This window comes from Micromesistius poutassou (genome assembly GCF_964030765.1).
Source record: "Micromesistius poutassou genome assembly, chromosome: 21".
NCBI classification, from domain to species: domain Eukaryota; kingdom Metazoa; phylum Chordata; class Actinopteri; order Gadiformes; family Gadidae; genus Micromesistius; species Micromesistius poutassou.
The window spans coordinates 3,829,891-4,080,665 of record NC_140291.1 but is presented as its reverse complement, the minus strand read 5'-3'; the positions used below and the strand labels follow the sequence as shown (position 1 = coordinate 4,080,665).

Genomic DNA, 250,775 nt, shown 5'->3' with positions numbered 1-250,775 from the left:
CACACACACACACACACACACACACACACAGGGTCATGCACTTACACACACTCACACAAACAGGCATAGCATCGCATAACTTTGATGACACTCAAGCAAATACACTTGTATAGAGTATTAGCCCTACCAGATATCAAACATTTGTAAATACTGTATCTTCCGTTGTCACCTTGGGGACCAACACAGTGTGTTCATCACAACATTCCTATTATAGTCCACAGTCACACTAAGAATGAATTGCTGCCCAAACATGAATATATAAACACAAGGCCTGACACACAAGGCGTTCAGCCCGGACGTCCCTTTCGAGACCTGAAAGGTTTTAACCAGAACTTAAACTACACCTCCGCATTCTACATGAGAGGATTTGTCACCGTCTGTCACAACGACTTACCTGCGGTTCAAAGCTAGAAACGACACACAATGGAAAGCAGGGGGGGGGGGGGGGGGCATTTGGAGAGGGATGTGGGAGTGGGTGGGTGGGAGGTAGGTTTTAAATCTTCTAGTGGAGGATTTGGACACTTATATAACCCTTCCAATTATACATTTCTCTCCCTCCGAGACGTGGCCCTCGTGCCCTCCCTTCTGTTCCTATGACTCACAAATATCCAACGCTGCGAGCTGAGCGGTAATGCAGTGTGCCCACATGACTGCAGAAAGAGTGCTCTTTCCGCTTTCTGCCCGACTGCCTAAGGCATAATGGGGAGGCTTGGAAAAAAAGCAGGCGGCTTAAGGCGGCGCACTTTTAACAAAGCCTTCGGTGGCATCGCTCGCTGGCTGGGTGTGTGTGTGTGTGTGTGTGTGTGCTTTCAAGAGTCAGGCAGTGTGGCACCTCGAACGCGCCTGATGAAACGTCAGTCAGACTGGACCGCAGGGTGCTGATCCTTTAACAATGTAATGTCAGGCAATGCATTCAGTCATTAGGACGCCGTTTACGACCAGGTATGGGTTAGGCCTTTTGTTTGCCTACAGTTAGACCTGCGGTTTGGGTTTGAACCAGACCTTTAAGCTGGGGGTCAAACATCCTTACCACTAGACTTTAATAGTAAATAATACATTACAATACAATAAAACATAATTATTATTATAATAACATTATTATAATACGATAAGCTTTCATTTGCAAACCACATGAGTTGAGTTCATTCCATTAACGAAGCCACACAACAACCACCATTCAATACTAGCGAGGGCCCAACTAGTGAATCTGATAGTTCTGGAAGCAGCAGCCTGTGTGTTGGGTGTCGGGGGGGTGGGTAGGGGGGGCCGGGGGGGGGGGGGTCGGTCTGCACTGCTTAACCCTATAGCCTTGTTCTCTCACCAGAACTCCTGCAAGTGTTTCATGTGAACTCCACCATGACTGAGGAATGTCACAGAGAGCTCTATTCTCCGCGACCTCCTACCACGGTTCCTCGGCGCTCCGCCTCCCCCTATCAGATTTCCACCCCACCTTAGATGTACCTGTTGGCCTGGCGGTGGGTGGTCCGTTTCTAACCCGAGCTCCCAGCTCCACTCCCTCCGGTACGTCGTTGCACCTGTTCATCAGAGTTTGGCCGAAACTGATTTTTTTTTTGTGATGGTTTGTAGTTTGTTTTTCTGAAGTTGTGCTGGTGTAATAAAAGTTACACGGAACAAGAATATCACGGATGGGACAGGTGAAAGGAGAGGAGAACTCAACCCCTCGCAGCCCCCGAGACCACCTAACCTGTCACCTCTATTCCTGACTCCCCCCCCCCCCCCCCCCCCTCATAATCAGGGAGGAGGGCAGAGGCGGGTGAGGCATAACCTTTTTTACTGACTGTGCTCCCCCCCCCCCCCCCCCCCCCCCCCCCGCATGCCCCATACATCCTGACCCCACGGAGGTATTACAGTGGGCAAATATAAAGCCGGGCTTCATGAACCCGAGCTTATCTTAGCCTCTGGAAGTATGTGAGACATGCCTGGGAACAAAAGGCCATCTTTCAGCTCGGGAAGCCGGCTGAGCAGATCTCTTTCACCACTCACAGATTGCCCTGTGTTTTCTTAATTGACAGACCCGGGACCGGGTTTGATAGAAATGACATGCAGCTGGCCCGGGCTGGTGGGGCTGGTGGGCTGGTGGGCTGGGGGGGGGTGGCTTCCAGGTAGGCCACCTTTCAGCAGGGAGATTGCCCGGCGATCCACCTCATAAAGCAGTGTGATGGGGGTCTCTCTGTGTGGAGCCTCCCTGAACCCATGGCCGGCTAACGCTTGCGTGGGAAACGTTTCATGTTCCAAGGGTTCATAATGCGGGGTCAACGTGTATGAATGTTTTATTTTTACACACACACACACACACACACACACACACACACTATCTGAAATACATTTCTTGTCAATTGAATGTTCTTATCTTCACTAATAAGTCGCTTTGGATAAAAGCGGCTGCTAAATGTAAATGTAAATGTAGAAAAAGTTTTTAATCATATGAAAAATACAAATGCACAATTATGATAGTAATCAACATCAAGTATCGTTATTGTTTGCAGCACTATCAATAAAATGATGTTCCAACTGTTCAATTGTTAAATGAAAATACAGCAGAAGCGATTGGTATGGTTTGACATCGTCTTAGGAAAGCATGTCCTCAGCTGGTCAGATACGGTAATGCACCCAATTATGGCGTCAGGGTGAACCTCATTTAACCCTCCCTTACAAAGCCTAGTAAACATGCCTTCTGCCAAAACATGCTGAAGACCTTAAAGGCTTTAATGTTCATGCAGTGCACGCAGACTCAAATGAAAGTTTTAGCAAAATGGACGGGGGTTTGTATCAGGACATAATGAAGAATGTTATTTATTTTCTGATAGGATTATGCAAAACAAGTTCACAGGCTCAAACAACACAATAATAAACCGTAAAAAAAAAAATGGGCCCTTCAAACTACATTTATTTCTTCAGTCTTTGGATGCCCTTTATCCCAACTATTCCTGGGGTTGCTAGAATGGGTTCAAGGTTCGGGTAGCTTCCAATCATGCTGTATCCCAGCGGCATACAGCATACAGAAAAACATTATAAAAAATGAATTATACTTAGAATAAGCTCCTAGAAGGTATTGCAGCACTTGGTTGTGTTTGAGGATTTGTTGTTATGAGATGTTGCAGTTGTGTGTAATCGGCAATCAGGACAATTGACGATGGACTCACCCAAACATTATGCTGATGTAAAGTTGGTCATTCAGCCAAAGGATTGACGGACAGCAAAGTTATTTTGGTTAGGTTTAATCTGCAATAGAAAGAAAAATGAACATATTTCTTCTAATTAAGCTTGATATCTGCTCCATGTTTCTTACTTCAAAGAAAAACTGTTATGTTTTCTCTTTATATTATCAATAGCATTGCTTACAATAACAATTTGAACACCAAAATACACATGGTAATTATACAGTTTGTCAAAAAATAAATCAAAAGTTACAGGCTATTACATGTATTTCCATATTAATCACTCAGCAGAATAAATATAAACTGTACAACATCAGTAACAATGTATTGCATTTCACACTGAACCACAGTAATGCAGTAGCGGTTTGACAGGCAGCGTCTGCTCAATATCTGTCTTTTTTAAACAAAATAAAATGCATTTTGACACCTAACCTTGACTGCCGGAAATAGCAAAAACAAATGGGATAAAGTTGTTAGCAAACTTAACACCTACTTTATTTATTTATTTATTCACCAGAATGCAGTGATCAATCGTTTTGATTTTGTATTTCAGTTTTTAAATGGAACATTACTTTCCTGAAAATAATATAATGTACGGCGAGCATTTACTTGCTTCAAAGTAAAACTGCTCTAAAGCAGTATGGCAAAAGCGCCAGGACCAAAAACACAAGCAGACCTGCAGTACACCAATCAGAGTTACGTATATGCTCCAGCATAAAAATAGTGACCAAGAATGTATAATGATGGCACATTTGACAAATAGAATTAACTACCCATCAACTCTGTAACACCAATAAGTATTGTATATTCAGACAGACTAATTTACATGCAAGTCTTTTGAATAGCTTAGCTAGTTCAGGAAAGTGACAAAAAATGACAACAACACAAAAGACGCTGTCCATATTGTCAAAGTCTCTTGTGTACCCTATAGATGTTGGGTACCCCAACTCCTTTGGGAATAAATAAGGGGACATATGGCACTGGCAGTCTAAAGCTCACATGATGATCAGTGTACTGTGCTTTCTCATGCAGCGTAGGAGACAGGATCACACTGAGCCCAAAACAGATCTGGTCCCTAGTGGACAACAGGGGTCCGTGGAGACCAGAGACAGTTTGACAGATAAGGAGTTCATCCCTATGTACCTTCTGAACACTTGCTGTTTCGTCTTGTGTCTGTCTGTTCAGTTGTTGTATGATAGCAATAAACCTCACCATGGATCCAAAATGGTTTAGGGCCTTGTTGTTTCTCTAATCAGAATCTGATAGAAATGTTTTATGTTTATAAAATGGTGTATTGTTTTGGATTGTTAATGTCTTGTTTGATATGTTCAATGAGATGTTGTTAATTCTACAAGCCATCATTTTTAATAATCAAAATAATCACATTTAAGTCATTGGCATCCTCAATCAATAGAGCCCAGAATCATACAAATAAAATAAAACTAAGAAATACAAAGAAGTGACTCAAAACAGTGCCCGTTTTATATTTCACAATATGTACAAACAACAATGTTAAAAAGAAAAAGTCATGTTAAAACGACACCACACAAATCATGTCAAGGCGAAACAACAGTTAAACACCAACATCAACTACTAACTTCCCTCTGAGAAGCTTCTAGTGCTCTGAGCTCTGAGCAGGAGCAGTGAACAGGCTGCCGTGTGCCCGAGCGTCTCCAACCATCACGCTGACGTGCTCCAGATTCCTCCTGCAGCAGGGGGTCACCACCAGATGATCACCCCCCCCCCCCCCCCCCCCCCACCCCAACCCCAACCCCCATCTATAAGGAAAAGTTTTACTCATGGACAAACAGCGTAGCTTGATCCAGCACCTTGTCACACTGGTGTTGTGCCAGATCTGTCTTCAGCCAGGCCACTCGGGCCATCTGTCTGGACTGGGTGGTTTACAGAGTTGATTTGTTGCGTTTTCTTTTTTTTTTTTTTGTCATTGTTGTTGTCAAAGGCGTTGCGAGAAAAAGAAACACTGTCAACGGATGGGTCAGAACCGGTCCGAACCAGTCGGAGCCGATCCGGCCCTCCTCTCCAGACGCCTGACCGGTTAATGAAGTAACAACAAATTGGGCCTCAGGCTAATGTGGAGTGGCGTTTCCTGGGCCCTCTTCGCCCCCATAAAGATGTGTTTCATTTTCTCTTATCAGTGATTCAGTCATGCGGCTTCATGCATGGACGCCTCTGTCTCCCCCCATTGCAGTGCTAATGAATACGGTGTTAATGCCATTAATCTACACACAAAGCCGTGTACTAAACACATATTTGGCTGTTTTGCGGTCCTGGCGAGGAAATAATGCCAAGTGTACCTTCTTTTTTTTGCTGTAATGTTGATGAGGATTGCTTAATAAAATGAGGCAACTCTTTCTAAAAGTCTTGCTGTGAAGCGTTCTCGTTGTGTAGGCGGTTTGTGGTTGTTATAGTTTTCCATTTAAATTGTAAAGAGATAAGATGTTTTTAATTAGCTAGCGGAAATGTTATTTGGAAAATTATGAGTTTAAACATATATATTCATTATGTTCCACTTTAAATGCTAATGACTAGTGACAGATTAAAAATGTTAAAAAATATGTTATTACAAGTCTACTGCCTTATGTTGTCTCCCATCAGGCCAAAGTGGTTTTCTAAAAGAATTGATTAGACAACACTCTGAATACTGTCCCAGTATGTGGAACAACAGTTGGAAAGGCTTAACATTGAACCCTGAATAATGCTGTCTTAAGGACAAGGATTCAATGCATTTCTTTTCTTTCTATGTTTCCTGCAGATTATAGCAGTCCGAGAATTTAGGCAAAATGCAACTAAAAACTTTCAAAACTAGGAGACCTAAATTACTACAATGATTCTGTTAATATGAAGTCTAAACGCTGGTCATCTATTCAGTACCTTAGGCAGAAGTCCAGCAAGATGGCTAACCCCTACCTGCTCCTTAATGACCCGTATCAGTATTCACTGGAAGTCGCTTTCGATGGGAGCGTCTCCTAAATGATTAAGAAAGAGAAGAAAGTTAATGAGTGGTCCAATGCAAGCTTTGAAGTAATGGAGTCGATTAACAGCAGGTTATTGGCACCTGTTCTCAACTGGTCTCAAACTCTGGTAGCTGGTTCTGGTTCTGTGGAGGTTAATTCATACAGCAAAATACTAGCCTCTACGAAAACTATAAATAGCTCAGGGCAATGGCTGAAGGAGAGAGTTCAACCATGTGCCGATTTAAAAAAAGATGATTAGTGCCAATGAGTGTAAAGCTGACTAGGGCTACACTTGGAACAAGGCACTTAATGTCCAGATGTTGAAGGAGACTGAAGATAAAAATATGATTTCCTTGTTTATCTCAATCAACAGAATAGTGAAACAGTCTTAAATGACCAGGGATGATCGACTCATGATTATTCGACCTTGAATAGAGCTCAATACGTGTTGGTGACCTTTTATATAACACACTTGGCTGATCTTAATAAAAGCTGGGTCAACTCTTGTTTCATGCAAGGCTACATTGTCAATTGGGGTACTGCACCCACATTGTTTAATTTAGTAGAAGACAATGAAAAAGGAAATAAAAACACACACTAATGAAGAGATTGCCACTATGGCCTCTCATGTTAAGCAAGTATGCAATGTTTGTTCAGGCTTTGGATAAAACCGTCCACCAAAAGCCATGTATATTAATATATTTAAGATTTCGATGGATGAGTGCCAGCAAGGTAGATCATTCTATAACTCCATAATTCTAACCGTGCATTCCCTGCCTATTCTGGGGTTTGGAACCGAATGACTTGAAGTAAATGCTGATCTATCTGACAATTATTATGAAGTCTAAAAGAAGCTTCAAATGTCACTTTAATCAGGCTGAATCCTGTGTTGCCCAGGCTCAAAGTTTCAAAATAACGCACAATAAGCTGTAAATATATGACATATACCCACGTAATGAATCCGATTGAAATAGTGCTTCTTGGATGAATCTTACAAAAACACACAACACATAATACTTCATCTTCCAAACGCCTTCCTAAATTAAACCCCCTTGCAGTGATGCTAAACAGAAACGGTTATATATGCAGATTGCAAAATTCCACACTATTTCTTGGTTGGGTGATCGACATTTGATGACCACCCTCACAAAGCTAGTCTAATGTTGTTATTAGTTATGCTTCCCTGGTGACCAAAGGACTGATCCTTAAGTCCCCCAAATCCACTAGGGCTGTATATGAATGGTGGGGAAAGATAAAATACATCAAATAAATGAAAAAAACTGACTTGTTCACTGATGGGGGGAAAGAAAGAGGAACTGTTAATTAAAAATATGAAAATGAACGAAAGTCTTCGGTTTTTGACTGCCTCTGTTTCACTCCTTCGATTTTGTTTTTTTCTGGGGGAACTAGATTGAATTTCTAAAAGGGATATTGAGGTTTATGCTGACCTCGTTAAAAACGTTTTAGAGAAAGTTGAATACAGTGCATATATGATTAAATTAAAAGGAAAGGCTTTACTTGTGAATATTCTCACATATTTCTTAATTCTCCATTTTCTTGAGAGACATGTTCATCTACCTTATATTCATTCATTTTTGTCACAGTAGTTAATATCATTAGTAATATAATCAAAGTTTAAAAGCTGGTGATTATATGAGCTTGTTTTCGAGATGATATGAAATTGAGCTGTCATTCACTTCATCAACTCGTCAATTCGATTTGTCTGGTTGATTACAGTATTAAGAGTGAGCGACGCTGTGATCTCGGCCCGATAGCAAGTAACTGTTGAGCTGACCAGTTATACAGAATAATTAACTGCCGATAATGAGAAGGCCCTTGTAAGAATAAACCGTCATTAATAGCAATAACCAGATACATAATATTACACTTTTTCACATATTTTGAACAATATGCTTCTGCAATGCATGGCATGCAATGCAATCAGCTGACCTCTATTCCATTTTGTTTCTGTATTGTCTTGGTGTGGCAAAGAAGAAACATTTTTGCAAATAAAATAATTCAAATTGTTTTCCAATTCTTCCATTAATTTCCAAATTAATCTTGAGGAGGGAAGCTACCTTACAGACCTCATAAAGGCTTCAAAGCTAATTGCTATTCCAGGGTTGTCCGTTTGTTTGTTACCATAACTAACCACATCATGTAATGCCAGGGGGCAAAGAAAGTGTACATTTAATAAAAAAAGGATAAACTGCAATGTGCCTGAGCGTAAAAAAGATCAGTCGCTATTGATTCATAATTTGAACAAGTGCCAGATTATTGACAGGAAGACAAAAGATGTTAGGCCAGCTATGTTTCAGAAATCCCCCACATACACTCAATCACGGGAGGAGCAATTGCACCATGGTATATAATAACAACGCCATGTTTCTACCCCCACCCCTTCCTCTAGATCAATGCTAATTGAGGTCTCAGATGATGGATGTGGTCTAAATGCTTTTAACCCACCAACTGCTGAACACACTGTACTGTACCACACACACACACACACACACACACGCACACACACACGCACGCGCACACACACACCTGCAAGCTCACTCACACGCACGCACACACACACTCCTTTGGGTAGAGAAGGCCTTCAAATAAGACATGGAATGATCAGAATAAGACATTATCAAAGGGAGAATGCATTTTTCAACAGTGGGTATGGAATATGATTATTTTTAACAATGGGTTAAAAAAGAGAATTGTTTCTATTGTGTCATGCTATTCTTTGTATTACTATTTTGCAATAATTACTTGTTACATTAAGTAATAGTTCATACTGGGTCTATACTATACTGTTGCCAGGATTATATAGTTAGAAGACATTTAAAGATTGCTTATGGCCTTAAATTTGACAACGTTGAGAACGTCAAAGAAAAAGTTACGAAATCAGTAAAAAAAAAAAGTTATTATTTTCAATCCATAATTTTTGTAAAATCTGTAAAATGACAGTCCTGTAAAAGGTAACATAGTAGCTACTTAACGGGCTGTGGCTCTTTCTTTGATTCGTTGCTGCCACCAAGTGTTTGATGTACGTAATAACAGCATGACGATTACGTAGAAACCATTATTCAACAAACATGTAGCAAAAACATGGATCATGTAGGCCTAATGAACATTCAAATATTTTATGAGAAACAATTATACATACAAATATTATACATAGATATATTATACAAATATTGTTAACGTTGTTAACACCAAAGAAAAAAATAATTAAGACATTGCTTCGTCAGCATTCACATTTGCACATTTATCTGGGCAATATTATTCAACTGACTTATTTTGAAAGCACAAGCAACTAGTGTATTTTGGTGTTCTCTCCCGTTGCTCTCGTCTGGTCCACCAAAGCTGTGTTGAAAATCCCCATAGAAAGGGTCAGGATATGCTTCACTGACCATGCGTTGGAAAACCACAGTCTAGCCTTTATGCAATTAAAAGACAACTCAAGCTGTGACTTTTTTTATTTACAGTATATAGTAAAAGAAATGTTACATCTTAATCTTCTTAAAATGTGTATTATATTTATCTGAATTTGTGATATAGTTCAGTGCCTGAAAGTACTGATAAACAGTGCCTGAGTACTTCATAAACAAAAAACTGCAGATATCTTCGAATGTAATATTAAACCAAGTAGGCTTACGCATGCAAAATTAAAATGAATCTTAACGAATTATAAGAAAATAGTTTTGTGCAACATACATTTCCAACAACAATAATAACAAACAATAATATGAGTAATGAGTTTTTCAATTAAAAATAAATATGGTGCTTTGGTTATACATAATGCCAAAAGTCATAAAATACATTTTCTTGAAAAACAGTGCACTTAAAAGTTATTTAAATAGGCAACAACGATTTCTGAAAAGTGCATGGCTTTCTATTTCTTAGGTGCAGAAATATTCTCAATGCCATTTTACATACAATTGCAATAAAAGTCTGAACATTTCCCCAGATAAGGTGAACATTTTCCCCAGATAAGGTACACATTTGTTATCATTAAATATTTGCATTTTTTTTAACATTAAAAAGGATATATCTTTTCAAGTTCTTGTTACACTGAGGTAACCGATGAGGAGACAAGGTTACTTTCTACTGATCATTAAACACAATTATCTAACACGTTTATCGCATTGTATAAAAAAAAAAACATTATGAGAATGTGTGTGAATAGTACTTGGACACATACAGTATGTTTATAAAGGCATTTAGATATATTGTAGTCAACAATAAGGCCCAAAAGCAGTACTTTTTTATGTATATTATAACATATTTTCTTTTCTTTAAGTCATTTAGCAGACACTTTTCCTTGAGAAAGTATTTTCTTTTTTTAAACATTACAGCTCAGTTATGGTTCCACGTCGACGCGACGCAATGACCACGCAGTCGTGACTCGTGACCCTGTTTTGCCTCTGCGTCGGGTTTCAGGGAGCGGACCAATCACAGCCCTTGCTGCAGCGTCGCCTCGACAAGAAAGTTAACATTTTTGGGAGACACACGTCAGGCCCTTGCGGCGGACGCAAGGAGGGGCGCGAGGACGTGAGGGGTCCGTAAACCCCCTTTGCGATGCGTCGACGTGGAACCATAGCTAAGCCTTTACGCGTGGCTCTCTTACGGACTATATCTGCAGGTTGATGAAGGGGGCGAAGCCCACCACGTCCTGCAGTAGCACCAGGGCCCGCTGGAGAGGGGGCTCCACGTCGATCTCCACGTTCCTCTTGCGGAGCGGGTTCAGAGTGGACTCGGTCACGTTGTGGCAGTGGTTCACCTTGAGGGATTGCAGTTTTGGACAGTACTCCGCCACCGTCCTGCGGGGATCCCGACCCCAACGCAAAACAGAGTGGGCATGGTAATATATGAGTTAGTGGCAGAGAATAAAATGTGTATCAAGTCCTAAACAGACCCCTTTTCACAAAGGCATCATGGTAGGCTAAAAACAGGTCTCAATTCATAACACTACTTATGGGTATGCTGCTTTAATGTGCGGGCGCAAGAGTAGCAGGCCAAACTAGTGAAGAAAACCACACACATGGACCACGGACCATGTGCCAAGGTACATAAAAGTAGCAGACCAATCAGTAGTGATACGAGTTTGTCCTACGTCCAAGTACATTTGTCATAGTGAAAATGAAACAATATATCGCCGTCGGTACAGTAAAGATGTTCATAGAACCAAGTGCAAGTACTAACAATCGCCAGGCTAACCCCATTCCCCGTATACAGCAGTGATAGCTAGCTACTGCAGATGCTACACAATTAAGTACATGCTACACAAGATGCATGCACAACACAATTAAGACATGATATGATATAAACCCAGTATAGACAGTGCAGCTAGCAGACATTAGTGCCAGATGCTTTTGTTGTGTCGTCAATTTTATTGCTGGTTATTATCATATTATTCCTGGCTTATGTGCCCATTCCCATCTTTATATGATATTATGATTTGCATATTAGTGATGTAGGTGACATTGCTTTCAGAAAACTAGAAAAAATAGAATCAGTTCAATTCTTGAGTTCAAAATTTTTCTGCAATCGATCCAGGACCAGCCTCATACAATGATGGTTTATGTCACGCCGAGTCCACAGAGAGCCGGATTCCAACCTTAAAAAGAAAAGTTCCGTGTGTGCATTACGAGTCCTACCTGATGGACTGGTTCCCCACCCGCAGGCAGCCCGTCAGGTCCAGCTGTTCCAGACTCCTGCAGTGCTTGGCGACTTCCTCCACAGACTCATCGGTGATGTTGGCGTTGACGGCCACCGACAGAGACCTCAACCGCAGACACTTCTTGGCGAGGTAGCAGATGGCCTCGTCCTTGAGCTGGCGACAGGCGGTGAGGTCGATGGACTGGAGCCCCCCGCAGTGGTCGGCCAGGCTGCGCAGGGACAGGCTGTCCACCCACTCGCAGTGCGCCAGAACCAGGTGCTGGAGCTGCACACAGCTCAGGGACACCGCCACCAGGGAATGGCGTGTGAGCCGCACGCAGCCCCTCATGTCCACTCTCAGCAGGTGCTGGTTTTGGCCGATGACTGGCAGCAGCTCTTTGTCCGTCACCCACTCTGCACAGTTATGAAGCGACAGGTTCTGGAGAACTTTGTTGTCCCTCAACATGGTACAAAACGCCTCCTTGGGAATGCATGTGCCAATCTGTAGACGTAATAATAAGACACGGTTTTACAATTACATTGATACAATCTCTAAGTCGAAGACACCACATAGATAGTTTGACGTCACTGCGTTACCTACCTGTGATAGATCGAAATTCCGACAGTTGGCCAGGTACACATGAATAAGAGCTTGGAACTGCTTGCTCACTCTTTGGAGGCTTGCAATGTGTCGCAATGGTAAATGGCATAAAATGTGTGGAACTAATACATCCTCCCAAGGCAAGTCCAAAATATGACATCTGCGAAAGAAAAGTTACATGATGAACTGGAGCAAGGAACAATGCTTATATAATATTTATGCAAACATACATCCAACCTATTTTCCAAGGAACTTGAATAATGTCAATCGTAAAGAATGCATTGTATATGATTCACGTTAAGAGTAGTAAGGTTACTACATGACCCGTTAGTGCATCGTTGCATGCCTGTCTACTGGTTGGATGGTTGGGGTCTGAAAGCTAATACTAGCTGAACAACTAGCATAGCTCTTCGGTTGTGACATTTGCTTTGCAATTATATATTTTAACAATTGTTTACAAAACGCACATACTTTAACTCCAACGCATCTTCATCCATGTTGAGTATGTAGGTATATGTATAAACGCTACTGAAACGGTACTCATTCGGCTGGTACACACCCGGCTCAAAATCTCGCGATCAGACTAGAAACGGGGTTTTGTTGATTTCCGGGTTTGTTATTCATTGGATGTATGGAAGAATGGAATGTGACATTTTAATCATGTAATGGGTATAAAAACAGTGCACATAATAGCAATACAAATGTACAGCCAACAGATGCTTTAGTAAAACGTACAATATTTTACTAAAGCATCACATAGTTTACCAAGGTATGTCCTATCCCACTTTACTATACCTGAATTCGTTTTACCTCTGTAGGCCTACCTTTGAAGGTATATTGTTTAACATTTGATTTTGTTTAGACTAACATAATGACTACAGTGTTGTAGCCTACTATTTAACAACTGCATTTTTTTATAAATAATTATATATATATATATATATTTTTTTTTTTAATAAAGGGTGAGGCTGTGGTTAATGAATTAGTTGTGTGTGTGTGTGTGTGTGTGTGTGTGTGTGTGTGTGTGTGTGTGTGTGTGTGTGTGTGTGTGTGTGTGTGTGTGTGTGTGTGTGTGTGTGTGTGTGTGTGTGTGTGTGTGTGTGTGTGTACAGGCAGCCCTTTGGCCTATGTGTAGAACAATTGAGCATAATGTCAGTAGTTCACTTCTGCATCGCAGAATAATGGAGTCAACCATGCTGACAAACTGCTGACCTAAGAGTTGTCTTTCAGTGAAGAAGGTGAGCAAACAGGGTGGCGAACTTTCTCCCCCACAACGAGCCACCACAAGCTCAAGAACCAACATGTGTGATAAATCAATCTATGATTTTATTGCAGAAAGCCTTGATGGCCAATCTGTACCACTCAGTAAATACAGGGGTAAGGTGCTTCTGATTGTCAACCTGGCCACTTTCTGAGGCTCGACAATAGAGGAGGTAATACTTTATAGAAACAATCATAACACGATACATCAATGTGTGTTTGTGCGTGTGTTTCGTCTTGTTATTAACAAAATTGGCATTACTGCTACTGTTATTCTCCTTCCACAGCACCACCGACTTAATGCACTGATGGATATGTTCGGGGGCCTCAACTTTACTGTTCTAGGGTTCTGCTGTAACCAATTTGGTCTCCAGTCCCCAGGCAAGGCACCGTTAAGGCTTCCATTTTGTTTTGTTATCCGAAAGTGTCATTATTGATATCAATTTTAATTCACAAGTAAATGTCTAGTAAAACGTCTGTAGAACCCTTGTCATTATTCTTGAAACAGCATCAAACTTACTGTTTGAAAAGAGGAAAACCATATGACCCTGAAATGACTACTGTGTGTGAAATGCTGTCTCACAATATTTCACGTTATTTAGTTTTGTTCTTTCTTTACATCCTGTTTTATATAGCATTCTGTATGTTTTCTTGATGTTACAGAGTTGAACAGCGAAACACTAAATATTCTTAAGTATGTGCGACCGGGTGGGGGATTCGTACCCAAGTTCCCTGTGTTTGGGAAGGTAGAGGTGAATGGGTTAAGCGAAGAGCCACTTTTCACCTATCTCAAGGTAATGGCCAGTTTATTGGCTTATCATTAATGCACCATACATGGAAACAAAGCATTGAATATCTACTCTCTCAAGTCTAACGTATATTAATCTCTGTAGGACTCTTTGCCTTTTGTAAACCCTTTAATTGGAGAGATCAAGAAATTCTACTGGTCACCTATCAGAGTCAATGACATTCGGTGGAATTTTGAAAAATTTCTAATCACTGCAGATGGTGAGCCATTCAGACGGTAAGAATAAGTTATTATTCCGATTTCAAATAATGTGGTTGAGCACAAATACTATTCCAAATACATATAGACAGCCTTTGTTATTTTGTCTTTCAGCTATGAACTTCACTGTCCCGCTGAAACTGTGGAAAGAGATATTACTGAACTACTATAGCAGTAAATGTCTTCATTTAGCCAAAATATGTGTTCAACATCCGTGGTAGAGTGACGATCCCTCTGTAAATGCAGACATGCACCTGAGCTGGATCTGATGGTGAGGGTGAGCAAGACTCTGAGATTTAGTGCATTCATTCGGAGGACAGCTTCCCTTGGACCATTGGTGTTGAATTTATTTGTCGGTTCTCCATACAGCCATGTTGTAAATCAAACATAAATAAATATGTGCTAAATTAATTCATGAATAAATAACCTGCCTCTCTGTTGTTGTTTTTATCCTCAATGAAAATTTCAGGAAATCCGGTCGTTTACACAAGTTCTTCTTTGTTTTGTATCCTAAAATGAATTGAGACGTTGTATACATTGTGTTCTGTCTGCACAAGCGGGAATGCATAATTTAGGCATTACTGATTTCTGATAACTGTTTTCCGATTTTGGAGTACTGTAGTCATTCAAACACAATAAGCATTATTCTTCACCACAACTCGTGTGAGTTTCTCGACAGTTGTTCTGTGTGAATGACAAACTGTAGAATTGATTATTTCAGCACTATAAATTTGCTTTTCGTACAACCATCTGCCCCTTTTCGCGACCCATAGATTCACACGCACATGCGCGTTTCATTTGTATCGCAAAGCAGCCAGTGTCAAAAAGATGGCTGGTGTTGGCTTTCAGCGGTGGGTCCGGACCCTTTCAAAAGGGAAAATATCTGGTATTTCAGGGCTGCTGCCGGCATGCAGAGCAGGTGAGATGTCTATTTATTTTCCCATTAATATCGGAGCATTACACCTTACTAATTTACTTACATTTTGAAGCACTGGCCCCGATGTCAACATAACCTTGACAGGCTACCAGTAGCTAGCGCTAGCAATACAAACCCTGTAACGTTTTACTGTCAGATATAACAACATGGATCCAACCCGTTGGTTAAGTTGTCAACTTGTAGTATTTGTAAATAAAAACTATATAATTATGGTTTACAGCCTCTGGAGTTTCGAAGGATATGCTACCCGGAGCATTCCCCAAAAGTCCCGAGGAGATGGCTGCTGCAGCTAAGAAATACAACATTAGGGTTGAGGACTATAAACCATTGGCCGACAATGGCGAGGGGTACGTCTTTAAATCACACACGTGTTTGCATTGGCAAACACTTCCACTTCCGAACGTCATCTCTACACATGAAGATGAATGAATTGTTGAGATGGTTGCAACTAATCTAACTTTAGTTTGCATGTCTCTGTAGATACGGCGACTATCCTCAGTTGCCAGATAGATCTCAGCAAGACAGAGATCCCGCGTACCAATGGGACCATCCTGACCTGAGGAGGAACTGGAACGAGCCTGTAAGATATTTCAAGTTCAACCACTAACGGTTATGTTTCTTACTGGGCCTAGCAGACGTGTTGGGTCAGAAATGGTGTTTGGGGATTTGACCAAATTTGTTGGAGGTATAAGAATAAAAGTCCTCATGTTAAAGTTTGACGGTTAAATTGTTTAAGCTCATATGTCTGGAATTATTTTAGACTCATCCATGAAGTGTTATAGTCATTTAAATTACTGGACATTATCGGATCCTCGCCTTAATTAAGTTGTATCGTTAATTGGTTAATAGTGTTGCCCAGTTTTTGTATTCTCCATATACATGGAATGTCACAATTGAACAACAACCTTGTTTGGCTTTATTTTATTAAGCCAAAATGAATTGTGACATACTGTGTCAATGTGTTACTGAACTGTAATTTGGATAGTAGAAGCAAAGTGACTGTTGATAGCTTGAGAGTTAATGTAACATATACATGCATTCATCTACATTTGTTTGGTCTGGATCATTTGCAGATGCACTGGGACTTTGACATGTTCATCAGGAACCGCGTGGACACCTCTCCCACTGTGGTTCCCTGGTCAACTATGTGCAAACAGCTGTTCGGGTTCGTCGGATTCATGCTGTTCATGTTCTACCTTGGGGACAAATTCCCAGCTTACCAACCAGTCGTAAGTACAATTGAAAACATTCATGTTCCTATACCACACCCATGCACGCCATAACATATCCTGGCATTTTCTGGCTATTAATATTATGGATGTATAGTGAGGAAGAAAGGGAGAGGCAGAGGGAGCTTTTGTTTAGCTGAACATTTTTTTTTAGTTCAGCAATGCAAATAAAAGTATGCACCAGAACCATATTGGTTGGTATCCTAATGAAGCATTCTTGCACAACATGTATTAGGGATCGACCGATATGGATTTTTAGGGCCGATACCAATTTTTTTTGAGCCAATATTTGGAGCCGGTACTGCTTTTGCTCCCTCAATTTACATCATAAAAATGACACATATGTAGAATGTCAAAGATACTTGAGTTCCCACCTAGTGGGTATGCCTTTAATTATCCTGTTGTTTCTGAGCGAATCTGACATACACTATGCACATTAGTCTCGTCTTTATAGGCTTAATCATCACCAAAAGCCATTTTTACCATGTTTTGTCAGAAAATAGTCTTTATTATTATTAACTCTTTCTTATTGCAATTTTCTGTCTTTCAGGGACCCAAACAATTCCCCTACAACAACCTGCACCTAGAGAGGGGTGGCAGCCCTGATGTGGAACCAGAAGAAGTCAAGAATTATGAAATATAATATTTGAAACCTTCGTGTGTATATGTACAATTTCTTCCATTAAAAATCTTAAACATTGTATGTTTTTTCATTGTTTTTATGTTTGAATAATAATTATATGAGGCAGCCTGTACACACTTTTATTTGTAAGTTCTGACAAAACCAAAAGTATTTCCACACAGATCAACTACGTGTACATGCCCTTTTGGATTCAACCAAGTATTGGCGAATTGTTTTACCCATGTGAGCCACCGTAGCCAAGTGACAACACGGCAAATAATTGGGTTGATGTCAGTGGCTAAGCCGCTAGCATTGTTGCTTATCCAAGCTAGCTTTGTACATTTTCTGGTGACCAGGCTGCCACAACTGCATTTAAAAACTTGAGTGAGTACATTCTTAATATCGAGCCTCCAATTCCGATTTGCCAGCGGTAATACGGAGATATAACAAGGGGATGGGTTGGTTAGATATATTTCCTGCTAGCTAGCAGTGGGTCTGCTCAATGTCTGGAGCTAACTGACTGTCAAAGTATAAACTATCATCTAGCTTTGTCCTCGCCACCAGAGCGAGATTAGAATGAGTGTCTGCTGAGGTTTAAAATCTTGCAATGATTGACATCTTATGGTAAATGTTCTGTCGTTATTTTTTCTTATTTCGACTAATCTTAGTAGTCCTACGTGAGCTAACAGTGCTACATGAAGGGAGATGTGTCCAGCTTATCTGTGAAGGAAGTGTCGCTACTGTTCACCTAATGCCACGTTAAGTCCTCCTTAGAGTCGATTATATCGCAGCGTATTTATCCTAGATGGTGATTATAAAGGACCTGACAGAAAGCTTATAAATCATGTTGCATCATCAAACAGTCGATTGATGATGAGCTATTTCATGTAATAGTCGACGCCCTTGTGTATAATGATGGAGACCAACGAACCAACGACCAATGAATATTAGTATAAATAATATTCCTAGCAAATGTATATCAACGGAATAAGTTCCATTCGTTTACTGGTGTCTGTTTCACCATCCAGGGAATAGGAAGTGCTCGCCTGAAGAGGAAGATGAGGCTGAAGGAGATCCAGAGGACCGCCCACCAGGCTTGGAGCCCTGCTTCGCACCATCCCATCTACCTGGCCCTAGGTTATTTTAAACCCATTTCCAATTTACTATAAAGCTTACTATCACTACCGTTTAAACAGAAAGCTATCACAGCAGGTGTTTCCATATTCAGAGTTTGTAATGCCTGTATATTAATATATTAAATGTGTTATGTAATAGATGTGTTCTAGATGTTTTACTCTCAAATTGAAGGCAGCATATTTCTATATTTCTATTTTTTATTTTAATGCTTTTGGTTAATTTACAGGTACATCAGCACAGCAGCTTGATGCCTCTTTCAACACCACTGCAGCCCTTGAGATATTTGAGATGGATTTTGCCGATCCCTCACTAGACATGAAGCTAAAGGGGTCCTTGCCAACCACAAACAGGTGAACTACAGTATTCGGAGCATACACATAGACACAAGCAATATGTGCACATAGACTAAAACTTGTCAAGTAGTTATATTTGTTCCATGTGCATCATACAAGCATGAGAGTGGTACAAATGCAATGTGGCGATTGTGCAAGAGAATTATCTAAAATAGGCATAGTTTGAATCAAATTATTGACTGTTGGCCTGTGGCAGTAACGTACAGTTGTTATGAATGGAGATTAAAGGATATCAAATATGTCTGTGTTCTTTAGGCTGCATAGTATCGTATGGGTGAATTTTGGACTGGGAGCAGATGGTGCTGGAGGAAGACTGGTCACTGGCAGTGAAAACGGTGCATTAACTGTCTACAACGTGGAAGCCATACTAGGATCTGCAGCAGACGCCGTAGTAGGCCAATCGGACAAGCACACAGGCCCAGTGCGAGCACTGGACTTCAACCCCTTTCAGGTAATGATGCCGGCAAGGGCCTTGTACTTGTCTTCTATAGGAAGGTTTCAAGTGATGCACATCTGAGGCACATTCCAAGCGGCCATCTTTGGGCTTTTTCACCATGATAATAATAATATTAGTTGTAGAATAGTAGCTTTGCTTATTCTAGAGTTTTTTGTCAAGAAGAAGGCTTGCTGGCTCTAGGCTGGCTCTTATGGCTCTGTATTACCCACAGTTCATTTGATCTCTAAACGCATCTCTCCTTCAGAGTAATCTCCTGGCATCGGGGGCGAACGATTCAGAGATCTACATATGGGATCTCAACAACTTCAACAATCCAATGACGCCCGGAGCCAAGTCACAGGTGATTATACATTAGAACCTGATGCTGCTGAAGTGACCAGTTTTTAAAGAACATATGTATTTTATGCTGTTATAAATAAAATTCAGAGCATCCCCAACAAGGCTTGAATTTAAACTGTTGTTCTCACTTTTCCTTGTAGATTATAGAGGTAAGAACGCTGGTCTCTGAGTTTTGTTTGTTTGAACTATTGTTTGTTTGTGGGGTTTGACTTGGTTTGTTGGAGAATACTAATGCCTGACTAATCTCAAATTTCGAGTGGTGTTGTCCAGCAAATAACTGCATTCATTAAATAATAATATATTTAGTAAGTGAGTAATGTGATCTAAGCAGATGTTTAATATAGGATTGATTTCATGGGGTAATCTTTGAAACTGTGGAATTGATTTGGTGAGTGATAAAGTGGTTCGATATTTACTGCTGATTTTCTTTTGTGTGCATGCATTTGGATTTGCGTGTATATTTCTGATTGAAGATACAGCAGTGTTGGCAATTGAGGATTCAAAAGATCAGAAAAAAAAATGATATATGCATGAATAAGTTATCTTTCCAAATACACACAATTCCAAATATACAGTTACTCAGTCTTACATATTTCTCAGGCTGCCATGCATTATTCTCATCCCATCTTCTCTTTCGTCTCCAGCCTGCTGAAGACATCAGTGTTGTCTCTTGGAACAGGCAGGTGCAACACATCCTGGCCTCTGCCAACCCCAGTGGGAAAGCCGTTGTCTGGGACCTCCGAAAGAATGAGCCCATCATAAAGATCAGTGACCACAGCAACAGGGTGTGTGGTAAAATACAAATGTTTCTTGCTGCTTCTACAAACACTGACCTGATGTTAGTGTTTGATCGTAGTCCAATACCCACTTAAAGCTACATTACATTAAGCACTAATGTGCCGTTTTAAATGTGGAATTAATAGATCCTTTTCTATTACCAATTCCAATTACCCCAAATTAATAATAATCAGTCATTGACCTTGAAATTTGGCTCGCTCCATTGCGGAGAGCAGCCTGTGGGCTGATTTATATTATATCTGAACCAGGCCGGTTTTGCCTGGAAAAAGGAAGGAAGTGACATCTAATTACAAATAATGGCACAAATTTCTGTTTGTTCATAACTTTTACATTTGTAATTTTTTTTCTTAAGGATTATAACCATCATTAGTTTATGGTTGTTATTATCTGAATCCACTGAGCTGCACTGCAGTACTACGAATGCACAAGCTTGAGCAGGCTGCAGTTCATGTACCGGCCAAAGGGGCCAGTAGTCAGAAGGAATTTATGATTCTTACTCATAGTACCTTTTAACGCTGTGTGTGTAGAATTTGGTGGCATCCAGCGGAACGGACTTGGCAGATACTCCGTCAACCTCAGCATTAGATGTCACTAAATCCTACACACTGCACCTTTAGGTCGATACTGTGACATGCAAATTGTTGTATGTGTTTTTATCCAGCGAGTGCTAGGTTTTGATCATTGTTCATCCTGTGTGTGGTGTGGTTGTTACAGATGCACTGTTCAGGAATGCTGTGGCACCCTGAGGTGGCCACCCAATTGGTACTGGCCTCAGAAGACGACCGAATGCCCGTCATCCAGATGTGGGACCTGCGTTTCGCTACCTCTCCTCTCAAAGTCTTGGAGAACCACACAAGGTAGCTGTTTAGCATGTTGTCATGCCGACAACTGCAGGGCATTTTACCATAATAGTCATTGTTATATGGCATGCAACAGACTGGTGTGAAATTAAGATTTAATTAGATTTCAATTTGCGAACATCATCTTCTTCTTGACAGTGATATTAGTTCTAAAATATACATTTTTCTTGCCTAAATTAAATATCTCCTTAATTTAATTTTGAGTCACAGTACATCTACAAACTAGCTCTATTTGGCTTACCAGTTCACTAGTAACAAGATTTGGCTTTACATATTTGTTGTTTTTTCTTTTCAGGTAAAACGTGCTACCCACACTCTAAATGTTGGTTATACAGTTAAGTCATCAGTCATCTGTGTTGTCATTGTGCATCATTGCGCTACACAGATGTTACCTGACCCTATCATGCAATGTGTGTTTTTTAAGGGGAATCCTGTCGATTTCATGGAGCCAGGCTGACCCAGAACTCCTGCTGAGCAGCGCAAAGGACAACCGTATCCTGTGCTGGAACCCAAACACTGGAGAGGTGGGCCGAAGCTAGCGTGCTGAAACATCCATGCCATGCAATAATTTTCCTCAAGCTCAAGATAATTAGTGTTTTATAGCTCTGTGCCTATGGGCTTAGCTATAAGCAAGCAAGCGTTCACAGGTGTGAACGATACATGTGTCACACAAAGTTCAGTATGTCCATATACGTTAATTGATCATCAATTTCAAACAGCTGCATCTGTCGTGTCTACTGTGTGTTATCCTCTTTTGTAGCCCCTCTTCTCTATTACATTTTGCATCATTACTAACGTCCGCCACTAATGTCACTGTGCCCCCTGACGTCCCACCCCTCTCTGGCTCCAGGTCATCTACGAGCTGCCCACCATCAACCAGTGGTGCTTTGACGTCCAGTGGTGTCCCAGGAACCCGGCACTGCTCTCCACCGCCTCCTTTGACGGCAAGATCAGCGTCTACTCTGTGATGGGCGGAAGCCTGGAAGCCCAGCAGCAGAGCACTGTGGATAAGGTATCCTCCTCTTTCTTCTTCTCCTCCTCCTCCTCCTATCTCCTCTTTATCTACGTGGATAACATAATCTTGAGTAAAACTCCGGGAATAATGATGATCAATAATGATTGATTAATCAAGGATCATCTTTGCTATTCATCAGTTCATCTTTGCTCTTTGTGGGGGTTGGGTTAGTGGGTTGTCATACATTGTGGCCTGTGAAGCCCCTTTGTAACTGTGATTTAGGGCTATACAAATATGTAAAAGGTAGGTAGGGATTAGGCATCTTGTTCAAGGATGCCTAAAGTGTGCTGCAGACGTATGAGGAGCGAACATAGCCTGAACCATTTCGAGGCTCAACACCCTAGCCACCAGTGATTTCTATGGACCGCCTTAACGTACTGGAGTTGAATCTATTTGTGGGCGTCGACTTTCTCCAGATCTCCTCCTCGTTCGACAACATGGATCCCTTCGGCATGGGCCAGACCCTCCCTCCCCTGCAGGTGCCCCAGCCCACGGCCCAGACCACCATCGTCCCCCCGCTCAAGAAGCCTCCCAAGTGGGTGCGGAGGCCGGTGGGAGCGTCTTTCGCAGTGAGTGACCCGCCACACCCCTTCTTACCATTCCTCACGACCCCTGAATCTAAGATGCTCCGACGATGCTCCTTTTGATTCAACGTCTCTGTCGCGGAGGTTGAAAATTTACTTTAAGGATTTTGTTTTGTGTTGCTGCAGTGGAACACTCTTAACGGCCCAGCAGTTGTTGTAAAATGTCAGCCTGAATGGTAGCACCTGCCAAACTTTCAAATCTGTCCGCCATTGGCTGGGTGTCTGGGTGTTAACGGTGGATCCCTGCCCTACCCGTGTCTTTCCCCCAGTTCGGCGGGAAGCTGGTGACCTTTGAGAACCCTCCGCCGGCTCCGGCCCAGAGCCCGCAGCCCACCCCGCGGCAGGTGTTCGTGAGCCAGGTGACCACGGAGACGGAGTTCCTGCAGCGCAGCCGGGAGCTGCAGGCGGCACTGCAGGCCGGCACCTTCGTCCACTACTGCCAGGCCAAGATCCAGAGCGCCCCCTGCGACGCCGAGCAGGACATCTGGAAGTTCCTCATGGTGGGCCTCCTATGTAGTACAGTGTGTTACTATGTATTACAATGTAGTATAGTGTGTTACGGTGTGTTACTATGTATAACAATGTAGTACAGTGTTAGAATGTGTAACTGTACTACAATGTGTTAAAATGTGTTACTGTATTACAGTGTAAATTTACAAAGTGTTAGTGTTGTTACCATCTGTCACAGTGCATTACAATGTGTAACTTTATTACATTGTGTTACAATGTGTTGCAATTTGTGTATTATGACGTATACATCGTAAGACTCAATCAACTGACAAGATTGTTGTTTTTGAAATGCACAGGTGAATTTTGAAGACGAGGCTCGTGTTAAATTCCTGAGACTTCTGGGCTTTAGCAAAGACGAATTGGAGAGAAAGGTAGTACAATTTATTTTGTGTTTGTTGTTCGTATGGACCACCGGGGCCAATGATGTTCATAATCTGTATATACAACGAGTCTGTGTTAACGTTAACTATCTACGTTTGACTATGTCTGAAGATTTCAAAATGCCTGGGGAAGAACTTCCAGCCCAATGGACACGGAGTGGATGCCAAGGATTTGGCTGAGAAGATGCAGCTGCTCTCCACAGAGGTGTGTAGCCCACCATGCATGAAGTCTGTTATGTTATGAGTCCCTCCACCTCAGGCCTCTGCAGACTCATCTCAGAGAGATGAGTCAGACTTGTGTCTGAGATTTCTTCTGAAAAACGTACTACATTTTTACTTGTGTTGTGAATGATGCACTTACTTCTACGATGCACTGCACATCAAAAAGATTATTTCCGTTAGCTACTCTGTAGTCTACAGTATATTTTATGCTTTGATTGTTCTAGCCTCACAACTCAGTGTAACATTATGTGAACGTCCACGGTTGTTTTCCCAGAGGGCAGATGAAGCAGGCGCTGTATCCGACACCGGCTCCACGTCGCCCACAGACTTTTTCAGCCAGATCCCTCAGGACAAACCCAGCTTCCAGATCCCAATTTCATCCGGTGAATACAATGACTTTCCTTCTTTCTTTGTTTTCCTTTCTTTCTCTCAGACTTTGTGTCATTCTTAGTCTTCTTTCTTTTTCTCTCTTGGTTTTTTTCTCGATCTTTTTCCGTCTCTTTATTTCTTTCGCTCTCTCTCTGTTTATTTTTCTCTTTCTTTCTTTCTTTGTCTCCTTCTTTCTTTCTCTATACTTCTTCCTTTCTTTCACTGCTGTTTTCTCCTGGGTTCCCCCTTGCTCACCGCTCCTTATCCCCCCTCCCCCCTCTCTCTCTCGTTCTCTCTCTCTCTCTCTCAGACACTGACGGGCTGATCAGCCAGGCCCTGCTGGTGGGGAACTTTGAGGGGGCGGTGGACCTGTGTCTGAACGACGGCCGCTACGCCGAGGCCATCCTGCTGTCCGTCAGCGGCGGGGAGGAGCTGCTGAAGAAGACCCAGCAGAGATACCTGGACACGCAGAAGAACAGCATCTCCATGGTGAGGCCACCGAGCCACCGCCATAGTTATCCTTTCATACACGGCCCACCGGCCTGCCGCTGCGACGTCAACGTACGAGCCAGTGGTCAATGCAGGGTCTGTGTATAGATGTCTCTGGTCATAGCTGCTCATCTGCAGGCTCTTCATGCTCAATATTTCAGATTGACACCTTTGCAGTAGGAAACAACAAAATAACTTGCCCTAGTCAGGACCAGTGCACCAGGTCTTAGGTTAGGCTATGCATCATTTATCATTGTGAAGTATTTACACAAGTCGTATATGATTTAAGAAACGTATAGCAAAAATGAATTTGCTACAAACAATCCATCCGTCCGGCAACACTCACTTTATTAATGTTCCCAACTCTAGCTAGCGTTGCTCTCCTTTCACAAGCGACCGAGACACTGATCGTTTCCCCCCACTGCAGCTCATCTCGTCGGTGGTCACCCAGAACTGGAGGGACATCGTGCAGAGCTGTGAGCTGGACAACTGGAAGGAAGCTCTGGCCGCTCTGCTGACCTACGCCCACCCAGAGGAGTTCGCACCACTGTGTGGTAAGCTTGTCATGTGCTTTTTAAGTACCGAGTACCAAGTAGTTGTGAGCAGCACGTTCACCCATTTCCCTTGCTTCTGGTATCTTTCTTGGTGTTTTATACCTTTCTTGTTCATGTGAACCCACCAGACACGCTGGGCGGGCGTCTGGAGACGGAGGGGACGGAGAAGCGCTCCCTGCAGGCCTGCCTCTGCTACATCTGCTCCGGGAACCTGGAGAAGCTGGTGGAGTGCTGGGCCGCGCAGAGGGACTGCTCCTCCCCACTCGTCCTGGAGGTACGGCGAAACAAACGCCCCTTCGTCATGTGTTTGATACACAAGCAAATAAATACAATAGCTTCTGCTTCTGCTGTCCCAACAAATAAATACAAAAGCTTCTTCTGTTGTTCCAATGACTGATGGGTCGCGATGCTCACGATCACAGTACTGTTATAGCAGAGATTAATACAATGACATGACAGCCAGGGAGAATTAGGCTAAAAGCCACATCCCCTGAATGATGCAGGACCTGGTGGAGAAGGTGATGATCCTGCGCAAGTCCATCGAGCGCCTGCGCAACAGCGAGGTGCCCCTGCAGAGCCCCACCCTGGCCGAGAAGCTCACCTGCTACGCCGGCATCCTGGCCGCCGAGGGCAGCCTCGCCACCGCCATGACCTACCTGCCCGATAACTCCGATCAGGTCAGTAGAACGGCGCTTTGGTCTTTGGTCTCCATGCGTCAGCATCCAGCATGGCTTGCATAGCCAGCATGCTTGGCATACTTGGCAATCCGCTGCGCTGCAGAAGATACGACTGGGCCTGTGGAAGACTATGGGCAGCACTACAAGTGTGCTAATCAGTGAAATCACCTGTAGTATGTCCCCGTTTGTATGCATGCTATGTGCAACAGTACGTACGTTTATAAGGGTAGCTGCAGTACGATTGCAGTACGATTGGCTGATGGCGCCCTGTGTGTCTTCTGGTCTCCACAGCCAGGGGTGGTGTCGCTGAGGGAGCGCCTGTTCCACGCCCAGGCGGAGGCCCCCGCCGCCCCGGCGCCCGGCCCCGACCCCACCCGTGCCGCCGCCCCTTACAGCAGAGTGGGCGTGGCCACCGCCAAGCCGGCCCCCGCGCCACAGGCTCCGGTGCAGAACGCACAGATCATGGTACCCACGGGCATCTGGAGTTCATTCTTATGAGGCTGATGATGATCATCATCATCATCATGAAGTGATGTTAATGAATGAAAATACACTAGTACACATGAGTTGAAAACGATGATGATGATGAAAAATGTAAAACATAAATATTATTTTAGTGTTATTATCTACAGATGAGTGAAAATCTTAATGATGATCAATTTATTGTTGGTTTATTTGGCTGATATTATCACCAGATGATGGGTGTCAAATGGTTCTCCCCTCCCCTTTGATCGCGTCTGTCCCTGACCTAACAATAATCCCTGTTTCCTGCGTGATGCCCTCGCCCCTCCAGGGCCAGTACCAGCCCGTCCCCCCGGCCCACCAGATGGTCCCCGGTGGGCAGCGTCCCATGCCGGCCCTGTTCACCCCGCACGCCCCCGGCCCCAACCCTGTGCCTGGCCAGCCCCCCGGCGGCCACATGATGCGGCCCAGCGCTCCACGCCCCCCTGCCCCCACGAGGCCGTCCTACCCCCAGCATCCTGCTCCCGGATCAGGTTCGCCTCAGGCCGATAATGACCTACCATGTTCATTCATGTGCGTTTTGTTTTTTTGCGTTGTGCGATCGCTGGCCCGTGATGCGTTTTCTCGTCCCGTGTCTGGCTTGCGTCCTCCCAGGGTTCCCAGCTCACCAGCCCTTCCAGCCGCAGCCCATGCACAGGGCCCCGCCCCCCGCCTTCCCTCCGCCGGGGCCCTCCATGCCCGCCGCCGGCCTGTCGGGCCCCCCGCTGCCGTCCTCGTCGTCCGCCCCCGGGGGCCTGGCCTCCATGCCCACCCCGGGCCTGCCGCCCATGGGCTTCATGCCCTCCGCCTCCATGCCCAGCGCTCACTCCCAGGGCCACTTCCCCAGCATGTACGCCCCAGGGCCCGGGCACGCCCAGGGGCCTCCTCCGCCGCCCATGGCCGGGGCCCCGTACCCTCCACCCAGCCCCGGGTACCCGCCGGGGGGTCCCGGAGCCCCGGCTGTGAGGCCCTTCTCTCCGGCAGTCAAAGCTCCTCCTCCTCCTCCCCCAACAGGTAACGCCACCCCCCCCCCCCGCCCCCCCCCTCACATGCTGCCTGATCATGTGTTGTTCAGCCTTAAGGCTTCATTATGGTTCCACTTTGACGCAACGCAACGACCCCGCCGTCGCTTCGACGCAGTCCTGAACCTGTCTTGGTTCTGTGTCAGGTTCACGTCGGGTTGACGTTTGCGGACAAATCGCTCGATGCAAGGTTAACATTTTTGGGGATGCGCAGGTCAGGCCCCTTGCGATGGATGCAAGGAGGGTCCGCAAGGACGTAATGGGTCCGTAAAACCCCCCTTGCGTTGCGTCGACGTACAACCATAGCCAAGCCTTCACAGTGGTTGCCGGTGGGCGGTTCATTGTTTTCATTGAGATGCCCTTTACTTGCAGGGTTCTTCCCTTGGCTGGGTCCCCATTCTGGTGATCAAGGTGACAGGGTTAGAGGTGGATGCGGGCTGATAGAGATGTGTGTAACGAGTGCTTGCTTCCCACAGCCCGATAGCATGTAGGAACACGAGTGTTGGCATGATGAGCGGGTACAGACGTTTCCTTTTGCAGTGCCCCGTGATTATGTAGTGCAGATTTTCCGGTTTACACAGTGTGACGGACTTTGTCAGACTGAGCGAATCCACACTGTAGGGATGTATTCAGATCTTTTGTAACCATTAGAAACAGTGTTTCCCTTGTCAACTGTGTAATTTGAGTATGTAGGTCAGAAGTCATGTTCATTTGATTATGCAACCAGATAACTAATGTAGTCACACTCTTCTCTTGCCAGTCAAAAAAAGGAAAATGCCAGGGAACGAATTTCAGTATATACGCAGAAGAGGCTACATTTGGAGAAATCTGGTCACTTTTCACAATTTCCCAAAATGAGTCCCAAAATGCACATTTGGGTAACGGAGACACATGCATGACCTTTCCCTAACCTGAGGTGGGCTGTATTGTTCAGGAGCTTTAGTCACACTGCCTCTTGTCGGAACACAGATGCACAAATGTGACTGGTTGGACAATAGGGCAGTGAAAGACACCACACGCGTCAAAGCCTGCTCAGTGACAGTTGAACGAATGAAGAGATAATGCTTACCCCGTTTGCAGTTCCATTATTTCCTGGGCGAGTTTTTACTAGTGTAACATTAATTTGTTTATTATAATTTTTTAATTGCATAAAGAAGCTTCCTTTATTGGCCTGATAAAGTTGTGTTTTCCTGCTTGTGTGTGGCTATGTGATGAAGGGGCTTTTGTTTTTTTGGGGGGAGAAAAGAAGCGTGGTCAAGACAGTTTCTAATTGTAGGCATACTCTGTTTTAGGGGGTCAAGATGGCTGGAATGACCCTCCTGCTGTGCGAGGTGGACCCAGGAAGAAGAAGGTACTTGTTTGTGTCATTTTTTTGCGTGCCCTGTGTAAGCTCTCACCATGAAATGTCAAAGTAGACACAAAACGGCACTTTGTTAAATTACGTCAACTGGATATTACCTAGTGGTCTGACATAATCTGTGAAATAAAAAGACCCCAAACAATCAAAGTTTTAGGGCTAGAATTAAGGGGGCTGTCATAAAATAAGTCCTGTAAGTCCCTTTGTGACTAACTGTGTTTAAGGACTCTACAGATAAAATGTACTTGACTTTTCTTGACTTTTCTCTCCCCGTACGAAGGTCCCTGATAACTACACTCCCCCGACCCCCATCACGGCCCCTGTGATGGGCTATCAAGGGGAGGCTGGTCAAACCCACGACCACGCCCAGGTCCCACCAGGGGCCCCCCAGGAGCCCAGTGTTCAGGTGGGTGTCCTAAAACCATACAGAGACGTGTCATCCATCTCGGTTGAAACGCAATTCCTGCCCAACGCCTGCTCCGTCTAAATTCATTAGGGGATAAATCACATCTGTGGGTCGATTGCACTGAATAAGTTAAAATAAAATACATGACTGCAGTGGAAAAAGGTATAATAGAAAAATGATGACTGTCGACTGACTTTCAGAGTAAACAAAAAATCCTGGCTTCAGCGAAAATATTACAAATGTTTTTGGAAAATTGTCGGCGGCAGGGCAAAAAAGTGAGCCAATTGTGCCTCCTCCACCCTCCTACAGCTCCTCCAGCAGCTGCCAGCCGAGCGTGTGGAGCAGAGGGAGATCCCGGCCGAACACATGATCCTCAAGAGCACCTTTGACAGCCTGGTGCAGCGATGCCAACTCGCTGCCGGAGACCCCGTAAGCCCCGCCTCCCCAGTACCGACAGCAGTTTGGTCCAATGGGAATAGGGCTTGCACATCAAAATGCATTGTCTCTATTCTAGATACTCCATCCACCATGTTGAGTGGGAGAGTTGCATACTGTAACGTTCGCAATGAAGTCAATATGCATAACCTAGGCTAATGGAACTCCATTGCCACATCACAAAAACAAACAATGTCTTCCCTTACTGACAAATAATTTCACGATTCATTACTAAACAATGACCCAAGACACAATACTATCACCACCCTACCTAACAGTACAAAGCTCCTACGCTTCCAAAATGGAGAAGGTCAGTGAGATGGGATGTTGCGTACATAAGCCCTTATAAGGGTTGATTTTTTTTTTTTTTATATTTTTGTTTGAGTCAAATGAGATCAACGTCTCTTTTGTTTTTGTGGCAGCAAACCAAAAGGAAACTGGAGGACGCGGCCAAGCGCCTGGGATACCTGTACGACAAGCTGAGAGAGCAGTCGGTGAGGACTCCACGTAGCGCACGTTCAACAGCACCGTCGATGAACCTGAGCCCTTGCACTTGTGCAACTTAATACATATTTCTCACCTTGGTTTCACCTTGGAGCTCAGAGTATAGTTTAAGTATCCAGGTACCGGAGTTACTTCTTTTGATATTTATTGATAACTGTTTTGCAGACACTTTTACATAAGGTAATCTGCATCTGATTCAGAAACATGGCATTAAAGAGCTGGTTGGTAGGTAGGTAAAGTGTTTCAGAATCTTGCTCTTGGATGCCTACAGGTTAGCCTATGGAAATTAGGGATTGAACTTGGTACCTTTTTAGGTTTAGAGTAGGATCACCCTTCAAGTCAAGTCAAGTCAAACAAACCTTTATTGATAACAATAAACCCGTCATTGTACACATACATGCACAACGAAAGTAGGCCATCGACCAGTCCAACAAATAAACACAACACACATGGGGTAGACAGGACCGGAAGACAGGGTGAGAGAAAAATACAGCAAGACATAAGGAGAGGGAGGAGAAAAAAGGCAACCCCCAGGCTATACTCCTAGGGGGAGTACAGTGTGGGAACAGGAAAAAAAACACCTCAGCACATAAGCACATAGTCACAACACCCTTGCCGTTACACTATCCTATCCCCTAGGTTTAATTGCACATATTCCCAGTTTGACGCTCGCTCAAAGTGTAAAACACGAGCAGGTCTCTTCCATTCCACGGCTCGTGCGCTGTTTATCCTGCCGGCGCCGCTGCCCTGTTTTCCCTGTTGTGGCTTACGTTGTCCCCTCCCCGGTCCAGCTCTCCCCCAGCATCCTGGGCGGCCTGCACGAGATCAGCCGCTGTGTGGGGGGCCAGAACTACCAACGCGGCCTGGAGGTCCACACCCAGGTGGTGGGCAGCAGCAACTTCAGCGAGATCTCCGCCTTCATGCCCATCCTCAAGGTGGTCATGACCATCGCCAACAAGCTGGGGGTCTGACTGTCCTGGCCTGCTGGGGTTGGGGGTGGGGGGGGCGAAACCGACCCACCCACACCCACCCATCCACTCTCTCCGAAAGGGGGGGTGTTAAAGATCGTATTTGTTATATAAATATATATATTAATATTTATTTCTTCTCTCTTTTGTGCTCATGATGGATGTGGTTTTTGGTTGTACGGAGAATGAGTAAAGGATGTACCGAGAGTTTTAAGATGAGGTAAGGGCGCAACCGTGGTCCATACAATGAGATGACGGTTCAATCCTTAAAATGGTTAGTCGTCGTAACTTTGGAATCGGGTGGTAAATATGTACTTAGAATGCAAAGATGCCCCGGCGTTGTGATTAATGCTGTACCTAGACAGGCAACACAGTGAAATGGTTGGTCCTCTTATTTCAGGTTCCCCGTTAGCCTCTTCAAGTTTTAAAAAACGAATGATTAGTTAACAAACATATAGAAATCCAGACACTTTGATCTGGAATGAATGTCCTGAAATAATGACTGTATGTACCATAGCCTCTCCACCCAGAGCGTTGTGCCATTTGATGATTCTTGGGCCAAAGCACTGAACCGAATGTCATTTCAAACAATGTTGGTCTAGTCGCTGGATAGTTTAGTTTCTATGTCTTTAATTTTGTCATTTTGTGCTTGTGAGAGTGTAGGCGTTTGCACTCGGAGACCTCTGTCCGTGATCACGCCCGTCTTCACCTGTGTACCTTCAGCTGCTGAGAGAACTGGGCAGCTCATGTTGGTTAAGAGAATTTTTTTTACTGAATTGATCCATTTCCTCAACCACTGCTTTTGCAGTATCTGTTGCATTGTCTAATAGAACCTATAGGCTGCCCTCCATTAAAAAATAATTATATTTTTTTGTTTTAAAACCATCGGTTGATTTGTCTGAAAAAAATTAACATGTACTGAGTGCAGAAATAGAGAACGATTTGTATGGGAAATGTGTGTTATTTGATGGCGGTTCAACAAAGCTGGAGAGAATGTGTATATCATGGCAACAGAAGGCATTGAAGTGCCTCAGTGCTCATTTTGGTTGCACCGATATTTCTACAATCCATGTTGCTTTATGGTTTTATGTATTTTTCAAATAAACTGAAAATAAATAAATAAATTCAAAACACACAAATCTGATGACTTTACTTTGATTCTGGACATTTCTGAGATGAAGTGTTTACTAACAGTTATTTAAGATGGCAACATGCCAATGACCTCAGGAACCTATGTTGTATTATGTTGACTATACAAAACCTACTTTACGTTGGGCTGTACTAATTATACTTTACTTTACTCTCATGGACAGTTTGACTCTACTTATAGAGTCAAACTGTATACTCTCTGTGTATGCTTAGTTTGCGGACTGCAGCCAGCTCCCGCCCTCAGGATGTTTGCTACATTTCCCATTTGCCTACCTTGATGGGGGTATGCCTATTTACTGAATTTAATTATATGCTTCAACTGTTGTCTGAAGTGAAAAACAAGAAAAGTGAACAAACAAACAAACAAATGATTTTACTCTGCACACTTGTATCTAAAGTGACTTACAATAAGTTATTTCAACCATGAAGAAGATGCAACCTAAAAATAATTATCATGAGAGAACCGAAATCCATTAAACTGTGTGGTGCCACATGACAGAAACAGGAGATAGAGAATGTTTTTGTTTTTTTTCAGGATCCAGTCCGACCAGATGAGTTATTTATTTTTCTTCCTGAATAGGCTGCCATGAGGGACAGCGGGAAAGTGGGTTTCTTAGCCTCGCCGTGAGGTCAAGAGAGCAGGTCGCTGGGTGTTGAAAGGGAACAAGGACAGCACCTTATTGGTAGAGAGGGTTGAGAAGGGGCTTAGAGTAGGAGATGAAGAGGTACAAGACAGGTGGGGCCAGCAGGTGGTTGGGGAAATGAGCGTATGTCACTGATCTTTTGCACAAGATAGTTAACAAAATAAACTTTAGGGGGTTGGGCGATCGGGGAGGGTGGAAAAGATAGCAACGTTTTGGGGGTTGCGGAATGACAATTTAATTGTAGTTTGAAAGAACGAGCTTTAGCAGACGAGGAGTCCGAAGAAAAGAAGGTTGTCAGCGTCCGCTTGGACTTGAACCGTTGTCTCTCGGCAGCTCGTAGGAATGTTTTTTTTTCTCAGCACGCAATACCCTGTAGAGCAGCTCCCTCCCAGACCAAGACACACAACATCACACCACCCTCATTTGCAGCCAGCAGAATCCCCCTAGAATGCTGTTCTCCACCATCACCCCATCTTGATCCCCCCACCTCAACCTCAGCTCCTAGTTCCTGGGCTTCCTCCAGGAGAAGTGGCACCTAGCTCCCCCGTCCACACACATCAGCCACAGGGAGTGGCTCCCTCCGTGGCTGCCACACCTCCTTCCCCCCCCCCTATGGATGCTCCTCATGTCACTGAGGGCCCCCTGTTCGCTGGACCCCATGCTTACAGCCTTGGACAAGGCATGCCTACATTAAAAGTGACGAATTATACCACCGTTGTGGTATAATATAATATATATATGCGTGCCCACCTAGATGTATGACGGATAGATGAGCAACGTTTGCTACAGTCCACTGGGTAGGCTGGTGGACTGATCTATCCAGCACACATCTAGGTGGACACGCCCACTTGTGATGTCCAAAGCGGCAGATTTGTAATGGCTAAAATCACTCACACACCGTGTAGTATAATATGTCACCTTTAACCTTTGCAACCATCATGGTGGACATCGTCAACTCCTCCATGGAAGCTGGCATGGTACCCTCTGGCTTCAAAATGGCCGCAGTACCCCTTATCCTCTAGGCAGGCACGTCTGGACCCGGATGAGCTCACAGACGACCGGCGGATCTCCGACTTTCTTTTTCTGAGAAGAATCCTAGAAAGAGCAGTTGCCCGCCTGGTTCAAAGAACACGTGTCCAACCACAAGCTCTGTGAAGCTCTTCCAACTGGCTTCAGAGCACAACACAGTCCCTTGTGAACCGCCTGAGCCAGATACAAATCTGCATGGCATGGCATCTAACCTACTATAGCTTAAGAGCAGTAAGACACATTGCTCGTGGGTTAAGCTCCCAATGGAACATTTAAATGGTAATAATTCAAGGTTTGACGTGATCCCTAGTGACATCCAAATAACATGTTCAATTGTTAAAGCGATTCACATTTTTTAATTTATCATAATCACTATCTTACTTGTAAGTTATGACCTTTAGTATTACAGACTAATTAAGTGAGCACAATTGAACTATGAAGGAACCTCATCACTTGACACTAGGTCTTCTGGATGCTGACGTAGACGATTATGTAGGTGGATTACACAAGTTGCGAGCGGGGGGGGGGGGGGGAATAGCCATTTTTGCTCAGTCACCTTAGTAAAGACAAACATGCTATGTAAGACAAACATGCTATGTAAGACAAACATGCTATGTAGTATCATTGCAAACAAACGTAAACACTGGTCCATGCAGCCCCGCTAGCAGTGTGTGACCCTTGCTCAGCATCACCACACACAGGGTTAAACCATCCCAGGTAGCCCAGGTAGTAGTCTGTGATTATGTTGGACACATCGACCCTCCAATATGAACACCATTTTACATAGACCGCTTCACTCTGAAACATTAAAACTTTGCTTTTAAACTTGAAAAAAGTATGTTCCACTAAATCCATGATGGTGTATTTTAAATCTATGATGTAGGAGGGTATTAGGACCAATACAAACAATGGAACTTTACTATTGCAATCTTTTTTTTGAGTTACATTGACCAGACCAGGCCAAAATGTCTTAGGTCTGTTGTTTTTTGTATTGGCAAGGTCTGTTGTTATTTGGCTGGTATTTGTTTGTTTGTCTGTTGATTCTCCCCTTGGCTTTATTTAGAGTGTTTGTCTAGGTATGTTGTTAAATAGTAAGACTATGGACATTGGGGATCAAGTAAAGACTTAGATTTGCCTAAGCTATTGATGGATGGCTTCCTGATTACATGGTAGTCATCTGAGTATGCATTGTAATTGTACACTGCTTCAGTGTGTCCGTCTCGATTCCCCTTTGATGTTCTTCACCTCAGATACATTCTCTGATTTCAGGTTACGGGAAGAATTTCGGCCACAGGTGTAATTTTCAAGATATAAAGGCTCTTGGAGCCAATGAACTTGTGAAGTTGTCTATGTACAATTGAGGCGCATAATACACAATGTGCTGGAAAATAATCATTTTTGATGAGAATTGATCAGGGGTAGACTTTTTTTTGTGATATTTTTCATTAGAATGGCATCAGCCCCCAGAATATATCTTTTGCCTTTGCAGACATTTCCTTTTAATATTTGATTGTACATCACTTCGCCAATAAAGGGGTTTTAACTTTTGAGCCCCCTGAGACCATACGGCCCCTAGTTGGGGCGATGTGGTTATCGACCATCAAATAAGAGAGAAACAAAGTAGCAAGAAAGGGTTAGACCAGGCTACCAGCCCACAGGAGGTGGCGCCCTACAGACGGAAAAGTTGTCAAACCCGTTCCAAAATATTTACCGTCTAAAACGGTAGATACCTCGGTCCGGAACTTGCACCGACTCGTCGTTAAGGCGGCTACCTCATTTTAAGGATTGGTCCAAGAGAGTCACAAGTCAAGGATCTATTGCTGATTGGCCGAGTTGAATCAGACGCTGTGGATCGCGCGCTGTGCATGCTAGCAGGAGGCGTGGGGGCTGAACTGCAGTAACCTCGTGTCCGACTGCGGTGACGGGGACATGATGTAACTTTGCAACGTGCACGCCTCATGCCGGTTGCTAGAACAGTTCCACGCCGCGGTTGACCATCTCAAATGTGCTTACTACATTCAATCGTATGCGATTTGATTTTGCTAATCTTTCCACAACTAGGGGTCAGTAATATAAATAAGTGTGTAAACAAGATGTAATGGTGTGCACAAAAACACAACAACTGAGTTTAATTGGAAGAGTAATGAAAATACCAGTGTATTTTATTTCAGAATATATTTATATTTCACATGTCATTCAGAAGATCCTTGTGCCTCCCTCAGCAGTCATGGATGATGTATCGAGTCATACAGTTCTGAACAGCAATCGATGTTTGGATGGCTTGTGGCTTGTTAAGTTTTAGTACGTTCTATGATAGTTCCCCGAAAATATAACACCGCATTTATGCAGCTATACCTGTACTAGAACAAACCGGTCAGGACCACTCTAAGTTGAATGTCTTACAAAACACACCAAGGTAAACATTCACTGCTGGTCACAGATTGTTTAAATTCTGAAATGAAGACCAGCTACTAAAAGTGATTTTGTTTTGCCATTACTTCTTACAGAACTTCTTACACTTGTTGTATTGAAATGCTTGTGTGGTAGGTAGGAGTTAAGTGATGTGTTAAGATTGTAAAATCAAACCTTCTGATTTGCTTTATAAAGTTGCACTTTTATCATAATTGACAGGATTACAAAACAGATCAGGAATGGATGTAAGTCATAAGGCATTAGGCTTTATCCTGACTTTTTAGGCATCATATCAGGCTCTTATTCAATAGAATTCAATATAGTTAAGGAAAATATTAACATTTCAGAAAGCAGTTTTGTTTCTTCCTTTTTAAATGAATATATTTCTTCCTCATGGACATACAATAACTTAACCAAAACAGGCAACAAAATAAATAAATGAATATGCATTCAAGCCCAGCACACAACCAGATATTTAGATGAAATATAGAAACGCGTCACAAATTCTTTTCAGGACAATCAACCGAGCAAAAAGACACCGAAAGGGGAAACCAGGCATTGGCATACAAAGAAAACAACAAAGCAACAGTTCTGATTATCCAAAAGCTATGCTTTTGGTTCTGTAGGGTTTTTACTCCACTAGAAATCGCTAGGTAAAGGTAAGTGCACCACAACATGTATTCCATGCACAGCACATCATTTTGAGACACCAGAACTGTTACATAACCGGCTGCTACAGGACCCCAAAACGCAGGGTCATTCCGCCCCATGCCGTATACTACATAAAGAAATCAATATATATGTATATATCCATACATGGATATATAGAATATTTTTTTTCTTAGCCAGGAACGAGACAAGTCTTGAATAAAGCAAAGCGACACTACCACACTTCCAAAACCCTCTTATAAGATATTATAGCGCAGAAGCGATAGAAAACCCACACTGTGCTATAGATGGGCCACATGTGCATGAGATGAAGGAAAAAAAAAAAAAAAACGTCAACAATTGGCACGTTCTGAAGACCATGGCATATTTCGTAGCCTTTGCAGCTTTGTAGCCCGTCGGAAACTGCCCGGACGAGTAACAATGCAACCCTTGACGTCAGAGATTGTCAAAGAATGGCAGTTAGAATGGTGGACATTTGTCACATCTTCCCGTTGTTCGGAGAAAACTATGTCACAGATTTACCCTTACACACAAAAAAAGTGTGTAACCGATTGAAAAGATCGTTCTTCCTAGGTGACTGATATCCGTTTGAAATATCAGATCGGGGGTTATAAAGGAATAATATTTGAATTGGTTTACTCTACGCTATGATGACCGCATCAGTATACAAGTTACCAGTATACTGAGGTATTGGAAAGGTATCAATTTTCGGTTTGCTTACAGCACTGTGTACACAGCGTCTCTAAACAGCATAGCCGTACGTTCCCCACTAAAATGTCACTGCAAGTTAAACAGTATATTCTACACTGTACACACCATTTGTAGTCAAGCCCAGGGCTAATGTGTCCAAATTAAACACCTCATGAGGCAAAGGGAATACTCTGTCCCATTTTTTGGTTCTCTACTATCTGGCAACTAGTAAACTCTACTGTGGCAACCGAGTTAACAGTTGAGAATTGTGTTGTCGCGACACAGAGACAATATACTACAAAGTGCTAAGGGAGACGTAGCCAAGGGTTGAAACTGAAGCTACTTCCATGACTCTTTTAGAGATTTCATTATGGATTGCCTTTTGCAACGTTATCACCAGCACCGTTTAACCGGGGCTGTCTGTGCGTGTGTGTGTGTGTGTGAGAGAGAGAGCGGTCCATAGCAGCGGTTATTCTGGAATAAAGCTCATGGATTGTCATCCCCTTCTCTACACTTTCTTTTGTTTTCCGTTTCAACCCAACTAAATCGGGATGAATAAAAGTGTCACACACTCTTAAATGGGGTACACCTTCTTTTTCTTATTTTGGATATTCGATGGACACGAGTATGAATGTATGAATATCAACAGAATGTGATGTCATCGTGGCGGTTGGATGTAGCTACACAAAAAGACACTTCTCCTAAAACAATGATCAAAAAACACACAATAAGGATTTTTGACGTCCTTTTTGATGACGGTTCTGTTGATGCAGGCCGTTTTTTTCTCCCTCTCTCCCCCTCGCTCTCTTTCTCTCTCTCTCTCTCTCTCTCTACCTCTTGCCGTCCCCTTAGCCACTTCGAATGCTTGCGTCGCCCGTGCGTTGTACCCGGGCCTGCACGATTTCCCGGGAGGCCCTCTTCCTGTCCGTCGCCAGGCCCAGGAAGCACATGAGGTCGATGAAACAGGTGGTGAGGTTCAGCTTCATGCCGAACTCGCTCGTGGCATAGTCGTAGGGGAACGTGTGGTGATAGTTGTGGAATCCCTCACCTGATGGGCAAAAAAAAAAAAGGAACAATGTAGCATTGAGTAAGTAATTAAAAATCCCATGCAAAAACAAACTAAAAGCGATGAGGTATGTTGTATCAGTAACCGAATTTCCAAAGTGTATCCAAAAATGCTAATCTTTACACACGCTTAGGGAAATATTTTGCAAGTCTCGCAAACATTTTAGAGAATTATTCTGAAGTAACAGACATCATGTACTGAATACAACTCTGAATTCTCAGTGAATTAGCACAGCATCTGCGCTCAGTGGGAGCCCTGTCTATTATAAACACAACGGGGCCGCAGCGGCAGACCTCTCACCTATGGCACTGAAGGTCACAAACTTGTTCTCCCGGGGGTTGATGCCGGTGTCGTATGGCCTGTTCCCCCACATGTGGGCGGCGCTGTTGACCAGCCAGGTGGCGTTCAGGACCAGGGTGTACCTCAGCAGGGAGGGCACAAAGTAGGCCACCCAAAGGGACTCTCCCCACATATACCAGGGCACCAGCATGGGCATCATGAAGCACATGAGCACCACCGACGACTTGTAGTACCTGGTGGGCGGTGGAGTAAGAAGCAAATGGTAAGGGAGGAGAGTGACTAGTCTGTGGTCACGTCAACTCAATAACGGTGCAGGGAACCCCCGAATGGCATGCAGTCATTTCTTTAAGTTCCGTCAGTGAAAAGGACGGATGTTGGTCCCGCAACACTTTGGTGACAAGACTTACTTTATTAGCCATAAAGTATTTGCCAATAAATTCAACAGGTGGATGAAAAAAATCATATCTCCACAAAGGTTTCTAGAAAACAGATCTGGCATGTACAAATACACAAGATGAAGTTCCTGAATTAATACACAGAAGTGGCTTTTCACGATACTCACTTCCTTTGAAACATGACAATTTTGTCTGCCTTCAGGTCACTGAGCTCCAGCTTGCGTCCTTTTTCTATGACATCTGGGTGCTTGCGAACCATGAGCCATCCGATGTGGGCAAAGAAGAATCCCCGCACGGCGTTGTGGGGGTCTGCGTCCGTCTCAGAGTACTTATGGTGGACCCTATGGTCTCGTGCCCACTCATAGATGTCATTCTGTGGATTGCCATAAGGACTTAAGATTACATGCACTTGCAGCGCAACGTGGTACTTAGAGAGTTATGAAAACCGTAATTATGACTCATGTGTGACCTGTGTGTGTGTGTTTGTTTGTGGTCAAACGCTGTTACCTGAAAGGCCATGGAGTTAGCCAAGCCAAGAAACACTCGCAGGGGTAGAGAGGCCTTGTATGTCCGGTGACTCCACAGACGATGGGCTCCCGCTGTTACCCCTAAAGCACTGATCACAAAGCACACGCCGGCTGTGTGGCGACCAGGGATACGTCAACAGATTAGATCACGGGGGGGGGGGGGAAATCCACTCGGTAAGCATGCGAGAGGTGTTACAGCATCAGGTAGATTCAATCCAATGTTACGAAATACTTACACCAAAGCAAGGTCATATAAGATGCTGAGGGGACTTGGAACAATCCGTACAATGCCCCAACGTGCAGGAAAATCATCAATATCACATTTTTCCATACTATTTCCTTGGGAGGTTTGGGGCCTTCCTGTTCTTTGTACGAGTGATCGAATGAGTCAATTGACGCCGGCGGCTCCGGCTGAACATGTCCGTTCCTGGCGTGGAGCTCAGTGTCCGCCGTCATTGTGATGGTGTCTACAATACAGAACGACAGCCACAAATTAAAACATTGTCGAGTTGTTTCCCCCCACAGAGTACATATGTATCGTCTTTGGTAACAGAAGCAGCGGGCCGACTGGTTTCTTTAGGTAACGCTGGCTAGAGATGGTGGTGGTGGTGGTGGTGACGCTGACTCCTGGCTATGTAACAACGTGCAAAACAGCAGCCCGGAACGTGCACCGAAGAGCTAAATATGACAGTCATACTCACGGAAAGAACCGACGAATCCGACACAAAAGTACCCGAGGACGATGTTCTAACCGGTGTTGTTGAACGAGTGACTTTTCTTGCTAACTCAACGCATATATAAACCCCAATACAGGCGAGCACTGTGCAGTTTAGTACGCATCTGTGAGATGCGGTCGACAAGCTGGTCGCGGCGATTGGCCAATGGGGCTTCGGTACCACCTTAGGCGCGGCCTCCCATTGGCTGCTGCTCTATCTGCTGTTCACGTTCACACTTTATTCATTCCGTGCCAGATGTAAATTTAACCCGGGTGATCCATTTTTTGGGGGTTGAAACGCGTATTGAATCAAACGCGCACCACAAACACATGAAGTCATCAATACAATATGCAACACAGCACCCATGAAGACCTACAGCCGAGCCTCCCCCTGTTTGGTAACATGCAGTGATCAACGTAGGCTTCCTGTTCAGCCTACATCTGTTTGTGATCTGACAAACTCAGCCCAACCTATGTGCATTTGGACACGTAGATCTTAATAAGATACGGTTCAGTTCTTGACAAAATCCTACTATAGGGTACTTTTGTCGAGAACTGGACCGAGGCGTCTAATGATACGTGTCAAAATGTAAACTATATATAAAGTGTGCATTGTAAGTTGTTGTAGACGTGGAGTGTTGCAGATCCAAATGAGTTTTGCAAGTACAATTTTGTCATTGTTTGCTTATTGATCATCTTGTTATACGAACATCTGGGTCCGTTTGTAACCATCACATTCTCCACACACCTTTGACGAAGGAACACCGCGCAAGTATGAATATGTGTGCGTTAGTTTCAATATCTAACGCACTCACGTTACTCGGTAAGCATATTATTTGTGCTTGCTTACCAAACGTTCAAATGACAAATAACTGCTATTTGAATACACGACCATTGAGTTATTTCAATATTGAACGCAATTCCCATTTTTTTATTTACCTACTATTTCTTTATTTCTAAAATGTGTCAGGAAAAATCTATTGATAAGCCATACACTGGACCATTATACACGGTTGGCTATTATAAGGAGATAATGAATGAAAATGAGTTGGCCTACTTTTATAATAGGCCTACTTTACAATTTACAGCCACAAAAATGATATTATGAATTAGGCTATGCAGGTAGTATCCTGTCAATAGACTCATAACAAGTGAAGAATTAAACGTTCTCCACTGTGTGAACTCCTATCAGGGGTCACATCTACAACAAAAGTAATCTAGTGACTTCTGCAATCGAGACAATCGGTGAGTCATTCAGCGTGAAGAAGCAAACATGAATATCTGTTATAAGAATGTAATTCCAAGTTATTTAAACGCGGGATCACCAGACGAGTGCGAGGTGAGAGCTCCTTGCTGCTGCAAATAATCAACCACCTTTGCGTGTTTGTGTGAAATTAGTCATGCGTGTACGCGTTCTGGCGAGAGAAAAGATGTGGCATATTTAAGGTAAACTGATGAAGAAAGAATGAATGGGGAGAGCTCAAATATTGTAAAGTGTTCCCGACTTTATTAATGTGAGTGAGTTTTATAAGTAGGCTAGGTCTACAGATCCTGGTACCGTGTCGTCACTTTGAGTCCTAGATGTAATATGAGAGGATATGTCGCCATCTAGTGGGGTCATATTGAAACGCAGTGAGCCCACATTGCTGTTTACTGTGGTGTTGCTCTCGCATGTCATATCTTCATGAAACAACTATTCTTTAATCAACTGGAAACTGGAACATTGACGTGCAAGATCGACAACATATCAGTTGTGCACTGCATGCACGGCGTGTGACGTCATCACCCGGCGTCTTTATTTACTTCTGGCCCGGTAATCGCGATGGAAGTAAATAGGGATGAAGCAGATCGTTGCATTGAAATCGCAACGGCGGCGTTGTCAAACAACGAAACGGAGAAAGCTCGACGGTTTCTGGAGAAGGCGCAGAGACTCTTCCCGACGAATAAAGGAAAGAGTAAGTCGCGCGAGTCGCGCATGTTAGCTGTGTAGTCATGCAGCATCCTCCGCAGCATCATCATCTGCATCCCAGGATGAACATGGCTGTGCTTCAAACCAGGGCCTAGTTCCCAGACTAGGTTAACGTCTTCGGTTTGATCTTTGATCAAACCGTGTGTTTTATTTGGCTGGGGATGTTGCACGACATTATAATACATTATAATACATTATAATACATATATATATATATATATATATATATATATATATATATATATATATATATATATATATATATAGGCTATTATAAACCGCTTGTGGTCCTGTTTAGAAAGTGTCTTTTTTTTTTTTTACGTGCGCTATGATGTCTAACACTATATGTAAGCACAGGTTGTCTTTGGCATTTGAGCCGGTGTATTATTATAAATGTTATACATTCCATGTCAATGCTCTTTGTTCCCACCATCACGTCATTTAGGTATTTAGTTGACACAATCTGAATGCTAACAGTTTGTTCATTCATATTTTAGTGCTGCTGGACATGATAGCCAAGAACGGATTCACACCGGGACATCCAGGCCACCCGGGGTCTAATGGAGAAGCCAGATACCGGCACCAGGCCTCAGGGGAGGAGAAGAAACCACCTGAAGCAGCCAAACCCTACACCTCGGACCAGTTGGAGGCTGTGAAGAGGTGCGTTCATTCATGATGTGGCTCCGATACTGTTCAGGACAGGAAAAACAAAACAGATTTATTTATTTTGACTGGTCTGAGGGAACAAATCGATATTAGCTACATTTACATTTACATTTACGTTTACATTTAGGGCATTTAGCAGATGCTCTTATCCAAAGCGACTTACAATAAGTGCATTTTTCAGAAGAAAGAGAAACAATATATCACTGTCAGTACAGTAAGGATGTTCATAGAACCAAGTGCCAAGCACTGACAATTGCTAGGTTAATCCATTCCCCATACAAAACAAAGATAGCTAGGATAAGATGCTACACAATGCTAAGTACTATTTTTAAGTGCAAGGATGTACAACATAAAATAAGTGGGGTGTGGGGGGGGGGGGGGGGGGGTTAAGGCCGGACTACTACTATGTTATCACTTTATTTAATAGTTTATATATTTCTATTATATTAGTTCAGGGTATTTCTATTATATATTACTAATAATTTCATATTTCCATTTAATTTAGTATTTTATGTACATAGTCGACCTTAGCCTTGTCATTATAATTTAATTGTCCAGAATTTGTTATTAGCAAAAGCACAGTATACTGTAACCTGTAGACCATCCTGATCATGTGACCTCACGCCATCACAGTATCAATCTGGACCTCTAGCCGCCCAAAATGATATCCAGAAATCACAATGTAATCTGGGCCAATCAGGGACTGCGTCGTAGGTGATGACATCAAATACAGCAATGGCGTCTCCCGAAACAACGAGCAATAACGTTAGCATTAGTTGAGTGAACACAGCCATAAGTTTAGTGATTGCAGAAATAGACTCCATAACAACTATTAGACAAGAACAAGAGAGTGCAGTGGACCAGCAGAGTTTCTCGGCAGAACATCTGCCTTCGCCATTCCCCGGGCTGGATTGTTACCCTGATTGGCTGAAGGAGCATGTCTATCAAGGCAAGGACTCCCGCCCGCTGTAATCGATGTGGGCGGCAGAAGGTCCAGACTGACCCGTGTAGCGAAACATAACGTGAGGTCACGTGATCAGGATGGTCTCCAGGCCACAGTATACTGTGCATTTCATAATATTAAAACGTAGTCTTTGGACAATCTATTGCTTGTCGCTCCTGACATGATAGATTTCATGGCGTGGTTCTTTTCTCTACACAGGATAAAACAGTGCAAAGACTTCTATGAAATACTGGGGGTTCTAAAAGAGGCTCCCCAAGATGAACTGAAAAGAGCGTATAAGAAACTTGCTTTGAGATTCCACCCGGACAAAAACCATGCTCCGGGTGCAACAGAAGCGTTCAAAGGTAATCTGTCTGATTTCTATGTATTTTTCTATTCTATTCTGTCTCTATTTCTATTCTATTTTCAATTATACTTTTCGATTTGAAGACACTTCCATCCAAAGCAACTGGCAGTAGATCCTTTCTAGATATGATATGTCCTAAGTGAGCGGGGAGGGGTTAAGCCCTCTTGCTCAGGAATGCCTCTATGTGCAGACTGTGTGGACAGTGGGGGATCAACCCCCCTCCCCCCTCTCCCCCCCCTCCCTCTCCTTATGTCAATGATTGTCCTTATTCACCTAGCCGCCATTTTGGTTCAAATCGCTAGCCGGTTGCGGCAACTGAATGGGAAATTCCACTTACGCCCTCACCCAGCTTAGCCTGGCACCGCCCGCCTACGTACTTCCGCTCAATTTTGATATCCCTTCAGTACTACTACTACTCTCTGTGCAAATGAAATGAAGTACGAGAGTCTGGTAGGACCAGGCTACACCCAGCTAGTATAAAGAACCAAAATGGAACCAAGATGTGGCGCCATGTGAATAAGGCCCATGCTGTTTGTGCTCCACAGCTATAGGGAATGCCTATGCGGTTCTGAGCAATGTTGGCAAACGGAGACAATATGATCAGTGTGAAGAGGAGAGGGGGGACCCCACACACACAGGGCCGGAAAACGGACCCTTCCAGGCGGACATATCCCCCGAGGACCTCTTCAATATGTTCTTTGGAGGAGTATACCCATCAAGTATGTGTTTTTGTTCAGTTTTTTTTGGATAGTGCCCATTGCTATAGCATGGGACTTGTGTGCTTGTACTTTCCGATGTGTGTGACGGGCTGTTTTTTTCTTTCCAGGTAACACGCCAGTGTACACCAATGGGAGGATGCGCAATCAGAGACCCGAGAGAAGGGAACGGCAGCGAGAAGTAATGCCATGCAATTATACTGTATATTTCCTTACCATTTAAGATTCCACTCGATTTTTGAAATGATGTACTTTTTTATTTGTAACAACAGGGGGCGACATTGAGTTACATTACCCACTTTTCCGTAATCAGTAATGGTACTGTGAGGCTTCTTTCAGATTCCTCCTCCAGTGTAGTGCTGCATTGTGACAGTGAACATGTTGTCTTGCAGGGAGGCCTTGCTCTCTTTGTCCAGGTCATGCCCATCCTTATCCTGGTCATAGTGTCAGCCCTCAGTCAGATGATGGTCACCAACCCCCCCTACAGCCTCAGCTTCAGGCCGTGAGTGTGACTCCCATTGTCAACAGACAATGTCAATGTCTTCTTAGACAGCCATTTTATACTTGTCAAAGTTACTCAGACCTTTACGAAGAACAACTTGTATAACTCTTGACAAAAATGAATAAATAAATTAGAAACTTGATATAATTTCCTAAATGTGTCATTAACTTGGGCTCTCTTTTAGGATATATGACATATAAAAATAAAATATGTGTGTGTCATCCCATTGTTCCTACACAGACCTGCCACACATCTGACCTGTGAGGACAGGACCTTAAATCATTCACATTGTCTTCCTTTTCATCCCCTGGCTCCAACATATCTCAGAGACATCTGTATTTTGACAGCAGAGCCTTTCAAACATGATTCCTCCTCTTCCTTACTTCCTTTCTTCCTTACTCACATGTTTTAAAGAAACACTGCTGCCAGTTACTGGGCATCCCTTTGTGCTTAGATTTACAGTGTTTGGCAAATGGGAAATCATATATTTATTTTTAGTTTTTGCAAATTGTTGTACGTTGCTGTTTTTGTCGGTTTCATGTTTCTACAGTGTGACCCATTTGTGTCTAGGATTTTATGTCAACGCTTTTGATAGACAACAAAGAAATCTGAAAATCTGAAGCCTGCTAATATCCCTCTACTCTTCCTCCTCCTCCTCCTCCTCCTCCTCCTCCCCCTCCTCACTTAGCTCCTCGGGCCACACACACAAGAGGCTGACAGAGACCCTGAAGGTGGCGTACTATGTGGGTGACCACTTCACCAGGGACAACAGCGCAGCCAAACTGAAGAGCGTGGAGCGTGCAGTTGAGGAGGACTTTGTCTCCAATCTGCGCAACAACTGCTGGAAGGAGAAGCAGCAGAGTATGTCTTGCACTCAAATATTTATTTATTCTCTTTTTTTAAGTCAAATTAATTGAGTTAATGATGGTGGATATTATCCATCATGCAATTCGGATGATCGAGAATACATTTATTCTATCTTTAAAAAAATGTACTATCCATAGAAATTTGTATCCTCCTCTCCTCCATTTCAATCTGGCGCTAAGCACTTACTGATGAACATATAAATGCTAGAATACCATGCAAGAACCAGTAAGTTTTTCTTCACTATTACACTATTATAATATATCCTTTCATTTAATTGAATCCAAGGCCACGGTAATTTGATGCATGTGCGTTGAAAGCCTTGTTCTCCTGGTAAGCTGTGTTGCCCCGTGTTGTCCCGCAGAAGAGGGCATGCTGTACCGCGCACGCTACTTCGGAGACAACGATCTGTACCAAAGAGCCCAGAAGGCCCGCACGCCAAGCTGTGCCAAGCTGTCAGAGATCTCACCCATGATAAACGGCTGAAGCTTTACCTCACACTGCAAGGCAAGCTCCCGTCATATGGTCTTGTGATGTCCTTTTCTTAGTCATCCCACAAACAGGTGGGAGGTTGGTTGTGTTTAAAGCCGAATACAAGTTATTTATAAAGTCAGCCCTACAGTGATGTCACACAGGAAGCTTGTGGGTGTCTACCAAGATGTAAACTAGTCTTCCTGGCTGACTTCCTGGCTAAAAAGCATAAATTAGTGTGAACTATACCCTGTCAAATAAACCAATGCATAACAAAATGACCAGTTGGTTCAGTCCACTGGGTGGGCTGGTAAGTTCACCTATCATGAATCTATCTCCAGGTGGTTCTATGAGGAATGTTGACGTTTTTCTCTCTTTCTCCCGCAGGTTTAGAGAATCACCCCCACACGGCCGTTAGGCCGGTTGTACATAGATACCGTGCGACATTCAGGAAAACCCAAGTACCCAATTCCACTCTGCTGCGATACAGAATGGGCATCTCTTTTACTTGAAGAAACACGGGATGCTCAGGACCATATCAAGTTAGAGCTGTGACTAAAAACCATGACACACACACACACACACACACACACACACACACACACACACACACACACACACACACACACATAAATGGTCTTCCTGGGTTAACATGGGTTTTGGATAATCCTAAAAAAAGCAGAACACAATTAATGTGCCATAACGCCAACTTTGTTTTAACCTCGCGGTTTGAACAGAGAATGCCGAATGAGACTTGCATAAATAGTTAGAAGAGTGGTTGCAATTTCTGTAGCAAAGAGAATATATTTCAAGCACCACAGTGAATGCTTCCTCTTATACGATTCTACCCATCAAGGTGTCAGCTTTGAGCTCCATCTCATCATTTTACACATTCACGCTTTACGCAGAAACTATGCAGGAATATGATCTACCTTCTTTGACCACCATGTCTAGTTATTGTCCAGTCAGAAAACTGTTTTTATGTTAATTTATTTAGCATGTTAGTCTCATTGACCTGTAGCACACTTACAGTCTGTGTTTTTTAAGTGTGAAAGCCTTTGATAATCGAGCTGTCAAGAGTTTGATTAGGACAACCCTCAGCCGTAGCGGTGCGTGTCTTTTATTTTATGAATGTATTTATTTTTAAAATCCGGCAAATTAAACTAGAAAAATAAGGGAAGAAAAATAACTACTGAAAGCCATTGCTCACTGTCGCACCTTGTTTTTACTCCCGAATGAATACAAAAGAGAAAAAAGAAATAAACTTGGATGGATGAACACATTGGATCTGATTCATCTTTGTGGGTACAAAGGATGGGAGGGGTGAAACTCCAAGCCTAGTAAGCACATTTTGCACGTCCAACCATCCCCTTCGCCAGAATACTGGGGGTGGGAGACACAGCTTTGAGCATGACGACACTCCGTTGCTCCAGACCACAGGGGAAAGGAAAATGCTGCATACCTTCTTAGCTCCCACTTCCATTGTCCTGCAGAAGGCTTACTATACTTCTATAGTCTGCTCTCACTGTGTTTATTCGTCCCTCGTCGGTAATGTTTAAGTGGAACTATCTTTGGAGGTTAAATGTAGGTCAAGGGGGTGTGAGGATTGTGGCTGATCTGGCCGATGGTCACGAAAACAAAAATATATAGACCTGGATGTGGGACAAAGAACGTGACAATGCCTTTGTCTGCATAGAAATAGTGCCATGTTTTACGTGCCCTGATAGTGAGATAGTGCCTGTACATTCAAATACTCACAGCAATCCGCCTTTATTCAAATTATAGTCAAAATCTGGGAAGAAGCCATCCATGGCTATGGCTATATGGATTATGGATATATTCTATAGTCATCCAGCAGTAAAATGACGTATGCAACATGATCTCATATTTGTAGGTTTTTGTATATCTGTGAAAACACACATTGCTTGTTGTAATACAACGTAGAAGGCACCTTTTCATATGGTATTACACACATTTTACATCTAACATGAAAGACAAAGTCACATTTGTTAGAAAATAATTTATTCTGCAGTCATGAATGTACAAAACAGTGCAATGGTGTGACTATTTGAATGTCAAATAAATAAATTGGAATGCAAGACAGGTCCACGTTATAAAAAAAATGAAAATAAAAAATGCTGAATGTCCTCTTGCATATAACACAAAGCAAGTGGACTACTGCTAGGCCTTTGCGCTTTGAACCAAAGCGGTCGTTCAGGCCCGCACTGGTACTCCTGGTGTACAACAACTTGCAAAACAACAGAGTGACCATAGAGCTAGCTGCCATTATATGGTTTCAATAGAAACTGAGGTACACACACACACACACACACACACACACACACACACACACACACACACACACACACACACACACACACACACACACACACAAACTCTGAAATATGTCAATTTAAAACGGATATAGTGGCAAAAACCGGTATGTTTAAGCGAAGTGAAAGGTGTTGGGCACGTTTCACTTCTTGTTGTACCGTAACGGAGGCTCCCTTATAGAGGAAACAATATATAAGCCAAGTTATAAAGCCACTCTTTACATTTAGGAAGGAAACATAAACATTTAACACAATTAACAGCTTTTTCGTAAAAGGACATTGTGAGGGTAATTGTAAGAGGTCAAGTTCGACTATTCAGGCACAGCCTTTATAACGGTTGGTTTGTCCCCCTCAACACTCCTCGATGAACAACTCTTCGGAACTGTACAGTTTCTTCTTTATCACCCGGAAGCCAGTGCCCAGTCTGATCACCTGCTTGACCACAGGGGCCGAGGGGTGATTGATGTTGAACAGTTCTTGGATCTTTGGCCACAGCCCGCCGGATTCCAACCGGAGCACGAGCGTCAGCTGGAAGGTGGGCACTAGGTACGGGTCCACGGAGATCTGCTCCACGCTCTCGCAGAGCTCCCCGTGCTCCACGCACAGGTCGATGGACGCCCCCCGCAGGCCACAGGGCTCGCTGGTCGCCAGCTGGAGCAGCTCGCGTCCGATGTGGTCCAGGAGTTTGTCGGGGATGAGGAGTTTGGCGCACCTCAGGGCGCAGTCAGAGTCTTTGGCTTCCCGCAGGCTGTGGGCGATGAGCATCACCACCTCCTTGAGTATCGTCTCCTCCATGGGGTCGTAGAACAGGTCGTCGTTGGACGGACACAGCTCGCCGGAGACGTCCGACCCTGATGAGGAAAAAGAGAGAGAATGTGTTAATATGATGTGGAACTGTAGGAGTTGGACCTGATGTGTTTGGCACACACACACACACACACACACACACACACACACACACAGAACAATGAAGAACATGGAAGAACATTGCTGGTACCTGAATCTGAAAGGTCACTCCTGCTGCCGTTGTTTGAGCAGGACTCCTCGATGCTGCTGTTGTTGACCCCTGCACCAAAATCGGTAAATCTCTGGACCAGTTTGCCCCAGGACATCCTCCTGTCCACCGGAGAAGGGGGCAGTCTGCTCACGTCACAAGGTGCAGATAGAGTAGGCATAGCGGTCCACTTGGGAAGTGCTGAACTTGCAGTCAACTGCTTTGTTCTGCAAGAAGACAACAAAAATATTATTACACATGATTCTGACCACACAATTCCACAATAGCGCATAATACGCGATAAAATTGCCTACATGTCAGATTGGTTATTTGAGAACAGACGGATTACGTTTTGATATTCTAACAGAAGTTCCCAGCAAGAATGAGCAAAAACGAATTACATTTTCATTAAGCTAAGTAAGCAAGTGCACATTAATACTTACAGTAAGGTATAAAGCTGCAGAAGCGTCGTTAGGAAACGAAAACTGTAAGAAGTTCCATAAAAACAACGGCGTAGACTGGATTTGCTAGTACAGGTCCGTTTCATCAGCTGCTTAGCTCTGCAGCTTTCTTTCTTCGCAACAATGTATTTATACTGGAGTCGTAAGCACACGCCCATTTCTCGTCGATCAGCCAATCAAAAAGAGAGGCACGGCATCAACGCTTTAGCCTGCCTGGTAACATGCCAGCAGAGAAGAAGAAACAGAAGAAAAGAAAAGGGCTGGGGTGTCAAATGGACATTAGTGTTGTGGAAATTTCCAAGAACATGCCCGGACAAAGATGCGTTTATTTGTTTAACATCCACAAACAATTAAAACGGCTAATCTAAACTGCTCTCCAGGAACCAAGAAGAGTGGAAATGGTTAAAATATGCAAAACTCCACTGGTTCAGTGTTGCAGTGCACATTACGTCATTTGTTTTGCTCAAACATTACATCATGTTTTTGGGCTATCGGTGAATGCGCTCGAGTTAAAAAAAAAAAAAAAACGCGTCGTTGTTTACAGTAGCAATCAAAATTCGAGTACATCATGTTATATGTTATCATAGGATGCAGTTGTTATTGTTATTTTTTGGGAAAACAACAACATGCGTATGTGCAGCCCATTGTACTTGTCCCAGAAAGCAAGACAAAGACAAATGCACCTTGTGCATTGTACAAGGTGAATTTGAACAATGTATTCGCCACTGTCAAGTTGTAATTGGCAATAACTTGCCATGCATTCTGCACATTGCAGGTCATATGAGTAAATCCTTGTGTGTAAAGGTATGTCCCTCCTGAATCTGATCCCATGTACAACAAGCAGAAGGGAATAGGATTCCACTGACTTACAGAATTAGCCTATGTAGTGGTGGCCTACATGTGTATGTAAACAGGAAGAGCTCAACTTGCGAGATAAACAAGCTGCAAAGCTCCTAGGATGTTTAAGACGTATCCCAAGTTTGTTGACCGAGAGTCCTGATACCGTATATGCTGTGGAAAAATACGCGAGGGAGGGAGGGAGGGAGGGAGGGAGGGAGGAAGGGAGTGGGGTGTGAAGGCTTCTCTACTGCGAGGCGGAGCTCCGAGAAAACAACATTGTAGAAAGCACAGAATGTTCTAAGTTGGTTGTTATCATTTCGATCCGATGCAATAACATCTTCAACTGTCGGATGGATAAGTTTGCATTTAGATTAGATTACATTGAATAGGCAGATATGTGTGAAGGTTTAACTATACACATGTAGTAGAAGTTTAAGGAAAGTTAGGATACCTCCAGAATGATAGTTACAACTGCAGGCATTTAATTTGCACATTGGATAATAATAGCCAGGAATTAGTTGAGAAGTACATCTGAGAATCAGCTCAAGGTGTCCTATGTCATGCGTGAGTTATCTGCGATATATATACAACAAAAAAAGAGAAGAAAAAGAGGAAGCATAGCCCTCTCCTAGAACAGTACATTTTGTACAACCATCAACCACTTCTTCGTATGAAAACATCAATTCACTGGCAGGAACTTTGAGGTCTAGTCTACAAAACAAAGTGTGGTCGGGAGCTTTACATAAGATAACACTTTATTATCGCCTGTGCTAAAGCAGTGAACAATAAAAACAATACAAATTTGAATGTATGTTCACATAAACCATTAAACTAAGGTACAAATTAAAACATTACATTTTTACATGATTTCTGCATATAAAATAACATCTGCATTTGCCTAACCTGTTATATAGCCTACAACTATGAAAGAAAAATAAAAGGGTACAAATAAAAACATGGCAAAGTAGATATTTTTTTATAATCCAAGATCCTTTTATAAATGGCCAAGAATAAGTTTGAAATTGAGAAATACAAATAAGGCTTACCTTTATGGGCACTTGTTATGATGCCAATAAAGAGCAGGAGTTATGTGCAAGTCTTTTTTCACACACCCAGGAGGGTGTACCGAAGGTCAACACAGGTAAACGGCAATAACACAAGCGTTCCAGAAAACAATGTGTACTGGAACCAGTCATGATGACGGTGGCACAGCAAAGTAATATAGTTCCAATGTTGGAAATGAAAACAGACCAAATGCTATAGCAAGAACTGGATAGAAACACTTATTGTGTGTTCACGTAGGGAGAAAAAAGATGACATTACTGTGGAATAATAACAATCTGTTTTATACAATATAAATGATGTCACATTAAACATGTTATCTTTGCTAAGCAGTCCATGTGAATGAAATGCAACCAAAGGCAACTGGAACTTTTTTTAAATCATATTTATTTATTTATGATGGCGTGAATCCCAGTAACTGCTCGATGGGCTTGTATCGCCATTCATCTGCTTCCAGCTCTTCCACTAAACTTGCAAGTTTCTCCATTCGCGACACCTGTTGATCTACAAGCAAATGAATCCATTAGTGTGAGGCTCTCAGTGGCACGTTATCAAACATAAAATGCTACCATTACCATTTAATTGAAATACAATGAATTGTATTGTACATACCATGCTTCACTTGTTTTAATGTCGATGCCACTTGGTAGCTGAATACGGACTCGCATAGAAATCTGTCAGATCCATCTGAAACACACACACCGTTGCATCTTGATTAGAATCAGGAAAGATTTAACCAAACTAGAGAGCCTTTTTATGTTTAAGTCTGTATGCATTTAGGTCTTGTGTTGTAACATTATGCCTTCAGTACCATGTTTACTGTGTGTAAACCTTCGCCCCGTTGTCCATGAAAATAGCTGTCCTCTTTGAGGACCATAATTGACTATCAATCTATCTTTATAGAGTATCCATCTATCAATCTAGAAAGCTGCGATCCTAGAAATAACACACAAACAACTATATTTTCGACTTGTTTTTCTTGTTCTGGAAATAAGAAAATATGTCGCAACTTTCGCGTAGGTTGGAGTGTGGAAATCACATACAGACACCCCCTACACACACACCCACACAGCACAATAGTACAAAAACAAGGAACAGGCAGAAAGGCCTGAGCCTCACTGCGCTCCCAGAGTCACACTTTGTTCTCAGCTTTGCAACACTCGCGGTTTCTGTGCCAAATCCTAACTAAGCAAATTAATTAGTGCATTCAAAGCAAGACACGCAACAGAAACGGGCATCCAGCCAGATGGGCCTGATATCCATAAACTAAATCCTCTCATGTGGTACCGGACAGTAATGTGTTCAATAGACAAATATACAAATAGATAGATAGATAAAGAGCTATTAGATTGAGACCAATCACATACAATAGTGAATCAAATAATGCAATAAAGAGGTGTAATTATGATGCTTTGGATAAAAGTCTCTGTTAAACCAAAAAATGTGGTTGAAAAAAAAATAGTAGTAATGTTACGCATCACACAAGGACACTAAAATGTTTACATTTGTATCTTATACTACTTACGATGCAAACCCCATGAAACAATAACAGTACCGAACAGTACCGAAGGAATAAAAATTATGAACATCATCAGGATAGTGTAGTGGTTAGGGTGTTTGACTGGGTGTGAACCGTGCGTTGTTGGTTCCACATCCTTATTTGTAGGCATCCTTGAGAAAGATGCATAACCTGCTAATTTATGACATGTTTATATAATAACTGCCACTCAATTGCTTAAAAGTGTCAAGATACAAATTATTTTTTAGATTTTAGTAGTCCGTCTATCAGTCTGTCAGTAGCCATGCTCCGTTTTCCCTGTTTCTTCTTAAAAAGCAAAGGACGGCAAAGTCTTGCATCCACAACAGAGAAACAAATGATCACGCTGCCTTGAAAACGTTCCTTCTGTCCGCTAACATGTTTGATGGTAAGAAAAGCCCATTTAATGACCCCAAAACATATGATATCACGGAGAAGCGCAGAATATCCTCTGTCTTAATCATATGAACTGTATGAACTAAAAAAACACCAACAAAAACGCAATGTCCACTAGAGTTGACCCAAATGAATCGCAGCTTCTCAGAAGGGGGGGGGTGTAGCCTCGTGAGAGCACCCTGATCTCGCTGTTTCTCTTTGCAAACGTGAACATCTGGATGGACCCACCGGTACCATGACCTACCTTCCATCATTTCCCCCGCACCCTTCGGGTAGGTGTAGAGGACCTTCCTGGGCGGAATGAGCTCTGAGGCGCTGAACCCTGAGCCTGTCACCGAACTTCCACTCACTCCTCCCGCAGAGGACGACGAAGAGGACGCGGCCATAGTAGCTATAGCCACAACATTGAAAAACAAATTGAAACTGTCAGTTCTTCCAGCATATATATGTTTTTTAAAAAACGGTCAGATGTGGGTGTAATGCAGTGAGCAGGCTAGCAGCTGCTAGCTAGTGCAACCTGACTTGTTTAGCAATTAAGATTAAGGTATTGGTATTGTCCATCGTTGATGGGGAAACCATACAATATTATCAACAGAAAAGCACCCGCTTATTACTTCACATATCACTTACCTTATTTTACTGGGAATGCATTTACTGTAGTGGACAGTGTTGTTTACCCATAGACTACTTCTTCTCTTTTAATTTGGCACGATTTCTGAGTTGCTGCCCCCCAGAGCTTAATAAAGTACCTACAACTTAGTTTCTATTGCCATGCGACAATACCGATTCACTTTACGTTTGAGCTAATGCGCAAACCTTGGACACGCAATCTGTTGCAACCGTTGACAATCCTCTGGCCGATCCCTTCGGTTAAAGATCTACAAAAACAATACGTCATGGTGTCGCAAAAAACGCCAGCTCCATGCACTATTATCGTAAATCGACTTTTTGCCAGCCGGTTCTTACCAATGCAACGATTTTTTTTATTATGGATGTTTTACGCCCAGCACTTATAAATATAAATGGCAGAATTTACAGACGAAACGCAATTAAGGAAGAAAACTACGAAGAAGAGGAAGATGACTTTTACCAAGACGATAGACCAGGTGAGCCTGAAGTAACATCAAACATTTGTTTATGTTTCACTTCATTCACTCCAGGGTAGATCATTTTTATTTATTCATCTGTCAGTTCCTGAATCATGTCCGATGAGGCTGTTAAATATAAATGGATTTCTGTCAGCGCCATCATTTGTTGAAATGGCTGTCAGTAAATATGAGATGTCAATAAGTGTCAACAATTAAAAAAAAAATATATATATATATATATATATATATATCTCATACCCTGTGATGTTGGACAGAATATGAAGAATTGGAAACTGATGAAGTGTGTGAAAGCCACTTGATTGAACAGACGGACAAAGGTTTCCGCTGCGCTATTGATGTCCCAAGTGTCCTCTACAAGTGAGTTATTGATGGACATGTCTTATCACGGTCTGAGGTGCTGGCCACAAAGGAGAATGTGTGCGTATTTATTTGTTTGTCTGTTTTTTCAGATACATTATTGGAAAGAAGGGAGAGACACGCAGACGTCTTGAGTCTGACACAAAGACAACTATCAACATTCCCAAGCCGGGCATTGAGGGAGAAATTGGTGAGGTTTTATAAAAAATGACAACATAGAATTCCTTGAGCCTATGGAGTAAAACCCTTTTCTCTCAATCTCACTCACTCACTCACTCACTCATTCACAGAAATCCCGCAAAAATCCTGCCTCAAATAATGTCCATTCTTCATCCGACAGTTGTCAGCGGTTCTCAGAAGAATGCCGTCTCCTCCGCCGTCACGCGGCTGGAGATGCTGATCGACGGCTTCCGCAGGAAGCAGCCTTTCACCCACTTCCTGTCCTTTGCTCTCAATGACCCCCAGGTTCAAGAGGGATTCCACACATTCAAAGCCAAGGTTTTGGAGCAGTTTTCACAGGTATTTATTAAATTGTTATGAACATAAATAAGGTGGTGTGTCCGCAGTGTACAATGCAGGGAACTGCCTGCCTGCAGCCAGGTGCCTATAAAGAACTGCCTGCTCGTTAATGCTCCCGTAGTCATCGCTTTGGATAAAGTCATTAGCCAAACGAAAGAATAATAATAATTCTTGATCTAAATCGTCATCAGCGTGATGTAATCGGAGAGAATGAAATGTATGCACCTCGCAACAACATCTGGAACAATTTGTCCGATATGCCGCCCAGGATAGCGGGGTAGACGACAGCATCTTTCAGAACCCTTCCAAGCTCCACCTGACCGTGGGCACTCTGGTGCTCCTGAACGAAACAGAGGTGAACAAGGCATGCGACCACCTCCAGGAATTTCGACATGTTATCAAGTAGGAGCAAAACACTGCACCGACAAGTTATCACGTTCTGCCGACTTGTGTGAACTGCAATGGATGGAGGTGGTAGTCAATAGCTAACAGTGTCTTCTGTTGCGACCTCTCTGGTGACCAGGGACCTCACGGAGGGTAAGCCTCTGCCCCTGGAGGTGATGGGCGTCGAGTACATGAACGACGACCCTGCCGTGGTGGACGTCCTGTACGCCAAGGTCAACCTGAAAGATCGTTCCGACCGGTGAGCGGAGCGCTTTCCATGTTTGTGTTTTTATTGGAAGTGTTGAAACCGGCACTATGCACATTATGTTCATTCCAATGATCTGATTTAGCCATAGTGGACAGGTTTCATCTACAAAAATTGGAAAAGTGGAAAAATAAAACAAGATACAAAAAATCAGAAATACAATAAATGAAAGTTGCATAACCTGTGAGTATTTGATTTCATACCACGACATGGCGTCTTTTGGATTGTGGTTGGTTGTTATCGTGGGATATTACGCTGATGGGCAAATAGCCGCAGCCCTACTCCCACTGTCAATGACCCAGAATCTGTTGTCCCTGTAGGCTCCAGGTAATGGCCGACCGGCTGGTGGAGCACTTCGTCTCGGCCGGCCTGATGGTGAGAGAGTGGGACAGGGTGAAGCTGCACGGCACAGTGATGAACACCCTGTTCAGGAAGGACAGCACAGGTAGAGGCATATATACGTTGTTAAATATTATAGGGTCACACTGGTGCATTAGTGTCCTGTTACTGGGGAAGGACATGAGTAAGTACTGAGGGTTGGCATAGCTCAGGAAGGAGGTAGAGCGGGTTGACTTGTAACCGGAAGGTTGCTAGTTTGATCCACGGCTCGAGGTGTAACTGACGAGTTGGCTGTGGCCTTGCATGGGTTACCCCGCTGTCGGTTTGTGAATGTGTGCCTGAACGAATGTAAGTAGCTTTGGATAAAAGTGTCTGCTAAATGTATATGTAGTGTGTCATTAGCAATGTCACAGCATACTATATATGTTATTATGTTGTGTTGGGGTTCGGGGTTAAGGTTGGGAATATTCTAAAAAGTTCCAAACTAGGGTTGGGGTTAGGCTGGTCCATGGCGTTTTAAAACAATGTTACAGGTGGCTTATTACATGTGTGATAACATTGTAACTAGCTAGGGTTAATATAGTGTGTGTGTGTGTGTGTGTGTGTGTGTGTGTGTGTGTGTGTGTGTGTGTGTGTGTGTGTGTGTGTGTGACATAATGGATAAATACAGTGTGTGTGTGTGTGTGTGTGTGTGTGTGTGTGTGTGTGTGTGTGTGTGTTGTTATGAATGAATACAATAAATAAACTATAAATCCAAGTGACTTTAGATAAAAGTGTATGCTAAATTAATAAATAGTGAATGTTGGTAATTAGTAAAAGTTGTTTAAAATCTTTGCTCACGTAGCTCATATGTATGCTCTTAAAAAGGAAAAGAAAAAGCTTTATCCCTCAAACATATGGCCCAATGTTTATTCTGCTCTTTGGGGCTTGGCTTTGCTCCCCGAGAATCTCAAACCTCCCAGCTATTCAGGCTGCGAGCAGTGAGTGAGCAGCATCAGACGGCCGGCTCCCCCTATCTAGCCACAGTGCTGTTGACGAGCCTCGGGGAATGTGTTTTCCCAGCCACTTCTGACAATGGTCTCATTCAGGCTGGCTGTGGATCAAGCCCAGGGCCTTGCCGGTTCATACGCGGCTGCCCACTCAAAAACAGGTTTCAGCGCTGACCATGTTCACTTGGTATGCCAGCTATGGGCCCGAAGTAACTTAGTTTTGTGTCTGGTGAAGCTATAAAGAAAAACGTATTGTGGTCACAGCTTCACAAATAAAACGACTGGTTGGCTGAGTGTTCCTTCTTAGCCACACGGCTCACAAAAACAAGGCTGACCAGCCATCATGTGGAAATGCGCTAGGAGTGAGACGAGCTAGGAGTGAGACGAGCTAGATCTGTGGCCTATGTGTTTCCTAGGTGCCACATGGCAGACCCCATAAACCTGAACAACTTTCAGTTAATTCACATCCATGCGTTATGTATGTAGATCTATAAACGTCTATTTATCCTACCTCATCTTAGCTAAGCTTATGTCTTTAGGGATCTCGCTCCAAGGAAGCCTACAGATTAGGGCTGCAGACTTTGGGGATGGAACCCAGTACCTTCTGGCTTGGAGTCGATTATCCTAGCCACTATTGCTGTCCTGCCCCCCTTTTTCTTTCCGCTTTGCTTATCCGCTCAAACGGTTTAATCTCTGCTCTTTCTCCTTTTCTCCCACCAGCCGAAGACAGTGGTGGCCCGGGACGAAGGAACCCACGGGACAGGGAGGCGTTCGATGCCAGGAACATACTAAAGGTTAGAGGGGGACATTCCCCCTAAGAGCAGGGTGCGCCTATCAAATATCACTGGGGTGCTGCTATGAGGTTTATGGCCTGGCCAGAGGAAACATGTGACATGACCTATATCATGTTGTTGTTGTTGTTGTTGTTGTTGTTGTATTTAGCGGGCTTGTGGTTAAAAATATGAATAGAATCATGAAGGCAACAAGATCCCATAATGCAGCATTCAACAGCACACAACCCAATCACCATGGTTACCTCCCACTTGTGTATGTTGCGAGCGACTCCAGATGACCTCTGGTCCTGCACCAACGAATAAAACAACATCATTCTTCAGGATGCTAATCCTTGATTGGAAAAGAATGAGTAAACTCTACGACTTGGGAAGTTGTCTGTAGCCTAGCAGCATAGACCTCTGTAGCATAGACCTTTCGTGCTTGACCGTAAATGCCAACCATATTTCTTTCATTTCAATGTAGACGTTTGGCAGCCATCGCTTCGGGGAGTTTGACCTGAGTTCCGTGCAGCTGTCCCAGAGATACTCCACAGATTGCACGGGCTACTATTCCAGTGCTGGAAGTGTCAGCTTTGCCTGAGGATCCGCAGATGACTCACCATTCACCCAGGTACTATCTTCGACTGTTGAAATGTCCCATGTGAAGCAGTTGTGATTCTCTTATCACCCACTAGGTGGCAGCATAAGCTATTTGTGAGAAAGGGGTAAACTCAGGAAATATGCCCTAGCCCTGTGAATGAAAGAATGAAATACATCAGCCATGAATGATTAACACTCACAAGTCACAGAGAATATAACAAACATGAATGCCAAGACTGAAAGCTGCATATATATTTTTTTATAATGCCAGGAGCAGTAACCACAGTGTGTGACGCAAAGCCCACAAAATCTTAATCTCGGTATAACAATCACACAGTCTGCCCATTCGTCCCTCTCGCTTTTATAAACTCTTAAACGAGACAAAGGTTAGGTTGGTAATATTTTTTTTTGGAGAGCATATTTTTTTGGAGGGCGGCACGAGCACACGAGCAAAAAAAAAGTCATCTGTGTCACAAAGCGGTTTTCTATTATCTATCATATCACTGTGTGGGGAAATGGCATATTGGCGCCCCCTCCGGCTGCAGGCGCCCCTGCTTGCTGAGGAGGTGCCGTCACAGAAGCTGTGTGAGAAGGGGGAAGGGGAGGGGGGCGCGGGGGACAGTTCACCTCTGCATCTCCCAAATGGAACGGACAAGGGGGGGAACGGGGGATCCACAAGCCTGCAGGTTTATGTGATAAACATATGGAGGAACGCGATCGCTGAGCTGCCCTGCCCCAACATTGCATTGAGACGTTAAACTCAGCTAGAATCGCCGCCCACCACCATCATCCAAAATTTCATGTCTACAGACCAAAAAGTTGGAAAGCCTACAGAAACTATAGATAGTTAATATGACAATCACATTATTAAAAATACACTTGGAGCAATGATTTACAAACTATTTTTTTTGGGAGCATGCTTTTGCAAGTACTTTGCTGCCCCAACTGCCCATATGGACGGCACGCGCCTGGTATAGAGCAATACTCTAATGAAATTAGTGGGCTAAAGTCAGTCATACCCCGAATTTCTTGGGGGGGGGGGGGGGGGGGGGCCTCGGAGTGGGGCCTCGGAGGGGGTCTCACCCGGGGGTGTAATTCAATGTAGGACTGCCACTGGTGACACGACGGTCAACCAATCCCGGCCATCTCTTCGCAGTGATGCATGTGAAGTCCACGGGCAGTGATAGAGTACGGGCGGCAGCTTTGTGAGTCTAGAGTCTGTCCACACAGTGGCATCTAAAACAAGGACCTTCCTTAGCGATTGTGATTAAAATCAACAGCCTGGATTGTTGCCATGTTTACCGTCCTTTAGTGCCTGTTTGGTATCTTGGCGCTGGTGATGTTTATATAATTTGTATTGTTCAAATGTTGACGGATACATCATATGAGGAGGGAAGAAGAATAACACTTTCCCAGAAGGGACATTTAGGTGTTAATAAAGTGTTATTATCTCGTCTGATCACAATGGTGACAGTGCTGAACACAAAATATTTTTCGACCCAATGTAAACTGTCCGAACAAACATTGACCTCCATAGTATATGAAGCCTTCAATTCCCAGCCGAAAGTTCAAATCTGAATGAATGGTTTATCCAGAGTTTATAGAAGATAGTGGCTATACAATACATGGGAATTAGCTTGCCTATAATCCATTCTTATGCTGTGAATGTCACAGCATTTCACCTTCTATGTTCAATTATACAAGAATGCAAGTCTGGCTGTCCTGATAGTGAGTGATACAGGGCAAGGGTTTTCCTTGATGCAATATGATCCATGTAATTCAGCAAACCAGCAAACTGAGCTATACTCGTATATACTATTCCACATTGATATACATACATTCAGTTCAACCAGAATATTCGATTGAAACAAAGTTGAATACGACTTCTGACTGTACCTGCGTATCACACTTCATTATATTTCTAGATATTTGCATATTTCTTCACTCTGTTTCGAATTTGAATACAATAAAATGTATAAAAGGCAAGCGAGGGCATAGTTAAAGCAGAGCGACCTCAGCGTCCGGGTCGGCACACGGACGGCCGCGCTACATCTCCTTAACCTGGCGTTAGCCTGACGAGCCCTGGTTAACCCTCCCTCATTTCCCTGCATGGTGCCGCCTCACGCACGCACGCACGCACACACACACACACACATTCATACACAAATGTTGACAACCTTTGGTGACATGATTTATTGCGTCTGTGTCACTTATTTCTCTCTCGCGCTCCCTCTCCCTCTCCCTCTCCCTCTCCCTCCCTCTCTCTGTCCTTCTTTGTGTTTGTCACTGTACCCATGCCCATCCTCCTCCTACACAACACCTCCTACCCACTGGCCGTCTGTCGAGCATGACAGTGGGAGTGCAGTCAGGGCGGACTAAGTGACTGACCTCTTGCCCCCACTGTCACAGTCCCCCCCCCCCCGCCCCTCCACCCACACCCCCGCCCCTCAGCTCCTCTTCCCTGACATATACCCCAACCCCCCCCACCCCCCCCCCCCCCCCCTCCTTCCTAGTGAGGCTGGGTGTCCGCTGCTTGGTATGCGGCTCTGAGGAGGAGAGTGTTTTTTGGTCCTATGTGAGTGAACGCCAGTTGGCACTCATCGAGGAGAGGGGGGGGGGGGGGGGGGGGGAGAGTGTAAATGGTTAGGGTGTTTGTTCTGGGTTCGAACCTGGATGTTGACAGTCGACCTGTGGGCATCCTCGAGCAAGATGCCCAAACCTTACTTCTGCACAAACCCTACTTCTTGCTCGCATGTATCATTCTGAATGATAGTCGCTTTGACTCAAATCGTCAATAGACCAGTATGTGCACAGTTGGTCAGTGCCTGCGCAGTCTTCACGGACTGCGTCACACATATGTGGGGTTGGGGGGGGGGGGGGGGGGGGGCGGCGATGGTTGAAGTTGAGACTGCGATTGAGATTCAGCGCGGACGCGGCTGCTCTTGCTTCTGCCGGCGTGGGACACGATTAAGGATTCACTGAGCAGATGTCCCCGCTAATCAATGCAGCGCAAACATATGAAGGAGCATAAGTCACCGAGCGGTACGGAGACGGGGAACGTCACCTGGCAGCAGGAGGATGTCCTCAGGGTTATGTTGTTGTTGTTTTCTTCTTGTTGTGCATTTGTGTGTGTGTGATCTGCGTATTTCATCGAAATTGGCATAATAATGATGACTATGCAAAATAGAAGACCTAACTAAGTAACAACGGTAAAATTTGCTCCTTTTATATACTGGCAAATAGTTCAGTCACAAATCTGGACAGATGCTGCAGTGTGTGTGTGTGTGTGTGTGTGTGTGTGTGTGTGTGTGTGCGTGTGCTGTTCATTCCTCAGATCTGTACCCTGGTGGTCCCTGCTGTATCCGCTCAGCCTAATTAGTCAGCTCTTTGCTATTGCGCAGTGGTATAAGTCCCCATGCCTAACCTCTTGTGGTTTGCCTGCGTGTGTGTGTGTGTGTGTGTGTGTGTGTGTGTGTGGGGGGGGGGGGTCCTCTTTCAATACCACACCGACACAAGTGTAAAGATTGTACTCTTTGTCACATTGTGATTCTCTCTCTCTCTCTCTCTCTCTCTCTCTCTCTCTCTCTCTCTCTCTCTCTCTCCTCTCATCTCTCTCTCCTCTCTCTCTCTCTCTCTCTCTCTCTCTCTCTCTCTCTCTCTCTCTCTCTTTCCCTGTTGGAAATCAGGGACGCTGGTCGCTCCAGAAGTGGAGCGGGTCGATTGTGAACAATTGAGTGCTGGTCGAGTGGCGTGCTGGCCTGAGCCACACATATTTGACGTGCATACACACGCAGTGTGTGTGTGTGTGTGTGTGTGTGTGTGTGTGTGTGTGTGTCAGTGGTGGTTGTAGGGGGGGCCAGTGCCCCCGTAACTCTGAGTCCGGCCCCCCCTGTGGCCCCCCCGAACGAGCCAACCCCACCCACCGTCAACAATCGCGCCCGCAATAGCGCTCGTCCGCGATCCATCCCCCCATTAAAACCGGTCTAGAATCGCCACTGGTGTGTGTGTTCTCAGTACACGTGCGTGCGTGCGTGTGTCGCTGTCTTCTGACAGGAGCCCTCCCTGAAGGACCTTGTTTACTGTAGGTGCCACGGAAACACTTCTTGGAATAACTAGCTCTATATATATAAACGTCTGAACCCATAAGACATGGACCTTGAAGAGGAACAACCTTTCTTTTTCTGCATCAGTGAGGAAGGAAGGCTCCTCCTAGTTTCATGGTTCTTTGGTGAAGGAGAAATCCGACATGGAACTTGACCTTTTCAAATTGTGCGGTACAAGGGGAGATGTCTGGCGGCAAACTTATTTTAACGAAGCTTTGGAATAGAAGTCCCATGACATTTAATAATTGAGGCTTGTTTTTTTTCGCGTCCGTGTCTCTTGTTCTTCTTAAAGGATTGTTTTTGTTCTTGACACAATTTGAGTAGCAATTACCAACCCATTTCAACAGCTTTCATTTCAATCAGATACGGATTTTCAATGCGCTTCAATCTGGGTCTTAAAAGCGTCTGCTATTTAAAAGGAGCGCGGTACACGGCGATGCAGACGATTGCCACGGGCCAGACTGGGCTATCTGACCGTTTGGAGCCATTTCTTTTTAAGGTCAGCGCGTGTCCCCCTCGCCGTGGCCTGCTTATCCTGAGGGGAATAAATGAGATAAACCAAGGTCGCTCAAATTAGATATGGATGGCCTTACATAAAACCCTCATCACAAACCTACAAACCTGAAGCCTGTCGGGTCTCACACTAATATCTAAAAAAAGGAGGAAGGGAGATATTATTTCCCTTCCTCATATTTCACAAATCATCCACAATTGGATGTCATTACCGGGGACTGATGGAGCTCCTGTTTTAATCCGCGTTCAATCAGTTAAATGTTCATGTGGCGCTACAATTGAGTGCCGCTGGCGTTGGCGTGTCTCACTGATCACTCACACCAGAGGAGGACTGACCGTGACTGACAGCCGGAGGAGAGTGTGCCGGGAGGCTCTGATCGCAGCCCACCACCAACAGCAGGGAGGCCAGGTCGAACCACGTCCCACGCCCGCCTCCGTCACTCCGATGAGCAGAGCGATGAGTGGCGTTGAGTCTATACCTGCTGCAGCTGTCGCTGTCCGTTCACTGGATTACCCCTTCGCAGATGTGCGGTCACGCACGCACGGCCGTGCGTGCACGTGTGTTTGATCTGCTGCTGCTGCTGCTGCTGCTGCTGCCGCCGCTGTTGACGTGGGCTTTGTGTAGTGTTTAGGAAAGGCGCTTGAGGAAAAAAAAAAACATTTGTAAACGTGTGTATTTGCTTTGCCTGAATAAGCCGGAGAGCGCAGCTGCTGTTCAGCACCATTGGGCCTACTTTGTGGGTTTGACATTTTTGGTTTTCGACATTGTTAAACAAATGTTGGACCCCCGAGTTGAGAGCTCGGTCGATTTCACCCGCTGGATTGCATGTCAACGATTGATTTTCCCCAGATGTGAACCCACTCCAAGTGAATTTGTAGACAAATTACAAACAACTGTAATTTAGTGATGCACTTTCAGTATCAATTCTTTAAATTCTACCTACATAACTTAACTCTGCGTCGCTTCTTCCACCCCATCAACAGAGGTCCTTTTTGCATACAAACGCAGCCAAACGGGATGGTACTATTCCGTTTTTTTTTTTTTTTGGAAACCGCAATTGCAATTATTAACTACACCCTTAAAATCGGACGTCAGATATTCAGATATTCCACATTGGATATCCTCTGGCGATGTACATGGCAGCAATGTACATGGGATGAAGACTCCTCAATTAACTATTCATTCCAGAAGAGTGCATTTTGGCGCTCTGCACTCTGTCTTCCCAGCACATCTGAAAGGAAGGCTGCCAGTGCCCGCTTTGCCCCCCCCCCCCCTCACAGCAGGGATGGGGAGAAGGGGGGGGTTAGATGGCCGAGAGAGCGGGTGGCAGAGGGAGAGGGAAAGTGAAATGTGCTCAGACGGCTCCCAACACACTTTGCACTTTTAATAGTCGTATGACCCAGTTTGAAATCAAATTAAATTAAATCCATATATACATTTATAGCAACTCCACTCTCAGATCCTACAGTAAGTCACACAAGGTCCTACAGTAAGTAAATCCACAATGAGTCACTAGAGTTTTGTCCTTATTTTGCAGCTTTTGAAAATATGCTTTCCTCCAGAAAAAAGACAATATGTTTTACAACATGGGTTTTTCATATGCATTTTTTGTAGGAGCATTTAAAGCTTGTACTACTTTATGAGCAAGTGCTAGATTTTGCCCTGCACAGAGTACACCATCTATGAATCAATAATTGATTGTGGAGCATAAACGTGTGTGTGTGTGTGTGTGTGTGTGTGTGTGTGTGTGTGTGTGTGTGTGTGTGTGTGTGTATGTGTGTGTGTATGTGTATGTGTGTGTGTGTGTGTGTGTGTGTGCTGCCAAGATTACTAATGTAATTGGGTTTTCTTTGTGTTTTGCAGTCGAAAATCGAACAGTATTGACGAGGACGGAAGGCAATCTGCGTGCTTCAGTTTTTTGAAGCAACTGTATCTAATCCATCAAACAAACCATGGACAAAGGTGTCGACAACAAAAACAGCATCCTTTTTGTCACAGACGTTTCAGAACAAGCTGGAGATGTGATTCAGTTCACAGAACTGGAACTTCAACAAATCAATAGACGTACAACAAATGATTGTAAAGTACTTATTTTCAATCTAATAAATACAACACACTTATAATTGGTTTGTATCGTCATTCATCCTGTCGGTGCGAAAGCTGCCATCTTTTGAAAGTCTTCTGAAATCTCGGATATAAAACCAACATTTTGCGCACAAAGAACTGGTCAAACATGCACCGCCTGATAAGAAAACAAACTCGATTGGGTGTTGGCCTTGCAAAAAAAAAAAAGAATTGCAAAGCTGTATTTGTTTGATTCATCTGGTAGCGGGCAGATGTTTACCCATAAACAACCAAGTGAAGGTAGTATTTTCCCTGTTTCTCTCTTCAAACAAGCTTTCCTTCGCCCACTGGAACCAGTTTGGTCTCTTGAGAACAGAATAGATTCTAATCGATTCCATGATGGATGATATACATGAAGAATATACCCCTAACCGTCATTGTATCACGCAGAGACGTGTCATGCAAAGGTTTATCATACATAGTGGCAACCAGCCCTCATGCAAAATAAAATCAAATTTGTGCATTCAAGGTGCCGTTTTTTATGGAGCCACGCTAATGTCCATTCCTGTGCTGCTACTCGCTCTGGAAATATGACGTTGATGGATGGGCATGTGCATGCGCCCGAGCCTTATCTAGAGTCTTTGTGTGCAGATGCTAGTGACACAAATTGTATTGAGTACGGTTCAGTATAGCCCATATAGTTATCTTTAAAAACACAACAGCAGCCAAAACGCAGGCCCTCTTGAAGATGGAACTAGTATTGAGCGCCGAATATGACCGAGATGTAGATTCCTAGATGACTCTGATTACCGTTTATATCTTATGTTATGGGATAGTGGGAACATGATTATTAAAAAGTGTGTTTATTTGAAAATGGATAGTTGAGGAGGAGAAGTAAAAGCAGAGAGCTAGTTTGTCCTGTGGGCATGCTCTCTGGTGGATGTTATATTGAATTGAGCCCATGGCACCTTTTTAAAAAGGAGAACTAAACAGCAATGGTTTCCCACATTTCCTTTTGAAATCCCACAACACAAGCATGAAAAACTACAATAAATCGTACCCTAAAATCTGCCTGGTCCCTTCTGACCTGCACAATGTATTATACACTTTCAAAATTGCTCTATAGTGAAGGATACGTGCTATATTCCTATTATTTACTCAAGAAATATATACTGGGACTAAGCTCCTTGGCTTTTAAACTGGCGGTTTGCTAGGTCTAGCTCAAATAATGGATATACAGTAAGTTCTACTCTGAAGTGAAACTCTTTCTTCTACGATACCAGCACTGTCATGTTATCATTCACCCTGGTGTGAGATAATAAGTATGTGTAATGGGAAAGCATTTGGATTCCCTTCCGCTGCTTATCGGCTGTAGTCAGTGATGAAAGCCTGTGGTAATCACACGAGATCCCCACTTCAGTGTGCTCTTCAGTGTGCTCTTCCACACACGACAACACACGCATGCTTCCTGTGATGGTTTATATAGACAGCGAATGGATGGGAGTCGCTACTTCGCCCGGCACCTGTCCTCCTCGTGGAATGATTGACATGACCTTGCCAAGACTTCATTCCCGACGTAAGGGCTTGAGAAGCATCCCAGGAAATGAAAGGTTTTGATCCATTTATCAAAGATGGACCCTGCTTGCTATGAGTCCTTGAGTCGAGGAGTTGCTATTGAACGGTGTGCGTTTGGTGTGTCCTGGGTCGTCAAGGTATCCGATGGATCAGAAGAGGCTGTCAGTCTCTCTGAGAGATCGTGGGTGAGTTGCGGGCTGTCTGGGAGGTCAGAACAACTAATTGACGGTGACCCAGCGGTCAAAGACCCTCGTAGCTTGATTCAATGTTTTTCACTTAAAATCGCTGTTGCAGTTTCTCATTAATCAAGCCTGCTCCCTTAAGCGTTTGACAAAGTGAGGCAGATTTGACGAGGTGAGCAAAAATTAATTTGGTCAATAAATCTATCCATCCATCCATCCACCTATCCATCAAGGACTATTAATCAATCTATTTAGGACTATTAATCAATCCATCCATTAATCATTTAATAAATTTATTTATGGATTGATTGATTGGTGGTTTGGATGATCAACTGATTGATACAGATGGCTATCTGTATACTATCCATGACTTACCATCATACTGCATGCTTCTTTCGTACTTGAATATAATGTGTTGTTTGTGTTGTTGAACTTCTTGTTGTGCTGTCTTGTTCCGTGTGTGCTCATGAATCTGTAAAGCGACCTTGAGTGTGAGAAAGGCTCTATATAAAATAAACGTTTTAGTATTATTATAATATCCTAAATTATTGGCAGCCAACAAGGCTGCCAAAAAAAAAAGAAAAAGGCCATATTGAAAGAGGCGAGGCGATTAAGAGGCTTTAAGGAAAACTCCAAGGAAAGCTCAACCACATAACCCTCACCCCCACCCCCACCCCCCCCCCCCTGAGAGATAACGGCACCTCTCGGTCACTGAGGATCGTGACTGGACTGCGAAGAAGCCTGGAACTGAAGACACATCCTCCTCTCTCTGACCGGGAAGTCTATCGTAATAGGCCTTACCGTCGAGCCGCTGGCTAGCCCTCCTCTGCCGGGCGCCTCTGCTCCCGATTGCCCTTGCCAATCTCTCTCTCGAGTTCTGTTCTGCACATTCAGGGGGAAAACCAAAAACCAAAAAAGTCTGCATCTGCCACATCAACGCTTTTGACAGCGGTGGCACGAGCTGCTTTTGGCCAGCGAAGCCACACCATAGTAATGGGATCTGGAACAGCATCGACAGGATGCCATACAGGTAACCTTAAACCCGAAACACTTGGCGCATAGCCCGTCGTTTATTTGGTGTTATGTTTTTATATGAGGATTGAATAGCCAACCAATGAGTCAGCCAGAAGGACGGCCAAAATATATTTAAGACAAGATTGGATTTTGTGACATCACAAACTTTTGTAACTGACAGTTCTAGCATGTAGTGCTAGTGTTAGCCCTAACATATGTTCAATTTGGCTATTTTATATATTTTTTAAGATTATATCAACACAGAGTGTTAGTTTATTATCCCCATGTGTTTGTTTCTCTGCTATGCATGCTTAGCGCACTACTTCTCTCCCTCACTATCTCTCCCTATGTCTCTCTCTCACTCCCTCCCTCACTGTCCTCTCCATCTCAACCATCCTGTATTTCCCTGAATATCCCTCTCACTCTCTCTCTCCCTGTCTCTCCCTCACTCACTCTCTCTCTCCCACTTTACCTCCCTCTGCCTCTCCCTCAAAATCCCTCCATCTCTCTCTCCTTCATTATCTCTCCCTCTCTCTCTCCTTCACCATCTCTCCCTCTCTCTCATTAACTATCTCTCCCTCTCTCACCACCCCTATCTCTCTCTCTCTTCCCCTCTCTCTCTTCCCCCCTCTGTCTCTCTCGCTCTCTCTCTCTCTCCCTTCCTCCCTCTGTCTCTCTCTCTCCCTCACTATCTCTCTCCCCCCCTCTCTCTCCCTCACTAACTCTCCCCCCTCTCTCTCCCTCTCTATCTCTCCACCCTCTCTCTCTGTTTCTCCCTCACTATCTCCCCCCCCCCCCTCCCTCTCTCTCCCTCCCTCTGTCTCTCCCTCACTAGCTCTCATTCGCATTCAAGCGACAGCCCGAGCGGTGGACGGCACGTAGAGGTGGACGAGCAGCACCTATTCGAGCAGCGTGAACGCGTCGTATCTGGGAGCCTTGAACACAGGACTCAAAACACACACACACACACACGCGCGCGCGCGCGCACACGCACACGCACACGCACACACACAGGACTCACCACACACAGTACCGTGTGCTCGACCGCCGACAGACGCGATGGCTGTCCTGAGGAAGACGTTCTCGTGCTCGCTGGTGCCGATGCTTTTACTGGCAGGGCTGTCGACGCAGGTAGACATAAAAAGTGGAAAAGAAGAAGGAGAGAAAGCGGGAAATTTCATGGAAGACGAGCAATGGCTGTCAACCATCTCTCAGTACAGCCGTAAGATCAAACACTGGAACCGCTTCAGAGACGTGAGTGACTTAGGATCTGATTTATTGTACAACGCGATGGCTGCGTATATTATTATTATTATTATTATTATTATAGGCCATTTTTCATGTTTGTTTTGTAAATAAATTAAGGACACGTTGGTTGGCTGCTGTTTATGAGCGCCACATATTGTTTATAAAGCGATGACAATGTTTGTCAATTTCCGCACATTCATTCAACTGTCCGGATTCCGTGAACACGCTCACTCACAGAAACATGTCCGACTCAAAAACAGCAAGAGCATAAGTCAGGGATCCGCAACGCTATTGTTTTCTGTCATGAGATAAGTATTGTGTGTGTGTGTGTGTGTGTGTGTGTGTGTGTGTGTGTGTGTGTGTGTGTGTGTGTGTGTGTGTGTGTGTGTGTGTGTGTGTGTGTGTGTGTGTGTGTGTGTGTGTGCGCGCGCGCGCGTGTGCGTGTGTGTGCGCGCGCGCGCGTTTGTGTGGTGGGGACGACGACGACAGTGTGAGTGCGCGCGCGTGAGACTTCGTGCGCATGTATTAATAATGAAATGTTACTAATAAATAAAATGATACAAGACGATGCGTGATGTCGCTGCTACAACTGCTCTGCCCTTATTTCATTTATTTACAATAAAACAGACGAGTGTAACATGATCCGATCTCACTAAGTCATCCTCACAGTGATGAGACACCCGCTGTCAACACAGACGAATGTTGTTGAACTCAATCGGATCTTTGGAAATGTCAACGTTTGCTTGATATTTGTTGGTGTCTCAAAAACAGCTTATTCAAGCTCCGTGACACTCACTTTTACACTCTGGAAGACACGCACTCATCAATACCGATTAACCGATTGATTTTCCAGCCTCCCCCGACATAACTAGGGTTGTCTTTATGGAAACCGAGCCCCCCTCCGCCCTCCCTTTTTATAGGCCCTATCTCATCTATTTCTGTATAAGCAAACACCCATCACCACACTGTTATCTCGTTGGTAAGTTAAGTCAGTTAATTAGGTGGATGGTTAACTAGGTTGGAGTTACATGCAAAGCACAGATTTGCTGGGTGTGGCTGTTGCTCCCTCGACAGGTAAAACAACACACTACGTGAGGCAGAACGCAGTGTTTACCGCTCACTGGCTGTGGAGCAGGGGGTCGGGCTCAAGGAGAAGGTGCCGGTGGTGGTGGAAGAGGATGTGGTGGTGGTTATGAGGAGGAGGAGGCGGCGGAGGAGGTGGTGGAGCAGGGGCTGGTGGTGCTGGTGGAGGAGGAGGTGATGGAGTTGGAGATGGAGGTGGTTGAGGAGGTAATGGAGGAGGTGGTGGGGGTGGTGGAGAAGGTGGTGGTGGTGGAGGAAGAGGTGAGCGAGGAGGAGGAGGAGGAGGCGATGAAGGTGGTGGGGGTGGATGAGGTGGTTGAGGAGGTGGTGAAGGAGGAGGTGATGGAGGTGGTGGATGAGGTAGTGGAGGAGGAGGAGGTGGTGATGGTGGTGGTGGATGAGGCGATGGAGATGGTGGAGGGTGGAGGTGGTGGTGCTAGTGGAGGAAGAGTTTGGAGTGGTGGAGGAAGAGGTGATGGAGGTGGAGGTGGGGGTAGTGGTGTGGGGCTGGGGGGGCTGGGGTAGTTGGTTAGCAACTGGCTGCAATCCCAGCCTCCCTGTTGACAACCGAGGGCAGACATTTGATCTCGATGCCAAGATATTTACCAGCTCCAGATATGGGTAATTAGCATTGTTGGTGTGTGTAGCTCTTTATGGGGGAAGAGACTGGGAGGAGATCGGGGGGGATGATGATGGGGATGAGGATGATGCTGATGATGTACTGATCTCATTCACTGTCGATCCAGCGATCCACACACACACACACACACACACACACGCACGTTTGTGTTCGTCGGTGTACTGGACGACCACTCAATACTCTGATAACAAACATGGGAATAACTGATAGATGAACACGAGGTAATCCGGTCCATTTGTAACCACATAGTAACCAGATGAAATCCAGGCCAGTGGCTTACCACTGAAAACACACATCTTTGATTCAATTCCCCAGGACGTTTGCCCGCTTGTTCTCTGTTCTCGGGGTGGTGAATTGAATTAGATGTGTGAGATGTACATTCCAGGTGTGAAGAAGGGGTGGGGGAGGGAGCACATATAGCTTACCAGCTAATGTGTTTCCCTGCTTAGCCACAAAGCACATGGAAAACACGGAAAAGGGACTTCAGAGATAAGGACGGACCGGAGTTTGCTTTCTGTAATATGACTTGACGCCTATAGGGAGTAGCAACAGCATTGTTTAACCAGCTGGCTGGGAGACACTCGCGTAACATCCGAGGAACGAAGCCAGTGTGTGTCAGGGTGAAATATTTACACTTGGCTATTGGCTGTTCTTAAGGATTGTGCAGTGAATGTAACGTCCACGGTGAACCATTGGAACCGAAGAAACAACCTTGCTGAAAAGTGTGTGGGTGTGAGATGGATGGATGGAAGGATGGGTGACCGGTCCTTATCCCCCTTGATTTATTCAGTATTATAAAGTATTATAAATGAATTGACTTTAACACTTGACACCTGGACCCATGACCTTGTGCCTGTGGTCTTCCGGTTTAACGAAAATACACGCCGTATATACACACGCCTGTTACCAACCGTCACACTGGGCACATAATGAGAAAATGTTGTGAAAAGAGGCTGAGAAAACTGTAGTGGTGCTCAGAAGGTGAGACATCACAGTGTGTTCCTCACCAAGGTTACAGGTTTCCTATGGAAACCAATCGCTGCAAACCGCTGTCATTACCTGGAGAGCAGTAGCGTCGTTGACTCGTTTCACATGGAACATGTCGACGCTTCAGCTGTGAAACGAATCCATCTATGTATGTACCACGCCCACAACGCTGGGATCCAACTGCGGGGGATTATAATGTTGAATAACCGTACTTTTCATTCATGAAGCGCTTTTGCAGATGCACAAAGTGGTGACTGTGTGATTGCGTGTGTGTGTGTGTGTGTGTGTAGGTCTGCGTGTGTGTGTGGGTGTGTGTGATGACACCTCATACGCTACCAGTGTGTGATGAGAGCAAGAGGGGGGAACGAAGAGAGAGGACGGATGGAGCGAGAGAGAGGGAGGGAGGGATGGAGAGAGAGAGGGAGGGATGGAGAGAAAGAGAGAGAGAGAGGGAGGAAGAGCGAGGGAGAGAGGGAGGAAGAGAGAGAGGGGGAGAGAGAGAAAGAGATGTTCATTCATTGCCAACTTTTTCTTCCTGCTTTTCCCTCCACTTCCCTGTGAACAGGGTAGAAGGGGCTCATTAAGGTGCAAGGCAGCGTCTCACCACGCCAACTAGCCCGCTACCCTGGGCCGCACCTGCTGCCTGGCCACGCTACATGTTTAATGAGAGGAGCTTTCGCCACATCTTTCTCGGGCCAATAGCGCCTCTGTTCCGTTGTCCCGTTGTTTTCTTATTACGGGTGAGAATGTTTGATTTGCAATTCTCAGGATGAGATCCATTTTACGGTGAGAGCTCGTGGATAGAGGGCGATGAAATATCGATGAACTGTCTCGATGTCGAGATCAACATCTGAAATGTCCCCAGTGTCAAAAAATATTGGTAGAAGTCAACGGCGTCCGTTCAAACGCCAGACAGGCCCAGAGTGTGTGTCATGGAGCGAGATGTCTGTCCAAGAGAAGGCTGATGGGTTTGACTGCAACATCCCCCAAGCGACTTGACAATACGTTTCCTCTCTCTTCTCCTGGGAAAAGTGCACTGGTCACTGTGTCCCAGGTAACCTCTTTAGTCATCATCACTTTAAGGCAAAAAGGTCCCCCCCCATCTGTGAGTTGGATGGAGAGAGTGGTGGTGGTGCTGCTGCTGCTGCTGTAGCACAGTGAGTGACACTGAGCTCTCAAACGCAGCACAGCGCCAAGCTGCCAGCTGTGAGACATTCTGTTGCCGCCGTCGCGTCCATTTATTAGCCCCCGCGCAGGATTTACAGCTTACATGTGCTTTTTTCCTTCCTTTTTTTTTTTTATATAATACTAAATGAAAAGTGGGTTAGAAATGAATTGGCTTATTCCTATTAGTGCGTCGCAAAATATCTGAAGGATAAGCATTTTAAATAGAGAGGCTTATACAATAGCGACTCAGTAACTGCGATAAGCGAAGGCAAAAAAAAAAAAAAAAGAAAGAAAAGATATATAGATACGGATATTAAACAGTAAAAAAAAGAAGTGGTTCTTTACTTTCTGTATCTGCACATCAGCCCATTAAAGCAGCCATCTGTGGGATTCTGCACATCATGCACTAATGAGACGGGAACGGCAGTGCACGCAGAGCTGGTGATCGCTGGCTCTCTCCTTCCTCCTTCCTCCTCCTCCCTCTCCTTCCGCTCCGTTCTCCGCTCTGTCTCTTTTCCTCATTGGCGGCCTTGTTTCGTAGCGCCCAGATCGCTCTCCCCGGAGCGTGGTGTGGAGTGAGGTGTGCTCTGCACCCTGTGTTTGTGCCTATGCATGTGTGGCTTCATCTCCTTCACACACCGTACATAGGAGGATTGAAAAGGAGGTTAGGGAGAAGAAGAAGAAGAAGAAGAAGGGGGCGAAGGCTGGGAGGTGGTACTCTGCCGGGCGTCCCAGGTGGGAGGGAGTGTCAGTGACTCCTAATTGACCTGAGAGGTCTGCCCCTTTAACGGCAACGGGGATTAAAAAAAAACCATGCCTCCGCCATGTTGGAGGACATTTTATGTTTATGCTGAAATCCGCTGGGCCGGATTCAATGGGGCGCTACGACCAACCTATTAGACCTGCATGGAGATAAATGCAAGGATTTCTCCCCTTCGTTTTGGTCCAGTATCCAAACCCGAGTTTATATATCCACCCTTGATCCGCAGATTCCCTGTTTTCTTTTTTCGTGGTGGCTGAACTCACTACGCATCATAAAAAAGTGTTTTTCTCAGAGTGCAAAAGATGCAGGATAATCGGCTAACCGCAATGGATCCGGTGACCACAAAATGCCAACCTCTTCTACGTTTTCTTCCTCCATAGTTTATCTCCTTCACCGTGAGTTGTCGAAATGTTGAGCTGAATAATTAGCCATGCCAAGGGTTATTCCTCTCAGGCTCCACTACGGTTCATGCATTATGTATAGCGACATCTGCCTGAGTGCCGTCTGCATACCAGAGTCTTATGCACAGGACTTCCTTACGGGCCTCTCGAGGTAAACGCTAGCATTGTTTGGCTGGGTTTGCACCCGGTTTGGTTATGGTTCTTCTGCCTTCATCGTGAGCGGGGGGGATGCTTCTGTGTGACGCCTGAGACCCACCTTGGATCGATATTGTCCACCCTTCTAATGAACCAAACTGACCTGGATCAGCAGAGCTCGTTAATGACTTTTTAACGGCAATTGATCCACCTCAGCTGGGAGGGGGAGGGGCTTGACACTAGTTGATGACCTTTCCACCCTTCCTTCCCTCGGGAAAAGAATGCCTTCTTTTAGGCTGGCTTTACACGACAACGCTCCCGGGTGAAACCGACAAAATATCTTTCGTTTAGACGGCGACAGCGTTTTCGGGGCTTAAAAACGCAAAAAAGTGAACCCACCCTCCAGAGTGGAAATCTTAAAAACGTTCCACCGTTTTGTTTCCGTCTAAAGGGTTAACAATGCAAAAGTGTTCTCTGAGCTGCTCACACTGGCTCTCGTCCCGTACGCGTTTATGTCACATCCATGTGCAGTACAGGAAAACCACAACAAACATGTCGGATTTCACAGACTTTTGGGTCACCGTATGCACGCAGATTTCCACCCAAAGATGCTCATCTAAACGCGGAATGAAAAGTGGGAACGCAACGCCACTTTTGCTGTTTGTGTTCAGATCGTTGTCGTGTAAAGCCAGCCTTAATGGCGAGTGTAAAGAAATGCTGGAGACAAAATATCAGATAAGAAAGTATAGTAGTAAAGATACAGTACATCACAACAGCAACCACAACAACAACAACGACAATAATGTCCCCTATCTGCATTTTCTGAAATTACCTTTTCAGCACCAAAACACAGTGCTCAAATCTCATTTCATCCATCGCTGGTTCAACAATAGCGAATAAGATAGCATTGGCAGACCTCAACTTTCTATTCCATCGCAGAGCAGAGAGACTTAAAGGATCTCTTGCAAACGCAAACATACCTCTGCAAACATGGGCCGCTGGCCAGATCGTATTAGTGTTGCGGAAACGGCCCCCTTTTCCGTCAATAAAAAGACTTTATGACCTATTGTTAGTGGTGAGTTACACAGATCAGAGCGGGTTGGTATTTCTGGAAGTTCAAGCTAGCGAGCATGACTCGTTAGCACATCTCCTCTTGATTAAAGCCCCACATGTTGGTTTTGCCTTGTTGTGTCTTAGCAACATAAGAGGTAATCAGTGCAATCACATTCACAGCTGACATTGAAACATTCTCTGCTGACACCACAAATTATTTGTTGTTGGGGAAGAAACAACCGTGCAAAATCGATTATTTTTGGACTACTAAAGCTACGACTGCACTGGGACCTGCTCCTGCCTCAAGCAGCTTGTCGTTTTTGCCCCTGTGCTTTGTACGTCGCAGACGTTCTTAGCCTTCCCTCTGTGCAGCCATGCTAGCATCTGTGGACCCCATGTCATCGTAGCCTCCCAGCCTACATGCACCTCCCTCAATTTAACCTGACAGAACAAGGGTGTTAGTGTGTGTGTGTGTGTGTGTGTGTGTGTGTGTGTGTGTGTGTGTGTGTGTGTGTGTGTGTTTCAAGGACATGCTTGGGTACAGTGTCCTTGATCACGCCTGTATTGCCCACAGGGTGTGTTTAGTGTGTGCGTCATGTGGGGATTTAAGCTGTGGAAGTGTTATGGTTCTCTGCTTGTGTGTGTGTGAGGGGGGTGGGTGTGGGGGGGGTGGGCTGTGTCTGTTTGGTGTGTATGTGCGCGCACATGTGTGCTGAAACCATGTGGATTTAGAGGGAGAAGCAAGAGGAAGAGACGGTTAATTTGCAGCGAGTCCAGGGCTATAATCCATCCCTGGGCATTGTAGGACTGAAGAAGAGAGCTAATGTGCTTAAATCTTTTTTTTTTATTCTTTTTTTTTATTTCGGTTGAAAGCACCCAACAAAGTAGCATAATGTGCTCCATGCAGTCCTGAAGGCACAAACAAGACGTCTCTATTTGGCTGAGGGAGCCCCCTCCCCTTGGCTCACTAATATTCACGTGCCACTGCAGGAGATAAGCTGCCACGGCCGCAGCGGCTCACTTTTCTCCGCCTGCCAGGAGCAGACAGAGGGATTAGCTCTAATCAGTCTGTTAGCATATTTAACTTAGCCATCCCTGGGAGCCCGCCCGACATAATGAACACCGTGTCCAGATATTTTTTTATTATTATTTTAATTTGCCTCCTCACACACGCCGTAGTGTGAGGAGTAGTCGTTAAAAAAAACGGGATTGACGTTAAACCTGTCATGCCAGCGTCAATTATTCAATGACATGCCTTATTAAATGATTTAATTGAGATGTTATGCTAATGGAGCTGTGGCGGAGCTCCTCAGAAATGCTGCTTGAACGCATGCGTTCAGGGGGGGGGAGGAGGAGGTGAACGGAGCTGGGGTTTATGTGCTTGTTCAAGGTCACCTGGACAAGTGGTCGATGCAAGATAACTACCTGACGTTGTTACACAAGGTGGTTTGGCGGGATGCTGCCCATTGGCTATAATACTCTGCCTGGATGGGAGGATTTGTGAGAACGTCAGATGAAAGCACTGCCAACCATGGTAAGAACGATGGAAAATAAACTCCATGATGAAGCCACTGATGATGACAAAGATGCTGATGAACACAGACAACGTGCCTATTCCCCCTGAGATCTTTCGATTGACTAATATTGTTAAAATATTATAATTGTGTTTGCTGAAGAAATTGGATTCAAATAGCTCAGACTGTTATCTAAATCAAATTGTCCCAAGTTTGTTGTAGAAGAAGCCACCACTTGAGAATCAATCTGATATTTTTCATTGTGTCAAAACTTTGATGACACAGCATCATACCATCTGAACATTAGAGTGAGAACAATAAAGTTATTGGATTCAGCAAGCTTTGTCCATATAGAGCCTATAGGCACACAACTAACCACCAATACAAGCCCTACTCATTCCTAGAGAATCTACAGATCCATAGCAATCTATTTTTCTATGGATGACTTCAAAGGGTTCACCTGGGTGTAGATGTTGACGTTACCCTTATCCATCGCCAATTCTCCCCTATTTAGGACATTAAGAATGCCTTCATATATACAGTATATCCTCAAAGCTGAAACGTCAGTAACCTTTATTAAATGTCCCATATTTTATGCCTTGGTATCCAGTCTTTATATCTTAAATATATTCTATCTATTAAACTGAATTCATTGCTCTACCTCCATCAGTTATTAGCCCAATATCCCGTGGCTATATAAATATATCGGTGTGTATAAATCTGATCTGCAGAATCAGCGGGACTCCACCGCAGAGACAACACCGAATAAGTTACAAAGCTCCCTGGGGGGGGAACCCACCTGCCCCCCCCGCCCCCCTCCCCTCCTCTCATCTCTCATCTCTCTCAGCCACCACACCTTCCCGTCGTTGTTCTGTTTTATTTTTTCAAATGTGGAAAAGTCAGGTGTCACACAGCGGTGGGGTCAAACAGAATCCAACCTGCCAATCACTTGCTCCATCCCGGGCACGTAACACGTGTGCACGCACGCACGCACAAAAAAAAAAGCGCCAAGTGCTTCTTCCTTCATCGCCAGGTGTGTGGGCCCCCGACCGGGGGACTGTTTGATGCCGCCCCCCCTCCTCCTCCTCCCCCCTCGCTCTCGACGCCATACTGCGCCTCCATACTGTGCCGCCATACTGTGACTCCCTACTGCGACCGCGACGAGCGCTTGCATGGGAAGAGCGGCGGGGAGCGTTTTTTTGCCTAAGTGACGCAATGTTTTGAAATGAAGACTCATTAGCCTTCGACTTCAACCAGGCTGCGGGAGAGAGAAGGATCCTTTATTATCTTCACCAGAGGAGCGTCGGTCCACGCCGCTGTGGTTTCGGGCTCCTAATGCGCCGCCGAAGCCTTTCATGTGTGGTCCCTGCCGGCAGCTTTTGTGTCTGTAATCATTTACAAAGCCCTGCTCCATAGGGGCTTGTGTTTTAGCGCTTCCTATACCACGGCCAATCACTGGAGAGTGCCTATAATTAGCAAGAAATCCTACAGCATCTCAAGTACCAGTGGAAACGGCTCGCCTGAAACAGCATTAGTGCAGACGCCTCATCGTATGGAATATGAGGCACGCTCCAGGAAACGGGGACGTCGGTGTGCAGCGACGGCTCTGCGAGATGTTCCCTGCGCTGCTGTGCTGCTGCATTGCAGGCAGATGTCTTACCTTGCAAAACAACATGCATCCCCTTTAGCCTGCAGCTTTGCAGGATCAATTGGATTCAGTTTGCCGTTGCTTGGCTGCATCCTAATCCCCCGATGCTCCCTGGCTCCTCTCTCCTCCCACTGGGGAGCAAACGCTCCGATATTAAGGGCATGTGTCGAGTCTAAGCCAATCACTGTTTGTTTAATGGTTATTGTGTATATGCAATGTATATATATATATATATATATATATATATATATATATATATATTTATATTTATATACACAGCCTGTACACACACAGGCTGGCTATCTGTCTCAACCATCCTGTGGTACAATCTTTAGACAATGTCTTTTTTTCTATATTGCCGTGGTAACGATGGCGCTGTCATGGATGACTGAGGAAAGGGGAGGAGAGGGCATTACAAGACAGCTGCCTGCTGAGCTATGACCGGGTGCCATGGTCCCCTGTTCCCACTCCGTGGCAGAGGAAGCAAGTGGATGGCAGAAGTTTTCTCCCTGGCTGCATGCTGCTCCCTTGGAATGAAACTGTGATACGTCCCACCATCCCTGAGTGGAAGGGGTATAAAACCAATCATTTTAATGCATTTATGATTGGTGGAAAACGAACTGCGGCGACTTTCAGTGAGCCGATTCATTGCAATTTCTTGTTCCCTCTCTTGCTTCTCGCTCTCTCCCTCTCACCTCTTACCTCTCGCTCTCCCTCGCTTTCTCTCCGTCGTTTCTTTCTAACGCTCTCCCTCTGTCTCTCTATCACTATTACCCCCTCTCTCTCTCTCTCTCTCTCTCTCTCTCTCTCTCTCTCATCTCTTACCTCTCGCTCTCTCTCGCTTTCTCTCTGTTTCTTTTTAACTCTCTCTCTCTCTCTCGCTCTCTCTCTCTGCTCCCCTGAAAGTGTTGTAGCACCACCTCCCATTACACCTCGGCGGTCCCCACCCCTGCTTTCTCCCGCTGAACTGCGACACGCCGTTATCCTCCCCTTATCCTCACATCACAGCTAGAGCAGCCAAAAGACTGCAGCTCCCGCTTCATCTCTGACGTGACTACTGAGAAACACGGGTTCGTAGGTAACGTGCAGCCGCGTAGACCTGCCCGTCACCTCTATCACCCCTCCCACTCATGTCATCCCACCAGACATGGTGGATCCAATTCCAGGTACCCATGGAAAAGCCTGGTTAATTTCCTTTACATTAATCAAGCTGTGACCCGGGCAGCAGGAGAAGGAGCCATTACTGGGAAAATGGATGGATTTTTTTTACGGCGCACCTTGGTGATGTTATTGGACATCAGAGTGTCTCCTCGCTGCTGTAAAAGGGTGTTCTGCTGATCACAGCCCTGCTTGCAGATGTGTGATTCGTTCTTTGGTATTTGGTCCTAGACATGATCTGGATCAACCCCCCCCCCCACTCGCTCTCTCTCTCTCTCTCTCTCTCTCTCTTGCTCTCTCTCTCTCACACACTCTGTATATCTCTGTCTCTCTCTCTCTCTCTCTCTCACTCCTATGCCGTTACAATGCAATCCCGTCGAGATGAGACAGAGAGAGAGAGAGAGAGAGAGGGAGGGAGCGAGGGCGATTGAGAAAGTATAGCGGCCTCATGTGCAGGGCCCTAAACGACAGCTAGAGGGACTGTATAATGCCCAGATCATCACTTTGATGCCTTTGACTTATATCCTGCTGCTTAAGCGATGTGTTGAATGTGCGCGGCGTTGTCTACAGAATATCAATAAGGGATGTAGCCGCGCGTGTGAGGCACAATTATCTGCCCCGAGAGAGAGCAATCTATTCTTGACGGCGTCATCCCTTGAAGTGGTGAGAGCTGAACCTCACTTGAAGTGTGTCCATGTGTCCGTGTGTGTGTGTGTGTGTGTGTGTGCGTGTGTGCGTGCGTGCGTGCGTGCGTGCGTGCGTGCTTTCGAATAGCAGGCCACAGCGACCCCTGTCACATTATCTTTATAGATGAACCCTGGTGACAGCCAGAGCGGACCATGTTGTACCTGATGGACCCATGCAGCAGAGCAGGCATATACACAGCCTGTGCTGCTGTGACATCCCTCTTACTTACTGTGTGTGTGCGTGTGTGTGCATGTGTGTATGTGCGTGTGTGTGTGTGTGTGTGTGTGTGTGTGTGTGTGTGTGTGTGTGGGTTATGCGTGTGTGTGTATGTGTGTGTGCGTGTGTGTGTGTATGTATGCGTGTACATGTGAGTGTGGGTGTGTGTGTGAATCTCTCTCTGGTAAGCAGCAGTTCCGCCATGCTCCAATGCCTCTCAGAACAACAACATTTGGAGCAGACTGAATTGTCTTACCCCGCATCTATTTACATTTTGATTGCTGGGTATTTGTTATTTTATAGACATTCTTGTTGGTCTTTTCTCTGAATTTGAAATTGCATCTTTGCTGGTATATGTGTTGTTATGCGTCAATTGTGCGTATTTGATGAACTGCCCCGCGGCATGGCAATGGATAATAATAATCCATGCCATGGCAGGGATTATTTCAGCATTTTCCTATCATCGGAAAGTCGACAAAGTACTTTATTTTAGAATTGCCAAAGAAATTGAAACTGCATTTGCATTGACAAAGTGCAAATAAAAACAAATACAGAGAAATGAACGTATTAGTCTGCGCTGCGAGGCGTCAGTGCCCCATGTGTTCTGTGTGCGCTGTGATGTGGCTCATACCCAGCCGCACAGCCCGCCACAGCTACCTCAGGAAACAAAGCCATCAGCGGCCACGACATCCGCGCCGGACCTCGCCGCCCCGGTGGGGTCCAGGGCTGCGGAGAGACGTCAAGCCTTGAACGTTGGCTGGCGGCCAAGCCGGTGTCAGGGCTAGGGGGCAAGCCGGTGGCGGTCCGCGCGGACCCCCGTAACAGCATCTGGGTAGTCAGGCTCTATTAGCCTCGCCGCTCCGCCGCCGCGGCCGCGCCACAGCCCTGTTGACAGGCGGCAGCAGAGGTGGTGTCCATGATACGGAACACACGGGCTCAGGGGACGCCGCTCCTCCCGTATCGTATGCCCTCCCCACTGGCCTCGCTCGCTGCCCCTCCCCCTCTATGTCTCTCGCTCGTTCTGTTTGTATCTCTCTCTCTCTCTCTATCTCTCTTTCTCTCTATCTCTGTTTCTCTCTCTCTCTCTCTCTCTCTCTCCTTCTCTCTCTCGCTCTCTCTCTCTCTCTCTCTCTCTCTCCTTCTCGCTCTCTCTCTCTCTCTCTCTCTCTCTCTCTCTCCTTCTGTGTCTGTTTAGATTTCTCTCTGTGTCGCTCTGTTTATCTCCATCACTCTCTTTCTATCGCTCTCTCTGCTTCTCTCTCTCTCTCTCTCTCTCTCTCTCTCTCTCTCTCTATGTCTCTGTCTCTGCTGCTTTCTCTCTCTCACCATCTCTCGTTGGCCCTCTAAGTCTGTTGCCCTCTCTCTCTCTCTCTGTCCCCTGTGGTCCTGTGTGTGTGGGTGGGTGTCTGCACAAGAGTGTGCATGTGTTGTGAGTGTGGAGTGAGTGTGCACACTCAGGCATGTATGTGTGTGTGTGTGTGTGTGTGTGTGTGTGTGTGTGTGTGTGTGTGTGTGTCCGTGCGTGTTGTTCCCAAGCATTTATGTGGGAGCATCCATGTGTGAGTATGTGCATGTTTATGTATTTGTTTGGATGCATTTGTGTTTGTTTGGATGTCTTTGTGTGTGTGTGTGTGTGTGTGTTTTAGCACGTGCGTGTGTGTTTACGACTATGTGTGTCTATGAGTGTGTATCTGTGTGTGTGTGTGTGTGTGCGTCCCCTAAGTTTGTGTGTACCAGTACTTGTGCATGCGTGTGTGTGTGTGTGTGTGTGTGTGTAGCTTTTAACCTTGTTGAAGGGCTCCCCACCCCCCCTGCTGTCCTTGCTGACTGTCACCACGCTGTTGGGGGGAGATAAGGACTCCAGCGCTATACTGTTGTGGGGGGGGGGGGGGGGGGGTGGGTGTCTTCACAGCACACCGTCCACAGCCACACACACTCCTCTGGGTAATGGAGTCGTTAGAATGAAATTGCAATAACTGTTCCACATTATTAAGCCCCCAGGCCACTTTATTATCATTTGATTCCTTCTGTCTTTATGAGCGAGTGGAAGATGCCGATGTAGTGGAGGTAGAAGCGACGTGGAGGTCGACGCTGCACTGATTAAAAGACATCCCGGTGATTCCGAGGGTGTGTGTCTAATAACACGGGTATACAGCCTTTGATAAGATGCAGCAGGACCAGTGTCCTTTTTGTTTTAATGCATCACTAAAACAACAACAATTACTGCAGAGAAGGACCTACAGGGAGTGAGGGGCGGGGGGGGGGGGGGGGGACTCGAACCAGCGTCCCGCTGCGGGCCTGTAGTTAGTATTTACTCCAGCTGTGATGCCCTTACTGTGGCCCGCGTCGACGCTTCGTATTTAACCTGGCCGGTATATTTAACCTGCTGCTGCTGCCACATGCTTTGTCTTGTATATGAGCGTGTATTTACGGGCCATGATTCACTGAAATAAAACCGCGGAGGTCATTGTAATTCTCCCGCTCAAACACAGCACCAGGGGAGCGTGGGGGGGAGGGGGGACTGGATGATATAAAGGGTACGGGGACACCGGGAGGGATGTGGATGAGAAACACCCCTGGAGCGCAGCCAAGCTAGCAAAACGGGCAGCGGATAAAATCACTCTTGCTTCCCTACCTGTTAGCTCAAGGTCGTATTTTCTTTCTTTTTACGGACGCCGCATCCGTCCCGGAGATGTCAATGTCGATGTCGTGTTTAGTGGACGTGCCACGAGCCGGGAATGGGGCTGGGGGGGGGGGGGGGGTCGGATCCGGGGCGGGGTGGGGGGGTGGTGGGGGGGGGGCACGGCTTTAAAGGAGGCTCAATCACATCGTCTGCCTTGTTGACGTTGAAGGCCTGGCTGTTTCCAACCTTACGTCTGTAAAGACAATCAAGGATAATAGCCGAGGTTAAGAGGCTACGACTTGATCATTTCAAGCTTGTGTCCCCGACACGTGTTAAGTCAAGGCCGCGGCCATATCTCACAGGGAGTATCGCAACAGAGCGCTTTGATCGGCGGTGCGAGGAGGAGGGGGAGGAGGGGGAGGGGGACAGGTTTGGCACGGTGCTTGTGTTAAACGGACATAAACCCAGGAACGAGCGCTGGCGTTCGGGGACCCTGGGCCGGCGCCATCATCACCGGTAAACGAGGGTGGCGCGTAATCCTCCGTGAATGAGTTGTGTCGTCCTGCCGTCCCCGGGGGGGGGGGGAGGAGAGGCGGAGAACAGTGCTTGTGTTTGCAATCAGTGTGCAGTTAAGGGCCCACCGTTTCAGCACTGCCAAAACGTGCAATAAAACCAGATCTACAGATACACACACACACACACACATCACCATCACCCCACCACCCAACCACGCTGCGAATGTAAACACAAAGGAGCCTGTGCTGTAGTGTTATGTTTTTTCATGTTTTTCACGATTTTTCTCTCTCTCCCTCTATCTCTCCCTCATGCCTTTTCAATGCCGCAGGAAGTGGAGGTGAGTGACTGCTCTGTTCTTTTTTTGTTTTTGTTTTTCTCGGTGTTGACTATCTGTATTCACCCAAGAAATGTTCCCCTGTGCAAACTAATGGCCTACTCCTCTCCCTACTTCTCATCACTTAATTGATTTTCATAAAACAACCACTATCTGTACTTTTATACGCACCTATGATCATGAATAATCAGAACCAAACAGAATAATTCCAAATAAGATATTGAAATAAGATATAATCTGAAACAAACAGAATAATTCCAAATAAACTATTGAAATAAGATATAATCTGAACCAAACAGAATAATTCCAAATAAGATATAATCTGAACCAAAGAGAATAATTCCAAATGAAATGTTAACACGCCTCAATTCTTACATAATAACATTTCTAGAACTGTTATTCAGAAACGCTGCAGGATTCATTGGAATCCTGTTAGCTGGGCTGGTGCAACGTTCAAAAACACTTACAAAGCCTTATTCTGAATACATTTGGATATTTGCTGTGCATATCCACATGCCAGGCAGCACTTGACTTGAGTCCCTGGTGTGTCTTTGTGATGTTGTAACAGCTTTTCTGTCGCTGAACCCCCTCACCCAGAGACAAATAGGTCAGAATAGAGAGAACAAGGGCAGATGAATGCTTTTATTTCTATTCAAGCCCGTCCTCACCAGGGACACAAGCTTGAAATGATAAAATAAAAAACGGTTTTGGGTTTAGCAAATATTCCCTCGGTGACACCGCGGTGACATGTTTAAGGTCATAGCCTCTTAGCCTCGGCTATTATCCTTTGAACATCAATATGGAACAATATGGAGATTGTCGTTACAGACCTAACGTTGGAAACAGTTCTGCATGGAAAGCGACCGACACTCCCTAGGAGATGCTATCACATAAGATATAAAAGCCAGCAACTCGATTAGGATTAGTATGCGTCTCAATTTCACCGTTTGGACTATTGCACATTATCCGCTCATGTCGGGACACTGCCTATTTGTTTTTGCAACCCCTACATGGTCTTGTGATACCCGAGCTCAACCTTGAATCATAACGGAAACATTGACCCCCCCCCCCCCGGATGTTGTTTTCTCTCGTAGGACGACTACATCAAGACCATGGACGAGACCACTGGCTCCGACGAAAGTAAGTAGAGACAGTGCAAGCCTGGGCTGTCTTGAAGCGTTGAACCGGGGGGGGGGTCTCACAGGGAGACAGGCAGGATGTCAGGGAGCAGGGGGAAGCACAACACTGTTGCGTTGTGGTGGTTCGGGACACAGGGGATAGTGGTGCTGGTGCTGTGGGATTGCTGGTGGGATTGCTGGTGGTTGTTGTGGTGTCAGTGGTGGTGGTGGTGGTGGTGTGGTAATCGGGACAGAGGCGGTGTTGTTGGTGATGTTGGTGGTGGTGGTGGTGGTGGTGATGGTGTTGTTAGTGGTGGTGGTGGTGGTGGTTCGGCAGAGGTGGTTGTGAAGGTGTTGGTGGTGGTGGTGTCGGTGGTGTTTGGATGGTGGTGGTGGTTTGGGACAGAGGTGGTGTTGGTGGTGGTGGTGGTGGTGGTGGTGGGGTGATGGTGGCTGGTGGTGGTGGAGGTTGTTGTGGTGTTGGTGGTGGTGGTGGTGGTGGTGGTGGTGGTGTTGTTGTGGTGGTGGTGGTGGTGGTGGTAGTGGTGGTGATGGTGGTGGTGGTGGTAATTGGGACAGATGCAGTGGTGTTGGTGGTGGTAGTGGTGCAGTGGCAGCTGCTGGGGAAGCTAATTTCGCCCTACATCATATAAATTGTCAATTTGTGTTTCTCCATGTCTTTAAGGAACACCAAGAAATCACACAGCTTTCCCCTGTCACCCTGCAAGTACTGATCTGAATACAGGACTTGAAGTTCAGACCTCAGGCTCCCTGAATCAAAGTGATGGCCAACTACCAAAACGATATTAAACTTGAACAAGGAAATGTGGGAATTATGTTAAACTGAAGCAAGGAATTGGACGCTGACCTTCAACAGGCAAATGCACTGTGACGCTACGGGAATGTATGAGAAGGACATCGAGTCAGTCGACCTGCGATAAGCAGCTGATTCTGAATGAACTTGTCTTCGAGATGGACGTGTCCTAACGCAATTTTAGTCAATGAAATGTTAACACAACAGTATATATTTGACCATTTAATTTTGAAATTTTAGGGGAAGCTGAGCTTCCCTTGCAGTCTTAGAGAAATCGCCACTGTAGTGGTGGTGGTGGTAGTGGTGGTGTGGTAATTGGGACAGAGGCAGTGGTGATGGTGGTGGTGACAGTGGTGGTGGTGGTGTGGTAATCGGGACAGATGCGGTGGTGTTGGTGGTGGTTGTGGGGCGGGGGGGGGGGGGGGGGGGGGGACCCCGTTTTACCTCAGCGGGGGGGTCTGTTCCTCAAAGTCCAAAATACAGAACCAAACAAAGCAGCTCTCTGACGCATCGCAGATACGAAGAGGGGCGGGGGGGGGGGGGTCGTGCGGAATGCAAACCGCTCAACAGGTTGAGGTTGAGGCTACGGCATTAGCATTCACGCGGTGCGCCAGACAATTAGGGATGGCCCGGAGGAGGCGGGGTGGGGGGGGGTGCTCAGAGTGTGCGTTGCGGTTGAGACGTGGCGCGTGGGAAGCAGCACTGCGCGGCTCCGCCGGCCCACGGCGCCCCACTCGCTGAAACACACCGAGGACCTGCCTCCGCGGGGCATGTGGCGTACCTACTCTCAATATGTTTATCTGCTGGTGGGTGGGGGTGGTTGACGGTGAGAATCCCTAATGTAATCTTACCACCCCCAAGCCACCGGCCGCCCCCCACCCCCCAACCCCGCACCCGCCCCACCTCACGAAGCGCCTCACTTGTCGCAGGAATGGGCAACAAAAAAAAAAATAAGAAGTTAATTTGAATAGCATTGATTTAATTCTCCGTTGCAACTCCCGGTGGGACTGGTTTCCGGGGGCCGTAATGGACGCCGACCCGCCGCTGCTCATTGAGGATGCAGCGGGCAGCGCGGCCGACTGCCCAGGATTCAACTGCTTCTCTGGGGGTCATACATAAGACCAGAGAGACTAGAGACCTCCAAACCTGATGGTTTTAAGAGAGAGAGGGAGTGAGAGAGAGAGAGGGGGGGGGAGAGAAAGAGAGAGGGGGGGGGGAGAGAGAGAGAGGGGGGGGGGGAGGGGAGAGAGAGAGGGGGGGGGGGAGAGAGAGAGAGAGAGAGAGAGGGGGGGGGAGGAGGGAAAGAGAGAGAGCGAGAGAGAGAGGGTGGGGGAGAGAGAGGGGGGGAGAGAGAGAGGGGGGAGAGAGAGAGAGAGAGAGAGAGAGAGGGGGAGAGAGAGAGAGAGAAAGAGGGAGAAAGAGAGAGGTGGAGAGAGAGAGAAAGAAAGAGAGGGGGAGAGGGAGGGAGGTGGAGAGAGAGAGAAAGAGAGAGAGGAAGAGGGGGGGAGAGAGAGATTACAGTGCATGTGCTGTGGGCTGAATCTAATAAGGCATGTGTTTTTCGAGAGGTATCACAGTGGCTCATCAAGGGAGAGGAGACTTGACATGTGGCGAGGCTAAGCTCGGATACATTTAAATCCTTAGCGATAGTTGCCTAGCGCTCGCATATCCAAAGGGGGCAACGAGGCTTTGAGTAACGGCTGCATGCGTTGCTTGTATTACAGTTCCAGACTTGGGCTCATTGTTACATTAATAAGTTGGACCATGTTTTATTCCATGTAGGTACCGGTATGTAAGTTAGTGTATAATTAAACTGTAGGTGTGTGTGTAATATAAACGTGCAATACTCATGTTTAAACAGATATATGTATATTATGTATTCTAATTATAAAACGAGTGGCTTAAATCAAGCAAGCTGATTGGTTCCCAACTGTTGTATATTGAGCGTATACACACAGCTATGACGCACGTTCAGTTTACAGAGTTCCGTATCACTTCGCACCTAACTTGAACTGTTGTTTATTTATATATAAAAGCAATAACATAGTTCACTGAAGCCTAAAAATATGTTGCTTGATGGAGAGGGTGGAAATGTTGTAAAGCAATAGGCACACGATGAGTGAACTCGATAGTAGGCTAAATTGCGGTGAACCAAGCTACCGTCTCTAGCCTTCTCTCTGAAGGACGCTACAGTGTGTTGCATAGCAACCGCCATACACTTTGCAGGCAGCCAGGGGGGACTACTTTTATGTATTTGTTAAAAAAAATGCTTTTCGCTTTTTCAAAATTGAGGGTGTCTATGACGTAAATTTCGCCATACTTGCGTAACCGTTTTATAAAGGTCACCGTCCCGACGCACAGCGGAGGGACGAACAATGCCCCTTAACTGTAGTATAATGAGAACATACCACAGCCTGTCGTGATCTATTGCTTAATTATAAAACGGGGGGCCTAAATCAAGCGATCTGATTGGTTCCCAACCGTTGTATATTGAGCGTATACACACAGAGTTCAGTATCACTCTATTGTCTCTATTTACTCTATATCATCTATTGCTTAATTATAGTGTACATGGCTCATACTAATTTCATTACCTCTAGCCCTTTCATTGCCTCTTAGCCTTTCACAGCCTTTTTACTGAAAGGCTTTAAATTGATAACTTAATAGTGTTTCAATATTTTTTTATTCATATTTGGTTTTAATACTTCTGGTCCAATATTTTGTTAGTATTTAGCTTAAACTGTGTTACTTCATAACCAGCGCAACCAACCCCACCAAGTCACTTTCCTTATGCGTATGTGCAGATATTCCTGGCTAAATAAAATATTCAGATTCTGCTAACCCAACAGAACAAATTCACATGCAGCTGTCAAACGACCCATTCTTTTGACCCATTCACTTTGATGTCCAATCCCTTTCTGTCAGTACGATCATGCTTGCCTTCTCAGAGTCAACTTTCGGCCATTATCCCTCCAATTAGATAAAAACAGCTCTCGCCAAGCTTTGTGCGCCACTGGTCGAGAGTTTCATCGACCCTCACGTGCCAAAGCAAATGGTCGACCAAGAGCCGACCGTTCTGTGCCGCGGCGTTTCCAACCGTTTATCATCAGACACCCAAGCTGGGATCTGATCACCGAGAGCAGGAAACAATTCAGCTCTTGGAGGAGAACAGAACACCACCCCCCCCCCCCCCCCCCCACCGCCCCCCCTCCCCTCAGGGGCTCTTGGAAGTGATTTAGATCACAGCACGATCATCGCAGAGAGAAATTGGGTGTAGGCTCAACCCAGTCACGGCCTCCTGTCTGTGTTTTTTTTTTTTTTTCAACTTTGGTTTCTTGTTGACGTGATTACAGGAGGATTCAAACCCCCATCACATAGACGCTCCTATACCCTGACACAAGAATGTTCTGGAAAGAAATGAAACAGTGGGAAGGAAGGTGGGGGGGGGGAATCAGTAGAGGAGGAGAGAGCCTATGGGGGCCGAAAAATCTATACTCGTGTCTTGGAAGACGAAACGAACCCCGCCGCCGCCCCCTCGTTTCTGGATTGATCGGGGCCTCCTGATGTGAATGTGAAGGGAGCTCGTTTTCGTTTCTTTACTTCGTGATTATAATTTTTCTTTTTTTTCATTTTCCTACGACAGCGAAGAGAAGCAGGCATAAAGGGCCGACCCCGCGGAGAGTTCATGAACACATCAGCGCGTCAAGGGACTCGGAAATCACCGCAGCAGAACTGCTACTGGCCCCGCTGGGCTTTGTTTCTATGGGAACATGAGGAACTACTTCTATTAGGCTGGAGCGCCGTGGCAGAGCCGAGGTGAAGCGTAGCCTTCTCTTCACGGGAGGAACCGTCGTGTCTAGCGGCGCTCGGTGGCTCTGTGCCACAAAAGCACGAGAATGGGAATAAAGGGAGGAATAAGAAGATGGCTCCTTATTTCAGGGTTACCCAGAAATGCGGCCCCACCTCTCTGTAATATGCACTGTATATCATTGGTTTTTGGTTCAGCGATAGACTGCAAAAAGACTTCTGTATGAGCGGTTTTGAAACCGCCAAACTGAAGGCCAAATATTAACATTGCAATTTTTCATTTTTATATGCTTTGTATTTTTTTTTTTGTATTGTTTTAAAAGTTCGATTTTGGAGGATTTATGATTATATTTAGAATATTTCACATTTATTAGGAAGCCTCATGGGGTTGGCAGACTGACCCTATACTGTATGTCTGAGCACACTGCAGGTGCCCATTTTAACCCTTAATTAATGAATTCATCAATTCATTTTCAAATTGATTGCCACGGGCCTGGCCTGACCATGACCGGTCATGCTGTAGTTCTCCAGAACTCACGGATGGCCACTCAGCCCTGTACATAGCGGCATATCCGCCCTTAGTGAGTCACGCGGAATCATCAGAAAACTTGTATCGTGCAATATCTCTTTCAAGTTCAATAGCCTTCAGCTCAAACAGACTCTTAATTCCTTCACCTTGAACAGGTTAACGTATGCGCAGGAGGACTGCGTATCCATTTGAAGCTCACGTTGCTTTGATATGGACCCTGGATGACTTGATGTAAACACAATACAGACCCCTTTTTCAATAGTTTGCCTGTGAGAATACAGTCTGATTTACTTCTTTTTACTTCTTACGTCTAATCCATTCTTTAAACTTACTAAAGTCAACCAAAAATAAAACGCAAAAGCACGGCTCGCACAAGCTCGACATTCGTCTCATCCTTTGCTTCCCGTGCAAGGCCTCTGAAGTCCTTCTCTCTCCGGGCCCTGTTCCTCCTGCACCTCATTCTGTGGAGCCTAAGGAGACCACCTAGTAGGGTGTACGCACTGGGAGGCCTGGCCCGCTGCCAGCCTGTCTGCCGGCGAGGCCAGGGGTAAACTCTGGCCGGCATCAGCTTCAGGCTGACTCAGTGTTTCCCGGCCTTACCTGTCCCCCCTGCGATGACGACTTGTCACTCACTCCTCACTGACCCCTTCTGCTGAGCGTAAATGGATCGGGCACTGGTGGTGGTGGTGGTGGTGTTGGTGGTGTTGTTGGCAAAGGGAAGGAGGAGATGATGTTCGGAGACACCACAGGCAGGAAAGACCGAGCGCAACGCGGAACGCTCCCTTAGACTTACAAGGCAGAGAGAATTAATAGCAAGAGAGTGAAGAGGAGATTGAGCAGAACAGACGGACAGGCAGCAAGACGGGAAGGCAAGGCAGACAGACAAACGGACTGACAGGCCGGTTGAATAAACAGACAAGCAGACTGACGAGCAGGCAGATGGAACGGACAGACAGAAAGAAAGACGGATGAAAAAGTAAGGGAGCGATCAGGGAGGCGAGAGTCCAGTTAGACATGACAAGCAGAGGGAGTAAGACATGTCGAATCGAACCCTGCGTGCGTGGAGGGGGGGTGGCAAATCAACCTTAAGCCCGCCTCTGGAGACCCTCTGCCGTGCTATTGGCCAGGCGGCACCTCACTCATGACAGGTTGGTCTAACCTGTTTTCTGCTGTGATGTCAGTGAAAGTCAGTCCTGCTCATTCCGGACCCCCCGCCGCACTAAGCTCTATCACGGAGACCCGGCGTTCGGTAGAGATGCTCTACCCGGCCCAGTCCCCGGGCGAGGCAGACGGGCGGGGCGCGGACGGCAAACGGGCCGCTTTGCGATTGGGCGATGTAGATGGCGCCACTGATTATTTCCGATCATATCTGTCCCATTTCCTCTTTGTCCTATTTCCTCTTTGTCCTCCCACCAAAGAACAACTGTGGAAAGTTGTGCTTCTCCCGTATGCACACACTCCTGAACGCACACACAACGATATATAACTATGTATGTATATATTGTATACCGGTATTCACACATCTAGAGTGAGAGACAGAGGGAGACGGGGGGGGGGGGGGGAGAGGGAGAGTGAGGGAGAGTGCCAGAGCGCTACAACACACCATTGTGTTGTGTTGTTGTACACAACATAGTTTTTGCGTCGTGTCCCGTGGCGACACCGTATCAACGCTGTGGTTCCTTGTTCCCCGTGTGTGTGTGTGTGTGTGTGTGTGTGTGTGTGTGTGTAGCTCTGGACACCACCAAGGACCCGTGTCAGAAGGTGCGGTGCAGCCGCCACAAGGTGTGTGTGGCCCAGGGCTACCAGAGGGCCATGTGCGTCAACCGGAAGAAGCTGGAGAACAGGTGAGGTCCACCCGCGCCTGTCTGACGGAGCGTACGAACAAAACGTGCACCTAGCGGTCTAGCTCTGTGGTCAGGTGCAGCAGAATGTCTAACTCTTGGCTTCGAATTCGTTTTTAAAATTTGTGTTCTAACTCCGCACCCCGGGTAGTCAGCTAAAGTACCCACTCCCTTTCGCCCCGCTCCTTCTATCTCCTCTCCTCCAACATTTCCTCCAACATTTCCTCCAAACTGTCAGGCCGAAAGCCTCTATTCAATCCTTGGTATTAGCTCAGAGAGGCAGGGCTTTTCTGTAGTGGAAAAGGTGTATTAATGTAGCTGTCTTATTGTAGCCGTCTTAGCCTTTTAGATTTTAGCTGTATTAGTGTGTAGCTGTCTCAGCTGTTTTGGAGGGTAGCTGTATTAGAGTGCAGCTACCTTAGCTGTATTGGAATTAGCTGTATAAGCGTGTAGCTGAGTGTGACTGTCTTAGTGTAGCTGTATTAAGGCGTAGCTTTCTTAGTGTAGCTGTCTTTGCGTGTAGCTGTCTTGGTGTAACTGTTTCTGTAACTGTAACTGTGTAACTGAGTGTCGCTGTATTAGAGTGTCGCTGTCTTAGCTGTATTCGATTGAGCCGTATTAGAGTGTAGCTGTATCAGAGTGTAGCTGTCTCAGTGTAGCTGTATCAGAGTGTAGCTGTCTCAGTGTAGCTGTATCAGAGTGTAGCTGTCTCAGTGTAGCTGTATCAGAGTGTAGCTGTCTCAGTGTAGCTGTATCAGAGTGTAGCTGTCTCAGTGTAGCTGTATCAGAGTGTAGCTGTCTCAGTGTAGCTGTATTAGAGTGTAGCTGTCTCATTGTAGCCGTATTAGAGTGTACAGTATTGAAGTGAAGCCGAATTAAAGAGAAGGTCATTGCAGCCCGGCTGGAGATCTATTGATCGTAGCCAGGGAGATGGTGCCAGAGAATGCCATGAGTCAGGAGTGATGTCATTTGGGCTAGAACACTCCTGCTGAGAGATGCGCTGATTAATCAAGGAGGTGGACAGAAGTAGTGGTCTGAGCAAGTCGGCCGGACTTGTTAGTAAGTTGTTTGGTCAACTTGAGAAGATGACGAAGAATAAGGACTGCCTTCCCCAATGTGTTGGTGGACTCGGGGCCATTTGCATCCCCATGGTTAGGAGCATTTCCATATTCTCTTGTCAGTGATTTAGACTTCAGCTTTTTACGAAGGGGGAGGGGGGGGGGAGGATATGGCTGGAGAAAATTGATTTGCAGTCTGAAAAGAATTAATGGGCCGAATCATTACCACCTCTGAAATTTGCGTGTGGCATTTATCTTTTCCAATAAAGACCCTTCATTTATTGGGTCACCTCGGAGAGATAGTGAGTGCATCTAGGCGCCGCCATAATCGGTGCTAAGTACAAAAGCAGCCGCGCCGAAGCGGCCTAGCGTCATTAAGTAGCGGCCCGGGGAAGCAAGACGTGGCGCGCTGTGTGCTTGTATGGCGTTAATCACCATGTCAGTGTCAAAAAGTAAGCAGGGGTCCATTTCCGTGACAGATACACACTCTAGTGTGACTCAAACCCAACGTGTCCTATTAGGATGCTAAGACCCCCCCCCACCCTTATCCTGTTTTTCTATTGGCTGTTGGTGCATTGAATGTGCTTTAATGAATCTCTGTTGTCTCTGCTGGAACACAGCGATACAACATAGTTAACCGCTTTTCATCTTGGACATATAACCAGAGTTCAGCCTGGAGAGTCAAATCTTCGAGGTCTAGTTGGAAAGTGGTCCTAGGCACAAAGTGATGTGTAGATATGTACGCAGGTGAAGGGTTCAGAACAGAGGGTTTATACTTTTGATTTGTTGCTGTGCGTTCTTTCAGTCACAGAACTCATAAATCAAAGGTGTAAATGTGTTCTTAAGATACACAGTCTAAGAACTTCCCGTTTTGGCACATTTGCCTCGATGTGTTGGCCATATAATCACATCTCTTGTGTTGGCCATATAATCACATGTCTTGTGTTGGCCATATAATCACATGTCTTGTGTTGGCCATATAATCACATCTCTTGTGTTGGCCATATAATCACATGTCTTGTGTTGGCCATATAATCACATCTCTTGTGTTGGCCATATAATCACATGTCTTGTGTTGGCCATATAATCACATGTCTTGTGTTGGCCATATAATCACATGTCTTGTGTTGGCTTCATCGGACGCACGGAACAAGTCAATGTAGCTAGGGTGGATGTCGCAGGTCGGGTTGGAGCATTGCTGTGATTCGCTACGGACGGCTATTTGGTTTTTAAATGTCATTTTCTGCATTACCTCCAAAGAGCCAGGCAGCCGGAGCCGCTGAAGACCAGGGAAAGCAGCTGCAAGCCCTGTCCTGTGACCGCCTCCTCGCCCGTGTGTGGGTCAGACGGACACAACTACGCCTCGGAGGTAAACGTCCGCGCGGATAGCATGTCCTCTGGTTCTGGTTCTGGTTCTGGTTCCTTTTTACCTCCCTCCCTCCCGTAGTCGCACTCCTTTTTGCCGTAGTTAGTACCGTATTCATTTGGCTGTCGTGTTCAGAGGAAGGGAGTAAACTGCTGGAGTCATGTTAAAAAAAAGTTTGGATTTATATATATATAAATACGTGTATCTATATAGGGCTGGGAAGCATGGTTCATCACTCCAGAGAGCGATGGTTCTGGGTGTGTGCAGTCATATGATTAATGACTTACCGGCATCATCAGACACTGGCCACCGCCTGGTTTTATTTTAAATGTACATGGAATTATTTGCATTATATTTAGATTTATGCATTGTGTTTAACCTTGAACGAGTTCACAACACAGGAAAATGACAACTCACTGCCCCACCCTCCTCCCCCTCCACCCTAACGCACTAAGTGCAGTGTCTCATCTGAATGAACAATCTCTGTTCCCTCTCTCTCTCTCTCCGCGGTCACCCCCATAAATGTTTTAGCTACACGGCGTCATCATCCTCCACCGTCCCACCTCTCTTCCATTTTTCTACGCGCGTCATCCCCCCCTCCCCCCCTCCTCCTCGCCGGTATTTCGCCGGTACATCTCCTTATCTCTCTCCTCTCTCTCCCTCTCTCTCTCTTCTCTCTTCCTCTCTCTCCTCTCTCCCCCTCTCTCTCCCTCTCTCTGCCTCTATCTCTCTCTCTCTCTCTCCCTGACAGTGTAAGTTGCAGCAGCAGGCATGTCTGTCAGGCAAGGAGCTGAGCATCAAGTGTGCCGGCTTTTGCCCCTGCTCCACACCCTCTGTGCCATTCACCAACACAGAGACCAAACACGGTAAAACCTTTTCTAAATATTTCATTTTGCGTATGCGTTGCCCCATTTGTCCGGTCGCAACGTCCCAACCTTTTAAAGTTAGCTGACATAGTTTAATGGCACTTCACCAAACTCGCTGACAAAGCAAGATTAACCTAAATGAACGCAGTGTTCAGATTACAACAGAGACTCCACATTATCCTCCCCGATGAATGCAGCGGATGCAATATTGAACTTTTTTAGATCAATAGTCACCAATTTCAAAGATTGGGCTTAGCTAAATATCCCCCCGTGTCACTGAAATGCCCTTTCAATCATGTGCTGATTAATTATTTAGAGTGTATACTCTCATTGGAGGCAAACTGCATTGATTGTCTGCAGCTCTCGGGCCTGTGAAAAATGCGGAATAATCAATGGCCTGAAATGCTAGCCTCATGTTTCTCATTTGGAAACATGAAATACATATTTAGGCATCATTATTTTGGGAATGAAGCAGGCTGATGACCGTGATGAAGTGACATTGTGCAAATGCTGTTCTGTAGCACAGCGTTAGTACTGTAGTAAGTTCTGTACAGTACAGAATGTAAATGAAAAAACACAAAAAATAATATAATAGATAATGGAAATATACAATAATAATACATAATCCCAAGGCGACTTTATAAGTGATGAGTAACAATGAAATAAACAAGAACAGAAAACCAAAAACAACAATAAAAAGTATATAAATATAAAATCGAAATGGAAAATATATGGTTTAAGTATAAATATGTAAATATATATAGATATATAGATATAAATAGCTAAATGACTGTGGACGTGATTGAAACATACACACCAATCTCTCTGAGAGTCTGAGTTAGCATTAAAAGTACCGAGTGGACCGACCCAAAGTAAACCCAGAGAGTCCTTCACCCTGAAGTTAAAACCCTATCCTCTGTCCTCCTCTCCCACAACAGAGACGTGCACCGGCCAGGACTTGGCAGATCTGGGCGACCGCCTGCGAGACTGGTTCCAGCTTCTCCATGGCAACGCCAAGCAGAACAACTCGGGCAAACCGGGCACTGGCACCGCCTCAGGTCAGCTAGCAGCGTGTGTTCACAAAAGTTGCTGCACTATGCATCACCACCTCCGAATATGTGGGGCAAACACTCACACACACACACATACACACACACACACACACACACACACACAAACATGCACTCAGGCAGGTGCACACACACGTACGCATGCACACATGCACACGCACACACGCACACGCACGCACACGCACACGTCCATGCACACACACACACACACACACACACAGCCATGACCACACTCAGAAAAAACACAATCACACATCATCAATAATTTAGAGGTCAAATTAACGCTTGTGCATTAGCTGTTACTTACAAGCTAAGCGCTAATGCTCCTAACCAGCGGACACTTAACAAATTATCGTCCACTCCCATCTCCCCGCGCAGCGCTGGACAAGAGCCTAGTGGCCAGCTGCAAGGACTCCATTGGCTGGATGTTCTCCAAGTTGGACAGCAACGGCGACCTCTACCTGGACCACGGCGAGCTGGCCGCCATTAACCTGGACAAGTACGAAGTGTGCATCCGACCCTTCTTTAACTCCTGCGACAGCTTCAAGGACGGCAAGGTCTCCACGGCCGAATGGTGCTTCTGCTTCTGGCGGGAAAGTGAGTGTGCACAAAATGGCCGAGCTGCAATCGGTGATGCAAATGAGATAAGATGAGTAGAACGGAAGGTGGAATTACTATAAAGAGAGATTGAATAGTAACGTGGCATTACCGGATTACATATTATTGTTACATGTCATGATCATTTCATTCCTTGAAACTCGATCCATAAGTAAGAGTAAGAAAAGAAAAGTAGAAATAGTACAATCTATATATCAGTGATTTAATAGAAGAAGGCCATCCATGGATCACATGCAGTTGCAATACAGAGCAGAGAGCTCTCAAATTGAGCTTTATATTATCATCATCTCTATTTCTTGCTAAAGATTTGGTGACTTTGCATACAATTAATGTGCGATGTGAACGATGTGTCATTTACCAGTGGTCCTCCAGAGTTTTGTATTGTGCACTTTAAATGTCATACAAATCGGTGCTTCCATTGCTGTTGTCCCTCACTAGTCCATCATGTAGACATTTCACCAACTTGGGCCTTCATTACATTGTCCCAGATTACATTGACTATATTTGTAAATTATTCAGCGCTGGGAATAAGTCTCCACCTGGCTTAAAGTCATGCTATATATACTTCAGAACTAAACAGAAGGGATTTGTTTTGTACTTAAAAACGACATTCCCTCTCACAATCTCTCTCTCTCTCTCTCTCTCTCTCTCTGTCTCTCTGTCTCTCTGTCTCTCTCTCTCTCTCTCTCTCTCTCTCTCTCTCTCTCTCTCTCTCTCTGTCTCTCTGTATCTCTCTCTGTCTCTCGTGTCCCAGTTTGTGAGTTCATGCAATGTAATGTATATAGCATGTTTGAAAGGGGTTGACCGTTCTCACATTGTCCGACAACTCCTAGGAGCTGAAGACAGAGCATCAGGGTCAAACGTTCCTCCAAAACACACAGATTGAAAGTAGGACGCAATAACCGCCTCATTTGAGACGCTGGCCGTCTTGAAAAAGACTAAAATGACATAACGTCTCATCCCGTCATTACCGATCATTCTATCAGACTCTCAGACTCGCTGGCGGCTGATCAATATGCTTTCAGGGGCCGTTGAACATGTCACATCTCACTGGAAGCACTCCATCTCTGCAAACACACGTTTAATAATGGCTGTCATTGATCGAGAGTTAAGACTTCAACGTTCCTGTGTTCCCAGAGCCCCCGTGTCTCGCTGAGCTGGAGAAGATCCAGGTTCAGGAAGTGGCCAAGAAGAAGCCAGGTAAATACAGCACTTTACTGTATATACACCTTGAATCTGTAGTATCCAGGTAAATACAGCACCTTATATACACATGGGACCTGTAGTAGACAGGTAAATATAGCACCTTTTGATATCCCGAAATCTGTAGTAGCCAGGTAAATATAGCATATTTTACACACCAGGAATCTGTAGTAGATAACGGTACAGTTTATGTCGTTTAGCGCTCTTAGGCACCTGACACATGGGCAAGCTTCTCAACATTGCCATGGAAACGCTACAAAAGGAATCACACCATACAATAAAATCCTACCATACCATATAAACCCTCACTTTACATCACAATACAATTACATCACGCAGCTACCCCGTCACTTCAACCTGCACAACGTGAGCCCCGTGCCGCGCTGTGCTACTAATCTCGGAACCCGAAACCGTTCCCTGTTTTAACTCAAACCCGTGATTAGTGCGGCTAGCTTGCAGCTACGCAGCGCGTGCTTGTATTTGTAGTGTTCTCGTGTAAGCAGAATAAGAAGGAGTCTGTGTTGCGCAGCAGACCAAAGGAGCTAGGGGAGGCTCATTAACCAGATCACACGCTCAGGGCCGGGATTAACCCCTCATCACGCTGTGGGATTAGGTCCGGAGACGCGGCTTGGGGGAGAGCGCTAAGGCTAAAGCATCCGTTTGGCTCCCTCGCTCCCCTAGAACGCTGTGTGTAAACCTCCTGCTTTGCAGGAGTGTTTACACTGTTTCTTTTTGGTTTTGGCTTGGGTTTTGTTTTAAGTGGCGTGGCTGGAGACGTGGAGTGAGTTTAATGTTATTGACTTCAAAACACCGGACAGAATGTTCTCGAGGGGATGTGCCAACGGTGATGCAGCAATCGGGGGCCACATTTTCAAAAATGTCACTCTCACCGTTTAACGACGAGAATAAATCTATACAGAACCACACGTCCTCTTTAAACACCTACGCTACCCCGCTGGATGCTGTTTGAAGGTTAACAACAACAGCAATCACATCAGAAGACCTTTGTTGTGCTCTGCTCCAAGGCAGTTTGCACTCCTTTGTCCCGCACGGACGCTCTTATCACAGGCTCTATACAAAGGATGCTGCCAGACTCATTTATGCTGCACTTATCTCCGGCATCAGCGAGACGCAGACCAAAGGCTGAGGATATCAATATTTAACACTTTGTGTATTTGTTTGTGTGTGTGTGTGTGTGTGTGTCTGTGTACATGCATACCACTTTGTGTGTGTGTGTGTGTGTGTGTGTCCGTTTGTGTGTGTGTGTGTGTGTGTGTGTGCGTGTGTACCACCATGAATGTGTGTGTGTGTGTGTGTGTGTGTGTGTGTGTGTGTGTACATGCATACCACTTTGCATGTGTGCGTGTGTGTGTGTGTGTGTGTGTGTGTGTGTGTTTGTATGTGTGTGTGTCTGTTTGTGTGTACGTGCATACCACGCTGTGTGTGTGTGTGTGTGTGTGTGTGTGTGTGTGTGCACATGCTTGCGTGCACGTGCCTCCCCCTCCAGGCATGTACATCCCCAGCTGTGACGAGGACGGCTACTACAGGAAGCTGCAGTGCGACCAGGGCCGGGGAGAGTGCTGGTGTGTGGACCCCCAGGGCGGGGAGATGGCGGGCTCTCGCATCCACGGCAACCCCGACTGTGGTAAGAAGAGCCCGGGAGTTTTAATAGGGGGGGGGCGGGGGGGGGGGGGGGGGGGGGATGGGGAGGGGGTGTAAAGGAAGGGAAGTTTATTTATTCAGCCCCCTTCAAACACCCAGACCCATCAGAGAGCTTTATATGGGTGTTCAAAGGACGATCGATAAAAGACAATGATTTCAAAGAGAGGTGTAAAACGTATAAGGGGGGGAGAATATATACGCCGGCGGAGACATTTCATTTTTAATAACAAGCTGGGAATGGCACACAGAAAGGTTTGGAGCCGTTTCCAAAGCAGTTCAGTATAGTATAAAGTAGCGTAGTGCAGTGCAGTACAGTAGGGTAATGTAGTGCATTGTAGTGCAGTGTAGGGTAGGTTAGGGAAGTGTACTGTAGTGCAGTGCAGTGTAGTGCCTGGTAGAGAAGAGCAGTATAGTGCAGTGCAGTGCCGTGCAAGGTAGGGGAGGGTAATGTAGTGCATTGTCGTGCAGTACAGTGCGAGGTAGAGTAGGGTAATGTAGTGCATTGCAGTGCAGTGTAGGGTAGGTTAGTGCAGTGCAGTGTAGGCTAGGGTAGTGGACATCATGATAGCGCATTGCAGTGCAGTGTAGTGTTGAGGCAGACCTCCAATCCTCTGGAAGTTAATGCCAGAAATGTGTGTCATAAACACACTGCTTGACCAAGCAGTGACGTTATGGCGCACATCACACCACCTTAACAAGCGGTTCGCCCGGGCGTGGTGTTGTTACAGTGAAATCAACTGAACCCAGTGACGAGAAATGTAATCATCAGATTAGTCTCGGCCTCTTTCGATCGTTTGCCCTACGTCACGGCACTGCTGATGTTTGATACACAGGGCAAGTTATGTCGTGCAGTGTCTGGAAGAAACTCAAGGCACGATTCTCATTGGCCGTCAACATTGTTGCGTAGCATTGACATTCACGCTACGATGCTACGCACTGCGGCGTGAGTGACGAACGTAGCTCCGGTGCGACACGGGGTAATCCGGTCAATTCTCAAATTTACATTCATGGGTTTATTCAGCCCACCGCCATGTCTTTAGTTTTTTCTGTCAGCGTTCAAATCACTCCTTTCACCACAGGTCTGTTTTACTAAACCGTTCCCGGCATCTGGTCCGTGATTGGTTGTGCTTGCGCGTCAATCAAGATCTAGGCGGTTCCTGACGCAGTTAATCAACACTGTGTCTCAGACTTCCCAAAAGGGAGGCTGGCCCTGCGAGACTATTATCAGATCAGATTGCATTCATGACCCCTCTGTCATCCCCCTCCCTCCCCCCTCCGCCAGACGAGGTGGTGGGACACTCCGGTGACTTTGGCAGCGGCGTGGGCTGGGAGGACGAGGAGGAGAAAGAGGCGGATGAGAACGGAGAAGAGGAGGAGGAGGAGGAGGAGGAGGAGGAAGGAGAGGCCGACGACGGAGGATACATCTGGTAGAATGGTATAGCAGACACTCTCTCACTCTCGCTCTCTCTCTCTCTCTCTCTCTCTCTCTCTATCTCTCTCACTCGCTCTCTCTCTCCCCTCACAAACAAAAAAAGGATTCTGGGGGTTGTCTTGGAGTGAGACGTGTGGAAGGCATAATGACCTCTTGGCACCCCTCCCTCCCCTCCCTCCCCTCTCTCCCTCCCCTCCCTCCCCTCCAGTGATGACATGACTTGTTCTTTTTATGTCTTGAGTATGTGTAGTGCTGCTTCATTGTCCTTTCATGAACAACAGATCTTTATCTTTTTTTTGCAGACCCAGGGGGTGGGGGGGGGGGGGGCAGGGGGCGCGCGCGGGGTGGGGTGCGATCGCTGCACCGTAGCTATAGAAGAAAAGTCGACTATCCATCTAAAGATCCTATCTGTCATCTATGCATATAGAGATTTTGTTTTGACATTGTGAATAAGTGCTTGATTGCTGTTAAGGACCATCGCAGTTCCCATTTAGAACGACTAGAGATCGAGAACATGTTTCAGTGCAATGCGTACGTTATGTTACTTCATGGCGACTTCTGTAAATAAGTCTTTGCGTCGATGATCTCGGGTGAGCTAGCCCCAGGCGGCCCTTATCCAGCATTATATCCGACTAGCGTTCAAGATGTATCAATATACACACAGTTACCTTCAAAATGTACATGCTTTATCGACCACGTGGGTAGACGGTAATATCTGAGATTGGTTTTCTGTGAAATAGGTTTTTTTGACCACTTTTGAAATCGTACCATTTTTGTTGCAAATTGCTCTGGCAAACCACTATCTTCCTCACCTCTTATTCTTCGAGCAGAACGTGCCACCCCATGTTTTATTTCTTGACTATTAGGACTGAGCTTTTTGTGTTCATTACTTGAATTTTCACTCTCGAGTTGTTTCTTTTTCTAGAAGAAAATTGCTACCATTTCTTTGTTCTTGCTATTGATAGGACAGACATTGTTTTTAGTATTGCATGTTAGTGAACAAGAATGTACTGCTAGGCTGAGCACTTTAATATTAAAGGCACTGGGGCCAAGCGTGTGTCTTGTTCTTTATGCTGACTATCTTTGAACACCCACACCAATGTTTTCCTCCAACACAATGTTTTGTTCATGTACCTTTTGATCTAGCACATCTTTACAAGCAAACAAGAATGAGAAAGAAAAAAAAGAAAAGACTCAAGCATCTCATGTAAATTGGTCTTCTGAGTTACTAAGCAATTTCTGATCTCACCAAGGCAATACCGTTCCATGAGGCACAGCAGATTCCTGCCCAGACACTGCAGCTTTTTAAGACATTCTCCTTTCTAACCACACAGCAAGTGGTAAACTCTCTCTATCAGAAGTGGACCATCAGGAGCCCACTAACACATTTTGGAGGATTATTTTCACTGCATATAGACTAGATGTTTAATTAAATAGCCCACATTTCATGAAAAGGTTACGTCATGGATGTGTGACCTTTGTGAAGTAACATGAAGGTCACAAAATATTTTCTGGGCAACTTTGACCTCAGAGCTCACACTGAGTGTTTTGATTGACACTGATTGGCCTGTCCAAGTTATGAGTTGTTACAACGGTTTTCCCACCAGACCATGGTTTTACGCAACCTCTCTCCACTAGTCTACTTTAGTCTAGTCTACTGGTGTAGGGTTAGATGTTCTACTGTAATAGAATCGTCTTTAAAACTCCATTATACGAATAGAGTAATTTTAATGCTGAATGAGTCCATTATTGGATACAGTTGATATTATTACATATAATATTATCATGAAATTATTGCTACAGTGGAATTGATTCTTTTTGGATCGGAGCTGCCCCCTCATGATAGGAAAGCAAATTACACATAAATGTAAATGCCAGACCCTAAAATCCAATGGTAAGGGCCCAAATGGGTTAACACGTTTTAATAAATATAATAAAGACAAACGTTATTAAGATTAAGTGTAAGATGTCAAAATGTTCATGTCAACATTTGCATGACATGTGACACAGAATGTAAAAACACAGGGTGTCCTACGTGATAACCACGTCCTGGCGGTGTCCTCTCTCTGGCAGTGGGTGTGCCTTAGGGCAGCCCTCCTGCCTGCAGTGTGTTCACACTCAATTTATTCTGTCAGACCCAAAGCATGCAGCAGCTGCCGGGGCAAAACAACATTGGCGTTCCTGTGACGAGCAGAGCGGGATGGGAACTAAATAATGCAACGGCTCAAACCATCACTTGGCTTCCGCCAGCCCAGTGTTGTGAAGATGCAGGATGGAGTGGCGAGCTCAACCCTCTTCGCTGAGGTGATGATCAGTCAAAAAACAAAATCTCTTAAGATCCAAGGTGTCAGATGGCAGAGTCAGGGAAAAGTCATCTGGGTGGAGTGGGTAAAATGCCCTTTTTGTCTGATTTTCAATGGCCTTCAATTTGGATTGCAGTCTTTTGATAATATTTGTGTGAGTTAGCGTGGGTGAGTGTGTGTGAATGGGAAAGTAGTATGAGCAATGCGATTTGCCTTTCATATCTGAGAAGGCAGGGGTCTGCATACATCCCCTACATAATCTTTTCATCATTAGTTAAATCCCCCAGACAAAACATTTGCTTAAAATATTTATTTACTCACATTAATACATTCCTTTTTAATAAATTACTCATTATCATTATATATTCATTTATCTTTTGCCATCTCGACTGTATCAGAGGGAATGTACAAACGTATTAAACATTATTTACAGTGGTTTGGACAAGACTGGTGCAGAACACTGATTAAATGAAAGCAAAACACAGTTTGATTACATGCGTACAGATCACTCCAGAGCATGGCTAAAATTCCCAATATTCCAACCCGCATTTTAAGGAAGACTACCGACCACCTATTTTCACATCAAACTAAGTGCTTCCATGTGATACTAACATGTCATTGTACCTAGCCTGATGTCTCAGTACCGTTTAAGTTCAATCTCGTCGTTTTAGATATCAGTGATCTGGGTGTAACAGTGTAAACAAAGTATGCATTTGAAATACATGAAAAGGTCAACAAAAGAGAATGGGCATGTTGTCAACACAGCCTTTTTTTTGCAAATGCACTCTCATATCTTAGTCAAGACAGTCAAAAAGTACACGTCGTGCAGAACTTCAGGATGCTGTCAGACACACACACATCCTGCACATGAATCACACAAACTGACAGTAAATTACGTTACATTGCCATAACAAACCAAACCCCTGATAAATATCTACTTACAAAAACATGTAGATATGGAGGAAGCTACTGCTTTCAACTGAAAAAGAAAACCGACTTTCAAGTAAAAAAAACCTACAAAATAAGACATTCAATAATGAGCCACAATTAACTTTTAATCAAAAGCTTGGCGCTATGATGCAGTAGCTAGTTTGAGCAGAAGTGAGGTTGAATTAGAATAAAGCAATATGTTACGGTCATGTTAGTTGGCTAGTTATTTGATGTGGCAGAAGTCGTTTGCAGTTGACCTCTTAAAAACATCCGTAAATTACTAAATGTGTTACATATAAAAATAAGTGTAAAGATGGCTTCTGTCCTGCCCCGAAAAAAAACACACTCTGAAAAAAAATCGCTCAAGGTGGGGGGGATATGCAAGGTCGTCTCAAGCGTTCTACAGACTGCCGTTTCACTTTGCTGCTTCCTGACATTTTAATAGCCTGCGGTATTAGCATCCTTTGGAATGTACCCACGGCAGAGCAGCCATTTTAATAATTTAACTTGTGACGTTGCTATAATGTGCCTTATGTGTATTAGGTAGTATTCACACGGCGGAATAAATATCCATTAAATGCTTTTGTCTTCGGAATATCCATCAAATGCTTCTGTCTTTCTCTATGGTATTTGTGGGATTTATTGCCAAAGTTTTCTGTACACCGAAGGGAAATCATTTCCATTGATTCGCTCGTCATATAGTGAGGTTCCTAATATCATGAGCGAAGACTGCATCCTGAACAACATCTTTGGATAAAGGCTTTACAGAAAAAGCTGACTAGTAGAAAACTGTGGCCTGCAGCGAGTCTACTGAGTGAGTTTGTCAGGAGAAATGTGCAAGACTTAATAATTCCCAGTGTTTGGTTCCTGTGTCCATTATTGGTCTCTAAACTCTAAAATAGCTTTTTAAATTTCCCCAACATAAGTTCCTTCCCTCATTCAAAATACAATTTCTCATGTACGACGCTACATGATCCACTGACCCATCACACGAGTAACGCAAACCGTCTAATACAACCTCAGCGACACCGGAAAATAAATGAACAAATAAACATCTGCAGACTAATACCCCGTTAATAGCACACACTTTCGTTAACAACGAAACAAAATTTCCATGTTTGCATAGAAACCTTTTTTCGGAGAAACCTGACTTATCGTGGTAATAAAACAAAAAAAGAACAAAAGAAAGGAAACGCGTCGTCTGCAGTGCATGATGGGACCAACGTGGACGGCTGTGTGGAGGCTCCGGACGCCAGAGGGGGTGTGGGGGGGGTCGTCTCCCGTCAGTCCATGTACTGCGACAGCCACCGGAAGCCCTCTCCGTAGCCCTGCTTCTCCTGCACGCTGCACATGAACACCTCCAGCGGCCGGCCCTGCAGCTGATCCGCCGAGACGCTGCCCTGCAGGGGGGGGGGGGGGGGGGGGGCACAGCGAAGTGAATGCGGGGGAGGAGGGGGCGCCACGCTGGACGGAAGGTGAGCCCCCCAGAGGGAAGGGACTTTTTGGGGCGAATAGTGAAACAATCGCTAGATTAATGATGAACTGAGCAGACTCTTTTTCAGCATGTCAAAGGGGGGTTTTCGTCTTCGTCTTCAAGTGGATCAGACGTGAGAGGACAGGCCAATTATGATCATTTGATCTTTTTTTTTTTACAATATACATGTATAGGCTTTTGGGCCTTCAAGGACAGCACAGAGAACGGAGAGAGGAAAGGGCAGGACTGACATGTAGCATAGGACCGTTTCCATCATACCTGCGGCGTACTGCCTACAATACAGTTGTCACATTAGGGGGTGGAGCCGTGGAGCTGCCTCTTATTCAACCAGCCTGTCGACTGCTGTTATGCAATTAAAACTAAAGTCCTGAAGAATAATGCATTGTAATTGAGCATGAGTCACAATGCGCCTGGAGCCGTAATGAGGAAAACACTCAGAATCACCTACGCCTGCTGCTAAATCCGCTAAAGAGCTTGTCAAGCTGCGTCCTTCTCATCTTTTCCCTTAGAACTAAATGCCAGGCATATTTACACACGTCGGTCCATCCTTCACAGGGTAATTGCTCCGTGTGGTTGCTAGGCAACAGCTGATCACAAAAAGATGTGCCGGCTGGATGAACGCTCTTCAAATAGTCGAGGGCCTTCTACGAAAACCGTAGTGGCTGACAGTTCAGACTCCTGGAGCCTTTGCCTGCAAGATAACGATGTATCCAGGAGGCTGTTTTCCACAACAATGCAGAGGAAGACCGTAGAACGCCAGGTACACTGCAGTTTGACCCCTTGTTACATTCAGACATCATATATAGCAGCGTCGATGTGTTTACCTTTCCTGTGACCTGGCTGTCGATCCCAAACGCTCCCCTGAGCGCCCCTTCACTGATGGCCTCCGGACGGTCGATTTTATTCCCCAGCACCAGAAACGGCACATTGCTGATGTTCTCATTTTGTAGCAGAGCCTGGAGTTGAGGGGGAGGGGATGGTACAATACGAAGCATGAATGTTAGGTACAGTACTAGTGTCGTAGAGTACCCTTTGTTCGGGTGTCTGTAGGATGTGATAAACGTAGCCCCTGCAGATCATACTGCTATCACCCTGTTTGATGACTAGAGAACGGGTTTCTGAATGGCTTACGTCCAGCTCGATCTTGGATTCCCCCAGCCGGTCATGAGCAGCGCAGTCCACTATGAAGACCACGGCGTTGATCGCCAGCAGGTAGTTACTCCAGAGTCTTCGGGCTAGGGACATGGAAAATAAAACATCTTACTCCCAGCGATAGGGCATCTGATATGAAGATTATAAAAGGGGGTGGGGCTAATCATACATCAGGCTTGTATAGATTTTGTTTTTATTTGTGTACCAATATGTTTCTGAATGTGAGCTTAGTCTTCAAGATTGGCATCACTGTAATCTAGTTCATCCCTTCCATGAGTGAGGTTATTTTATGTACTAACACATCTGTACCTTGATTACCATTTCAACAAGATGGGTGACACCTCAAGGCAAAAATTATTATATTTACCCTGCAATATTTTTTCACTGCAAGTGTTATAAAACAAAGTGCTTACCTTGTTCGTGTCCTCCCAAATCAAACGTGGTAAATGTCATGCCAGCGATGGTTAGCTCCTCAGAGGCTTTGTAAAGAATTACATATACAATGCAGCTTCTTAGGTTTGAGAACAGGTTACGGAATTAAAATATACCCATGTTCAGCATGATTGGGGTGTACACAAAAGCCTACGTCTGAATAACATATTACATAAAGGTCCTTACTTGGATGCCACGTGGGTACGTGTTGTGCAAGTCGACCATCTTTCAGCACGTTTAGAAGTGTTGTTTTACCAGCATTGTCCAGGCCCAGGAATACCATCTTCCCACTCTTTTTGTAAAGGCCTGAGACAACATACAAGCACACAATTCACGCATCACGCATGACTCATGCAAACAGGTGTGATGCTCATAATAACACAAAACAAACAATTATTTTCACGCCATGCTTACCTAGAAACTGTAAAACCCCACTAAACCCTCTGTAGATCCAGTCAAATAAGAAGGACATGTTTGTGGCGTTTTCCTGAAACAGAAAATATGTTTGTACTGTGACTACATAGCTACATGTGCCTATACAAACAGTCATTTTTACTATGAGTGAAATCACATTATGATCGCAACGCTCCGGAATTCCATCTAGTAGCAAGTAACCTAGTATTTCCCTGAATCTCTCATAGCCCGACGGAACACCTAGAACGGGATGCTCTAGATAAGCGTTATTGGCGAGAGAGGGCGGGACTTCAGTGAAAGGGTTTAGCGAGAGAGGGCGGGACTTCTGATAGAGGGATATCCGTTTCGTGTACATGTTTCGGAAATTGCTTTGTCAAACTCCATATATATTCTCATTGTCTTGGTTGTTGGTCATGCTCTCAATTTTTTATTCTCTTCCTTTCGGGGACTGTTGACGTACAGGTAGCTCATAGAAAGCATGGAACCGGAAATTGCGTGGCGGCAGACCAGGATAACGCTTAAATTCAGTATCCTCTCTCAGCCTTATTTAATAGTGAGACGTAATGTTCGGTGAATTTAATGTTTTGACAGCCCACACGACATAGAACGAGTCAAGGAAGACGTTACAAATAAAGGGGTTGTGTATCATAAAATCATCCGATCATTAGAGTCAGAACAGTACTATACTGCTTAGGTTGGATTGACGCGGTACTCGGGACTCAAAGTTAAGACACTAGCATGGGATGACAAGCTAGTTCATAAGCATTAGCATGCTCGTTAAACCACCTCACGGCTTCTACACTTTGATTTGGAACAAGATTGTATTCAGTAAATATACCGTATGGATCCAACCCGCTGTTGAGGTATTGAGAACAGAAATGTCACGGTGTGCGCTGACAGTAAATCGGCTGTCAGAATGCAACTCACCTGACGTCACCTGTCGGCCCGCTGACAGAATAACGGCGGCGGCGTCCTCCTCCTCGGAAACAGCCGGAGCGGCTCGTTTCCTCACTATCCCGACTGCGGGGTGTGTGCAGTTCCCCGGTGCAACAGCGACACCTTGTGTCCGATAAGGTGAACAGTAAAATGGTATTTGTAAATGGATGTAGTCATTTTATTAAATCCATTTACAATACAATTCAACTTGTACTTCTACCCGCCTTCGTTGGATTTCAGTCATTGTTTTTTTCTTAAAGTCAGGAGAGCCTTTGTCTTATGACTATTTCAAGCAAATTCAGTATTCAGTATTACGTTTCATCCTAACCCTAACCCATATGGTAAAGATGAAGTATGTTTATTTTGCATAGCTTGTTTGTTGGCTACGTCTACTTTAGAGAGGGTGGTTTTGATATTTATATCACTCTTGTCGACAGTGTTTTAGAATGAAAGTGCAACATATTGACCTAATTGAATTTGCCACTCAAAACATTTTGGACAATAATGATATAAGATGTTTAATAGCTTTATGGTGGGATACATCAAATGTCACAGTGTTAGTGTTAGTGTTATCTTCAAATATCATTGGATTCAATCAAATTCTTCAGGTCTTCATTCCAGACCTTCTTACTTCTCATAGAAAAAGCTTTTGTCAACTGAAAGAGAAGAAAAGATTGTTATGTCATCGCTGGGGAAAGCAATTATAAAAAGAGTATACACACACACACACACACACACACACACACACACACACACACACACACACACACACACACACACCTGCACTCGGAATGCATTCCTCTGCTCCAAAAGCAGCCGTCTGTAAGATAAAAAAAAGCATGTATTGAGGTAATAGGTAAAGTAAACAAACAATAAACAAAAAAAAGAAATATGTCAAGGTTTTAAAATAAAAAATATTTTTTTCAGGTATAGGTAGGCTACTGTATGTATCTATACCAGTATTTTATGCATGAGTCTCCATTTTGTTACTTCAGTTAAATATGCTGTAATTTTTTCTTGACAGCTCACTGTCACAGGAAAACACAAAGATTCTAGTCACATGACACCCAATGATGAGAGAGGAGCTCACTGCGTCCACTGTGGCCTTGGCATCGCCGCTGGAGCACAGGAAGGGACTGTCCGACACACAGGTGTTCATGCTGACTTGGCACGGCCCCCAGGCCCCGGGAGAGATAGGAGCACAAGAAAGGGAAGAACTTTCTTAGCAAAAATGAGCATACAAAATATTATATTTATATCCAAAAAAGATTGCAGAAGAAGATATGTATCAGGGAAGACATAAGGCCAGCAGACTGAACTTTGAAAATACTTCTTCTTTGTTTGTTTTTTGACTATTCTTAACTCACTATGTGAACTGCTACTACTTTCCTGTACAGTGTACCGTTTATGAGATGTGATGGTGGATAGATGAACGGGTTAAACCAACTCCTCACCAATTTAATCCACCAGCATCAGTCTTCTTGCCAACAAGTGCCTTCCAGAACTCATGAGTACTTTTCACAGTCTCAATGGCAAAGTCCTGGAACACAGGTAGTCACATTCTATTTCAGCATTTTGGGGTGTGTGCTTCTATTGTGCCAAGTGTGACTTCTGAATTCTATGTACCCTGTCTTTAAATTCTCCATTGAATGCAAACTGGTTTTCAGGTTTTCCATCCGGGACTTTGTATCTCTTGAACCAATCGAAAGTGGCCTCAAGGTAGCCGGGCTTGAGTCTTCTGACATCATCAATACCTGTGCAGGTGAGCAAACAGAATGACACCTAACCCTTTTGTGGCCACTAACTAGTAGGCCTACCCTCACTATCAGGTTTGCATAACATTTCATCCATGACTCTTTATTCATCTTATTTACACACATGACATGTGATTCCTTATACACGTTACATGTAGCCTTCCTTACATGTATTACATAGGATTTTGGATGTAATTTGAATAGGCGAGCAGGCGTTACTCTTACTATTAAAGTCTGCCGCCTCTGGGTCCTCTGTATTGATCACGATGACCTTCCAGTCAGTCTCCCCTTCGTCGATCAGAGCCAGGGTGCCTAGCACCTTAATTTTGATTACCTCTCCTCTGGAGCACACCTGGGAAAAAAAACATTGGGTCAATTTAATGGACTATTAATGGAGTTGGGCTAGAGTTGAATGAGTCGTTCTCTTACCTTATTGCCTATGTCACAAATATCAATAGGGTCGTTATCGCCACAGCATCCCGTGTCACAGTCTTTGTGTCCGGGGTCTTCCCATGTCTGTCACACGTTGGTCACATAATATGCATGTGACATTACAACAGTGGTTGAATGATGCTGATCATGGGAAATGACAAGGTTTTCAAACAGGTGAATTCACCTGTGGGATGGCTCCGTAGTTCCAGATGTAGCCCTTGTGAGGAAACACGTTGGCTACATAGCGCAGATTGCCCTTCTTGGTGTCCTGTACAAGCGGGTTGAGGGCGTCTTTGGTGGCAATCTGAGAACAATTCAACAATGTGGAGGAAAGAAATTTTGGAAAGAACATAAGAATGCACTAGAATTTATGACAAATAATCGTTAAGGCATGGGTTGTTGCAAAATATATTGTATTGGAAAAAATCAACAACAGACAATGTTACGTTTTATTAATAATAACCATCATATTGTAATTAATTAATTAATTAAGAAATAAGTCAGAAGGTAATTTGTTGATCAATATTTATGTTGGGAGATATTACCTCCATTTTGGCATTTGTCCACCTCGGAATCTCCACCACAGCATGGAAAATATTCTGAAGCATAAATGTAGAGGTAAATGTACTTGTACTAATGTACTTATCATTTCTCTGGAATGCATGATATTTTTCCCACCCGTATTATGTTCTATAAATCATCTTTTGGACATATTTAATGGAAAGCGTCTCAGTATCTCTAAAAGACTACTCAAACCTCCCATGACCCCAAGGGTTTTCGCTAAGAAAACACATAATTCTATTGTGTGATTGTGTTAAATGAAGAGAACAGGTATCACAATGATTAACATTTAAAAACCCCTTCCCATCTTTGTATGCAGGTAACTACAACGGCATGAGACATGTTTCTCACCTCTGCTTCATCGGCGTAGATCGGTATGTCGTGGAATGGAGAAATATACTTTCCCTCTTTTTCTACACAAAGAGAGGTGTGACCATACATTATGCATAGTATTGTTAGTAATAGTAGTAGTAGTAATATTATAAGTAGTAGTAGTAGTAGTAGTAGTAGTAGTAGTAGTAGTAATGAGTGAGATATAATAAGACAGGAACCTTTGAATGGGATTAGCCTTGCAAAAATAACCCTTAGGTTGTTTTGCTCACCACTTGATCAACCGTCTTAATGATAAAACAAAATAAGTACTTACTGAAGTACACCCTGTAGTCCGGGGTATTTGGGCTGCCCCTCTCCTCGATAGAATAGCTCATGGCTGTTGTCGTTTCAAAGCAAGTGTGCACCGTGATGGGATATAGAGGCAGAGGTAAGCAGCTCCCTTGGCCCTAAGTCCTGTCTCTGACAGGACAGGGAAGGTAGGCGAGCATCGACACACAGGGATCAGTGGTGTTATGTGGTGTCATGTGACCCAATCCTGTAGGTGGTTGGTAGGCACCTTGGCTTTCTCATATTTTTCTCAGCGAGATAAGATGCCGCCAGTAGTGTGGACTAAAGAGTCCAGGAGTTTGAGAGGGACAAGAGCGTGTTTATCTTTGCTTCATCCTCAGTGCAGCTTTAGCACATGGTTGGTACCATGGTTACCAGATATATATTCCGTGCTGAGTGACACAAGTGTTTTTCTTTTACCCCATAGCAATTCTTGAGAGCCCTTGCAGACATTCACATGATCAAAAACAGATGGGGCTGACCTGTGTTAGCAGTAAACCAATTAAGAAGAGGGATTAGTGGGGCTGCTAAGTTAGGACATTTGGCCTTTGTGTTTCACTGTTTGATCATGTATTTAAGGGTGCACCTTAGAAGGGTCAAACTAAATATATGAGGTGGTTTGTTTAAAACTGCATTCATGTCTATATAAATAGATATAGTAGTATAATAGTGCTTTTTTACATATTAAAAGTTAATTAATAAGTTCATACGTTTCTTAATTAATTAAGAAACGTAAGGTTAGAACAGTGTGACATGGGCATTATTATGTCCTATAAACCAGGCGACACACTTACACATTTCAGGGTGAATAAAAAACACATCTTTGTGGAAGGAAGTGATCAGCAAATGTTTAATTAAAACACTTCAGTCTCCAAAGTTCATAAATAACATGTAAACAGTCACCATGATGTTTTTCTTTTATCAAATAAAATCCAGAAGAGGCTTGAGGAAAAGAAATTGCCACGTCACCCTAATTATTCTCACACTGGTCCAACAGAGAGTATTCCAAGTCATCCAAACACCAGCTTCCATTCTCTTCCAGCTGATAGGCTTTAGCACCACACACACGTTGGAAGTCACAAATCCTTGTCAACGTCTGCCTTTATCTTTATTTCCCGTCCCTAATCGTATAAATCCATGCTGTGTTACACTCCACCTTGAGGCACAGTTAAAAAATGCTAAATTGAATAAAAAAGTTCCCACACCGAAAGGCAACTTGTCATGATGCGACGACCCTCTGGGAAGCGCTTGCTCAAGCATCGGCTGTAAACAGAATTTCAAATTGGTGGGGAGTTTGCAGAGCAGTCAGAGTGTCTTTGTCCAAAGGATTCGACTTGATGTTTATCCACTTCAGTGCAGGCATAGCGGAAAGCCTCTCCACTGGGATCTCTGTGGGGTGGAAGGCAAACAACACGTTGTGTCAGTGAGTGGATGTGCGTTGAGTCTACACAATCCTTTTCGCATTAATCAACCCTGTTTCTAAACATGCAAAAGGCACTTTATTCACTTAATACGATTAAAAACGTATCAAAAGTTACCACATCATGTACTATGTCTACACTTAATCAACGCTTAATGAAAGGCATATCCGCTTCCTTTCGCCTCCCAACCGAAAGGTTGTGGGTTCGATCCCCAGCAGCAGTGTCTGCAGTTTACCTGTAGGCATCCTTGAGCAAGATATCTTAACCTTAACCTACCTGATCCTGCGGCTCACTGGATAAATACACGGTACACCACATACTGCATCATTACCTGTGATGCTATTCCCCTCCAGGTTAATGGTCTCCAGGGTGGCTATTTCTAAGAGCTTCTCCGGGAACACAGAGAACTTGTTATTGGCCAGATCGATGACCTTCAAGTGCTCCACGTCGGCCACTGCATCGGGCAGTTTGGTGAGAACATTGCAGTGCAGATCCAGCTCTGCCAGGGACAAGATGCAAATGATATAGTACATTTAAATTAAAAAGGTTTTGTTTCGTGAATGACATGACATAACACGCTCAACATGGAAAACATATTGAGTGCATTCTCTCATTTTTTATATTTAGGGTAGCATAAGACACTCAAAAGAACAGAGACAACACGTACCTTGTAGATGGGTAAAGCTGCCAAAGAATTTGCTGGAAATGACCTTCATAACATTGTCAGCCAATGTTACCGCATGGATGTTTTCTAAAACACTTTTAAGGATCTTGAATACACCATCTGGGAAATTAATTAACTTGCAGTTTGACAGGTCTGGAGGAAAAGGAAAAAAAATAAATTGTTTATTCACCGTATTAACCGTTAACCGTTTAATAAAATGTACATTTGATGATAAAATGTGAGTTGTTGAATTAAAAGAACCCCTTGTTATCAAAGCCGTTAACACCACCTACTGGTGAATTCTTAAACTGCATGAACCTGGAGCTCTTCTGGATATGTACATATATGGTGGTGCCACTGACTTTACATTCAACCATTCTTCTCATACAGAAAATACAACAATCGTAGAGAACTAGAGAGAGAAACATATCGAGAGAAAGAGCTCAGTCTTACCTAAACAATCCTTTCCTTCCTCCACTGTGTCATTGACTCTTCGGGCCACATTTGCGACTGCCTCAGCCATTTTTCAGTATATTCCTGAGGGAAATAATGCATTTTTACACTGTTTACAATTCTAAAAGACAGGTTGTCAACCAAACCCACATAACTTGATCATCAAATGAACAAGGAAAGGTGAGGCTTTAAACATGTGGCGGACAAGAAGCCGGCCAAAATGTACAGTAGACGTAGGTTTGTCATTTGAGGTTGACGACTATGTTCTTAAGAGAAAGAATATCATCAGTCTCAAGAGAATATCATCGGTCTCAAGATTATGGTAAATTGACAACATAGAAATCCAAGGTCTGCTGAATCTTCCCATTGTTTTGTGCAAGCTGAGAGGGGCTTCTCTGCCATCCAAAATGGCCCATTATGTACCAAGAAATATGATTGCTATTGCTATGATAGTACACATATAGACCTTGACTGCTAGATAGATCTACGTGAATAACCAACTTACCTACCCTTGGGGAAAACTGAACAGGGTTTGACAGCTGGAGATGTAAAATAGCTTTAGCAGCCTGCTATCCAATCATATCTATTCATTCACAAAACTACACTCAACTCAAGTTACAGATTATTTTTAGCACGGGAGATCACCACGCAAACGAGAGATGATATCCCCTTTGACGCTAAAATCTTTGAATTATAATCGGATGCTTTTTTTAATCAATTGTAGGTTACAGAAACACCGTATAACCAGTGTAGTAACCTAATGCAACTTTTTGGATTGTATCAAAAGAAGGTTGCGCTACCCAAGACGCATTATTCGAGCGCCTCAAAGTTGCGCATCGAAATGCAGACTAGTTTCACCCTAACCATAGAAAATAGCCTATAACTGACAAATATTCTGCCTAATCAGAGAAAATTGTTTATACGTTTGCAAGATTCAGTAAATCTTAAGTAAGCCATATATAAAAAATTTATTGTAGCCCTATAATTATTCTGAAATGTAACATTGTTAGACCACAAGAGCCTAGTCCTGTTATAACAATATATTCTCCAGACTATGAGTTTATAATTCAAGTGTAGATTTTCTACACTTATAGGCTATTTCGTTTTTTATTACTTATATATAACCCTAACCCTGTATTTTAACCTTTTTAACCTTTCTTTAAGTTAAGTGTGCTTGTGGCATTCAGATTGAGAAAGAAAACATTTGTTATATCCAGTATTACCTGTAAATCCTGAATTGTAGAAGCCCTCTTCAGTTTCGTATTGACTCCGTTGGAATCCCAACACGAACCAACCTTTCATGTATTTTCAATAAACTGGAACAGTCTTGACGACAATGCATTCCTCTATGTAATAATACTATATGCACCCCTATGCTATTACAAACCTATAGTGTGTAGTACTGGCTAGAATTTGCCTATTTGTAAAGTCACTGTACCTGCAATAGAAAAGGCTATGGGTAACTGTTAAGAGAAATGGAGAGCTGTCATTCAAAATCAGAATAGTCCAGGTCTTTGGGGATGGTGTTGATGCTTTTGTTACTATGAGACAGTGTTGACAAGATAACAGAAAACTATGTTGTGGGATTTGTAGTTTGTCAAATAACAATTCAGGATACAACATGGTTCCTTTACATATAATGTGTATGATTTTATATAAATATATGTACTGTAAATTCAACTTATTAACACCATATAAAATGTAAAAAGATACAGCACACAAGTTGTCAAATAGTGTACAATTTAGTAATTTCCATAAATATGCACACTTTTTAATATTTACAATAAATATACATAATTTACAGCAATACAAATTGATACAATAAAAAAATAAACAGTGCTGAAGTAAAACATCATCACCATTTTGTATTGGAAAATTAACAAAGTGGTATAAACAAACACATTATTTATGGTTATCAATGACTTTAAGTCATTGTATGGGAAAGCTTGGTTAAACATTTACCTTTTTTTTATTTTTCAAGCTGGGTTATAGTTTGAATACATTTTGACACACTGTGTCATGATAAACTTAACCAGACTTTACAATAATTACCATAAAACTCTGTGCACATCAAGCGCTTTATCCCTTCGGCCAAACACTGGGCCGAAGCTAAGTGTTCTGGTTCAGTCTCTTCCTTGTTCCACACGTCTTTCACCTCTGTAGCCAACAAAGCGGCCTGCCGTATGTCACCTGTTCATAGTCTCTTATTGACAGCCGCACTCGTCCACAATCATGTCTTCGTGGTGTCTGAGAAGCATCTCTCCGTTCTCATAGTAGAGCATACTGAGAGGACTCATCTTGGTCGGAGCGCAGCAGGGCGAAACCACGCGGTCCGGGTGGAAATGCTTCAGTAGACTCTGAAGGAATAAAATAAAATATATCTGTAAGTACACACATTAAACAAGGTATATTGCGCTCTCTGATTAAACCTCTTGTCTATCAAGCCCAATCAAATGGTAGTTACATGATTGTTATGTCGTAATGGGGTTTGTGACCGTGCAGTCCCAGAATAGGAATATAAATATATAGTTTATATAACTATTAAGCTACCCTTGCTTTCAGATAGTAAAACGAGCTAATCCCCTTGGAATCGGTTACAATTGTATTATTACAAAACTGGTCTGTTATATGGATGGGTGAAAGACATCTTGACACATGGTGGTACAATTCAGCCCCAGACACAACACTCACCTGCATGTATGCGTGGTTGGTGGGATTCAGGTCCTCCCCCAGTGGGCTGGGACAGTCCCCCTCGCACCGGTACGCGTTATATCTTTTGGGGAAGATGATCCACGAGCCCCAGCCGATTTGGTTGAAGTCCACTTGCAGGTCGACCCTTCGACAGAGCGACTTGTCCCCGCTCACCCTGCTGGACCCCTGGGGGCCCCTGGTCACATGCTCCCTCTGACCCCGCTTGCTGCGTTTCCTCTTGCGGCCCTCAGCCTTCTTGTTCTCGGCGGGGGACCAGAACCTGGACTGCTCGGCCGTGTGCAGGAGACTGGCTTTGGCCTTGGAGTCCTCGTCCAGGCCCGTGTGAGAGAAGACCACCAGCAGGGCCCGGTCGCTCACCCCCTGCTCCCTCTTGGGCCCCCCTGGGGGGACGGGATAGGGAGGGAGAGGAACCGACGGCGGGCCTCCCCTCGTCTCCGCTTTCCTCTTCCTCCACTTCTTGGCGGGGCCTCTTTTGCGACGGCCCCTGGACGGCTGGTTCTCCTGGAGCCACCGCAGCAGGGGGCCGGTCACGTTGAACACCTTCCAGCTCTGGGACGAGCTGATCACCGCCGCCGCCGTGAGGGAGCCCACCAGTTGGGGCCGGTGGCAGGCCCGGCCCTGGAGGCACGGCCGGTCCTGCTGGTGGTAGATGTCCACGGAGATGTTGGTCACGCTCTCGGAGCGCGGGAGTCTGATCCGCAGCTCGGCCGCCTGAATCTGCTTCTCGGCCACCAGCGTGTGGAGGTTAAAGGTCACCATCCAGCGTCTCTGTCTGTAGGTCACATCTGGGGGGAGGGGGGGGAGTGGACAATGTTTAGTGATGGTTCACAGTGTGATCACTTTTTTCTTTGTAAAAGGAATGCACATATTGTAGCAGAAATAAAACCTGTTTAAACACAGGCTTTTTCGATAAAGAAATACAAAATCCACTATAAACTAGATTGGGCATAAAAGCGTTTAAGTCAATTGGGCTGCGAAAAAATGTGTGATTCATAGGGAGGGGTGGGGGGGGATACATCATAGATTTAAAAGATGAAAGCGTTTTAAACATTTTGCCACTGTATCGCCCATCGTACTGATCCATTGAATTACACTGTTGATTAAAAGCGCAACTCATCTTAATTTGTAACGAGGGTGCTTACATTTCAGTGGGTGAGGCTGCCGCTATTAATCCACTCAAAGCAAACACCGGGTCGAAACCAATCATTTAACACATACATGGCTTTCTGGGCTTCTGCATATCCTCATTCAAACAAATAGGTAAGAACTCTAACACCTAACACTGTTGTGAAATTGGCTTTGCCAGGGAGGGTAAACTTCGTTGGTTTGCCAGTGCATCAAGTTAAATCCCGCCTCTGCTAAGATGTCCAGCTTCTAATCTAATCAAGCAAAGTGTGAAAAGAACTAAGGGAAGTTGTTGATTTGAGTTAACAAGAGATTTGTATAGGGGATGTCTGGCAAGATAGCTAATCAACATCACCTATTTAAGAAAAAGCGGTTTGCTTTGAGAATTAGACTGAAAACCAGTCTTTTCACACGCTGATCCCCACTGGGGTTATTGAGCCAAACACGAATGTGGATTGAAAGCCTCTCAGTTCGTCTGGCGCACGGCTTTGACAGTCTATTAAGGGAGGCCTATACTAGAAAACACTAACATTTCAACGACCTTTACGTTTCATGTATTATGGCAAGGTGAGAAATTGTCAAAAAGTGTCCAACAAAAGCTTAACAGTTTAAGAAAAAAAGGTTGTAGAAGGAATTCGAATTTTTTTTTACCTAAGACCAAAAATGAAAAGAAAAAAAAAGACCTCTGGGTTTATTGCTTATAATTGCAGGATAAACAGCCATCCTATTTTATCGCGATATTGACTCAGATGCAATAAAATCCAACTATTGGGATACATTCTACCATTCAAGTGTATGCCAGTTCAGTTCAACTTCCAAAAACCCTATCAAATAAGCAAATAAAAACGGGTCTTACTTTTCGCCATCACACTCTTCACAGTGTCCGCCTGTTTCACCGCTGTCTGCTCCATAGCATCCATGGGTCGAGATAAATTGGATCTGAAATTCCGGTAGAGATGCACCATATAGATCGGCAGGTGAAATCCAGTTGTGCGGTCCATCGCGGGAAAACGATGCAACGACCTCTTGTACGCGTTATCTCTCGTCTTATGAATCCCCTGCACCAGTAACACGAGGAAAGATGCGTGCAGCAGCGCACCTAGAGCTCCGAGTGAGTGCATGCTTCAGCCACGGTGATGACAAATTCCATCCTGAGAGATTAGGGTGTCTTATATACCCTCAGCACCTCTTGCATATTTAACAAGTAGTTGAGAACATTAAAGGAAATTGACATGCGTCTTCAGGACTCGCGACCTGACAGGTCATCATCCATTCATTTGTTAATGAGCGTCCCTGAGTGCATATTTACAATGAGCGCAACTGTTTGTACCATATTCTACGGTTGGGACTATCTCATCTCCATTATTGTTTCATCTCTTTAGGACATCCTCTTTAGATAGGTGCGTGTCAACTAAGGATCCCAGCTCATTACTCTCACGGGGCCTTCTGTGTCTATTAAACATACATTTATCCCATTGGTTAATCTATCATCTTAATTACTGTGTTTTGGGTATTATTCCCTTGTTTCTCATATTGGTCATTCATTGTTTAAAGAAAAAAACCGCTTTTGGTAATTATTTAGCCCTTTTTATTATAATGTTGATATGTTCATCTTATAAAGCTATGTTTATATTTCATTTAAAATATGTGCAATTAAACAAGTCATGATGTGCGTTTCATATATCGTGAGTGGGGTAAACGGAGTATGAATTGCGCATGCTCCGTCCGTCCTTTATTCAGATAGTGGAATCCTTTCCTTCAGAGATTTGGGTCAGAAAAAAAATATCAATGGATGTTTTCCATGTGTGCAAATAGAAAGCCGGGACTTTTATAGCTCATGCACCGAAGAACGGAACCCCCAAAAGACATGTTTTGTTAGTGCACGCCTTTTGTACCGAGTGCTGAAATGGTGAGTATAAAGTTTACTGCTGTTGTTTCCAGGGTCCCCCCACGACTCGCCAAACGGTACGACCAAAAAAAAGACGTCCGCGTAAAGAAAAAAAAACGTTTTAATAACGCGCAATATTGCGTAGCTAACCTCAGGTGGACGTGTTGTTGGCGGTTCACCTTTATCAGAGCAGAACGCAACTGGTTTCATCAGTGTTTCGTGAATGTTTATAGGTGTAAAGCGTGCATGTGCTCGCCTCCTCGAGGTTCCCTCGGGCGGCAGCGTTCAAAGATGTCAGCCCCGAGATTCATTTACCCTCCTGCTCCTGCACTCACCCCAAGACCTTACGCCAAAACACCCGTCTTAAGATGCTTTTCTGCGCGGGTTGTCGCCCAGTACAAGTCCACAGATAAGCCCGTGACAGAAACAGGGAAATACATGGAAAACATGGAAGCGCGTTTCCTATATGTATTTAGACGTGCTAAACTTATATGGATAGTGACAACTCTTAACGTCGGACCGAGTTAAATGCACGGTCCGTCGGGGCTTTGATGTGTTACTTTTTCTTTGTTAGGATGTAGCCGATCGAAGAACGGCTTTCCCGTTCGCATGATGATCGTTGCATCTTTAGGACAGAAACTGCGTCTTGTCAAAAGAGATCAACCTTTTAACATCGTAATTAATCAAGGGGGCGAGAAGATGATGGGTCCACTCATTGATCGCACTCACTGGACCATTAATACTGATCAAACTACAAAATGATATTTATTTTAATAGCATGCCCGGGCCTATATAAGCTATTGTTTTACTTGCATATATCTGAACTACAACAACAATTTAACAATTTAGTTAAATCATTGCAGTATTACCTGTTACTGATTGGCTGGTCCCCACATTTTCTTTCTTTGAGACGCCCACCTCATGCTGAACAACACGATACAAACATGAATGTAATGACAAGTTCAAAGGTTTAATGGTTGTCTGGATTAGTGTAGGCCCCTTAATGTATTTTGTCCTTAAAACACGGATTTTTTTTTATGGATTTCAACATTTGGTCATTTTCTTCCATATATCAAATAGTCAAATACATCTCTGTCGTTTTTTGTAATGTGCCTTGTTAATTGGTTATGTACAATTAAGCATGGTACTCTAATAAGTAATGAGTATTAATGATGAGTATTGTACAATATTCATCATTACAATACTAAATGGTACAAAAGAGTACAATACTAATAGGAGTATTGGCTGATGTACTCACACGTGATCCAATTCTGAAATCCTAAGCATCTATTGATTATTAAGATAATTTTAAGAAGCAAATGTGGAAATAGTTAAACACATACGCCTATGTCAATATGGCTGGTAGGACTATGAATATGTAAAGAATAGTTTGGAATAAAAATTGTAAAGTCAAATAGTAATACTGAAACATGAACACGTCTGGATGTCATCCCCCATCTGCTCTGCCTGGTTTAAAAAAAAAGAGGTGGTTTGAAAATTATCTATTTTGTTTGGTTTGGTTTTTGAAAGAATCCACCAGTGAGGAGCAAGAACAGGTGATATTCATCTGTAGACTCTGTTTGTTTTCACTTTGGCAAAGGGAGGATGTCTCCTCAAATCTTTCACAGTATGTCTTCATCTGGATGTTTTCATCTGGTTTCAGTTTGTTATTGCAGTGTATCACCATTCTGGGAATAAATCAAGATAGCATTTTCCATGAATGTAACCCATAAAAAGTAATATCAGCAAATCTTAAATGATCTAAATCATAATTTTCTTACTTCTGGGATTCTTGGATAGATTTCTAAATATTATCAGTATTTTGGATCTTGACAATCTCCACACTGCTGACATGTGTCTTGTGCCTTGCCCACTGGCTGCACGTTACCAGTTTTTTATTTTTTTGCAGTTTGCGAGTATTTCATCAAAGTATTGGCCCGCGTCACATCCTTCCGTTGCAGGAAGGAAGGAACAGGTGTGGCAGTAGTGGGGAGGCTCACGTTCATTCAAACAGCCGCCAATGTCTTAAATGTAATCTAGCTGTCATTGGCTTATATTTTATTTATTTGTAAAGATGTTGTTTCCATCTGAGGTTGGTTATTAAGAATCATAGTGGAATGTTTTATTTTGCACATGGCACTCAGTTAACTTGCAGCTCTATAAACACTGAGTATTTATATAGTTGCTCAGAATTGTCTTACAAGTAAATAATGACTTCAAGTTTACATTCAAACGTGTACGACAATGTCTGGTATTGTGTTGCGTCTGCTGTCCATACAGCGCAAGACCCTTGGATCAGGTGCAAAACGCAGCCCATTGCAACCAAAGCGTAAAAGCTTAAGTCCAAGTATTTGCCCAGCTGTAAGCTTATTTGCCCTCCAACATCGCATGTGTTAACAGCTAATGAATGAAGTAATTAGAACATCCTAATGAATTAGGCTTACATGGCGTCACCTGTGTGTTGTGTGGGGGGGCTTTTGCAGGGGTGGCGGGGGAAGGCGGGGGTGCACTCATGATTTATCTCCCTGGGGGGGGTTGTTAGATCTGTATGTATTTTATTTAATACGTCTGAATGGTGCATTAGGTCCTGTGCTTTTGAGACGTGCACAGAGGGGGAGTAAGGGTCGTTCATGTGTGGGAGGCATTGTGTTGCCAGGAGCCTCGCTGAGCGATTGGACACGGACGAGCTTGATGAGTAAGCCTTCCTGGGTTCCGCCTCCGCCACCTCCTCCTCCTCCTCTCAGACACTCACAGTTACACACAAACTCAGGCGTGCCAAATCCGCTGCATGCCTGCGTCTGGCGCACACGTATAACAATAACTGGGCAAAATACACGAGGAACGCAACGACACTATTCTGTCCCTCAGACTGTGAAGCTGTGGGCTCTCTCGCTCTCTCTCTCTCTCTGTCTCTCTGTCTCTCTGTGTGTGTGTTTTTCACTTCATCTCTCCCTCCATCTCTTCTTGGACCGTGTAAGCCGACGGACGGACGGCACTCTTGTCTTGCGGAGAACAGTGCCTCTCAACGACTCGCCAGGCATATTTATGAGGACCCGTTGATGATACCACCTCTGTCCACCGTCGCTGGGTCAGTGGGCAGCAGTAGAGGAGTGGAAGGAGAGGTGGGAGGGAGGGGGGGGGGGGCAGAGATTAGCCTCACAGACTCACACATACAGAGCGCTAGAAGGATGTTTTGCTAGGAGCGCTGCTGCTGTCGCTGCAACTGGAAAGCTGTCATTTTTCCACTTTTGAGCACATCGCTTTTTGCATGCGTTTGCTCCCGACAGACCAGGCAAGCACTTGGATGGTATACAGAGCAACCGGGAATCAGGTATGTGGGATTTGTTAACCGGGGGATTGGACATAGCAGCTCCGATGTGTAGAGATATCAGGAGACTTGTGTCAACGTTTGTGTGGGTACTTCATATTCAGATGAAAATGTTGGGGTTAAATTTCTCCCATTCGATGAAGCTTTGATTGGCATTTTGTTCTGACGTAATTCAGAGGTTTACTATGAGTCATTTTGTGCTTATGTGCCGGAATCCTGTCATCCATGCCATTAACTTAACAAGTTACCTTTTTATATCAATGGGAAGTTGAACGTCATAAACGTTGATGTAAACGTTGACTTTGTTTGGGATATTTAGGACTGTAATATTCCGTCAGACGGACGTAAGCATCTGCCGACAGAATTGCGGTCAGACGTTTGGTTTGACAAAAAAGAAAGCCACATTACCTCAGCCCTGAAATCACAGTGGATTGGCATCTCGGAATGAAATAAATTACAGGCACAGTTGTAAAAATAGATCTGTGCACCCTTTTTTTAGCCACTGAACGCAGAAGAAAAATCCAATCTGAACTGTGAACACATGATTTGTGTGTCGTATTAAAATAAATGGCCAATGGAATAAAAGACGGTGGAAATTCCAGTGGTGAGGGTTTTGGACGTCATCTTCATCACTATATGACATTAAGTGGTCCTTTGTCAGAATATTGCCTCTTGGTTTAAAATCGACCCGTGTACTTGCCAATTACATCCTCTAACTGAACAGCATGGCTTCCTGTTGCCCCAGCCACTTTGTGGGCAACGTTCAACGTTTTCCAACCCAAAAAGCCTGTTGACTTCAATAGTGTGTGTATACGTGAAGGCACAACGTATTCACACGTTTCTAGGGGACTAAAGATGTTTGGAGGAAGTACTGGCCTCATTTCCGTGTGTACCACTCTGATGTTTGATTGAGGAACTAGCATTGTGCTGGGGAGTCACACTTTTCTGTAACCCCTTTCCACGCTGGTTGAAAGACGAGCAGCTGCAAGGAAGAAGTTTCAATAGGATCCAGCTAAGCATTTCCTGTCTGGGTGTGCATACACTTCCTCTACATCAACCTTACTGACTCTGTCCTTATCTCTGGTTTCCCGTTGGACTCTGATGCACCTGATGATCAAATGGTTTATATATCAAAGGTGTGTGTGTGTGTGTGTGTGTGTGTGTGTGTGTGTGTGTGTGTGTGTGTGTGTGTGTGTGTGTGTGTGTTCCAGTTCAGCGGTTATAACAGTTCAACAACATTGAGTCCACTCCATAGCCCTACTCTATGTAACCCAACATACACTGAAAGATTTGATTTGAGACTTCTGTAGAAGCAGTGCTAGAGATTTAAGCTGGTGTGAAGTCTGTAATTGATGATAACCTTTAAGAATATGGTCTGATTTCCCCTTTTTCACATCCCCAGCCAACGTGACCACAGATGCCAGCATGTTCTGTTATTTTGCAGGCCACAAGACTGTCTCGATCTGGGCATTGTCAGGGTGCCGGATTTTGGGGCAGCCAAGAGTGTGTGTGTGTGTGTGTGTGTGTGTGTGTGTGTGTGTGTGTGTGTGTGTGTGTGTGTGTGTGTGTGTGTGTGTGTGTGTGTGTGTGTGTGTGTGTGTGTGTGTGTGTGTGCTTGCTTTCATTTGGGTAGTTCTTGCACCCATGCGTCCCCATAAACAGATATCAAATCATCAGAGGACGAGGGCAACAGATTTGAAATGAAAGGCCCACTATGACCGGGACCCCCCCATCTCCCCCCAACGTCTCGTGCATCTCTTGTGAATGAGGAGCGTTCTGCATCCTTCCTCATATGAAGACCGGCCACCAACAGATGTATCCTGCAGCTGCACCCTCCTTCCTGTCCACATTTAGAGCCTTTTGTCTGCAGGAGCAGCGAACGATGGTGCATGCGGGACACCGGTAGAATTTAAATGGGCTGGCCCTGAATGGAGCCGTGCTTGCGGTACGAGGCGAGAGGCTTCTCGGGTTCGCTCGCCAGCCTCTCTGTTTCGTTGGCGTGCCATCACTGGGGTTTGGCATCCTCCATGTTTTTAAAATAGCGGTGCACTTCTGGCCGGCTGTAATTAGTGGAGCGTCCACATGCAGTCTTAAAGTACCAGAGGTGCTGTAAGGGCCGATCCCCACTGACCTTGTGTAGGCTGTTTAGTTTGCTGAAAATACTTCATGTTTTATTTACAGAATCTTTCGGTAAAGTTCGGGTTAGACCCTTCTTTTTCTTATCTTGTATCGTGCTCATGAGTGGCACAGTAGTGTCCCTGATGCGGAGTCAACGGGCCCTCTGACGAGCTGGCCTGATTGGCTCTCCAGGAGGATGTTTATGACTGACTAAGAGTTATTTCTAACCATGCTTCCGACCGCCTCCTACTCCCCCCCCCCCCCCCCCCCTCCGCCACTCTTCTGCCCATGCCCGAGATCGGCCTGGATAACAAGCCATGTCACAGGGACCCAGTTCCTAAGAAATGGCCTAGATTTGGTTAGAAAGGGGTGGGGACCACACTGGTTGTTATTGAAACACATCTGAAGGCTGTGCACCTAACTCTGACTTCCACAATATGTGGAAGTGTGAGTTATATCTTCTGCAAGGCTTATTTTCTTCAGGAAAACTCAATTTGACATGTTTTCAGAAGTCAAATCCAAAACTTTCTATCAACAAAATATCAACTCCTTGTTAGATCTAGATTTCCTTAAACAGTCGGTGCTTTGAAATCAATCGCCATGCTCTTGAGGTGTGGAGGTCAGTGTGTCGATCACTGCTTTAGAAGCATGTCCCCACTGTGCTATCCAAAAGGCAGAATTGTGTCGTCTCTGTGCACCGGTCGGGACCGGTCGTTTTTAGGCAAAGAGAGTCGGAGCATCTGGCCTCCAGATGTACCGGCATGTCGCCTTTCATGTCCGCGTTGTGGCGGGCCGCCGGAGCGTTTCATGTGAAACACGCTCTCTCCGGGACATCTGAGATAGGTCGACGGGGGGTTGGTTGGGGGTTGGGGGGGGGGCGGGGGGAACAAAAGGGATGTAAGAGAAGGTGAGATGTGATACACTGCGGCCCACGGGCAAGCAATAGGGCACCCTGAGGTTTCTGTAAAGGGACGGAGCTGTGGTGGTAGGGATGGTGGGGGGGGGTTTCCTACTGGACCGCGGAGGAGGGGATTGGGAGGGCGGAAGACGGGGGTTTCGTCTTGGATGTCCGGTGCCAAGTTCACACACTCTTGGTTGGAACATGGCAAGAATTGGAGGGCTCAGGAAAGCGTCCGGAGATGGAGACGCAGGTCGCTCGCCACCCAATATGTAAGACGACCTTTACTACTGTGTGTGTGTGTGTGTGTGTGTGTGTGTGTGTGTGTGTGTGTGTGTGTGTGTGTGTGTGTGTGTGTGTGTGTGTGTGTGTGTGTGTGTGTGTGTGTGTGTGTGTGTGTGTGGGCATGTCTTTTTAGAGTATGCGGTCCGGTGGATCGGGGTACAGAATGGGGACGATTGTAACAAAACGTATTTCTGATTACTGTGCAGCCTTTAGCAAAGAAAAGGAAACGCTTGGTGTGAATAATGCTCATTGAAAGTCTTTCAAACAAGCATCAAGTACTATTATTATATTTTATTACGAGCATTAGTTTGCTCCATGCTTGTTTATTTTACAACTTCTCGATCACTGTTCCACTTTTCCACATTTTCTTTGGTTCAGCAAATCACTCAAGACCATTTTTGGTCTTTTTCTTCCTCCCCCTTCTGCTTTTTATAGGAGCCCTCGGCCGGTTCTTTCCTTTTTTTCCTCTTTTCTTTAAAGCAAGCTCACAGAAGACCTGGGATCAGGTCACATTGTAGGGTGGTGGCGGGGGGGGTGAAGCCTAGTACCTTCCAGAGTCAAGAATTGACCTTCCCTTGCACACTGCCAGACACAACAATGGGCTGGTTGGGTGGGGGTGGTGGCGAAGGGCTGCTGCTGCTGGTGGTAGTAGAGGAGGTAGTGGGGTTGCTGGAGTGACTCAATTCATCTTGTTTCTCTCCAGCCCTCTGCAGGGAGAATGGGCCTGGGCTTCAGTTCACACCCAGGTGCTTTTAAGAGGGCCGCTCTTGATTTGCTCTCTCAGCTTCTGTCGCAACTTTGATCTCGTCTGCTAGACTCCCCGTGCCCTTCCACAATGCAACAGTTCTGTGTGTGTCTGTGTGTATGATTGTTATTGAGGGTTTGACTGTGTGTCAGCGTGCGTACACACCCCTATCTCTCTCTTGGAGATAGCCCAAAAGATGTTGATTCCCTCTGGGCCGGTGTGACGTGGCGGTCCTTCCGAGCCTAGCTGGCCGTACGACTCGTTTGTTTATCTGCCTGGCTCACTGCGAGGCCCCTATGTTTACTTAGTCTGGAGGAGGAGGGGGAGGGGGGGGCTTGCTACTTAAGATTCCGGCCTTGATTGTTCAGAGGTGTGTGTGTGTGCATGGAGAGTGGGGGGGGGGGGGGGAGGGGGAGGGGGGGGGGGGGCTAGAACTCTACATCAACATGGCTACGATTAACATATAAATACAGTCACACTTATTACTTACATAACACGTGTAAAGCTCCAGGAAACCAAGATGTCACCATGTTGGCTAACGTTAGCCAAAAAACAAATCGCTGGGATGTTTGTGGCTGTGTGTAATGGACTGACGTCGCTCTCCGCGGCTCCGTTTGTATTGAATCGAGCGCTTTGGAGTGGAATTCCCGCGACAAATGCACATTGTCTTTAATTTTTGGTCTCTTTTTTTGTCCTGTGCGTGTTTTTTATTTTTATATTATATATATATTTTTACTTGACTTTTTTCACAGCTGCTTGAGGAGCATGGGTACAACTGCCAGCGCCGCGCCGCAACCCGTTTCCGTCACATCGCCACTTGAGTGTGTCCATGGCAACGGGATGGCCGACAGCAGGCACTCTCTGAGCATTAGCTCCTTCCAGACGGTCAACATCCACAACAACAAGGCCAAGTCCATTATCACCAACAAAGTAGCACCTGTCGTCATCACGTAAGTCCCCCCCCCAACCCACCCCCACCCCACCAATGAAACGGCACCACCCGTCCGAATCCATGTCCTCACAATTGGGTGTTATCAGTCTTTGATCAGTGTGATGCTACCTCCCACTGCCCTCCCTCACCCCCCCCCCCCCCCACCCTACAACACCCGCCCCCTCCCTCCCTCTCTCTCTGCCGCTGTGTTTGCTTCTGTTATCATTTCATTTGTCAATCCAGGATTTGGAAGATATGGGACCACTGGCCAGCAGCAAACAAGTCTGATAATTAAATTGCTCTGGCTCTCTCTCTTCCTCTCCCTCACCATCGCCTGCATCTCTCTCTCTGTTTGTGTGTATATGTATATATTTATATGAGCATGTTTGCCTCTGCAGGTATAATTGCCGGCAGGAATTCCAAATACACGATGACATTCTCAAGACCAATTACAAAGTGGGTCGGATCTCAGACACCATGCCCGAGCACTACCTTGTGCAGGTAAGGCCAACCTCCCTTATTTATATCCATCCACGTCCAGATATAGATAAAGATATCGCTTTCTTTCTCTTTCTCACTTTCTCTATTTCTCTCACTCTCTTTCTTCCTATCCTTCCCTTTCTATCCCTCTCGGATATGCACAGTTGTTTGGCCTTGCTCCCCAAGAGAAACGTGGATTCACCAAAGCTGTCTTTACACTGGCTCTTTTCACATTCACGTGTCCAAATTGCGTAGTGGCCCAGGGAACATTGTCATGCGGCAGCTTTATGAGCTGAGACGACCATCGTGGGCCGTTGTCACCCCTCCTCTGAGGGCTTTGATCTTCTCCAGGCCCCTCGGTCGGGGCTGCTTCTCCTTTTTTTTTTGTCCGAGGCTTGCATTGTTTCAGCCGGGGCTAGCCTGGAGTGTCGGTGTGCACAGCCACACATAGATCCAAATCGGCAAAGATTCCTGAATAATAAGCTGTGTCTCGGGACGGCAGCCACTGGATCCTCACACGACACGGTCACAGGCATTAGCCGGGCTCCGTGTGTTTTGATGAGAATCTGCGATTGCCTCCCTGGCCTAAATCCTCCACACAGCCCCACTGATAACGGGTCTCTCGTGGCTCACAGGGGCAGTACTTCATGGTGCAGGATGTGCCCAGCAAGGCGGACGTCCTCAACACCACTGGCAGCTACGGGGCCCCCAACTTCCGCCGGGTGAAAGGACCCCACCCCCTCTACGGGATGGGCCAGCCCAGCTTGAACGGCTTCAAACAGGTCCTCCAGAGGCTGCATGCGCAAGGCCATGAGGTGACTCACATTCTTCCTGTTGTCCGTCTTGTCTGTTTTATGTGTGTTATATATGTGTTTTCTTCTAAGAAAATGTTTCTTCAGAACGGTACATCAACATGCCTCCATTACAGATAGGCCTATGCGGTGGTTGTTTGTCAGCGCTAGCAGCTGACCCGGTGGCCCGTGCGCATGTGTTGTGTGTAAATATTTGAGGAGTCAAGTGCTCAGTCTTGGCGGTGGCCGAGATTTAGAACTAACGTAAACAGAGCCGCGGCCATGCGGCCTCACTGGAAGGAAGAAAAGGGGGGAAAGACAAACTATGCACCGCTATCTGCAGCTGGCAACAGAGCGTCAATGAAATGATACGGCACCAAATCATACATCTCTCCGCCAAGGCCATTTCAGATCCCTGAACCCGGCTGACACGCGACGGCCGCGGCATGTGGAGGCAGAGGCTAAAGGCTAAGTTATGGTTCCACGTCAACGCAACGCAATGACCACTCAGGCGCTTTGATGCAGTCGCGAACCTGTTTTGATTCTGCATCGGGTTTTAGTGAGCGGACCAATCACAACCCTTCCCCTTTCGACGCAAGGAGAACATTTTTGGGAGGCACAGGTCAGGCCCTTGAGGCGGACGCAAAGAGGGTCTGCAAGGACGTAATGGGTCCGTAAACCCCCTTGCGTTGCGTCGACGTGGAACCATAACTGCGCCTTAAGGCGTCTGTGCTGGCAGCTGAAGCTGCCGCCTTGGTAAACAAGGCTGGGGTTATGTTCACCATCACCACACGTGTCCTCATGGTGTGTCTTCCTCGACTCGTTTGCCCACCAGGAGGTGATCTTCCTCTGCGTGCGCGAGGAGCCCGTGCTGTTCCTCCACAAGGGGGACAACTTTGTACCGTACACGCCCCGCCGGAAGGAGAACCTCCACGAGAACATCCGCGGGCACGGAGCGGCGGAGCTGGTGGAGGGACTGGAGCTGGTCATCAGGAAGGAGGTACTCCCCCTCCTCCACCCCCCCCCCCCCCCCCTCCTCAGTTTCTCAGCCCCCATAATGGCGGCATGTGGCTCAGTTGCTAGTCCAATCCCCGGCTCCTCCCGACAAGCTGTCGCCCTCCATGGCTGACATCGCCGTCGGCGAATGAATGGGTGAATGTTAGGCAATATTGTAAAGTGTTTTGAGTGGCCTCTGGTTAGAGAAGCACTATATAAATTTGCCATATGCCATGTACCATAATGAATGCATGAATGTATGTGATTTAGATACAATTGTGTGACTCTCTCTCTCGCTCCCCCCCCCCCCCAGCTGCACGACTTTGCCCGTCTCAGCGAGGGCGTCTTCTACGTGTACAGCGACATTGAGTTCTTCAAGGACGAGCCGCAGAAGGTGGACATTGCGTGCGAGGAGGACATCCATGTAACGGAGGAGGTGTACAAGAGGCCCGTGTTCACCGCGCCGCTCTACAGGTTCGGAAGTCGTTCACAACGCCGCCGCCCTCTTATCAAGCACGACGATGAACCGAGCGTAGTGTTGGAGATGGAGATGGGGGATACGGAGGGCGGGTTGTGGGTGGGGCGGGGCGCCGGGGTTTAGAGGAGCGATCACAGCATCCTGTTTCGAAAAAACCAACCGTCTCGTCGGTCGGTTAGAGTTGGAGCGGGCCCCGCAGAATTTCCACAGCAGGGAGAATTTATGAATCAACCGAGCCACTTCCTTTTGCTAGGAGTCCCCTGAGGACCCTTGTATAGCCCTGTACAGTCATGGTTGAATAAGGTCAGATAACAGCCTAATATAGCACTGTTATCTCTCCATCCCTGCATTAAGACGATAAGAAGAAAGGAAGATGAAGTGGGTGACAGTGGTGGTCCTCCCTCCGTCTCTCTGAGCCAGATTCCTCCCAACATCCCTGGTGAGGGGTTTAAATGGAAGCCCTGGTTTCCTTTTAAAGCTCATGAGGATAGTAAATAGCACAGGGAGGGAGGAAGGAAGGGAGCCGCGTGGACAGCAGTGGGCCCCAGCTCAGTGTTTGCACACGTGTCATGGCCTACACAACGGCGAATCAGTGTACAAATCAGTGTCACTTTGGTTACGCCTTGTGTCACTTTCTTCCACCAGGTACCACCGCCTACCACTGCCTAGTGAAGGCGCTCCGATGGAGGAGGACTTTGACGCCTTTGTGAAGATCCTCAGGGTAAGAGAGCATCCAGTAAGCCCCTGTGACGTAAACCACTCCACAGATCCGCAGGAGACGTTTGTGTTTTCTGGCTCGCTTCCGGCAGGCACTAATTCACCGCTGCAGCTTTTACAACCTCAGTTTGGACGTGCTTCTCGAAGGAGATTTATAGGTGGAATTGGAGCACGGCATCTGGACCGTCTCTGGGAGACGAATGGGGGGGATGATGTTTTGGATTTGGAATCTTGATTCCTGCTAACACCAGGCTTAACCCGTCTCGTTTTTATCGGGCCTGTGTCCGCCATCCATCACCGGCGGTTATGGATGTGTCCGTAGTTCCCAGGCCGGGGATGGGTTGGGGCCTTTTGAGGGGTCAGGAACAGTCAGAGTGCACAGGGCCCCGGCCGCTCGGTTCTGGTTTCCATCTCGGCCTTCACTTACACAGGATGCTCCTCGTCTATTGCTTATTCTACTCCTTGCCAATTTTATTTGTACTTTTTAAGTTGTTGGAATTGACTTCCCCATGAGCACCCTGTCCAGTTCCCTGTGGTTGGAAAACATGGCAGTTGTTGGGGGGGAAAAAGAAAAAAAGATTTATCATCAATTGTATGTATTATTTATCCTGCTGTGGTTCACCCCATGTCTTTCTGTCTTCTGTTTTTCATTTCGGCTGTGTCACGTTGTAGTCTTGCTCTAGCTCTGTCTCGTCAGCAGTCGTTGAGCGGTGAAAAGGGGAAGCACGGGAGGCCCATGTTTTGCAGCTTGCGGACATTCAGACCTTTCTCACACACACAAACTTGTGAAACAGGGTTCAGAAAAGGCCTTCAACTAAGACAAGCATTCGCCTTTTGATGTACTGCCCGACATCAAATCAGACTTTTGCCAAAATGTTAAAATCATACCAGCCCTCACATCTCTTTTTAAGTGCTGTGTGACAACATTTAAAACCGCCGGTGCTTCGCAGTGCGACAGAGACACGTTTACAGTGAAGCATACAGTACATTTACATGCACAGCTTAATCCGATTAAAGCCATTGTTCGACTATGCTCCGCAATTGGACAACTGCAATTGTCCAGTTATACATGGCGGTGAGTAAATCGATTCATTGGCCGAAGCGTGTCATGCCCCGGTACGATAGGTGGCGCTGTACCCATTTCAACTAGTGGTAATAGAGCCACCGGTTGACCTCTTTACGTCACCAGCAACAACAAACCCAGGCGCCTGCATTCGAGAAAGATGTTTTCAGTAGACAGCTGTCAGTTCACTTCGGATCCATATCATTTCTCCATTGTTCCGACCTCTCGTCGTATGCGGACTCCTCTGCCGGCAGAGCAGCCGGAGGAGTCCGCATACGACCGAGAGGTCGGAACAATAGAGCCCGTCAGCCCGTCCATATACGGCATTCCCCGCCGCATCGCAAGGAATGAATAAAGATCGTAAACACGTCTGGAGAAAAAAACATTTATTTTGACAGATGTGCCCGAAGTTACTACTTTACAACCTCGTTGATGACCCACATTTAGAAAAACATGTACTTTTTATTCAGCCTTGGGTGAAATCGAAGCGTAGTGTCTGTGTGCTTCCACCTTTAATGAATGCATGCCATGCGCGCTCCAGCGGCCAGGACACAATTCTTATAGGGGTAACTACATTCATCGACTTCCTCCATGTTCTGCGCCACCTTTTAAAATAAATTGCTGTTTCTTGTTTTCCGACGGCGACAACACAACTATCGTCTCCTTCTACTTCCGGCTCACGGCCCCAGGAAAAGATCTCGAGCATGCGCAGAACGCATAATCCAAGCCCACTCCGTACATGCACGCTTAACTCGACTATGAATCGAATTATCTAGGGGTCTTAATTCGACTATGAGTAACCCAATTCGATTCGATTTTAGCTTGACTAAAGTGTATACATGCATCTTACTAATCCAATCATAGTTGGACTAACCCAATAATTCGACTTTCTTGAGTGTCATGTAAACGCACTGATAGTTATCACCTCGTCACTGTAGCCATTGCCTGATCACTTTGATGATGACTCATTAGGTCTGTTGTGAAACTGTCCTCCTCCTCCTCCTTCTTCACCTGTCTTTTGTTGTCTGGTCTTCCAGGAGAGCCCCAGTCTGGGCCTGGGCCGGGACAAGTCCAGGCCTCTCCCCGCCCTGCTCTTCAGCTGCCAGGTGGGCGTGGGCCGCACCAACCTGGCCATGATCCTGGGCACCCTGGCCATGAACCGTCTGAGGGGCCCCTCCAAAGAACTGCAAGAGTAACCAAGCCCCACCTCTCCTCCATGTTTATTTGTAACTCATAATCACAATGATAATACAAATTACTTTTTTATTTTTGTAGAATTTCAAAAAATTGAATTGATGATTCAAATTTCAATTAGAATTGAAAGGAAGTCAAAAGTATGATTTCACGGGTCAATCGTTATAAGCTAGCGAACGCAAGAGTGATCAAATCCTGCTTGTTTTGTTGTTCTTTTACTAAAAAACCACTACATTTGAATTGAGTGTATACTCAGTTGAAAGTTCCAGGTCCAAAATTGTAGTACAGGATCCATGGTAATAATCAATTAAATAAATGAAGTCACATGTGTTGAACGGCGAGGAGGAGAACTGACCGGGTTTGTGTTGCGTTCCAGGGTGGAGGGCCTCACCCCCTCGGAGCCCAAGCCACTGCTTCGAGTCATCCAGTCCCTGATCGACAAGCTGCACAACGGACAGCAGATCATGGAGGAGGTAGCGTGACGCACCGACACATGTGTCCTCCTACTGCGTGTGTGTGTGTGTGTGTGTGTGTGTGTGTGTGTGTGTGTGTGTGGGGGGGGATCAGTTCTTTGTGTGCTGACTTCAACTGGGTTTTTTCTGTGTCTGAAAGGTTGACCACGCTATCGCTCTGTGTTCAGAGATGCACAATATCAAGGAGGCCATATACGAAAACAAGAGCAAGCTGGAAGGGCTTGGGGAGGATTATCAAATTCAGGTAGGCGAGAAAAGTTGTCACGTTTTTCCGAAAAGCCACTTTGCTTCGAGCATCGACGGCTCAGCATAACCGTTCACTTGGAGCTAACTCGGCCTGTATGTCACGTCGGCCAGGGAAGCAGCACCAAAGACTATTTCCTTCACCGGACCATGCAGAGCTTGGAGCGATACTTCTACCTGATAGTCTTCAACGCATTCCTCCACGAACAGGTAATGCGTAGAAGGGAGAAACCTCAAAACAAAAAAATAAAAATAATAAGTATTTGGCCCGGAGTTAAAATGAATATTTATATGTATGTTGACCCAGTACCCTTTAGCGTTCGCGTGTACCTTCAGCCAGTGGATGTGCTGCCGCGCGTGGCTCTACCGGTTGCTGGCCGGCATGGACCTATCAGAGCTGTCGGCGCCGGCGGACTTGGTCACCAAAGGAGCGCGTGTGCTTGTGAGTCGTGCAGTGTGTTGCTGTTGTTGTTGTTGTTGTTATGCAATGGATGTATTCTGTATTTAAGGGAAGGACAATGGGCTGGAAGAACGTTTTGAACACAGCAGTGACTTGAGAATGCAATGGATTTGCTTGAGCGTCATTTTATGTTGCTTAATGCACACCTTGATATACATTAATGGCATGAATTTGAATTAATTACAGATTTCTGTAATTCATTTTCTTTCATCCCTTTCAGTATAACCAACTCCATCAAGCGGTGAGGTGGATGGATTATGTACCGATTAGGGGCAAGCTCGTATAGGCGGGTTTGTGTGTTTGATTCCCAGCCCAAAAAATGATGTCTGCAGTCCACCTGTGGGCCTCCTTGTGATAATGCGCCACTCATTAAAAACCTCTATAAAGTCGCATTGGATCAAAGGATGCATGGATATATCTGAAAATGAATCTGCGGCAGGACAAAATTCAAAGTGTTTTGTGTGTGTGTGTGTGTGTGTGTGTGGTGTGTGTGTGTGTGTGTGTGTGTGAGTGTGTGTGTGTGTGTGTGGTGTGTGTGTGTGTGTGTGTGTGTGTGTGTGTGTGTGTGTTGTCCCGGCAGGTTGCTGACGAGTACTTGGCGCCAGATGTCCTCAGCACGGTGAAGGAGATGAAGGTGGCCAACTTCAGACGCGTGGCCAAGATGCCAGTTTACGGGATGGCTCAGCCCACATCAGAGGTACAGGCAGCTGGCAGCCAGATCCCCCACCGCCATCTTCCTCCACCCCACACACCATGACGTGGGTCGAAAATAACTCTTGTTTATGAGAGAGAGAGAGAGAGAGAGAGAGAGAGAGAGAGAGAGAGAGGAGAGAGAGAGAGAGAGAGAGAGAGAGAGAGAGAGAGAGAGGAGAGAGAGAGAAGAGAGAGAGAGAGAGAGAGAGAGAGAGAGAGAGAGATCGAGATCTTCCCAGTGCTCCCTTTGTTTAACACAGCACCGTTAATATAATGTAATGTTATTCGGCTCAGTGAGGGTTTGTGAGTCATGCCTCCTATGAGGGGGCCTGTCAAGAGCGGTGCGGCGCACCTCTGAATTCATATCGGAATGTCAAAGGTAATACATTCTCCTCCGCGCGGCACTCCACACACTCCCCATTGACTATTCACACTCACACAACTCCTGACTCCATTATGCGATAGTGGCGATGTATGGAGAGCCATGGTTGAGTGGGGGGGGGGGACTCGCATCAGTCCCCCCCCCCCCCTCCAGTCCCTCAGCACTCCGAGGGGTCTCTCATGCTGGGTCGTCTATACCACTCGAGGGACTAGCACTTAAGTTTAATTCCTCAGGGGCCCCTTAGGGTCTCTAGCACTGGCCTCGGTGTCGTCTACTATGGTGAGGAGCAAGACCTCCCGGGAGGCAGCTTTTAGGCCCAGTCCCATTTCTCTCCCCTTAACAAGAACACTTGCTTTGAGTGCCCTTTAGCTGCAAGTCAGCTACCAAGCTGGATAGCGTTCAAGGGTTGATTTTAAGGGAAAAACAGCACTCCCCCCCTTGCTCCCCCTAAGTATTGGGAAACCCTACCCCTTCGCGGGAACGCGCAAAATCTAGGGTTAGGGCTGAAATCTAGGGGAAGGAGGAGAATTGGGACAGGGCCTTAGTCTCTATGGGTCCTCCTCCTATCGCCTGCCAGAGGGAGTTAGGGCCTCACCATCTGCCAATATCATTAAGACAAATACATAAACCGTAGCTTTCTTTTTGACATTTATATTTTTCTGTTATGACACCTCACAACAAGAGCTGCATCGATTCTCTTTTTCAACCTGCCTCTGAATTTTACAGCCGTGATTCTTGTGAATCACGGCTTGTGAAACGGCTTTCTTTCTCGTGAAAGCCGTGATCGATTTTTTTCTATTCAAAAAAACGATTTTACCCCTTGTTCCTGTTGCGCTGTTTGCCCTTATAAAGCGCGTCGTATCGCAGCTTTGCTCCGAACCCTAAAGTCTGACCCCGCCCTACGCAGGCCACGGCTGCAGTGCTGGCCCACCTGACGGACGAGAAGCGCAAGCACAGCACCGTGCTGTGGGTCAACCTGCAGGAGGAGCTGGTGCTGGAGGGCAACGGCCAGGTGTTCACCCCGCGGGAGCCCTCCAGTCTGGAGCAGCACATCGCCCTGCCCTCCGTGGACCCCGCCCTCATAGAGGTGAGGGGTAGCAGCTCCAAAGAGAGTGTGCAAGCGGCCTGATAACCAGAGAGCTGGGATTTGTCCAGTCCTCCATTTTTATGTCATTTTGTGTTGTTTATTTTGTTTTGACTTTTTTTTATCCATTTTGTTGTAATTGTGTGTTGATAATGTAATGCAATGGGGGGGGGGGGGCGGTAATTAAAAAGATCCACTGATGATGAGACAGAAGAAAGGTTAAGGATGGACCACTGGTATTTATACCAGAGAATACAAAAAGGATGCAGCTTTGTGGCTGTAAGTCTGTCATCAGCGGAGGTCTAAAAAAACGCCTCATCGCAAGTGGTTGGTTTAAATTCCAGCATTTGGTCCTTCACTTCGTGGGATCGTTCCCCCTCTCTCAACCCACCTCCCTGTCCATCTTCACTGTATTCTCTGTAAAGGAAAACTGCCCCAAAAATATAGAATGGAAAAATATATTATTCTGTTATATTTAATAATTGAAGTTGAATTTAAGTTATGTGATCGATAGCGGGCTATAATCCCAAATAGCCCATGAACACAGATATTACACACACACACACACATTTCACATCAGTGCTCTTGTGATTTAAAACGGTGGTGTGTTTGAACGCGGCTTTACCAGACAGTAACTCGTATCTTTAATGACCCCCCCCCCCCACCCCCACCCCCCCCGCCCAGAAACTGGAGCTGTCTCTGAAGGAGGAGGTGCTGCGGGCCCAGAAGTGGCTGGAGGTCACGCTGGAGCAGGACAAGCAGATGAAGATGTTCAAGAGCTGCCGGACGGTGCGCGAGGCCTTCACCCAGCACAAGAGCACCCACCCGGGGCTGCTCTACCGGCGCATCCCGCTGCCCGAGTGCAGCGCCCCCAGAGAGGAGGTAGGGCTCTGGAGTGGTGTCTGCTCAGTACTCATCTCTGGCTGAAAGTGTGTGTGTGTGTTGTTGTTTTTTTCAGTCAAGGTCGGCACACACTCGCACCCAATTCACACAGGTGGAGGGGGATTTTGTTAGGGAGTGGTTGCAAAAACACCCAGGAAACGGATGGGTGCATCGGATGTAACGTTTGTTTAACCACTTTCCTGTGACGGTGGTTTTTGAGATTGTGACATGAGGTTCGCAGAAGCGAGTGTGACAATCTTAACCACAAAATCACATTGATGTCCCTGATAGCTGGTGCTGAAAGTACACCCGCCATACTAAGCAACATTATGATAAATCGTAACACGACTATCCGCACCGTTTCCCGTTCGGCTTTGAAATATGTCACAAATTAAAAATCCTTAACAAAGTATTTTGAAGGGCAGGCGATAAGAGGACGATAATAAAGCCTTTTACTCCCTCTAGTGGCGATGTTTGATAGTATCCGACCTTGCCATCCAAGTTGGAAGGCAGGTTTGGAAGTTGGAAGTTCCAACTTAACAATTCTTTCTATTATACATTCATAAAACCACTCAAATGAAATGGTTTAAGATTGGAGAGGTTATGAGTGCCACGTTTGTCTTTTGGAATCAATTCATTCAATACTATTTTTATTAGTGCTATGATATGAATACATTTTCCTCAAGTGTGTGTGTGTGTGTGTGTGTGTGTGTGTGTGTGTGTGTGTGTGTGTGTGTGTGTGTGTGTGTGTGTGTGTGTGTGTGTGTGTGTGTGTGTGTGTGTGTGTGTGTGTGTGTGTGTGTGTGTGTGTGTGTGGGGATGCGCTCCTGGGTGCCTGTGTCGGTCTGGTTTCAGGACTTTGACAAGCTGATGGAGGCCATGAAGAGCGCGCTGGCGGAGGACTCGCGCGCCGCCTTCGTCTTCAACTGCTCCAGCGGCCGGGGCCGCACCACCGCCGCCGTGGTGGTCGCCGCCCTCACTCTCTGGCACTTTAACGTACGCGCCGCCGCCGGCGTCCAACAACACATTCCAGCCGTCACCCCTCTGTTATTTCAATTATCAGGAAGGACGTCCAACAAAAAAAAAAAAAAACATTCCCCATCGCCTGCTGTTATTTCCATTATGCATCTTTTTGAAGGAATTGTAGCGGTGCCGCTGGGTGTTTGGGAATTGAACCCTTCATGAAATTGAACCCGCCGATGCATTCCTCTGCCCTGCAGGGATTTCCTGAGTTTGGCGACGATGAGATTGTGAGCGTTCCCGACGCCAAGTACACAAAGGGAGAGTTTGAGGTGGGCCCCCCCCCCCCCCCCCCCGTGGCTTCTGTTTATGTGTGTGTGTGTGTGTGTGTGTGTGTGTGTGTGTGTGTGTGTGTGTGTGTGTGTGTGTGTGAAATTTCTATTTGATGAATCCTGGCAGCAGCCACTAGCACGAAACAAATCTCTTCACTGGTGCCATCAGAAGGTGGGATTGTGTTTTGACCATGACATCATTGTCTGGTGTTTACCACCAACAACCAGCGTGCCGAGAATTTAAAAAATTTAAAAATTCACAATAGAAAGACTCACGGCTACCAGGGCCGTGTAGAGTCTCACGTACACACACAGAGCGGTTTCCAGAGCAACCGTCCCTCGCCTCCGATCCGGGATCTTTTAAAGGTGATGTGACGTGATGCCACCGTTGTCAACCCCCCATCCACCCCAACGGTAACATCGCGTCACATCGCCCTCTGGAGGTTAAATCTTTCTGCTCCATATGTCTACAGCGGATCGCTCTCTTCCCCGGTCGGCTATTCTTAGTTCTGCTAGCACGTCGGCGGCTTCACTCCAGAGCCTAGCCGATTATAAACGGCGGTCGTGAGGACGGGGCTGAGGGCCACTTGCCGGTGTCAGGGCTCCTGGCGCGCTGACAAACGCGCTCGGTTGCGGCGCTGTGTTCTTGCCTGGAGGCCTGTTCCGTTCTCTGTTTTCTGTCAGGCCTGCCAGCCGCCACCGCTATTAACCAGCTGGCAGCTCGGCCACTGCCAGTACTACGGGCTGCTATCGGAGTTTACATGTCAATGTTCACAGCACAGCTAACGACCAAGCGGAGTTCACGGCGTCTCACTTTGGATGTGGTGTACACATATGCGTTGTGCTGACGTGTTTTGAGTTCTTTGTAATTTAGTTAATTAGTGCAGCGCTGCAAACCACACGCGTCTACCCACTGTCCTTTGACACGCACACAAACAGGGCACTCGATGTAGGTCATGAGTCTAATGCCAGTGCTGCCCTAAAGATCTGGGTCAGCCATATTGTGGGCTCGTGATTGACAGTGTAGGGCACAAACCGAACTCTTGACTATGGACCGCTGACAAAGTAAAACCACACATAATAATACTCCAATTAAAGTGTGTGAACTCCCAATGGAAGTCATTGCATTGTGGTCCTGGCTAGTTCAATTTGTAGAGCGTATGTATGTAAGAGATGTAAGCAGTCATGGTATTATAATCAGTTTTGGATGAAAGTGTTTGTGTGCATGTGTGTGTGTATGTACCCTTAAAGGAGAGTGTGATTAGCTGTTACAAGCCGTTTTGAAAATCTGCCGCTTCTGACATCACAAGTGGGCGTGCCCAACTAGATGTATGAGGCCAATTTTCAAAACCGCTTGTAGCGGCTAATCACACTCACACCCGGTGGTATAAAAAGTCACCTTTAAGTAAGTATCTTCTAGAACAGCGTTTGCAGCGTTTAAATCCCTCGCTGACAAGCCGTGTGGTTGTGCGTGGCTCTCAGGTGGTGATGCAGCTGGTGCGCCGGCTGCCCGACGGCCACCGCATGAAGAGGGAGGTGGACATGGCGCTGGACTCGGTCAGCGAGACCATGACCCCCATGCACTACCACCTGAGGGAGAACATCATCAGCACCTACAGACAGGTAGGCGCCCTGGGCTGGGCCCATCGCTCGGCAGTGTGAATTGCGCTCAATGTACATGCTGCAAACGCAACATCGAATCAGGCGAGGCGTTAAGACTTAAAGGGATCCTATTTGACATTTGTGCTGCTTTAGATCAGCCTACCAGTTGGTATGGTCCACTGGTTAGGCTGGTAGGCCTCTGGTGGTAGGTATCTATCCATGATGCCTCGAGGTGGACACTTGTGGCGTCACAAGGGGGTAGATATTGACATGGCTTGTAATGGCTAATCAACGTCACACAGGGTGTTAAAATTAATAATTAAAATTAAAATTAACCCTTTAATGGACCAGTGGGAACTGGACCAGTGAGAACTTACGATAGTTGCATCTCTTTATTTTTTCTCTTTAACAATGAAAAAAACCTTAATCTCAATCCGATGCAATTTTCATAACCATTTGATGCCATATTGGAGGCTTCTTGACGTGTCAAAACATTTTTGAATGCACTACGGCATATGTCCTACAGATGGCGATAATAACATGGAAAAACACCTAGCAGCCAGTTCAGGCTGTATAAGCCACCCCATCAGAAATGATTCTGTCAGGGGGCAAAGTACACACGTTCAGAAAATGCTAATGCCACAGTTAAGAAATGGCCATTACTTGAGGTGACGGTGGTGGCGTTTGGGTGCTATTCGGTCGGCCAATCACTCACTAGTGTTTGAAATGTTCTGTTTATGCCCGACTGCCAATATTATCGGTGTGTATACTACATGTGTATAACTTGTTTGTACGCTGTCGCTCACTGAGGATGCTAAGGGTATGCCTCTCTTTGTCCTCTGTGCTGAACCCCCCCCTGCTCTGTCCGTGTGGCGTCCCCCGGCCCTGAGTGCTCTACAATTTGTTATGTGGAGCCGCAATCAGCGTGCCGCTGCGCACCAGCGGCCCTGCTAATGCGCTGGAGGTAGCCGGCCCCGTCTCTACAATATAAATGGCCCTCATTGTCCGGCAGCTCCCTTTTGTTGTGTTTTTTTTCCGTCTCCCTTTTTTTTTTTTTCTTCATCATTTTTCGCTCCCCATGTGTTTTTGCTCTGGTGGACTCAACCGCTTCTCAGTTCCCCCAATAGGAAAAGCGCTGTTGTAATCCCTGACGTTGTGATCTTTTATGGATTAACTCGTTAAACGGTCCTGCAGCATTGCAGCGGCGGGATGCATGCATGGACGCTTCTTATTGTTTTTGTTGTTTAATGCTAAAGCTCTGATACCTCTCTGGGGCCAGAAGCGCAGAGAGCACCGAGTTGACTGCAATCACGTCTCCCCATGGCTGACCTGAGACCAGTTCAACTGTAATCGGATTCATTGATCAAGTGTGTTTTTATTATTGCGAGGCGCTGTGTGATTTTAAAACCTGAGTACGTTTACCCGTCGATCGGGACCGTAGAAATAGAGCACATTCCGTTCCTGTGTGCTTTGGGTTCACATCAGACCATGTGCGTATGTGTGCGCGTGTGTATTAGGAGTCGGTTCCGCCGGGGTTGAGACTTGAACGCGTGTTGTGCCCGGAGGACCCCAGACTGGCACTGTGTTCCATCGGGCCCCGGGGCCCCTCTTCCTCCCAGGGCTGGCGGGGCCAGGTGATAAACAGTGCCAGATGCGCCCAGGGCTCTGCAGAGCAGTATTGTGGATGGGGTCTGGGTTGGAGCTGATGCACGCGGGGGGACGTTGAGGGTGAAGGAGGAGGAGGAGGGGGGGAGGGTGGGGACTTCTTTCCTCACGTAACCCCCCGCCCCCCCATGCCCACCCCCTCACCTCCCTCTTTGCTGCCTTTTCTTCCTGACAGTGGTCGGAAAATGTGTCTTCAATGGAGAAAAATGTATTTACACTAGTACCCAGACTAGGCCTGGGCAATAAAGCAATGAATTATCGTATCGTGATAGACTTTTCAATATCAATATCAATATAAAACATGTTCAATATATATCGATAAGAGACTGGACCACTGAATCTAGCAGCTGGGTTTGTTACACAAACACGGTTCCATACAATATTTGAGTGTTTTTCATTGTTGTATTGACATCGACATTTATCAATGAAGAACAGTGGAAGGTCGTATTAAGTGTTAAACAGAAGTGTTTAAATCAAGCATGGTAATTCCTAGTATTTTTAGTGTGTGTCTTTCAGCCAAATCGCCAAGGCCTAACCCAGACCGTCCACTGGATCTCCAAGGGCAGAGAGGGAGAGGGAGGGCATGGGTGTGTGTTTGGGGGGCTGTGATCCAGCAGACTTAACATCCCCCCCCCCCCCCCACCCCACCCTGTGTCACAGTGGACCGAACTTGACCATGCATTACGTCCCTCCATTACCGGTGGAGGTGTCAAGTACAACGTCCTGCTTGCAAATGGCACACAGCACACACTTCCCCTCTCCTTATTCTCCTCCTTGGACCTCCTCCCCTCCTCTTGGGCCTCCTTCCTTCTCCGACTCTCTTCTTAGACCTCCTCTCTTCTTGGGCCTCCTTTCTTCTCCTCTTTTCTTTGACCTCCTTCTCTCTTCTTGGGCCTCCTCCCCTCCCCTCTCCTCCTCTCTTCCTGGGCCTCCTCCCTTCTCCCCCTTTCTTCTTGGGCCTCTTACCCTCTCTTCTCTTCTTGGACCTCCTTCTCCTCCCTTCTTGGGCTTGCTTCCCCCCTCCTCTTCCTCCTATCTTCTGTGGCCTTCTCCTCCTCAGGGATCAGCCCCAGAGCCCCATGATAATGAATGAATGAAAGAATTGATTCATTCTTTTATCTGTTTATTTTTCCACTGTCAAGCTTTAGTGTTGCACTCTGTGTCCTCCACCTCTATCTATTTGTGCAGCTCCTCTGCTTTTGTGTGTGGTGATGCTTTGTGTTGCTTCTGCTGTGCGTGGGGTGCTCTGTAAGCTCCCAACAAGGAGGCCTCGGAAGAAGCCTCACAAAGTCTCAATCTCTTTGCGTTAGTTTTTTATTTTTTCTACACTGCAACTGTTTCCATTCTGCACTCTTTTCCACTCCCTGTGATCCAACTGATCCAACTTTTTTTTTGTAAATCACATTCCACTTTTTCTTGTTATTTTGCTTCTAATCTTATAAATCCATGAATAGTGAAATATAATCTGGAGCCCGGCCCTGCATCGTGTTACCTGCTGGTTAACTGTTTTTTTTTTACTCCCTATGCCGGGCGTCCAGCTTAGTAGGGGACACACACATATATACACACACTCAAAACACTGTGACCGCACTGTTGCTTACCTCCAGACGGGACGCTCTACCAAACGGTATTAAAGTCCTTCTGGGGGTTATTACTGGTGGAAACGGTCGGAAACCCACCGGAGCGTCCCTCCTCCCTCTTCTACCTCATAATGTGGAATAGACGGCATGGAACACAGTGGCTGACCCAACACACACACCCACACACATTCATATACACATGCACACGCACATACACATACACCATTCCCACTCTGAGTGCCAGACATAAATGCATGTTTTCCAAAACTTCTGCAACAAAGAGAAGATGGCTTTTTTTCCCCGACTTTTTCCGATATATTTATTTTCCCCTATCTCCAATTCAGGAAGGCACCATGAAAGCGCTCTGGCGGGAGTTTCAACGGACACGAGTCACACTGTGTGTAAAGACGGGCCCTCACGGTTTGGACGGGGCTGTGGAAACTTTTTTTTTTCAGAAAGGGGAGAATGCTGCGAGCAGGTTTTTCTGACGAAAGGTAGCAGCAACCTCTTGAAGAGAGGGGTGGAGGAGGGGGACTCAAAGATCTCAAAGCTCCGAATAGTTGAGGTTTTGGTGGGGGCCAGCCAGCCAGATGCCTCCCCCCCCCCCCCCTCCAAGAAACTATCAACCCCAACAAGGGGTTAGAAAGAATAGTGGATATGTAGTCCGACTTGAGATTAATATCGCCAAACCGACGGCAGACAAGCTGAAATCTGGGTGAACTTGGTGTTTCACTTTCTTTCCCTTCAAGTTTGTTTCGACCAGTCATGTTGCCCGGGACGAGGATCTGTAAGCGTGTAATTGACAAAGACAAACTCGGGCCAGAAGTGTCTGTAAAGGTTTCACATCAACCCTGTGTAGTCTGGCCACTGTACAAGCACATTTATTGAAACCCCCTCCTGAAAGCCTCATCCACTCGCAGCAAATGAGTTTTCTTCGCAAGCACAACTGGGTAACAAACCAGGAAACCAGGCGTAGCTCCGCTCCTTGCAGTGATTTGGTTTCCGGCCCAGGCTCTGTGCCTTCTTCCCCCCGGGAGCTCTGCCTTTCGTGGGACCGCTCGATCCCAGATTAACGGATAAGGGGAGAGATAAGTGAAGTGAGAGTCCTAACGGCCCAAAGGCCTCGCAAGGCTTCCCGCGTTCCAGCCTTGTTTGCTCATCGAGTGTCAGGCTCTTCATTTGCCAGGGTGTCCATGTTGTGTTTGCCAGATCTCTTCTCTCCTTATTAGGAACATAAGTGGGTTAATTAGGAGGTGTCGGTCTGAAAATGGCCAAGGGAAACATGGCACAAGTTGCCCTAACCCTAACCCCCACCCTGAACCAGACGTAGGCTTTGAATTGGCAGCAGTGGAAGATGAGGTGTGTGTGTGTGTGTGTGTGTGTGTGTGTGTGTGTGTGTGTGTGTGTGTGTGTGTGTGTGTGTGTGTGTGTGTGTGTGTGTGTGTGTGTGTGTGTGTGTGTGTGTGTGTGTGTGTGTGTGTGTGTGTGTGTGTGTGTGTGTGGTGGAGGGGGCCCCCCGGCTGCGACTGAAAAGAGTCTCTCAGTCGAGCGCAGGGTGGATGGCTACTGCTGCTGCAGTATGTTGTTGTTTTTTTTAGTTGCGATTCCCCCACCTCTTCACATGCCTGTGCCAATGGCAATATTTACAGCGGTTTCACCGACCAAATAACTTATTCTGCTTGAATTGCAATTCCAGTCTCGTTTTCGTTTTTTTTTTGGAGGGAAAAAAAACTTTTCGGCAGGTGCACAGAGGCGATGAGGCCGGGCGGCCTTTTGACGACCAGCTCAGACAGGGATTTGTCTCGCAGCTCACTGTGCGTTTAACCTTCAGACAGTATTTCATATGCTCGGACCCGACGGGGAGTTGGGGGGTTTGGGGGGGGGGGGACCTCGGGGCAGAGAGAGTGCATGAGGACGCATCCTGAGGGAGCTTCTGTGGGGTGGAGGCCAGGGAGAAAAGGTGCGACTACCCAGGAAGACCACCGTTCAGACTGGAGGTGAATCGTCCGTGAACCAGAGCAGCATGAATTGGGGTGCCAGAGTTTTCTGTTTTTCCTGGTTCAGATTTATGTTTTGGTGGTGGTGGATTTTCAATCCACCACCATTAAAAAGCCATTAATCAAGTAGAAAGACTTTGCTGCTACTTTCTATGGTTTCCAAATGTGTTTGTATTTGTTTGGTATTGACAATGACAAACATCAAACCTGATCTTTTTGTCATGAATGAAAACAAACAGTAACAGACGGATGGATGACAGAAAGTTGTCAGGCAGTTGTCGAAAAAAACAATCATTTGACGATTCAACAACAACTTTAGTTAGCCCTGTTTTCAGCTTTGCTGTTCTTTCGTCTTTGTTGTGCCTTCTTCTTTTCCCACTACCAAATAACAATCCATTAAATGTTTTCCTTGGAGAGACATGGGAGCCCAAGCAGATGTAATTGTTTTTTGTTGTTTTGCACCACTGATGAAAACATTACCCAGCCTTGGTGTAAGCCTGTCAGAAAACAATTTTGACAAACGGCCGTGGCTCTCGGTCTCCACCCAGTCCTCTGCTGTCTGCCGGACCGGGCTCTCTATGCCAAGGACTTCAGAGATGCATTATGAACGTATCAGTGTCTCGGCCCATGGCCCCTTGCCCCGGCATTTCTGAACTAACTCTGGCCTGGCCCCCTTGCCCTGGCCTCTGACCTCCCCCTACTCCCTTTCCTTTTTTTTCTTTTTCACTTGTGGCACTACTTCTACTTTGAGGAATCGCTCTCCTCCTCCTCATCCTATACTATTCAAGTCACAATGTGTTAGATCGAGCCCCTCCCAGTTGGTAGGCGTGAGACTTCAGAATTCCAAAAAAACAAAAAAAAACAACTGGCTCTGCAACTGTGTGACGCTAACTAGCGTAGCTCTGCTGGCAGGGCGGCATGAGTGGGAGGGGTTTTGTGAGTGTCAATAAAGACAACAAAGAGAGAGGTACAGACCGGCCACCATTTCTTATTTGTAGAATATCTCATTCACAGGATGTGATTTTATTGATAACATTATTGAAATCATTATCAGAATTGAGAATTGATTCATTTTAAGCTACGACTTACTCAAAATGTTACACATTGTGACTTAAATATATGATTTCCTCCTGGCCAGAGAGACCAGGAATAACAACTGAGCGTTTAGCTTCTTTCACATGTAAGCAGATTCTGGGAGCAGCTGTGGTGGCGGCCCAGCTCTCCAACCCTAGGCTCCTAGCCCCAATGAAATGCCAGCCATTTCAGCTATGCCGTCTCCCTGCTCTGGGAACTTCACCCAAGCAGTGAGGACAGTTAGAAATTTGTGTTAACAACTCTTAAGTGCAACCTCAGAAAGCTGTCGGCAGTTGGCTAAAAGTTTCCTATATTATATCATAATTGCTTCTGTCCACTTATGATGGGTTGTGATGTGAAATGTAATGGCTGTGGAGTATTTATCCCAACAGACTCTTTCGGGCTTTATTGCCTGAGGAAAGCACCATGCAATCCTTGCGTTTCCTTTCCTCTCTTGTGTTCAAATCGCAATTTGAATTACCAGTGACAGCGCAAGTTCCTCGAGTTGTTTACTGTCAGGGTTTCATTTTTATTTTTCTATCTTGATTATGACTAGTGGCTGGGATCATATACCATACACCCCAGTGTGTTCACAATCTTAGTTAGGCTATACACATAAGGCATCATTCCCAATGTTTCCAATTATTACTCTATCTCAAATACCTAATTGCCTCTTTTTAAGTAGCTTATATAAGGGCCTGGGAGATATTTCATTCTGAGCTTTTATCGTCTGTTTATTTGTCCTCTATTTCATGACTGGTTAGCAGTCACAAATGTACAGGTTTGTTTCGTTGCCACCATTGCCAATCCTCTTACATCAATGAACACGTCTTTTGTCATCTTGATTTAATGATGTATTATGGCCAACTGTCATGACTGCCTTCACGATGCAGGAGACTACATTCACACTGAATAATTGACAGAGAGATTTTTGGAAACAATACTTGCCTTTCCTCATTCAGTATTTGGTTTCCTATATAAAATGTAAGCATAGGCTTAATTTTGCCCAACTCTCAATTTATTTCACCAGGAGAAGAAAAACAATAAATCCTTATGTAAGGACAAATCGCAACCTTTCTCTTTCGTTTCATCTATCTTAATGCATGCATGCAAGCAATGCATACAAGTAATTCATACAAGATGCAGATGCTCTTAACCCTGGACATAGTGCCAAGGGTGGGCTACAGTCAATTATTTGTCGACCACCCCTTTCTTATCAAACAGTTCTATGCCATTGCCTAAAAATTCCCTGCGGTAGCTGCTGTGAAAATTTTTAGAGATGGTTCCATTACGAGCTAATGCAGGTAACAGTTTCGGAGGATCTAGCACTAAAAAACTAAAGATTCTCTTTTTTTAGGCTTTTAGGCTCTTGAATGCCATCCACTGATGGAAGCAGCATGTAGTCATCATTTTTTTGTTCCATCTTCATCTTTCCAACTATCATTGATTCAGTTTCTCTGCAAACATATTATTCTGCAGTAGTTTGCAGTCTATAGTGCAGGGATTCTGCGACCAATGACGTAATATGCTGCTTTGGCAATTCCCAACACATTTGTTATGAAAGTAAGCCACAATCGTTTTGTACTCATTGTTACCATTTGAATGTGCCCTTGGGTATAGAATCCCCTTCCAGAGTGAATATAAGAGTATTATCAAGATAAGTGGTATGATGAGGCTGTTATCATAGGATAAAATTGCTTCTTGAACCTATGTTTGAGTAAAAAATAAATAAAAAAATGACGCTGCGTTCAGAGGAGCAGGTCACCAGAGACAAGGTGTTGTTCAGGATCGCTCGCTCGCACTATCAGAAACAGGAAATTAAACGGACAAAAGCAGCCTCATGGGCTTCATTGTTGCCTGTTCTCGTGGCAATCTACTTGGAAAGACGTGAGACCGATGCTGCTTGAGATGGCTTCGGCACTGTGACTGAGAGTTATAACTCCTGCCAATAGGCACTAGTGTCTGCTAGACTGAGGGGAGAATACTGAGGAAAGCAGACCGCTTTGAAGAAATACAATCCTAGAATGATCAGCATGAGTTATCTTTATAATTATTTTCTGTTGCAAAAGAGGTTGAAGAGATTTTAAGACGCATCACACAAGGGAATGATTTCAAATGTTCCATCGGTGAAGGATAGACAGAAGAAAAAGCTGCAGAATAGGAGTCTGTATATGCCCATCCCTCCATCGCTATCTGCGGGTATCGAACCGCAGAATACTAGTTGCCACGTCCAGTCGTCTTCCGTTGACATGTCGGGGTGTAGCAGTGATTGGGGTGCTGAAAGGTTTCCTGCACACAGACGGATGAATGGCTGCTTGTGTGAACCTGGGTGGGAGGGACCAACACTGGGAACTCCGATTGGCCTTTTTACCTCGGCAAACCCCATCAGCTGGTAATTGGCACCATATGTCAAACAGACAGACCACTCCATAGTGTGCGCGTCTTGGATTTGGCCCTCCACCCTATTCGCTTGCGGTGAGGCTGGCCCTTAGCGTTTGCCCAACTGCATTTAAAAGACTGTGGCTTGCGAAAGTCTGTCTGTTGCTCCTTGCTGGAGCTTTTTTTTGGAAAAACAAGTTTGCACTTCACACGTACCTCTTACCGTACGTATCAAGCTTCATTTATAGATGGAGCCCCTTAAAGGAAGCTACTTGGATTGCAGTTTGTGGCTAGACTATTATTAAGTGGCTATGATTCAGTAGAATATATTTCCTTCTAAATATAATGGTATTCCCTGATCATCACGCAAAACGGGAGGGATGCATCTTATACAAATGGGAAAAAATGGCACGGTACAAACCTTTTTACCCAAAAGAAAGACTGAAACAAAGCAGATTGCCATCTTCTTAAAGTACTATCTGACTTACCCAAGCATGGTGGGATCATATTAAGATTTGGAGCAATAGATTAATCCAGAATCCATCTATGGATGTAGATAATTACATGGTCTGGTATTCCTGGGTCTTTTTCCACGACAGGCTGATGCATGCTCCCGACTGGGATTCTGAGACTGTTAGGTTGCGGGCTCCAAAGTCCTTAGTAGAGATGACAGACATATCAACAAGACTACGTGATGTTCGATAATCATTCACTCATTCACTGTGAAACTCTTTGTCACTGTGTCAAGTGGACAATTCCCAACAAGCCCGACATGTCGTTTTCCCTGATTACCCTTACGTTAAATGGAAGAGGATGGTTCGTACCATCCTATTCCATTTCACACAAGACTTGGCTCATTCGACGTCCATCAATTCATCTCGACTGCCGCTAGAATTGAGACTTTCTCATGTATCCTTGGATTGACCAGAAATATATTTCTTCTTCTTCTTCAATTGGTCATGCCAATTGGAAAGGGCAAATGCAACAGCTCATTATTTTTCTGAAGGACCCCTATTTTACCACCAGGTGTGATAAATGTGATAAATACTGGGTGCATATAGCCAGAAAAATATACTTCCCCCGCAACCATCATATGGAAGATCTATTTAAAACGTCCATGTCTAACTCATTGCAGTGTTTTTTTGTTGAGTAGCAATCACTGAGATGTCCTCAACATCACATAACAAGGAACAGATGAGTGACCCTTTGTATCAAACCCTTTTTAGGGTGCCCTCAAACTAGGCCATCTGTACCGTGCCCGAGTACGTTTGCCCCCTAAAGTCTAGATAGTTTGGCTAGTGTGAGCACGCCATCCGTACTCAAGTACAGTTAAATTCCGTGGCCTCAGTACTAGGGGTGGGAAAAATAAATGATTCTTCGATGCATCGTGATTCTCTCTATGAAAATAATGATCCCGTCTCGATGCAGAAAAATGTATAATCTGAAACAAATTTAATTAAAATATATATATATATATATATATTTTTTTTTTTATCTCTAATATTTTATATTAGATAAGGTAATTCATCTGTTGATTGTCTTTAATGATCATTACACAAGTAGGAAGTGATTAGCAAACTCTGAGTAGCAAACTCAGATGTATATATATTAATTGTATGTATATATATTATATTATATAAATATATATATATTTTTTTGAAAATCCTGCATGGAAATGTACTTAAAATAATTATTGCATCGATAATTGTTTTAGAATCGAATCGTTAACCCCTGAATCTGAATGGAATCGTGAGGTGCCAAGAGCTTCCCACCCCTACTCGGTACACTTTGGAGAGGTGTGCCCAAGCCACGGTACAGATGCTAATGAGTCGACACGCGCACACGCACGGATACGCAACCTTATGTACAAGAGGCAACTGTACTCAGGCCCCGTTGACATTGCCTAGTGTGAGCACAGGCCAGCGGCACAGTAGGGGGGCAATCGTACTTGAGTACGGTACAGGGCAACTTTGCCTAGTGTGAGTTAGGGCTGCTCGATTATGGAAAAAATCATAATCACGATTATTTTGGTCAATATTGAAATCTCGATTATTCAAACGATTATTTTTGAGTTTGAAAACATGATGCATTTATTCATAATTTCTCTCCAAAAAAAACACTTTGTAAATGAGAACTTCAAAATTTCCCCTTAAAAATATACACAAAATGGTAAAATAGAAAATAAAGTCTAACTAAGTCAAACTAATATAATCGAATCGTTAATCGTTTTAACTTGATTATATTAGTTTGGTGATCGTTTCACTCTGAAATCGAAATCGCGATCAAAATTTGATTAATTGCCCAGCCCTAGTGTGAGTGCGCCCTTAAAGTCCATCACCCTAGAACTTCAACTAAAGGAATTATTTGGAAGTCAAGGATGTTGAGAAGGCCATCCCACACGTTACGCTATGTCTAACCTTGTCCATCTCCGTTCTCTTCTTCTCTGCACACTGAGAAGTATATTAAAACTATATAAAAAAAACCTTCAAGTCTTCATCAATAACGGTTACATAAATCCAGCCTATAATACTGTTATGACAAGCCCCTCCATGACCCCTAGTTCAACGGCATTCTTTGTTTATCATAACATGGACTGGGATTGGCTGGTCTGCAGTCCACCTGCCCAGAGGTTCTGTATTCTGTTGCGTAGCCAATAAAGGCCTCTTAATTCACCCTCATTTCATTTTAGACATTGTGTTTACCGTGCCTCAAACTGAGTTTTTAATTAGCTTTTGGCACTCATCCAAAACCCCAGGTAAACAACTATCTTAGGGTGCACTCACACTAGGCACATCTGTACCATGCCCGAGTACGTTTGCCCCCTAAATTCTAGATCGTTTGGCTAGTGTGAGCACGGCATCCGTACTCAAGTACAGTTAAATTCCGTGGCCTCAGTACACTTTGAGATTGACAGTTGAGATTGCCTACTGTACATGCCAGCGGCACAGTGTGTGGGGGGCGGGCAGGGACAGGGCAACTTCGCCTAGTGTGAGTGGCCCCTTATCTTCAATATATTTGAGGCAACTTTACTTTAGAAATGCTTGAAGGTTGTGTTTTGTTGTAGTATTTCAGAACTTGGCAAGGTTAGAATTCTCTGAGGTTCTGCACAACAACCCAAAGTGTGTGTGTGTGTGTGTATGTGTGTGTGTGTGTGTGTGTGTGTGTGTGCACGCATGTGCCTCTGTTGCGAATTGGGTGTCTGGCCATGGTCTGTGCACAGATGGCTGCCAGGCATTGACACTGGAGTTCCAGGCAGCATGAGCCGAACGCGTGCGCATGTTGGTAAGAGGCCCCTGGGAGTGCAGTGTTCAGCGGGTGAGCAGGGTTCACCAGGGCTCACCTGCCCCTTAACAAACTCTAGCGCCAGCCCAGCACATTTGCACTGGGGGGGAAATGAACTGTGTGTGTGGGGCTGGGAGGGGGAGGGGGGGGTGGGCTCCATGCACTTCCGTTGTTCCAATCGGGGCCCCCGGAGAGACCAGAGACAGCCATGTGTGCTGCGTTCCTTTGGCTTGTTGTAGATTCTCACTCTAACGCTCTCTCCTTCACACTCTCCTCTCTTTCTCTCGCTCTCTCTCACTCTCTAGTACACTCTCTACACGCTCTCTCTCTCTCTCTCTCTCTCTCTCTCTCTCTCTCTCTCTCTCTCTCTCTCTCTCTCTCTCTCTCTCTCTCTCTCTCTCTCTCTCTCTCTCTCTCTCTCTCTCTCTCTCTCTCTCTCTCTCTCTCTCTCTCTTTCCACACACTGTCTCCACACACTCCTCACACTCGGCTGCAGATGATTGGAGGGCTGGGATCTCACTCTGCTCCAGTTTTGTAAATGGACAGGAAGCTCTCTCCCTCTGTCTCGCTCTCTGTTGCGTCATCAGACTCTGGAATGGCCGGAGCATGGTGCACATTTCCAATTACTTACTGACAGTCGGCCCACCTACCTGGTGTGAGGCATGCTGAGACGTTCATTTCTCTGTCTCGGAATATATCCCCACTCCCCCTCTTCTTCCACGGCCCCCAATTGGCTGCATTCTCTCTCTCTCTGTCTTTCTCTCTCTGTCTCTCTCGCTCACTCTCTCTCATAATGCACATTATTGGGTGAGCTGAGACCTCTAGACCTCCAATATGCATGATTGCCAATTGGTAGATGGCACACATGACCTGGCGCAATATCTCCTCTCTCCGCCCGCGCTTCCCCCCCTATACCAGCAGGTCATAAAATTGGGCTGACTCATCGCGCACCAGGGAGGGTTTATTTTGAAATGCATACCAATAGGAACATATTTATCCATGGCAGACATAACCCATTGAGGGGCCATGTACGCTCATGAATGAACAACTCTGATGACCTTTCTGTTACTTGATTGGTCGATTCCCCCCCCCCCCCCCCCCCCTCCAAATGGTTGATGTAGGTATAGCTATTAAATAAGTAATAACAAGCCAACTCTGGTTTTTGAGAGTCAAGCCACAAAGTGAGGCAACTGCTATTATTCATTGTTCATTTTAAATGGACTTTACATGACGTCGCTCAAACAATGGCGGTTCAAAGCGGTTCTAAGCATGTCAACTGTAGCAAGGAAAATGTAAACCAACTTTTCTTCTGCATCATTTATGTCTCAATTGCTTTTCAATCTTTTTGGTGATGTTCAGTGGTCCGGGGATTAGTTTGTGTGCTGTTTCTGTGTTTGTTTGATCAGAAGTTTTGCAATGTTTCTGCTTAAGGCCAGACATTGGTGAGCATCCAAACCATCCAAATAAACGACTAGTGAAAGAATAGTGCTTCGAAGTTCTATATTTCATTCAGTTAACACTTGGGTATGGTATGAAGTTAAGAAAAACATATTCACCAAAACACTTTATTCACAACCTCAGATTATGACGTGACTTCTGAGATTCACCGTACCCAGTGGCCATATTGTTTTGTTGGGGTTAGGGAAATGGACTACAGAGTTGTAGTCCAGGTCAAATAATTGAATTGGTCCCCCCACCTTTCTGTGACGTTTCCCCCACCTGACCAATTGGCCGGTGTTTCTTTGAGGTGTGTGTGTGTGTGTGTGTGTGTGTGTGTGTGTGTGTGTGTGTGTGTGTGTGTGTGTGTGTGTGTGTGTGTGTGTGTGTGTGTGTGTGTGTGTGTGTGTGTGTGTGTGTGTGTGTGTGTGTGTGGCATTGTGGGTTCACAATGATGTAGGCTTGTGTGGGCTTTTCATAAAAGGTTTAATTTCATTTGCACAATGTGTGACATCATCCCATCTATTTTTCAGTAAACGTGAATCATTCTTTAGACTGTTTTTCATAATTTCCAAGTGGTTTCCAGGGTTGGATAATCCTACAGAGTGCTTTGCTTGGCAGTTTTTATGTTTAGTCTGAGAGGTGAGTTTCCGGGGATGTTCCGCCATTTTGCAGGCACTCACTACTTGCCCAAGTTGTAGGTTGTATTTAGACTACAGAGAGGACCCTTAGAGAGGAGCCAGCTGTATTTTCAACAGCACACCAACATCGAGTCTTCGAATGTCGTATTCCAACGGAAGCGCTGCTTAATACTAGTAACTAAACACAAACAAGGATCTGTAATGTTTCTGTTTGCACAAAAGGAGATGGACTAGACTGCCCCGCAAAACCCCGCCCCATATTGGATAAGCAGTTTTGATTGGCCTGACCCAGGCCAGGTCTGCTGGGAATCAGTCTGACCGGGAGGGTGTCGAGATGCATTTGAGTAAAACATGAGTTTGCAGATTTGTCTGGGTCGCAGACTAGAGAAGGACTGCCGCCGGAGGTTAACAGGCACCTATTTATTCCCAACAGGTGGCTTGAGAAAAAGGAACATTTCTTGAAACACCCATATTTGAATATGCTTTGTACATAAACAAAGAATACAAACAAAGAGAAAAAAAAATGTATATAAAAATGCAAATGTGATCACCCATTTTCTTTCTTTCTTTCTATTTTTTGACCAGATCAAAAGTGCCAAGGTGGAGAAGGAGTCTGAGCAGCTGCTGCTGAAGAGCCTGCAGTATCTGGAGCGCTACATGTACCTCATCCTGTTCAACACCTACCTGCACCTAGAGAAGAAGGACTCGTGGCAGCGCTCCTTCTCCCTCTGGATGGAACAGGTGAGCTGTCAGACCCCGCCCTGTCCGCTCACTACTGCTGCTTTAAAGGCGCCACCTAGATGGAACAGGTGATCTGTCAGCCCCCCCCCCCTTCCCAATCCTCTCAGTACTGCTGCTTTAAAGGCCCCCCCAGATGGAACAGGTGAGCTTTCAGACCCCGCCCCATCCGCTCAGTACTGCTGCTTTAAGGCCCCCCCGCTGCGCGGTTTAACACCAGGTTGTTGGTGTGGATGTTCACCACAGGGTCGATCACACCTGGTGGTTAAAAGTACCAGGTAAAAGTACCAGGTCAAACCGTTGAAACTAATTTGCACTCCTGATCAACCACTTTATTGAAAAAAAAAGAATTAAGAAATAAAGGTTGAAAATTGACTGAAAAACCAACCAAATGGAAATCTAAAAGATTAATAACTCTTAATCTGGAATGGTTTAAAGTTAGTTTAAACAGAACTTCTCAAACAAGGATGGAAACAAGCCAAGTGTATAAAAATCTGAGTGAGTAAACAACTCAATGAGCCCCCCCCCCACCCCCCATTAACCCAGATCACAGATCACAGGGTCATGGTGTTTTCTCAGAATCCATGAAATGAAATGCAGACACACACCTCTCCAGTTTGTGTTGAGTTAAGCCCCTGCACCAGATGTCGTTGGATATTACAGAGAATAAAAACCATTCACCCATGACTCGATCAAACCAGCTCAGTTTTTATCGGTTGGAATGAGAAGAAAAACCGTGGGCTTGAAGCAACAGATATTATTATTATGTAAAATTGTGAGTTTCTGACCTGCAGTAAAGGCTTCAATGGCATTCAATTAAGGATTTCATGTCTCATTTTCATGACCATGGATAAATATTTTAAGGTTTTGATCAGTCCTTTCCTGTGTAGTACATTGCTTACTATGCAACCTCCCACATCTCCTTTTATCCTGATTTCTGAATCTCACACCATCAAGTTTCCATTCCGCTGATGGTGCCTTAATTACACAGACAGTTTGCGCCATTGCTGTACACTGAATATTCCTCAATGTGTCTCGCCTGCTACAATAGGAATATTAAGAAACCAAACTGAGGTTATGGACAGTCTCTCACTCAAGTGAGTGGTTGTCCGGTTCCCCTCCACTATTGTTCAGCACACGGGAAGGGAACACATCTTTGATTACCCATGGTGCAACATGTGTCGATTGCATTACACTCACAGCTGCCGAAAGATGTGTGAGGTGAAAAACGAGTCTTGAGAGAAGTGCGTGTTTTTTTTCCCGTTTTTTTTTTTTTCTCCCCTGTTTAGTGCTCCGTTAACGGTTACCAGAGGCTCATGTGGACGTCCCCCCCCCAGGAATTTACAAGCTTATTCTAGTTCTATTGTGGCCTGCTTCTTCACACGGTGAACTTCATAATGTCTCGGAGCCTTTTTTGTTTTTGTTGGTGCATTAATTGTTTGGCCAGCTGTGCCAGTGCAACGCGTTTTATGTGCATTCCAAACAAACGAGTATCCCCGACAGCGTCTCGCCCCGTCCCCGTCCCCCTCCTCGTCCCCCACAAAATGACTTATTGTCATGGTTCTCATTAATGCCAAGTTCACTGGCATAATGTCATTAAAATGTTTGTTCCAGCCGGTCGAATAGTCCCTGTGGTCTCGGAAAAAATTCCGCCAACGCAGCGGAAAACACAGCCTTCTTGCGTTACATCGGTACGTTCCGATGCACAAGAAAACTGTTTACTTCGGGACGGTCTACCGTCTCGTACAAAGTAAGCAACGTTGGCCCCATCTGGGCCACAGGGGACGACGACAACCGACAAAAGAAACGCCGCGATTTCTCTGAATTTATATCGATATATTGAGAAAAGTACGCAGAACGGAAAATAAAGTACACAATATGGTAAATGGACTGCATTTATATAGAGCTTTTATCCAAAGTGCTTTACAGTGTTGCCCGGCGTTCACCCATTCATGCACACATTCACACACTGAGTGAGTTAGGGTTAGGTGCGTTGCTCAGGGACACCTCGACACTATGAGGAGCCGGGGATCGAACTACCAACCTTGGGGTTACCAGCCAACCCGCTCTACCTCCTAAGCTTCTGCCGCCCCTGTATACAATAGCAGAGATCCATACTGTAGTTGAACCCGCTCTGTAGGTCATCTAAAGATATGTATGCAAGCATGCATACTACAAACATCGACGCAGGGAAACCGAACCCGTATGTCTGACACGTCTGTATTCCCGGTCTGCGCCCTGTACAGCCCGGAGCGTGCCGGAAGAACGCCGGCGTCCGCCCCGCGCTGCGTGGGATGTTTAGCGAACCGAAACCCCGCCCCCCCCTCCGTCGGCTCCGTCTTTGTTCCCGGCCGGGCGGAATAAACCAAGTGACAAAACACAGAATTCCAAAATAGATTCCGACGGCGCGCTGTGATAACATTTGCGTGGAGATGTGAGCGCTGGTCTTATCTGGTCGGCATTCTTCCTGTTATGAATGGGTTAGGGGTCCGCATATACGCAATGCATCCGAGTGACTCTAATGGCGCAGTTATGCTGTCATGAGGGGAAAAAATAAAAACGTTCCGACAATGCAGAGGACGTCAGAAGTATCTTCTTCGACAAGTTTAATCGTAATATATATTTTCAATTTAATATTGACTTTATTGTTTTCTAGTGACCACCGGCCTAATCAACATTTAACCATGTGACCGTGTGACCCAGTAGCCGGGCCCATCGGTGCTGCTGCTGTCTTTTGTGGAGTTCTGTTCCGTGTCATTAGGGCAACTATTGTAGTGCACTCATGTTGTTTACTAGACCGTGTTCTGGCTGAATTGTGGGCCGACATTAACGGGTCATCATTGATCATTTTTAACTGCATGGGGTGTGTGTGTGTGTGTGTGTGTGTGTGTGTGTGTGTGTGTGTGTGTGTGTGTGTGTGTGTGTGTGTGTGTGTGTGTGTGTGTGTGTGTGTGTGTGTGTGTGTGTGTGTGTGTGTGGTGGAGGAGGGGCCCCCCCGGCTGCGACTCGTACACATGTGTGTTGGCAGCCAGAAGGCTGTCCGTTGCTTGGCTTGGCACACCACAAAACCCTTGATTAAAAGCATTGTTAGCATTGTCAACAAACAAACAAACATCGCAAGGCCCAGGCGAACGTCATATATTATTTCGGGCGTGAACCATTTACACACAACGCCGTCTGTGAGTGAACGCCATCAAAGGACGCCTCTCGTCCTCAAACCCCACGTGGATTTCCTTTTTTTTCTTTTTTTTTTTTCAAAGCCAGCCACCACGCGGCTGCCCCGCGCACAATGGGGTGTCCTGTGCGCGGCCTGTGCATGCCTCGGATGCCTTCAGAGGAGGTAGCCTATCAGTCCTTCCAGCTCTTTGCATCCTCCGGCATAGAGGGCCCCCCCCCCTGTCTCCCACTCGTGGAGGCCTTTAGAGATAGCGGGCTGTAGGAGAAGGCTCCCGACGGTCGCCCACCCCGCCCCCACCCCCACCACCATTAGAGACACCCTGATCTATATTTGCGCATTATGTCATTGACTCACAATACGTCAATAACAGGACAAACTAATACAACGAGACATAACTACTTGTATAGGTAGTTTATTTAAGTTTAAACATATTTGACAACATATTACCTACACAAAAATAAGTAAATGAACTAATGGCCAAGACCTCGCAGACCTCGCTCTTTTTCTCTCTTATCTCTCGCGCTCCCCCTCACTCTCTCTGTGCATACTGGTTTAAATAAACAACAACAATAAACAAATGCCGAGTGCTGATCAAGAGTTTTATGCAAGCAATTTAAGGTCCCGACTCTTGTCGCTTGACTTGTTGCTTGACTCTTGTCTGTTGTCTTGTAGTGTTCTGGTCGCCCACTCGCAAAGCAGACAGTCGCACCGCGGGTGTGTGTTTTTCCACATTTGAATATAAATTTTTTGAATATTAATGTTTTAAAAACTATTCGAGTATCTATTCGAATTTAGAATATTCGTTGACAGCCCTACTCCACATGAAACGAAAGGCTGTGCCACACATCTGCCGGCTCTGCTAACTATCAGCCATTAGTTTGTCACCTGAAAGGCCCCGATACACTCCGTCTCCTTACAGTGATGTTGAGAACCGACTTCTGTTTGACCTCACATCCTCGAGAGCGCGCACACACACGCACGCACGCACGCGCGCACACGCACAGAATGCAGGCCCTCACTCCAATTGCATGAACAATAGACATTGTTCATGTTTCTTTTTCGTGTGTGGTCGTTGAAGAATGGCCTGTCTGTGCAGTCACCTTCATTTATTTAACACTGGGGCTGACACAGGTGAGGCCGTATCTGTCCTGCTTTTGGTCATTCTCCAAACTTCTCCACCCATTGTTTTTCCTGGTAGGCAGCTGCCTGTGTAATTCACCTTGGCAACGGGTGAAAATCCGTCCACATCGCCTAGTCGCACAATATCTTCAGTGGGTGGTATGATTGCCGAGCTCTATCAATTGCCACCAATTTTCTCCCTGTGAGCCTCTCTTTCCTCTCCCTCTATTACGCAATGCAAGTTTGCTCGGAAGAAGTGAGTTTGACTAGTCTCCCTAACGTGCCATTATCGCTGTACAGCTCGTAGCCCCCCAGGGACCAGAAGAGATTATATCCTGGGGCGATTTCTGCTTTCTAAAGGCTGGCGTTGAGCGTTTTGAGATGAGGACTATTTTCATATATTTGGTGCCTTTTCTCTAGGGAGTGTCTGAACAAGAATCTCTTGGCGAAACGCGAGTGCACCTCCTCGATTTATATTCATGCAGTCTCGCAAGCCCTGACTATTGACTTCTTCTGCTACGTCTTTTATTTCTCAGGGGGAGAAATGTATTTTATACATTCATGCCATACATTCTACATTCCACCATTTCTATATTATGCAACATCCTGCAAGTGTTCTCCGCTCCCACATTCCTGTGCCCGGTCTGGGTTGGGGCCCGGGCGTCTGTGCTGCATAGGGTGGTGGGCAGTGGGGAAGGTGAAGCCAGGCATGATATTGCGTAGCCATAAGTTTGCCCGTGTCTGAAGTGAGCTCCCACACCGGTATCCCCAGTGTCCTCCTGAAAGCTTGTACAAGAGAGGCAAAATATAAATTATTGTGTGGAAATCCCATTTGAAAACGTTGAATGACTCACTGAATGTGTTGAGTGGCAGTTCGCCATGACAACAAATGCATCGCCCGGCCTGTCTAGATGGTAAACACGCTCAATTTTACTTCAGGGAATTGTGGTTAACTTTTTCCTTTTTAACATTTTATCTGCCTGTGCTTAAGAATATACAGATCTCCTAGCCTAGTAACTAAACCATCTTTAAAGTTGTCTAAATAAAGCCACCCAGGGATAACCTTTGACTCCCACCAGAATGTATTTAGCACCGGTTAGCGCGCACATCCGTCCACGGGGACATCCGGTTTACGTGATTAGGTCAGTGTAATCAGAGAATCTGGGTCAGTGTAAACATGAAACCTGCCCAGCTGTTGAGAGGAATGATTCAGCTTGACGTTTATTTATTTATCCAATTACCTCCCCATGTGGAATACAGTTAAGGAGCACATTAAAAAAATTGTCCATCACATTTAACAGGCGTAATCTGGTCAAAGTCACTTCAGTGGCAAATACGCAGCTTTGAATAGCTTTGATATGCCTGCAGCAGTGACATCTAAAATTAGCTTTATGCTGATGACTCTACCTTATTAGTATCCGGTAAAGATACCAGTGTTATACCGGAAACTCTTAGTAGAGAACTGTCTCTGGTAAGGGATTGGTTGATTGAAAACAAACTGTCTTTACATCTGGGAAAGACAGAGTCCATCTTATTTGGCACTAAACACAACTTAAGAAAATAGATTAAGGTAAATTAAGGTACAATGTGAAGGAAATATCATTGAATCTAAAATCTGTGTCAAATACCGTCTCTGGGGAGGAAATTCCAATTTCAGCTACAATCTTATCTAAAATTGAATTAAATTGATTGATTAATTGATTAAAAGGAAAACAGCAAGAAGCTAATTTTTTATACTGGGATTTTCCTATGGAACAACCTGCCCCTGTATATCAAACAAAGGCGATTTTTTTAAAACAAATGTTAAGGCGGCTTTGTGGGAGGGTTGATGGTTCACGTTGAAGGGAGGGAGTTTGAACCATGGGTTTGGGGTGGCAAGGGGGACTAGTGGCTTTATGTTATATGTTGTTTTTTTATCGATTTCTTTGTTTCCATGTATTGTTTGCTTCCATCGAGGACCACTTTGGAAATAAGTGTTTTAAATAATGATGTTAAATGCTATCCTTTGGGATTATGGTATATTTGATACTCCTTGGAGTTGTTTGTACTTTTAAATTCCTAATAAAAAAGAAAAATGTTCTCCACTGGCGGCTGGGGACTCAACGATCAGACAATGAAAGTCCTTCATGTGTATAAGCAGTATTTGTATACATATGAATATATATGTATATATATATGTAGCCATTCAACGCTCTCAATGTCAAATATGCCTTTCAAAACATGGATATGAATCCTGGCTGTTATTCAACCAATGACCAACAGTCCTTTCACTAGTTCATAAACCCATAGAAGTGTATCGCAACCGTTTCGCGGTCATCTTGCAAGAGAGAAAATAATACAACACAAACACTAAAGTCACTGGGATCCGAGTGAAGAGCTTGCCGCAGCCCAGCTCAATCTCCCTGTTCTTCTCTTCGACCCTTTTCCGGGTTTTCACAAGGAACTTAAAACACACAAGCCCTGACCTTCCCCCGGCGAGGTGTGCGCCGGCACCAGAGTAAACCAGCCTCTCTGCAGCCCCCTTTTTTAATGGAGTATCTACAACATCTGGGAAGACGTTGGCTGCCGAGGTCCGTCCAGTGTATGGTTTGTGATGGGGGGGGGGGGGGGGGGTGGGGGGCCGGAGCCAGATGCCTTAGGTGGTCCGCGGTGCCTTTGCTTCCCCGCCGGTCGCCGTGCCTGCGGACGAAGCTGGTAACAGACCGTGACTCAGCGTTGACCTCAGGGAGCTCCGCGCTCACACCGGCTGGAGGTTGGAGGGTTTTTTTTTTTTTTTTTTTTGCTGCACACAGCTGTGTACTCAACCCTTACTCATGCAGCAATAACTCGGGAGGCCTGGACGACGGCGAGGGCGCCGGCGGTGGTGGAGGACGCGCTGTGTGCCTACACTGCTGCTCGTATCTATGTGCTGATCTTTTGTTAAGTTTCCCTGCACGCGCTAACAGTCTCACACATACGCACACACAGACACAGTCACACAAACACACACACACTAACAGTCTCACACACACAGACACAGACACACACACACACACACACACAGGAGAAGGAAAAAAGGTTTCACCCGGGGTCAGAGTACATGTGCCGTGTTGCTGGGCCGGAAGCGGGGGGGGGGTTTGTTTACAAACCGTGCTTGTCCGATGGGTATGTGACCTAGTTGTGCTCCCGCCGCCCCCGCCGGTGCTGCTGCTGCTGCTGCTGTCGGTTCATTCACGTTCCCCTCCTCTCTCCCCTCCCTTGTGCCCCCCCTCCCTCTCCCCCCCACCCCCCCTCCCTGGTAGGTGGCGGCCAGAGGCGGGGTTTACGACATCCTGAACCAGCTGTGTTTCTCCGAGTTCGGGAACCCCAGGGACACACCACTGGCCCGCCTGCGTGGCCGCTGGCAGCGGCAGAGCGTCCAGGCCCTTCCTTTCCGCGGCGAGTTCATCTGAGCGGGGGGGCCAGTCCGCCGTGAACGCGACGGAGGTGTACCGTGGTTTTTTTTTTTTGATTTTAAAAGAAGAACTTAAAAGACAAAAAAACCGAACTAAAACATTTTAACTTTGGCTTTCTTTTTTTCTGTATTTACTCCTGTATTGTATATATTTTTAGGATTCATTGTTTATGGGTTTTTTTCCACCACGATAACCTGTTTGTCCAACGGTTCAGGCTGTATTTTGGAAGTCTTCGCAACATGATTTCACTACTGTACAACTTGATACTTGCTGTTTTTTAAACGCATCATTTTAATATACTAATATTTATAAAAAAAAAATACTTTTTTGGAAAGAAATGTCGAAAACCTCAACCTAAAATGCATTAATGTGGTCATTTTCTTGACATACCTTTTTATATTCCGAGCGTATCTAGAAACAATTTAGTTTTACTAAGACAGTGCTGTACCTTTACCCGTCTATTATGGGGTTAATGTCTACCCAACAACAATTATCTCCCTAGAAACTTAACTTGTTTTGTTATCTTTCTCAACTCATGTTAATTCCTTGAAGACACGGTGGCCCAGAAGGCTATAACGCAACAGCAAAGCAAACCCGTTTGACGTTACAAAGTGGGAAAACGTAAAAAAAAACAACGTAAAACGGTACCTAGCGACAAAGATTCCGCGTGGCTGATTAGTCGCAACACTGTGGCTTCCTTCCTCCCGCCCTTATATAGCAACTCCAAGCGAAGGACATTAAGCAGTAGCCCCTCGGTATCGTCAGCGGGGGCTTCTCCTTCAAAGAGTGCTTTCAGGGTCTGAAGAGACATTGAGACATTGAACGGTCGAGAGCATATCCATGCGGGAACCCCGTCAGCCAAAATATTACCCTATCTTGATCTGGGCTGCCAGGGCTCTTGGGCCAATGCTGCTGCGGTGGAGCCGAGACGGCATCCACTCAGTGATGCAGGAACTAGATACTTAGCCGTTCTGTGTTATTCTCTGGTTGGCGGTTCCGTTTGGCTGGCCTTATTTCTGTTGTGTGAGGGATGTTGTTATGCATCGGGGTTTGCTTTACTATTTCAGGGCCACTTGAGTAACGGCGTCAAAAGATTGCTGAATATAGTGAATTTCTCTTCTCTCGTGAAGAATCGCCTTCCTATTCCAGGACAAATCCGACGAGGGGAGTTGCAATCATCTTCTATTCCTTTACACACACAACTCAACGCAATTGCCCTTACTGTATTTCATCTCAGTATTCTCATTTACACCAAATTCGATGATATTAAAAAAGGGGGAGTCGGGATTAGGTACTTTAATTAACTCATGCTTCGGGGGGGGAACCATGTGACTTGGCTGGTGGTCTGGCGTGGTCCTGAGCGCGCGGTCGGGGCTTTAATCATCGCCTGTCATGGAGACTCCAGGAGCCCTGCCAGAGACCAGTTAGAGCCGGCGTGACATCACCGGGGGAATCGAAATGATGTGTCTTGACTGTAAAATGGACGGTTGGAAACGGCCAAAACCTGCACATTCCGTGTAACCGGGGCTGAGGCATTCTCGCTATCAATCGGTTGAAGGATAATGATCCCCCCTTTAAGAACCGCAGTATTTATCATTAGCATTCATGGAATGGGACAAAGCCGTATGAGTCAACATTGGGGTCAAGGGGTTCTGGCTGGGTTGCCTGCCTACCAGGGTTTGGCTGCTCTAGTCCTGAGGCTGAAGCGATGGGCGCCAGGTTGTTTTATACAGTGTCCGCTTTCTCGTTGCTTTTCCACTCGGGGCCATGTTCCGAAATGTCATATTTTCGTTTTGCTTGTTGCTGCCTCCGTTCTTGAAGTGTCTCTGCAGTATCTTTGCAGTGTGTTTGTCTTGCAGGTGTCCACCGAAATCGAGAAGGAAACTCTGTATAACTGCGTGGCTATGAATGGGGGTTGTTCAGCTTACATGTGTGTAGGAAACTGCAACAGACATGTTCACATCTTCATAATTCTAACCTAAATCTGCCCTTATGCTATTGTATACGTTTTAGACCGTGTCCTGAAACCAAACGATGTTTGCTTTCCATGTTAAATGCTGGGAATGTAATCCTCCTCATTGCGGCATACTTTAGTAGCTAGTAGGTCTTATCTTTTCTTTTTTGGAAATGCTTATTTTGCAATTTGGTAATAAATCTTGCAAGAGAACCACTGCTCGTGTTGAATTGTTCCCTTTTTTTTTGATTTCTTACAGACAACCAAACAAGGCTTCCCCCATAGGCCCTCGACTTTGATTAGTGTTTCGTAGCAGAGGGGGAGGAAGCTCTGTTGTGTGTTTCTTAGCGTTCTCCATTCCCCGCTCCCTTTTTTAGATGACAAGGAGCCAAATAATTAGCTTGTCCCTCCTCTCCTCTCTTCTCCCTCCCTCTCCTCCCCCTTATCCGTCATTACATTACATTTATTTTTTCATCATCTCTTTCCCTGTTATGCACTGCTGGGCATCCTAATCACCCACTGCACCGCGGCCCCTTTACCTTGTGCCACTGCCAAGGCTCTGGAGGGAGCAGGGCAGCCTTAAGAGCAGCGAACAATGTTGGATCTGTGGACGGGACAGCGACCTAGCTCTTTGTGGAGGCCTGAAATCAGAACATGCTCAATAAAAAGTAATAAAGAGCTTACGCAGATCAAAAGACACGACCTGTAATTGACTTTTTGATGTGGAGACGTGAAATGTTAAAAAGAGGATTACGACTTTTTTTTAGAGAGGGGGGGGATCACTTGATTTATTTCTGGGGGATGGATGGGTGGGGGTATAATGGGAGAATATGAAGGAGAACCCCCCCCTCCTCTTCCTCCTCTAAGAAAAAGGAGGTGGGGGTAAATCCTGGCCAGCACTTCAGTGAATCTCTCCCTTGGCTTGGCTCCTCTGCTTTGAAAGGTTGATATCCTAGATCGCTTCCCGTCTTGTAAGTGCATAGCCACCTTATCTCGGGTAGCGCGGAAATTGTCAGGATATTATCACTCCCTGGCCTAGCCGGGATTATTGTAACACACACACACACACACACACACACACACACACACACACACACACACACACACACACACACACACACACACACACACACACACACTCATTGAAATAAAAAAGGGATGATTGAACTGTGCAGATTAAAATGGAATAATATGCTCTTGTTAGTCTTGTCCAAAGTTTCTTACGCAGCATTTGTTCTGTTATCATCCACTGCGGATCTGGTTTCATTGAATAAATAGGCTGTCGCCGCGAGATGCATGCAGGGTTTGGCTGTATTTGAAAAATGCCCAATAACAAAAAATATACAGAAAATGTGAGCGAGGGGGTGATATATTTATGTTGTATATTTATGTTCCCTTTCTTACAGCGATCCACTGAGACATCCGCATAGAAAAAAAAAAGAAATGATCAAATGGTGTAAGCTAGAGGTGGAGGGAAGTAATTTAGCTGCAATATGCAGCCAGCTTGACTCCGGGGTCAAGATAATCCTAGAAGATATAAAACCTGCGGTTGGATGATATGGCGGTCCATGCCTCCTTTGAAATGCTCTCCATACTCATTGAGATAGCTTCCAACATGTAACCTAAGCTCTCTGATTCTGCAGGGTCCCTAGATTACCCAAGACAAAGAGTGGTATTGAGAGGTGGGCAGTGAAGAGGCTATGTAATGAACTTCATGTGAAAGGCTTTCCTCCAGAGATGAGAGAGTGCTCGTCGTGGGCGGGGCGGGGCAGGGGAGGCGGGGGGGCAGGGGGGGGTGGAAGGAAGAACGAGGCTGGGTGTCCGGGGCAGGGGGGTGGGGGGGAACCACATCCTCTTCTTCACTCACAATCTCCTCACAATCCCCTTTGATTTCACCCTGGTGGGGACACACAGCTACAGTAGTAGACTTGTGTAGCTTGTATCCTCAGAGTGTCTGAGGATACAAGACTCGGAGACATGCAGGGGCAGGGGGGGGGGGCGATTGGTGCATTAGGCCTGGTTTCTGTACTGGAAGCGTAGAACCTGCTTTGATCAATGGCCATCTTGCCTCCCGCTTCTCAGCATAGGCTACACCAGCCACCCAACCTGATGATCGGAAGCCAACAGGAATGGCTTACCAAGACGGATGGAAATTGATGCATGAACGCATGCCTCTTAAAACGCTCCTGTATTTGACTTGAGCTTTTCCATTCAATAACTACATAGGCCTTATGCTTGTATGACACACATCTAATGGATGGTTCCATAGGCAATTTTGTGTTAAGTAAGGGTTTGAGTTCCGTACACACAGCTCTGCCTCGCCACGGGCCCACACACTAAGAGTTGTATATAAAAGCTGGGTGATTTGATTTGTATAATAAGTGCAGCGCTGGAACCTGTATAGAAACTTCTGCATTCGCGTATTACGTAATGATGGTATGCTTGGGGGCGAAAATAAAAATAGGATCAAGTCAATCCGAGTTACAAAAAGACGTCACGAAATGTATTGGGCCCGGACCCTGACCCGGAGTCATTTCACTTTCTTCCCAAAGCCCTCATTCCACCCACACACACGTCCAGAAGGAGCCAGGGGCTGCGGTGGTGGCAAACAACAAAGTTTTGTCCGTTGGCACGGCGCTCCTCCTCCTCCTACCTCGGCTCCTCGCTCTGCAGCAGGCAAGCAGCTGCTTTGCATCTCCGAGTCCCCGAGATGAAAAGTAGCATATTTTCCCATCAAGTGCGGCCACGGGCTAGACCACATTACATCCACGGCACAGCACTTCTGTCGGCTCGCTGCCCTGCCGTCTCCTTTGTTACATATTGGAAAATACGCACGCTTTTATTTTTCTAGCCAGTCACACACTAGTCATTCCACCGTGCCCGGCTGGGCCGGTTTGCCCGAGTGACTCAGCGACGCATGTCTTTGGCAGCCTTGGAGACTTTTCTTCTTTCTCTTTAAGAGGACTTGTGTGTCGCTTATTGTTATTGGGTGTTTGTAGCAGATAAGCTGCAGCATTTGTAGCAGTGATGGTTCAGTTTAGAATAGACTGTATACACACACACACTTACATTTACATTTACAGGGCGTTTAGAAGACGCTTCTATCCAAAGCGACTTACATTAAGTACATTTGTCAGAAGAAAGGTAAACAACAATACATTGCTGTCGGTACACTTTGTGCACCATGTAGGGACAGATTGAGGGTACAGAAGTAGGCCTACTGTGAATGCACAAAATACATACATGGAAAGATGGTCGCTCTGTGCTCAGTAACGCAGGCGGTTTAGGGTCAATTCACCTCTCTAAAGCCTGGGAAAAGTATACTAAACAGTGGAATGTCAGCTTGGCACATGAACACATATATATGTATATATAAATATATTCTAAACAGCTCAAATGTGGGTTCCACATAAAAACGAGAACGTACATATTCTGTCCCAGCGCCAGCTTAATGGATCCCATCTCTTCATGCTGTGGTGTGTTTCCACGGCTTACTTAATGCAGACCTTCAAACCATAATCAACTCCCCCTAAACTTCCCATCCTCGCCCCCTGAAGGGATTAATGCAGTACACACATACACACCTGCTCTACATTGCTGGATCTACAATGCCGGGAGATAATTATGCACAGACAGGGAAAGGGGTATATACATATATACGGTTCTGTATAAAGTGTGAAGGTCTGACTGAGACCTCAGATGTGCTCAGAGCGGGTAGGGGTGCGTGGGTGTGGTGGTGGTGGTGGTGGTGGTGGTGGGTGGGTGGGGGGGCAGAGGGGGTATGCGTTATAGGTGACTGTCTGGAGAAATGTGTTGAGACACGAATTTCCAGCCAAGACACCTTTTTCTCCTCAAGCGCTAGGATTCATTCAGACTACCCTTGACCCCCCCCCCCCCCACACACACACACACACACACAAACACACACACATGCAGACAAACACTCACACACACACACCCACACGTAGACACGTACACACACGTACACACACACACACACACACACACACGCAGACATACACACATGCAGATATACACACACACACATGCAGACACACACACACACACACACACACACATAAAAACACCACACACATGCACACAGACATACACACTCGCACGCAGACAAACACACACACACACACACACACACACACATGCACGCAGACATACATGCACGCACGCAGACACACATTCACACACAAACACACACTCAGACATACACACACACACACACAGACATACACACACCCCACCCCTCCAGATTCCAGAGTTGTAGCTCAGTCTTCTGAACTTCGCGGTCATGTCTCAGTCTCTGTGGTCTAAGACTCCAGCAGTGAGGTGCAGGGGGGGGGGGGGGAGGGCCTGAGCCGTGGCCAGAGTCTCAGGGTCCACCGGAGCAGTCATCCAGAAGTCTTAAACAGGCTGTCATTCCACTGGTGAAATCTAGTGTGTAGCTTTCACACCTTCAACCATTTAATGACTTGTTTGGTGTTTGGGTTTTTTTGATCTCCCCTCCCAATGTACAAATGGAACATTCAGTACACGCACGCACGCACGCGCACGCACACTCACACTCACACACACACACACACACACACACACACACACACACACACACACACACACAAGGTCTGCATGGATTAGTTCATTGTTTTATATTATATAATATATATCTAATGCAATGGTTGTACTTTGTTGTTGTTTGTATCATTAAAGTAATTAAATGTGACATTCCTATCCAAATAACAATAGGCAGTAAACTTTACCACAGTGCAAATGTAGGCCTACTGTGCATAAATAGTTAAAATACTTGAAACAGTGCCAGGAAAATATAATCATAATAAAAATGCCAAATATCTAAATATTTTCTCTGTAGGCTATGTGCACATGAATATGCAGTGCATCTTCGTGAATCCCACGTAGGTTCTGTTACGAAAGAGAAAGCGCTGACTTCCAAGTCAGCGCTTTCAGTGCGGATAAAAAGTTAAAGTACTTGGAGTTTGGAGTGCTTCCATTGGTGCGTAATGGTGCACGACTGACTCTGCAGAGCAACAGATGTTTCACCACGGGGACGTGCTCTTCACCATTTGAAGTTGTGCATTTCGGCTGCTTTTTCAGAAGAAAGCAAAAAAAAAAAAAAGTAAGCCGTGGTTACTAGCTTGCTTAAAAGTAGCCTGAATACTGGGACTAACTTTCCAAACTCTGCGATCAATCGGAGAGTTTGTCGTCATAGCATCAGCACCCCAGATTCACCCCCCCCCCCAGTTCCTAAATGGACCGGACTGTCTTGGTTTATGTAGCTCAGAACAGGCCGAAAGACTGGAACAATTTGTGAATATCTCGTCAAATCTTTCGGCGTTTTGGAGTAACGTTCAGAATGCTTGACTGCTTTTCTGAAGTGAACGATTGAGAAACTGGTTTTCTCATACATTGTGAGTTTAGGAAGCAGAGGATCTGTGCAAAGTTGCGTTGCAGCAGAAAGGAAACTTCAACTCGAGCAGTGGCAGCTCAAATATTTGAGCTCTCTCTCGCTATGGACTGTATGTATTTATTGATGTACTTTTTACTCTCTGTGTTGTTTTTGGACCACATACACGCCGCAGAATCACACGGTGAGTAATAACTCTTTATTATTCTCATTTGCGTTTTGTGAACCCAGATGGAATGCACACATCCTAACGTCGGCGGGACAGCAGTGAAAGACATACACTAATATACACTATAACAGTGTTAAACCATCGCTCCACATCAATACGATACATAAATAAGTTTGTAGGGCAAATATAAGAGTTAACTTTGCGTTGCATTTATATCCCGAATCTTCACTTATGTGCTTGATTTAAAGTAGGACTATTACTGGTATGCTGTATTATTTTGAATCACCCCAGCCTTATAATAAAATTCGATTGTTATAGAAACCATCTGTCCTATAACCTACGCATGCAATAGGCTGATGCCTTTCATTCTGAACCGGTAAATATACCGTTAACTATGTTATCCTATAGTCCGGGGGACCAGTGAGCTTTGTGGAACGTGGTTCTCACTTGTCACTGTCTGTCCCCATCAGAAAAACTGTCTGGAAAGTTAAGTGAGTATGGCCTCATCGTGCCATTCAGCACAGACGCCCTGGGCCGGTACGTCTCTCACGTGGTGTCCGCCTCAAGTGGCAGCGATGGCGGCGCCTCAGCCTCAGCTGCACCCCCTGGCAGTGGGGGGAGAAGGGTGGCCCGCAGCGCCCCCGAGACGCCCCCCTCCTCGTCTGTCACCATCGTGGGCCACCGGTTGTTTTTCAACGTCACCGTGTTTGGGAAGGAACTGCACCTCCGCCTGCGGGCCAACAGACGCCTGGTGGCACCGGGGGCTTTCGTGGAGTGGCAGGAGGACTTTGAGCAGCTGACCAAGGAGCGGATACACGGCGACTGCGTGTTTACCGGCGATGTAACGGACATGCCCGAAGCCTCGGTGGCAATCAGCAATTGTGATGGACTGGTAAGTGGACTAAGCAGACACCCCCATGTTTGACACGCACACACGCACGCACGCACGCACACACACACACACACACACACACACACACACACACACACACACACACACACACACACACACACACACACACACACACACACACACACACACACACACACACACCTTTATGATTCAATGAATGAAAAAAACAACACTGGTCACCTTTTTTTAACATGCCACCCACAATAAGGAATTGTTCAGTCGAGTCGCACACACAGTGGCCACATAGGTCTTTGTTCTAGCCAAGCAGCTTTCGGTACACACTTCTGCTTTCCTTTGCTTACGGGGTACGGAGCCTGGCATCGCACAGGTTTTTATTAATACCTGTTGTTAGTAAGACACATAAACCTCAACTGCTTAGTGAAATCTAAGCATCCCTTACCACACACTCACACAACAGAGGACTTAGTGCCATACATCCACGATGACCGGTCAAACAGTTTGTGCTCTCTGGTCCTCCCCCCGTTCATTATCTGTTCTTTGTGTACGCTGAGGTTAAAACCTAATCGCGGGTTTGGGTAGGAGTTAAGTGGCGGTGAAGGGAGCGGCTAATAACTCGGTTGTATCGCTTGGGAAAACATGCTCAAGGGAAAAAAAATGAAAATGTGGCGTCCCATGTGACATCGGAGCGGCCCGGCCTATGATTAGACTTAAGCCCTCGCTCAGGCATTCATCGTCTGCCGGCCCGCGTGACAGCGGCTCCTTGACCATCTCTCACACACAGATCGTGCGTGGAAAGGCAATAAAGCCGTGCCCTCTTGACCCCATGACCTGTGACCCTCCCCAACCCCCCCCCCCCCCCCCCCCCCCTCTCCTCCGAGGATGTGCACCACGGCTTATTTACTACGTACACTTGGGACCATTGCCTGTATTTGTTTACATCGAACAACTAAACTAAGACTAGAATTAAGCCGGGTAGACTTTGAGACTTTATCAATCCTGAACTGAGTAACTGTGAAGCACACATTTGCACACATTGTCCCATTCTTGGACAATGCACATCGGTTAAGACCACTTTTGTTAACCAGCCCAAAACTACAGCCTCACATTGCTCCAGAACCGGGACGGCTCCGTCTGGACGCAGGCTCAATTGGGAGGCCACAGATTTGAACAGTGAATTCCCTCTTACTACAAGACAAGCTGTGCCGACTATATAGAGTGACTGGCCCTATTTTTGAGCAGACTAGTGCAGACTCTGAAAAATGTTCAATATTGGTCGTTAAGGGCAAAACAGTGTTAGATTCATGCTATACATCTTCTAGTGTGTTCCATGGTTAAGTTTTAAACAATTAATGCATTGTATGTCTGTGTGATCTTGAATGTACTTCTATCCACACACACACACACACACACACACACACACACACACACACACACACACACACACACACACACACACACACACACACACACACACGTGTGTATATAGCTCAAAGCAGTTTAGCAGTAGATACTTTTTTTGTATTCCATATATTGGCTCTCAAAGCATGGAAGCCAGCAAAGGCTTGACCATGTTCACACTAGCTAGCATCACCTAGCTTCACACTCATCCCTGATGTGAAACACAGCGAACACAGGGCCGAGAACCAACGTGCATCGACTCATATCGAGTGTGGACACCATTGCCATCCGGTTGTTCCATGCCCTCATTCCAGGCCCCCATAGAACCGCCACCACAGAGAGATATTGACGGGAAGCGCATCAGATCGATAGATGGTCACAATGGTTCAGCGCTCTGCAATTAATGAATCGGTTCATATCAACGTTATGCTTTGATTTCTGTCCTTTCGTTTTTTTTGTCTGGACGAGGTAGTATTAGGTGTTTGGCTGACGTTTGGCTGACGCTGACGTCAGTGGTGCGGTTTGGCGGTGGGTCCACTGTCCCCCACAAAGGCGTACATTTTGGGGGGGGGGGGACACATGGGATATGTATCCTCAATATTTAGAACACGTGCATTTGTCCCCCCTCCTCCCCCCCTGATAAAAACGTAAAAGCAGCAGAGGACTTTTATTTTGAAAAATAACCTATACGTTACTCATAGACTCAACAATGCCCCAGACAAGGGCGGGTCTTCTTTCTGCAACGCTGGACCTTTTTTTGACTCACAAAACCACACAGACCAAACAAAAGACACAAGGAGGGCAAGTGTTTATCATGTCTATATATGTGTACTCAGCAGGAATGATACTTAATGAGCTAGTTGATCTACAGTAGACTCCATATTGAAAGCAAAACAGATCGCCTGAGAGCCTCACTGCATTATATTCTATTATATTTTGATTTGGCATCTGGTGGCGCCACTATCAATTGATGCAGAAGAAGAGGGTCAAATTGGTAAAAAATTCACCAGCGTGCAGGAAATGACACTTTACTGTTGCCTAGGGCAGGAGACCCAGCCCCCCCAACCCCCAACCCCTACCGAAGGTTCAAACGAATCCTCCGCCGCAAGTCCCACATCATTAAAGAAGAAGAAAGGAAACAGAGGGAGATACAGCCCACTGACGCACGCAGACACGCCGCAGTCCACCGCGGCACGGAGCGTGGCCCTCGCCTTCAGGGCCCCTAGGAGCCTGCGTTGTGGCCTGTCAGATGATGTCAGACAAGGGGGAGGGGGGGGGGCGGGGGGGGGGGGGGGGGTTGACAGGGCAGTCAGAAATAGGGGATGGGGGAGGAGGTCGGGGTGCGAGGGGTGGTCTCTATCGCTCGCTCTCTCTCTCTCTCTCTCTCTCTCTCTCTCACACACACCCACTCGCTCTCCGTCTCGCTCTCTCTTTCAAGGACACAGACAGATGGGTTTGGGGTGTGTGTGTGGTGGGGGCTGATGGGGGTGTGGGGGAGGGGGTTGGAGGGGGGGGGTGGGTGGGGTGTAGGCCATGTTTTTTTGTTGAGCCCGAGCCAACGTCAACACAGACATGTCTGTGCTCGCAGTAGGGGATTTTTTTTTGGGTGAGCATTCGAAGTTGAAGGGGGGGGGGGGGGGGGGGGGGGTGGGGGAGGGGGCAGAGTCACCGGCAGAGCAAATAATGAGGTGTGATGGGGGTTGTGGTGCGTGTGTGTGTGTTTGTGTGTATGAGTGTGTGTATGCATGTGAGTGAGTATGTGCATATGCGTGTGCGTATGCGTGTGAGAGTGTGTGTGTGTGTGTGTGTGTGTGTCCATGGAGGAGAACCTGTTTAAACGAAGGAGGAAGGAGCATTGGATATCGAGGAAAATAACAACTTCAACCCCGAACGGGGAAGATGTCAGAAATGTGCTACTGATTATTTTCGTCTCAGACATGTGGGCCCTTTGAGAAACGACAGAAGGAGGAACGATTCCCAGTGGGGACGCATGAATCACAAGCGACACCAGTCCATCCGATTTGCCGTTTCCTCTGGCGGTGCTTAACGTTCAGTCAGTCCCTCAGCGATGACACCTTGGCCCGCGTGCCGCTCGCATTCATTTCAGCTTCTGTTACAGTGTCTACTGGCGAGTCCCAGCCAAGCGCTCGTGCTAATTACATCACATCTCAGATAAGCAGGCTTCTTTTGAAGCTCATACCCTCATCAGGCCGGCCTCGCAGCGTGGCTCCCCCCGGTGCCATTCGTCGTGCTCGTGTCCGTAATTACAAGCGTCGTTAGCGGGAGAAATTATGTGAATTTCTGTGGTATTGCATTATGTAAAAGGCGAGTGGTGGCAGGGTGACTGCCATGACGACACGCTGGATATGCTCATGCTTTGGGAATCCGTGCAGAGAGACAGAGAGATGGGCGATTGAATTTCGTGCGTGATGGAAACACGAGTGCCGGGATTACTTCCCGCTCAGGAAAGGAAGCTATTTCTGTGTCCCATCCCGGGAAACGGGGAGGAAACCGCCTAGCAATAGCAGCTGAGGGTTATGAGGGAGGACTATTTGTGTACCTTATTTTCAATTGTTGCCGTCCTGTGTGTTTTATAGATGGCCTGTTCCAGTAACTGCATAATGAAGTTTTCGTTTTTGAGCCTTGTTTTTTTAAGGTAAGCGTCCGGGCTGTAGAAATGTCTGCTGCAAATGGAGACAAAAGCCCCCAAAACCTTTAATCCTCCTGTGCAGGACCTTATGTCTTCAGAAACATAGAAGTATAGCTGAGCGGGCTGGGATGGTTCAGTGGCTGTTGTGGTCAGCGCCCAGCCGCATGGGACTGGGTAATCTATCAGTGATCTATGACTGCAACCAACCAATATAAAGGTATAATTGGACAAACCGTCTGTATAGGTTCATGTTCAAAACTCTATCATCATCTATCATTATCATCACCACAGCCATAGAGTCTTTAAAGGGGCAGTGTGTAGAATTTAGTGGCATCTAGCTGTGAGGATGAATATTGCAACCGACTGTATAGCACCCCACCCTCACACACACCTCCCTTCAACCTTCCCTTTCCTACGTTGAAGGCGAAGGAACATTGGCATATTGGCCTGTATGGTTCCAGAAAAACCAGAGTTTTTCTGGAACCATACAGGCCAATATGCCAATGTTCAAAACCTGAGTGCGATGGTCAGTTTTAGGCTACCGTAGAAACATGGCGGTGCAGCATGGCATTCTGCGTGGAAGAGGGCCTGCTCAGTTCTCCCCACTGCACCGATATTAAGGGGTAGCAGTGTAATAGAGTATGCTAATTATTATCATAAACCTTGATAGACTGCCATATCTATAGCGCAAAGTGGCTATTTTAGGTGCCACTCTGCGTGTGTGTATGTGTGTGTGGGTGTTATGTCATATCGATTTGATAATGGCGTTTCTATGTGAATATGGCTGAGACGAAAAGTGCCTCGGAGAGGTCGGAGAAAATGAGGATTCATTCTCGGTAGCTCTGTGATTTACCAAAAGAGATTGCCGTGCTCGCAAATCATATGTTTCGAAAAAAAGAGAGAAAATAAGGCCACAAATTGCAGGTTAAGCTGCAAAATGGCAGCGGTGACAGCAATGTCTCTGCATCACATAGCACAGGCCAGACACCGGTTCGTGGCACTATCTTCCTTTTTTATAGATTGTTGTTTGTTCACGGTACCTTTAATGAAAAATAAACGATGCCATAGTATCTCATCTTGGTTGTGTCTCTCCCCTGAGGTCAGTGTAAAAGACCAATTTTGACCAAACCACATGAATGCACCCACCAACGCCACAGTGTCTACGGCTGGCTGCTGGGCCATCGTTGTTTTCCTGTCCACTGATTACTCTCTGCTGTGTCTCCAAAGAGAGAGAGGGAGAGAGGGAGAGGGAGAGAGACACAGAGAGAGAGAGAGAGAGAGAGAGAGAGAGAGAGAGAGAGAGAGAGAGAGAGAGAGAGAGAGAGGGAGGATGAAAGTAGAGAGGACAGATGAAATGGCACGAAAGCAAAACATTGTGAGCAAGGCAAGCTTTTCTTCAACTTTTAAAATGAAACCTGTATTATTCATGTGAGCCCATTGGCAACTTCTAGTTGCTTGAGTCGTGGATTCAACTGTTGTTTGAAAATGTTGATGCTTCTGACTTGCATGAAGACACATTATTTACTAAATTTATTCTGCAAGCTTTTCTTCCAGCCAGGGAACACCAGAATGTTTTTTACGTTAACTTATTAAAACCCCAAAATGTTGTTGTTTGTTTTTCTACATTAACAATTAACACATGCCGTAACATTCTATGGGATGAAGCTGGCGTCGTCATTTTTATGGGAACCATAAACCGATTTATAGGGAAAGATTCCCTTCATGGGCCCATTTTATTCTTGAGAAACCTCAGATATTATTAAGGGAGTAAATAGCTGCATAAAAAAGTTACATAGTGCACGTTTAATGACAAGTCAATCATGTGTTTGTTGGGACGGTATTGCCATTACTGGTTCTCTCTCCAGATGTGTTGGTTCATAGAGGTATGGTGGAATGGTGAAGCAACAATGGGATGAACTCAACAAACTGAGTTTGCTGAGTGAAAGCAAATCCCTTTAATATATTGTACATGAAATGCCCACCTCCAGACCAGGTTGTGATCATTTTTTCAATTTGGTGCATTGATGTGCTTAAGGTCTTAAGGCTTAGTTTATGGGTCCACGTCCACGTCCACGCCTGACGTGCACCTCCCAAAAATTGTAACCTGACGTTGAGGCGACGCAGCAGCAAAGGCTGTGATTGGTCCGCTCACTAAAACCTGATGGAACCATAACTGAGGCTTTAGGCTTAGGTCTATCTCATTTGCATCAGTACAGGGTCAATCTCGGCACCAGAAAGGAAATAGTTTATCAGACCAGGTCCATATCTACACTGACTCACTGATCACTTGGCCATGGCTGATGGCAAATACATTGACCACGAATTGATCCGTTGAGTTATACTAATGTGGAGCAGTGGTGAGTGAGGGCAACTCCACAGAGGCTGTGTTGTTATAATTAGAGGGAGAACGTGTGTTTAAAGACAGGTGTGATGATAAACAATGTCTGCCTCGTGGAGAATGGGGTTGTTTTTGTGTGTGACGGGTCATTTTGTCATCTGGAATTTGAGAGTGTCAATTGGGGTGTTGCGGCGGTGAGCCACAGTGCGAATGTGGCTCATTTCAGAGGTGACTGTGAATGATGTGTTTCGAGCTCAGAGTCAATTCAGTCCCATCAGCGGAGGGATATGATGTGCAGAGCCGAACAGCACAGATCGTTATTTTCTCGCTTGATGATAGACAGAGAGACAGTTGTTTATGGGCAAAGCCTGGCTGCAGGGAGGATTCTTCATAGCTCTGGGATGGAGTTGGATGGATTTCATGAAATCCAAGCCATGCGTGTCTGAGGGAGAGTGTCAATCAATCAGAAGAAAGAGGATGTGCTGAGGCATCGATCTGTTCATCACCTCTTTCACTCCATCAATTCTTTTTCACAAATACCGGTTGTTGCTGTACCTGCAGACGGGGAATAAGGCAGTGTGTCGTGTGTGAGCCTAGCAAGTGTGTGGTTGTAATGGAGGATGTAAAGGATGTAAAGGATGTAATGGCGGTCACTATGTCAAACTACTTGTAATGATTTTGGGGGAAATTTGTTGGAAGAGGACCATGGCACTTACTGGTATTTGCATTACAGTCAAGCAGAGTTGAATCTGATTGATGTATTGTTGCGCTGATGTCAATATTGCCTTCCACTTTTGCTTTAAGACTTTGGCACTTGTCACTCGTCAGCAGTCAGCTCCCCAATTCAATTCTGTTCTGCATGCATAGCACTGCATACCAAGGCTTTGCATACCATTTTATAATAAATATATATGCTTCAGCAAAAACCCAGTTGGCCCTTTACATCATATTGTAAATAACCACAGATTGACAATCATGCAATCATTCTCTGTTCAAAATTGCCTTCACGGAGATACGATTATCATGTTTCTAGGAATTTTGAGTAGAAATGGCAGCTAAAAATGATTCACAGATAAGTTGTGTCATTATTTCCTCTGCGTCTCCCTGATGTGAATCATCCTATTGACTGAAAATGCCTCTATGAGACACTCCTTCCGTTCCCTCCCTTTAATAACACACTTTGCCAGCCCCGCTCGCATCCCCGTTGCATCATCCCTCTCCGCTCCACAGCTGATTTTTCCCTCTTTGACTTGGCGGGACCTGTCGAGGAAAACCCAACATTATACAGGGCAGGAAACACTCACACTGTCGCCGTGCCAGCCCCAACGGGCCAGAATTACAAGCCCCGCTATTGTAAGCATCCTCTGGCACCACCAGTGCTTTGACGAATATGCATAAAATAAATTGGTTATGCCTTTATGGACGGAGCAGCAGAAAGCCAGGAGAGTGGGTTGAAACTTGAAAGAGAAGAGGGAGGAACAGCGTGTTAGCTGCAGAACCGCGGGTCGGGATTGTTCCTGGGTCACTGCAAGGTGGAATCGTGTTCCATGGTCAAGACAAGAGTTGAGCCATCGAAGCGACGTCAAATGCATATTTCTTATAAATACACTTCATTAGCATGGTTATTCTTAACGTGCACTTGGGCGTTACAATGTGCATATTTGTATGAATAGAGAGACAAACAGTTCCGAGAGTGGAAATCGATATGCACAGGCTATCCTGGAGTGGGCTCGCCCGGGAGAAAACAACCCTAGGAATGGACCCAGTGTTGTGTGCGTTGAGTGCTTTTGGAAATTGACCACGCTGCTGAATCCCACAAACGATGTCTACCTGCGTCATTTCCCCCTCACTTACAGCCCTTTTTTCATACAGAACTCCCAATTGATTAAGACATGCTGTAATTACAGGCCCCCACACAATAATGACCTTTCAAGAAAATATGGGGGGAAAACAGGGTTTGGTGGACTGATTCAGATGCTTCTCTCTCTCTCTCTCTCTCTCTCTCTCTCTCTCTCTCTCTCTCTCTCTCTCTCTCTCTCTCTCTCTCTCTCTCTCTCTCTCTCTCTCTCTCTGTCTCCCCCTCTTTTTTTTCCAGGCAGGTCTGATCCGGACTGATAACGGGGAGTTTTTCATCGAGCCCCTGGAGAAAGGCCAGCAGAACGTGGAGATGAAGGGGCGTGTCCACGTGGTCTACCGCAGGTCTGCCATCAAGCGAGAGCCAGGCCAGAAAAAGGAGGACCTCCACAATGAAGGTAAGATGTCAGTGTGTGTGCTGTCAGTGGAAAAACAGGGGCATCTGTGTAATGCGTGCAGGCGTGCGTGTCTGCGTGCGTGCGTGCGTGTGTTTTCTTTGTTGTCCTTACTGTCCCTATTGTGTGGATGGCCGATGACCTCAATCAGACAAGGAACCAGCGTGGTTGTCATGAGAACACACAGGAGGGGGAGGAAGTGGTGAGGTAGGGAAATACAGGCATCAGGTATTCCTGCTGCATTTCCTCCTCCTGGAATTGCATACAATCCTACTACATGGTGATGTGTATATATAACTTAAAGGTTCCATGGCATGCTATTTTGTGGATGCTTTAATATAGGTGTCAGTGGGCCCCTAATGCAGTACTTGAAGACGTTCAAGAAATTCAGCCTTGGTGCAGAGTTACAGGCACTACTTGCCAGTCCCACAATGAGCTTTCCACAAACGCGCTGTTTCTGTGTCTGCCGCTTTAAATGCTAATGAGGAGGAGAGAGGCGGGTCCAGGTGGAGGGTGGGGGTGTGGCCCTGAGCAGCTTGCGGCCACGGTACCATGCGCTAGTGTTTACAGTGGAACACTGAACACTCTGGGTGCTCCGGCGGGAGTCCTGGAGCTCTATATCTAAATAATATCATATTATATTTAGATATCTATATAATATAATATATATTATCATGGTCAAAAGCTGTTTGCGCCTCCAGATGATATTATGAATCTCAAACGACTGCGTCGGGTTCTCAGACGCCTCTGGTTCTTCCACTTCCACGTCAATATTAAGTACAGACTGAACCGCGAAATGGAGGAGAAAGGGATTGTTGCCTGCGATTGTTGCCCGGGCTTGTCTCCCGCCTGCCCGCCGGGGCTCCGGCGGGAGACAACCCGGGCAACGGGCAGCGTTCAGCGGGCAGCGGGGCTCCGGCGGACAATCCTGGGCAACAATCCTTTTCTCCTCCATGTCGTGGTTCCCAATTCCTTCTCAACCATGGCCGAGATAACCCGCACTACGAATCTCGTTGTGGAAACACCAGAGACCTCAGAGAACCCGACGCAGTCTAGTCTTTTCACCAAATGGGAGCTTTATGCAAGCTTGCGTTATTGTGCTGCGTGTTATGCGCCATAGCACCAACAGCAGAACGGTTATTCAAATAACAAAGAACACTTGCGTTACAGTGTGTGTATTCACACACACACACACACACACACACACACACACATGTGGCGCTCGCATGGTCCTAGCTCATTGTCTCATTGGCGGGCCAAATTCTCTGGGCGGGCCAAGCAGAGAAAGGGGAGGTAACCTGGCCCCATATGTCGACATATGGGGCCAGATCTCAAATCTTTTTCAAAGGCAGAGCAAGACACCTACTGCTCGTTTTACACCTAACACAATTTTTAGCTACTGGGGGACCATAGGCAGGCTAGTGGAACTCATATTAATGTTAGAAAACCTCATAAAGTGAAAATTTCATGCCATGGGACCTTTAACCTTTAATGTTGGATGACACATGAAATGATAAAGTCTGTATCCCCTGGTGAGCTCTGCTTGACCTTATCTTCTGGCGGAAAGTTTGAATTTGAAAAGGTCTGCATATCTGCTAGTGATACTCTTGGGACAACATGACATTTCTGAATATCCAACTGATCGATTAGAGCCCTGACCAATATATCGGTCGGTTGATTTCATTGGCCGATCAGGGCCTTTCGCAGATATATGTTGGTATTGGCGTACATGTTTGCCGATATTCCCCGATATATAAAAACTTAAGGGATTTAACTCTGGCGATTTATAAATGTCATTACCTCTATATAAACCCTCCACCACAGTCGTTGAACCTCGAAACGCTTTAACCGAGCACCTCCACGTAAACACTCCCAACACTCTCACATCGTTTTCCCATGATGTCCTGTGTGAAGGTCAGTGTCTCCTCCCCACGCAGTTAATTGCTTAGCTCATGATTTTAATGCGATGCTGCTGTGGTCCGAGGCATTGCTGGAGGGTGTGCAGCGAATCACAAGGAGCTGCTTCGCCCCCAGAGTACCGCAGTCTATATTGAACCCATCCACCTGGGACCAGAAATAATGAGTCGTGTGCGGGTTTTGAACAGTGTTAACGTTTCCAGCCATCCTCTTGGGTCAGGCCAAGCAAACCTCCACCTGCTACTGCTCTTTGGGCCACCAGTGCTCAAACCACACTATTGTACTAAATAAACGTGCATAAAAATGTGTGCGGTTATTATACACTAATATAACCCCTTTCATACCAAACAGCTTCCAGCTTTGTTATGAATATGCTGGCAATGTCATCATCATGGTCATCATCATCATCCTCCTCCTCATCATCATTATTATCATAGTCCGCTAAGTTAAGTTCAGGGAGACACAAACTTGCGAGTTCCTTCTTGTAGAGCGTGGGTCGGATGATCCACAAAGTAATTATCTTCATTGTCAGGTGAAAGATGCTGTGGGTAAGAGTCCAGGGTTTTTCAGATATGCCGCTTTTCCACCGACAGTACCAGCTCGACTCGCCTCGACTCGCCTCGACTTGGCCTGCCTTTTTTTGCGTTTCCATTGGCAAAAAAAGTACCTGGTACCGGGTACTTTTTTTAGTACCACCTCCATCGAGGTTCCAAGCGAGCGGAGTAGGTACTTTTGTGTGACGAAACAGGCTGCTGGCTACTGATTGGCCAGCGGCTGCAAACGGGAATAATCACTCAAAGTTAAGTTGTGTCCGGCGTGGCTGGAGTCCACGGACCCGCTCCCAAGGGGGACAGGGATCGGCGTTTCGCCGTGTGTGTCGCTCCTTTCCCGGGGCTAGAGTTAGGCTGCGTGTGGTTGTGTGTGTCTGGCTTGGTTGTGTGTGTCCGGCGTGGCTGGAGTCCACGGACCCGCTCCCGAGGGGGACACGGATCAGCGTTTCGCTGTTTCGTTTTTGTGTCGTTCCTTTCCCAGGGTTCAAGTTTCGCCTCGATCAACGTTACCGTATGACAACAATAGACGCGCAGTCATTGCGCTTTTTATTTTATTTTATTTCCCGTCATAACCTTTCTCGGGAATCAGGAAATAGTCTTGATCAGATTCAGATTTCCCAGGAATCCCGTCTCCCGGGATTAAAACCTAATGACGACCCGCCCATGTTGGAGAGGTTCTTTTATACGACCTGCCCACATTGAGGAGGTACTTTTTTAGATGGAAGCGCGACGTGCCTGGAACCAAACCGAGTCGTGCCACGCTAAGTTGTGGTGAGTTAAGCTGGTACTGTCAGTGGAAAAGCGGCAATAGAGAGCAGAAAAGAGTGGGAGGGATAAGACAGCATGATTTTGAAACTAAACAAATGTAAAAGATCATCCTCTCCCTCTCTGCTCCCTACCTCCCCATTGAGAAGTGTTGCATTTAAAACACATGTGGCTGACAGGCAAAATGTTTTCCCGGTCACGGATGAGATGCCCTGATTGGTCAGAAATTAGCAGTCTAAAATAAATAATAAAATAGTCTCCTACAGTGGCAGGCACAACTCAAAGCGGATATTCTCATCGCATTTCCCTCACTAACAGCTGACGGACGGCTGTGCTTATTCTAACCAATCAAACTAAAACAACAGCTCTCAGTTCTTACCTACAGCACCCTTAAAGGTGACATATGATACCACCAGGTGTGAGTGTGATTAGCCGTTACAAGCCGTTGGGCCGCTGAAAATGGGCCTCTTCTGACATCACGAGTGGGCGTCCACCTAGATGTGTGACGGATAGACGAGCAACGTTTGCTACAGTCCACTGGGAGGGCTGGTGGACTGGTCTATCCAGCACACATCTAGGCGAACACGCCCACTTGTGATGTCCGAAGAGGCAATCACACTCACACCTGGTGGGTATAACATGTCACCCTTAACAAACGCACAACGCCCCATTCACAACAACACCGTCACAAACAACTCACGGGTGTGTGCTTGTTTCTCGTCCCTCAGTGGCGGACTTCGGCATTGCCGACCTCCCCGCCGCGCTGGACCTGGTGGAGCAGCAGCTGACGGAGACGGAGCGCAAGCGGCGGCACACCAGGAAGAACGACTACAACATCGAGGTGCTGCTGGCCGTGGACGACTCGGTAGTGCGCTTCCACGGCAAGGAGCACGTGCAGAACTACGTGCTGACGCTCATGAACATAGTACGTACATCGTAGGCCGGGTATACCCACCCAGCCCCGTTCTGCCGGCGATTTGAGTTCGCCCTGCGGCAGGGTCTGGAGAGAGGTGCAGTACATTTCTTTCTGCTTCAGATACGCTTTTTGCGGGGAGCCAATCACCAAGCTGGCTTTTCCCCCCCCCGGCGCGGTATTGGCCTGGTTTAACACAATGACGACAGGGAAGCGGCGGCAAGCAGCCAATTGGGTACAGAGTCATGTGAGCTACGCCCGTTGATCACAACGGAACATGACGGAAGCCTCCCCAGAACCAACGTGCAATCTACGATTGCGCTTGGTCGTCTGGTCACCGTTTTGGTCTTTGGGGGCAAAGGCTTTGTTTATCCGAGGTGGCTCTTTACTGTTAGCGAGTGGATGTCTTGAGGCACTAAGGGCAAGCCTCTTGTGTGTATCGCCGCCGTGCCTACAGGTGTGTTGTCATGGCAGACCTCGAACATGGTAGCATTTCGGCTGGGAGTTGAAAAACACCTGACTGTTGTGGTTGAATGGCTTTCCAATCTACTGCCCTGATAGACTCATCAAGTCCTCTGACAGACAAGGAAGGAAAATCGACTCGACAGAGAGAGAGAATACAAAGAGAGAGAGAGAGAGAGAGGGAAAGTGAGAAATGGCGAGGGAGGGGAGGGTAATCACACCATCATGAATTGAAACACCTTAAAATAAACTCGACTTATACTGTGCGTGCGTGTGCGTGTGTGTGTGTGTGTGTGTGTGTGTGTGCCGGAGGGATTCAGCCACTAGAGAAAAACCCTCCCACTGTTCATGTTGATGCTACGAATGCCAGCTCGTTGCGCCATGTGACATCATATCCCCAAGTGTCGCAACAAAAAAAGCGCGTGGAGAGTGAGACATCCGACGTGTTCCTTCCTTCCAACTTCACCCGTCAGTCACACACCGCGTCGATACTCACACGCCCTTCTCCGTATGAGGCGCCGTCTCGCGCCGCTCCTGAGGAACGCACCTCTACGGAGTCGTGGCCCTCGTCTCCCTTGGCGACGTGGACCTTGCCACGCATGCCCCCGCCGGCACTCCCTTGTCCTCCACCCCGCCATGAGCTGTTGTGGAGATTACAGAAGAAAGAAAGGGGGGACTCATTCATTACAGGTTCCACCAGCTCCTACCACCATAATCTGCTTACGGGGGGGGGGGGGGGGGGGGGTTAGGGGCAGGGGGGCCGGTGGGTGGTGGGTGGTGGTGGTGGTGTTGGGGGGGGGGGGGCGGTCCCACCAGGGGAGATTTCCCCCCTAGGTTTCACTCTGTAACAGTTACCGTTTGGGTCCAGCCATGGAGGTGTGTGATTAGCGCTCCCCGGCTAACGGGGAAGTGGAGCGTGAGAGAGCTGAGGGAGCGCTCTCACACTGGCACCGACAGGTCCGGCTAGCGCGCCGCGGCGGCGCTAGCAAGGCGCTGTAGCACCTCCGCTCGTTCCCCCCCCCGATCGCTAAGTGTGAGAAAAGATGTTAGTTTGGGGAAGAAAAAAAAAATAGGCGATTAAGTTAAACGTACTTTGAGTGGATAAGTGAGAGTAGAAAGTGTTATAGGGCTTTAATGAGCTCAGTTGATTACTCTGATAAGTAGTGTCTAGCGCTTGGCCCGCTGAGCTCTGCTACTAATCCCGCAGACTGTTGGAAAGAGAGCGAGAGAGAGAGAGAGAGAGAGAGAGGGAGCGAAAGAGAGAGAGAGAGTTGTCAAGAGGAGTCACACCTCATTGCAGATTGTCTGGTAGTGATCTCTACTCGACAAGATAACAGCAACACAACTCTGACAGCGACGTTTTCCGACTTTCAGAGCAGACTTTCACCTTTCGAAACCCCAAAAAGGAACTCGTCTCCCTCATCTTATAATCGGACATCTTATCTTGAGGTCTCCCGCCAGCGTTCCCACTCACCAATCTCCATCCTCCACCTTTACCCTCCCCTCAGAGGGGCCTTCACAGGGGCTGCGGGACCCAGTGCGTAGAAGCACCACCTGGAGAAGCATCCCCGCCCCTCCCTCACCTCCCCGCTCCTACCCCCCCCCCCCCCCCCCCCCGCCCCCCCTCCCCCAAGGAGATTGATTACTGAACATCCTGTCTGCTCAGGGCCAAGCGAGGAGACTGCCGCCGTGCCCCAGGCGCACAATGGGCGTGTTGTTTGAGGGGCTCCGCGGTGGGGGGGGGGGGGGGGGGGGTTTGGTCCGACGTGACGCTGCACCCTGGGCCAGCCAGGGATATCTTAACGCCTGGAGAAGCACAGCTGTTAGGCTCGTTTGGGGTCATTACGGGACCCGCTTTTTCCAAAACTCCCCCGTGCGTCCCCTGGCTTTTTAATTATCTCCTGTGTTATAGTACGTGGGCCCGGTCCCTCGCCTACCTCCGCCGACCGGGACATTCTGTACGGTGAAAATCAACGAGGGAGGACAAAAGGAGCGATTGGATAACCGTGGGGGATAGCTGATGATCACGTCAACCCTCGGAAATATGAATAACATTTTTTTTTTTTGTTGATATTTTTATCTTCATATAACTTGAAAAAACGAAACTTGAATAAAATTCAACTATTTTCTTCCGAAGACCAAAACTTTTTAAGCGAGGGTTCAGGGTCATTGAGTATTCTGTGCTCCTTTCATTTCGCTGAATTGGCTTCTGTGAATGGAATATTTTCTTACAATTCCTTGAAAGTTGCCTTCTACCTCTGAGCGAACGCGGTGCCTTGGCCGGGGCGGACTGCTTCCGCAGTACTAGAGCAGCTGTTGCCAGACATTGAAATACCAGACACACTCAACCTTCCACAGGCAATCACTTAGGCCGGAGTTATACCTGCTAAAGCAACGCGTTTGCGTGCGCTATGATGGCTGCCTGGTGTTTCCTGCGAGCATTTAGGGCCCCGCTTGTGCATGCGCTCAGACATTAACGCTATGTGTCCGCGGGGGAGGGGCCATGCGGGGGGGGGGGGGGGGGGGGCGGGGGGCGGGGGGCAGTTTGAGGTTATGACAGGGGTCAGTTAGTGTGTCAGCAGCATGTCAACGCCGGCGGTCAGTTTTGAAGGGCAAGCGACTAGACTTAACAAGATATAATAAACAAGATTAACAAGATGTTAACCTTGCAGAGTGTTGCCATGTATATTGTTTATATCCTGCAAATCTGGTTCAAGTTCTAAACGGTCCAAGGAACTCTGGTGTGCCCTCTAGTGGAAGCAATCCTCCAGTCACACGCTAAAGCACAAGTATGTGAACAATTCAGTTCACGTCGCAGTCGGCTGTCTAGGCGAACACGTGGGGGAAAAGCTAGTATATCTCTGGCCTTAGAAGTCGCTTTATCCTTTTGGCGTTGCACGTTTTGGATACTGTGTGATTTTTCTTGCGGCTGCGGGATGCGGCTGTTCTTTAAAGATATCCCAAATTTCCAACCACCTTCCGAGAGGTGGAAAGGTTCTGCACGCCACAGCGTAATGATACGGAGCGGCGCAATGACGGTGGCGTTTTAATTTCCGACCCGAGCCTTGCTTCACGTCAGAACGAGTGAACGGCGTGCCTCTTGTCGCCCCACCGAAAGTAAAACGGACTGACTCGCCTCTGAAGGGAAACAGAAGGCAAAGGTTGGTGAAACATGTGTTTCCTCTCAATGGCCGGTTTAACAGTCACGTGGAGGAATGTCAGAGCACTCTGTGAACCTTAAGCACCCTCATGTTTACTGTCTGAGATACAGCCCGTTTGGCATGTTGATAATCACCATCCATAACCGCACATGGGCCTAACTAGGTGACCCGTTGACCTAAAAAATGTGCTCCAATTGCATACGGGGGGTGGGGGGGGGGGGGGGAGTGTCCTGAATGACATGTAGCAATAATTAAAAAGTGGATCGCAGGCAGAACACTGTAGGCCCCTCAAATGGAAATTTGACTTGGGAGCCTCCGCTGGAATCTGCGTTTTTCCCTTCTCCATCGGGAGCCCGTGACCATGAAGCCAACTGGCATCACGTTCTGGGGCCAGAGTTCTTGTGCGTGATTGCATAATACAGCCCGGCTCCACTGGAGGGCTTCCAGTGTCTTAACAAGATACGGCACACTTCAACCAGAATCCCAGTGCCTCTCTCGGAGAGGCTGGAAGTAAATTAAAGACAGAAAAACAACAACCTTCCCTCTGGCCGCAAAGGCTTGGCCCCAGCATGCATTGCTTCAACCCAGTCTGTGTTAACGCACACAGCTTCTGTTGAGCAGCTCTTTTGTGATTTAATGTGGACGAAATTGTGTAGTCCTACCCCCCACCTCCTTCTCCGAGTCGTGCGGCTCGACAAGATCTTTCAGGTCTTCAAGTGAGTCGTTATCCCTTTTTAAGGAGACAACAAAATCTCCATTTTAATGACATTTTTAGCCACTCAAATCGCTATTGCAATTGTGGGCGGAAAATGTCCTGACATTTATAAGCCCCGTCCTAATGAGGATCATCACTGTCCCTCTAGGTCTCTATCTCATCGGCAACACAATGCAATGTGACACACGTATTTGCGGTAGCTACATATTGCTGTATCACAGTGCCATAACAGTGATTAATTTCTGTATCCTCGATGCCTTTTCACTAGTTCACATTGAAAGTGATCAATTAGAGAATGCCAATTTATATTTTTTAATGCCGGTTCTGGCGAAGGTTGTCTCAAAAGGTCAGGTCAGTATGCTTAAGGTGGATTTATAGTCCTCCATAAAGTGCTGTACGTAGATACGGAGAGCCCTCTCCGTAGACGGAGAGCCTGTCGGATCGGAGACCCTCTCCGTAGCTCTACGTGTGCATCCAATATTTTTTAACTATCCGTCGAGGCAACGGAGACGGACGGAGACGGCAAGGGCTGTGATTGGTCCTCTAACAAAATCATTTCTGGAATCACTTTCCCCCGGTTTGACTTCGCACCTCATTTACTTTGCACATTGTTTGACTAATAAAACACCAAATAAGATTTGAAAAGCTTTTGAAGTTTATTTTCAACACTATTTACATGGTTAGTAGTCAGCATGTAAGATCGATCGGGCGGCAAATTGCATCGCATATCCGACATCCCGACGGAGAACTGCGTATGTTCGAGGGGTCTGCGTAGCTACGGAGTCGGATTACGGATTACGGATACGGAGTAGTATACTTTGGGCTTTAGTTCTTATCTATTTTCCTATTTTTGCTGCTATGTGCTGAAATCAGGGTTCACTTTCTTCGGTTTGGTTTGATAGATTGATGATTTCTTGTCCTCTTGCTGTTCTCAGGTAGATGAAATCTACCACGATGAGTCCCTGGGAACCAACATCAACATTGTCCTGGTCCGCATGATCATGGTCGGGTACCGACAGGTAAGGACAAAACACACCAAACCCACCTCTTGCCTTTAGTACAGCGTTCAACAGCATGTGTGCTCCCTATGCGTGTAAGCCAGTGTAATGTATGCATATGTATACATAATGTATACATGTGTATGTATACAATATGTACATAAAAGAGAATGCTGTTACCCTTTGTCCTGTCGTGAATGTTCAGTATTGTTGCTGTTTTTTCCGGTCGTTCGATGACATTCAATTCTTGGGATTTTTCCATGAGCAATCTCGCATGGGTGACCCCTATCATAAGATAACCTTCTAGAATAGCACATCCAGTAAACAGACCTTTGTGTGTATCTTATGCCCGTAAGCCGAGCATGCATGTTGTTTTGCAGTCAGACATGGATGGCATTTCCATCATTTATCCAAACCTAACCCTATCGTATTATGCCTTTTGTTCCACCAAGGATAAAGGGTGTAATTAGCCAATCAATTGGACACCCCGGGGAGCGCTATGTGCCGGCGACACATGGGGTGCACGCTGGGTCTTTTTCAAAAACAGACATGAATTGTACAGCATCATTGATTTTGTACCAGCATTGCATTGATGACATCACCCTACAAGGGTTCCAAGTGGTCAGACGTAGTGGACATGTTTAAAGGGAAATGAACAGCGCTTGGATCGTGTTTGAGTAACCGAGACATGCTTGTTTTGAGTGCACGGCCGCCTACTGTCACGCGACAGGCCGGACGCTCTCTTTGCGTAGTGGCGATTGAACGTAAGTAAACGCTTCAGAGGCTATTAGTACAAATAGAGACGGATTGTCAACGGCCCTCGGTTTATATTTCTGTCTCTCTATCCAAGCATGCAAATACTCTGGCAACCCAGGGCTGTCTGTATGTTTGCACTATTTGTAACATGAAAGCGCCTGCTGCTGCCTACGTGGTAGGCACGTAGCGTCTGGTCGCTAAAGCATGGCTGCAATGTGACGCTCACGGAGAGCTGGTTCGAGGGAGCTGGACGTTAACCCTAGTCCGCTGAGAGCAACAGTTAACCCGGATAGCTGGCGTGGGAGTGCAATAGAAGAGGAAAAAATCGAAAAAGAAATAAAGAGACTCTTTATGCAATTGACTGTTTAACAATAGGGAACACGTCCTTCGAGCCTTGTTTGTTACGTGTTTCTGATGGGACTACAGAGTGAAGACATATAATTGTTCTTGTGTTGAGTCATCTGATTCATCCTCTACTTGCGTGCCATACAGCTTTCAGCTTTTTCAGCTTTTTTTTGGTTGTGCACCTCATGCGGAGGTGTGTGTGGACGCTGCAGACGCTGTGTGCGGACATGAGCGTGCGCAGTGCTGATGTGTGTGTGCTAACGGTGCTGACGTGCGTGTGCACGGTGCTGATGTGCACGTGCACACTGACGATTTGTGCGTGGGCGCAGAGAGGTTGAAGTGCGAACCCATGGTTCCAGGAGGACTGTGGTGCATTCCAACACAACCGCTCTCATACAATAGTCAAGAGTGCGACAATATGAAAGAAGAAAAGAGAAGAAATAACATGCGAGAGCACTGTGTGCGCTCTATGGCACATTTCTTTGCCATTGATGTCAGCGCATTGTGGCAACCCGGCCCGTGACAATCAACGTGATGCAGAGCACCCAGGGTGCAAGGAGAGTCCAGTCGTTGTGGCTAGGGATGTCACGATACCAGAAATTTAGTAGTCGATACCAATACCAGTGAAATTCCACGATTCTCGATACCCAATTCGATACCACGGTCAAAAACAAAACAATAAATCCCATGTACTTTATTTATTAAAAACATTTAAACATTACAAAAAACAGTGGCACTGGCATGTAGCCTTCAAGTAATGAATAAAAATAAATCACTATTAACATTACAAAAAAAGAACAGTGGTATGTAGCGTTCAAGTAATAATAATAATTTTAAAAAAATACATGCTGAAAGCAGGCAGTCATGCAGCTATGCGGCTTGCGTTTACACTTGCGTGCATGGCGGGGTTTAAAACATAACTTCCAACCTAATATTAAGTAATATAACGCAGGTGCGCAAGGCAGCCACAGGAGACGCCAACATTGTTTTCAACCGCTCAGTACCGCGCCGTATTAATTACCAAGTTTTGAAAAGAAAAAGTATTTGAAGCGAATAAGCAACGCTGTTTTTGATTTGTTTATTTGGTTTTGAACGAATAGTTTTGGATGCATGCATCGGCTTTGAGTTGGTTCGTTTACTTTGAAATTGCATACGCTCGCAACACACACGCACACGCGCACACGCACGCACACATTCACCGCCGCACCCACTACAACCTGCCGATCTTCAATCAAAACAACATCAAGTAAGTGATGCCGAACGCAGTCGTACCATGCGTGTTTAGAAGCGCAACATTGAAACGGGTCCCGTCTGAAACAGTCGCGCGGCACAGCGTTCCAAACGCAAAGTACTTCCAGACACGACTCTTGCTATTCTTTTTATCGACGAGTCGAGGCGGAGCCATCGCACTTGCTGCAGCTGCAGTTGCCGTCTTCCATGTTCCCGTGTAGGTGTATATGCTACCCACATGACGTCCGGAGGAATTGCATCTTCGGTACCTACGGTACTAAGAAAAACGAGTACCGTCACGTTTTTTGAATTTTGGTATCGACTTGGTACCGAAGTATCGGTTCTCTATATATATATATATATATATATATATACAGGTTAGAAAGTTACCATGGTTAGATAGTTGGATAGGATAATTCAGTCTCAATGTAGGATTTGATCTTTAGTCTTTTAATCTAGATTCATTCCGGCCATGTGCACATGTAACACATGTAAAGCCCTTATATCTCTTCATGTTTACCAATGTGTGGACACATGGCACATTCACAGCCTGGAGAATACTGATGGAGAATTATTTATTTTGAAGAATACCAGTCAACAGAGAGAGACCACCGTAGTCTAAATCCTATGAATAATATGAAAGCATGTTTGTCCAATTAACCTGAATCAGATTGTTTGTAACCCTCTGCCCGTGTGTGTGTGTGTGTGTGTGTGTGTGTGTGTGTGTGTGCCCTCCCAGTCCATCAGCCTGATAGAGCGCGGTAACCCTTCGCGCAGCCTGGAGCAGGTGTGCCGCTGGGCTAACACCCAGCAGCGGCGCGACCCCGACCACGAAGAGTACCACGACCACGCCATCTTCCTCACCAGGCAAGACTTTGGCCCCGCAGGTATGCAAGGTACTGTACTCTTCTCGATCCAGGGCCTGTGCAGACCGACTGCCGATTTCTGCAACGTTCACAAAAATCTAACGTGAGAAAAGTGCCTTCAAGTCCACTTCAAGGCCAAGGTAAGGTCGTGACCTTAAGGCGGTGACCTCACACACACACAGGAAGTACCACTTCTTTGTACACCTGACTTGATGTTGTTTTTTTGTAGCAACAAAAAAAAAAATCTAAATTCAAATTAAAAAAAAAAAAAAAAAAAAAAGGTTTTCTGGCATGTGGGGAAAAAAAAAACATTCTGGAATGTAACATGGTAGTCATGGTGTGATTTGAAGATACATTAACACCAATTACACTGATTCAAAGTTGTAATCGTTGTAATTTACCACTGTGTGTTCAAAGTTCAGTCTGAATTGAATTTCAAATAATGAACTTAATACCATTTATGTTAACAGGGCACATGTATGACGTAACTACGATAAAGCCGTGCATCCGACGCTACCATACATGACTCCCAAAGGAGAATTTCTGCATGGCAGCAGAAACTCCCAATTTTTTCCCCAATATTTGAACGCCGCAGCGCAACCACACCCCGACCATTTCGCTTTTGCGAGAACAGGGTTCCAGAAGAACAAGCCGCTTCTCCGGAGGCCTCCCTGTGAGACTCGCTGACTTGTGCTATATTTTCTTTTACTGTAAGGGGCACGTATTCAAAGGCGCGATCAAAGACCACACTACCTGGTCTCCTTGTGACACCTGCACCGGTTGCCACGGCGGCGGTGGTGTTGTGAGCACAACACCACTGCTGCCAAGGCAACCTGCGGTGCAGCATGCCTTTGCCAGGCCCCTATTTCAGGTTCACGAGCAGACATCGCACTTTCCTGACTGATTTTGCTGAGAGATGATAGATTTTGTATCCAAATATAGACTTGGTGGGGGAGGGGGTGGTGGGGGAGGGTTGCCAGTTCAGGCTACGTGGAGACATTTACTAAGTGTACCGTAATCGGCCAGTTCCTTTTCCTTTTGAATTAATTCAAGCCTTCGAGCAAAACATAAAGCCTTCATTCCCATGTCAAGGGTTGATGTTAGCTTTTTCTTTCTCACATGTTAGCTGGTTAACTTGCTTCCCTACTCCTCGGAGTAGTGACCTAGCGTGCTGTAGCTGCTGCACCTCTGCACCGCTTCTATACGCAAGTAATGAATAACGACGTACGTACGTTCCTAGAGAACATCTTTTATCTGACTGCCAGATAAAGTGATCATAAAGTGATTCGCTGCACTTTTGTGTCATGTGCTGTCTTGTGCTCTGGCTATTTCTTGTCATGTCATGTACTGTACATACAAAGGTACATGTCATTCAGTTTATTCTCATACAGTCATCACCATCTATAGAGAGTACATCTTTTATGGCCTTGGATTAGCTTACCTCTCTGCAGCCACTTTCACCCGCAAAGCCACTGCTGTAAATAACCTGCGGGCTTTAGAAGTATCTTGACCATCACCATCAATACCATCATCATCCTCATCCATCAGGATTCGCATTTTCTGCTTTTTTTTACCTGCATGCCAAAATACTGTTCTACTCCTGTTCAGAAAGCATGATGCTTATTTGAAAACCAACCGCCACCCCACACCTCTGCTGAAAAAAAGTGTGTGTCTGGGGTGTGTGGGTCGGGGTACATGGTGCTTCTGAACCCCCCAAAACCAATTGCACTAAAGCCGCATCGCTGCACATCTCTTGATCGAGTTCTGTTGTGTTGTTTGTCCTTTGCTTGTACCTTAGACTGCTGTGTTTACTGTGTCAAACTGTTGTTTCGTATCAGCAAAGCTGGGCTTTTTCCGTCAAGCTTGCGTTATGATCTGTGTGCTGTGATGTCCGTGTACAGCTTCCATGCTGCATTTTCTCCACCAGCTTCATTCATTATTTTTTTACTTCCTTGCTTCGTTAAAGGGATTTAGAAAGGCAATTAGCCGCCATGCAGGGATATGAGCTTCAGGCCCTTTAGAATCTATAGCAGACGCTTAATGTCTTGATACCGCCTGCTCGATCCAAGCGTCCATAATACTCGCCCCTTAGGACATTTTTTTTGTTATTGACGCCTCGACTATATTTACATCTGACATTTTCTTATCTGGGCTCATCCCAGCCAGGCACACAAATAATATCGTCGAGTTAAGAGCACGTAGCTACGCCGTGAACTTCCCAGTGAAGATTCTTTTGGGTATGTTTGTGTCGTTTCCTCATTCAAATGTGGATTCATCCATGTAATTGCCATAAACTTAGCTTAGTCATATAATTGCGCCAAAAAGTTCCAAAATCCCAATGAAATCGGTTGAGAGCCTTTGAAACACACCCTGAATACATTGTTTCATAAAAACAGAGCAAATACTACCTTCACACTGCACTGCATGGTTGGTTCATCTATATTCATCCATTGTTCTCTGTATTTGAAGAGGCTCTGAGGCAATAGTCAGCAACCTTCAAGGGAGGCGTACTTATTGATATTGGATCAAATCAAGCAATATCAATATCAACATCGCTTAACAAACCACTTTCCGGCAATTGTTTGAGACACGGTTAATGATAATGACACTGCGTTGTGTTTTTTGTTTGAACGGCATCCTTTCAATCGAATTACACTTGAAATTTAATCACGAACGTCATGTACTGGAAAAGAGCACAAACGCTTATGTCAGCAATGAAAGCGTAAACCCGTTTTTTTCAGCCTATGTAGACTTTGAACACCACTATCAACGATGGACACACGATTCACGTTTAGTGCTACACACTCCAAAGACAGGATACCATCCCTTCTTTTGAGTGTGTCTGCAACGTCGTGACCTTTGGCACGGTAGTTCATTTTCAGTGCCCTGCTCTCTCTCTCTCTCTCTCTTTCTCTCTCTCTCTGTATCTCTCTCTCTCTCACTCTGTTGCCTAGGTTACGCACCGGTGACGGGCATGTGCCACCCGCTGCGCAGCTGCACCCTGAACCACGAGGACGGCTTCTCCTCCTCCTTTGTCGTCGCTCATGAAACCGGCCATGTGTGAGTAACCTCATAATAACAGTAATGATTGGCCCTGTCTGTCTCTCTGTCTTGTCTGTCTTGTCTTGACTGGTACCTGTCGTACACTAGGCTATTTTGTCACACCGTCATATCTTTGTGACAGTTCGCCAGAGGTGTTCGGCACATAAATATCTTATGGTCAAAAACGATGTAAAAGCGTAAAAGCTGAGCTTCTGGTGATGGACATCGTTGGAGCATGTACGACACTGTCCCGATTTGCAATTTAACTACTTGAGACGAGTCTCGCTGGGTTTAAATACTCACAGCAGATAGAATAGATGTTGTCGGCGGGCCGTCATTGCAACTTGTCGAAAGTGCGAGAACGCCGCCTACCCGGGCTCGCCACTCAAGAAAGTTTGGTGAATAAAGCTATTGTAGTCAACGAAACATTCATTCATTACAAACACAATCAGATTCAGGTTAATCTGCTGTCTGAGGTCATCCCACTTGTGCTGTACATTGTCAGGCCTGATGGCTCCTCTCACAGCTCAGCAGCGTGGTGGAGTGCTTTGCCGATTATCAGGCGAAAGGGCTAATTATCTGCACTGTTGAACGAGAAATAAAAGGATGAAAAACAACCTTGAGGTATTTTTCCTCCAGGGCTCTCGCTGTTGGAGTTGATTTTTTTTTTTTTTTCTCATTTTATGGAAGGCACATTTTTGATTAAAGTTTGGGGTGCACTTCTGAGCAATGTTTTTCTTGACTCAACAGCACCTCCTGTGTTTGAGCTGTCGGGTCCTGGCACTGTGCAGTAGAGTTTAGATTCTCTGCCCGAGCCCGACCCGAGGCTGACCCGAGCCCGACCCGAGCCTGACCCGAGGCTGACCCAAGCCACGGGCCGGGTCGGGCCGATGTTTCCCACCACTGCCCTCGGGCCGGGCCGGGCCGGGCCTTTGATCAAGCGTTTGTGTTTTTTTTTTTTTTCTTTTTTTAATCATTGCTTTATTGGCCTAATCTGAGGAGAAAGCTATGCCCTAAACATAAATATTATAGGCCTAAGTAACAAACGTGTACAAAGTCGCACAAAAAAAGACGCCACACATGTTGCAGCACGCGTGTCTCCTCCACTCGCACTCATCACAACGGGCCGGCTGTGCTGTGCGGCTAAGATATAAAAAAAAGTTGTCGGGTTGAAATCGGGCTGGGGCTCATAATTCCAGTTAATGTGTTCGGGCCGGGCCGGGCTCGGACAGAACGTGCACGGGCTCGGGTAGGGTCGGGCTTGATTTTCTGGGCCCGATCTAAGCTCTACTGTGCAGGACATTTTGGAAAAATGTCTGTACGAGTTATGTTGCCTTTAATTTAGGGTAACTGTTAACCATGAGTCACTCTCCCAAAACACATGAACGACAGAGGCATTCTTGTGTGACGCGCTTGCTGGCTTTAGCAATAGGTCAGCCTAGCCTTGTGGAAGACTGGTCATACACAATGACCAGTGCATGGGCCCAGTCTGCCCAGGTAGGTGGGTAGGTTGACAAGCAGGGAGGCCAGCCTTTTTCTTGATAGAGCACTTCATTTATTGTTTGCTGTCGGGGTGTGTAGAGAACCACAAATATGACCAAAAATTATTCTAATAATAAATTGACTGCCCTAGCTTTCAATTGAATCTCATGATTCATGTATTCAATTCATGTACGCATACATTTTGTGGGATGTGGTACAAAAGAAAAAGAAATGTTAATGTAATTTTTGTATTGGTCTAATTGGTATAATGGTCTAATCTAATTCCATAGCTCTCCATAGCTGCAGGGTATCCTAGCAATCATCTCATCCCTTTGGTTGCTAGCAATCAGAAAACACCCCTCAAGTGATGGGAACCCCCTGTGTCTACTTGATGAATATATATTTGTATGCATATCCCATATTGATTATGAAAGCATTGCTTGCTTGTTGTAATAATGTACACCGTTTATCATCTTAATTAAATTCTCCATTTCATTTCATATTCATTTCGTATTTCTATTGATCTCTCATTTCCTCTTTTTTTGACTCATCTGCGGCTGACACCCCCCCCCCCCCCCCCCCGTCGTGGGATTAATCCAGGGTACCTTATCTTTGTCCGACAGGCTGGGGATGGAGCACGACGGCCAGGGCAACCGGTGTGCGGACGAGACCAGCATGGGCAGCATCATGGCCCCCCTGGTACAGGCCGCCTTCCACCGGTACCACTGGTCCCGCTGCAGCAAGCAGGAGCTGAACCGATACATCCAGTACGTCCCCCCCGTCCCCCCCCCCCCTGTCCACACACACCTCGTCCCCCCACTGAGTGTTATCTGATCTTATGTATTTAACCCTTATTACATTTTCAGACTTGATTTGCATATTAACAGACAGACATTTCTACAAATATTGGCACTGACAGAACTCACATCAAACATACATATATACACATGTATTTGGGGAAATAATAATGAATCACGAATTTCAGAACTTGAACTTCACTGCATTTGCAGGAAAATGTGAATACTTTTATTTCTTATTTAACTCAGCAAGTAGCCTAGCGCGATATTTGTGCTCTAATAGCTGGTCTTTCCTGGATCAAAATAATTTAGCAGATGCAGGGATATGCAGATCAGAAAGGGGAAACCCCACACACATGCATTTAATGAATCGCCTAGGGCTAAATCGTCACTCATACTAACATTTTAAGTCATATGTAAAGTCTATAATATATTTGGCCTTTATACATTTACTAAGTATAGTTGTTTGTGTGTGTGTCTCTCTTGGAATTCATTATTGATGCAACAAGTTAGTGTAGTGGTGATTTGCCTCCCAGACAATAGGTACTGGGTTTGAGTCCCACACAGCTTTCTCTCTTTCTTTCCACCCGCTCCTTCTCACTCTATCTCGCTCTTTCAATTTCTATCCTCTCTCTCTCTCTCTCTCTCTCTCTCTCTCTCTCTCTCTCTCTCTCTCTCTCTCTCTCTCTCTCTCCCCATCAGTTCTTATGACTGCCTCCTGGATGACCCCTTTAAACATAAGTGGCCCAAGCTCACCGAGCTTCCTGGCATCAACTACTCCATGGACGAGCAGTGCCGCTTTGACTTTGGCGTGGGATACAAAATGTGCACCGCTGTGAGTCCACACACACACACACACACACACACACACACACACACACACACACACACACACACACACACACACACACACAATAGTGGCCTTCATGGGGTTCTTAATCATCTGTAAAGGTTGGGTTCGGCAAAGGTTCAAACATCTTCAATCAGGAACGTCTATCAAAAGCAATTCCACCTGGGGGTGATTGCATTGTTGTTGGTAGCGCTGTGACAGGGAGTTCTCAGACGGACACGCAAGACAGGCACACACACACACACACACACACACACACACACACACACACACACACACACACACACACACACACACACACAAATCTCATTCTCACCCCCATCAACCATCTAATTCACCAGGCCCTGACTGGAGAGGAAATGGGGGGTCTCAAAGTTACTTCTGAAGTCCATACCAGGGTTTCTTAATCGAGGGGTTGCGGCCAAAATGGATCCCTATCCGATCCGATCCCTATCCCGATCCCTATCCATATTTCTGGTGTGCTCAGAGTCTTTCGGTTGGGCGTGTATCTTTTCCGGTCCTGACGTGAGGAAATGGAAGAACCTTCGATGTATAAGCCATGTTTGCAAGAAGGATTGACATCTGACATGATGTATTTCCCCCCCCCCCCCCCCACCCCCCCCCCCCCTGTCAGTTCCGCACATATGACCCATGCAAGCAGCTGTGGTGCAGTCACCCTGACAACCAGTACTTCTGCAAGACCAAGAAAGGCCCGCCGGTGGACGGAACAGAGTGTGCAGCCGGCAAGGTAGACCTTAAGAACTAAGAACCACTTTAGGTAATTCTTACTCTCTGGAAGGGGTTTGAAACACCAAGGAGATAATCATCGCTTCTTGGTAACATAATTTGCCCAGAATTATTTAGTAATTTTCTTACAATGGCACAAATTTCAAACCAATTATCTTTTGAAGGCTTGACAATATCCTCTCTCTCTCTCTCTCTCTCTCTCTCTCTCTCTTTTTCACCGTCATGCTGATATTATTATAATTTTCTCTGCTAGTACTAAATTGCTTATTATCATATTTTATTCTGTGACAAGCGAATAAACACAATCCTTCCTTCCTGTGCGTTGCCCTTCTTCAGTGGTGTTTCAAGGGCCACTGCATCTGGATGACCAGCCAGCAGCCCGTGGGCCACGATGGCAGTTGGGGCTCCTGGTCCAAGTTGAGCACATGTTCCCGGACGTGCGGCGGAGGGATACGTTCCCGCAGCCGGCAGTGCAACAACCCTGTGTGAGTGTGAATCAGCACCAAGACCAAGACAGTGCAACGGCAAATCAGGATCACTACAAAAAGCATCAAATGTCTCTGGCGCTTTAAAGCATTATGAGGTCCTGGAAAAGGTTCCTCAAGGGGCGGTAACCCTCGGACACCGTGGTGGACACCGGTGGTCAGGGAAGCCGTCCGACTGAAGAAGGAGGCCTTCCGGGATATGTTATCCCGGAGGACTCCTGACGCAGTTGCAGGGTACCGGGCGGGCTCGAAGGGCTGCAGCCGCTGCCGTGTCACGGGTGCAAGCGGTTGAGACGAGTTTTCTCAGGAGGGTGGCTGGTAAGGATGTCCACTGGACGCCTCCCTTGGGAGGTGTTCCAGGCACGACCAGTGGGGAGGAGACCCCGGGGAAGACCCAGGACTAGGTGGAGAGATTATATCTCAACACTGGCCTGGGAACGCCTCGGGATCCCCCCCGTCAGAGCTGGTCAATGTGGCCCGGGAAAGGGAAGTCTGGGGCCCCCTGCTTGAGCTGCTGCCCCCGCGACCCGACCCCGGATAAGCGCATGACGATGAGGATGAGGAGGCAACGCGGGGGAGGCACAAGCCACCAACAGCTCCAGCACTCCACACTTATCTTCCTATCTTCCTTTGAGGCGAGCTGCCGATTATAATAGACCTCTCTATTTGATTTTTTTTTTTGTTCCTTCCATCCTGTGGCGCAGGCCGGCGTACGGAGGCCGGGAATGCCCCGGCTCGATCTTCGACTACCAGATGTGTAACACGGAGGAGTGCGCCGGCCCTTACGAGGACTTCCGTGCACAGCAGTGCGTCAAGAGGAGCAACAAGTACCACAACAACGTCAAGCACACCTGGCTGCCTTACGAACACCCAGATGGTTAGTCGGTAGGGTAGAGGCTGGGGGGGGGAGGGGCGGTGTGTGTGTGTGTGTGTGTGTGTGTGTGTGGGGGGGGGGGGGTGGGAGTCGGCGGGGGGGGCTACTGCTCCTCTGGAAGGTTACGGTCTTGGATAGGTTATCGCGGAGCCGTCGCCAGTGGAGTGGAGGAACAAAACATCGGAGGAATGACATTTGCAGAGCGCGGCACGTCAATTTCACCGGCGCACGTTTTAGCAGAGGCGGGTTTATATAGTTCTTTGGTGTCCTATTAACATCGATGTCCGGCATCTGGAGGAAGTCCATTCCAGCTAAATCGAAAAACCTGTCCCAGAATGTTGTATTTCTGCTAGTCGCCACGTGCGCGAGCACACACACACACACACACACACACACACACACACACACACACACACACACACACACACACACACACACACACCTTCTTTCCCCTTCTTGTCATAATGGTTTTCCAGTGATACACTGGACACACACTGTAGCATTGCTTAATGCTGCAGTGTTGTCTTTTTTATGCACCTTTCTCCAGAGACCCTGTAATTATCCAGCATCCCTTTTATATCCTCTTTTATGTGACAGGAGGAGAAAAAATGCTCCTAACACATTTGTATGAAATGCTAATTGGCCAATCATTTTCATGAATAATCAATGGTCTGTCTTGCTTTGTGTGTCTGTCACCTTTGTCCCATTTGTCCCATTTTTAATTAAGAGCAAAAAATTTACTTATTGTGCCCTTCTTCATAATCATCGTGTTATAAAAGCAACACAATAATCAAAATCAAAAAGGTTAGTTCCAAACCCCATGTCAACAAACTAAATATAGGCTTCCTTGAGAAAGATGGTTCTTCACTTAGTAATACCATGCAGGTGGCCATCGGGACGTTTGGGAGGTTTCCCGTTGGGCCGAAATTACTTTGACCATTATTTTATCTTTTCCTAAAGTAGTCTTTCTTAATTCATCTGGAATTTCAGCCCCAGCATCGCAGTATATATAATATGGATTATACAATGTACGGTAGTTTATTATTATTCCAATTATTTTGGTTGGTTTGGCCCATGTTGCATCATTTCTTGAGCGGTAACGGAAGAGAATCAGCGAACAGAAGCGACAAGTGACATTGATTGTGGAGGGCAGGAAAAAGCCAAGGAGGAGCCGAAAAAGACTTTCAAAAAAAGAGAGATATAAAAAAAGAAGGGCACTGGAGGAAGATTCCGGAAAATGTGCCAAAATAAACCACCTGATTAGAGGACAGACACAAGTTGCAGCCGGTAGAGAGAGGTGGATCTAATGATTAATTTGCTTAATCATTTCATATGTTAAGCCATATGACAAATCACAAATATAATTTGTGAAAATGAACACATAAACTCCAGCATGATCTGTGTAAGTTAGCCCAAGCAATAACCCCTTCTTTTTTTTGTAGCATCATCAGCATGTGTGTGTGTGTGTGTGCGTGTGCGTGCTTGCGTGTTTGTGTGTGTGTGTGTTTCTAGAGGCCCATAAGTGTGAGCTGAGCTGCCAGTCCAAGGAGACGGGGGAAGTGGTGTTTATGAACCAGGTGATGCACGACGGAACCCGCTGCAGCTACAAAGACCTCTTCAGTGTGTGTGCCCGCGGCGAGTGCCTGGTACGTTGTCTACACACGCGAGGGCCCTCCCACACAGCCACAGACACACACAGACACACACTAGAGCATGGACCCCCCCCCCCCCCCCCGAGCCCGACGGGCCGGGTCGGGTTCGGACAAATATTTAGAAATGATGCTCGGGTTCGGGTCGGGCCGGGTCACATCTGAGCGATAAGGAGTTGGAGTTGGCGTTGGGTTTGTTGTGTTAATTTTACTTTGCTGGGGACACTCTTGTTAATTTAAATCATAGGCTACCTGTCCTACAGAACCTCAGAACCTCTTGTGTCATTTTGTGGAATTTATCGTGGCCTTTTTTGTGGCCACGAAATTGAATTTAAATTGGTTATGATTCTGTGCAACAAGCACACGTTAACACACTTGTTGCGCCTTTATTAAACAACTGAACCTCAGAACCTCTTGTGTCCTTTTGTGGAAATGATCGTTATCGTGGCCTTTTTTTGTGGGCCTATTTGAATTTAAATTGGTTATTATTCTGCGAAACAAGCACGCGTTAACAGTTGACATTTCCAAATGCCTTGCAGAAAAAATAGACTTTAACTGTGTCGGGTCGGGCTCGGACATATATATCTTGATGCTTGTATGGTTTGGTTACTTCTACTCTGTGGGGGCCGGCTCGGACAGAAAAATGCGGCCTGTTCCGCTCTCTAACACACACACACACACACACACACACATACATATACACACACGTACACACACACACACACACACACACACACACACACACACACACACACACACACACACACACACACACACACACACACACACACACACACACACGTACATACGCACCCATGTACGTACGCACGCCACACACATTCAAAATTCTAAGATCTCTGTGAACATTATGGCTTTATTGCTGTTGCAGTGAGGCTCCCACATATATCCATTTCATCCTACGTTATTTTCCCTGCCCGAATCTCACGCACTGTGACCTTGTGGTGTACGGCCTGCCTTCCCCCCCCCCCCCCCCCCCCCCCCCTCAGCACGTGGCCTGCGACAAGGAAGTGGGATCCTACAAACAGGAAGACAAGTGCGGCGTCTGCGAGGGGGACAACTCCCACTGTCGCACCGTGAAGCTGACCCTCACCAAAACGCCCAAGAAAACAGGTTAGACGCCGCCATTTCCACCACATAGTCCGCAGCACCGTCCACCCCCACCGGCGCAGCCTGCTTCAACCGCCCCCAGTATGCCCCCTGACGATAAGCAAAGGAGCAAAATCAGTACAGACACCGTACGCTGGTGTTTGATGGAAATCCAAATAACTGAGATGAGGTAACTGGCCTGTGTCCGTTGTCCCCGGCAGGCTTGCTGAAAATGTTTGACATCCCTGCGGGCGCGCGGCACATTGTGATCGAGGAGAACGGGACGTCGCCTCATATAATTGGTGAGTGTCAATTTAAAAAAAGAAAAAGACGAATCGCAAAGGCGATGCCACAGCTCCTCAACCAATTATTTATTGCATTTTTATCCTGTTTTTCCACTGCTGCTGGGCTGTTGCAACAAACAAATTTCTCCTACAGGGGATTAAGAATGTTTTTTTCTATCTAATTGTGATGATATAAAGGTGTACAATTCTGTGTTTTTACAGGTGTTTTTTTTTATTATTTGAGTTTGCCTCTTGCAGTGTCTGTAAGATTATATATCTCCTGCTTTGGTTCACACATCAGACACGGAAAAAGTGCAAACGAAAACAGGCTCTTTCTTGACAGTGAGAAGGAGGAAAGGGTGAATGGCCTGGATGGCCAATCGAGGGTCGGTGTGCACCTGTTCCTACTGCCGCCAAAAATGGGTGAAAAAAATATATATATAAAAAATAAATAAAATAAATAGAAATTCAATCATAAAAGGTGCATTATTATCTAGGACACCTCTTCCCAAACGCTTTCACCTCCAGACCCCCAAAATTGAAATCTGTTGTGTAATAAAACGTACAAAAAAAGCATCATGAATCACCATCTACAGCACCGTTTGCTGAAGGACAGCGAAGGTAGTTCTCTCAGGTGTATTCATTTTGTCTGTCGCGGTTTATTTATTTTTACTTGAACTGTACTCATTTTTTATTTTCATACATAGTCGCGTCCCTAAATCTTGTACTGTACATTGACCGGTGCGTGGTTTGTGAGAATTGTATGTGACTGTTGATTGTGTTTATTTCATCATGTTGCTGCTTTCTTGGCCAGGTCATTCTCGTAAAAGAGATTTTAATCTCAATGAATTTCTACCTGGTTAAATAAAGGATTGATTGATTGATTGATGACCGTCTACGAACTGCCCCATTATCAATGTTATTTTAGTGCTACTTGACAAACACACAGCATTATCGTCCCCAGGGCCGAGGTTGGCAGGGTAACACACTGTGACAGTTTACTACTGCATGTGTTGTTGGCTTCCTGCCATCCCTTTGTGGTGCCTCTCTCTCCAGAGTCCCTGTATTTACTTTGATGAAATCCCACATTTATATATTGAGGATAAAAGAACAAGCCATGAATTTAAAATGTGTCTGAAATTAATTAATTTCCTTTGAAAAGAACATCCCTGTAATAATTGAAAGTGCCCAGTTGTTTTTTTCCCCATCTTATTACACACTAATTACACACACTTGAAAGTAATGGCGCACACAGAACAGAAACTCAATCATTGAAATTGGCTGAGCAGAGGGGGTATATATTGTATCAGTTATGCAAAGTTGACAAGAGGCTGTATGAAATTGGCTAGTACGTGTGGGTTTACTGGCTGGTGGCCTTCCAGGCGTTGGAAGGGTTGAATAATAATGCCCATTAGGAAAGTCGTGACATCAAAACTGAAAGTCAAATGTCCATCATATCAGAATATAAGATGACACACAGCTCAGAGTGCGGCAGCTGAATGGAGAAACAGCAAACGCCAAAATACATTATGGGGATTGGTCTAAAGCACTCGCTAATAACAGTCGAAAGATTTCCCAGCATGCTGCTCTTTCTCTATCCTAAACGTAACCGAGGAACGCACACGCCTCGCATCCGGGCAACATTTTATCCGCAAAACGCTTTAAGTTAGGTCTGACCTTACGACCGTTCTTCTCTCTTTTTTACCCCGTCGGTTCAGCTGTGAAGAACCAGGTCACTGGCCACTTTGTGCTGAACGCCAAGAGCGAAGAGGCCCAGTCCAAGGTGTTCATCGAGAACGGCCTGGAGTGGGAGTACTCCCTGGACCAGGGGAAGGAGACCCTGAAGACCACCGGGCCGCTCTACGAGGCCATCGTGGTGCTGGTGAGCCCCCTCCAGCCCTCCCCCCATCCCTCCCCCCCACCTCCTTCTCTTCCCCCTGCCGTGGTGTTACCGTTATAACCTCTGTTTGGATCTGTGTCCCTGTCCCCCCCCCCCCCGGGCGTAAAGGTCATTCCCCAGGAGGACGACGTGAAGATCAGCCTGACCTACAAGTACATCATCCACGAGGACCTGCTGCCCGAGATCACCAACAACAACGTGCTGCTCACCGAGCTGGACACCTACGAGTGGGCGCTGAAGAGCTGGTCCCAGTGCTCCAAGCCCTGCGGGGGAGGTGGGTGCAGCGGCTCACTTCATGACCATCGTTAATGTATACAGTGTGTGTTGATAATAGTTAATAGATTGTGTGTGTGTGTGTGTGTGTGTGTGTGTGTACACACATGCAAGTCTGTGTTTTTGTTTGTGTGTGTGTGTGTCCGATTGTGTGTGATTGTGTATGTGGGTATTTGTGCGCCTGTGCTTTTGTGTGTGTCCACATGCTCATGTGTGTATGTATTGGAGAACCCTTATAGGCTGATCACTCCCCCCCCCCCTCCCTGTAGGTATACAATACACCAAATATGGCTGCCGGGGGAAGAACAACAACCGATTGGTGAATCGCAACTTCTGTGAACCCAGCAAGAAGCCCAAACCCATCCGCAAACGCTGCAACCTCCACGAGTGTGCCCAGCCCATGTGAGAGCAGACCAATCAACCACATCAGTCTCAATGTATTTTAAATAGCAGCACAGGAAAGCAATATTGGCTGTGCTGGCGAAATGTTCAATGTTAGCACTTTGTAAATTATTCCGAAAATACTGTGTGCGATAAAGCGCAGAGTTTAAGCGCGGATAACCTTGGTAAAGTGTTTTCTAAATGTAACATGATCAAACTTAAAAGGATTGAAAAAGAAAGGGTGGCAGAGCGTTCGAAATATTGATGGAATTATGAATGTTTAAAAGGTGATTAAATGCACTGCTGCCCTTTTGGGATCAAGACGTAGTATTGATAGTTCAGAGAAAGGTCAGAGAAATACTGAATCCAAGTTATGGATGTAGATTTGTTTCTTTGTGTCCAGTACAAAACCTTTTGTGCTGCAAACAAAAATAATTATTCTGAAATCATTAGTGAGCTTTAGAGATTTTAAAAGACCAAATTGTTTTGGTCTGTTGTTTTTTTTGGAAATGTTTTGCATACAAACAAAGATAATGAATCTGAGACCAACAAAAAGGCTGAACATTTTAAGGATTCCAAAATAAAATGTTGGAATCAAGTTTAATAAATCGAGATTCAAAACGTTTGAATCCAAAATAATTATCCCACACTAAAATGTGTGGGATGAGGATAATTGTAATGCATCGTTTTTCATCAAGTTGTTGTGTTATTTTATTGCAACACATGTTTTGGCTTCTTTTGAAAAATGAATGGCACAAACCAGCAGCCTGACCAAAGGGGGAATGCAGCCCAAATGGAATCAGTTTTTGTGTTCAAATGCATTCATTTTACTCTCAAAACTTTGAAAGCAATTCTTTCTGTTTGTATTATCAAAGAAAAAATAATTACTGTCAATGCTTCAGACCAAAGCACACAGCCCGTGAACTTATAAACTTAAAAAATAAAAGGGGCTGTGCTCTTTGGGCTGTACCTGACGTGAAGCCTTCTGACTCTGAAAAGCCTCGGGAGCAGCACCTCGGCTAAGCGTGTTTCTGTGGACAGGTGGGTGGTGGAGGAGTGGACCCCGTGCAGCAAGACGTGCGGGAAGCTGGGCTACCAGTCGCGGGTGGTGCAGTGCTTGCAGTCGCTCCACAACGGCACCACCAGGCCCGTGCACGCCAAGCACTGCAGCGAGGAGCGGCCGGAGCTGCGACGCACGTGCAACAGCACGGTCTGCCCCGCCCAGTGGAGGACGGGGGCATGGTCTCAGGTAGGTTTCCAGCCCAAAGGCGCCAGGTTCCAACCCAAAATGTACACGGCCTACCTTGAAGGTCTCCAACTTGAGCGAGAAGACCCTAAATGAAGATTAATGACAAATAAATGAAGACATTAATGCCAAAAAAAGCACTGTATGTTGCTCGGATATAAGTGACTAAATAGCAAATGGTAAAAGGTTTTCCTGCATCTTTTTTTCCTACACTATGCTCAAGTCAAATTTGTAAACTTTCTATACTTTTGTTGTGAGTAAACTTTCTCTTTTCAACCAACCTTCAGAACATTGATTTGTTTGTTTCATTGCATAACGAGCATCTTTAGCACACAGCTTAATTTATGGCTCCACATGAATCAAACTGTCGACAGATAAGTATCTGTCCTGAAAGCAAAGCCAATACTTATTGAAGTAGAGAAAGAAAGAGAGAGAAAACACCTTGTCCTTGTCCTTGACAACCACACAGAAAGATATGCTGTAGATCGCTGAAAGGCAGGATGGAGAATCTAAGCATATTCATTTATATATATATATATATATATATATATATATATATATATATATATATATCAGTGGCTGAGCTGAAGACTGCAAGGGAAGCCCTAAAATTTCAAAAATGAAATGGTCAAATATATACTGTTGTGTTAACATTTCATTGACTAAAAATGTGTTAGAACACGTCCATCTCGAAGACGAGTTTGTTCAGAATCAGCTGCTTATCCCAGGTCGACTGACTCGATTTCCTTCTCATTCACTCCTGTAGCGTCACAGTGGATTTGCCTGTTGAAGCTCAGCGTCCATCCACTTTAATGGGGCTGCATAGAACAGCTTTTTTTAGTGCGTTGAAAGTCAATGGTCATTGGATAATGCTGCGATTATGTCCCTCCCACGGACGCTCAGCGTCTCTGGGGGTGAATGGAGGAGTGGGCTGGCCTGGACGCTGGGCTTCTGCGTGATGATTGGAGGGTCTGCGAAAGACTAAGTTGTCCTTTGATTGACAGCGATTTTGAACTATAAAAAGTCGCCGGAGCTCTCTTCATTCCTCAGTCCCATCACGGATTTTGCAAGCGAGTCGAAAGACGAACTGCAACCTATTTCTTTATATTTGCTTGGCGAAATTGCTAGACGCTTTTCATCATACATTTCATACACTTATTCACACAATTCCTTGCTTCAGTTTAACATAATTCCCACATTTCCTTGTTCAAGTTTAATATCGTTTTGGTAGTTGGCCATCACTTTGATTCAGGGAGCCTGAGGTCTGAACTTCAAGTCCTGTATTCAGATCAGGACTTGCAGGGTGACAGGGGAAAGCTGTGTGATTTCTTGGTGTTCCTTAAAGACATGGATTTGGACAGTGCCTCAGTGGACCTCAGCTTTACAAACTGTTCTCATTAGTGGCAACAATTGGAGCTACATCTGCAGGTGTAGAAAGGAGCTTCTCCTTTTAAAGCGGCTCAAGTCCTACACCTAACACAATGGACCAAGGCCGTTTAAGCAGCCTAGCTCTGCTGGCTATTGAGAGGACACTGGTCAAGTCACTGGAAAATACAGCTAGTTGGTATGACAGAGCATTTCCTTGAAAAGGAACAGAGAGCATAATTTACATATGCATAAATTGACAATTTATATGATGTAGGCTGAAAATTAGCTTCCCCTTTTTGAAAGAGCATCAGCCACCACTGATGCGTCTTACACTATCGTGAGTAAATACTAGTTCCCAATAGTGTGAATGTGGCTTCTTATTCAATTCAATCAAACAAGTGGAAAAATTTTGAACAGGGTTTTTTCAAATACCTCAGTGTGTGTGTGTGTGTGTGTGTGTGTGTGTGTGTGTGTGTGTGTGTGTGTGTGTGTGTGTGTGTGTGTGTGTGTGTTAGTACTTGCCCTTGGTTCTATGAACATCTGTACTGTACTGTACCGACGGCGATATATTGTTTCACTTCTTATGACAAATGTACTCATTGTAAGTCGCTTTGGATAAAAGTGTCTGCTAAATGCCCTAAATGTAAATGTATGTGTGTGTGTGTTGGTGCCTGTGTCTATGTGTGTGTATGCCTGACTGCCTTCCTGCCCTTCCGTCCGTCCGTCCGTGTGTCCGTCTATGCGTGTGCGTGTGTGTCTATGTGTGTGTCTGCGTGCGTGCGTGCGTGCGTGCGTGTGTGTGTGTGTGTGTGCGTGCATGATTGTGCGTGTGTGTGCTCTCCACCCAGTGTTCGGTGAGCTGCGGGGAGGGCATCCAGCAGAGGCAGGTGGTATGCAAGGCCAGCGACAACACCATCAGCCACTGTGATGGGGCCAAGCCCGACACCATCCTGATCTGCACCCTGAACCCCTGTCCGGGTAAGACCCGGGCGAGAGAGCATGCATTCGACCAAGCGGACGAGGTGAGAGAGAGATGTGAGAGAGGGGAAAGAGAGCACCAGAGAGAGGGCGGGTAGAGAGAGAGAGAGAGAGAGAAAGTGAGGTTGATGTAGAGAGAGTGCGAGAGAGCAGGATAGAGGGATTTAGAGAGAGAGGGAGGGAGGGTCAAGAGCGATCAAGAGGGGGTAAGAGGAAGGGTTAGAAAGAGAATGAGAGATGGACAGGTTGAGAGGGAGGGGGCAGAACGAGTTAGGGTGAGCAGGGGAAGAGATCAGGGGAGAGGTAGAGCGAGAAACAGAAAGCTAAGGCTCAACAATGAGAGAGAGAGAGTGAGAGGTGGAGAGAGAGCGAGAGTGTTTTTGTTACGGGTTCTGACAGCTCTAGCTGTTTGTAATGTATTGCTGCGCCAGAGGCAAACACACAAACACAGCAAGTCCGTTCAATCCAGCATTAGTGCACAGTGGGAGTGTTGGCCTGCTTACCATAGCTTCTCCTCTCGCCCAATTCCCCTTTCAAACATGATATTATTATGTGATATTATATTATTATTGTTATTCATAGTTGAGGGTTTGTTCTTTCGACCCACATTTATTCATTAATCAATTCAAGTCATCTAACACGGTTTTTGTTTAAATACAATGGTATATTGTTGATAACTTGGAGGCAAGGCTACTGGAAGTTTAAGCCTTGCATCAGTTCAGGCAGCCACTGTGGCTCGGCACTCATGACCCCCAATACTTTCTCATTTTGCGACATTTCCAGAATATGTGTTATATTTCTCCCCCCCCAAAACAGCCTCCAGCAGGGCTGTTGTGCAGATAAAAATCTACCTTTAATCTTTAAACAATCACTAGCTGACTTCTGGAGCTAGTGGTCATTTTTTGTATGCCAGTTATCTTTGGCTATTTTGATTTAATTTGAATGAATTATCATAACATGAATAAGCGTGACTTAAGGTGACGCTGATAAAACTTGAATACATTACCTTGTCCTCAGAATACGGTTTATGCCGCAGTCAGTTCAGATAACAACGCTGCTGACGTCAACAGCTCGCCCACAGAGCACAGACTAGTGATGGGTCGTTCACAAACAAATCAGTTCGAACGAATGACTCTTTAACATGAGCGAACCGACCTGATTCCCCGTTTCAGTTCGTCTCGTTCGTTCTCCGAGACTCAACTCCCAGCTCCACCCACTAGTCGCTGAGTTGCTGACGCTGACTCGCGAGTTGCCATTCGTTCACTGACTGTGTTTAGCGGTGAGAGTGTGAGAAGTGAAGTGAGAAGTCACGAGAGCCAGCCGGGCAACATCCGAACATTCCGAGCGCTCCTCAGCTGAAGGAACTTAGTTAATGTTGTGTTGATTGATGACCGTTTGCACCATTGCACAATCGTGATTCGTTTGAGAATGAGAACGAGGGAGGAGCTGAGTCTGACCGACTCAGCTGGGAACCATGATTAGCCGCTACCAGAAACGCGACTGAACGAACGAACGAACAAATGATTTGAAAGATTCTTCTTGGCGAACTGACCGACGCGAACTGATTCAAGCAAACTAATCATGAAATCCATCACTAGCACAGACTTCACGCTGCTTAACCAACTACTTTTCTTTTGTTGTTGTTTTTATTGAGAACCCACTAGTGGCAGAAATGACCTTTAAAGGTATAATACCATTGCCAAATGAAAATATGTAAAAACAACTAGAGCAATTTTTTTATATTTTGTTTATTAGTGTTTTTACATTATTCAAATGGTTTCCGACAATGTCAGAGAAATTTCTCATTTTAGTTGCATGTCTGGGGCGAAATATGCACTTTACCGCCTAACTTCTGAAAACGAAAACATCCAGTCCTCCAGTAGGGACCTATTAAATTGTTGATATTCAAATGATATTCAATTCAATATCCAATATCGATGTAGCTTAATAAAATGTGACAGCCTCAATCAGTCGTTATATTGTATCTCATTGTGGAGCTGAGTGCAACACATTGATTCGCTTTCACTCTCTCCCTCTATTACCAACTCACTGACAACAGACTCGTCTGTGAACCGCCCCTCCTCTCTGTGGACACTAAATCCAAATAATATTTCTGACAGACTGAATGTGGATGCTGACATGAGTGGGTGCCCACATTGTCCTCATATATTTTTATTTTTCTGATTATTGTTAATATCACATGCGCAGCATAGGAGCTGTACATACTGTACGATGGCCATCAAACAATCATCCACCGCAACCTTAGAATTGCATCGACGGGTTGTGCTCAGAATATCCCTGGCTAGGCTAGCTAGGCTGAAAATAACAAGATCACAAGGCTATTTACTGTCTGTATGAATAAGAGGGGGCTCATACAGATGTCGTGTTAACATCTCCCATGAATGATACACTGTATACTGTATCCCTCTCTCTCGCTCTCTCTCTCTCTCTCTCTCTCTTGTTCTCGTTCTCGTTCTCTCCCTCTGCAGGCCAGTCATCGCCTTCACCGCTCAACCCTGAAACGGTGGTGAACTCTTCGGGAAAGGACGACAGTGTGTACCAGAGAGCTTCTGAGAACCCCGTCCACAAACTTTCCTCCAGTGAGGCTACGAGCACTATGATGAATAATAATGATACTAATGCAAATAATATCAGTAATATTATATATATTTACATTTAGGGAATTTAGCAATTAGACGCTTTTATCCCAAGCGACTTACAATGAGTACATTTGTCAGAAGAAATTATCTATCACTGTCGGTACAGTAAAGATACTCATAGGAAGCAAGAACTATTTTTAAGTGCCAGGATAAATACGTGCATAAGAGGGTTATTTTTAGGAGAGTAAGGGAGGAGAATAAATATATGGATAGCATGATATATATAACATATATATCATGCTATCTGACGAGAGCATAAGTGCATACAGTAAGTGGGTACATACATACATGGCTGCCCGCATGCTGAGGTTTGGGTGTTGGACTTTGACCAGTGCTCTCCCCTGCTCTCCACCAAGCTCGTGTTTGTGTTTGCGTGTGTCCAGATGAGCCGTGTCTGGGGGACAAGTCCATCTTCTGTCAGATGGAGGTGCTGGCCCGATACTGCTCCATCCCCGGCTACAACAAGCTGTGCTGCGAGTCCTGCAACAAGAAGGACGGACCCCTCACCGAGCCGAACCCCGGGGGCCGCCAGGAGCCCTCCCGCCCCACCCTCCGTCCCCACGCCACCTCCCCGTCCGCCGCTCCCCAGGGGCTGGTCAGCACCTCCCAGAGCCCCCCACAAACCACTAAGGCCAGCGGGCGAAGGCCTCGCTCCACCTCCCAGGGACTGACCACCACCACCTCCGCCACCGCCGCCGCCGGCCACGCCAGCTCCGCCTTCACCGCCACGCCCGAACAGGACCCCCGTGAAGCCTCCTCCTACTCCTTTTCGTCCTCGTCCTACGCAGCCGCTGTGGCGGTGACCTCGGAGACCCCCACCGACACGAACACAGACCCCAGGCCTCTCCCGCCTCTGGGGCTGCCGCGGCCCACAGCCACCTCCCTGTCCTCTTCCTCCTCCTCCTCCTCCTCCTCCCCCCCTCCCTCCCCCTCCCCCTCCTCCGACAGTACTGCCGCTGCCAGGTCAAGAAGAGACACTTTAGGAGGACCTGAGTGGGGGCGGGTTTACAGAACAGCAGGCGATCCCTGAAGACGTGGACAGCTAGTCGGTGGCGTAGCGGCGGGGACGTGTGGACGTGAACGCTCCTTTCAGTCCTTGGGTCAGCTCATTCCAACGCCATCTGACGGGCTTACACTATTGCTGCGAATTTGTTTCGGTTTTATTCGTTTTTTTTATTATTATTGTAATTATTATTTTTATTTTCCATGCCAGTGGACTTAAACCAGTTATGGTTACCTCAGCAAAGAAAACAGAAGCAGAGCCGTCTCAATGCATTCACTCTGCCCCTCTCGGCTTCAAATATGAAATGGAAGATGAAAACTAACAGAAAACACAGAAGTTGTTAAATGAAGGTGCTGTAAATGAAATGACTACAAAACATGTTTCAAAAAATGTGACGACTGCATCGCTAGCATTTCCGTTTGTGTCCGTGTACAGTTATGTTGAGCATTTTTTCCAAGTGCATTAGAACTACTATTGAAATTGTATTGTGAATGGGGCGGGGCCTGCGTCACTCGTGATAGAGAGCCTTGCAACAACTCTCTGTTCTTGGTGCTCATTCGTTCTTTTTTTTTACCCGAAAACATAACCGGCCATCCTCATTGGTTGAGAATCGAGTCCATTTGCAAGCAAAGCCCACTGTAGCATGCTCTTCCTTTGCATTGATGGAAGCCACATATGCTCAAAAAGATAAGTATAAAAGATAAGTATAAAATACGATTTAGTAATTTTTTGTAACTGATATATTTTTTAAATAATATTGTATATAGTGTAAATTTCACGGTGTTATATGAAAAAAAAAGTTTAACATCAGGCAATGTAACGGGAAAGCAGTGGTATTCGGGAAGTGCATTCAAAATGGCGGAAGTCAACGGAAAGTGGATGTTGCTGTGGTTTTTGTTCAAGTTAGTATTGCAGTTTTCTGCATTGAGTTTATAACATTATAATGTGTATTGTATAGTTCTTGTATATACGTACATGAATGAAAGCTTTAAATGTTAATATTTATTGAATTTTTTAATGGTAAAGAAACTAGGAAAAAGTACAAGTTTAAACAAATTTGGAATTCTTTGTTGTCTCATGTCTTTATTCCATTAGAATGAAAATATCTTCATTTTTTTTCTTCATATAGCTTTAGTATGACTGACTGAACGTTAGGTTTAAGATTTAATTTGAGAGGGCATGAGTAAACAAAACGACTTAGTCTAGTCTTCTTTAGTTGTATTGTTTCTATTTTGTATGTGGTCCTTCAAACCAAACATGTAAATCTTATGATATACTGTACTTATTTCTTTGACAATTGACTTATCAAAAAATTTTCATACTTATTATTTTAATATACAGCATTGACATCTGAGCAGATTATTCCCCCTTCAGAGCAGTCATTTGTTACATTCCGACAGACAACCAAGACTTTTCTGCTGTAGACAACAACAAAAATACATTTTCCTCATTTGATTTATGTGGATACAGAACCACATCAATTCCTATAAAGACCATATTATACCTTTGAAGACCAACAGGATCATTCTCTCTATGATCTGGTGCTCAAATGCCATTTTGGACCCTGACGGCATCGGCAAAGAACTCTCTGAGTCTCTACATAAAGTGGGCATTTTGTAAACCGTGAACCGTTACATCTTTGAAGAGCTGAACCTTTTGACACTGGCCTTCCTTCTTTAATGTGGGTACTTACGGGACTTACAGTGGAGGACCAAGCTATTTCGGGGCCTAAGGCGAATACAGCCGGGGTCCCTCTTCATCCGTTCTTTTAACGCAAAAAAAACAGGAAGGGCACCTCAAGGTACCTATCAGTATACAACCTTACACTAAATTGAGACAGGGTGAACAGTAGGGGTGGGAATCTCTTGGCACCTCACGATTCGATTCCGATTCAGAGGTCAACGATTCGATTCTAAAACGATTATCGATGCAACAATTTTGTATATTTCCATGCGGGATTTTCAAATATATATATATATACACATCTGAGTTTGCTAATCACTTCCTACTTGTGTGATGATCATTAAAGACAATCAACAGATGAATTACCTTATCTAATATTTTATATTAGATAAAGTCGGTTCTCTGCGCAGAGAACCTGCAGGTAGAACAGAGTTTTCTGTAGCGCTCTGCAGCAGGCGAACAAATAAAAATAAAAATAAAAATTATTATTTTTTAATTAAATTTGTTGTTCTGCATCGAGACGGAATGCATCGAAGAATCTATAATTTTTTCCACCCTTAGTGAACAGAATGAGAGAATACAGACACGAGTGTATTTGTGTGTCAGTGTGTGTGAGAGAGAGATAGCGAGAGAGAGAATTAGTGTAAGTGTGAGTGAGTGAGTGGGAGTGAGATTGTAATAATGAAATGGTAATAATAAATGGTAGAAGCAACTGATGTGCAGAGTGCTTGAGAAGGTGATGGGGAGAGTGGACGTTTTGCACATATCTACAAATACATATTGTGGATCCTCATAGTCTTGATGAAGTCCATCCATATCCATGTTGCTCATGTTTTCCATTGCATAATGTCAAAGAAAGAAAGTCCTACTTGTGGCTGTAACTTCTCACTGGTCCTCACACATAGGTGAGGTGTAGGTGTCCGGAGCTCCACCTTAGAAACAACACAATAAATGCAAAAAACATTTTAGGAGTCTAACAAAATGCACTCACTCTACATGTTTATATAAACAACATGCAAATTAATATGAAACTAAATATCCTTAAATGGGCATCAATTACCTTGGTTGTCCAGCAGGACTTCTCTGGTAGAAGTTCATGATGGACTGACAGATAAAACTGACAGATAAAACAAAATAACAGCAGGTTATTCAAGTAGTTACAGAGTTGATATTGAAATGTACTGTCAAATGATTACCTTCGCTCGTTGTCCCCGTCTTAATGCTCTCCTCCTTCCACTCCTCCTGTGTCCCTCTTCTTCCTTGTTATGCCTCTCTCTCCATGGAATGTTATGTGGATGTATTTCTCTCCTTTGTCACTTTTTCTCTTCATCTCTTTTTCCCTGTATTCATCCTGCTCATTTCTGCCTGTATTCATCCTGTTTTTCTTTATCATTGTTTATCTTCTTCTTAGTCCCTGTTTTCTCTTTCCCTTGAATGTCTTTGTATTTTATACTTGATTTGCCTTTGCTTTCTCTTCCTTTATCAATTCTACTTTAGTCTTCATATTGTGGCACAGTTGATATCAGTCATACTAAAGTCTAACCTTGCAAGCTTTGGCCTCAGCAAACCTTCCTATCACTGACTCCATATCCACTGTTCTCCTGACTTCATGTACAGTAGCGATGGAGGCAATGGCAGACAGCCTGCCCTGGGACATAGTGGACCTCAAATATGTTTTCAGCCTTTGCAGTGCCGAGAAGCTTCTCTCACCTGAAGCTACAATCACAGGGAGACTGAGAAGAAGTCTGAGAGCTATGCTCAAATTGGGATAAATATCCAGGACATTCTCCTTATATATAATCTAGCATCTGAAATGGTGATGAGATATGTGGGGGAAAGGATCTAACAGCTCCTATTATTTCCATCTTCAGGTCCTGTGCATCGACAGCCTCCATTGCTCGCTCCAGTTTGGAGCAGCATTAATCTAACTTCCCTCCCTGTTCTGTACTTCTCAATAAGTCATTGGAGTAGAGAAATCCATATAAGTCAAAGAAGGCCTGCATGTGTGAGAATCTCTCCTTTATTGTGCCCTGTGCTGTATCTATCAGGTGGAGGAAAAACTCTCTTTTGAAGAGCTCCTCTGGAGCAGACGTGTTTCCTCTCTCGTCTCATAATTAAACTGCCTTTTGGTCTTTCTCTGTCGCACCTCAGGCCAGCTCATCACTCATCGGGACGCGCAAATCCCGGCGGAGCAGCCCAGCTGTCCAGTCAACTTGACCGTCCGCAGATCTATGGAGGAAGATTTGTATGGAGGTAGATTTGTGTCTTTATTATGCAATCAAACAGAATAGGTTTGAGAGCAAAACTTTCCACACTGCAATCAAAAAATAGATTTGAGAGCAAAACTATCGACACTGCAATCAAAAAATGTTTTATTGCAAGTAAAATAAATGTGATTAAAAATGTATTAATGGGAATCCAAAAGTTTTATCTGCAAATCCAAAAGTTTTGTTTGCGAAGCCAAAAGTTTTGTTTGCGAATCCAAAAGTTTTGCTTGCGAATCCAAAAGTTTTGCTTGCTGTTGAGCTGAATCTCGTGGGCGGGACCTACGCCGAAAGATGTAAGACACGTCTCTATTGGCCAGTCTCGATCGAAGTGACAGCTTGGCAGCTCCGCTGGAGTTGGGACAGAGTCCCGCTCGGTCTCATCATGGACTTCAAAACTCCCTCTCTCGTTACTAACTGTGGATGTTGCCAAGCTGTCACTCCGATCGAGACTGGCCAATAGAGACATGTCTTACATCTTTCGGCGTAGGTCCTGCCCACGAGATTCAGCTCAACAGCAAGCAAAACTTTTGGATTCGCAAGTCAATCTGACATTTCAGTCTCTTGCTCTCTCTAAACACATGGCTGCAGTCGGTCTGCCCATCACACAACTTTACTTTTATCGACAATTTTCATCTCTTCTGGGAGCAGGTAACATTTTCCTTGCAATCATCACAGCTCCCCGCCTTTGACTGACCCCAACCCTCACGACTACAGTTCAAGTCTACACACCGGTCAATGATTACTCCTTCACCTCCAGTGACCCACACTGTTGCTGCTTGTGTGACTAGCTCCCCATGCAGGGTGATTCCGGTTCTTTCTAACACCATCTCCCTTAGTTATAGGGTTCCTGTAGGGGTCCTACCTTACACATTACTGTCTTGTTTCGGCACGACCCTCTCTTAAGTCAGTCCCCTGCCATGAATGCTCAGTCTTAAGTGAGGGTACTGCTCACGCTCTTCCAATCAACCCAATTAAGGTTGTAATAAGTGATAGTAAATGTAGCCATACACCAAATCTTAACCTCAGGAAGATTATGTCTCAAATTCTCATCCATATTGCTTGCGTGAATTCTCTGCCTGTGCAAATTCAATCTTTTGGCAACCTGGATGATCATCAACCTGGCTCACACTCAACTCCAATACCAGAGCCAGCATTTGATGTTCAGTCGGGCCATACTCCTGTAAACCTGTCTGACCCTGTAGCCATTAGTAATAATTCACATGGGTGTACAATACCATGTCTGAATAATCTGGTTACATTTCACAAAAGAAAAAGCATAGGATTAATTAGTCTAACTCATTATAACCTTTTTAGAATAGATAGAACGGGAAGGGGCGGAGGGGTTGCTATTTATATTAAGTCTAATCTCTTTGCTTCTGTACTTCACTCTGTTACTATACCTAAATGTTTTGAATTCATTGCTTTAAAAGTCAGTTTCAGCTTTAATAATTGCAACAACGTCTTTATTGTCATAGGGATTTATAGACCTCCTTCAGCAGATATTAATACCATTTCTCAATTAGCAGAGCTAATATCAAACTACTATACTGAATCAGAGGTCATTATCCTGGGTGATTTTAATCTTGACTGGCCTTCTAGCTCTTCTGGTTACCTCAAGGAAGATTTCTCTGGCCTAAATTTTGACCAACTAATTTACAAACCTACAAGGCCCAATGTAAATAATCGATCAAAGTCAACTCTCATTGATCTGATTTTCACTAATAGGCTTAGTAAAAATAACCAAAACTGGTGTATTTGAATTGGGGATAAGTGACCACTGTCCAATTCCCTGTGTGAGGGATACTCGCCTTAAAGGGGACATATTATGAAAACATCACTTTTCCTGGGATTTGGGGTGTTGTTCTGGGTCTCTGGTGCTGCCATAAAAACTTTGAAATAAGTCTGTACATGCTTTTTTGAGTGAGATATGCATTTCTGAAAGTACCCCGTCTGCAGTTAACAAATGAGCGAGTCAGTTTCGGCGCCTACTCCTACGTAGGAAGCAGGTACATTTGTATATTTCCACCCACTTCCCCATCCCCCTCCAATCAGAGCATAGATACGATTTTGTGGACCAGCAGACCAGCGTTGGGTGGAGATGTTTGCACATTTCAGAAGCAGGGAGATTCCATTCAAAAAAGATGTGACTGCCTGGCAGGGAGTCCGGCGGAGCTTCCGGTCTGCCGCCGAGCTCCCCCCGCCGGAGCTGCCAGACTGCCGCCGAAGCTCGCCCGCCGGAGCTGCCGGACTGCCGCCAAAGCTCCCCTGCCCTGCCTGCAGCTCCGCTCCGGGAGTCCGGCAGGGGAGCTTTGGCGGCAGTCCGGCAGCTCCGGCAGGGGAGCTTCAGCGGCAGTCCGGCAGCTCAGCTCCGGGAGTACAATCCCTTTCTCCTCCATGTCACGGTTCAATCTGGACTTCAGGGAGTCAAAGCAAAAGTTCCTTTCCCCCAATTCTTCTCAACCATGGCCGAGATAACCCCCACTACGAGTCTTTACTTGTTATGGAAGTACCAGAGACGTCAGACGCAGTCTTTATGATTCATAATATCATCCGAGGCGCACATAGCTTTTGTCCTTGATATTAGATATTATATTATATAGATACCTATATATTCTAAAATATAATATTAGTATTAGTATTATTATTATTATTATATTATATTATAAATAGATATAGAGCTCCCGGAGTCCGCAAACGGCAACAATCACTTCTCCTCCTCGCTGTAGTTCACTCTGACAGCTCAATGGTCAACAGGCAGCAGCTCATTTGCATGCAAGCTACAGACACCAGAAACAGCACACTCTGAAGGTGTCACGACTCAAAACGGGAATCAATTGCAGAAAGGATTTATTCACAAACAGTCCAGCGGGCAAGTCAGATCCAGGTACAAGCAGAGTTCATCAACGGGCAGGCAGGCAGACGGTAGCAGACGTACAGGTACAGGCCAGAAATCCAAAACCAATGGGCAGAAGACTTAGTCCAAAACAATATGTAATAGTAAACGGTAGATCTCTTTTAAAGAGTTTACGTGGCAGTCAGGAACACACAGGACATGACGTGACGATCTGACAAACTGAACAGAAAGGGCAGTGCTTAAATACTCTCCCAATCAAAACCAAAATGAGAAACAGGTGAACAGAAAATGGAGGGAAACCAACAAAGGCAGGAAGTTGCCCAAATAAGGACATGGGTGTTCAGTCCAGCAGGTAGGGGGAGACAAAAACAAGAGTCCACACGAGAATCCTGACAGAAGGGACTGAAACAGAGGGGAATAGCGGTAGCCAAGATTCTTTTTCCTAACCTTTTCCTAAACACGTTTTTGAACAGCTTCAAAAACATGTTTTCTGGAACTCATATACATATGTTTACTTGTTGGGAAAACACCATAATAATAATGTCTCCTTTAAGAAAACTTCTTCTCTGATTGTGGTTAAGAGGAACAAGAAAAACCATAATGAACAAGATTTTTTGAATGACCTCTATAATAGTGACATTCATCTAACATCTGAAATTACTGATGCTGACCTAGCCTTGGACTTTTTCTCAAAGTCATTCATTTTAGTCTTGGATAGACTTGTACCAGAAGGCAGTTAGTGTTAAAAATAAAAACAATGCTGCTTCTATACCTTCTTCTATTAAGGTAGACGACTGTCTAGTATATAATAGTGATGACATCTGCTTTTTTTTCCGAGGCCTGCCATACATTTGACAGTGTTGTTGTACCTCATGACGATACCTCTGATAAAATATATATTTTTTGTGATAAATTTTTTTATTTGTTTTTTCAATCATTGTTTACACATTGCAGGGGAAGCATCTTTGTAGCCCAAAATAAACAAATGAGAAGCAAATTGATTTGAGCAGCCTTGAATCCATAAGTATAACAGGGGCACAGTGAAATATTGCTTGCTCTGAAGCCTGCTCCCCCTTCCGTCCCCGCGTTCCCTCGTTCCCTCCAACCCACCCAATCGGTCCCCACCCTTTAACCCTTAACATGATAAGATCAAGGTATTGAACAATTAAAATAAGAGAGAAAAGAAAAAAAGGTGAAAAAGAAAGAAATAATAATAATAAAAAAGGGGCACACACACACACACATACATACACACAGACACAGACACACACACACACACACACACACACACACACACACACACACACACCTCTCAACCCCTTCCCCCCCAGGAATCTCATGTCTGTATGCATGTATACATAAAATATATGCATACCTTTCGAATAAGTGCTAGTTTCCTTCATCATATGATGATATCCACAGAATTCACATAGGATATACATAAAATGTGTGCTAATTTCCTCCATAATATGATGATATCCACAGAAATAGCACGTGCATAGTGTGAAATAACCAAATTATATACATAATATACCATATACATGTGCCTTATGGAGTCTACATAACATTGCAAGCATAGAGCTGGACAAAGAATATGGAAAACATAGATCAAATAGCGGAGAAAGACAGTTTGACCATAAGTATTTAAAATACAACATTTCATCTATTTTCTCTAACAACCATGACCAGCAATCAATATTAGATGTTTTGTTTTGTAAACGTGCTGTAGAGAGCTCCAGCTGTGCAATATCCCGATAAGAAGAAAGCCATTCCCTCACCGATAATGCATGTGGTGGTTTCCAACGACAAGCTATCATTCTATTAGCAGCTGTGAGACCAATAGAAGACGCTTATTATTTATAGTTAATTTTAAAGATGATGTGTCATTAAGTAGAAGCAAACACTGTGAGTGAGGGATGGCTCCTTCGATATAGGGATATGTTTGACCATATAGTGTGCCAGTCTAGATCCACGGAGGTAGAAGTATCTGTCTTCCAGAGTCTATTAAGTGATAGAGGTTTATATGAGGCTTTGGTTACAACTTTATATAGGTCAGAGACAATACCATTGTTTTTAACCTTAGTGTCAAAAATGACATGAAGAGGATGATTCCCCAACTCTGTGCCCCAAGGAACACCCAGTTGTCAGATGGCTTGTCTTTTTTAAGTAATAGGGAAATTATTGCAATATTTGAACTGGCAGAGAAGGAACCTCTATTAATGGAAAGATTTGACATATTCAGCAACAGAGAACCGAGCTGAGCCCAGAAGGCGTCAAATAATTCTGGTGGTATTCCGTCCAGGCCCGGAGATCTGCCTCTGTTCATTGCTTTAATGGCTATCCTTAATTCTTCCAAATTGATAGATGCTTCTAATGAACAGATAGCTTCTGGGGGCAATTTAGGTAGTTGTATTGATTTTAGAAATTCAGAGCAAATGTTGTCATCATGAGGTACCTCTGACGTATAAAGATTTTGATAAAATAGTTCAAAGGTACTGTTAATGTGTCAGATGTTATGTACCCCTCTTTAGTCCTTATAGCTGATATATTTGCTAGGTTATCATTTTTCCTTAGTTTAAAAGCAAGCAAACGGCTGGGTCGGGTGCTGTTAAAATAGTAATACAATGTTTTTTATATTTATTGAGATTGGATGCAAAGGATATAGTTTTATTTCTGATGCAACCTTTGACCACATCCCACAGCTCATTTATTTTAATAAATTCATCCAACTCAGCCTCAATATCTCGTATAAAAGTATCATTCTGAAGCAGAGACTTATTAAAACGCCAACGAACTGCCCTAGATTTACCAGCTCTTAATGAAAAATTACATAAAACAGCCCTATGATTCATCTGTCATTCCAGTGCTGCGGATGTCAGTGAAAAGAGTTTTGGATGCAAAGATATAGTCTATTCTTGAAGAGGTGTTATATCGAGCAGAGAAAAAGGAAAATTCTCTAGAAGAAGGATTCATCATACGCCAAGTATCAATCACCCCATAATCATTAGACCATTTCTGCAGTGCAATCGATGCCAGTCGCTGATCTCTGCTTGATGTTACCCCTGTTCTATCAATATCGTGAAGCAATACAGCATTGAAATCACCCACTATTAAAAGCTGGTACTCTGGAAGGTCTGTTAATGTATAAGATAAAAATGCTGGTTGAAGCAATTTGGAGCATAAATACAAATCAGAGCAATTTTAATACCGTTGTAAGCTATTTTACAGAAAGCGACCGATCATCAGATCCACCTGAGCCCAGATTATTATAATTTAGGTTTTGTTTTGCAGCTATAAAAACACCTTTGCTCTTCTTGGTGTAACAGGAGGAGGAAATCAAATGATACTACTTAGTCTTAAGTCTTGTGCCGCAGGGCTCAGTCTTAGGCCCAGTTCTTTTCACAATTTTTATTAATACCATTGTCCCCCTGCTTAATAGTCAGGTGCATCTTTACGCGGATGACACTATTCTGTATTGTATTGCTGACTCTTGCTAAAGATAGCCATGGAACAGCTTCACGTTTCTTTTAATGTCCTTCAAAATATTGTAACTGATCTGAGAAAACCAAATTTATGCTGCTCTCTCGAACTAGGAACAACAGTCATCATGACATGTGCATAACCACTCTAAAGGGGTCTACCATTGAGAGGGTCTCGGAATACAAGTATTTAAGGATTTCGCTCGATGAATGATGAATTTTCACATTAATAACTTGGTGGCCAAATCAAGACAGAAGATAGGCTTTTTATTTAGGAACAGATGAAATTTCCAAATTTTCTGTAGGAAAAGGATTATAGAGGCAGTTGTACTCTCTCTTTTAGTTTTTATGCCCCATCAGCCTGGAATACCTTGCAGCATGAGCTAGGTATTAACACCTTGGTTCCATTTAATCTTTTTAAGACATTGCTCAAATACCACCTGTCTCATTCATGTAATTGTTTTAATTAATTGTGTTTGTGGTTATTTATATGTTTTAATTGTCTCTGTTTTTTTCTTTCTGCTCTTAAATTTTTTTATCCTGTTATTTCTGTTCAATTCCTAAATCTATGTTTTATTTATGCTCCTTTGTATTTTTTTATTGTATTTTTTTACTCAACATCATTGCAAATGAGAGCTTTGCCCTCAATGAATTTCTGGTCTGGTTCCCAGGCTACCCTACTACCCAATGTTTTTTAAGTTTCAATAATAATTGTGTGGGGTCAAGGGTCGCCGCGTCTGGCAAAGATTGGGTCGCTCCGCCCCCCAGCACACTTAATGTCACTTCAAACTTTTCATGAAACTTTTCATGTTTCATTGAAACCCTAATAGGGCTTTGGATAAAAGTCTCAGCTAAATAAATATAGTATATATAACTTTGTATAAAAGCGTAATGCATTGTAATCAGGGCCGGTGCTAGCCATTTGGGTTCCCTAAGCACAAATGCATTGTGGTGCCCCCCCGAAAATCATCAATCAAACATCAATTCAGTAATTGTCAGTACGTGTCTCTTTATTTCCAAAATAACTTCTCAACATTAATGTTTTGCAATATGTAATGTGCAAATAAAGAGAAATTAAAATCTTGATAAAAGACTACACTAATTTTGCATTAACAATAGCACCAAACATTAACATAAGTCCTGAACTAGTAGTTGATGGTTGTTGGTCAGGGCTGGGTGCTGTAGCAGAGTCTGCAGAGATTGGTGGTTGATGATGTGTGCTTGAACTGCTGGTGGATGGTTGATCATCTAAATCTTCCTCCTGGTCTTGAGGAACTCCTTGCACATATCTAAGCATTGACCCTGCATTCAGAAATACAAGAAAAAATACTCAGGGATTGTACACTGAAATACAGTTTTGCACCTTGATTCAAAAACAATATTACACATTAATTACAGGTTTAAGTAAGCCAATGTGTAAATCACTGATGCATGACAACATTTAAAACTATTTTACCTTTAAGACAATGATTGATGGCTCACAATATAAAAAAAAAACTACATAATTTGAAAACTATGAATGTGAAGGGAGGGGGATATACATAACTAAGATTCTTTATTTTCTTTCAAATTGTAGTTTCTCCTGCAGATGTCGCCCTGCAGATGCAAGGTTTTTCAGAATTCATGTTACCAGGAGCCATTCTCCATTCATCAACTCATTACTTTAAAGTATCATCTGTAGCATTACTTTTTCCACTACAGTACACAATTGCATACTCGTTGGTTCACAGTACACATGCATAACGTCATAAGGTAGGCTACATTACAAACGCCAAATAAACATCCTGAAATGCAGTAGACCTATATAAGTAAACTTGGCTAATACTTGGCTGACGACTTCTGATGGCTAAAATAATATAGGAGCTAACGTTAGTTTGTTGACATTAACGGTAACGTTAACATTACCTGGCATGAGCATAGACATTCATACAAGGACTAAATTACAGAATTAGCCATTTTTATTTAAAACATTGTCTTACCTGCCATCGACGTGCGTGCATCATCTGGCTGTCTCTTCTTTTTTCTCTTATCCGCGCCCGACTCTTGATGCCTTTTCGAGGCCATGTCCAAACACAGGTGTCTGCCAAACTTGAGAATGATCTAATCGAACATACCACTGGGATGTGGGGGAGGGGGGCACCAAGGGGAGACTTTCTTTTGTATTGCTATTAACACGTTTTACACATGTTCATTTTAAATATATTGTGTTATTATGATTATTATTATGATGATGATTTTTTACGAGACATTTTTTTGGTGCCCCCCCAGACACTTGGTGCCCTACGCGCAGTGCGTGTTCTGCGTGTGCGGAGCGGCGGTACTGATTGTAATAGGTAGGGTAATAGGTAAAATAATCGATTCTGCAAGGCATCGGGATTCTCTATAGAACGATTCTGTCTTGATGCAGAAAAAATAATAATCTGAAACAAATTTAATAAAAATGTTTTTTTTATTATTTTTAATTTTTATTATTTTTAATTTTGTTATTAAATTTGTTCGCCTGCTGCAGAGTGCTACAGAAAACTCCTTTCTGCCTGCGGGTTCTCTGCACAGAGAACCGACTTTATCTGATCTAAAATATTAGATAAGGTAATTCATCCGTTGATTGTCTTTAATGATCATCACACAAGTAGGAAGTGATTAGCAAACTCTGAGTAGCAAACTCAGATGTGTATATTATATATTTTTTTGAAAATCCTACATGGAAATAAACAAAAAAAATTGTTGCATCGAGATGCATCGATATCCGTTTCATAATCGAATCGTTGACCTCTGAATCGAATCGAATCGTGAGGTGCCAAGAGATTCCCACCCCTACTAATAGGTGGCACCTACCTCACAAAGTCATTATGTGGGGGCATGGCCTTCAGGTGAGCCTCCCACATAGATACGGGACTTGTGTTTGCAGCTGTATCTGATGCTCAGGAAGTCCCGTTGGCCAATCAGATTCCGGTCCAAAGCATTTGAGCACGTGCAACACAAGAGACATCCTATTTCTGATTGGATGATTAATTACAGTTGCTGAGGATAAGGTTACATTAATTGGATTGGACATAAAAACTAACTATCAGGAGGACCGTATTTTTTTTCAAAACTTTAAATCATAAATTCACCATGGCAACACACCAGACCTATTCTCCAACCATAACCGCCAACACATTGATGACCGCCAGCCCAACGACCCTCTTGACAGTTCGCTGGTCGCACCTCCTCCGCTGTTGCCTTTTCACCTTGACGTGTTGAATGCTAGTGTTCCATCTGGGCATCTCCTCAACCCGCATAGACAGGTCATCATAGAGCTCCTCCACACTGGCCTCCATCACCGCCTCCAGCCGGAACACCTTCCTGGCCCCGACGGCAGCAGCACCCTACTGCTGATGACGTCGTCATTGGCCTGGACAGCACAGCACAGCAAAAGTATCACAGTAAGTATCAGCAAAAGAAAACGATACAACGCTTTCACTTACAAATTGTACTATTCGGCGTATGTTTTTTAGTACAGTCGAATCAGATACATGTCATGATTAAGCAGCTCTACGTGGCTAGGTGTGTTGGAACAAGGACGCTCACTGGTTTGGCTGCGGGAATCGAACCCAGAACCGGCTGTGGGTAAAACACACTAGCTCCTCAAATTGGCATTCGATCCAAATAGCAATAGATACAAAGAAAACTGAAATATTGATTCACAAGACAAGACAGCGCTGCGACATGGGTCAGTCGACCCCCACACACACACACACACACACACACATATTAGAGGACATCGGAAGACACCGAATGGATTGATGACTACCTCTGCAATCGCTGTCTTCCATCCCTCCACTTCCTTCAAGATTCCCAGCGCCTTCCGCGTCGCCTCTTGTCCTTGGTGCACGAACAACAACTCGTCTTCTCTCAGCAAGACCTGCTTTACGTTGTCTGTTTTAGCCTCTGCAATGTTGTATATTTATATCCATATATCCATCATAACTTAAGGTTTTTGTCAGACCTGGATAACAGTGTCAGTTAGAGAGCACTAACCTTGAAAAAAAAAATGTCCATAGGGGCTACATGAATGAACACTGTATAGTAGGCTATGGCATGTGTTAAAATAATAATAATAATAATAATAATAATAATAATAATAATAATATCAATAATAAACTCGAGCAAAGTATCCAATACAGGTCCAATACAAGTTCACAATTAAATTAATGTTTTGAAAAGAAAGTGTGCCAAGTGATAGTTATTCAATAGATCAGAGAATCAATAGTTTCTGTTCTTTAGCCAATTAAAACACATGGTTATTGGTCGCTTTATGTTTCTTTCCAATGAAGGTAGTTGGGTTCTTGTTCGGCCTTGATGTAGCCTATTATATATATTTATATTTGTATAGCACTTTATATCTGAAACAGATTTCAATATTTATATATTTCGTACAGCACTTATATCTGAAACAGATCTCAAATTAAATGAAACGTTTTTGTCATTATACAGTAGGCTACAGGTGCATGTATAACGAGATTTGGTTTGAAACTCTCCACTAGTGATCTACCGTAACAAAATGCTGAATTAAATCAGAGAAGGCATAGGCTTATGTCATGCAATTTGGCAATTATGGTAATTATGGTAAATCATAGGACCCTTTTTCAGAAAAAGGGTCCTATGTTCCCCGGTATGTATTGCGACCGGGGAACATAGGACCCTTTTTGGGGAAAACAGGGAACATAGGACCTGAGGAACATACTGTAGGTACGCTCCCAGCTCAAACATGGAGATATTATTCACCAGCGATATCAGACCAGAGGAAGTGAATATACACATCGAGTCCGTCTCGATGTGTTGGCGCAGCTCTCTCTCTCTCTCTCCCTCTCTCTCTCTCTCTCTCTCTCTCTCTCACACACACACACTAACTCAAATCATATATTAAAACACATACAAATGGCTCACTAAAAATCAAAATGATCTCTGGGACACTTAAAGAGGTTGGCTCCCCTTAAGTGTCTTTGTTTAAAAGCCTAATAGACTGGAACACAGTACACTCCCCCAGTTATAGCCATGCAGCTGATTGTAATCGATAGTCATAATCAAACAGGGGCCAGCCAAAGCTGGACAGAACCCACCTGAGGCAATAAAAGGGGACACTTTAAATTCTCATATTTTTGTCCGGCACAGCTCGGTTACTTGGTCGGATTCTGTAAACCCTTCCCTTGTCATACAAACAACGCACAATCTCATAAATTGTATTGTCCCCAGAGCCAGTTTACCCATAGAGGGCATCGGGCGAGTGCTGAGGGGCATTAGTCAGTGGGGGGGGGGGGGGGGCACCAAATGTTTAGGATAGCGAGTAGCCTTTTATGATATTTGTCATAGTTATAAATATATTATTTACCGGCGCAGAAGCAAACAAGTACAAAATGACCTGGTTTTGCATATGGTAATAAAAATGTATCCAGAAGAAAACCCAGCTGATGATGGTAGTGTATAAATTGTAGGCCTATATTGTAATAATAGTGTAAGGGATGCAGTCTCCCGCCGCTCAACAACCCAATCATGGGGGGAGCCTGGGGCTGTGGTTCCATTATGTTACCAGGAAAAGTTCGAAATTTGGGTTGATGGGCATTAGCTGCCAGGCAGCGACAGTTTCTCTGATTCTTTTTCATTAATGATTGAAACATTTTTTGAATGATGTCCTGAAATTGTTAAAGCTGATTCTCTGTCGGTCTTGATTGCAGCTGCCACTACTGTTTTTCCCACCCGACTTAACTATGCCAATCACAATACAGCCCAGAGCCAAGAAGAAATGAACAATTAAATAAAACACAGGAAAAGGAAAAAAAAAAATATATATATATATATACAGCTTGTGAGGGTTAGGAGTAGGGGTAGGGCTTGGGTTAGGGCTTGGGTTAGATATACATCTTGGGAGCAGTCGCTGTAATGGTACTATTTGATAAACCAAACACAGAATAAACTTGAACCAGAGACTGCTATACCAAAAAATATAGTTAAATAGACAAACAAAAGAAGTAAACAATGTGGGGCTAGATTGCATTTAGGGAGGTCAGTCAGGGAGAAGAGATAATCGTCATGAATATGTTGGCAAATTATGAATACAACATCACAATGTTTTAAGCACTTTTGGTAAACAATCTCCCATCTGGCACATCATTTACATAATAATACAGCGTACTAAATTGCCTGTAAAGGGAGTGTAAGCTGAAAAATAATTATGACCATGAAAATGAAAGTATGTTTTACAACTTAATCCTAAAACTGCAAAGCACCACATTCTGGACTTAAATTGTAAAGAAACAAATAAGAAGAGAAAGAAATGGTGAGAAAGAAAGAAAGAAAAAAAAAATACAAAATAAAGAGCAAAGGAAGAAAGAAAGAAAGAATAAAAGAAAGGAAAGACAACAAGTGTTCCAACAGGAGTGGAGCGACCTCTGTATCATAACATCTTGTTCTTTTATCCTCTTCGTTTATACGATTTTCAGTGATGTGCAAGGGAAAAACTATGATTACATAAATCAAGCAGCCTTAGGTTGTGTAGCATTGCCGGTATTCTGATTTATTTAAGAATTTGTTTCTGGACATCTTTTTCAATGATGCAAGAAGAAAACCAGTATCTTCCAATTGCAAGATAACTTATCTGAATGATGACAATGATGAAACGAAAATGCATAAAATCTTGTTATATTATTTTATTATACAGTATTTTATGTCATACGCAATAAATTTGTGTAGATTGTATCCCAGCACATTGAGGTGGGTTCCTCTTTAGGTCGCAATTTTATTGCTTTATTTTTCATACATTGCATTTATTTTGTGACATAGCACAGGTCCTTTTAGCCTTAGAATATTATTCCATAGAAAGAATAGTTATTTTTGCTCCCTCTTTGAGAAATGTAAAAAAAAACACCACATATTCTTTTCAAAACACAACATTTAGATTTAAACATACTATACTGTTATTCCTCTTCATGGTGGATCTCAAGGACCTCTGCTTCTCCAATCCTCTCTGGGAAACAGGAGAAGCACACAGTGTTTATGTGTGAAAAGATTCAAACAAAGATTTGCCTGGCAACACAGATGGTAATCCAAACCCTTTCTCTTACCTGGTCTGTCCTGAGCGGAGGAACGCTTGGCATGGCTCAAGCTGTTTCAGAAGAACAAACAAATAACCACAATTGTTACAAGTTGTGCGCTTTGCCAAGCAAGTGTGTGGGGTCGGAAGAGCGCTAGGCTAACCTTGATCCCTGTCGCTTCCTGTGGGCCTGGCCTGTTAAAGAGCCTTGTGTAGACAGCGTGGGATGTAGCGGCTGAAAGTCTTCATTGTCCCCATGGTGGCCCAAGGCTTTGAGGTCCATCATGGCCTGCTGGATCATGCCCATCACTAGGTCCTTCTCTGTGGTAGGTTGTGAGGAGGCATGACCACTATGATGAATGACGATACTGATAATGATGAGAATGATAATAATAACAATAATATGAATGATAATGCAAAAAATAAACAAATAATACAATACAATCAAATAATAATAAACAAAATATATTATTTATAATAATACAAAACTAAGACAATTCTATATTCAGAAGAAGAGAAATATAGATCTAAATCTATATTAAATAAATTAATACATTTTTTAAAGGGGTAGTTCAGGATTTTGGACATCGGGTCTCCATTCCAAGTGAGCCAGTGTGTTATTTATCATTGGAGACGTTTTCAACACGTTTCATTCAGTCCTAGTTGCAGAAATCGCTGGTGCTAGGCTAGCGCAAGTCCAGGGGAACTGCTAGCCTGCCAATAAAAACAGTTTTACCCACTCCAAAGTACATCCGATGCAAACCAATTATAATGCCAGACTATCGATGTAAATGTCTGTGTTGATAGAATAATATTAGAAATAAAACTATCCTTGTATCGCAATGATCACATTACATTTTGGGGGACTACTTTCTCAGCAGCGGCGGAACTTCACTTTGCTCCGGTGTAGCAACCAATTCACTACAGCAGAAGGTAAACAGAGAAGCGCACTCCAGGTAATATCAGTCCGCTGCTGCCGTAGCTTGCTTCCAACTACAGGGATTATAAACGAAATGCAATGCGATGTAAGGGTAAGTTTATTTCTAACACTATTCTATCAACACAGACATTTACATCGATAGTCAGGCATTATAATTGGTTTGCCTCGGAAGTGGGTAAAACAGTTTTTATTGGCAGGCTAGCAGTTCCCCTGGACTTGCGCTAGCCGAGCACCAGCAAATTCTGCAACTAGAAGGACTGAATGAAAAGTGTTGAAAACGGTCTCCGAGACCCGATGTCCAAAATCCTGAACTACCCCTTTAAAATGTATAATTTTGCATCCACCCAGGGTAGAACGAATCATTGCGCCATGTTATTTGTGAGACATTACAAGAGAAGAGCCAGCGTGTTACCCCTCTGGCCTGCCAGCAGAAGCCACCTCTGGACCTGAGACAAGGAGTCCGTCTGCAGGATCTGACTCAGCACCTCCAGCACCTAGAGTGAAGAGTGATGGGGGTGGACTAACTGATTAATTTACATTTTCAAATCGTCTCCTTTCTACCACATACTTTGTGTGCCTAATATTATAAACTGATAAGTAGACGAGGTGGAGGTAGGTGAGGTGGAGGTAGCGGTTGGGTAGGTGAGGTGGGGGTAAGTGTTGGGTAGGTGAAGTGGAGGTGATGGAGGTGGCGGTTGGGTAGGGGAGGTAGAGGTGGAGACGGGTTGGATAGGTGAGGTTGAGGTAGGGGTTGGGTAGATGAGGTGGAGGAAGGTGTTGGGTAGCTGTGGTGGAGGTAGGTGAGGTGGAGGTAGGTGTTGGGTTTGGTCGGTGAGGTGGAGATGGAGGTAGGTGTTGGGTAATTGTGGTGGAGGTAGGTGAGGCGGAGGTGGAGCTAGCTGTTGAGTTTGGTAGATGAGGTGGAGGTAGGTGTTGGGTAGGGGAGGTGGAGGTGGAAAAAGGGGTTTGGTAGGTGAGGTGGAGGCTGCTACCAGCAGCTCTTGGTCGTAGAGTGGCTGAGAATGGTGAGCCTGTTTGTGGGTGGAGGTTCTGCGCTGGTAGGCCGGGGCGGAGGGAGGGATTATCCTCCCGGTCCGAGCTGAGTACTGGGTCTTTCTGCGGGCCGGTTCGTCCATCGGTGGCTTCTCACACACAGAAGTGTTCGAACATTAAATCCTTTCACTTTCTTTTTCTTTATCAAGAACTAGTTCAAAGATATTCAACAGCAGCACTGTTGAATTGAATGAATTTTGCATGCCATGAACAAAATAGTAGCTCAATGTACCTCTGGTGTTTTCTTTGCTTTAGAAGCCAGATTGACTTTCACAGCCAGTTCTTTAAGCTCCTCCCTCCAGGTCTCTGGCAAAAGTCCTGGAGAGTAAATAAATGAATACAAATAAAAATGATAGAAAAATACTGATGAGTAAAAATATTAATAATTATATAGACTTCATATAGACAGAAACTTCATTAATGAAGTCTCACACACACACACACACACACACACTGCATCCATGTGACCCACGATTGTGAAGACATACCTGGTCTGCTCTGATGACTACAACTCCCATATGGACTCAGGGGACCCAGCGGCAGAGGGCAGGACCTGAACCCTGCATGGCTTTTGATGAGTGGATGAGGAAACAATGACGTGGTGACACCCCAGTCATCTCTCACCGTGCATACAGGATTCCCGTTAAGCCCTGTTGGGATCAAAGGTCACCAACCATAATTAATTGTATTATTTCAATTACATATGCATATCATTGTATTGCCTGATGCCATAGTGCATTCAATGCCATTTGTAGTGGTGCTTCATCTCACATTCAATAATTCATCATTATGATTTTTCTGATGATGAACGTAATTGTGGTCCCCCCTCCCGCACTTGGTGCCAAATGCGCAGCCCGTGTCGCGCTGAATTTAAACAACAATGACTAATCTCACAGGTTAAAGTTAATTAGGGGGCCAAGCACAAAGTGCTACTATTGTAATTGTTAGTTTTTTTAGGGGTCGTATGAAAAACATAGGAACCCTATTGTATGTGTTAGTATTATTTATTTTTTTATGACAAATTTGGCCATATATCAAAAACGAAAGGGTCAAAGGTTGTATAAATTGGTAGGCTTGTAGAATTCTTAAAATTAGTTAGGGATGAAAAGGATGGGCAAGATATAAATTTAAAAAAAATAAAAAAATTTAATTGCATATATAATATGCAATTTAAGTGCAAAATACTCAACTGGCTGCCATTTCCATTAGGGAAGTGCGATATGCATGAAACTTTTTATGCATGCGCCATTCGTCATGATGAACAACTTTCATGGTGCAACCCATATAGTCAGACCATTTGGATATAGTTCATTGACCGCAACTTGATCAAAGGCCAACACTCCAACAGATTGAAATCCAAAGAGAGAGCTACATCTTTTAAAGTGAAATCTAATCAAGCAAATCAAGCAGGTGTAACATTTCAAAACACTATTGCTACAAAGAGGAGATTCCATAGTATTGCCAAATTTCAAGTCTATATCTGAAAAAAAATGAATTGGATGCATTTGTTTGAAGTTGCCTTTCTGATCCGCGGCCTCTCTCCAACCAGGCTGGGCCTTAAAGCGGTACACACGTCATTTCACAAATGTCTGTTTCGACGATGGATTTTGACACTGCTTGACAAATATGGTTGGTGATTGTTTTGATATATTAACTTACGGTAAACCAGTTTTTGAGGCATACCACCCACCCCCCCCCCCCCACCCCCGTCAACGATCCCGTCCGATCGCATTCCCCCCCCCCCCCCTCAACAATCTCGTCTTGCACCGGGGCCATCATCATGATGTTATGCCACTGCTATTGAGTCAGCCTCATGACCATGGGGTCGTTGGTTCAAGTCCAACCTCAAACAACCATTCTGTGAGGCATGTCATTACATCAAAAAAGTATACTATCATGTATTCATTAGGCCACCATACATCATACGTCATACATTAGGACCCTGTCAAGGTTGGGACTCTTACACTACCGTCAAAGCCTACTTTCCCTTATGTCCTTATTCTTCAGTGTAGTACTTGCTTGAACTGGCCCTTGCAGTCATCATTTTGTTTAGCATTTTGTGTACTTGCCTGTTAGTAAAAATGTATTAATAATACTTAATTATAAAAAACGTTAGTTTGAGTGATGGGCGTTCGGCAGACGGCTGCTGTGGAGAATTGACGTCGCACAATTTAAAGCCATTTGATTCTTATTCTTCTGTGTGGCCTTGCTTAGTATTAGTATTACCACTGAAATCAAAGTTATTTTTTTCATCCTTTCAGCCATAGCCAGTGATGGATTCGGACCAAGACCTGTCACTTAAGTAATGGTAGCCCACTTTAATGGAGCCGTCTAACCACATGCCACATGCTTTTTACAGCTTACTTAGCTTCAGACCACTCCGCTGAAAGCCTTCCCAGTACTGCCACTCGAAACTCAGCTCAGACCAACCTCACCGCCTGTTTTGCCACAGACCACCTATAAAATCGTCAAGATACAAAGTGGCAGAACCTTGCCCCACCATAATGAAAAAACAACATGAAGGTAACAGGCCGGAAGAGGAAAGGACGACCAAGATAGTATCTAGGGTCACAGCATTTCTCTGTCAGAAAGTGATATATAAAAAGAGATACATTTATAGAGAAACTTTTAATCGTGACAGAATCAAGCAAGACCAATACAAGCAAAGTCGGTGTATCAGGGGGTGTAATGCAGTGAAGTATGGACTCCATCACACTTAATGATGCAAACTATAGCAAACAAAGCAAAGCCATCTCTAAATAATCCACATATTAAGGCTATATATACATCCAAGTGACAGGCCACATAAACCAATTCAACAGCAAAAACCATGACAGGAATAAAAATGAGAGCCTATATACCATCCATCCACCCATTCGTTTCAATGTTAAATATTCTATATTGAAAGTGCTTCAAAAGTGTGAATGCATCAAAGGCAATCCCTCGAGGTGGAAGAAGAAGAACCCTGCTGGGAACAAGCAGCAAGTCCTGCTTTTTATTGCCACTCAAACCACTGTTTGTTCAACAATGTTCTGCAGTAGGATAGTGATCGAGTTAGAAAAATAGAAATGGCGATAAAAAGAAAGTACCAAAATGACATGCATTCAGTGAAATAATTATAAACCGCTCAGTCAGTTTTAATCCTAACCCCCTTGATGTTAATGCTCATGGACAATTTGGTTCAATTTGACAGGCCTTGACTCAGGAGTTAACTCAAAACTGAAATGGTTCACATGAATGAATTCTTAAGTTTTAGATTTAGGTTCAGCCTTAGGCTTAAACCGGAGGTTCTTGTGTTATTGTGTAGCCCACTCTGTAGCCCGGATGGAACTCTCTGGATGTCAGCCATGGTAACATCTGTTTTGAATTTTGTGAACGCTTAGGAAGGGTGCTTTAATGCTTCCTTTCTTATCTCCTTTAGCATAGGGTACACCCAACCATCCTTTAAGAAAGGAAAAGAGATAATGCCGTCCCAGAATGCCTTACGGCAGCAACATATAAGGCAATGCACCTTTCACAAAAACAAACAAATAACCGACCAATTACTTTTCATACAATCCTCCTGTGAATTTGTGAAGGCTGGATTAAGACCACCTGGCCAAGTCTAGTTGGACTCTGGGGCTGGCTGAGGCTGGTTGAGTAATCAGTGTGCACAGGTTGAACCAGCCATCTCCACACACACTCAGGGATGGATCTCCTGCAGGGTATTGGAGTGTCATTTACCAAAACTGCAATAATCCCGGATTTAAAAAATCACCACCCTGTGCCCAGGAAAGTTTCCTAAGTGGAGTGTGGAACTTTTCAGACCGTTTCAGCCGTTAACCACACACACACTCCCACACATACTAATTGGGCTTCATGTCGAAAAATATGAATTGAGGCTGAGCATGAGCAACCATTTTGTTTCACTTTTGTGACTGGGAGCTTATATATGGGCAGCATTAGCTCAGGGGGTAGAGAGGGTTAGCTGCTAACTGCAAGGTTGCTGGTTCGATCCCCGGCTCCTCCTAGCTGAGTGTGACGGTGTGTCCCTGAGCAAGGCACCTAACCCTAACTGCTCCTGACGAGCTGGCTGTCGCCTTGCATGGCTGCCGTTGGTGTGTGAATGTGTGTATGAATTGGTGAATGTCAGGCAATATTGTAAAGCGCTTTGGGTGGCCACTGGTTACAAAAAATGCTCTATATAAATGCAGTCCATTTACCATATCCCTCTTTTTCCTTTTCAAAATCCAACCTTGGTAATGTAGTCGTATTTTCTCCCCAGGTCATATTAATATGACCTAGACGTATCCATCATGCACTTTTAAGTAGTCCATTTTTGGAAAATTGTAGTGAAACTATGGCCCCCTACAGCCCCCCCCTCCATAACAGCCCTGATGCATAATTACATAGCTGAGTGTAAGTGCAGTCGGACGCTCTTAGCACCACGGACGTGACTTCCTGAGCCCTTATGAATTCTCCTTTCCTTGACCTGATTGAAAAATATGATCTATTACATTGAAGGGTTTTCTTCTGTGTCTCTCTCTCCAATTGTGGGGGGGGGTCGTTTGTGTGCCTCACCTTGGATATGTTTGACCCGATGAGGGTGCGGGTTGTGCCTGGAGAAGAACGAATGGTGACTCATGGTTCCGAAGCGTGGGCTACTTTTGATCAACGTGCGGGCACTATGAGCGCTGAAGGGCACCTGACAGTAATTGCTGACAGACATCTCCTCCGCGTTCGACCGGCTGACCGGACCGGGCAGTGTGGTGGCGGTCGACATGCTGGAGACACAGGGGACGGATGGCTATGATTGGCTGCGAAGAAGAATCTGAAAGAGAATGTAAATAAGTCCTTAAATCAGGCAACGGATAGGAGAAAAGGTTCACCTTTAGACGGGAGAAAATGAAATAGCTGAAAAAAAAAATAGAAAATAATAGCTGAAGGGAATATGAGAAAAATTACAAATTACAAATCAGCATATAACAAAAGGCGTCACGGCGAAGAGATGGTTTAATTAAAACATAGCTTTTTTGAATTTGTGTGCACTTACCTTGACATAACCAGCTTTTGTGCGGTTGTCTTGGTCCTGCATGTGCAATGTTTCCAATGTTGCTAAGGAACCTGTATTGTCAACAAGAAAGAATAGTTACCATGCACAACGAGCGGCTCGCCTCCCATACAAAAGGATAACATTCAAGCCGTGTGACCCAGCACAAAAACTCAACTATGTTAATCCACACAATACTTTAGCTTTAATCAGACATAGAATTTCTATTAAAAATAATGATGTTACAATATGTATTACATCTGCTGCATTGCAAAATGTAGGTGTTATAAGATATAACACCTTTAGAGAAAGATATTTGCAGGCCTCATATGGTGAACCAGCTATGAGCTATTGGAAGGATTCATGTTGAACCAGCCATAAGCTATTTTCAGGAATGACCAGTTTAAAAGTGACGTATTATACCACCAGGTGTGAGTGTCATTGGCCATTACAAGCCGTTTTTGAAAATCTGCCTCTTCTGACATCACAAGTGGGCGTTTCCACCTAGATGTATGATGGATAGATGAGCAATGTTTATACCTGGTGGTATAATATGTAACCTTTAACTTCCCATGGGAGAGACTTGGGGACCATCTACAGAGGAACATGTTAAAAGTTTCCTGGTAACACTTTATAATAAGGATTTGTTGAACCATGAACCATTGATTAACCTTAGTTATTGCAGTTAATTAACAGTTAACATGGTCTAGCAATCATTTACTAACTAATGTAATGTTAACTAAGGAAATGGTGTACATATTGACTAAGGAATTAATGTATACATTATTTATAAATTAGGGTTAACCCTAATCCCTATGCAAAGGATACGCAATAATGCTTTTGCATTAATAAATTGTAGTTAATGGTAAATTGATGTACCCTGATTGTGAAGCGTTACCAGCATCCTAAAACGCAAGTGGAGCTGGCGTTGACATAGTTCTCCGGTTGATTTGCTTTGATCTGTATATGGACACCTGCTACTACTCTAAGTTACTGAAATACCAGCTACTGGTGAGTCGTATATGCCAACTAGGTTAACAATGCAAACTTGTATCCTTAATCTTTGGAAGCTTAGGTCATATCCACAAAAATGTGGTAAGAGGACTGCGGTTGGGGGGATTACTCAAGAAGGATGCCAAAAGATTGGCAAAATGTTGCTCTGTTTCAGTCACCATAAGTATGAGAATCTGGAGCCAAATATGTTTTGTTTATCCTTAAGTGTTCGGTGTTTAATAACTTAACTTATCATGTAGGCCTTGTAAAGGCGTAAGCTTGATGAACCTTTTACATTATCAATATTTCTTCACAAAATGTTTGGATCTTTTTTCTCCCCTTTGTAAATTTGGATCAAAATAAAAGCATTTAAACTGCATTTAAACTAAACCAAAAACAACAAAAACTCAACCACCACCAGCTATCTCCAAGCAACACTCATACACACTACCACTCCTCTCGCCCACCAGTCTCCCGACCTCCTGCAAAACCGGGCCCAAGCACTTTAAGAGGGACAGGGGAGGAGTGAAATAATAATATGCATGAAATCAACCACCTGTTCCACCACCTCCGGGCGCTAACGCATGGGAAGTTGGAACCATAGGATTCAATTCTTATTTGTTTATTTTGCCAACTCAGTTTATCGAGTGAGATCAACTTTTAACCAGAAACGTTTGGAAGTTAGTTGAAACAGCTCAAATTTACAGTGCAACTTGTAGTTTTACATTCACTCAACGTAAAAATCATTTTAAGACCAGCAATTTCAAGTTATCGTTTTTACATTGTAGATGGGACCAATATACTGGAGGAAAAAAGGACTGCCAGAAGACATCAAAGAAGGCAGGAGAAACACCCCCATGACTGCCAGTAACAGCAACACCATGTATACATTCCCATGTATACATAGTGCGCTCGTTAGGAGAAAGGAGAACATGGAGAAAGGAAGAAAAAATAACTTTAGTGAATGCGAGGTGGAGGTGCTGATTTCGGAGGTAGAGGCCAGAAATAAGATCGTGTGGCTCTCTTTCCTCCGGAATCAGCACCAAAAGCAAAAAACTGGCGTGGGAAAACGTTGCCAAGTCGGTCAATGAGGTTGGGGCGGAAAGCCGAACTGTGGCTGACATTTAAAAAAAGTGGTCGGACATCAAGGTGGACGTAAAAAGAAAGGTCTCTGCCCACCGGAGAAGCGTGGGTCAGAGCGCAGCGGGGCGGAGTCTGGGAGCTCGCCCTATTTGAGCAAAGGGTGGCAGCTGTGATTTGGGATCGGCTCCTTTTTGACCAAAAAAATCATAATAGTCGCGGAACACCCGTTAATTTTGAATGCGACCATCTTCTAACAAGGCCAACACTGCCATTGTCAACCTATCGATTATTGCCACATTTTGCGCATCCTTTTATATTGTCATTTATTTGGATGCATTGTTGACGATAGGTTGTATGTATCCATACAACCAATGTGTCAATAATATGTAGGCCTACATAATTCGAAATTGGCCGACTGGTTCATTGATGGATTGATTTTAAGTAACAATGGCTTGTGCTTACTCCACTCAACATCACATAATAATATTGCAGTCAAGAATTTCACAACAAATGTGTGAAGAGAGATCATATGTCATGCGTGGTCCGGAAAATATGTAACGTTTAATAAACAAGCCATCACTGAAAATAATATTGCTGGGGCTTCCTTTTAATTCCAATATTGACAATTTAGTTTTATGGGTCTGATTAAGTTTAGCCTAACAACAGTGTCACATTATGCGTCTCGACAACAATAACGCATGATTGAAGCGCATTTAAGATCACGCATTCCAACGTTCAAATCCACTTTGAACTCGCCTCATATTGCAATATTACTTCATGACTCGTGATCGAGTAGGCCTAGGCCTAATGTTGTTGCGCTGCATTGCCTCTATGTGCCGCCAACTGACAAAATGCAGCAGAAATGTGCGTAAGCCAGGCATTTAGTTTGCGTGGAGAACCGCACTTTCTCACGTCAAGTCAGTCTTTGTACATCCGAACGTTTGCGTGAGAAGTTGCTTACGCAGCTTTTTGTGCGTAAGCAAGCTTTGTACATGAGGCCCCAGGTCAAGTAAGAACGGTGTCGTTACTTTGAGGGAGAGAGGGAGGATGGAGAGGAAGGGAAGGCGAGGAAAGATGTGTAGCATTGATGTTATATATTTTGAAAGTTTCAATACATCTCAAATGGTAGGCTACAATTGTTTGGTTGATTTGCTTATTTTATTAACAGGTTTTACTTGTACTTTTACTTGCAATACTTAAGTAGCCTACATATAATATCAGAAAATTACTTTTGATACGTAAGTACAATTAATATCAGATACTTTAAGACTTTTACTCAAGTAGGCCTATTATGTCTGTACTTTTAGAAAGTGTGGCTTTCAGGTAGGCTACTTCTTCCACGACAAGCAGACGCATCCGCTTGCGCTTTCCTTTGGCGTGCTTCGACTCCGCCCTCAGCTCAGCACTATAAATGCTTCACTGATCGGGTTTCGACATGATAAATCTATCCATCACATTGGGAGGCTATTGGATTTCATTTATAAAACGCAAAAGAAAACAAAAAAACGATATCATCGATTTACACTAAACTAAACGTGTTCAGTGTTCGGTAATGATTTTGTCATGCCCAAATAAAAAAAGAAACAACTCAAGCATCCCATAACAACTGGAACTCCGTGATGCGCTCCTCTGCTGCTTTGACAGACTGTCAATAAGAGCCCCTCCACGTGCAGTGGCGCTCCAGCAGCCTGCCGAGCTGCCTCTCCATTGGACGCGGAAGGCGCGAGCTACGGACGCCGTCGCGGATCCTTGCAGGAATATATATATATATTTTTTTTATTTTTTATTTTTTTTTAAAGAGATTTAAACATATTTTTTAAATCTAAATCGTCAAGCTTGTGTGGACTGGAGCATAGAGGGTGTGTTTTCCGTCATTCAATATCGCCCCCCACCCCCTACGCTGACTGACTGACCGGACCAGCATGGCAACCTCCACCGAGTCCGGACAGCGCTACACTAAAATCACCCCCGAGGTCCTGAAGGAGATGCTGCAGTTCTACAACCTTAGTCGCCAGGAGTTCATCGACTCGTATAACATCCAGCCTCTGGTGTACGTCCCCGAGTTGCCGTACAGCGTGAAAACGACTTTTGTAATCATGTACGCCCTGATATTCGTCCTGGCTCTGGTGGGTAACAGTTTGGTGGTGTACATAGTGGTAAAAAAGCGCGCCGTGCAGACCGCCACCAACATCTTCATCTGCTCCTTAGCGGTGAGCGACCTGCTCATCACTTTCTTCTGCGTCCCCTTCACTCTCTTGCAAAACATCTCCTCGGAGTGGCTCGGAGGTGAGTAGCCTACTTCAGTTCACGTCTGTCCCATTCAACTACAAGGGCGATAACTCAAACCCATCCCGTCTGTGTGTGTGTGTGTGTGTGTGTGTGTGTGTGTGTGTGCGTGCGTGCGTGCGTATGTGTGTGTGTGTGTGTGTGTGCGCGCGCGCGTGGGATTCCAATGTTTCCCTTCAACGTCAAAATAGTGTTCGGGCACATGCGTTTGCATGCTTGTATATGCGTGCGGATTATAATAAGCAGGCAGGCAAGGCAGCAGAGACAACTGTGAACGTGTTGAGGTTTCACCACCCGTGACCACAAGCTCCGACCAGATTGGTGATCCTCAATGAGGGAATTGGTTAATATGTGGAGTGGATTCATGCGGTACACTCTTACCTATTTATCACAAAATGCCTCAACAAATCAGCTCTGTTCCACTGCTGTGGACCTGATTGCGGTACTCTGGCTCTGGTGGAGGATGTAGCAAGGACATTATGCAGCCCTTCTAGTAATCCCTCACAAGGATCCTTGATTTGGATGTGGGTGAAAAGAGTTTGGGTTCTTTTCACTGAGTTCTTTAATGAATGGTTTTGGTATATTTGTTGAGAACATACCCCAAGTGCAGACAAACCCCCGATAATCATAATTGGTCGGAAACACAAGATCCTCAAAAATATTTTCGCTTTCTTGAAGGATGTCAGATAACCGTTGACCAAAACCGACAAATTATCAAATCATCACAACGGTGTGTGGCAAGGCCTTAAACAGAGCCCTAACTATATAACCACTGTTGTAGTAGGTAGCCCATGGCGACCCTAAGCTGCCTCACAGTCTCAATGCATTCGGTTGTCGCTTTGGCAACAATCACAGCCTAATAGGAAAGCCAATAGTTGGCGCTTCCCAATCCTCTCCCTTTGTGATGGAAAAGAATGAGGTGAGGAACCTGCAGCGAGGACCGAACAGCAGGGAAAGCACTTAATTTCCTGCCTTCTGGTGAGACAGACGCACAATGCTGCAGCCTATTCCTCCACCAATCATCACGTTCGTACACTCAAACATTAATGGCACAGCTTTACTTTGAACTGTGGTTGTGGCAGGGCTGATGCAGCAACCCATGAAATAGGGCCTTTTTTAATAGACTATGTATGTTGTTACGTTGTTGTGGGCTTTTCTGTAATATTTTTGAAATAATAATAGTTTAAGTGAAATAAATAATCGAGAGGCGCCCTTATGGATGGACGGCACCCCTAGCATTCCCCTAAACCGTCTATGACACGGGCGGGGCCTGTCAATCTCTCTTTAGGTGATCAGGCTTTGAGTCAGTTATTTTGAATAAAATCCTGTAAATATTTTTTCTGAGGTTGTTTTTCGTCAAAATGAACAACAGGCCCTCTCAAACCAGGTGCATACACACTGGTTTCCCTCAGGGCGGCGTGCGTATAATCACCTCTCCTGTGGTCATTGTACACTTACAACTGCGTTTTACATTGTCACTCTGTTCAAATGTTTAAATGTGCAGTGGAAGTAGAAATTTGGTTTTGCTGGTTCATTGGTGCGGTCTCTTCAACTTGGAAGTAAACAACTCAAAAGTAAAGAGCTGGTGGTCTACTTTGGGAGAGAAGGAAAAGGTCTCAGACACTGACCATTATGGCCTGGAGCTGGAAAAATTGGACAGCTTCTATTCTAGACAATTGTTCCTGTGGCAGCTGAAACATACTGGGGTGTCACTGTGCAGAGAGTGGATGTTGCGGTTCAACAGAGGTGTAAGAGAACGTGTTCTCACCTTTTCTATATCTGTTTTGCATGGCAGCTCCAAAGCTGAACAGGGGATCAGCTGAACATAATTCTTTGCTCAGCCTTAAAAATCCTCAGTTGCCCACCTTCTCTGATAGCTATCTAGTCGCATTCATCGCAATGGTAAAAAATACAGGACTCCAGGCACCCTGCAAATGCCTTGTGAAAAAGACTCGGGCCATTAAAACCAAAACAACAGTTTTCCTCTACAAAGCACAGACTGCAGAACCATCCAATTACTACACCCAATTAACACTTCCTCAGTATCTTTAAGCACCTGACATTGTGTTGTTATTTTGCACTGGACTTTCCCCTTGGACTTTCATTCATCCAGGAGTCTATTTAATGTTTTATTGGTCGGAGGGTTAAGCGATATGTGTTGTTTTTATTGCGTGTCTTGACTGTTATGCTGTGGTTGTTAGTTGTTGTTATGTCAAGAGCACACTAAGGGGCAAATCCTCGAAAGTCTTGAGAAATATTTTTCTCCAAGTGCGGTGTCGCTGGCGCTCTGCAGATGTACTCTGTTCAGCCTCGGCGGTGACTCAGGCGACTGCAGTCGCCTGAGTCGCCTCCCACCCTGTTTGGACAAATCTCCGAAGTGTCCTGTTGTGTTTGGTAAGACGGGGAGCTGTGTCGGCCCACATTTCCAAGCCTCCCATTGGAGGGAATCGAGCATAGAGTACAACGTGTTGAACATAAAGGTCAATACTGATCCACGTGCAATTTTATGCATCTCAATACGACACTGGTCTGAACAGCATGCACGAACAATGGCTAGAGTGGTCCTCCTAGATAGGCTAAAGCAGTGGTTCTCAATGAAGGGATTTCTTTCAGCCAAGTACCCCACTCACACCTTTAGGGGATGGAAAACAATTCAAATGGTTATTTGGATGAAAAATGTAACTTAAATGCGTGGTATGAATAGAGTTAAGGGGTAAACATCAGTTTGTGATGCAAAATTGTAATGTAATAATTATCAACCTTAATTTTGGGCCCCCCCAGGTACTTGGGGGGCTCCCCAGGTACTTGGGGCCCTATGCGCTCTGCGTACTCTGCGTATGGGGAGCACTGCTTTCCACGTTGATATTTTAAAAGGATGATTCACACCAGTTCATAAATCGCTCACTACGGGACCGTGTTCAGGGTCGTCACTGCTGAGGAGTTACACAATAACAACCTTCCCTTCATGGCAACCATTTTTCCCCGACTTTGTCAACTTCATTGTCAGCAATATTATTTCTGTGATGAAAAAAAAAGACATTCCAAACCCCATTCTTCAGGACATTACAATGATACGTTTACCCTACATTTACCCCAAGGACATTGATTTTATTTTGCCTCATCAGGGGTTCTGGTATGCAAAACGGTTCCATTTGTGCAGACCACAGCCATAGTCACAGGGATCTTGACAATGACCTGCATCGCCATCGAGAGATATCAAGGAATTGTGTATCCGCTCAAAATGAGGAGGCAGTACACATCCAGGAGAGCCTACAAAATGCTAGGTAAGCGTGGTCCTTAAACACTTGCCTATGTATTTTTGTCTTGTTTATGATAGTCAGTCTCAAATCCGATCTCCGGTGGTATTGCTCCGTTTTGTCCGGAGCACTCCGGATTCGTAAGCTCAGAGGCGACGGACTCACTGACGGACAAAACGATATACTTACTTCTAAGTATAAAAAAACATGTTACCAGTTCACTTCACTTTGTGGTTGGGTCTACTTATTTATTTTGTGCTGAGAGGAGTTGCTGTAGATTACATTGTACATATGTGCGATGACAATCAATGGACTCCTGACCCACTAGAGGTTGAGCGCGCGCAATGTGTGCGCGGAAACTCTAGTAAAATTTAATAATGTAATGCAGTTTACAAGCTGCCACTTTGAAAGTCTGCTGCGGTACAAATGGAGGATTTGTGGAATGTTTGTGACATTAAAATACCCTCTTTAACTCTGAGTTCTAAACACTAATATAAATTCAGTGAATGCCTGGCAACACAGTAGTGTGCTACTAGTTGCTTAAGTGAGTATAACAAACGTTTCTCCCATTCTGCAGGGATAGTATGGATTGCATCAGTGATGGTGGGCTCCCCAATACTGTTTGTACAACAACTAGAAGTAAGTAGAATACTTCTATGTATTCTATCTATGCACTATTCCCTTTCCCCCTAAAGAATAGGCGGACATTCCCTTTATCACAGCATGCTATCATAAGGTCAGATCAGAAATAGTGCAGCTGTTATTCAGTATGATGAAGAATTTCACCCTATTGATAAGGATAAATGGGCGTTCTGTGTGACACACATACACGCATCAAAAATCATAGGCTGTAGTCTCCCTTCACTCTTCTCCATCAGAATAATTAGGAAGGCAAAAAACATCATAGCAGATCACTCTCACCCTGCTCACGACCTCTTTAATCTCCTTCCATCTGGAAGAAGATATAGGAGCATTAAGACCTCCACATCACGTTTCAGAGACAGCACCTACCCTCTGGCTATCAGAAATCTGAACTTGCACTAAAGATGTGTTAACAGCACTTTAACAACTGTATGCACTGTGCACTTTCTCTGTCTACTGTTTTAATGTCTGTCGGGTATGGTCTGCAGTACTACTGTCTGCTGGGATTGTTTATTGTTTGTTGTACATTGTCTGTTCTGTACTTATGATGTCTCAAGAGTTGTACCAAGACAAATTCCTATCAACTTGTTGACATGGCAATAAATATATTGTATTGAATTGAATTTGAATTGAATTGAATGAGTACAACATTGGATTTAGCGTTTAACGTTTTATTCGGCAACACTTTAGCTGAATAGTCTGCGGCCCAGTTTCAATTTAGTTTCAGTTGAGTATCGACTGTCTCAGTTTAGTGTCTGTTGATACTCACATCAACACTTAATAAGATAACATATTGGTTAAAATATCCACATAAATCAT

At 45.2% G+C, this 250,775-nt stretch overlaps 18 protein-coding genes and 1 pseudogene across 23 annotated transcripts in view; 9 read left to right on the top strand and 10 right to left on the bottom strand.

Annotated features, from left to right (window-relative positions):
• Positions 1–9,609: 9,609 nt before the first annotated feature.
• Positions 9,610–12,980, bottom strand: fbxl15 (F-box and leucine-rich repeat protein 15). The gene is made up of 4 exons (XM_084485418.1): positions 12,882–12,980; positions 12,411–12,570; positions 11,809–12,311; positions 9,610–10,971 (listed from the first exon to the last, which is right to left on the bottom strand). Exons 1-4 carry the CDS (start codon positions 12,905–12,907, stop codon positions 10,782–10,784), a joined length of 879 nt encoding a protein of 292 aa, XP_084341544.1. The 5' UTR covers positions 12,908–12,980; the 3' UTR covers positions 9,610–10,781.
• Positions 12,981–13,711: 731 nt separating this feature from the next.
• On the top strand, positions 13,712–15,002 carry gpx9 (glutathione peroxidase 9; the record flags this gene model as incomplete). The annotated part of the gene is made up of 5 exons (XM_084485221.1): positions 13,712–13,843; positions 13,958–14,051; positions 14,334–14,464; positions 14,564–14,694; positions 14,791–15,002. The coding sequence occupies 5 exons, from the start codon at positions 13,712–13,714 to the stop codon at positions 14,846–14,848; spliced, it is 546 nt and encodes a 181-aa protein (XP_084341347.1). The 3' UTR covers positions 14,849–15,002.
• Positions 15,003–15,486: 484 nt separating this feature from the next.
• On the top strand, positions 15,487–17,543 carry ndufb8 (NADH:ubiquinone oxidoreductase subunit B8). Its single transcript, XM_084485303.1, has 5 exons — positions 15,487–15,595; positions 15,834–15,960; positions 16,094–16,193; positions 16,687–16,842; positions 17,393–17,543. Exons 1-5 carry the CDS (start codon positions 15,505–15,507, stop codon positions 17,483–17,485), a joined length of 567 nt encoding a protein of 188 aa, XP_084341429.1. The 5' UTR covers positions 15,487–15,504; the 3' UTR covers positions 17,486–17,543.
• Positions 17,544–17,743: 200 nt separating this feature from the next.
• Positions 17,744–32,525, top strand: sec31b (SEC31 homolog B, COPII coat complex component). 2 transcript variants are annotated; one of them, XM_084485385.1, is made up of 27 exons: positions 17,744–17,848; positions 18,493–18,601; positions 18,828–18,951; positions 19,210–19,405; positions 19,656–19,751; positions 20,395–20,535; positions 21,263–21,405; positions 21,833–21,932; positions 22,259–22,420; positions 22,840–22,992; positions 23,277–23,507; positions 23,814–23,888; positions 24,010–24,102; positions 24,394–24,502; positions 24,799–24,977; positions 25,405–25,531; positions 25,660–25,805; positions 26,035–26,208; positions 26,500–26,673; positions 27,002–27,203; positions 27,325–27,723; positions 28,104–28,142; positions 29,024–29,082; positions 29,369–29,494; positions 29,804–29,923; positions 30,352–30,423; positions 31,225–32,525. In XM_084485385.1, exons 2-27 carry the CDS (start codon positions 18,523–18,525, stop codon positions 31,402–31,404), a joined length of 3,699 nt encoding a protein of 1,232 aa, XP_084341511.1. In that variant the 5' UTR covers positions 17,744–17,848; positions 18,493–18,522; the 3' UTR covers positions 31,405–32,525. The 2 variants fall into 2 exon arrangements, with proteins under 2 accessions (XP_084341511.1, XP_084341512.1); XM_084485386.1 differs by lacking the exon at positions 28,104–28,142.
• Positions 32,526–36,350: 3,825 nt separating this feature from the next.
• scd (stearoyl-CoA desaturase (delta-9-desaturase)) lies at positions 36,351–41,142 on the bottom strand. Its single transcript, XM_084485845.1, has 6 exons — positions 40,984–41,142; positions 40,519–40,749; positions 40,263–40,393; positions 39,923–40,128; positions 39,361–39,593; positions 36,351–39,042 (listed from the first exon to the last, which is right to left on the bottom strand). The coding sequence occupies exons 2-6, from the start codon at positions 40,736–40,738 to the stop codon at positions 38,843–38,845; spliced, it is 990 nt and encodes a 329-aa protein (XP_084341971.1). The 5' UTR covers positions 40,739–40,749; positions 40,984–41,142; the 3' UTR covers positions 36,351–38,842.
• A 1,677-nt stretch (positions 41,143–42,819) lies between these two features.
• Positions 42,820–47,516, top strand: dnajb12b (DnaJ heat shock protein family (Hsp40) member B12b; the record flags this gene model as incomplete). The annotated part of the gene is made up of 8 exons (XM_084485469.1): positions 42,820–42,952; positions 43,464–43,626; positions 44,795–44,940; positions 45,488–45,661; positions 45,769–45,839; positions 46,051–46,160; positions 46,849–47,021; positions 47,389–47,516. The coding sequence occupies 8 exons, from the start codon at positions 42,820–42,822 to the stop codon at positions 47,508–47,510; spliced, it is 1,092 nt and encodes a 363-aa protein (XP_084341595.1). The 3' UTR covers positions 47,511–47,516.
• Positions 47,517–49,901: 2,385 nt separating this feature from the next.
• On the bottom strand, positions 49,902–51,380 carry ddit4 (DNA-damage-inducible transcript 4). The gene is made up of 3 exons (XM_084485470.1): positions 51,266–51,380; positions 50,826–51,049; positions 49,902–50,679 (listed from the first exon to the last, which is right to left on the bottom strand). The coding sequence occupies exons 1-3, from the start codon at positions 51,367–51,369 to the stop codon at positions 50,180–50,182; spliced, it is 828 nt and encodes a 275-aa protein (XP_084341596.1). The 5' UTR covers positions 51,370–51,380; the 3' UTR covers positions 49,902–50,179.
• Positions 51,381–53,555: 2,175 nt separating this feature from the next.
• On the bottom strand, positions 53,556–55,843 carry anapc16 (anaphase promoting complex subunit 16). Its single transcript, XM_084485926.1, has 4 exons — positions 55,749–55,843; positions 55,363–55,509; positions 53,798–53,872; positions 53,556–53,689 (listed from the first exon to the last, which is right to left on the bottom strand). Exons 2-4 carry the CDS (start codon positions 55,502–55,504, stop codon positions 53,580–53,582), a joined length of 327 nt encoding a protein of 108 aa, XP_084342052.1. The 5' UTR covers positions 55,505–55,509; positions 55,749–55,843; the 3' UTR covers positions 53,556–53,579.
• Positions 55,844–56,079: 236 nt separating this feature from the next.
• On the top strand, positions 56,080–67,193 carry ascc1 (activating signal cointegrator 1 complex subunit 1). The gene is made up of 10 exons (XM_084486051.1): positions 56,080–56,224; positions 56,482–56,584; positions 56,677–56,774; positions 56,925–57,103; positions 57,372–57,505; positions 57,627–57,746; positions 58,073–58,197; positions 59,801–59,874; positions 60,338–60,484; positions 66,934–67,193. Exons 1-9 carry the CDS (start codon positions 56,107–56,109, stop codon positions 60,452–60,454), a joined length of 1,068 nt encoding a protein of 355 aa, XP_084342177.1. The 5' UTR covers positions 56,080–56,106; the 3' UTR covers positions 60,455–60,484; positions 66,934–67,193.
• Positions 67,194–70,964: 3,771 nt separating this feature from the next.
• On the top strand, positions 70,965–103,461 carry LOC311366620 (testican-2; the record flags this gene model as incomplete). Its single annotated transcript, XM_084485417.1, has 10 exons — positions 70,965–71,159; positions 87,173–87,218; positions 94,076–94,190; positions 96,506–96,614; positions 97,363–97,477; positions 98,416–98,535; positions 98,926–99,144; positions 100,303–100,365; positions 101,876–102,013; positions 103,313–103,461. 10 exons carry the CDS (start codon positions 70,965–70,967, stop codon positions 103,459–103,461), a joined length of 1,269 nt encoding a protein of 422 aa, XP_084341543.1.
• A 2,634-nt stretch (positions 103,462–106,095) lies between these two features.
• Positions 106,096–111,136, bottom strand: sar1aa (secretion associated, Ras related GTPase 1Aa). Its single transcript, XM_084485914.1, has 7 exons — positions 111,116–111,136; positions 110,189–110,261; positions 109,961–110,080; positions 109,756–109,821; positions 109,322–109,425; positions 109,015–109,146; positions 106,096–108,095 (listed from the first exon to the last, which is right to left on the bottom strand). Exons 2-7 carry the CDS (start codon positions 110,244–110,246, stop codon positions 107,979–107,981), a joined length of 597 nt encoding a protein of 198 aa, XP_084342040.1. The 5' UTR covers positions 110,247–110,261; positions 111,116–111,136; the 3' UTR covers positions 106,096–107,978.
• Positions 111,137–111,699: 563 nt separating this feature from the next.
• On the bottom strand, positions 111,700–114,578 carry ppa1a (inorganic pyrophosphatase 1a; the record flags this gene model as incomplete). The annotated part of the gene is made up of 10 exons (XM_084485559.1): positions 111,700–111,780; positions 112,215–112,284; positions 112,579–112,664; positions 112,751–112,878; positions 113,104–113,230; positions 113,308–113,394; positions 113,495–113,614; positions 113,856–113,909; positions 114,223–114,284; positions 114,518–114,578. The coding sequence occupies 10 exons, from the start codon at positions 114,576–114,578 to the stop codon at positions 111,700–111,702; spliced, it is 876 nt and encodes a 291-aa protein (XP_084341685.1).
• A 789-nt stretch (positions 114,579–115,367) lies between these two features.
• On the bottom strand, positions 115,368–117,821 carry lrrc20 (leucine rich repeat containing 20). 2 transcript variants are annotated; one of them, XM_084485449.1, is made up of 5 exons: positions 117,575–117,821; positions 117,070–117,153; positions 116,620–116,769; positions 116,284–116,451; positions 115,368–115,920 (listed from the first exon to the last, which is right to left on the bottom strand). In XM_084485449.1, the coding sequence occupies exons 2-5, from the start codon at positions 117,137–117,139 to the stop codon at positions 115,784–115,786; spliced, it is 525 nt and encodes a 174-aa protein (XP_084341575.1). In that variant the 5' UTR covers positions 117,140–117,153; positions 117,575–117,821; the 3' UTR covers positions 115,368–115,783. The 2 variants fall into 2 exon arrangements, with proteins under 2 accessions (XP_084341575.1, XP_084341576.1); XM_084485450.1 differs by having other exon boundaries at positions 117,579–117,821.
• A 1,452-nt stretch (positions 117,822–119,273) lies between these two features.
• ndr2 (nodal-related 2) lies at positions 119,274–122,027 on the bottom strand (the record flags this gene model as incomplete). Its single annotated transcript, XM_084485253.1, has 3 exons — positions 119,274–119,426; positions 119,761–120,566; positions 121,763–122,027. 3 exons carry the CDS (start codon positions 122,025–122,027, stop codon positions 119,274–119,276), a joined length of 1,224 nt encoding a protein of 407 aa, XP_084341379.1.
• A 660-nt stretch (positions 122,028–122,687) lies between these two features.
• On the top strand, positions 122,688–166,450 carry pald1a (phosphatase domain containing paladin 1a; the record flags this gene model as incomplete). Of its 2 annotated transcripts, none has more annotated exons than XM_084486047.1 (20): positions 122,688–122,815; positions 130,921–131,118; positions 131,498–131,600; positions 132,215–132,394; positions 133,206–133,370; positions 133,680–133,840; positions 134,490–134,565; positions 136,662–136,816; positions 137,195–137,291; positions 137,431–137,535; positions 137,649–137,744; positions 137,842–137,976; positions 138,575–138,691; positions 139,977–140,156; positions 140,838–141,035; positions 141,891–142,031; positions 142,256–142,327; positions 143,810–143,950; positions 158,570–158,725; positions 166,301–166,450. In XM_084486047.1, the coding sequence occupies exons 2-20, from the start codon at positions 130,934–130,936 to the stop codon at positions 166,448–166,450; spliced, it is 2,613 nt and encodes an 870-aa protein (XP_084342173.1). In that variant the 5' UTR covers positions 122,688–122,815; positions 130,921–130,933. The 2 variants fall into 2 exon arrangements, with proteins under 2 accessions (XP_084342173.1, XP_084342174.1); XM_084486048.1 differs by lacking the exon at positions 122,688–122,815 and adding an exon at positions 126,058–126,125.
• Positions 166,451–173,783: 7,333 nt separating this feature from the next.
• Positions 173,784–218,341, top strand: adamts14 (ADAM metallopeptidase with thrombospondin type 1 motif, 14). 2 transcript variants are annotated; one of them, XM_084486003.1, is made up of 22 exons: positions 173,784–174,022; positions 174,478–174,899; positions 183,363–183,519; positions 187,478–187,674; positions 192,936–193,019; positions 196,069–196,225; positions 199,150–199,255; positions 201,343–201,486; positions 202,219–202,351; positions 203,001–203,114; positions 203,450–203,598; positions 204,303–204,475; positions 205,985–206,118; positions 207,129–207,252; positions 207,450–207,530; positions 209,231–209,394; positions 209,521–209,686; positions 209,955–210,087; positions 211,108–211,315; positions 213,529–213,658; positions 216,148–216,258; positions 216,702–218,341. In XM_084486003.1, the coding sequence occupies exons 1-22, from the start codon at positions 173,944–173,946 to the stop codon at positions 217,346–217,348; spliced, it is 3,813 nt and encodes a 1,270-aa protein (XP_084342129.1). In that variant the 5' UTR covers positions 173,784–173,943; the 3' UTR covers positions 217,349–218,341. The 2 variants fall into 2 exon arrangements, with proteins under 2 accessions (XP_084342129.1, XP_084342130.1); XM_084486004.1 differs by lacking the exon at positions 173,784–174,022 and having other exon boundaries at positions 174,842–174,899; positions 183,367–183,519.
• Positions 218,342–219,899: 1,558 nt separating this feature from the next.
• LOC311366774 lies at positions 219,900–222,098 on the bottom strand (annotated as a pseudogene). The gene is made up of 4 exons: positions 222,023–222,098; positions 220,548–221,084; positions 220,065–220,108; positions 219,900–219,936 (listed from the first exon to the last, which is right to left on the bottom strand). The product of its transcript is annotated as an uncharacterized misc_RNA (transcript).
• Positions 222,099–230,451: 8,353 nt separating this feature from the next.
• Positions 230,452–231,419, bottom strand: star2 (steroidogenic acute regulatory protein 2; the record flags this gene model as incomplete). The annotated part of the gene is given in 6 exon segments (XM_084485558.1): positions 230,452–230,600; positions 230,731–230,735; positions 230,827–230,957; positions 230,960–230,998; positions 231,175–231,182; positions 231,398–231,419. Coding segments are annotated over 6 exon segments (354 nt in total).
• Positions 231,420–245,693: 14,274 nt separating this feature from the next.
• Positions 245,694–250,775, top strand: part of qrfprb (pyroglutamylated RFamide peptide receptor b) — a gene marked incomplete at both ends in the record, with an annotated part of 11,454 nt that continues 6,372 nt past the window's right edge. The window contains 3 exons of the mRNA XM_084485557.1: positions 245,694–246,057; positions 249,183–249,341; positions 249,892–249,953. Of these exons, the coding sequence (XP_084341683.1) occupies positions 245,694–246,057; positions 249,183–249,341; positions 249,892–249,953 (585 nt within the window). The remainder of the gene's footprint in view (positions 246,058–249,182; positions 249,342–249,891; positions 249,954–250,775) is intronic.

Excerpts from the sequence above, each read along its gene's own strand:
- fbxl15 (XM_084485418.1), bottom strand. The coding sequence starts at position 12,907 with ATGGATGAAGATGCGTTGGAGTTAAA. Across the intron at positions 12,312-12,410 it reads GGAATTTCGATCTATCACAG|ATTGGCACATGCATTCCCAA; the intron begins GTAGGTAACGCA and ends TTACGTCTACAG. Across the intron at positions 10,972-11,808 it reads GTGGGGAACCAGTCCATCAG|GACGGTGGCGGAGTACTGTC; the intron begins GTAGGACTCGTA and ends GGATCCCCGCAG.
- ndufb8 (XM_084485303.1), top strand. The coding sequence starts at position 15,505 with ATGGCTGGTGTTGGCTTTCAGCGGTGGGTCCGGACCCTTTCAAAAGGG. Across the intron at positions 15,596-15,833 it reads GCTGCCGGCATGCAGAGCAG|CCTCTGGAGTTTCGAAGGAT; the intron begins GTGAGATGTCTA and ends TATGGTTTACAG. Across the intron at positions 16,194-16,686 it reads GGAGGAACTGGAACGAGCCT|ATGCACTGGGACTTTGACAT; the intron begins GTAAGATATTTC and ends GATCATTTGCAG.
- sec31b (XM_084485385.1), top strand. The coding sequence starts at position 18,523 with ATGAGGCTGAAGGAGATCCAGAGGACCGCCCACCAGGCTTGGAGCCCT. Across the intron at positions 26,209-26,499 it reads TGCCCGATAACTCCGATCAG|CCAGGGGTGGTGTCGCTGAG; the intron begins GTCAGTAGAACG and ends TGGTCTCCACAG. Across the intron at positions 27,204-27,324 it reads GCATCCTGCTCCCGGATCAG|GGTTCCCAGCTCACCAGCCC; the intron begins GTTCGCCTCAGG and ends GCGTCCTCCCAG.
- scd (XM_084485845.1), bottom strand. The coding sequence starts at position 40,738 with ATGACGGCGGACACTGAGCTCCACGCCAGGAACGGACATGTTCAGCCG. Across the intron at positions 40,394-40,518 it reads TTATATGACCTTGCTTTGGT|CCGGCGTGTGCTTTGTGATC; the intron begins GTAAGTATTTCG and ends GTCGCCACACAG. Across the intron at positions 40,129-40,262 it reads CTAACTCCATGGCCTTTCAG|AATGACATCTATGAGTGGGC; the intron begins GTAACAGCGTTT and ends GGCAATCCACAG.
- ddit4 (XM_084485470.1), bottom strand. The coding sequence starts at position 51,369 with ATGAAACGGACCTGTACTAGCAAATCCAGTCTACGCCGTTGTTTTTAT. Across the intron at positions 51,050-51,265 it reads CTGCAGCTTTATACCTTACT|AACAAAGCAGTTGACTGCAA; the intron begins GTAAGTATTAAT and ends GTCTTCTTGCAG. Across the intron at positions 50,680-50,825 it reads GAGTGACCTTTCAGATTCAG|GGTCGGACGTCTCCGGCGAG; the intron begins GTACCAGCAATG and ends TTTCCTCATCAG.
- anapc16 (XM_084485926.1), bottom strand. The coding sequence starts at position 55,504 with ATGGCCGCGTCCTCTTCGTCGTCCTCTGCGGGAGGAGTGAGTGGAAGT. Across the intron at positions 53,873-55,362 it reads TGCGGGGGAAATGATGGAAG|ATGGATCTGACAGATTTCTA; the intron begins GTAGGTCATGGT and ends TGTGTGTTTCAG. Across the intron at positions 53,690-53,797 it reads ATTAAAACAAGTGAAGCATG|ATCAACAGGTGTCGCGAATG; the intron begins GTATGTACAATA and ends ATTTGCTTGTAG.
- ascc1 (XM_084486051.1), top strand. The coding sequence starts at position 56,107 with ATGGATGTTTTACGCCCAGCACTTATAAATATAAATGGCAGAATTTAC. Across the intron at positions 56,225-56,481 it reads TTACCAAGACGATAGACCAG|AATATGAAGAATTGGAAACT; the intron begins GTGAGCCTGAAG and ends GATGTTGGACAG. Across the intron at positions 58,198-59,800 it reads GTTCAGGAAGGACAGCACAG|CCGAAGACAGTGGTGGCCCG; the intron begins GTAGAGGCATAT and ends TTCTCCCACCAG.
- sar1aa (XM_084485914.1), bottom strand. The coding sequence starts at position 110,246 with ATGTCCTTCTTATTTGACTGGATCTACAGAGGGTTTAGTGGGGTTTTA. Across the intron at positions 110,081-110,188 it reads TGGGGTTTTACAGTTTCTAG|GCCTTTACAAAAAGAGTGGG; the intron begins GTAAGCATGGCG and ends ATGTTGTCTCAG. Across the intron at positions 109,147-109,321 it reads AATCCAAGATCGAGCTGGAC|GCTCTGCTACAAAATGAGAA; the intron begins GTAAGCCATTCA and ends CCTCAACTCCAG.
- lrrc20 (XM_084485449.1), bottom strand. The coding sequence starts at position 117,139 with ATGGCTGAGGCAGTCGCAAATGTGGCCCGAAGAGTCAATGACACAGTG. Across the intron at positions 116,452-116,619 it reads CAGCTTTACCCATCTACAAG|AGCTGGATCTGCACTGCAAT; the intron begins GTACGTGTTGTC and ends TGTCCCTGGCAG. Across the intron at positions 115,921-116,283 it reads GGAGGGGAATAGCATCACAG|AGATCCCAGTGGAGAGGCTT; the intron begins GTAATGATGCAG and ends TCCACCCCACAG.
- adamts14 (XM_084486003.1), top strand. The coding sequence starts at position 173,944 with ATGGACTGTATGTATTTATTGATGTACTTTTTACTCTCTGTGTTGTTT. Across the intron at positions 202,352-203,000 it reads GATACAAAATGTGCACCGCT|TTCCGCACATATGACCCATG; the intron begins GTGAGTCCACAC and ends CCCCCCTGTCAG. Across the intron at positions 209,395-209,520 it reads ACGAGGCCATCGTGGTGCTG|GTCATTCCCCAGGAGGACGA; the intron begins GTGAGCCCCCTC and ends CCGGGCGTAAAG.